Source organism: Somniosus microcephalus, chromosome 2, assembly GCF_052327205.1.
Source record: "Somniosus microcephalus isolate GS21.2 chromosome 2, FLI_Smic_1.0, whole genome shotgun sequence".
In the NCBI taxonomy this organism is placed as follows: Eukaryota; Metazoa; Chordata; class Chondrichthyes; order Squaliformes; family Somniosidae; genus Somniosus; species Somniosus microcephalus.
This window is the reverse complement of record NC_140988.1, coordinates 18,167,800-18,446,602: the sequence shown is the minus strand read 5'-3', so window position 1 is coordinate 18,446,602 and position 278,803 is coordinate 18,167,800. Positions and strand designations below refer to the sequence as shown.

General features: G+C 46.4%; 2 protein-coding genes and 1 long non-coding RNA gene across 4 annotated transcripts; 1 reads left to right on the top strand and 2 right to left on the bottom strand.

Annotated features, from left to right (window-relative positions):
- Positions 1-38,277: 38,277 nt before the first annotated feature.
- Positions 38,278-77,623, bottom strand: hadh (hydroxyacyl-CoA dehydrogenase). The gene is made up of 8 exons (XM_086007093.1): positions 77,407-77,623; positions 64,347-64,475; positions 59,154-59,311; positions 57,826-57,952; positions 52,997-53,086; positions 50,612-50,684; positions 45,389-45,505; positions 38,278-38,790 (listed from the first exon to the last, which is right to left on the bottom strand). Exons 1-8 carry the CDS (start codon positions 77,515-77,517, stop codon positions 38,672-38,674), a joined length of 924 nt encoding a protein of 307 aa, XP_085863219.1. The 5' UTR covers positions 77,518-77,623; the 3' UTR covers positions 38,278-38,671.
- A 3,015-nt stretch (positions 77,624-80,638) lies between these two features.
- Positions 80,639-104,405, top strand: LOC147122572 (uncharacterized). Of its 2 annotated transcripts, none has more exons than XR_015080864.1 (3): positions 80,639-80,914; positions 89,584-89,756; positions 104,250-104,405. It is a non-coding gene; the product is annotated as an uncharacterized LOC147122572 (long non-coding RNA). The 2 variants fall into 2 exon arrangements; XR_015080867.1 differs by having other exon boundaries at positions 89,543-89,756.
- A 12,201-nt stretch (positions 104,406-116,606) lies between these two features.
- sgms2a (sphingomyelin synthase 2a) lies at positions 116,607-192,898 on the bottom strand. The gene is made up of 7 exons (XM_086007071.1): positions 192,770-192,898; positions 191,669-191,800; positions 149,421-150,177; positions 135,272-135,389; positions 127,833-127,986; positions 119,894-120,060; positions 116,607-119,465 (listed from the first exon to the last, which is right to left on the bottom strand). Exons 3-7 carry the CDS (start codon positions 149,867-149,869, stop codon positions 119,286-119,288), a joined length of 1,068 nt encoding a protein of 355 aa, XP_085863197.1. The 5' UTR covers positions 149,870-150,177; positions 191,669-191,800; positions 192,770-192,898; the 3' UTR covers positions 116,607-119,285.
- Positions 192,899-278,803: the final 85,905 nt, after the last annotated feature.

Genomic DNA, 278,803 nt, shown 5'->3' with positions numbered 1-278,803 from the left:
TGAGGACAAATAAAGAGAAAAGTGTGAAGTCATTGGATGAGAACTTGGCAGTGACGAACTGCTTGCTAGAACTCATTGTCTGACCTCACACATGAAGAATGGTCACCTGGATGAGGTACTGGATGGTGTCTGTGCAACTGTATCTCAGCAGGGTGTCAGTTCATTTAGAGATGATGGGGAGATAATTGAAACACAAGGAAAGTAGGTTATCATACAATGCAGCCCACACACTGAGCTGCAGATCAGTCTGATACACACACAAGAAACAATCTGAAAAATACACAAGGTGAGGGCTGTTTATCAGGTTCCATTCTTTCTTCTCCCGTCCCCTTAACTCCTTGCCCTCAGTATGATTGAACAGGCAAAGCAGACCTCTTTCATGTGTGCCAAAAGAGGCTATTCAACTACAGGAGCACCATACCTGATCCTAATATGATCATTAACTGCCAATTAGACAGCAACCAGAAGCAGGGACCCTGCCTAATTTTCCGTTGCTTAACTGAAATGCACTAATGTCACTTGTAATGCCCACACTCCCACTCTGGATGGATTTGCTAATTCAGCAGCACACAAGGCGATGAACCTGGGATCTTCCTACTCTGGATGACTTAGCTACTCACTGGTGCTGTAGTGAATGTTCTTTGAGGTTGGGGCTAAGGTACATTGTTGGAACAGACTAGAGAGAGCTTTACTCCGCATCTATTCCTGACCTTAAACTATAGCACCCACTTTCTGTATGGCAGAATGTGCTGGCGATGTAGGATGGGTTGGTGCGTGAAGTTGGAAACTCCATTGGAACACTGCGGTGGTCTGTAACCTAATGCCAACCTGCTTTTCTATTCTCCCAGGCTCCTGCGCCATTGGAGCCTGCTCCGCTTTGCCAGATTTTCCTACTTCCATTTCCGCCTGCCTCATCCCTCACCTCCTCCGCTTTTCACATATTCTCAGTGTCTCAGGAATATCTTTTAATTCCTTTGATTTCCCTCGCTATGCCTCTGACTGTCATGTTAATACCACCTCTGTATTGCTACCATCTCCTGCTTTCAATTTAAGCGCTTTACAGGTCATTCTATTTCTTGTGTGTGTTTGTGTGCATGTGCGCGTGCTCGTGTGTGGGGGTGGGGGTGGGTGTGCGCGTGCTCGTGTGTGGGGGTGGGGGTGGGTGTGCATGTGCGCGTGCTCGTGTGTGGGGGTGGGGGTGGGTGTGCGCGTGCTCGTGTGTGGGGGTGGGGGTGGGTGTGCATGTGCGCGTGCTCGTGTGCGGGTGTGGGTGTGGGTGTGCATGTGCGCGTGCTCGGGTGTGGGTGTGGGGATGGGTGTGCATGTGCGCGTGCTCGTGTGTGGGTGTGGGGATGGGTGTGCATGTGCTCGTGTGTGGGGGTGGGGGTGGGTGTGCATGTGCGCATGCTCGTGTGTGGGGGTGGGTGTGGGTGTGGGGGTGAGTGTGGGGGTGGGGTGGGGGTGGGTGTGGGGGTGAGTGTGGGGGTGGGGTGGGGGCGGGTGTGGGGGTGAGTGTGGGGGTGGGGGTGGGGGTGGGTGTGGGGGTGGGTGTGGGGGTGGGGGTGGGGGTGGGTGTGGGGGTGGGTGTGGGGGTGGGGGTGGGGGTGGGGGTGGGAGTGGGGGTGGGGGTGGGGGTGGGGGTGGGGGTGGGGGTGGGGGTGGGTGTGGGGGTGGGTGTAGGGGTGGGTGTGGGGGTGGGTGTGGGGTGGGTGTAGGGGTGGGGGTGGGGGTGGGGGTGGGGGTGGGTGTGGGGGTGGGGGTGGGGGTAGGGCTGGGGGTGGGTGTGGGGGTGGGGGTGGGGGTGGGGGTGGGTGTGGGGGTGGGGGTGGGTGGGGGTGGGTGTGGGGGAAGGGTGGGTGTGGGGGTGGGGGTGGGGGTGGGGGTGGGTGTGGGTGTGGGGGTGGGTGTGGGGGTGGGTGTGGGGGTGGGTGTGGGGGTGGGGGTGGGTGTGGGGGAAGGGTGGGTGTGGGGGTGGGGGTGGGGGTGGGGGTGGGTGTGGGTGTGGGGGTGGGTGTGGGGGTGGGTGTGGGGGTGGGGGTGGGGGTGGGGGTGGGGGTGGGGGTGGGTGTGGGTGTGGGGGTGGGGGTGGGGGTGGGTGTGGGGGTGGGTGTGGGGGTGGGGGTGGGTGTGGGGGTGGGTGTGGGGGTGGGGGTGGGGGTGGGGGTGGGGGTGGGTGTGGGGGTGGGTGTGGGGGTGGGGGTGGGTGTGGGGGTGGGGGTGGGGGTGGGGGTGGGGGTGGGTGGGGGTGGGGGTGGGGGTGGGTGTGGGGGTGGGGGTGGGGGTGGGGGTGGGGGTGGGTGTGGGTGTGGGGGTAGGGGTGGGTGTGGGGGTGGGTGTGGGGGTGGGGGTGGGTGTGGGGGTGGGGCTGGGTGGGGGTGGGGGTGGGGGTGGGGGTGGGTGTGGGGGTGGGGGTAGGGGTGGGTGTGGGGGTGGGTGTGGGGGTGGGGGTGGGTGTGGGTGGGGGTGGGGGTGGGGGTGGGGGTGGGTGTGGGGGTGGGGGTAGGGGTGGGTGTGGGGGTGGGGGTGGGGGTGGGGGTGGGTGTGGGTGTGGGGGTGGGTGTGGGGGTGGGGGTGGGTGTGGGGGTGGGGGTGGGTGGGGGTGGGGGTGGGGGTAGGGGTGGGTGTGGGGGTGGGTGTGGGGGTGGGGGTGGGGGTGGGGGTGGGGGTGGGGGTGGGTGGGGGTGGGGGTGGGGGTGGGGGTGGGTGTGGGGGTGGGGGTAGGGGTGGGTGTGGGGGTGGGGGTGGGGGTGGGGGTGGGTGTGGGTGTGGGGGTGGGTGTGGGGGTGGGCAGAAACAACAAAAACCCAAAGCAAACTCAATTGCTACTTGGCCCTAAACAGACAATACAACATAGCTGATTACCTGACCATGGTAAAGGATAACAAACTGAGAAGAACCTTGACAAGGTACAGACTTAGCGAACATAGCCTAGCGATCGAAAAAGGCAGACACAGGCAGACCAGGCTGCCAAGAGAGGACAGGATATGCTCTCACTGCAGTCAGGGAGTGGTGGAGACAGAGATGCACTTCCTCACAGCTTGTGGAAAATATCAGGGCATCAGGGAGAATTTCTACCAAAAATTCTCACAAATATGCCCTGATTTCAGAAATCTGAATGACAGCCAAAAACTCCCATTCCTACTGGGAGAGGAGAGAAGCTGTATAACACTGGCGGCACACTATGTTACAGCTTGCCATGAACAGAGGGACAACCAGTAAACTAAGAAAAGAATATATATAAACAATGCGAATGTATATTTATACACTCAGGGATATATCTGTTTATACACTGTATGAATAGAACTGCGTTTATGTGCTAAACCATAAATGTATTTTGATGCTTTGGCAACATAAGATGTAACTTATCATGCCAATAAAGCGATTTGAATTGTGAAAAGAAATTGTGGGTGTGGGGGTGGGGGTGTATGGGTAAGTGCTTTCCATCTCCTTTCCCTTTGCTCCGTTCCTTTTTAAATCTGTAATATTCTCCAGTTCTGATGAAGGGACCACGTATGAAATGTTAACCTGTCTTTTGTCTCCACAGATGCTAACAGACTTGTTGGACTGGGTGCTGACACTGAAATGGAAAGTGCTGCATTCTCCAAACTAGCATTCTTCTTTGACAAGTACAAAACTCACAAAGAAAATTCTGTGCAGCGCCATGCACTATGATTTGCTTTGCATCTTGATTGTATATCTGCAGTACTTTAATGTATTTTTTAAATATTCTCATTCTTAAGTACTATTTCTTTACTGCAATTATCGGTTACGTGCTGGTAGAGTATACATTAAAAGTGTGTTTTTTTTATTCACTTATGGGATCTGGGCGTTCCTGGACAGGCCATCATTTATTGCCCATCCCTAGTTGCCCTTGAGAAGGTGGTGGTGAGCTGTCTTCTTGAACTGCTGCAGTCCGTGTGGTGAAGGTACTCCCACAGTGCTGTTAGGGAGGGAGTTCCAGGATTTTGACCCAGCAACGATGAAGGATCGGCGATATATTTCTAAGTCAAGTGTGACTTGGAGGGGAACTTGCAGGTGGTGGTGTTCCCATGCACCTGCTGCCCTTGTCCTTCTAGGTGTAGAGGTCGTGGGTTTGGGAGGTGCTGCCAAAGAAGCCTTGGCGAGTTGCTGCAGTGCATCTTGTAGATGGTACACACTGCAGCCACGGTACACCGGTGGTGGAGGGAGTGAATGTTTAAGGTGGTGGATGGGGTGCCAATCAAACGGGTTGCTTTGTCCTGGATGGTGTTGAGCTTCTTGAGTGTTGTTGAGTGGGTTCAGTGTACATAAAACAGAGATACAGGGTGATAGGAAGTGCGCCTTGCATAGTGACAGAAGGACTACCCTGGGGTTGGCTCTGGTGAGTGCTGCGGGTTTTCACTGGGTCATGTCCAAAGATTCAGCCCTACTGGGAAAACCGTTACTTGATGTCCAAAAGTGGTATTGGTTTTACCAACTGTGGTTGCCTGTTGAAGCGATGATGATGCCCATCGGATCTTTTAGGTCGTACTGTCATAGTTTTGCCACCTTCCAAAGGGCAGGTGTGTTGGCCAAGGCATCTCTGACATGGCACCTATTCTGGGTTAACAGCTGGCAGGGGGACAAGAATCAAGGACCAGATTCTGAAGAATTTCTCCTACTTTTGCTTCAGTGGGTAAATTAATTCTTTCAGACTCAACCCACATTGGTTTTCTCTCTGTGCCACTGCAGTGGGCTAATACCTTGGGACCGAGATGAGCTCAACATTAGGTCCATAAGTCTCTCTCTTCTCTTAGGCAGTCCCTCGGAACCGAGGATGACTTGCTTCCACATTAAAAATGAGTTCGCAGATGACTGATGAGTCCAATGCGGGACCTACAGTCTCGGTCACAGGTGGGGCAGACGGTGGTTGAAGGGGCGGGTGGGTGGGGTGCTTGGGTTGACGTGCGCTCCTTGCGTTGCCTGCGCTTGGCTTCCGCTTGCTCCCGGCGAAGAGACTCGAAGTGTTCGGCGCCTTCCCGGATGCTTCTCCTCCACTTTGTGCGGTCTTGGGCCAGGGATTCCCAGGTGTCGATGGGGATGTTACACTTTTTCAAGGAGGCTTTGAGGGTGTCCTTGAAGCGTTTCCTCTGCCCACCTGGGGCTCTCTTGCCGTGCCGGAGCTCCGAGTAGAGCGCTTGTTTTGGGAGCATGCGGACAATATGACCCGTCCATCGGAGCTGATTGAGCGTGGTCAAAGCTTCGATGCTGGGGATGTTGGCCTGAGCAAGAACACTGACGTTGGTGCGCCTATCCTGCCAATGGATTTGCAGGATCTTGCGAAGGCAGCGTTGGTGGTACCTCTCCAGTGCTTTGAGGTGCCTGCTGTACATGGTCCATAAGTATCTCTATGGGGAGGCCCACAACTGGGACTGGCTTGATCGTGCGTTCGCTGGTCTTTTGGATTCCACCCAGTATTTTTTTGGCCAGTGAGGCTCGATCCCTGGCCAGAAAATGTGAATGGTGGCCTCCTTCCCAGTGTAACCTCTCCAGCATTCTACTCGGGCTTCGGAATCCCATCTGTGTTGGCAGGAAGGAACATCGTACATCCGGAGGCTGATCTTAATTTGACTTTCTTTTAATTTCTTGCAGGTGGAAACCGGAAGTGCTGCCACATGAATCCTCAGCATTGGAGAGGGATTCAATCATAATCTCTCTCCCAGTCTATTTTCTGCTGCATTTGTGCTGTCTGAATGTGTGGCACTCTCACATGTTTAGCTCTGCATTATTGTTTCTGTGTTGGCACAGCCGTGTGTTGTGAATTTTATATTTGCCCCTTTTTTTTAAATCCAAGTGTTAACTCGAGATTGAGAGTGCTCACCGCAGTGAAAAGCCAGGCATGGAGCCCATCCTTTCCAATGTGCAACGAGTGGTCAGCTTCATCAGCACCGCTGTGGAACCCACCATGGTGGAGCTTCTCATGATGAATCAGGCGGCTGCCACCTTGACTCTGAGTGCCAATGTTGAAAGGGGCTTCCAGGGTGTCACAGCAGTACAGCACTCTATTTTCCAACAGAGCCCTAGGAGTGCTGAGGCACAACACCAGGGGAGTGGCAGTGGCTCCGTGGAAGAGGAACCTGATGTCCTCTCTCAGGATGGCGGCATACCTGCTCCCACACCCGCCACTACGCCAGTGCCCTTGCAGATGTCCATCAGCCAGCCAGCCCAGACTGCTGCAGCCCAAGCCGAGATGGCAGGCTCTCTAGGGCCAGAGAGGTCGTCCTCCAAGGACACCTGCAGTCCCCTCGACGGAAGCTCAGCAGCCTTCCACCTCCCAAGTTGCAGTCACTGTGGAAATAACAGGATAGGCAAAGGAACACAAAAGACAGACACTAAGGAAAGGAAGGCACAAGGGTGCATACTTAAATTTTGTGTAAAATGTGAGATTATTGATTTGATAAACTTGGTTTGGGATTTGGTGTTGGTTTTTATGTTTGCAGTCAAGTGAGAGAAAAAGCTCTCTCCTGCTTCTCTCGGCCAGTGGGGAAGGAGATGTGTTTCTCATGGTGTGTAGAGCCTCAGTAACCTCCCTGATACATCGGTGTACTGCGAACTGCGAGATGCTGCTAATAGTACCTGTTGCAGCCTGATGGACCTGTGGCATAAAAGTTGAGAGCGACGGTAACCTTGACAGCCACAGGCCGTGCGAGGCTGCATTTGTGGCTGCAGTGACAGCCTCCTTGGTGAAGTGAAGGCACCTCAAACCTTGCTCCTCAGTGAAGCTGTAGAATAAATGCTCCCTGAAGACCCTCTGTGGATATGGCCTCCTGTTCAGTGTCTTCCTTCTCCTCCCTCTTCTGGCAGCTTGACCTTCTCTGTGGTGTCTGTGTGCTCCCAGTGTGCTTGATTCCCAGAGGCAGCCCTACCAGTTCATCCATATCTGGAGCCAGATAATTTGTGAAGGAGACAACAACAACTACAACAACAGGAGAACAAGAGCAGCCAGACCTCTCTCTGTGCAGACAAACTGAACTTTGAACCGTGCTAGAAAAAAAGACTTGCATTTATACAGCGCCTTTCACAACTACCGGACGTCCCAAAGCATTTTACAGCCAATGAAGTATTTTTGAAGTGTAGTCACTGTTGTAATGTAGGAAATGCGGCAGCCATTTTGCGCACAGCAAGCTCCCACAAGCAGCGATGTGTTAATGGCCAGATATTCAGTTTTAGTGATGTTGATTGAGGGATAAATATTGGCTCTTCTTCGAAATAGTGCCATAGGATGTTTTACGTCCACCTGAGAGGGCAGACGGGGCCTCAGTTTAACGTCTCATTCGAAAGACGGCACCTCCAACAGTGCAGCACTCCCTCAGTACTGCACTGGAGAGTCAGCCTAGAATTTTGTGCTCAAGTGTCTGGAGTGGGACTGGGACCCACAACCTTCTGACTCAGAGGCTGACACTTAACTCAGCAAAAAAAATGCCCAGAAGTCGAGCAGTAGCCAGAAGTAGTGCATCAGCAACTTGCCTGTAAGCTCCGTGTGATCCTTTTAAATACCACTGGCGAGGGGGGGTGCCCTTCACGTTGGTCAGCGTCACATTGTGCTGAGCGAGGCCTGGTAACTTGTGGACTGGCAACAGAAAAATGACCGTGAAAGCTGCCAGATTGCTGTACAAAAATCCCATGGCGAGGTCAGCACGTGGCCTCCGATTCACTGGGGCCTTCCAAAATGGCAATTGTGCCTCCTGCAAGCAGCGTTGCCCACTCATCCAAGCGATTATCTCTCACTCCTTTGTATCTTGCCAGCGTGCGATACTCTCATGGGCGCGCCCTCCTACGCCAAGATGGAAGTGTCCGCTCGCACCTTAGACGCCATTTTGGGTCAGGGGGCGCTGTGAAGCGCCTGAAAAACAGGCATTATGCATCCCAATTTGGGTTTTTGTACAACAATCTGGCAGCTTTCACATTCATTTTTCTGGTGCCAGTATACAAATGACCAGATTTTTTTTTATATATATGGTGGGATTTGAACTTGTGACCTTTGGATTGCTAGTTCAGTACCAGTACCAGAACCACACTGCCACCCCAATAACTTTTAGTCTGCTTCTGGGAGAAATAAACTAGCCCAATGAGACATTTCACGGCAGCCCTTTAATCAATTAGCATGTCACGGAGGACAAAAAGCCTTTTGATTGATCATCAACCAGGGCTCTTTTATATTTTTGACTGTAGTCTTAAATTCAAAGAAAAGGTTTGAGTAATTGCAGTTTACAATGAAATTTACACATCTGTGTGTACTTTTCCTGTCAACCCGTCTGGGTGACGTTTTGAATGATTTCAACCACTTTCCCTCCCTTGACACTTTCGCACTGCAAGATTTTTTGTGCGTGTTGCTCCCTTCACCAGCTTATCAAATTCTCTGGTCTAATCAACCAAATTTTTTTTTTAGAAAGTGCAAGCATGTCAGCTCAAGTCTGGGCCACACAAAGATAACACAAAACCACACACAGGATGGAATGTTTTAACTCGTTTTCCCAACCCACTCAGTCTATTGAAGTGAAGCTTTTTCGCAGCTTAGCGGGAAAGTGTGGGTGCACTATCAGTTAAAGCTATTGTACTAACAAAGAATTCAACTTTTATAAATTCTCAGCCAGGTATGCTTTTGATCAACTTTTTCATGTAGGGCAAAGTTTAGAATGTTGAATAAATATAATAAAATTAAAGCTTTCAAAATGAACAGCCTTAAGTCATAGTCCTTAGTGCGCATACTGTTGCTGGCTAACTTTTTGTTCGTATTGACTTTATTGGGCCATTAGAAATTCTAGAATTTGAAAGAATCCCACACAGTAGGCTCTTGGTGGCAAAAAATAAATCTTATTTACATACATCCTAACCCGCATCAAGTCCCGTTCGCCCATCACCCCTGTGCTCGCTGACCTACATTGGCTCCCGGTTAAGCAGCGCCTCGATTTCAAAATTCTCATCCTTGTTTTCAAATCCCTCCATGGCCTCGCCCCTCCCTATCTCTGTAATCTCCTTCAGCCCCCCACCCCGAGATATCTGCGCTCCTCTAATTCTGCCCTCTTGAGCATCCCTGATTATAATCGCTCAACCACTGGCGGCCGTGCCTTCTGTTGCCTAGGCCCTAAGCTCTGGAATTCCCTGCCTAAACCTCTCCGCCTCTCTACCTCTCTTTCCTCCTTTAAGACGCTCCTTAAAACCTACCTCTTTGACCAAGCTTTTGGTCACCTGCCCTAATTTCTCCTTATGTGGATCTGTGTCAAACTTGTTGTCTTAAAATACTCCTGTGCAGCACCTTGGGACGTTTTACTATGTTAAAGGCGCTATATAAATACAAGTTGTTGTTGTACAAAGGAAAAATGGGTAACATACAAGTACTGCATGGATGGTGTTGAAATCACCAGGGATGACGTTGAAAGAGACCTTGGAATCTCAGTAAAATCAATGCTGAGCATGTTCAATCAATGCAGAGCAGCAATCAACAAAACCAGAAGGATGCTGAATAATAGCCAATACAGTAGAATACAAGTCAGAGAAAGTCATGATCAAACTGCACAATGCACAGTCCACACCTTGACTACTGTGCCCAGTTCTGGTGGCCCAGAAACAAGGGAGGCTTTCAAGCACTGGAGACAGTGCAGAGAAGAGCCATGAAGCTGATCCCTAGTGTCAGAGGCCTCTGTTATGAGAAAAGACTGAAGAAACTTTGGTCTCTTCATCCTAGAAAACAGGTGTCTGTCTGATAGGTGATTTGTCTCAAATGTTAAGAAAAAAGTTAACCTGCAATATGACTTTAAATTAAATTGTTGAATTCAGTTTAAAAAAATAACTGGAAATACCAAACTGGTATCAGTAAAAGGGACCATTAGGTTGTTGGATTGTCTTAAAAATCCACAACTGGTTCACTAATGCCTACAGGGAGGGAAACCAGCCATCTTTACCTGGTCTGGCCTATATATGATTCCAGTCCCACACCAACATGGTTGGTGCTTACTGCCCCCATAAGTGACCTCTCAAGCCAATTACAAAGAACTGCAGTGGTTCAAGAAGAAGGCCAAAGACCACCTTCTCAAAGGCAACTAGGGATGGGCAATAAATGGCAGCTTTGCCAGTGACCTTGACATCCTGAGAATTTTTTTTTTTTTAAAGACGCAAACCCCAGGCCTGAAGAGACATACTTGTTAGTAGAGAAGTTTGAGAATGATCCCGTCAAAGCTTCAACCTGCTTTTTTGTTCTTAGGACTACTTTTGTAATGCTTCTGAATGTATGGGAATCAAGAATGCAAACTGAGCAAGCGCTTTTGAAGTGTTGTCCTTTTTGGGTGATCTCCGAGACTTATGCATTGCAGGTGCTAAAGAGAAGTTGTCCAGGAATGGATAATGTTGCCATCTCTTGGAGACTTTATGGGCATGTCCACTTGGAAAAATCAGTCTGTTTGCTTTGAAGGTCATGCTGTACCTGTCTATTAGCCCAAAAAAGGAGACGGGGAAATAAGAACATAAAATATGTAGACCAGCAATACAAACCACCAGGCCAGTTTCTTCCAATGCAATTGCGGAATTCATACTTTTATTTAATTTTGGGAAGATGAATAGCCACAAGTAAAACACCCCAGATGAAAGTTTGTGGAACTACAAAGACAGAGGTGGAAAATTTCCTCAGGGCTGCTCCCGCTCCGCCACCGTAAGACTCTTTCCTCAAGGTGTCAGCCTTGTTTCAGTTGGTAAGCGCCTTTTGAGTCAACTCGGAAGTTCAAGCCCCACTCCAGAGACTTGATCCAGGTTGACCCTTCAGTGCAGTGCTGAGGGAATGTTGCATTGTTGGAGGTGTCGTCTTTCGGATGGGGCATTAAACCGAGTCCCTGTCTGTCTTCTCCGGTTGATGTAAAAGATCCCATGCACTATTTCGAAGAAGAGCACGGGAGTTCTCCTGGTGTACTGGCTGATGCGCTATCAACAACACCAAAGACTACGAGATGGACTTATATGAAGTAGGCTTTTATTGACTAAGAACTGGAGCATGCCTCTGCTAGTGAATCCATCCTAAGAGCTCCTGGGGGAAGGGTGGTGAGTCACCTTTATACCCGGGCTTAGGGGTGGAGCCAGGGGTGGAGACATGCCCGGACTTGTACAGAGTTAACAGTGGTTTACCACACAGACATGTACAGGGTTAACAGTGGTTTACCACACTGGCCAACATTTATCCCTCAACCAACATCACTAATTCTCTCATTGCTGATTGTGGGACATTGCTGTGCGCAAATTGGCTGCCACATATCCTACATTACATCAGTGACTACACTTCAAAAAGTACTTCATTGGCTGCAAAGTGTTTTGGGATGTCTTGGGGTCGCGAAAGCTGCTATATAAATGCAAGACTTTCTTTCCTCTGGTCTGGGAGTCGGTGGTGAGGGGGTCTGCAATTTAACATCATCACTAAGAGAGTGAGGAGAGGGGTTAGGAGGAATTTCTTTATTCAGAGGGTTGCCGGAGTTTGGAACACTTTGCCACAAGGAATGATTGAGGCAGAGACCATTGAGTGCTTTAAGAGAAAATTGGATCAATAGTTGAAGCAGAAAAAGATACACGGCTATGAGGAGACGTGGGGTTATTTCTGGATTACTTTAGCAAAGGACCGGCCTAGACACAATGGGCTGAGTGGACTCCTTCTCTGCTGCAAATCTCTATGGCTTTATGGTTCTACAATTAAATTAAATTGTATGATATCAATCTAACATTAGTCTGAGATAGGAGTCATAAATACAAAATTATATTTGAACCCTGAAGTCTAGACTGTTTATAAAAAGTATTCAAGCTCTTGCGATTTAACCTTGGCGCCATTTTTGTGGTTTGTTGTTGGTCTTTATTCTGGGTCAGGTTATCACAGGTGAGCCCCAACCAATAAGAGATCGAGGGGGAGAAATTGGTGTGGTTGAGAGCTTTAACGCCGGTTCCAGCGCCGCACACCATATCGGTGTTGCCGGTAGCGCTGCCGCTGAACGCGATTGCCAGGGACCTCACCATCACGGAGATAGTGACGTCAGTGAGTGTGCAACGCTCACTTGACGCTCAATCTTCCAACTTCGTTGCAGCCAATGAATGTACTGGCTGGAGATAATGACGACAGGTTGAGGTGGCAGGCAGCAGCAGGAAGCCGGCTCCAGCAACGCTATTTAAAGGGATCATCATCAATCACTTGGACCTAACAGGTTTTTGAAGTTTGAGTGGCTGTGTGCTACCTCCTGCTACCGGAAGAGCTTTCTTTATTCATTTCAAGGTTCTTTGGTATCAGGGAGTGTTGTGGCAAGTACAAAACTCCATAATTAAATCTGAAAAGCTCCAACTTACAACACTTGCTAAAAGTCATGGGGGCTGTAGTGGCAGTGGATCGCGTCCTCCAGGACCTACGGCGGAGGAAGCGGAGGCAGTGAGGCAATTGGCCTTCTGGATGTGCTGTCCATGATCAGCTCATCAGACTCCGATTTGCATGAGTGAAACCCCAGATTCCTGCAGCTCAGCACATCCCCATCATACAATCCCTGTCTCTCACCATATCACAGCGTCCTCCTGGGTGCAAAGGTGAACTGAAAGAGACCACAAAATATTCCAAACACAATTAATCAATTTATCTATAAACATATCACTCTTGTGCCTGCCATAGTTGAATAGCTGTCATTGTGTGCAAGGTGTGAGATGTGGGGGTGAGTGTTGCTGGGTAAAAATTGTTGGTGGGTGCTGGGGGTGGGGTGCATTGAGTAGTTTTTGAAGCTTGTGGTACAGATGGTGGTATGCAGCATTTGTTGAAGCCTTCACTCACCCTGACCACTCGTGTGAGCTTGTTAGACTTTTTCTGGCACTGTGTGGGGGTCCTGGGGACCACAGTGCTGCCTGTGATGTGGTGTGCCACCTCCCTCCACATAGTCTGGTAGACTTGTGGTAGGGGCCTCCTGCCAGTTAGCTGGTACAGGACTGCCCGCCTTTTCTCCACCGCTAAAACCAATGCCTCCAAAGCTTCATCGGAAAACCTCTGGGCTCTCTCCCTGAGGTGGCAATCTGCCATCAGGATTTGTAAATAAGTGCTCCTTCTCCCTCTTCTTATGGTTGTTGAGGCAGCTGTACACACAACGCTGTGAATGAGGTGCTGCAGCATCAATGAACCTCCCCTTTAAGCAGTGAAAAAAGCCTGTGGCAATCATTACTTGTGTTTAGACCGCCCCGATATTGGTCCATCTTTTCGGTGTAATGCCAATGAGCTTGGGTTTTTAGATGAGAATCATGATGGCAATCATTTTAATGAGGAGGACGAATTTTGCCTAGACGATTTTCAACTGGCGCTACTTAACCATTTTTAGTCTAAACACTGCCCATTTCTTGGCTTTAATGAATTTCTAGCCCGAGAAGCTTGGCTGCAACATCCTCTGCTACATCTGGCAGATAATGCTAATCATATCTGCAAAACAGGCTATCATTGAACTCCCAGGTCCAGAATCCATGATGTGAATGTATCTAAAACTGAACGTTGCAGCCTTTGAGTCTTCCTCCATTAATAACTTGATGCAAGGTCTTTAAAATACTTGTAAGAAGTTACACAACACCAGGTTATAGTCCAACAGCTTTATTTGAAATCACAAGCTTTCGGAGCGCTGCTCCTTCTTCAGGTGAAGTGGAGAAATGCATAAAGACACAACTTATATAGTCAGAGAATCATGTCAGATGTTTACAGGTAACCTTTCCAGCTGCCATTTATCACACTTCGGCAGAGAGATAATCACAGCAGTCAAAGGTGTGAATGGTGTCCAAACAGGTCAGTCAGGGAAACATTACATCAAAGAACAATGAGGTGGGGTCACAAGGGGTCAAATATTGCAGATGCTGGGGTCTGTATGAAAAACAAAAAAACAGACAAAAAACATTTTTTTTGGCTGGAAATCACAGCAGGTCCGGCCGCATCTGTGTAGAGAGAACAAGCCAATGTCCACTCGAGTCTGGATGACCCTGCGTCAGGTGGGGTTACATGTAGCGTGACATGAACCCAAGATCTCTGTTGAGGCCGTCCTCATGGGTGCGGAACTTGGCTATCAGTTTCTGCTCGATGATTTTGCGTTGTCGTGTGTCTCGAAGGCCGCCTTGGAGAATGCTTACCCGAAGATCGGAGGCTGAATGTCCTTGACTGCTGAAGTGTTCCCCGACTGGAAGGGAACACTCCTGCCTGGTGATTGTTGCGCGGTGTCCGTTCATCCGTTGTCGCAGTGTCTGCATGGTCTCGCCGATGTACCATGCTCCGGGGCATCCTTTCCTGCAACGTATGAGGTAGACAACGTTGGCCGAGTCACATGAGTATGTACCATGTACCTGGTGGGTGGTGTCCTCACGTGTGATGATGGTATCTGTGTTGATGATCTGGCATGTCTTGCAGAGGTTGCTGTGGCAGGGTTGTGTGGTGTCGTGGTCGCTGTTCTCCTGAAAGCTGGGTAATTTGCTGCGAACGATGGTCTGTTTGAGGTTAGGCGGCTGTTTGAAAGCGAGTAGTGGAGGCGTGGGGATGGCCTTAGCGAGGTGTTCGTCGTCATCGATGACATGTTGAAGGCTGCGAAGAACATGGCGTAGTTTCTCCGCTCCGGGGAAGTACTGGACGACGAAGGGTACTCTGTTGGTTGTGTCCCGTGTTTGTCTTCTGAGGAGGTCTATGCGATTTTTCGCTGTGGCCCGTCGGAACTGTCGATCGACGAGTCGAGCATCATATCCCGTTCTTACAAGGGCGTCTTTCAGTGTCTGTAGGTGTCCATCGCGTTCCTCCTCGTCTGAGCAGATCCTGTGTATTCGCAGGGCTTGTCCATAGGGGATGGCTTCTTTAACGTGGTTAGGGTGGAAGCTGGAGAAGTGAAGCATCGTGAGGTTGTCCGTGGGCTTGCGGTAGAGTGAAGTGCTGAGGTGTCCGTCTTTGATGGAGATTCGTGTGTCCAGGAATGAGACCGATTCTGAGGAGTAGTCCATGGTGAGTTTGATGGTGGGATGGAACTTGTTGATGTTATCGTGTAGTCTTTTCAGTGATTCTTCGCCGTGGGTCCATAGGAAGAAAATGTCGTCGATGTATCTGGTGTATAGCGTTGGTTGGAGATCCTGTGCAGCGAAGAAGTCTTGCTCGAACTTGTGCATGAAGATGTTTGCGTATTGGGGTGCGAATTTGGTCCCCATGGCTGTTCCGTGTGTTTGGGTAAAGAACTGGTTGTCGAAGGTGAAGACATTGTGGTCAAGGATGAAGCGGATGAGTTGTTGGATGGCGTCTGGAGATTGGCTGTTGTTGGTGTTGAGTACTGAGGCTGTCGCAGCGATGCCGTCATCGTGGGGGATACTGGTGTAGAGTGCCAAGACGTCCATCGTGGCGAGGAGTGTTCCTGGTTCAACTGGTCCGTGGGTGCTGAGTTTCTGTAAGAAGTCTGTAGTGTCGCGACAGAAGCTGGGGGTTCCCTGTATGATGGGTTTCAGGATGCCCTCGACATATCCAGAGAGGTTCTCACACAGGGTTCCGTTGCCTGATGCGATAGGACGTCCAGGTGTGTTGGCTTTGTGTATCTTTGGGAGGCAGTAGAAGTCTCCCACGCGGGGAGTACGTGGGATGAGAGCATGTAGGATGCTTTGAAGGTCTGGATCGAAGGTTTTGATCAGTCTGTTGAGTTGGAGGGTGTGTTCTTTGGTCGGATCTGTGGGTAACTGTCTGTAGTGTTCCTGGTTGTCCAGTTGTCGGTATACTTCTTTGCCGAGGTGTGATAAATGGCAGTTGGAAAGGTTACCTGTAAACATCTGACATGATTCTCTGACTATATAAGCTGTGTCTTTATGCATTTCTCCACTTCACCTGAAGAAGGAGCAGCACTCCGAAAGCTTGTGATTTCAAATAAAGCTGTTGGACTATAACCTGGTGTTGTGTAACTTCTTACATTTGTCCACCCCAGTCCAGCTCCGGCATCTCCACACCTTTAAAATACTTGATGCCGTCTCAGAGTGAGAGCATTAAGTAACTGGGTTAGTACTTGTGCTAAAGCTGTGCTCATTTATAATGATCAGCCAAGGTCTCTTGTATGGCCATTAGCTTAGTGTTCTCACTCAGGCCAACATCCCCAGCATCGAAGCTTTGACCACGCTCGATCAGCTCCGATGGACGGGTCACATCGTCCGCATGCCCGATACGAGACTCCTAAAACAAGCGCTCTACTCGGAGCTCCGACGCGGCAAGAGAGTCCCAGGTGGGCAGAGGAAACACTTCACGGACACCCTCAAAGCCTCCTTGAAAAAGTGCAACATCCCCACCGACACCTGGGAATCCCTGGCCCAAGACCGCACAAAGTGAAGGAGAAACATCCAGAAAGGCGCCAAACACCTTGAGTCTCTTCGCTGGGAGCAAGCGGAAGCCAAGCACAAACAGCGGAAGGAGCGCACGTCAACCCAAGCACCCCACCCACCCGCCCCTTCAACCGCCGTCTGCCCCACCTGTGACAGAGACTGTAGGTCCCGCATTGGACTCATCAGTCACCTGAGAACTCATTTTTAGTGTGGAAGCAAGTCATCCTCGGTTCCGAGGGACTGCCTAAGAGAGAAGAGAGAGCTTAGTGAACTGAGCTACACATAACCTTGTCCTGCTCTCCCCAGGACTGACACATGAGCCAACAACGAATTAGCCATTATTAAAGGAAGAGGGTCCTAAATTGCTCCATGGCACTCCAAAAAGTGACCCGCAGTGGTAACAAAATCTTCACTGTGGTATGCCACAGGAGTTGGGAAACTAGGCCGTCATGCTAGAGGAAGCGGGAAAGATAGAGAATTCAACAAGGATGGATTCTGAAGAGACAGGAAGTGGAGGGCAGAGGCTAATACAATATCTTATCTGGTGGGAGGTGGGCTAAGGGATGTATTACCTGATATTTTTGATTCATGTAGCCTGGGCCATGAAAGAAGCTTCCTTAGACTCCCCTTCGCCCCCCCTCCCATCCCCCCCCACCCCCTGCACATGCAGAGCCTAAAATTTGTAGATTAGGATTTGTAGCTTAAGGAACAGCACCTCATCTTTCGATTAGGCACTCTACAGCCCTCTGGACTCAACATAGAGTTCAACAATCTCAGATCATAACCTCGGCCCCTCACATATATATATATATACACACACACATATAGATACACATTTTCTCTTTTTTTTTAATCCACACTTTCGTCAGGGCTTTTTTCTTCCCTCCCACATGGCAGCTGTCCTTCGTTCTGCCGGGGCCATTCACACTCCATCTAGAGCCATCCTTTATTCCTTCAAAATAACAACAGAAAATGCTGGAAAAACTCAGCAGGCCAGGCAACATCCGTGGAGAGAAATTAGAGTGATGTTTCGGGTCGAACCCTTTTTCAAACTGGAAAGGGAATAAAATAGATCGAAGGCAGGGCTGCGATAGAACAAAAGAAGTAAAAGAAGTAAAAGAGACATTAAGAGGTATTCAAAACCAGACGAGATGGTAATAGGACAGTGGAGACAAAAGACGGCTGAGATTAGGTGTGAAGTGTACTGGCAGGATGGGAGACAGCTGCCGTGTGGGAGAGAGAAAAAAAAGGAAAGTGGGGGGGGGAAGGGAAGACCCAAAACAAAGGGGTGGAAAAAAATATAAGTAAAAATGTAATAGGGGCCGAGGTTATGATCTGAAATTGTTGAACTCGATATTGATAGGCTGCAAAGTGCCTAATCGGAAATATAGGGACAGAGTGATCTCCTGGACGAGTTTCGATCGCCTAGATGGGTCGGAGAGGAATTTCCCAGATTTTTCCTCCCAAATTGGCCATTGGGTTTTTTATCTGGTTTTTCGCCTCTCCCGGGAGATCACATGGGTTCGGGTGGATGGAGAGTGATAGAAGATTTGAGGTTAGGATCAGATCAGCCATGATCTTATTGAATGGCGGCGCAGGCTCGAGGGGCCGATTGGCCTACTCCTGCTCCTATTTCTTATGTTCTTATGAGGTGCTGTTCCTCGAGTTTACGTTGAGCTTCCGTGGAACAATGCAAGAGGCCAAGGACGGTGAGGTCCGAATGGGAATGGAGCGGTGAATTAAAATGACAGGCGACCGGAAGCTCGGGGTCACCCTTACGGGCTGAACGGTTCCTTCAATATCTCTTAATGTCTCTCAATGTCTCTTAATCTCTCCTGCTTTCTATCCTATCTCTGACCTTCCCTTTTGTTCTTTCATCTCCTCTCCCTTTTCCCAGCCCTCACTTGCTTTAAAATCTATCCCTTTTCCTGCTTTTTTTCCAGTTCTGACGAAGGGTCTTCGACCTGAAACGTTAACTCCGTTTCTCTCTCCACAGATGCTGCCCTGGCCTGCTGAGTTTTTCCAGCGTTTTCTGTTGTTATTTCGGATTTCCAGCATCCGCAGTATTTTGCTATCGAAGTTGTAGTTGAGACCTCTGTCTCACACGGAGTAGTTGCTGGGTTGCACAGGTAGACAGTCTCTTGATTTTTCAAGGAAAATTGCACTCTTCCTGCCTCGGCACAAATGTGCTGCTCTTCCCTGCAGCACTCCGCAGGAGGCTGAGATGCAATTATCTACAACGTGTGAAACGGCATTTGCAAATTTTGAAGTTGTACTACAATAGAGCAGCTTGCTGCCGGTGGTCGGAGAGCAACAGCAGAGATAATGCAGTGCAGTGTGGCGATGGCTTCATACTAAATATGGAAAAGGCAAGAAAAGCTGAAAATGGTGGAAGCGCTCTGCGAGTCAGGCAGCATCTGTGGAGAGAACAGGCCGCTCAACATTTCAGGTGTTGACCCTTCGTCAGAAACTGGAGGATATCACAGAGGAACAGCGTTTATAAATGAACAGAATAAAGGGAAGGGGGAAAAGACACACACACGAGAAAAGAAATAGATTGACCTGTAAAACGCTTGAGTGGAAAACAGGAGATGGTTACATGACAGAAGTGTTATTAGCATGAGACAATAGGAGAGACATCAATGAAATTAAAGACATTCGTGAGACACAGGAGAGTGAGCCTTTAACTTAGTGGAAGTATTCCCATCGCCGAGTCAGAAGGTGAAGGGCTCAAGCCCTGCTCCAGTCAGTCCCGGTGAGTGGAGGCCAGAATATAAGAACATAAGAAATAAGAGCAGGATTAGGCCACATGAGCCTGCTCCGTCTTTCAATAAGATCATGGCTGATCATCGACCACAACTCCACTTTCCCGCCATATCCCCATATCCCTTGATTCCCCTGGAGTTCAAAAATCTATCTATCTCAGCCGTGAATATACTCAAAAGACTCAGCATCCACCGCCCTCTGGGACAGATGATTTCTAAATACTGAAGTTGACATCCAGCGGGAGACTCGCGTCTGAACGGGGTGACCACTGGAGGGCCCCCAAGCACCAACCCCTCCCTCCAACAACACTCGGAAAATACCAGCACACCCATTCCACAGCACTCGCCCTTCCTGCTGAAGAGAAAGTTAAGGCCTGAAGTTATTAAGGCCAGTGAACTGAACAGTGCCCGATAGAAAGATATGATGTTGTCCCTCGAGCTTGTTTTGAGCTTCATTGGAATAGTCTTGAAGGCCAAAGACAGAGAGGCCAGAGCGAGAGTGGGATGGGAATTGTAGTGGCGAGCGACAGGCAGCTTGGGAATCATGTTTGCGGACGGAGCAGATGTATTCGGCAAAGGGCTCACCTAATCTGCCTTTGGTCTCCCAACTGTAGCGGAGTCTGCACCGTGAGTATACTGGGTGGCATAAAATACATGTAAACTGCTGTCTCAGCTGGACGTCCTGGACAATGTAGTAGGAGGAAGTGAATGGGCAGGTGTTGCATCTCCTGTGCTTGCACCGGAAGGTACCAGAAGATCAGGTGGTATGGGTGGTGGAAGAGTGAACCAGAGTGTGATGGCGGGAACTGCCCATTTGGAAGAGGTGTTTAATGGGAGAATCATATTGGAGGTGGCAGATGATGATCTGTCAAATTGGAGCCTGATGGTGTGGGAGGTGAGGGCAAATGAAACCCTGTCACAGTTGTGGTTGGGGGAAAGTGTTGTGTGTGTGGGGGGCGGGGTGGCGGAAGGGAAGGATGAGGGCAGAAGCGTGGGAGATAGGATGGACCCGGTCGAGATTTCCTACATTAAGATATTGTTGTGTAGCAAAACTCAAAGTACGTGAAAAAAAAGAAAATAAGAGCATGAGCCAGTGAAAAATATAAATTGCATGCCCAGTGATTTGAAAAACTGTGTGACAGGAGTCTGTGAATGATGTATTTTTTGTTGTGTACTGGAGAACTGCAGTAATAAAATAGCACCTGCTGCCACCTAAAGAGGGCTCAAGTTCTCATGTTAGTCGTCCAATAACCAGTCAGTATCCTCTTTTGAGGGGGAGAGGGAAGCAGGTTCTCTTTGGATTCCCACTATCACATTGACACAAAAAGCCACAATATCGAATTACCACCTAAAGAATTGTAGTAAGTTCCACCTTAGGCCACATTCAAAAAAACGCAACCTAAAGGCTTACTCTTACGCCCCATTTACCCCACAGCACTGTAGGAGGCAGTGCTGCTGCCTTCAGTGGCATGGAAGATCACCTCAATGTGGTACCTCTCCCCTCCTAACACTGTTTGAGACTGCAGAGCCAATAAAGCAAGATAAATGGCTCCAGTTGTCTGTGCTGGCTGCCATTGAGACCACTACCTCTACATTCACTTACATGTGCACATTGGCTGCCACTTCTAATGAAAGCTCCTCTACCTCTCCTTTGGCCATCTCCCGGCCCCTTCTCTGCTTACTCTATTTACTATTCACTGCCTCTTCTTCTGATCTCTGTCACCCTCCCAACATGACCCTCTCAGTTGTTCTTCCATTTAACACAACTCCCCCTGATGCCATCCCAGGCAGGTACTAGGAGTCCCTCCTAGACAAACCCATAGCCTCTCTTTGCTCTGCCCTTTGCTGCATCTATCAGTGACGCAGAGCAGGAATCCCAACTTGTCCCAGTGCTTGAAGGGACCGAGTGTAATGTAGCCAAGTTTGCGGATGATACAAAGCTGGGTGGGAAAGCAAGTTGAGTAGAGGACTCAAAGAATCTGCAAAGCGATATAGACAGGCTAGGTGAGTGGGCAAACATTTGGCAGATGGAGTATAATGTGGGAAAGTGCGAGGTTATCCACTTCGGCAGGAAAAATAATCAAAAGCAATTATTTAGATGGAGAGAGATTTCAAAATGCTACAGTTCAGAGGGACCTGGGGGTCCTTGTGCATGAAACACAAAAAGTTAGCATGCAGGTACAGCAAGTAATCAAAAAGACAAATGGAATGTTGACCTTTATTGCAAGGGGGTTGGAGTATAAAAGCAGGGAAGTCCTGCTACAACTGTACAGGGTATTGGTGAGACCACACTTTGAGTACTGCGTACAGTTTTGGTCTCCTTATTTAAGGAAGGATATACTTGCATTGGAGGCAGTTCAGAGACGATTCACTAGATTCTAGAGATGAGGGGGTTGACTTATAAAGAAAGGTTGAGCAGGTTGGGCCTATACTCATTGGAATTTAGAAGAATGAGAGGTGATCTTATTGCAACATATAAGATACTGAGGGGGCTCGATAAGGTAGGTGCAGAGAGGATGTTTCCCCTCGTGGGGAAATCTAGAACTCGGAGGCATAGTTTCAGAATAAAGGGTCACCCTTTTAGAACTGAGATGAGGAGGAATTTCTTCTCTCAGAGGGTCGTAAATCTGTGGAATTCTCGGCCCCAGAGAGCCGTGGAGGCTGGGTCATTAAATACATTTAAGGTGGAGATCGACAAATTTTTGCAAGATAAGGGAGTGAAGGGTTATGGGGAGCGGGCTGGGAAGTGGTTTTGAGTCCAAGATTAGCCATGATCTTATTGAATGGCGGAGCAGGCTCGAGAGGCCAAGGGGCCTATTCCTGCTCCTATTTCTTATGTTCTTATCCCACCCACTTTACTCTCTTAACCTCCACCAGGCGTACTCTTGTCCACTCCCTCTGTGCCTGATCACCTTAGAAGATCTCCTACTTTAGGTCAATTCTGTATCACCCTTCAAAATGTTTGCTTAAGGCTCTTCCTGTGAGGGTGCCAGTTAGTTCCCTCAGTAACCCCTAGATGGCACCTTCACTTGTTTGTTTCCCTTTGCTAATTGTTATTAGTTTCTCCTGTGTTTATTACTTAACTGCCTTTTATCTGGTTTATTGGTTTCACCTGTTTTTGCTTGTATTTAAGTTCTGTGGTTTCTTCCCTCTGTGCTCATTGACAAGGTGCTCAGTCTTGACAAGCTGGTTGCCCTGTGGTAGCTTGTCTTGAGCTCAGTCTTGACAAGCCAGTTGCCTAGTGGTAGCTTGTCTTGAGTTCCTATCTTGACAAGCCGTTTGCCTGTGGTAGCTTGTCTTGAGCTCAGTCTTGACAAGCCATTTGCCTAGTGGTAGCTTGTCTTGAGCTCCTATGTTTGTAACTGTTTACCTGTGTGAATCTAGTAAAGTACTTTTATTTAAGACTGCATACCTACTTCTCGCCTCGTCTGTCTGCACTTGGGTCCAGAACCAGCCCCGCCCTGACAGCAAGACTGAGCCAGTATGGACCCAGCAGCGATGGAGGAATTTTGTTCTATTCTCGTCCGTTAAGGGGCTTTCCTCGCCCTTCTTGCGTCCCTTCGGAATATAATCCATTGAGCGTGCTAACTCTGGAAAACGATGGCTCCATCGCTTACAAAGAGTATGATCATATGATCGCCACGACATGTACCTGCCGCTAGTGGATGAGGAGGATGATTCTGTCTTGAGATTTCTGAACATCTGCAGTTCATGATCAGTCGGAATGGGAAATATCATTGCTTGAAAATCCAAGAAGATCGCCATGTGTACTAATACAGACTTTTTCATTTTTATTTATTTCTCTGCTATTTAATCGTTGACTTCTAGTTCTAAATGCCCAAGAGGGTGCATGGCTGGCTACTGTTGTACACGTGTGACTGTGACTTCGGATTTATCAAGCTTGAGTTTTTTGTTTTGCTAAATGTGCTCTTGGTAGTTCTGTCTTGAGTAATTGATCTCGTGGGTTTTTTTAATGTTTGAAGCTGAGTGTTTAAATGTAGAGGCAATGACTGTGCGAAATGATGCTTTTTTGGCCATACAGGCACGGAGTTTTGTACACCAGGACCACAAGTACTGCCTTATCAGTCCTTTGGTTCCTGCTTCCAGACCTTGCCCCCCGTCCCGCATGATTGAAGGTCAGCAAGCCTACACTGTCCGTCGCCTCCTTGATAGTCGCCGGGTTAGGAGGAGCATTCTATACCTGGTCGACTGGGAGGGTTATGGTCCTGAAGAGCATTCCTGGGTTCCGGCCTGGGGCATTTTGGATCCTGAACTTATCAGGGATTTTCGCCGTCACCACCCTGATCGTCCAGGAGGAACGTCAGGAGCCGTTCCTAGGGGAGGGGGTCCTGTGAGGGTGCCGGTTAGTTCCCTCAGTAACCCCTAGATGGCACCTTCACTTGTTTGTTTCCCTTTGCTAATTGTTACTAGTTTCTCCTGTGTTTATTACTTAACTGCCTTTTATCTGGTTTATTGGTTTCACCTGTTTTTGCTTGTATTTAAGTTCTGTGGTTTCTTCCCTCTGTGCTCAGTCTTGACAAGGTGCTCAGTCTTGACAAGCCAGTTGCCCTGTGGTAGCTTGTCTTGAGCTCAGTCTTGACAAGCCGGTTGCCTAGTGGTAGCTTGTCTTGAGTTCCTATCTTGACAAGCCGTTTGCCTGTGGTAGCTTGTCTTGAGCTCAGTCTTGGCAAGCCGTTTGCCTAGTGGTAGCTTGTCTTGAGCTCCTATGTTTGTAACTGTTTACCTGTGTGAATCTAGTAAAGTACTTTTATTTAAGACTGCATACCTGCTTCTCGCCTCGTCTGTCTGCACTTGGGTCCAGAACCAGCCCCGCCCTTACACTTCCCATCCACAATCGCATCCTGGGATGAGTCTATCAACATCTTACTGGAATCTCTTCCCTACTTTCCTCAGTCTTTACACACAATTCCTCAGCTTCAGTGATTTCTAAACCTCCCAGATCCCTTTCCTCACTCAGCCTTACCTTGCACGTTAAACCCTTGGCCACATTCATAGACCCCTTCTATATATTCACCATCCAAGGCCTCATCATCTAAGGTCTCAATCTCAGACAAGACAGTCTGATTTATTTATTTACAATCCACTACTCCCTGCCCACCCCAGAACAAAACTATCCTCTAGCTCTCTCAGTATGCAGATGAAGCCCAAGCACCTCTTGCCTCTGGCACGTGCTGCCTCCACAGTGCCAAGTCGCGGCCTGAAAATGGACACAGACTAATTTCTATCCCAAAGTATTTGGCAGAAGTTGATGCAGGTTTGCTGTCTGAAGGTAACTAGTTTGTTTATGATGCATTGATTTAATCAGTGCTGCAATTGTGTGCTATGCCGACTAGTCTAGCTGCAGCATACTCTGCCTCTGACCCTCTCTTTGCCCCTCTCTCTCCCACGCGCTCTTTGCCCCCCTCGCCCCCTCTCTCTTTGCCCCTCTCCCACTCTCTCTTTGCCCCTCTTTCCCTCTCTTTGCCCCTCTCCCACTGTCTTTTGCCCCCCTCTCCCACTCTCTCTTTGCCCCTCTCTCTCCCACTTTTTGCCTCTCCCATGTGCTCTCTTTGCCCCCCTCTCCCAATCTCTCTTTGCCCCTCCCATTCTCTTGGCCCCTCTCCCACACTCTCTTTGCCCCTCTCCCAATCTCTCTGACCCCCTCTCTCCCTTTGCCCCTCTATCTTTGCCCCTCTTTGCCCTCTCCCTCTTTGCCCCTCTCCCCCACTCTCTCTCTCCCACTCTCTTTGCCCCCTCTCCCTCTTTGCCCCTCTCCCACTCTCTTTGCCCCTCTCCCTTTGCCCCTCTCCCACTCTTTGCCCCTCTCCCACTCTCTTTGCCCCCCTCTCCCACTCTCTCTTTGCCCCTCTCTCCCACTCTTTGCCCCCCCACTCTCTTTGCCCTTCTCCCACTCTCTCTTTGCCCCTCTTTCCCTCTCTCTTTGCCCCTCTCCCTCTTTGCCCCCCTCTCCCACTCTTTGCCTCTCCCACACGCTCTTTGCCCCTCTCCCACTCTTTGCCCCTCTCTCCCAATCTCTGACCCCCTCTTCCACTCTCTCTTTGCCCCCCTCTCCCAATCTCACTTTGCCCCCTCTCTCTTTGCCCCTCTCCCACTCCCTCTTTGCCCCTCTCTCTCCCACTCTTTTTGCCTCTCCCACGCGCGCTCTCTTTGCCCCCCTCTCCCAATCTCTCTTTGCCCCTCCCATTCTCTTGGCCCCTCTCCCACACTCTCTGACCCCCTCTCTCCCACTCTCTCTTTGCCCCTCTCTCCCTCTCTTTGCCCCCTCCGCCACTCTCTTTGCCCCTCTCTCTTTGCCCCTCTCCCCACTCTCTCTTTGCCCCTCTCTCCCACTCTCTCTTTGCCCCTCTCTCCCTCTCTTTGCCCCCTCCCTCTCTTTGCCCCTCTACCACTCTCTTTGCCCCCTCTCCCACTCTCTCTTTGCCCCTCTCCCACTCTCTTTGCCCCTCTCCCCCACTCTCTTTGCCCCTCTCTCCCACTCTCTCTTTGCCCCTCTCGCCCTCTCTTTGCCCCTCTCTCCCTCTCTTTGCCCCTCTCCCACTCTCTTTGCCCCCCTCTCCCACTCTTTTTCCCCCTCTCCCACTCTCTCTTTGCCCCTCTCCCACTCTCTTTGCCCCTCTCTCCCACTCTCTCTTTGCCCCTTTCCCTCTTTGCACCTCTCTCCCACTCTCTTTGCACCCCCTGTCTCCCACTCTCTTTGCCCCCTCTCCCTTTGCCCCTCTCTCTCTGCCCCTCTCCCACTCTCTTTGCCCCCTCACTCTCTCTTTGCCCCTCTCCCTCTTTGCTCCTCTCTCCCTCTCTTTGCCCCTCTCCCACTCTTTTGCCCCACTCTCTCTTTGCCCCCTCTCCCACTCTTTGCCCTCTCCCACTCTCTCTCTTTGCCCCTCTCCCAATCTCTCTTTGCCCCCCTCTCCCACTCTTTTTGCCCCCCTCTCTCCCACTCTCTTTGCCCCCTCTCCACTCTCTCTTTGCCCCCTCCCACTCTTTGCCCCCTCCCACTCTCTCTTTGCCCCCCTCTCCCGCTCCCCTTTGCCCCTCTCCCACTCTCTGACACCCCTCTCCCACTCTTTGCCTCCCTCTCCCACTCTCTCTTTGCCCCTCTCTCCCTCTCTCTTTGCCCCCCTCTCCCTTTCTCTTTGCCCCCCTCCCACTCTCTCTCTTTGCCCCCCTCTCCCACTCTCTCTTTGCCCCTCTCCCACTCTGTGCCCCTCCCTCTCCCACTCTCTCTTTGCCCCTCTCCCTCTCTTTGCCCCTCTCCCACTCTCTCTTTCCCCTCCCTCTCCCACTCTCTCTTTGCCCCCTCTCCCACTCTCTTTGCCCCCCTCTCCCACTCTCTTTGCCCCCCCTCTCCCACTCTCTCTTTGCCCCCCCTCCCACTCTTTGCCCCTCTCCAACTATCTCCCTTTGCCCCCCTCCCACTCTCTTTGCCCCCCCTCTCCCACTCTCTTTGCCCCCCTCTCCCACTCTCTTTGCCCCCCTCCCACTCTCTCTCTTTGCCCCCCCACTCTCTCTCTTTGCCCCCCTCTCCCACTCTCTCTCTTTGCCTCTGCCTCTCTTTGCCCCTCTCCCACTCTTTGCCCCCCCACTCTCTCTTTGCCCCTCTCTCCCACTCTCTCTCTTTGCCCCTCCCACTCTCTCTCTTTGACCCCCCTCTCCCTCTCTCTCTTTTCCCCCCTCCCACTCTCTTTGCCCCTCTCCCACTATCTCCCTTTGCCCCCCTCTCCCACTCTCTCTCTTTGCCCCCCCCTCTCCCACTCTCTCTTTGCCCCCCTCTCCCACTCTTTGCCCCCCTCCCACTCTCTCTCTTTGCCCCCCTCTCCCACTCTCTCTCTTTGCCCCCCTCTCCCACTCTTTTTGCCCCCCTCTCTCCCACTCTCTTTGCCCCCTCTCCCACTCTCTCTTTGCCCCCTCCCACTCTTTGCCCCCTCCCACTCTCTCTTTGCCCCCTCTCCCGCTCCCCCTTTGCCCCTCTCCCACTCTCTGACACCCCTCTCCCACTCTTTGCCTCCCTCTCCCACTCTCTCTTTGCCCCTCTCTCCCTCTCTCTTTGCCCCCCTCTCCCTTTCTCTTTGCCCCCCTCCCACTCTCTCTCTTTGCCCCCCTCTCCCACTCTCTCTTTGCCCCTCTCCCACTCTGTGCCCCTCCCTCTCCCACTCTCTCTTTGCCCCTCTCCCTCTCTTTGCCCCTCTCCCACTCTCTCTTTCCCCTCCCTCTCCCACTCTCTCTTTGCCCCCCTCTCCCACTCTCTTTGCCCCCCTCTCCCACTCTCTTTGCCCCCCCTCTCCCACTCTCTCTTTGCCCCCCTCCCACTCTTTGCCCCTCTCCCACTATCTCCCTTTGCCCCCCTCCCACTCTCTTTGCCCCCCCTCTCCCACTCTCTTTGCCCCCCTCTCCCACTCTCTTTGCCCCCCTCCCACTCTCTCTCTTTGCCCCCCCCACTCTCTCTCTTTGCCCCCCTCTCCCACTCTCTCTCTTTGCCTCTCCCTCTCTTTGCCCCCCTCCCACTCTCTCTCTTTGCCTCTCCCACTCTTTGCCCCCCCACTCTCTCTTTGCCCCTCTCTCCCACTCTCTCTCTTTGCCCCTCCCACTCTCTCTCTTTGACCCCCCTCTCCCTCTCTCTCTTTTCCCCCCTCCCACTCTCTTTGCCCCTCTCCCACTATCTCCCTTTGCCCCCCTCTCCCACTCTCTCTCTTTGCCCCCCCCTCTCCCACTCTCTCTTTGCCCCCCTCTCCCACTCTTTGCCCCCCTCCCACTCTCTCTCTTTGCCCCCCTCTCCCACTCTCTCTCTTTGCCCCCCTCTCCCACTCTCTTTGCCCCCCTCTCCCACTCTCTTTTTGCCCCCCTCTCCCACTCTCTCTTTGCCCCCTCCCACTCTCTCTCTTTGCCTCTCCCACTCTCTCTTTGCCCCCCTCTCCCACTCTCTCTCTTTGCCCCCTCTCCCACTCTTTGCCCTCTCCCACTCTCTCTCTTTGCCCCTCTCCCACTCTCTCTCTTTGCCCCCCTCCCACTCTCTCTTTGCCCCTCTCCCACTCTCTCTCTTTGCCCCCCTCCCACTCTCTCTTTGCCCCTCTCCCACTCTCTCTTTACCCCTCTCCCACTCTCTCTCTTTGCCCCCTCCCACTCTCTCTCTTTGCTCCCCCACTCTCTCTCTTTGCCCCTCTCCCACTCTCTCTTTGCCCCCTCCCACTCTCTCTCTTTGCCCCTCTCTCCCACGCTCTCTCTTTGCCCCTCTCCCACTCTCTCTCTTTGCCCCTCTCTCCCACTCTCTTTGCCCCTCTCTCCCACTCTCTCTTTGCCCCCCTCTCCCAGTCTCTCTCTTTGCCCCTCCCTCTCCCACTCTCTCTTTGCCCCCCTCTCCCACTCTCTCTTTGCCCCCTCTCCCACTCTCTCTCTTTGCCCCCCTCTCCCACTCTCTCTTTGCCCCCCTCTCTCTCTCTCTCTTTGCCCCCCTCTCCCACTCTGTCTTTGCCCCTCCCTCTCCCACTCTCTCTCTTTGCCCCTCCCTCTCCCACTCTCTTTGCCCCTCTCTCCCACTCTCTCTTTGCCCCCTCTCCCACTCTCTCTTTGCCCCCTCTCCCACTCTCTCTTTGCCCCCCTCTCCCACTCTCTCTTTGCCCCTCTCTCCCACTCTCTCTCTTTGCCCCCCTCTCCCACTCTCTCTTTGCCCCCCCTCTCCCACTCTCTCTCTTTGCCCCTCTCCCACTCTCTCTTTGCCCCTCCCTCTCCCACTCTCTCTCTTTGCCTCCCTCTCCCACTCTCTCTTTGCCCCTCCCTCTCCCACTCTCTTTGCCCCCCTCCCACTCTCTCTCTTTGACCCCCCTCTCCCACTCTCTCTTTGCCCCCCTCTCCCACTCTCTCTTTGCCCCCCTCCCACTCTCACTTTGCCCCCTCCCACTCTCTCTTTGCCCCCCCACTCTCTTTGCCCCCTCCCACTCTCTCTCTTTGCCCCTCTCCCACTCTCTTTGCCCCTCTCTCCCACTCTCTCTTTGCCCCTCTCTCCCACTCTCTCTCTTTGCCCCTCTCCCACTCTCTTTGCCCCCTCTCCCACTCTTTGCCCCTCCCTCTCCCACTCTCTCTTTGCCCCTCCCTCTCTCTCTTTGCCTCCCTCTCCCACTCTCTCTTTGCCCCCCTCTCCCACTCTCTTTGCCCCTCCCTCTCCCACTCTCTTTGCCCCCCCACTCTTTGCCCCTCCCTCTCCCACTCTCTTTGCCCCTCCCTCTCCCACTCTCTCTTTGCCCCTCCCTCTCCCACTCTCTCCCTTTGCCCCTCCCTCTCCCACTCTCTCTTTGCCCCTCCCTCTCCCACTCTCTCTCTTTGCCCCTCCCTCTCCCACTCTCTGTCTTTGCCCCTCCCTCTCCCACTCTCTTTGCCCCCCTCTCCCACTCTCTCTCTTTGCCCCCCCTCTCCCACTCTCTCTCTTTGCCCCTCTCTCCCACTCTCTCCCTTTGCCCCCCCTCTCCCACTCTCTTTGCCCCCCTCTCCCACTCTCTCTCTTTGCCCCTCCCTCTCCCACTCTCTTTGCCCCTCCCTCTCCCACTCTCTGTCTTTGCCCCCCTCTCCCACTCTCTCTTTGCCCCCCTCTCCCACTCTCTTTGCCCCTCCCTCTCTCTCTTTGCCCCTCCCTTTCCCACTCTCTCTTTGCCCCTCCCTCTCTCTCTCTTTGCCCCCCTCTCCCACTCTCTCTCTTTGCCCCCCTCCCACTCTCTGTCTTTGCCCCCCTCTCCCACTCTCTCTCTTTGCCCCCCTCTCCCACTCTTTGCCTCTCCCTCTCTCTCTTTGCCCCTCCCTCTCCCACTCTCTCTTTGCCCCTCCCTCTCTCTCTCTTTGCCCCCCTCTCCCATTCTCTCTCTTTGCCCCCCCTCTCCCACTCTCTTTGCCCCTCTCTCCCACTCTCTCTCTTTGCCCCCTCTCCCACTCTCTTTGCCCCCCTCTCCCACTCTCTCTCTTTGCCCCCCCCACTCTCTCTCTTTGCCCCCCTCCCACTCTCTCTCTTTGCCCCCCCTCTCCCACTCTCTCTTTTTGCCCCCCTCTCCCACTCTCTCTTTGCCCCCTCTCCCACTCTCTCTCTTTGCCCCCCTCTCCCACTTTCTCTCTTTGCCCCTCTCTCTCCCACTCTCTCTCTTTGCCCCCCTCTCTCCCACTCTCTCTCTTTGCCCCCCTCTCTCCCAATTCACAATTCACAATTCAAATCGCTTTATTGGCATGATAAGGTTCATCCTATGTTGCCAAAGCATCAAAATACATTTATGGTTGAACACATAAACGCGGTTCTATTCATACAGTTTATAAATATACATTCGCCTTGTTTGTATATATTCTTGTCTTAGTTTACTGGTTGTCCCTCTGTTCATGGCAAGCTGTAACATAGTGTGCCGCCAGTGTTACACAGCTTCTCTCCTCCCCCAGTAGGAAAGGGAGTTTTTGGTTGTCATTCAGGTTTCTGAATTCAGGGCATATTTGGGAGAATTTTTGGTAGAAATTCTCCCTGATGTCCTGATATTTTCCACAGGCTGTGAGGAAGTGCATCTCTGTCTCAACTACTCCCAGACTGCAGTGAGAGCATATCCTGTCTTCTCTTGGCAGCCTGGTTTGCCTGTGTCTGCCTTTTTCGATCGCTAGGCTATGTTCGCTAAGTCTGTACCTTGTCAAGGTTCTTCTCAGTTTGTTATCCTTTACCATGGTCAGGTAATCAGCTATGTTGTATTGTCTGTTTAGGGCCAAGTAGCAATTGAGTTTGCTTTGGGTTTTTGTTGTTTCTGCCCAATATGTCAGATATTTTTCCTTTTGCTTAGCGACGATTGTGTTGGGTCGAATTCTTTGTGTTACCCTGTCACTGTCCTGGGACTGGTTATTGTTAGTATTGTTAGTAGTTACTTCACTGAGTCCCAGGACTAGTTGACTGAGGGTATTTATCTTTATGGTCAGCTCTTGGCATTTCAGGGCGTCGTAGTGATAGCATTGGGGGTTGCTCATTTGTAGGTGATTCCAAAATTTGGTGGCTCTTTTTTGGATAGTGATTATTAATGGATATTGGCCTAGTTCCGCCCTGCATGCATTGTTTACTGTTTTCCTTTGAGTCCGGAGGATACTTTTACAGAATTCTGCATGTAGGATCTCAATTGGGTGTTTGTCCCATTTTGCAAATTCTTGTTGTGTTAGCGGTCCCCATACCTCACTGCCATAGAGTGCAATTGGTTCAATTACTGATTTGAAAATTTTGAGCCAAATGCTAATTGGGATTTCTATTTGGATTGATTTTTTGATGGCATAGAAAGCCCTTCTTGCTTTCTCTTTCAGTTCATTCACAGCCAGTTTGAAGTTTCCCGTAGAACTGATTTTTAAGCCCAAGTATGTGTAGTGAGTGGTTTGTTCAATTTTGGTTGTTCCTACTGTGAAATTTATTTTGGGTCCCTGATGTTTGGATCTTTGCTGGAACACAAGGACTTTGGTTTTTTGGGGATTTATTGTCAGGGCCCAAGTCTGGCAGTACGACTCCAGCAGGTCCAGGTTCTGCTGTAGACCCTCCTTAGTTGGTGACAGCAGAACCAGGTCATCTGCATAGAGGAGGAATTTAACCTTGGATTCATATAGGGTGAGGCCGGGTGCTGTAGATTGTTCAAGTAGTTTTGCCAATCCATTAATGTAAATATTAAAGAGTGTCGGTGAGATTGGCGAGCCCTGCGTCACCCCCCGCCCCTGTGGGAAGTATTTTGTTTGTTTGTCTCCAATTTTAACTGCACATTTATTGTTTGTATACATTGATTTAATTACATCATATGTTTTCCCTCCTACCCCGCTTTCGATAAGTTTCAGGAATAAACCGTCATGCCAGATGGAGTCGAAAGCCTTCTGGAAATCTATAAAGCATGCGTAGATTTTGCTTTTGTTATGGTGAACGTGTTTGTCAATTAGGGTCTGTAGGGTGAAGATATGATCGGATGCTCTATAGTTTGGCAGGAATCCAATTTGGCTTTTACTCAAGACATTGTGCTCCTCAAGGAAGTTTATAAGTCTTTTGTTTATGATGCTACAGAATACCTTCCCCAGGTTACTGTTTACACAGATGCCTCGATAGTTGTTTGGGTCGATTTTGTCCCCACTTTTGTATATGGGTGTTATGAGTCCTTTGTTCCAGATGTCAGGGAAATAACCGACACTCAGAACCAAGTTGAAGAGTTTTAGGATAGCTAGTTTCATTTTGTCGTCTGCGTGTTTAATCATCTCGTTTAGTATGCCGTCTGTCCCGCAAGCTTTTCCTGGTCGCAGGTCCTTGAGTTTTTCAAGAAGTTCTTTTTCTGTTATTATGGCGTCTAGCGGGTTTTGGTTATCTTTTATGGCCAATTCAAGCTTTTCCAGTTTTTTGCGTATTTGGTGTTGCTCTGGTCTTAGTGTGTTTTTCTGGTATAATTTTTCAAAGTGGTTTACCCATGTGTCCCCATTTTGAATGGACAAATCGTCGTGTTGTTTTTTGTGTAGTGTTTTCAAGTTGTCCCAGAAACAATTGGAATCAATGGATTCCTCCATGGAGCTGAGTGTATTCTTAATAAATTGCTCTTTTTTGGTTCTGAGTGTGTTTCTGTATTGTGTTAGTGTCTGACAATAAGTAAGGCATAATTCCTCGTTTTCTGGATGTCTGTGTTTTTGGTTTGATATTTTTCTAAGTTTTTTCCTCATGTTATGGCAATCATGGTCAAACCATTTTTCATAGTTTTTTGTTTTGGGTTTGTTCTTGCGAGCTTTCAAGTTTGCATTTGTTGCCAAATTATCAAAAATATTGTTTAGTTTACTAACTGCCCGGTTTACGCCTTCTTTATTGTGAGTGTATATGTTATCCAGAAAGGTGTCTAAGAGAGCTTGAGTTGATGCATTGCTAATTGTTTTCTGGTATTTTTCCGTGTCATTTTTGGCCCATCTGTACGATTTTTTGGTGTTGTACAGTTTACTGGGTTGTGTTTCTATGTTGTTTGTTTCTGTCTTTTTGAGAAACATAGTAATTTGACTGTGATCTGACAGTGTTGTTTGTGGTTTGACTGTGAATGCTCTGAAAGAGGATGGGTCTAAGTCTGTAATCATATAGTCTACTGTGCTGCAGCCAAGAGGTGAGCAATAGGTCGATCTTCCTAGGAGGTCTCCTATGAACCTACCATTGACAATGTACAGACCCAGGTTTCGACAGAGCTGTAGTAGCTGTTTTCCGTTGGTATTTGACTGCTTGTCGCAGTTATGCCTGTATGGAAGGGAAGGGATGTCAAAGTGGTTATTCCCGAATACGTAATTGTTTCCCTGATTATTGGTGAAGTCTGGTTCTTCGCCCGTTCTTGAATTGAGGTCCCCACAGATCAACACGTTCCCCTGGGCCTGGTATTGGATAATTTCCCCCTCCATGTTGGAGAAGGTGTCCTCTTTAAAGTACGGGGAATCGATTGGAGGGATATAAAGTGCGCAAATGTAAACATCTTGGGTGTTTGAGATAATCTCCCTCTCAAGTTTGAGCCACATATGGTTTTCGCCCTTTTTTATAAATTTGATGTAATTCTTAAGTTCTGTTTTAAACCAGATCAGTATGCCTCCGGAGTCTCTGCCTTGGGTTACACTTGGTAATTTATTGGAGGGGACCACTAGCTCAGTGTACCCTTGGGGACAGCCAGTGTGTCCTTTTCCTTTATACCAAGTTTCCTGTAAAATGATAATATCTAGATCTTTAGTTTCTTCTATGAACTCTGTGGTCCTACTCTTCACTTCTAGCACTGAAGAGCGTAGACCTTGGATATTCCAGGTCGAAATATATAAGGATTTCATGTTAAGTTTGATCTTTTACTATGATAGGTTAAAGAGTGGTACGTGTTTGTCGTGTCTAAGTGTGGGGAAAAAAAAGATCACCTCAGTTGTCCATAAAAGTTAATACAATTTGGTTACAGTTCTTTCTATTAATTAGTCCTTGATCCATAAGGCGGTAGATGCTGCTGCACATCTGCTTATTGTCTCTTAATGGATTGTTTGTCTGAGGTATTGCGTACGTCCTGTGCATCTCTCCCTCTGTCTGGCTGGGGGCGGTCCTATTCCCCTGTGGGACAGCAGGTCTGATATTGTTGATCCTCTCTGGTCTCGGTTGGTGTGGTGGTGGTCTTTGTAGTGTTCCTGATATGTACCCCGCTGATCTCTGGTGGTCGGGGGGGGGGGGTCCTCTCTCTTTGCCCCTCTCTCTCTTTGCCCCTCTCTCTCCCTAGGCCCCGAAAATGTTCGTGTAGTTAATCACAGCGATATTCTAGGTAAAAGTCCTGGAGGCGCCTTTAGTATGGTTATTGATTTTGGAAAGTTAGCCTCAAACCCCTGTCGAAGGCTCAGGCTCGGCAATGTGGTTCGGCTCTACTTCCGGCCTCCTCATATATCGCACCGCGCATGCGCGGCCGGATTATACGCGCGCATGCGCAGTACCAAAAAGGCACGCATGCGCCAAACGCCTTGCAAACAATCATTTTGGAGTATATAATTCCAATTTGTGCTTTAGCCTCCGAGTATGTTAGTTACTTTGTCTGCTTTAGTTGGTCTCTACATAACAATTAAAAGAGACTAGTCATTACTATATTACAATAAAGGGCACAGCCTTTTCTTTTGTGTATGCTCATCTTAGAAATGGCCACCTTGTATGATAATTTCTGGAAGTTTGTTAACTGGTGATGAACGGTTGATACTTTAGATTCCTGGAACGAAAATACAAAGAGGGTTATTTTGGTGAAAGGAGGCGCTAAGCAGGTGCTGTTTTAGTAAGACAAGCCTGTTTGAAAGTCTGGTGTTAGTCCACAATTTTGGGGCTAACTGATGATTACCATAATTTAAACGTTAAATGTGGCCGGAGGTGCTGAAACAGACACCTGCGGGTTTAGCACTCAAGCGCTGTTTAGAAGCAATTTTCGTGGTGTGGTATATGTAACCTCCACACATCCAATTCCTCTGAAGGTGTGGAGTGCGCTGGCTAACACACAACGGAATGTTTCAGGATGGCTCAGGGACCGAGGGAGAGGGCGCACAGCTTCTCTGGCGCAGTACTGGAGGGCCTGGTGGAGGAGGGATGTCCTATAGCCTCAGGGGGGTAAGGACGCCACCTTACCCTCCTGTCCCTCTCTCCTGCAGCAGCTGATGCTGCTCTGCCTGCCCTCATCTCCTCCTCCCTTTCCTCCTCCAGACCAAGAGGACCCCCAGCAAGATCTCCATGACCAAGCACGCCCTTTCAACTCCTGCTTAGTCCTTCTGCTTGTTTATCTACTGAAGGGTTCTGTTGCAGTTTCTATACCCGAAACTAAGGAAGCCACCAGCTAAACTTTAATGAGCAACTCTTTCACACGTACGAATCGATCACCATCTAGTGCATTGAAGGTAGACTTGACTGAAGCATCCTTAATTAACAGGCAGCAGATGGAGTGGGTGAGATGGTCTCTGTGGGAACTAAATGTGCACCCAATGGTTGAGTAGGCTGAACAAACCATTACTCATTGCCTGAAAGGGTGGTCAAGGTAGAAACCCTCATCGCATTTAAAAAGTACTGGGATACGCATTTGAAGTGCCATAACCTACAAGACTCTGGACCAGGAGCTGGAAAGTGGGATTAGGCTGGATAGCTCTTTTTCAGCTAGCACAGACACGATGGGCCAAATGGCCTCCTTTTGGGCAGTAAATTTCTATGATTTTTCTTCTGGTGACTCCTATAAGGTCTCCAATAAGGTAGGGTAGCACAGCACTAACTAAGTCCTCAGAGAATTTCTGGGAAAAATGTTGATAGTGTTGGTGAAGTCTTGACAAAGTGTCCCAGAAAGTCTTCCGACGTGTCTCAAGAGTCCTCTTCTAAAGCAGTCTATCTCCAGTAACAAGTGAAGAGTGAAAGCTGAGCATGGCTTTAAGTAGCGCTAGAAATCATCAGCAACAATTTGTTTACTTCTGTTCAGCTGGTCGCTGTTAGGAGAGGTCATTCATTGAAGCACTTGTCACCAAAATGGCATGCAACCTCTTTAATGAGCACGAGCAGGCAATTTATTGGCAATCAGGGCCTTAACGATCCTCTGGTGGTGGCCCTTCCTGGCGCGCATTTTAACACAACAACAACTTGTATTTATATAGCACCTTTAACGTAGTAAAACGTCCCAAGGCGCTTCACAGGAGTATTATAAGACAACAAATTTGACACCGAGCCACATAAGGAGAAATTAGGGCAGATGATCAAAAGCTTGGTCAAAGAGGTAGGTTTTAAGCAGCGTCTTAAAAGGAGGAAAGAGAGCTAGAGAGGCAGGGAAGTTTAGGGAGGGTATTCCAGAGCTCAGGGCCTAGGCAGCTGAAAGCACAGCCACCAATGGTTGAGCAATTAAAATCAGGGATGCTTGAGGGGGCAGAATTAGATGAGTGCAGATATCTCGGGGTGAGGGCTGGAGGAGATTACAGAGATAGGGAGGGGCGAGGCCATGGAAGGATTTGAAAACCAGAATGAGAATTTAAAATCGAGGCATTGCTTAACCGGGAGCCAATGTTGGTCAGTGAGCACAAGGGTGATGGGTGAGCGGGACTTGGTGTGAGTTAGGACACGGGCAGCCGAGTTTTGGATGACCTCAAATTTACGTAGGGTAGAACGTGGGAGGCCAGTCAGCAGTGCATTGGAATAGTCAACACTAGAGGTAACAAAGGCATGGATGAGGGTTTCAGCAGCAGATGAGCTGAGGCAGGACGGAGACGGGTGATGTTACGGAGGTGGAAATAGGCGGTCTTAGTTATGGTGCGGATATGTGGTCCGAAGCTCATTTCAGGGTCAAATATGACACCAAGGTTGCGAACAGTCTGATTCCGCCTCAGACAGATGCTAGGGAACGGAGTTTGTGGTGGAGTTCAAAGACAATGGCTTCGGTCTTCCCAATATTTAATTTAACTCCTTTACCAAGATGGCTTCTTGCACTAAAGGTGGGCTAAAGACCCCACCTTGGCCACTTCAGAGGCTCTTTAGCACCTAAAGTATACGAGGAAGATCGCCCCCAATAACCCCAGGCATCCCAGATCAATTAGTACACTGTTCGATACTCTAGTGTCAGTCTAATCCAAGCTAATCCTACAGAGAAACTTTATTGGTCCGACACACAGAGCAAAGAACCTGGGGAAAAACAAACTTGCAACGGCACATCTTTAGTACTTTATAGAAGATGGGAGGAAGCCACATGTGGCACTTGCTATCGTGGAGGCCGGGGGTTCCATGGTGGCAGCGGCCCAGATTATTTTTTGTGGGCCCAAGAAGAAGATGGAGATGCTCTGGCTATGATTGGATTAGTATAAGCGGAATCAAGCAAGGACAATTCCAGTAAGCTGAACAGAGCAGAGACGTTTGAGGAGAATTATTTGGTTGACTGTGTAAAAGGCTGCAGGGAGGCCAAGGAAGATGAAGAGGGATAATGCACTACAGTCACAATCAGAGGGCATCATGCGCAACTTTGGTAAGGGCCATTTCGGTGTTGTGGCAAGGTGGAAACTTGTTTAGAGATTCGAACAGGGAGATGCAGGAAAGATGAGCATGGATTTGGGAGGCGATAACACATTCAAGGACTTGAGGGGAAAGGGAGGTTGGAGATTGGTGGTTGTTTGCAAGGAGAGGGGTAGGTTTTTTTTTTTTGAGGAGGTGATGACAGTAGTTTTGAAAAGGGACACAGACAGGACCTGCAGAGAGCGAATCATTTGTATACATGGGGGCAGGAAAGGAATTTGGTTGGTTAGCAGTTTAGTGAGAATAGGATGAAGGAAACAGCAGGTAGGTGTCATGGATCAGGTGAACTCAGAGAAGGCAGAAGGGGAGATGGGAGGAGAGAAACTAGTGAGAAATGTGGGTTCAGGACCAAGACTGGGGGAACCTGGAGTGAGGCTCGGCTTGGAAGGCAAAGGAATTGCAACGAAATAGCAGAGGCAGCAGAACAGATGGTCTCAATCTTAGTGACAAAGAAGTGCATGAGCTCCTCGCACTTGTGGAGGGGACAGGGGAGAGGGGTTTAAAGAGATGGTTGGCAGTGGAGAAATGAAGCCCGGGGTGGGGGGGGGGGGCGGGTTGTCAGTCATAAGTTTTTCTTTAACTTAGAAATTAAGTGACGCACAGGAATTGGGCAACATACAAAGTACAGTAAATAGAAATAATACAAACTAATTATAAACGGGATCTGAATTATGCAATTCACGTTGCATTTTATTGACACTTTGAAAAGTGAAAAAAGATCTTACAAATTCAAAGCCCAAGATCATTTCAAGTGCATCAATAGGAAGAACAAAGGTTTATTTGTCTGTGTAATAATGTTTAAGGCACCTCTGTGCGCAGAAGCAATTAATTTAACAAATTAAAAAGTTTTACAGATTACACACCTCAATCACTGCACCAGGCTGGGTCAGCATTATCCAGTTTGTAGCCACATTAATATTTTGAAAATATTACATTGTACTGATATTACAGTGTACTGTATCAAGTAAGTGCCAGAGCAGAAGTTCTAACCGAGGCAACAGTCTGACAGCTAGCACGATTTTGTGTAGATAAGTGCAGCAGCAAGACTCCTCGCCTTCTAGGAATACTTGTAGAAGCCTTCACCTGTCTTTTTACCCAGCTTTCCTTCATCCACCAGTTTATTTAACAGAGCGCTGGGGGTAAACAGGGGGTTGTCTGGATCCGCCTTATGCCACCCTAAGAAGGAAAAATGGCTGTGGTCAGTGAAAGGACATGGTTAAAAACACTTTCTTTTTGTGTAGTTGAGGGAAGGCAAAAAAACACAAGTCATTCTTGAAAGTTCTGACTGCGCAAGCTGCACAACAGACTAAATCAGGACGTAAAAAGTACATCAGGACACAATTTAGTTTTAACCCATCAGGTTATTTCCCAACTTTACATAAAAACTCATCTGACATGTGCACGGTTTCCTTGATTTGGGCGTTGATGGCTGTAACCCAGTTAGCACCGTGACAGTGGGGCACAAGTCCAATTAGCGCTCACAGTGGGCAACTTGCACATATCCACAGCCGTAATTCCAAGACACTTCATTATGAGATGAATATATAAATATACGTCTCCACCCCACCCCCCCCCCCCCCACACAGGATATCATTTAATTCAACAACAAGATGCCAAGGAGACTGCTGAGCAATATGGTGTGAATATTTACCAGTATTTAGCCCACAGTTGCCAGTTAAAACAATGCTGTAATTGGTGGCAGATGCAGGTATCTGTCATAAATTAGCATTTTAACATTTATGGGGTTTTCAACTGTTTGGTCAGAATACTGTTTAATGGTTTAAAGTATTAATAGGATTTTAAGCTATGTAGCACTAATAATCACTACATGCTGCTAGCTTTCTTCATGACATAAGGAAATTACCTACTCCCAGGTCTCCAGTTCCTTCTGCAGCCTGTTGTATTTACTTCTGTGAGGCACTTTGGTTCATTTTCCTATGTTGTAGACGCTGTATAAATGCAAATTGTTGAGGGGAAAGTGTGGCTTTGATGACTCTCCCTTGATTTTCAATCATTTACCCACTATGGCACAGAGAGGTTAAGTCATCATGTGGGAATCATGAGCTTCATCCCATATCCCACCTCTTGGATGCCTGTAGCTTTCTCAGCACCCTGCTTTATACAACTACAGGAAACTCTCGATTTACCGGCACCTAAATAACCGGAAATCCCTGTTAACCGGCAAAATTCAGGAATAGGTTCAGGTAAGTTTTACTTCATATTAGTGGCCATTCCTGGATCTGTGGCCGTGTAACCGGGGTTCCTGCACCTGTTGCTATGCAACAGGGACGCTTGGTCTGTGGCTGGGGTTCCTGCACCTGTTGCTATGTAACAGGGACGCCTGGATCTGTGGCCGTGTACGGGGCTCTCGTACCTTTTACTATACCTCTCTGTAATCCGGACTTTTTGATAAACCGGCACCACGCCGGTCCCGGATAAAAAAGAGTTTCCTGTACAATGCTTCAATGGGGTAGGAAAGTCCAGGGAGAGCACTTGTGTTCAAAGTATCCCTCTCTCCTCCAAATCGGTCTGAAGATTGTTACCCAATATAAAATACTGTTGAATTTGTAAACACCTGGAAACTCATCACTTTAGGTCACCCCCTCCTCAGCTGCTCCAGGTGAACAATGTTATCAACAGAGGGGTGTGAGCATCCTGGAAAAGATCCTTTCACTGCAGTGGGGGCTGGCACGTCAGACTGGCCTGGCAGCTAATCTGGAGCCACCCAACCCTGGAAAGCCAGAACCGGTGGAAGCAAAGCTCAACAAGAGTCAGCAGTAAGTGGAGAGGAATGGAAATTTTTAAAAAATCAGTAATTGCAAGGAGATTAACCCAACAGCCACTGAAGAGGTCCCACCCTGAATGGGATTTTCAGCTGTATTTATTGGGTTAAGTCAAGATTCAGTACTTAAGAGATGATGTAATGTCAGGTTTACTATTGAAAGCAGTAGGCTGAACCAGACACTTAATTTGCAGGAAGCTTAGCCCAAAACCACTTGCCTTAACAAAACCAAGTCCCTTTCCTCCCTTTCTCAAAATTGGTTCAATATGCTGTCATATTAACAGAAATTAATGGAAATGAAGACCTTTTTACCAAGGCTGGCATTATAATCATTAAATACAAAGCTGCTATATTATCCAGCATTCATAACCTACTAACTTAGCACTCCAGAGTATACAAGGCCTGATGAGTGCAAATGTTTATCAAAAGGATTCATGCTTTACCACAGCACCACCTATTGCTCACTCCTTTAGCACTGCACTTTTTATTGTAATAGAATGGTTACGGGAATAACATTTGGATGATTTCAAATCAAGAGCCTGAAAATTGTGGTCGGAGGTGTACCTCTGGAGCACGCCTCCGACCCCGAAAACAAAATACGAAAGTACCTGGAGGCTCCGGAGCTTCAGGCCTGCGTAAAGGCCCACGGATCCCAGGGACGCAGGCGGTTCGGAAGTGTCCCCGGGATCACGTGTGCCAGGCCAACCAATTAGAAAGGGGGATTCCTCATAAGCGTCTGGGGATTCCATTTACAAACGGAATCCCTATAAGCTTATGAGAAATCCCCAAATAAATAAATAATTAACACAATTCTAATAAGAATAAATATTCCCATGTTTAAAATGAATTAAAAGTCCCTTTGATTAAGCATTTAAAATCAAAATGTAATTTTTGAAAAATAATAAAAGTATTTTATTCCGGCCCAAAATTTACACGAACTAATTTTAAATGTTTTTGTATGTTTTAATCACTAAAAAAAATTAAATTTTACACTTATTTTAACCCTTACGCTGGTAAAAGCAGGCTTTATGCTTGCTTTTACCAGGCGTAAGGGTTTCGTGGGCAATCGCAGGGCAAATAGCCCTACTCTGCGTAAGCAAAAGTGTTTTTGGGGCGCATGTGGACAATGTGCCAAGGAGAAACTTGACAGATCGCAAGTTCCGGGTTTTCGCGCAAGCCATTCTGAGGGCTTACGGCGACGTATGCAGGCCCCACAAAATCCGGACCAATAACTTTAAAAGCAATAGCAACTTCAACTGTATGCAGATCAGTTTAATACTGATTGTAATTAATTATTTAATTGACGGCCAATTGGTAGAATTAAAACTAGAATAAAAACCGCTCTCGTGACTTTTAAAATCGGACCAGATAAACACTGCAGAAGATACATTCCCAGGTCATCAAACCTTACATGATAGTACACCCTGTACATCAGATTTTAAAAGTATGAATATCATGTTAGATCAGCATTGGAGGTCCTGCAAAAAGTGATTCAGAGGTACACAGTGCTTGGAAGCATAGAAGTGTAGTGTCAAGACAGTGGGAGAAAGGTTTTGCTCCCTCTTGCTGCGGACCTTGTAATCACCGCATTTCTGGTATGGGGTTACTTCAAGGGGAGCCCAGGTGCCTCCACAGGCCGGGAAAGAAAACCTGCAAATCCCATTCAGGCTGCTGCATGTCTCATGGTTGCAGCATTGGAGCCAGCCTGGGAAAAAGGTCACTTGCACGTTCGCCATCTAGCTGCAGTTCGTGAATCGACCAGGAATTCCAGAACAAAACGTTTTATCACTCTTGACAAAAATTGCAAAAAAAAAGCATCCAAGTCAAACAGGTGACAGCACAGTGCTCCAACCCAGTGCCCTAATTTTGAAATGCCCTTTTAATGATGCAAATGAACAGTTAATAATATTTGTAAGAAAGATTAAAATGCATTATAAAGATACACCAAGATCAACATACACTTACACACAATAGGCTAGGCAACAAAAAAGATGGTTTCCAATCAATCTTGCATTTAATGGGACAGCTACACCATTACTTCATTTAGATAGAGATCAAAAATGGGACTGTGAAATTATATGCAGATATGTGAGCATCACCACTAATGTGCTGTCAAGATTGAATACGAGCAGACTGGCTAATTTGGGATCCTTCCAAAGTTCAGACACTGAACTTTCTTACGTACGTTCTCTCACCAAAACCAAGTGCAGTCGAACCGGTTTCTAACAACAGGTGTTGCCGTTAGTGAATTTGTCACAGGTTTTCAATATATCAGAATTTTTGGTCAGTTTCCATAGTACATTACAATAAGCATTGTACTTAGTACTTGGAACATGATATATTCAATAAAAAGGTGTGTTTCAGAGAGGATATTGTATTAGCACTAGATTTAACCTGTACACTATTAAAACAAACTTTAATACAAAATGGGCTCTTGAATTTTTTTGGACAAAATGTACAATTTTTCACTCAACAGGAAACAGAACAACTGAACAAGATTTTATCAAACAAGAAATCAAACTGTCAAATAAGATGAAAGAAGCACTTTCCCCCCCATCTTCCCACCCCCCCACTTTAAGGCTCGCCTCTCAGCATAAGGTTGACAAGGGTAGCCAGCTCATGATGTAATGTGATTGCCATATTACAGGGAGAGATGCAATTTCCAGGTTTATTTATTTTCCAGGTTGGCTTGACTGCAGGTTTGCTGTGTTCATAGTCACACTCTGTCACTACATCTACAAAACTGTTCCAAGAGTCCGACAGCAGCTTGCTGTTAACCACCTTGTCAGCAGCTATCACATAGCCTCAAAGTCCTCTTTGGTAGGCATGTCAAGCATCTCTCTCAAGTGGTTCAAGACCGCTTCAGCGCTAGAAACAGTAGCCACCTGTGCAGGTGGTGATCTGTGCCTTGTGTTGTGCTGGCCTTCCACACTTTGGCCCTGGCCTCCTCTCAATGGCTGCGATTTCCCCAACCTCGGCGGGTCCGGTGCAGCCAGGGTCGGTGGCGGGTTGTGACCCCGCTGCTGGCTCCAGCCCCTGTCCAAAGTGATCTTACGTTGATTGGGCTTGTTAAGCCCACCCAGTGCGTTTCCCAGCCAATTGATGGAAGCAGGTCTGATGATGTCACGTCATCAGCCAGTTTTCTTAAAGGGACCATTCACAAATTGAATTTGACAGTTGTGCGGTCACTGTTCTACAGCATTGAGGTGCTGCGAACACTGCCAATCACCGCAGAGATGCATGGCCGCATCCAGGCTCTACCATGACTCCCTCCATATGCTTATGGAGGAGTCACAGCTCGCAGGGAGGTTCTCTTCCCTTCCAATGGGCGGAGGAGACCTCCCCAGATCAACGCAGCCTGGTTGCACATTGCACAGGAGGGCACAAGCAGGGAATTAGTTAGGAGGATCAGGCTGCAGTGGCGCCAACCTTTCAATGATCCCAGTAGATCACGAAACGTTACTGCAAAGCCACACTCAACCTCATCCTGCTGTGCCACTCATCACATCCCCATCACTCTGCCTTCCCTACCCTACTCCTGCAAATCTTTACTCACACCAACTTACCTTGCACCTCCACCCACCCTCTCTAGTTACATTATCACTTCCCCATCTCACTAGCCACCCCTCACACTCACCCTCATCCTAGTCCAATCATAACAACTAACAACACACAAGGGTAGGCACTTGGGTGTTTTAGCCAATGTTCATGTGAAGTTTCTGTTAATGTGCTGTCAAACATTGAAATCTTTATTTTCAGCACTTTGCATTCTTGGACAGATCTGTGTGCACCTTTGGAAGTGACTTAGTGAGTTGCAGTGAATGGTGAGACATAACGATACCCCCCGCAATGGTGAGGAGTGTGAAAGGAATGGCTTGGGCATTGTACTGATGCCTTATGGTGTTGGTGTGGGGTGGTGCCAACCAGGCGCATCATGTGGCAGCCATATGGGTGTACAACATCAAGTGAAGTAAATCTGGCTATGGTGAGGCCATCCCTGGCCTCCTGGCCAGCAATGTGGTCGGGTGCTGATGCCCTGTGTCCTGTGCAGCATCAGGTGATTGTGGAGATGGTTGATGTTGTTGTTGGGTCTGCTGGTGTGCCTGGTGCTGCTGGTGTTGGGGCTGATCGTGGTGGGATTCTGAGGACCAAAGTGAGATAGTTTGAAGGGCAACGATGCTGACGTAATAGATGGCAGGTGAAGTGGAGATGACAGAAACGATCGGTCAATGGTGAGAGAGGTTGTTCCAATGAGGTGACATTGGATACAGAGTTTGCTGCAAACACTTGCAACCTGAATAAAGCTCAATCTGTCTTCCAGCTGCAGTAAGCAACAGCTTCCGACCTTGGAAAGTGAACAGCTATGATTTGGGAGCTTTTATAGCACATTTGCAGCTATCAAGTAAAGAAATGATATCATGGTGACACAACTCCCGACCTGCTTAACTGATGTGATCCCCGAGCAGTGGGGAACCCGTGAGCGAACTTGTAAAATTTAAATGTGAGCTTAAAATAGTTTTTAAGTGCTTATTAACAAGCTCTTAATCATCTAAATTGCCTCCCCCGCCACTTGGTGTTGGGTCTGTTAAGCGATGACAGACCCAACATCTGGGAAACAGCGTGGTGGCAGGTCAAGAGCGGGTTCCCTACCCGCTCCGGAAAAAAAATTCCTACCCGACCCGCCACCAAATGTGCCTGCTGACACCCCGAAAAATTCCCCCCAATGTCTTCCCCAATCGTTTACCTGCCTGACTGACTGCTCTTCTTTCTCGTTGTCACTTTTATCCGGCTGCCCCCACCCTCCAGCACTTCACCAGTCAATCACATCACTAACTAAAGTCACGCAGAGGCCAACTGTGGCCATGACAAAATCTCTAAACATAGTCGTGCAGAGGCTAAACGCCAATGGAGGATTCTTTTTTTTAAAATAGCTAAATTGTATCCATTACAGACAAAGGCCACATATGTAAAGAAAGATTTCATTTTACATACCATCAATAATAAACTTGCTGGTGTCAAGTCCAACATAATCCAATAATTCGAAAGGACCCATAGGATATCCTGCACCCAGCTTCATTGCCACGTCAATGTCTTCCTTTGATCCATGACCTTGGAAAAACATCAAAATAGTCTCCATCTTTTTAAGTAAAATAAACCCAATAAACTGCTAAAGGGAGTGCACAGTAAAAAGATACAAGCAGAAAGAGTGATACATAAAATTCATCAGATTTTTACTCAAAGCATACCAATGGAAAGATTGTTCTGTTGCATTTTGTAGGCATAAAAAGCTCCACCAAATTAACTCAGAATATAAAACAGAACAAGACGCAGAACATTCTGGAACCATTAAAGAGGCATTATTTTGGTCAAAGCTTTGCAGTTTCATGCTCGCTACTATTTTCTACAGTGAGGTAAAACCCTTCCAATGTCAGAGTTACTGCTGATTACAACCCAATTGCTACTTTGATCTCACAGATGCCCAGTAACAGAATATCAAAGCCAAATGGGATCTGATCATCAGCACTCTAAACAAAATAATACAGCACTACATATATTCTTTTTTTTCCCCCCCACACAAGGCTCAACCCAAGAAAAGCCTGGCGTTTCTTTTCATTTTAGGAATAACACCCAATTTATCTCAGAGACAGCAACCTATTATTTAATCAAACATTTTAACTCAGCATTTAATCATTTAATGACTGAAAAAAGTACACTTCACTGGTATAGCATCCACGGGCATCTGGCCCAGTAACTTTTTTGAAGAGTTAGAAACATATGCCCAATCACCATTATCTGATAGATACATTTCTGTTCTGCTTGAGAGTCTAGGCATTTCAATAATGCAACCCACGAAAGCTCTGAATGTAGCACCGAATTACCCTCCATTATGCTTCATAGGAACACAGGAACGGGATTAGGCCATTCAGTCCCTTGAGCCTGTTCCACTATTCAATTAGATTATGGCTGATCAGTATCGTAACTCCATTTACCCGCCTTGGTTCCATATCCCTTAATACCCTTACCTAACAAAGATCTATCAATCACAATTTTGACATTTTCAACAGCTTTTTGGGAGAGTTTTCCAGATTTACACTACCCTTTGTGTGAAGACGTGTTTCCTGACATTACCCCTGAATGGCTTAGCTCTCATTTTAAGATTGTGCTCCTTTGTTCTGGACTCCCCATCAGAGGAAATCGTTTCTCTTTATCTACCCTATCACATCATCTTACACAGTTACCTCAGTTAAATAACCCTATATACTCAAGGGAATGCAAGTCTAGTCCCTACAGCCTGGTCTCGTAGTTCAACCCTTTTAGCCCTGGTATCATTCTGGCGATATATCCTTCCTGAGGTGTGCTGGCCAGAACTGAACACAGTACTCCAGATGCGGTCTAACCAGAGCTTTATACTCTGCAGAGTTTCTCGATACCTTTTGAAAGTGGGAGGTAGTGTTTGTCTCTTTCTTTCTATTTCCGCTGTCCCACAATTTACACATGACATCATACATAGAGTCACAGAGTTATACAGCACAGAAAGAGGCCCTTCGGCCCATCGTGTCTGCGCTGGCCATCAAGCCCTGTCTATTCTAATCCCATTTTCCAGCACTTGGTCCGTAGCCTTGTATGCTATGGCGTTTCAAGTGCTCATCTAAATGCTTCTTGAATGTTGAGGGTTCCTGCCTCTACCACCCTTTCAGGCAGTGAGTTCCAGATTCCAACCACCCTCTGGGTGAAAAAGTTTTTCCTCAAATCCCCTCTAAACCTCCTGCCCCTTACCTTGAAACTATGCCACCTGGTCATTGACCCCTCTACTAAGGGGAAAAGTTCCTTTCTATCTACCCTATCTATGCCCCTCATAATTTTGTACACCTCAAGCAGGTCCCCCCTCAGCCTTCTCTGCTCTAAGGAAAACAACCCCAGCCTGTCCAGTCTCTCCTCATAGCTGAAACGCTCCAGCCCAGGTAACATCCTGGTGAATCTTCTCTGCACCCTCTCCAAAGCAATCACATCCTTCCTATAGTGTGGCGGCCAGAACGGCACACAGTATTCCAGCTGTGGCCTAACTAGTGTTTTGTACAGCTCCATCATAACCTCCCTGCTCTTATATTCTATGCCTCGGCTAACGAAGGCAAGTATCCCATATGCCTTCTTAACCACCTTATCTACCTGTCCTGCTGCCTTCAGGGATCTATGTACATGCACACCAAGGTCCCTCTGATCCTCTGTCCTTCCTAGGGTCCTACCATTCATTGTGTATTCCCTTGCCTTGTTAGTTCTCCCAAAATGCATCACCTCACACTTTTCAGGTTAAAATTCCATTTGCCACTGTTCTGCCCATCTGACCAACCCGTCTATATCGTCCTGTAGCCCGAGGCTTCCCTCCTTGCTATTTACTACCCCACCAATTTTTGTGTCATCTGTGAACTTATTGATCATATCTCCTACATTCATATCTAAATCATTAATGTACACTACAAACAGCAAGGGACCCAGCATCGATCCCTGTGGTACACCACTGGACACAGGCTTCCAGTCACAAAAACAACCTTCGACCATCACTCTCTGCCTCCTGCCACTAAGCCAATTTTGGATCCAATGTGCCAAATTGCCCTGGATCCCATGGGCTCTTACCTTCTTGACAAGTCTCCCATGCGAGACTTTGTCAAAAGCCTTACTGAAGTCCATGTAGACTACATCAACTGCACTACCCTCATCCACACACCTAGTCACCCCCTTGAAAAATTCAATCAAATTAGTTAGACATGATCTCCCCCTGACAAAGCCATGCTGACTATCCTTGATTAATCTTTGCGTCTCCAAGTGGAGACTAATTTTGTCCCTCAGAATTTTTTCCAATAATTTCCCTACCACTGATGTTAAGCTCACTGGCCTGTAATTCCCTGGTTTATCCCTACTACCCTTCTTGAATAATGGTACTACGTTAGCTGTCCTCCAGTACTCTGGCACCTCCCCTGTGGCCAGAGAGGTTCTGAAAATTTGTGTCAGAGCCCCTGCAATCTCCTCTCTTGCCTCACACAGCAGCCTGGGATACATCTCGTCTGGGCCTGGGGATTTATCCAATTTTAAGCCCGCTAAAACCGCTAGTACCTCCTCCCTCTCAATGCTAATTTGTTCAAGTATATCACAATCCCCCCTGCCTGATTTCTATGCTTATATCGTCCTTCTCCATAGTGAACACAGATGCAAAATATTCATTTAAAACTTCACCTACATCTTCCGGCTCTACACACAGATTGCCACTTTGGTCCCTACTCTTTCCCTGGTTATCCTCTTGCCCTTAATGTACTCATAAAACATCTTGGGATTTTCCTTTATTTTGCCCGCCAGTGTTTTTTCATGCCCCCTCTTCGCTCTCCTCATTGTTTTTTTTTTTTTTTTTTTTTTAAGTACCCCCCCTGCACTTTCTATACTCCTCTAGGGCTTCCACTGTTTTTAGTCCTTTGTATCTGCCAAAAGTCTCCCTTTTTTGCCTAATATCCCTGGACAGCCAGGGTTCCCTGGACTTGTTGGTCCCACCCTTGACCTTTACGAGAACATGTTGGCGCTGTACTCTCTCTCTATTTCCTTTCTGAATGACTCCCACTGCTCTGATGTGGATTTTCCTACAAGTAGCTGATCCCAGTCCACTTTGGCCAGATCCTGCCTCATCATATTAAAATCGGCCTTCCCCCAATTTAGAACCTTTATTTCCGGTCCACCTTTGTCCTTTTCCATGACTACCTTAAATCTCACCGAATTATGGTCACTCCGACTGACACTTCTACCACTTGCCCGGCTACATTCCCTAGAATTAGGTCCAGTACCGCTCCCTCTCTTGTAGGACTTTCTACATGCTGGCTCAAAAAGCTCTCCTGTATGCACTTTTAGAATTCTGCACCCTCCAAGCCTTTCACACTCTGACTATCCCAGTTAATATTGGGGAAGTTGAAATCCCCTACTATTATTACCTTTTTATTTCTACACTTCTCTGAGATTTGCCTACATATCTGTTCTTCTATCTCCCCCTGACTGTTTGGGTATGACATCATTATTGTGCATAGATATTATAAAGTAACTTATCTTGTACAGCCATCTAAAATTAGGACAGTCCCTAACAAACATGTGTCCCTCCTCCCCAAACCATCTTTGATTTAATTGATCGCAAATCTCTTCATTGGATGTTAACAGAACTAAGAATCACTGTTCCACCCAGTTTCTCCTCAGTTCAATGGTCAAGCTGAAATTTTCCCTTATCGTCTGTCAAACTTATTTTTCAGTTTCTCGCCCTTCCTTCAGACAACCTTTCCAAAGTATACTCTGCCTGACCTCAAGTCTCATGAAGTCGCCCTCTCCTTAGATCACACACTCCGGTTGAAGCTTTGCTCTGGCAAAAAACGTACTCACCAAAGGCAGAATATGACCAGCCCTGTTGCATAGTGATTTTATTTTTAAACTGCTGGGGTGGGCAAAGAAATAAACTCAACAGCGATGCTTTTTACTTTCAATATAAAGTCAAACTACAGATAGTTCAAAAGGAAAGCCACTTCAGCCTCTAGGAAGGGCTCAGAAATTTTAGCAAAGTTCTATAAAACCAAACTGTCTCGATCACAGCGGCAAGGATAGCTGCAATTCCATTTTCCTTCTTGCCAAAGTTTAGGCATCAGCGATACTGGAGGCCAAAACCAAAGTCTGTAAAAAACACCGTCACTCAGTTCTTGTTGAGCCAGTCTAATAAAACACCTAAAAACAGGGCTAATCTTTTACTGCCTTATGCATCACTGCCATAGAAGTGTTCAGTTTTAATTGCAGAAACACACGAGGGCAGAGGGATGATTTGGCAGCGGACTAGGGAAAGCAGAGAATATAAAATCGCTAAGCGCCATCTTGAAAGGCAACAAAACTGGAGATAGCTCAACACTCCAAAGTCAAATGGGTACTCACAAAAATTAAGGATCTGGTGGGATCCTTTGTACAAGGACTCAATTCTATTGAATTGTGCTTTAATGTCACTACCCGCTAGCCTAGTGAGGGGAAAGCTTTGGCAGATGTTAGCTACGCAGCATGCAACATTTCACCACCTGTGCTAAATGAAAACATGGAGGAGGAGGAAATTAGAGCATGCTATTCTCATTTTGGGAAATAGGACTTCGTTTGAAACTTCGCTTTCCAATACCTAGTTTAAAAAAAATCCTGCATGGTTTAAATTTTAATTACCTCTCTCATGTAGCCGGATGGCTTCCATCATGTACGGCACAAGAAGCCGGTTCACAATAAATCCAGGGGTATCCTATGGGGGAAAAGCAAGTTAAATAAAATCCTGAATCAGTATTAAAACTCCTTTCATGCTTATAAGGGTCTCATTAAAATGATAAATAATTTTAAAATTATACATTGCATAAAACCAAATACTCAACCAAGACCTATCAAATATAGAATTTATTTCATGAGCAAGTTCAAATTCTGCATTCTATACTTGGAATTAAACACAATTGGAACTATATAACTAAAAAAAGTCAGAGGAAATCATGCTCAAAGTATACAGAATGCTGGTCAGACCATTGTACTGTCTTGCCACTGAGACACTGCCCTAGAGTCAGCTCAAAGAAGAGCCACGAGGCTGAGGCGTAATGTCACAGGACTACTGGAGAAACTTGGGCCTTTCAGCCTTGAAAGGAGACAACTGCGAGGTGACCTTATAGACGTACATGAGATAGTAAACGGTATGGAAAGGTTAAGTCTGGAAAATTACTGCCAACTTAAACCCGATTCCTGGGATGGCAGGACTGTCGTAGGAGGAGAGATTGGGTCGACTTGGCCTGTATTCACTAGAGTTTAGAAGAATGAGAGGGGATCTCATTGAAACGTATAAAATTCTGACAGGGCTAGACAGACTGGATGCAGGGAGGATGTTTCCCCTGGCTGGGGGGTCTGGAACAAGGGGTCACAGTCTCAGGATACGGGCTAGGACATTTAGGACTGAGATGAGGAGAAATTTCTTCACTCAGAGGGTGGTGAACCTGTGGAATTCTCTACCACAGAAGGCTGTGGAGGCCAAGCCACTGAATATATTTAGAAGGAGATAGATAGATTTCTAGACACAAAAGGCATCAAGGGGTATGGGGAGAGAGTGGGAATATGGTATTGAGATAGAGGATCAGCCATGATCATATTGAACGGCGGAGCAGGCTCGAAGGGCCGAATGGCCTACTCCTGCTCCTATTTTTCTATGAGTGGGATAAGGGAACACAGGCTCAAACTAGTAAAAGACAAATATAGGACTGATAGTGTCAGGAGGCTCTTCACATAGAAAAGTGAAGGATACAGATCGAACTTCTTTGATAGGTAGTGGAGGGGAATACCCTGGATATTTCAAGAAACGGATGAAATAAATGGAGAAATCTAGGGCCTTTCTGGATGGATGAGTTAAAATAGGTCAAAGGGCTCTTCTCATCCATGCACACTATGGGGATCATTTTTACCTTCACCGCCTGGGCAGTAATCTGGCACAGCGGAACACCTGCCTGTTGTACAACGCGCATGATTTTCACCCCAGTCATTTCTAAATGCTCACCAATTTTAAATTTTCAACTGAGGCGGGGGCATAAAACAGGCAGTAGCGGATCAGCAGCCTGTTATACACACAACTGATTTTACTTTCCATTGACTTCAACAGAGAGGAAAACCAGACGGGGTGTATAATGGGTGGCTGATCTGCTGTCGCCGGTTTCATACCCCGCTGCAGTTGAAAGTTCCACCCATAGATTCCAAGGGCTGGATATTAACTCGGAAGTGGGGAGGGAGGGGGCTGGATTAAGGTCGGGAAACCCAGAAGAACGAGCCTCCCTCGGGTCCTGCTGGTGGGGGGGGGGGGGGTAAAAGAGAGTCCTCAGGCAACATTGGCGTGAGGGGGGCGGGGGGAGAAAATCGGAGCCCGCAGGTAACATCGGGGAGGCTGAAGCAGGGGGTGATTGGACTCCGGAGCCCACAAGGAAGATCGGAGGCCAGAGGCGGGGGTTAGAGATTGGAAGGATGGGGCGGGGGGGGGGGGGGGGAAGCGCGAGATTGGAGGGCTTGTGGAGGAGGAGATCGGAAGGGTGGGGGGAACGGGGTGTCCGATCGCAGGGGGTGGGTGAAACAGGTAAGCTGGATCCAGCAGGTAAGTTTAAAGGCACGAGAGGTGATCTTATTGAAAGATATAGGATGCTGAGGGGCTCGACAAGGTAGATGGAGAGGGTGTTTCCCCTCGTGGGGGAATCTAGAACTAGGGGGCATAGTTTCAGAATAAGGGGTCGCCCATTTAAAATGAAGATGAGGAGGAATCTCTTCTCTCAGAGGGTCGTGAATCTTTGGAATTCTCTACCCCGGAGAGCTGTGGAGGCGGAGTCACTGAATATATTCAAGGTGGAGATAGACAGATTTTTGAAAGATAAGGGAGTCCAGGGTTATGGGGAGCGGGCGAGGAAGTGGAGTTGAGGCCAAGATCAGATCAGCCATGATCATATTGAATGGCAGAGCTGGCTCAAGGTGCCAAATGGCCTACTCCTGCTCCTATTTCTTATGGTCTTATATTATGTTCTAGTGCAGGCAGTAATAACCTACCTTACAAGCCACAGGCTTTTTCCCCAAAGCTTTGCTGAAATTCATTAGTGATTCAAATGTCTGCTGGCTGGTCATTGGAGATTGAACCACCTGTTCATAAAGATTAAAAGAAAAATCAAAAATGTCACATTAAAATAATAAACCCATTATTAAAAAAAGTACCCATTCAGGGAACTGCAACCCAAGCATTTTCTAGATTCAATTGATAGAAAAACATTAACAAAACAATTAAATTTGAGGCCATTTACAGTGCAAAAAAAAACTGAACATGCCAAAGTAATACTGGTTAAAAACTGGTAACGCTCTTAACTTCAGCTGCACCTAGTTTCACAAGTGCTAGTAAGGTTGGTTAACTCTCCTATTCCTGGAGGGTGATTAGAAACAGAAATAGGATACAAGAAAAGGTGAGAGCTAAATAAGGCAATGTGGCCAGAATGGGCAGAAAATGGAGCCAGCAAGAAAAGGGTGAATGAATTATCCATGCAGGAAAGATTGAACAGGCTGGGGCTCTCTTCTCTAGAAAAGAGAAGGCTGAGGGGTGACCTGATAGAGGTCTTTAGGATTATGAAAGGGTTCGATAGGGTAGACGTAGAAAAATGTTTCCACTTTGATAGGAAAAATAGAAAAGCAGAATATTTTTAAATGGTGAGGGATTAGAAAATGTTGGTATTCAGAGGGGCCTGGGTGTCCTTGTACATGAATCACAGAAAGTTAACATGCAGGTACAGCAAGCAATTAGCAAAGCAAATGGCATGTTAGGACTTTATTACAAAAGGATTGGAGTTTAAGAGTAAAGAAGTCTTACTGCAATTATATAGGGCCCTGGTGAGACCACACCTGGAGTATTGTGTACAGTTTTGGTCTCTTTACCCAAGGAAGGATATACTTGCCATAGAGGGAGTGTAACAAAGGTTCACTAGACTGGTACCTGGGATGGGGGGATGGTCCTATGAGGAGAAATTGAGTAGGCTAGGCCTATATTCTCTAGAGTTTAGAAGAATGAGAGGTGCTCTCGTTGAAACGGATAAAATTCTTAACGGTAGATGCGGGGTAGATGCTGGGAGCAATGTTCCTTTAATTTTTTTTGGTGCTCGGCCCCTTTCAGGGGCTGCGTGACCCATTTAAAATACTGCGCATACGTGGTTTTTCCCATTTAAAAGCTGGTGAGCCAGCTGTACGGGAGCTCCAGAGCGCTGTGTGGCCACGCAGCTTAAAGGGAACATTGGCTGGGAGGAGGTTTCCCCTGGCTGGGGAGTCTAGAACCAGGGGTCACAGTCTCAGAATAAGGGGTCGGCCATTTAGGACTGAGAGGAGGAGAAATTTCTTCACTCAAAGGGTGGTGAATCTTTAGAATTCTCTACCTGAGGGCTGTGGATGCTCAGTCATTGAGCATAGTCAAGACAGAGATCGATAGATTTTTGGATACTAAGGGAACTAAGGGATATGGGGATAGTGCGGGAAGGTGGAGTTGAGGTAGAAGATCAGCCATGATCTTACTGAATGGCGGAGCAGGCTTGAAGTGCCGAATGGCCTACTCCTGCTCCTACCTCATGTTCTTAAGAGCAAAACTAGGGCCATAAATAGAAGATAGTCACTAATAAATCCAATAGGGAATTCAGGAGAACCTGCTTTACCCAGAGAGCGGTAAGAATGTGGTATTCGTTACCACAAGGTGTAATTGAGGCGAATAGCATAGATTCATTTAAGGGGACGCTGGGTAAACACACAAAGGAGAAAGGAATGGAAGGTTATGCTACTACTACTTTGTATAGCTGATGTAGATGTAGAGCAACTACTACAATATTACATGTAGGTGGTTAAGCCAGATATTGCGGCAGGAGTAGCAGCGTGTATTGCTGTGATGCCTCCTTTGTATTTGTGAATCGGGCATTGAGTCGTTATATGTTCCATGGTCTGTTCTGGGTGACCAGTCGCACACTGGAGAGTTTTTAATTCTCCATTTATGCATCAAGTATCCCGCATCTGCCAAGGATTGTGCGGATGCGGTTTAGGGTTGCCCATAAGCTTCGCGGAAGGTCGAAGCCAGGGAGCTTCTGGATCAGGTCTTTCACGAGATGTTTGTTTATGATTTCTTGTGAACTCCATTCAGCTTTTCAAGCTGTATCAGGGTTAAAGTTGCATTATCAAAGGTTAAGCGTGTGAATCCAAAAGGGCTTGCACGACTTCAAGCGGTGGTGAGGGACGTTGTTGAGGTGGATGGGGAGACCTTCATTTTCCACGATTCGCTGGACTTCTCGGAGGGTTGTGACGTCGCGGCAAATGGATGGGGGAGCGATGTGTGACAGCACGGGCAGCCAGGTTGTTGGGGTTGACTTGAGGATTCTAGTGATGCACCGCATTGCAGTGTTCAGTTGGGCATCAACAAATCGAGTGTGGCTACTTCTGGTCCACTGTACTCGGCTACGGAGTACACAAGGGTCATCGCTGAGGTCCGTAGCACTGATAGGGTTAGAGGAAGAGGGGTGGGAGGAGGCTCATGTGGAGCATAAACACCGGCATGGACCAGTTGGGCCGAATGGCCTGTTTCTGTGCTGTACATTCTATGTAAGTCTCTGGGACAAACTGAAGCTTTAAACAAACAGCGCTGACCTTCATTACAAAATAACTTGTATCAGCTAGGCGTTCTGCATTTCACACGGTTTGTTTTGGGAAATGAGAGGAAGGGAAGAAGGGAAACGTAGTGGATATTTGAACCAGTCCTCAGAGACAATTTTTAACAAAAAATGGTTATCAAAAGCACCCATTCCATATTTTTGGGGAAACCACACCTCCAGAATGTATGGGTGTCTTCAACAGCAAAGATTTCTCCTCAGTCATCAGAATTTTAACGAACTAAATATTCAGAATATTCCAAGAGGGAGTATAATTGTGGCGAATGAAGGTATAGTGGCTACAATACAGAAAACAGAGAGCAGGGGTTAAAGGTAGCAACTCAGACTGGCAAAAGGTGTGAAGTGGTGTTCCATAGAGATCAGTGCTGGGACCACTGTTGTTCACAATTTACATTATCGATTTTTTTTTAAATGTGTTCATGGGATGTGGGTGTCACTGGCAAGGCCAGCATTTGTTGCCCATTCCTAATTGCCCTCGAGAAGGTGGTGGTGAGCCGCCCTCTTGAACCACTGCAGTCCGTGTGGCGAAGGTACTCCCGAGTGCTGTTAGGGAGGGACGCTGAAGGAATGGCGATATACTTCTCAGTCAGGATGGCGTACAACTTGCAGGGGAACTTGCAGGTGACGGTGCTCCCATGCACCTGCTGCCCTTGTACTTCTTTGGACTTTGGAATCGGAAGTACAATTTCAAAATTTGCGGACAACACCAAATTTGGGGCTGTAATTAACATAAGGAAGAATGCGACAAAATACAAGACGACATTAATAAACTTGTAGAATGGGTGTGTAATTGGCAAATTAATTTCAATATAGACAAGTATGAGGTGGTGCACTGTGGTAGGAAGAATAAAGAGGCCAGATACTGCTTGGATAATAAGAGTCTAAATGGGGTAGAGGAGCAAAGGGATCTAGGGATATACATTCACAAATCACTAAAAGTAGTGATGCAAGTTATTAAGTCCATAGCAAAGACAAACCAAGAACTAGGGTTCATTTCTAGAGGGATAGAATTGAAAAACAGAGAAGTGATGTTAAACTTGTATAGAACCTTGGTTAGACCACACTGGAGTACTGTGCACAGTTCTGGTCTCCATATTAGAAAAAGGATATAGAGGCATTGGAGAAGGTGCAAAGAAGATTCACAAGGATGATACCAAAACTGAGAGAATATACGCAACAGGAAAGGCTGAACAGGCTGGGGTGCTTTCCTCCAGAAAAGAGATGGCCGAGGGGTGACCTTGGAGATCTTTAAAATTCTGAAAGGGTTTGATAGGATGGACGTAGAGAAAATATTTCCACTTGTGGGGGAGTCCAAAATCATAAATATAAGATAGTCACCAATAAATCCAATAAGGAATTCAGGAGAAACTTCTTAACTCAGAAAGTAGAACATGCTACCCCATGGAGTAGTTGAGGCAAATAGCATAGGTGCATTTAAGGGGAAGTTAGATAAGCACATGAGGGGGAAAGGAATAGAAGGCTATGCAGATAGGGTTAAAGAAAGACAGACTTGCATTTATATAGCGCCTTTCACGACCACCGGACGTCTCAAAGCACTTTACAGCCAATGAAGTACTTCTGGAGTGTAGTCACTGTTATAATGTAGGAAACGTGGCAGCCAATTTGCGCATAGTTATGTTGGTTGAGGGATAACTATTGGCCCAGGACACCGGGGAGAACTCCCCTGCTCTTCTTCGAAATAGTGCCATGGGATCTTTTACATCCACCTGAGAGAGCAGACGGGGCCTCGGTTTAACGTCTCATCCAAAAGACGACACCTGCGAAAGTGCAGCACTCACTCAGCACTGCACTGGAGTGTCAGCCTAGCTTTATGTGCTCAAGTCCCCTGGAGTGGGACTGTGAACCCACAACCTTCTGACTCAGAGGCGAGTGTGCTACCCACTGAGCCACGGCTGACACTGTGGTTAGATGAAGAGGGGCAGGCAAAGGCTCCTGTGGAGCATAAAGCGCCAGCATAGTCCAGTTGGGCTGAATGGCCTGTTTCTGTGCTGTAGACTCAACAAGAGACATTGGTAAATCATTAGCTGTGATATTCTGATTTAAACACAGATTAATGATTCTCTGACTCAACTTAACAGAAGATAGCTGGGAATAACTTTTTTTTAAAACTTTATCCTAGTTTTTTTTAATCCTTTCCATTTTCTCTGCAGGTAATAGAAAACAGTGAAAACAAACCTCCACTAGCTTCATCAAGGGTACAGGGTTGAAGAAATGGAGCCCACCAAACCGGTCCTGTCTGGTTGTAGCATTTGCTATTGCTGTGATTGGCAGTGACGAGGTGTTGCTGACAAAAATAGTTTTCCTATTAGGATAACAAAGGAAACAAAATTACTTCTTCAAAATAACAAAATACTTGCAAGGAAGCTTACTGCTGTTCATGTTCCATTAAAAGCATATTTGAAATCTGCTTGTTTTACGATGATGGAAAGTTAAGCGTAAATACTTGTAAAAACCAAAACAATTATGGCTGTGGATTTAATCACTTCCAGTATCTCTTCAAATTTTAGTAGGTTCCCCGTCTTACTAAAAAGTTGTGCCATCATTTCCACAATGTACCAATTCAGCATCATAAAATGCAAAACAAGAAGGAGCAATATATCAATTTCACTTTGAAATAGAAACACAGAAGATAGGAGCAGGAGTAGGCCATTCGGCCCTTCGAGCCTGCTCCGCCATTCAACGAGATCATGGCTGATCATCCAAACCCTAGCACCCTGTCCCTACACCGACAGCCATCCCACCCAAGCCCTATACCCGTAACCCTGTAACTCCACGTATTTAATCTCCCCTAACACTAAGGGTCAATTTTTATCATCGCCAATCAACCTAACCCGCACATCTTTGCACTTACAAAGAATCAAGAATTACTGGCCAGAGAATGGTCAGCATAGCTCTATTGTATAATAATGAGCTTATTTAGCAATTACTGAGGCAACATCCTACAACTTAAAGTTACGATCAGTTCACCAACGAAAAGTGGCATGCTGGAAAGTCCCTTTTCCATTATCCTCTGTGGATCCATCAGTATCTATTTAGCAAAATATACTGGGTATGCCACAAAAGAACCAGTATATTGTTAAGTAAGAGACTTGGACAAATAATCTAGGCTGAAACTCCAGTGCAGTACTGAGGGAATGCTGCACTATCGGAGGTACCGTCTTTCGGATGAGACGTTAAACCGAGGCCCTCTCAGATGGATGTAAAAGATTCCACGTCACTATGCACAGGGGAATTCTCCCCGGTGTCCTGGCCAACATTTATCCCTCAGCCGACACCACTAAACAGATTATCTGGTCATTAATTAATTGCTGTTTGTGGGACCTTGCTGTGCGCAAATTGGCTGCCGCGTTTCCATTACAATAGTGACTACACATCGAAAAATTATTTAATTGGCTGTAAAGTGCTTTGGGACGTCTCGAGGTCCTACAAGGCTCTATATAAATGCAAGTCTGTCTTTATTTATTTATTCCACTGGGAGAATAAAATATAATTCAAATACTTACTCCGAAGCAAACTTATCCAGTTTTTTAAAAAGTTCCTGTTTAACATTAATATTTTCCACAATAGCCTCCACGACTAGGTCTGTGCTGTGCACTGCAGAGGCAGGGTCTGTACAGGTACTGATCCTCTGAAGAGTCTGCTGAACAAATTCTGCAGCAGCCTAGTGTTGGAAGAGAGCAGTAATGAACAGCAAGATCCAGTTGTGTTTCCCACTTATGTTCAGTCACAATTTTATCAGCAACCCTGCGACAATGTACTGTGAATGAATTATTACTAAAATAGGTTATCCATTGCTACGTTCTAAAACGTCACTGCAAAGTTAAACCATTATAGCGATGCATTGACAATTTGCAACTTGTCGAAGCAGCTTAATTGGCAGTCTTTTTTTTAAGAATAAAGTGGTTGTTCCCATGTCACGGTTGATTATTATTAAATTATTCTAGATTCAAAAGAATTCCTGGAGAGTTAAGTACTCCATCTACAATGTATTTTAAATTGAGAAATTTAGGAACTAATTTCCTGACCCATGAACATTTTCCCATATACCTGTACTCACTTTCACCTGGAGGTGCTCTGATGATGTATGTTATTGGGGCAACCCATGTACATCCTGGAGTACCTCCACTCACTTACACTGAAACTAGCTGTTCAGACGGGTCTGGATGATGATCCGGAAGTGCCATCCTGGTACTAACTTTCCCAACACACGTGCCTGCAAATCAGTCCAAAATATATGTGAACAAAGCTATTCCTGGATGTCCCCATAACCATGTCATCAGAGCAGCTCCAGGCACAAATAGGGACCCCAAAGTAATGAGTCTGCACAGGTAGGAAAACTAGTTACTAAACTGAAGTTATCTGCTTAGAGACTGGAGACTTGTTCCCCCATTTAAAAACAATTGTAGAGAGGAAGGAGTATTTTATTCTGAAACTGCTCCTCAGGGCATTCTTTCTCCTGTAACAGTTTCAAGCACGAACAGAATCAGATAGAATTCCACCAAGGTTAGTGTTTAACATGCTAGTCCACAGAGACACATCTGAATGGCTACAAACCAAATATTACAATATAACTCCTGTTCCAACTTAGCCGTGGTCGCTTAAAAAAAACTGGGGTTAGACTGCAATCAACAGCAGAAGTTTTAAAATGTAATTATGGTTGTTCCAAAAAGCCTAAATTGCCCAAAATTCAAGCTTTGAAGTTTTAGATCAAAAGAAAAAATATTGTCCAACATGTAGGCGAGACAGTCACAGCCACTACCACTCAATTCCACACATGGAGCACTGTAATAAGGAGTCCGAACAGACCTTCATAAAAAAGAAATCTGATTTATGATTAGTTTAATACCCCAAATATTGTGCCACAGTAGGATGAAAGTTCACACCCATAATTTTCCATACAGCAAGGTCCTCATACATTGAGGGGCACAGGAAGAGGAGAAGGGAATTAGATGAAGCCGTTTTGACATTTTTTGGGGGGATGTGAAGGATGCTGGCAAGGCCGCATTTACTGCCCCATCTCCAACTTCTCCTTCCTCCCCAAGGTCCTTGAATGTGTTGTCACCTCCCAGATCGGTGCCATTCTCCCACAACTCCATAAAGAACATTCTCTCTGACTGTGATGCATTATCGTTACTTCCCCTCTGTGCAGCCTTCAAAACCATTGACCAGACCATCCCCCTCCCAACACCTCTCCTCCACTGCCCAGCTGTGTGGGGCTACTTTCACTTGGTTCCACTCTTACCTATCAGATCGTAGCCAGAGCATCTCTACCAATAGCTTCTCTTTCCAACACTTCACTGTCACCTCTGGAGTCCCCCAAAAGAATCCATCCTTGGCTCCTCCATCTTCTTGTCTGCATGCTGCCCCTCAGGCATTCACATGTGCGCTGATAACACCCAGCTCTACCCTCTCAAGCAATCCATTACCTCTACATTATCAGATTGTTTGTCCAACATCCAGTCTTAGAAGAACCTTAACTGCTCCAGTTAAACATGCCACTTTTGCCCCTGCCACAAACTTATGTAGCCTCACCACCGATTCCTTCGCCCTCCCTGCCACTGTCTCGAGCTGAGCTGGGCTGTTCGCAACTTTGGCATCCTGTTCAATGCTGAGCTGGGCTTCCAACCCCATATCCTCTCCATCACAAAGATTGCCTACTTCCACCTCGGTAACATTGTCTGCCTCCACTCCTACCTTAGACCATCTCCTCCTGAAACCTTTGTACATTCCTTTATCATATCCAGATTCAATTGCTCCAAAGCTCTCCTGGCTGCCCTCCCACCCTCCATAAACGTCAGCTCATCCAGAACTCTGCTCCCGGTACCCTATCCCGCATCAAGTCCCGCTCACCACTGTCCTCGCTGACCTGCAGTATCCCAAATTTAAAATGATCATCCTTGTGTTTAAATCCATCCATGGTCTCGCCACTCTTCATCTCTACAACTTCCTCCAGCACTACAACCCCCTTGAACCAAACTCTCCATCCCTCTCACCCGAGTCTCTTGTGCATCCACCCTCCCTTCACTCCACCATTCAGCCACTTAGGTCAAACTCTCTGGAATTCCCCTCTGCCTCCTTCCCTTTTAAAGCCCTTCTTAAAGCAACCTTTTTGACCAAGCTTAAAGTTACCCCTTTGAATATCTCCTTCTTTGGCTTGCCATCAGTTTTTCTTACATCTCTGAAGTGCCTTGGAACATTTGTCTATATTAAAAGGTGCGATAAAAATGCATTTTGTTGGGTACGCTTAGGGTTATTTTTTTTTGCATTACAATTGCTGATTAGAATAGTGGCTGTATAAAATGTTTTCCAATTATGGTATACTGAACCAAACCTTCATGTTGTCATATTAACACAAGACATCTGCTCTAAAAGCTGCTTCTAATCAGTATAATACAGTGGAAAACGAAATGACAGACACACCATCTAGTGCACAACATAGAGGAGTTATGGTGTAGGATCAGCAGAATGCATATCTGCTTTGAAGAATTATTGCAGTCACTGGACTATGACCCATTTGGGTCCAGGAAGGTGGCAGGTTCAATCCCAGATCTGTGCTGAATTAGCAGATTTTACCCAGAGTAGAGGTGGGGCACTATAATTTGCTTCATATACTATAATTGGTCTCATCTGTGATGTCCTCCATAGTCAAAATGCACACCAGCATTCATCAGCATGGCTTACATGTGAAGAAGGGTTCTTTGGAGTTAAACCTTGAAGGAGATGACAGGAAGGAAGAAAATTTTCCAGAGAAAATTAAAAATAGTTGTAATAGTGCAGTTGTGGCCTTCTGACAGCAGAGGCCCCCAAAGAGCAAGATAAAATTAAATAACTTCAAATCATCTTCGCCGATTAGTGGCTTCTGATGATCAACATTCAATACAGTGGTACAACTAAGAGGGATAGCCTAAAGCGAATAGGTTAAACTGTTTGCATGACAGATTTGTTAGCTTAACATACAGAAGTTGATGACAGATGCTAAAGAGCAAACACTCAATTTTCACAAACGTTTTTTTTTTTTAAATATTCGAAAATGTCGCCCGAATAGCTTTGACTCATACAGATTAGCAATGGTCCCATGTATGACTCTCACTTGTGCCGAGTTAGCAGATCTCCGCCAGGATGGCGGAAGGAAATGTGATTGGTCTTGGTGCACCTGGGTTAAGTAGGGAAAATTCCACCAGGATTCCTGTTCCTGATTTGAAGTGTACAAGCGTGCACACAGAGAAAAGGACAGGATCAGGATCGGCTGTAACACCCACTTTTAGCCCATTAGCATTCAATGTGAAGGCTAACACATGATGAATGGCCATTCAGCAAACAAAGCTCGTGGAACCATCTCCCATCAGAAGAAAAGGGGGAGAAATTGCAAAGTGGGGGGGGGGGGGGGGAGTTAGTTTCTAACCTCTATTTAAACTATCTAAAGCAGTTCTTAAAATTCAGTTACAGTTTAATCAAAAGACACTATATGAAAACTTATTCCTGGCTTCTGAAAAGCTGGAATGCTACTGAAACTGGGAGTGATGGCAACAACAGAACAAATCAGATTGAATATTTCACTATGTTCCAGTGCACAGTGTGTGCTTTCCACATTAGTGGGAGATTGCACTGTTCTGACAAGACAGATCAGTGAAATGCAACCATCTAACAAGAAACTACAGAATGACAGTGATCACTGTAGGACCAAATGAAGGATGAGAAGAGGCAAAGCCAAGGTGTGATGCCGAAGTGGCCTAATAGCAATAGTTATAAAACAAAACTAGGGCCTGTGCTGGGAGTGGGACTGGGACTGGGACTGGGACTGGCCAAGAATAAAAAGATGAGCCCTTTGTAACTATGCTATGTCCAATGACCAGCTGAGATGTCAACAGAAAATGCTGGAAAAACTCAGCAGGCCAGGCAACATCCGTGGAGAGAAAATAGAGTCAACGTTTCGGGTCAAACCCTTTGTCAAGACTGAAAAAGCACGGGAAATGAAATAGATTAAAAGGCCGGGCTGGGAGAGAACAAAAGAGAAGTGAAGAGACATTAAGAGGTATTCAAAACGAGACGAGATGGTGACAGGACTAGTGGAGACAAAAGACGGCTCAGATTAGGTGTGAAATGCGCTGGCAGAATGGGAGACAGCTGCCATGTGGGAGAGAAAAAAAGGGGGGGGGCGGGAAAAGGCCAAAACAAAGGTGTGGATAAAAAATAAGTAAAAATGTAATGGGGGCCGAGGTTATGGTCTGAAATTATTGAGTCCGGAAGGCTGTAAAGTGCCTTATCGGAAGAGGAGGTGCTGTTCCTCGAGTTTACGCTGAGCTTCCGTGGAACAATGCAAGAGGCCGAGTACAGTGAGGTCTGAGTGGGAATGGGGCGGTGAATTAAAATGACTGCATTAATATTTTGCTATCGTACCAGCTGAGATGTAGTGGCCACATGGTTTCCATTGACCAATCACTTCACTCAGATCCGATGGGCAGTCATGCCGTGCCCACAAACATGTGGAATTTACTGTTGCTAGATTATTTGAGGGAAACATTAGAGAGTAATTTTTTTAATTCATACCCAATTGACAATAGAGATCCCACTATCAAATCTTACAAGAATACTGTTTGGCAAGCTTTCATTGAAATGGCAACAGTCAACACATATTAAAATAGTTTGTTGAATTAGTATACAAACGCTTACAAAGTTCATTAATGTCAATGCATCACCTCAGGCTTATCTATAAACTTCTTCTTGCTTATACGCCCAACGCTGTCTCCAATTTGCTTCAATGATTTCTTCAAGATATCGTCAGCCTGATCCACCAGTATCACCGTGTGTCCTGTTGCAGCAGCTGTCTAATGAAAGTAGAAACATCGGTCCATCAGTGACACCTTGAGCCAACTCAACAACACTCACAAGATCTTTTAACTCCAGCGAAAAAACCTCTAGTCAAGCACACAGTAAAATGAAACGCCACAATAGGAGTTCTCTCAACTCAGAGCGTCTGCTCGAGACCAGGCCAGGAGACAGGACAGAACCAAGAACTTCATAGTCAAACAAGGGAAGATATTATGGCTAACTTCAATTTACCAGAGGCAGGTTGGAAAATCTATAAAAAGTGCAATTGAAGAGAAAACATAATCCTAGAGACAATATTAGAGTGTTACACGCAAGCAAGGCTGCTATTGGACTTTGAAGGCCAAAGATAGTAGAGCAGATTAGAGTTGGAAAATACCGTGGCAACAGAACCAAAAGAACTTGCATTTAGATAGTGGTTTTCACAACTTCAGGGACGTCCTAAAGCGCTTTGTGGCCAATTAATTACTTTTCGAAGTGTTGTAATGTAGGAAACAGGGGCCACAATGTGGTGGAGTTTAATGTTAGGCTTATGAATGAAACGTAAATGAGCACAACTGAAACGATCATGTAGAAAGCCAGATTTTAAAAAGAAAAGAGGGGTGAGCCAAGAAAACTGGACATCGATGTTAAGAGGGGCAAAGCGTGGAAGGAAAGTTGATCATGTTCAGAAATACTATATGGTGTGGAGAGGGAGATAGTTTGGGTAGTACTGCACACAGAAAAACAAACTGAATTGCAGAATACAATCCCAAAACACCAATAAAATTCCTAAATCCAGTGTAATAACAAGGAGTTTGATTAATTCAGTCACCGTGAAGCAGTGACCTTGGCCACCAGCCTTTATTCAGGGCTGTTTCTCAGTTGTACATTTTTGGGGAGGGTATGTCAGCTTTGGAATCTGTGCAACAATGGAAGCAATGAGGAATAAAACAACATAAAAAAGGGAATTGTCCCTAAAGTATTAAGCTACAGGTAGCCCGCTGGACTATATACTCGATTATCAACATTATTTTTTTTCTAAAGTAATAAAAAAGCATTAACACATAAATCTGGTTGAAAAGTATTAAATATCAAATTTTAGAACTATTTTGTAGCAGTGTACCTTTTTCCTAGCCAGTATTGGGGAAGCTTCAATGAATTTTTTTCACAAAAAAAGCATTATTAAAATGTGAAATTCCCAAGTGGATTTGATAAACATGAAGAGAAATATTAAAGAGCGGTCAGGAAAAAGCAGACTAGATACAGTAGCTACGATGTGGCCCATTGTTCCTATGCAAGCGCCACATGGCCTCCTATTGTGCCATTCTACGATTCTATGTTTAGGAACGGATCAACTAGATGAACCAAATAACATTCACTGGTTAATAACTAGGTTTAAACCTGTTCAAGGTGCTGCCAATGTGTGTATTAGATTGAGGAGGGGAAAGAGAACACGTTAGCCCGGAATGTTTTTATTAAACCCTTCCTCCAAAAAGTTTATTGCAGTATCGTTTACCTAAAAACAAAATGCAAATTTTAATCTTTATTAATTGCCCCGCTGAAAACACCAGCAAGTTATTTTTTTTAATCTAAAAAAGGCAACACGCCTCTTTATAAAGGCATTTTCTTGTATTAGTATCTTTACTCACATAGCAATCCTATTCTCAGAACTTGTACCAGTGCCCAAGCCGCACCTTAGACTGAACAGGGGCAAAACCCCCTCAATTTTATTTTAACTCCATCCCAATGAGATTTGTTTGGTGCCTTTCGCACCGACGTCTGAAATACGCACTCAATATGCAGAATACTATGGGCACATGTTGCAGGACTCCAAAGTGTGCAAAATACAGTAAGTAGTTAAGAAAACAAAAAATGTATCTGAACAGTTGCTTTTATCACCAGCTGTTCATTTCAGTTAGTTCTAACTGAGCAAGCTGTGAATTAGCTTTAGACATTACTTTGTGTCAAAACAATGCAGAAAAGCAATTAAGAAAAGCACAAAAAGAACAGAATGTTGGGATACAAAAACCTTGACGCCATTTCAAATACTATGTTCACTTCTGGTTACTCCATTGTGTGCATTGGAAGGGTACAGAGAAAAGCAAATAAAAGGTGTAATGGGGATGAGCTATGATGAAAGATGAGAGACGCTCAAGGTCTATAGTCTAGTATGGTCCATTTGAGAAAGGTTAAGGGTGAACCCAGACGATTATAAAAGGTGAATCCAGAAGGTCAGTCAGACCATAGAATCATAGAATGGTACAGCACAGAAGGAGGCCATTCGGCCCATCGGGTCTGAGCTGGATATTTCGAAGTGCAATCCAGTTAGTCCCACTCCCCCGCTCTTGCCCCACATTCCTGCAATTTTTTCTCCTTCAAGTATTTATTCAATTCTTTTTGAAGGCTACCATTGACTCTGTATCCACCACCCTATCGGGCAGTGCATTCCAGATCCCAAGCACTCGCTGCGTAAAAAAGTTTTTCCTCATGTCGCCTCTGGTTCTTTTGCCAATCACCTTAAATCTGTGCCCGCTCTTTATTGACCCATCAGCTATTGGAAACAGTTTCTCTTTATTTACTCTATCTAAACCCTTCATGATTTTAAATATATAAAAATATAAATAGACCAATAGGGGAAATTTCATAAATTCAACAAGGGGAAATTGAAAACAGATCTTAGAGAAAAAAAATAATTGCTGAAAGGAACATAAATGTTTGGAATGATCCATCAGTTAACATGAGACCTTAAGGGAGTTAAAAATGCAATTGAATGCTTGGCTGAGTGAGCTGAAATGCTAGAGGGTCAGGGTTGAGGAGGCAAATACATGGCCTTTACTCATCCTGGACTTTTGCAATATTCCAGTTGGTGCCATTGTTATTCTACACTGTCACCTTGGAATCAGAACATTGTGGGTTCAAGTTCCACTCTAGGATTTGCACACATAACCTATGCTGAAACTCTAATGTAGCACTGAGGGAGTACTGCACTGTTGAAGCTTCTGTCCTTCAGATGAAACATTGCACTGAGCAACTGTATGCCTGTTCCGTGGACAAAAAGATTCCGTGACACTTTTTAAAGAAGAACAAGACGTTCCCCCAGTGTTAGAGCCAATCATTCCTCCCTTAACCAATACTACCAAATAATGTCAACAGAAGTGATAATGTGCTATGCAAGTGCAGAGCTTGCTTTTTTCCCTTTAACATACATCTAGCACTACAATATTGTGCAATATTAAACACGTAGTCAGACATTCAAAAATGTAAACAACTTGTGATAAGATTAGAGTTCAAACTGGGATTGGATTTCTTTTAAACTGGAATTCTGGACACTGTGCGGCAATAGAATTGAACGACTCAAGAAATCACAGCCCTGATTAATATTTTATGCACTAAAAGTAAACACTGTAGATCCAACAGTGTGCTAACGGTTACCGCCGCCGCTAACCTCCCGCTGAATTTCGTGGGAGGCATTAGCGCCGCCGCGCCCAGGCGCTAGTTGCTTTGCGCCCCATTAGCACCCTCTTAGGGCGCTAATGGGAGGTGCAAATCAACCGAATTTTCCCCCCTAAGGCTTTGAAATTACACTACAGAATAATAGCAGAAGTGAATGGATTAGCTATTCTACTACCATAAGAGAGAGAGGAAAATCGAAAGAATGCATCAGGTATTTGTCGGTATCTGCCCAGCTAACATTTATCCCTCAATCAACATCACTAAAGAGAGACTATCTGGTCAATTATCTCATTGCCGTTTGGTGGATCTTTTTTTGTGCAAACTGGATGCCACATTTCTCTAAACTACAACAGCGACTACACTTCAAAAATACTTTATTGGTTGTGAAGCGTTTTGGGACGCCAGAGATTGTGAAGGGTGCTTAATAAATTTATGTCAAGGCCAAAATATCTAAAGTGTTTATATAACAATTTTTGAAAGATTAGCACTCCAACAAGAGGGAACAAACATCTCTCTTTAGAAGGATAAATCAATCCAGTTATTCGATCAACTTTTAGATATTTTTGGTTCAATTTTCTCCCCTCTTCTGAAGGCATCAACTTCCTCACTCCTATACAAGTACCGGTCGCTGTCCAGTAACTTATGCAAGTGGCTACTGTTCACCTGCAAACTTTGACAATGTGACAATGAGTTTTCCGACAGTGAAGGGCATTACTGCCAAGCTCAATCCTATCCTCACTAGGTGTCTGTGCACAAGCACTTCCAGCAGGGTTGCTGGTTAGTGATCAGGAATGTTGGCCAACTCTTCCTTCCCAAACTCAGGAGCGACCAATTGTAACTCTTGGTGCTGTGCTGCCTGAGATCAGCTAGCTTAGATCAGGAAGAAGGTGAGGGACTAGTAAATGTTAGTATTCGGAGGGGATTTGGGGGTCCTTGTATGCGAATCACAGAAAGTTAACATGCAGGCATAACAAGCAATTAGGAAGGCAAACGGTATGTTAGGCTTTATTGCAAGGGGGTTGGAGTATAAGAGTAAAGAAGTCTTGCTGCAATTGTACAGGGCCTTGGTGAGAGTACACCTAGAGTACTGTGCACAGTTTTGGTCTCCTTACCTAGGGAAGAATATACTTGCCTTAGAGGGCGTGCAACGAAGGCTCACTAGTTTGATTCCTGGGATGAGAGGGCTGTCCTATGAGGAGAGATTGAGTACAATGGGCCTACACCGGGCAGCACGGTGGCATAGTGGTTAGCACTGTTGCCTCACAGCGCCAGGGACCCGGGTTCGAATCGGGCCTCGGGTGACTGTCTGTGTGGAGTTTGCACATTCTCTCCGTGTTTGCGTGGGTTTCCTCCGGGTGCTCCGGTTTCCTCCCACAGTCCAAAGATGTGTGGGTTAGGTTGATTGGCTATGATAAATTGACCCTTAGTGTTAGGGGGGTTAAATACGTGGGGTTACGGGGATAGGGTGGGATATGTGTCGGTGCAGGCTCGATGGGCCGAAATGGCCTCTATCTGCACTGTGGGGTTTCTGTGATATTCTCTGGAGTTTAGAAGAATGAGAGTTGATCTCAATGAAACGTATAAACTTATAAAATTTTAAGAGGGCTTGACAGGGTAGATGCTGAGAGGCTGTTTCCCCTGGCTTGAGAGTCTAGAACTAGGGGGCATAGTCTCAGGATAAAGGGTCGGCCATTTAAGACTGAGATGAGGAGAAACTTCTTCACTCAGAGGGTTGTGAATCTTTGGAATTCTATACCCAAGAGGGCTGTGGATGTTCAGTTTATGAGCATATTCAAGACTGAGATCGATAGATTTTTGCTGACTAAGGGAATCAAGCAATATGGGAATAGTGCGGGAAAGTGAAGTTGATGTAGAAGTTCAGCCATGATCTTGTTGCATAGCGGAGCACACTCGATGGGCCATATGGCCTACTCCTGCTCCTATTTCTTATGTACTCCAGACCTTGTGGAATGGCTCAGAGGCAGCGACCACTTCTGAACCATCAGTAAAGCCATTGCCGTCTGTTTTTTTTAAAAAAAGTACCATCTCCCTTTTGTTTTTGATTTCCCTCTGCACCTCTTTTTCCAAATAGGTGACTGCTTGCCTGGGGTCCAAAAATAGCAAAACTAATTTGATTAAACTTGTATTTTCAAAAAGGAGAAAAGAAATTGGGCCATTTGACCCTTAATACAATTTTATGCATACATCCCGAGACCTGGCACATTTCTGGCAGTTCATCAATGCATCAAATGGTAGATTATGAAACAGGAGCCCTAAGATTTCCGCCATATGGCGAGCCTTCTTTCGAAGTGTGTGTTCTATGTGGAGGTGCTGAGTAAATATGAGCAACGACATGCCAGGGATGGAGAGGGGGCCCAAGGAAGAAAAAGAATGAAGGCGTTTTGCACCGAGCGACTTCTCATTCTCTATGATTTCAACCTCCATCTCAATTTATCGTGCTCTCTCTCCTCTGAGTTCACTACCCTCCTATCCTCCCTTAATCTCTCCCTCCATGTAAACGCCCCAACCCATATTCACGGCCACTTCCTCGACCTTGCAGATAAGGCCATCTCTGACCACTTCCTGGTATCGCTCTCCACCCACATCCCCCTTCCACACCCCATCCCCCCCCCCTCAACCCTACTTCCTTCTGTGTCCGCCCCCTGGGAAAAAAAACTCTCCCAACTCTCTCACAACTGCACTTACGAAATCCTAGCTGTCCAGCCTTTGGTCCTCCATTCACCACAACATTTCATAGAAAACATAGAAACATAGAAGATAGGAGCAGGAGTAGGCCATTCGGCCCTTCGAGCCTGCTCCGCCATTCAATGAGATCATGGCTGATCATCCAAATTCAGTACCCTGTCCCTGCCTTCTCCCCATATCCCTTGATCCCTTTAGCCTCAAGAAATATATCCAACTCTTTCTTGAATATATTTAATGAACTGGCCTCCACCGCCCTGTGTGGCAGAGAATTCCACAGGTTCACCATTCTCTGGGTGAAGAAATTCCTCCTCATTTCAGTCCTAAATGGCTTACCCCTTATCCTTAGACTATGACCCCTGGTTCTGGACTCCCCGCCATCAGAAACATCCTTCCTGCATCTAGTCTGTCCAGACCTGACAGAATTTTATAGGTTTCGATGAGATCCCCTCTCAATCTTCTAAACTCCAGTGAGTATAAGCCCAATCGACACAATCTCTCCTCGTACATCATTCCTGCCATCCCAGGTATCAGCCTGGTGAATCTTCGCTGCACTCCCTCCATGGCAAGAACGTCCTTCCTCAGGTAAGGTGACCAAAACTGCACACAATACTCAAGGTGCGGTCTCACCAAGGCCCTGTACAACTGCAGCAAGACATCCTTGTTCTTGTACTCGAACCCTCTTGCTACGAAGGCCAACATACCATTCTGCAGCTACCGATCTTCTCAACCACACCCTCACCACTACCTTTGATGCCCTAGTCCCTATGAAAACAATTACTCTCTCTCACCCTGGTGGTTCCCTTAAGTCCAAGGTACGCAGACTTGAGCGGATATAGCGGACAACTGGTTCAGCCATTCACCGTCAGGTCTGGCTGGACCACATAATGCATTATCGGGTCCTGCTCTCGTCTGCCAAAATTGTTCACTATTCCAGAATCATTCTGGAATGCAAAAATAAACCCTGGCTTCTATTCTCCTCTGCTAACCATCTTCTTAAACCCCTTAACTAACAGAAAGCAGAGAGTCGGGATAAATGGGTCATTTTCCGGTTGACAAACAGTGGGGTGGGGCGCCACAGGGATCGGTGCTGGGGCCTCAACTATTTACAATCTACATTAATGACTTGGATGAAGGGACCGAGTGTAATGTAGCCAAGTTTGCGGATGATACAAAGATGGGTGGGAAAGCAAGTTGTGCCGAGGACTCAAAGGGCTGGATTTTGTGAATGGAGAGGAGGTTGGAGGCGGGACTGCTGCTTGTCGGGTCTCAGTCCCGCCTCCATCATCTTCTGGCCAACCAGCGGGATTTGCCCCTGATTGACCTTGTTAAGCCCGCCCAGTTTCTCTCCGATCTCCCCTCATGACCTCTCCGCTCATCTTGTCCATGAGACCCACTTCCTGCTCTCTCGACCCTATTCCCACCAAACTGCTGACTGCCCAACTTCCTTTTCTGGCTCCCACGTTAGCTGACATTGTTAATGGTTCTCTCCCCTCAGGTACTGCCTCCCACTCCCTCAAATCTGCCGTCATCACCCCTCTCCTCAAAAAACCAACCCTCGACCCCTCCAGCCTTGCAAACTACTGCCCCATGTACAACCTCCCTTTCCTCTCCAAAGTCATTGAATGCGTTGTCGCCTCCCAAATCCGTGCCCATCTTTCCCACAACTCCATGTTTGAATCCTTCCAATCAGGTTTCCGCCCCGCCACTGTACCGAAACGGCTCTCATCAAAGTCACAAATGACATCCTTTGTGACTGTGACAAAGGTAAACTATTCCTCCTCATCCTTCTTAACTTGTCTGCAGCCTGTGACACAGTTGCCCACTCCATCCTTCTCCAACGCCTCTCCACCGTTGTCCAGCTGGGTGGGACTGCACTCGCCTGGTTCCATTCTTATCTATCTATTCATAGCCAAAGAATCACCTGCAATGGTTTCTCTTCCTGCTCCTGCATCATTACCTCTGGTGTCCCCCAAGGATCTATCCTTGGCCCCCTCCTATTTCTCATCTACATGCTGCCTCTTGGCGACATCATCCGAAAACACAGCATCAGTTTCCACATGTACGCTGACGACACCCAGCTCTACCTTACCACCACTTCTCTCGACCCCTCCATGGTCTCTAAATTGTCAGACTGTTTGTCCGGCATCCAGTTCTGGATGAGCAGAAATATTCTCCAATTAAATATTGGGAAGGCCAAAGCCATCCCTCTCCCTAACATCTGTCTGAGGCTGAACCAAACTGTTTGCAACCTCGGTGTCATATTTGACCCTGAAATGAGCTTCCGACCACATATTCGCACCATCAATAAGACCGCCTATTTCCACCTCCGTAACATCGCCTGTCTCTGCCCTTGCCTCAGCTCATCCGCTGCTGAAACCCTCATCCATGCCTTTGTTACCTCTAGACTTGACTATTCCAACGCACTCCTGGCTGGCCTCCCACATTCTACCCTACGTAAACTTGAGGTCATCCAAAACTTGGCTGCCTGTGTCCTAACTGGTGCCAAGTCCTGTTCACCCATCACCCCTGTACTCACTGACCTGCATTGGCTCCCAGTTAAGCAATGCCTCGATTTCAAAATTCTCATCCTTGTTTTCAAATCCCTCCATGGCCTCCTCGCCCCTCCCTATCTCTGTAATCTCCTCCAGTGCCCACAACCCCCCACCCCCCCCGAGATCTGTGCTCTTCTAATTCTGCCCTCTTGAGCATCCCTGATTATAATTGCTAAACCATTGGTGGCCGTGCCTAGGCCCTAAGCTCTGGAATTCCCTGCCTTAACCTCTCTTTCCTCCTTTAAGACGCTCCTTAAAACCCACCTCTTTGACCAAGCTTTTGGTCACCTGCCCTAATTTCTCCTTATGTGGCTCGGTGTCAAATTTTTTGTCTTATAATACTCTTATGAAGCGCCTTGGGGCGTTTTACTACATTAAAAGGCGCTATATAAATACACGTTGTTGTTGTTGACATGAGAAAGACTGGGAAATATCAAAATCTGGTCAAACTTTGTGGAATCTTCATGGACCCATACCAACTAATTCAGGACCATACCAACCAGCAGCAACTCTGGTTACATGCTGCTCTCAATTCCCATGATCAGTACTAGTTCAAGTGCCCTCCAGCCCAGCCCAGTTTCCAGCTATTATCCCTCCGCCTCTTTTCACTCACTGCACCCCTCACAACTATTTTGGTTATGTCCCCCCTCCCCTGGCTCCCAGTAATTCTGGCATGCTATCAGCTGTATTAAGCAATGCTGAAAACGGGCTAGCACCACAATCCAGGGACAACAAAGGTACAAGATGACGACAAAAGACTTAATTACCAAAACTAGATACTAGAAAGGTTAAAGTAAAAGAAGAAAACAGAAATTCAGAAAAGGGGAACAAGCATAAATCAATAAGGGCAAGTAACAAATTACAAAAACAGGTCAAATTTTACAAAATTTTCACATTTCTAAATATTACAAAAAGTTCTCTCATGAGCAATCACACAGGCGATCCATAACCAAAGGTTAAATAAACTCTTCAGAGTTTTAAAAAAAAGATTTCGTTATTAATTAATTTGCCAACAGGCAAACTTTGAACTCAAGGGCCAGTTAAACTCTTTACAAAAAGGAATGAGTTATTCTAATGTCATTATATTTGTAACGTGCTTCATCTGAACTCAAACAACAGCTTTAGGGTGCGCTATACAATTATTATCCACTGTTTTTTGCTATTCTCTAGCTTAACTTTAATATTTTGCAAGTTGTAAAAAAGCAAATGACACAGTGAACTTTTCGCTTGAGGCTCGCAAATGGCACTTTTTTTTTGAGAAGGGGGTTTAAAAACTTAACACTTTAATGTCAGTTTGGCTCAGTTGGTAGCACTCTCCCCTCGTAGTCAGGTGGTTGTGGGTTTAAGCCCCATTCCAGAGACTTGAGCACACAATCTAAACGTTAGCGTGGAACTGGGGGGAGAGCTGAAATATTAGAGGCGCCGTCTTGCAGATGAGACATTAAATGGAGGCCCCGCCTGTCTGTTCAGGTGGATGTAAAGGAGCCCATGGCACTATTCGAAGAGCAGGGGAGTTCTTTCAATGCTGTGGCCAACATTAACTGGTCACTTAATCTCCTGATACCTTGCTGTGTGCAAGTTTAGTAGTTATAAGATCATAAGAACATAATAGGCGCAGGAGTAGGCCATTTGACACTTTGAGCCTGCTCTGCCATTCAATAAGATCATGGCAGATCTTCTACCTCATCTCCACTTTCCCGCCCTATCCCCCGATTCCCTTAGTATCCAAAAATCTAGCGATCCCTGTCTTGAATTATAGTATGAGACTAGCAACGAAGAGGCTACAAGTTTAAATTGCATCATAGCAATTTGAGAAACTAAATTCAATGCATCTGGAAACTTGAAAGTTGAAACATGGTTAAAGCCCAATTGGTTCACTTATATCCTGCAGGACAAAACCTGCCCCCTCTACCTAGTCTGGCCTACACCTGACTCCAGTCCCATACTAACATGGTTGACCCTTGATGCCCTCACGGCAACCAGGGATGGGAAATAAATGTTGCTTGCCCACATCCCAAGAGCAAATATTTTTTTAAAAATTGGCTACATTATTTGCCTTCATAACAGCAACTGCTCTTCAGAGATTGGCTGTGAAGCACTTTGGGATGCCCAGAGAAGATGAAGGCAGCTTGACACCATCCAGGATAAAGCAGTCCGTTTGACTGGCACCCTATCCACCAGCTTAAACATCCATTCCCTCCACCACCGGCGCACCGTGTCTGCAGTGTGTACCATCTACAGGACTGCAGCAAGTCACCAAGGCTTCTCCGACAGCACCTCCCAAACCCACAACCTCTATCAGCTAGAAGGACAAGGGCAGCCGGTGCATGGGAACACCACCACCTCCAAGTCACGCACCATCCTGACTTGGGATGTATATCACGATTCCTTTATCGTGTCAGCTGTGGCCCAGTTGGTAGCATTTCTCACCTCTGATTCAGAAAGTTGCGAGACCACACCTGGAGTATTGTGTACAGTTTTCGTCTCTTTACCTAAGGAAGGATATACTTGCCATAGAGGGAGTGCAACGAAGGTTCACCAGACTGATTCCTGGGATGGGGGGATTGTCCTATGAGGACAGATTGAGTAGACTAGGCCTATATTCTCTAGCGTTTAGAAGAATGCGAGGTGATCTCATTGAAACATACAAAATTCTTACAGGGCTTGACAGGGTAGATGCAGGGAGGATGTTTCCCCTGGCTGGGGAGTCTAGAACCAGGGGTCACAGTCTCAGAGTAAGGGGTCGGCCATTTAGGACTGAGATGAGGAGAAATTTCTTCACTCAGAGGGTGGTGAATCTTTGGAATTCTCTACCCAGAGGGCTGTGGAGGCTCAGTCATCGAGTATATATTCAAGACAGAGATCGATAGATTTTTGAATATTAAGGGAATCAAGGGATATGGGGATAGTTCAGGAAATTGGAGATGAGGTAGATCAGCCAAATGGCCGACTCCTACTCCTATTTCTTATGTTCAAGTCCCACTCCAGAGACTTGAACACAAAAATCCAGGCTGACACTCCAGTGCAGTACTGAGGGAGCGCTGCAGTGTCAGAGGTGCCGTCTTTCGGTTGAGCTGTTAAACAGAGGCCCCGCCTGCTCTGTCTCAGGTGGACGTAAAAGATCCCATGGCACTATTTCAAAGAAGAGCAGGGGAATTCTCCCCGGTGTCCTAGCCAACACCACTAATTTAAAAAAAAAGCAGATTATCTGGTCATTATCACATTGCTGTTTGTGGGAGCTTGCTGTGCGCAAATTGGCTGCCATGTTTCCTACATTACAACAGTGACACTTCAAAAAGACTACTTCATTGGCTGTAAAGCGCTTTGGGTGGTGAAAGGCGCTCTAGAAACACAAGTCTTTCTTTTTTCCCCTCCACGGTGACTGGGTCAGAAGCCTGGAACTCCCTCCCCAACAGCACTGTGTCAGTTCAAGAAGAAGGTGGCCCACCACCATCATCATCTTCTCAAGGGCAACTCGGGATGGGCAACAAATGCCGGCCTTGCTAGCTCACATCCTGGGAATGCAAATGCTAATTCTTCAACCTGCCCTAGTTAGATATATTTCTTAAGGCTAAAGGGATCAAGGGGTATGGGGAGAAAGCAGGGACAGGGTACTGAATTTGGATGATCAGTCATGATCTCATTGAATGGCGGAGCAGGCTCGAGGGGCCGAATGGCCTACTCCTGCTCCTATCTTTCCAGTTTTGAAAAAGGGTTTCGACCCGAAACGTTGACTCTAATTTCTCTCCATGGATGTTGCCTGGCCTGCTGAGTTTTTCCAGCATTTTCTGTTGTTATTTCCTATCTTCTATACAACAGGCTGATATCCTCCTGCAGGTACCGTGCACCCAAAAAAGAGGAAAATAAAAACGTGCCAGGGTTTATAAAAGTGTGGAGAATGCACTGATTGGAGACATTAATCCTGATCGATGCATCTGGCGGAGGCCGGGCCGGACCGAGCCGCGTTGCTGGGGGCAACGGGCCGCGCGCCGCTCCGTTGGAACGTTGCCCATGACGCCGTTAGCATTCAAACCCGGCTTCGAGCGCCAAGCCAACCTGGCTCGCGCATGCGCCCTGCTCAGCCTCGCCAGCAGCGGCTGCGGGTTCAACCCCGCCCCCCTCCCTCGCGCGCGGGCTGACCTGTCACTCAGGGCTCGAGTCACTGTTGTGTGGGGGGGGGGAGGATCGGTGAAGGAAAGAGTGGGCTCGCTTGCTGCTCCATGCCAAACCCCATTACCTGCGCAACGCCCGCGCCCATGAGGCCACCGCCGATCACCGCGATGTGTTTGATGGCCTGGCTCTTCGTGGACGACATGGAGCGGAGGAACTGGTGGGTGACAAACGCCATGATGCCCGGCGCGGAGTCCACTTGGCTGCAGCTGTTGAGACGGCCGTCAATATTGAGGAGGCGCTTCCCCGCCCCTGTCAAGCATTGCACAAGAGCATTCAATTATCGTAGCCCCGCCCTGTCAATCATCGTATGGTGAGGTGCTTTCCGTTCTGTCAATCATCTTATGGGGAGGAGCTCCCGCCCTGTCAATCATCGTTTGGGGCGGAGCTCCCCGCCCTGTCAATTATCGTTTGGGGGGGAGCTCCCCGCCGTCAATTATCGTTTGGGGGAGGAGCTCCCCGTTCTGTCAATCATCCTATGGGGCGGGGCTTCCCGCCTTGTCAATCATCCTATGGGGCGGAGCTCCCCGCCCTGTCAATCATCCTATCGGGCGGAGCTCCCCGTCCTGTCAATTATTGTTTGGGGAGGAGCTCCCCGTTCTGCCAATCATCCTATGGGGTGGAGCTCTCCGTTCTGCCAATCATCGTATGGGGAGGAGCTCCCCGCTCTGTCAATCATGGTATGGGGCGGAGCTCACTGCTCTGTCAATCATATGGGGCGGAGCTCCCTGCTCTGTCAATCATCCTATGGGGCGGAGCTCCCCGCCCTGTCAATCATCCTATGGGGCCGAGCTACCGACCCATCAGTCATTGTACAGGGTGAAAGGTGAGGGTCTCGTTGTCCTGTCATCAGCAACAGCTTGCATTTGTATTGTGCTTTCAAGGTACAAAACGTCCCAAAACAATCCAAAGATAATAAAATAATTGACACCAAGCCAAAGAAGAAGATATCAAGAGGATTAAGTCAAAGCTTGCTCAAAGAGACGGGTTTAAGGAGCACCTTAAAGGAAAGTAAAGGGGATTAGGGAGGGAATTGCAGATAGTTACATCTAGACCACTCAAAAATATCTTTAAAAATACCTGCAGCAGTGCCTGAGATGTTTCGATGCAATAAAAATGACATAGAATCATAGAAATTTATGGCACAGAAGGAGGCCATTCGGTCCATCGTGTCTATGCCAGCTGAAAAAGAGCCATCCAGCCTAATCCCACTTTCCAGCTCTTGGTCCGTAGCCCTGTAGGTTACCGCACTTCAAGGGCATATCCAAGTACTTTTTAAATGCGATAAGGGTTTCTGCCTCTACCACCCTTTCAGGCAGTGAGTTCCAGACCCGCATTACCCTCCCGGGTGAAAAGAGTTTGCATTAACACCCCTCCAATCCTTCTACCAATTACTTTAAATCTATGCCCCCTGGTTATTGACCTCTCTGGTAGGGGAAATAGAGTGGATAGGAAGGACCTATCTAGGTCCCTCATAATTTTATTTTAGCTGTTCATTTGCCACATGTGAAGCTTTGGTGCTACAGGTACCCAGATTATGCCTGGAGATGGAGCACGCCGTGTCCGCCGGCACGCTCGAGGCCTTCCGCGACCGGTGGGCACCGCAGGGACTGAAGTGCATCATCACCCTGGCCAACCAAATTTTAATTTAATTTGTTAAGTTTCCTTTAATGTTTTAAGTTAAGTTACAGTTTATTTGTTTATGGGTTGCTCAAACGAGTACATCCAGATTATGGTACCATATTTGAGCAGGGTTTAGAGTTTGAGATTCATAGACTAGTCCCAATGCAGGCCTTCATTGAATGCCGTTAACTAATTACTCTGTAATTACAATAACAATTTGCACTTTCATCATAGTGAAATATCCCAAGTCATTTCACAAAGGTGAGGGTGGAACAGACAATGAGTGGGAAGTGGAAGAAAGGTGGTAGAGTTAACCGTTGGAGAGGTAGATTTTGAGGAGGTGACTGAAGATGAGGAGAGAAGCAGAAAGGAGGAGGGGTTTAAAAGCAGAACTCCTGATTGAAGGCCAAGATGGCTGAAGGCTGTACCACTGATGGTGGAGGAGAGGCAGAGGGGGGTACACAGAAATGCAAACCGAAAATGGTGGAGGGTATGAGCTGGGACATAGGGCTGGAGCAGGTTGCAGAGGTAGGGTGGGGTAAGGCCATGGGGGGATTTGGGATGACAATTCTGAAATCAATGCACTGGGAGGGAGGGGCTAATGGGGGGTGGGGAGACACAGTGGAGCTTGACAAATGATGAGTGTACTAAATTTAGCATGGATTGGAACAGTTGAGTTTGTATAGGATGGACCTCAGGAGGTCATCCAGGTAGACATTGTAAACTGTGAGTTTGGAGGAGACAAAGGCAGGGATAAATGTGTTAGCACCCATCGGGTGAAGCAGGGACAAAGATTGGTGATGTTTTGAAGGTAGAAATAGAAGGGGATAGATTTTCATCTTGCGCCCGGGCAGTTACCCGGGGCAGCGAATCAGCCTTCCGTTTATAGAAACCCTCCAATTGTTGTCCCATTGAAATTGATGGAAATGAAAATCAGACAGTTTCTATAACAGGCGGCTGATCTACAACGCTAGTCTGCGCAGCAAGTTGAAAATGAATCCCAAAGTCTTGGTGATGAACTGGATGTGGGGTTTGAAGCTCAGCTCAAAGTCGAGCTGGAGGTCGAGATTGCGCACCATTGTGCTCAGACTGACTGAGCAGATGGGGCGGAAGGTGGAATTGGGAAAGAGAGTGCAGTTTCTGGCGAGAACCGAACAGGATGGTGTTGATCTTGGCAATGTTTAACTGGAGGGAGAGTTAATCCGACAGTCCAGCAGCAGTCATGGTGCCTAGGATGGTAGTGGAGAGGCATCATCAGCTTATATATGGAAGCTGCCCCCATGATTATAGGATTATGTCACTGAGAGGCAACATGGGGAATAGGAGAGGACCACACACATTGAAGGTGATGATGTGGGGTAAGAGGAGAAATCACTGCAGGAGAAGGACTGTTTACAGATAAGGGGTAACTGGTTTGAAAAAAACCATTAAAAGACTACATTGTAAGTCAACAAATTTCTGAAATGAATATTTTGGTCCACAGACTTCTAGAAATCCAGTGTAGAGGGATTAACACTGCAAACTAATACAAGTCCTTTAGCTTTGGGAGGCAATGTGTCAAATATTTTGGCCAGTTTAATTTATGCAGATTCTTTGTAATGCCCCTTGGTGCTCTCATCACTTCAGTAATATTTCATATTAAAATGCTGAAATATCCACTTTCTCATACTAACAGATCTGTTTCCAAGAATTCCCATCATTGGCCAGACAGTTCCATTAACGTTTTGAAAGGTGGATTAGGAGCCAATGCAAGGCCAAATTTGCCCTCCATTGATGATTAGCTACATCTTCTGGCATCTGAAATACAAAGGACTGAATCAAGCTGGCAAACATCAGAAACAGTTCCATTTTTGTCAACCGCTCTCCCATACAAACAAGTCGACCCATGGGGGGAAAAAAAGAAATCAAAATGGAAAAGACAACAGCAATGAAGAGGCTTTCATGCAATACAGGTAAGGTTTATAGGCCTAGAAATTCAGTATCGCCATGTTTGGGGTGCTACAATCGAGCGTGCGCTAAATTTAGCGCCCGGCGCAAATTAGTGCCACCTTCAGCGAAATTGAGTTGCTTCGCCCCAAGAGGTTCTTGCTGCGCTAAAGCAGGCTCTGCACGACTATCCTAAGGCGCTAAGCCGGAGAGGCGAGGCGCTACCACCGAGGGCGGGCGCAGCACAGGTGCGGCCAGTTAGCGATTGCAGGCAGACACGCTGGCGCCGGTCACCTCTTAAAGGGGGAGGGTCGATTTGGCTTGCAGCCACGCCCTGCACATTGGAGCCCTGATTCTCGGCCTGGACAGACCTGCTGCGACATTGTAACGCCTACGACCATGGAGAGGGCCAGGGAGCGAGCGCAGCGCTTCAGTGAGGGGGCCCTGAAGGTTCTGGTTGGCGCAGTGGAGCGCAGGCGACCTATCCTGTTTCCGGACAGTGGCAGGAGGCTGCTGCCCAACGAATATCGAAAAGCTTGGAGGGAGGTGGCACACAGAGTGACCTCCAGCAGCATGGTACCTAGGACCCCAACGCAATGCAGGAAGAAGTTCAACGACCTCACTTGGGTTGTCAGGGTGAGTACGCTTTCCAGTATCCTCTTAATCCCTGCATGTGCACCTCACTTTATGGCCAAAGGGTCCTGAAAGCCCCAATGCTCAGCCCTCATCCAACACCTATGGGCCTCTCATGAAACTCACATGCACATTCACCACTTTACACACTATTCCACCATGGGAGGCAGTGCAGCCAAGATCAGGGCTTGACACTGTAAGGGCTATTCCACCATGGGAGGCAGTGCAGCCAAGATCAGGGCTGGACACTGTAAGGGCTATTCCACCATGGGAGGCAGTGCAGCCAAGATCAGGGCTTCACACTGTACTGAGAGCCCGTCCTTTCTCTTGCAGGGCAAGCTGGCGCACAATAGGAGGCAGCAGCAACGGACCGGGGGAGGCCGTCCTGAACTTAAAGACCTCAGCGATCTGGAGCAGCGAGTGGAACGGATTATGGCAGGCCGGATGATTGGCCCCGCCGCCACTGGAGATGCCGACCCCGTTCTGGACAGCAATGGTAAGGTCATCACCTTTTTGACCTCTCTCTTTCCACTTGTGCCTCACGCCAACATCCTTTGCCACTCTCGAACCAATGCAGTGCATTGCAGCACTCATGCCTCCCTCGCTGCCGCCCTGTCCTCACACTAAAGCAACTCTTGTACCTCCCTGCTTTCAGATGCTGATTCCCCAGGCGAGGAGGCAGGCCCTCAAGCTGCCACTGTGAGTGATTCTGAAGGCGAGGAGGAGGAAGAGGAAGCCGGACCATCAGTGCCACCCTCAGTCGAGGCAGCCCATGGCCATAATGGGGACACGTCTTCCCTGGAGGGGAGCAGGGGGGAAGGGTCTGAGGAGGGTGAAGCTCCGGGGCCCAGCGGGCTGCAGCAGGTGGGGGTGGTGTAGGGAAGCTCGGCGGCCTTCTCCCCGGGAGGAGAGTCTGGCCTGCAGTCCTGCTACAGTGAGCGCAGAGGAGGTGCGGCTCCTCGCTGAAATGGGCGCCCAGGCGGAGCACAGGCACACTGAGCTCATGGCTGCAGTGGCAAGGATGCCTGACTCCATAGAGTCACTGGCAAGGAGTGTACAGGAATTCGGGGCAGCACAGCCAAGGAGTCTGCAGGACTTCGGTGCAGCACAGGCAAGGAGTCTGCAGGACTTCGGTGCAGCACAGGCAAGGAGTCTGCAGGACTTCGGTGCAGCACAGGCGGCTTCCACGCAAGTGCTTAGTCGTGCCAAGCAGTCAGTGGCTGGTCTGATGCAGACACAGATTAGGGCCACACGAGCACTGACTGCTGCCACCCTCGCTGGATCGGGCAGGATTCGCCGGGGCCCTCGCCGCGCCGCAGCAGGCCAGCAGTCTGTGCTTCAGCAGATTGCTGCGCATGCTTCAGTGCTGCCCCGTGCGAGTGCCAGTGTCTCGTCCGACCAGGGAGTGCCTGTGCTCTGTCAGGTTGGTAGCATTCTTGCTGCCAACACTGTCACTCCTCCACTGCAGCTGCCACCACCCGTACGACAGACTGCTGCCGCCCAAGCAGAGTTGGAGCAGTCAGCAGCCGGGCCCTCCAGGCCCCGAGCTGGTCCAGGCCGTCCCCTAAGGGCATCTGCCGACTCACTGTCTGACACTCAGCAGCCTTCCCCCAGCCTTGCTGCAGCCACTGGGGTCCCATTGCAGAGGAGCTGCAGGGTGGGAAGGGGCCAATCTCGCAAGCGAAGCAGATCACCCTCGCAGGCCAAAAAGTAGGGGGGGTGGCAAAATGCTGTGGTTTTTTTGTGAAGGCCGAGGATCATGGTCATTTTTGGTTAACTCTTTTGTTCATTGTCTCCAGGTTGAGAGAGCCAGTTATGTGTCTGCCTGTTTTTTGGGGGGTTTCTCTGTATTTGTTTGTCATGCGGGAAGGGCACAGAGTTTGTTAAATAAATAATTGTCTTTATTCAGGTTGTGCATGTTTGCACTTTGAACTATTTGTTGCCTTGACCGGCTAAGGGTTTGCGGACCAGTTCCATTCATGTTCTTTCAATGGCACAAGCCATTCCCTCAGAGGGGGCCTAGAACCGACTTGCAATAAGCCATTGACGGACGGCCCTTGCACTTTGTACCTCCCTCCCGTCTTGGTGCTCCTCCTCCTCCCCTGGTGGTCTTCCAATATCTGCTGGCGGTGGCTGAGTCCTGAGGATAGCCAGGTTGTGCAGCATGCAGCACACTACAACGAAATGGGAGACTCACTCAGGCGAGTGCGGAATGGTCCAGACAGCGGAACCGTTGCTTTAGCACGCTGATTATGTGCTCAATGATGTTCCTGGTCGCTTGATGGCTGTCATTGTATCACTCTTCAGCAGGGGTGCTGAGCGCACGGAGCGGGGTCATCAGCCAGGTGCACAAAGGATAGCCCTTGTCCCCGAGAAGCCAGCCTCCTGGGTGAGCCGGGGCTTTGAAAAGGTCTGCCACAGAAGTCTGGCGCAGGATGAAGGCGTCGTGGCTGCTGCCTGGAAAGCGGGCATTGACAGCTAGCATCAGCTATCTGTGGTCACACACCAACTGCACTTTCAACGAATGGAACCCCTTCCGGTTGCGGTAATCCTCGGCATTCTCTAGAGGCGCCCGCAAAGCCACATGCGTGCAGTCAATGGCGCCCTGGACCATGGGGAAGCCCGCTATCCTTGCAAATCCCATTGCGCGCTCCTGCTGCTTGTCCAGGGTCATGGGGTAGGAAATGTACTGACGTCTCCTTTTGAAGAGGGCATTCGTGACTTGGTGGATGCAGCAATGCACCGCGAACTGGGATACATTGGCAATGTCCCCAGTAGCAGATTGGAAGGAGCCGGTGGCATAGAAGTTGAGAGCCACTGTCACCTTCACTGCCACCGACAGAGATGTCCTGCTCCTTAGCTGAGGCTGCAGATCTGTCTGAAGCAGGTGGCAGATCTCAGTGACCACCTCCCTTCTGAATCGAAGCCTCCGAATACACTGCTCCTCAGACATGTTGAGGTATGAGAACTGCTGGCGGTATACCCTGGGAGGGTAAGGCCTCCTGTGCCGACGCCTGTTGGCCCTCCTCCGTCTGGCCATGATTGGCACTCTCTCTCGGCGTCTCTGAGCCCTCTCAATGCAATGGAGAAACCCAACGTTTCCACCCATTGCAGCCCCCATTATATGTGGCCACTCAAGGCTATGGCACTGAAAAATCAATCCAACTGCAAAGCTCTGGGCTGAAGCCAGAAGTACCTGTGCGAGCACGGAGTCAATGCAGAAAGCTCTCTCCCTTTGTCTCTGCAAATCTCTCTCTCTCTCTCACACAGGAGTGGTCCAAAAATGGCTACCACTAAGAAGGCAGGAAGAGCCCCCTTTAAATAGTGCCCCCTCAGCGACTGGGAACCGTTCCACTCAACCAGTCGCTGCGAGTGCCAGGCGGAAAGGGGGGCGCCACTGAAGTTCCGGTTCAGGGCGCACCAAGGGTGTTGCACCATGAAATGACGTCAGGATCTGCGCGCGCAGCTGAGTGGGTGTTGTGGTTTTGCGCCGCCGCTAAATGTCCGCTCAATTTCGCGAGAGGCACAGTTCGCGCCGCGCCCGGGCGCTAGCCGCTTCGCGCCCCACTTATCGCCCTCTTAAGGCGCTAGCGGCTGGCGCTAACAACTGAATTTCTCCCCCATAATCCGAACCTCCATTTAATTTGGTATGATTCATTCGACTTATTTCCAGTCACATATATGAGGGCAGAAAGGCGCCCTTTTTTTTAAAACTCAGTCCATAGAATTGTCCTCACATGTCTGAAGAGTATCCCGGCCAATGTTTTCACAAGACCCAGTCTCACATGGTCATTTTTCTTATATCACTCAGTCCATTGAGTGGAGAGACACAGAACATGAAGGACTTCCGTACTAGGATAAGGGAAAATCAGTGAACAAATTGTCCTTCACAGTGCTCAACAGTTGATTTAGCAGAGGGTCAGAGCAGATTGCCCTCTGGGCAAAGAAACACAGACAAAGGAGGAGGAAAAGAGAATAAAGAAAAGCAATTAATAAAATCGTTCTGTTTCTATGATATCATGATTGTTAAAGTTGTCACAGAAATTGTTTTTCTTTGGGAGGTAATTACAGTGTGCAGACGATGCTTGCGTCTGCGCACACTCAGAGGTCGAACTCCAAACCATCGTCAACTCCTTCACCGAAGCGTACGAGAATGGGCCTTACACTAAACATCCGTAAGACAAAGTTCCTCTACCAACCTGCCCCCGCCACACAGTACTGCTCCCCGATGATCAAAATCCATGATGAGGCCTTGGACAACGTGGACCACTTTCCATACCTCGGGAGCCTACTGTCAACAAGGGCAGATGTCGATGACAAAGTCCAACACCGCCTTCAGTGTGCCAGTGGAGCCTGAGGAAGAGAGTGTTTGAAGACCAAGACCTCAAACCAAGCTCATGGTCTACAGAGCAGTAGTGATACCTGCCCTCCTGTATGCTTCAGAGACATGGACCATGTACAGCAGGCACCTCAAAGCACTGGAGAGGTACCACCAACGCTGCCTCCGCAAGATCCTGCAAATCCATTGGCAGGATAGGCGCACCAACGTCAGTGTTCTCGCTCAGGCCAACATCCCCAGCATCGAAGCTTTGACCACGCTCGATCAGCTCCGATGGACGGGCACTAAATGCAGGCCTAGCCAGCGATGCCCACATCCCATCAATGAATTAAAAAAAGATTTTTTTTTTAATAACTTTTTTGAATAGTTAAAAGAGATGTACAGGGAAATGAGCAGTGCAGAGATTAGGAGAGGCAGAGACCTTTAAAATAAAAGTAGTAGCTTCAAGAGCAGCACATTAAATCAGTCCATGTACCTCTTGTGGGGTGCTGGGAAAATACATATGCTGTGGAAAACAGAGGGGATAAAAACTAAAATGCTATGCCTTGTAGCAAAATCTGTTTGCAGCATAGAATGTAATTTAAACTTACCAGCCCTTTAAAAAAAATTATACAATATTAAATTAAAATAATTTTGTGAGGAGCTAAATTTGATAGTACTCAGCCAATTTGCACACAAACTGCAATTAGTTAAATTTTGGTGGTGTTTATTGAGAGATAAATCCAGGAAAATTCACCTACTCTTCTTTGAAAAGTGGCAAGAGATCTTTTGCATCCATTTGAAAAGGTGGATGGGGCCCAGTTGAACACCTCAGCTGAAAGACGGCATCTCCAATAGTTCAGCACTCCTTCAGTACTGCACTGAAGTGTCACCCTAGGTTATGTGCCCTACTCTCTGGAGAGGGACTTGACCCATAATCTTCTGACTCAGAGATGTGAGTACAGCACCTCCCAAACCCGTGAATTCTACCACCTAGAAGGACAAGGGCAGCAGGCGCATGGGAACACCACCACCTCCAAGTTCCCCTCCAAGTCACGCACCATCCTGACTTGGAAGTATATCGCCGTTCCTTCATCATCACTGGGTCAAAATCCAGGAACACCCTCCTCCCTAACAGCACTGTGGGAGTACCTTCACCACACGGACTGCAGCGGTTCAAGAAGGCGGCTTCTCAATGGCAATTAGGAATGGGCAATAAATGTTGGCCTTGCCAGTGACACTCACATCAAGTGAATGAATAAAAAAAAGCCAACACAGGGAAGAAAATGCTGTAGTCTGGTCTGTTCAAGGTCAGCTAATCTTTCTAGTTTAATTTTTTCTCTCTTTCAATCTTGCAATCTTTCTATTTTTATTTTTGTTTTATCCTCCCTCCTTTACACCAATAGAATAACTTCCTGGCCGGAATTTTGCCTACCTCGGCGGGTCTGGTGCGGGCAGTGTCCGTGACGTCATATTTGACCCTGAAATGAGCTTCACACCACATATCCACAGCATAACTAAGAACGACTATTTCCACCTCCGTAACATCACCCGTCTCAGCTCATCCGCTGCTGACACCCTCATCCGCGCCTTTATTACCTCTAGACTTGACTATTCCAACGCACTCCTGGCTGGCCTTCCACATTCTACCCTACATAAACTTGAGGTCATCCAAAACTCGGCTGCCCGTGTTCGCACCAAATCCCGTTCACCCATCACCGCAAGCTCGCTGACCTACATTGGCTCCTGGTTAAGCAATGCCTCGATTTCAAAATTCTCATCCTTGTTTTCAAATCCCTCCATGGCCTCATCCTTCCCTATCTCTGTAATCGTCTTCAGCCCCACAATCCCAACTGCCTCACAACCCCAACCACCACCCCCCCCCCACCCCGAGATATCCGTGCTCCTCTAATTCTGCCCTCTTGAGCATCCCTGATTATAATCGCACAACCATTGGTGGCCGTGCCTTCTGTTGCCTAGGCCCTAAGCTCTGGAATTCCCTGCCTAAATCTCTCCGCCGCTCTACCTCTCTTTCCTCCTTTAAGACGCTCCTTAAAACCTACCTCTTTGACAAAGCTTTTGGTCACCTGCCTTAATTTCTCCTCATGAAGATCGGTGTCAAATTTGTTGTCTTTTAATACTCCTGTGAAGTGCCTTGGGACGTTTTACTACTTTAAAGACGCTATATAAATACAATTAGTTGTTGTTGTTGGAATTTTGCCTACCTCGGCGGGTCCAGTGCGACCCCACTGATGACTCCATCCTGCTATTGAAAATGAACTTACCTTAATGGGGCCTATTAAGCCCACCCACACGTTACCCGGCCCAATTAGATGGAGCGGGTCTGGTGACGTCATTCATGACGCATTTTCAGCCGGGATATTTAAAGGGCCCATGGCCACAATAGATTTTAAATTTAATCTAACATAGTGCTGTCAGTGCACTACATCATTGGAGTGCTGCAAACACTGACAATGACTGCACAGAGGTAGAGGGCTGCACCCAGGTTCTCTGATGACTCCCTCCACATGCTTATGGGGGCAGTCAGAGGACGAAGGGAGGTCCTCTGACCTTCCGATGGGCGAAAGAGACCTCCCCAGGAGACCAAAACAGCCTGGTTGCAGATTGCAGAGGAGGTCACAAGCAGGGATGTGGTCAGGAGGACCTGGGTGCAGTGCCGCAAACCTTTCAATGATCTCATTAGATCAGGAAATGTTTGTACAAAGCCACACTCAACTTCATCCTGCTGTGCCTCTCATCACATCCCCATCACACTGCCTTCCCTACCCTTCTCCTGCACATCCTTACTCACACCAACATACCTTGCAAATCCACCCATCCCTCTCTATCTACATGATCACATTCCCATCTCACTCGCCGCCCCTCACACTCACGGTCATCCTAGTGCAATCATACCAACTAATAACACAAAAGGGATGTGGGCGTTGTTGGCAAGGCCAACATTTATTGCTCATCCCTAGTTGCTTTTGAGATGGTGGTGGTGCAACAACACTCAAGAAGCTCGACACCATCCAAGACAAAGCAGCCCGCTTGATTGGCACCCCATCCACCACCTTAGGTGGTGGCCTTCTTAAACCACTGCAGTCCTTGTGGTGAAGGTACTCCCACAGTGCCGTTAGGGAGGGAGTTCCAGGATTTTGACCCAGCGACGATGAAGGAACGGCAATATACTTCCAAGTCAGGATGGTGTGTGACTTGGAGGGGAACTTGGTGGTGTTCCCATGCGCCTGCTGCCCTTGTCCTTCTAGGTGGTAGAGGTCGTGGGTTTGGGAGGTGCTGCCGAAGAAGCCTTGGCGAGTTGCTGCAGTGCATCTTGTAGATGGTACACACTGCAGCCACGGTACACCGGTGGTGGAGGGAGTGAATGTTTAAGGTGGTGGATGTGGTGCCAATCAAGCAGGCTTCTTTGTCTTGGATTGTGTCAAGCTTCTTGAGTATTGTTGGAGCGGCACTCATCCAGGCATGTATGCTTCAAAATTCGATTGGACTGAATTGCTCTGTGCAGTATTAGTAACAAAGCGTTCATGTGGAATTCCTCCATCCGCTTTTTAAACTTATTGGCACATTTAATTTAAATGGATTTGATGCTAATACTTTGTGACCAAATTGAACAAATGTTCTATATGCCAGCACTGACATGCCATACAAAACTTTAACTCCCCTTGCCCGTAAAAATTTCTAGCCTGCTACTGAAATGGAGTTCTTATGAATGGGATTATACAGGGATAAGTATGGGAATGGATGATCGAGTTACTCCATGGGAAAGGATCCGCTGCTGCTTGAACCAGGAAAACATCCTCCTTGGAAAGCCCCTGGCAAAGTCTGAATGATGGAAGAGTGCTTGGCCATCGTCGTGGGGAATGGACAGGGTCGAATTTTGAAGATCTTTCCTTCAGGTGAGGAGACAGATTATACATCCTCTGTGAATTGGTTCAAATGGCTTTTCTCATTCTATGCGTGTGTTCTTGTCCGCTTCAACATTCGATTGGACTGAATTGCTCTGTGCAGTATTAGTAACAAAGTGTTCATGTGGAATTCCTCCATCCGCTTTCTAAACTTATTGGCACATTTAATTTAAATGGATTAAAATCTTTGATGAAATAGTAAGAAATTGAATTTCATATTAGTAATGAACACTTTATTACCTTCATATCAGTGCAATTTCAGCCTCTGTATTTCTTATTTGGGTGGATTATAGTCAGTGGGTGGCGCTATGTAGTAACAGAACAGTGCAATAGAAGCACTCAAATGCCCATAATTCAGGGTTACCAATTTACAGTGAGTAATTCAATTTTTTTTTTTTTTACATGGGATCTCAGTATTTTTACAAGTGTCAGGTTAGGTTATGTGTTCAATTCCTGGAGTGGGGCATAACTTAGAGACAAGAGTGCTACTAACTGAGCTAAGGCCAACACTCAACAGGAAGAGGGGCTCCTGAACTTTAGTTGTGCTGAGGACAGAAGGGTTTATTCCCCCTCATCCCCATTTGGATTTTTTGTTGTCTGTTACATCTCTTCAACACCATTTCGCAAGTGCTATCAGGGCAATCAACCTTTCATGAAACCCACTGCAAAGAATGTCCACTTCTGATGGACCAACACCTACCTTCCCATTGCATGCAGCAAAAATGAAGCTGTCTCAGTATTACAAACAGGGAGATGGAAATACCACTCACCACTTTGCCCCATGCTGTAACAAGCTTCCCATTTGCTGGACATAGATTGGCACTGGAATAAACTGGAGTAAAAAAATCCTACTGTAACTCCCAGACTAGATGGATCTTCCTTATGTCGGGGATTCAATGGACTTTATAATGGACGGAGCCTTGGCCTGACCCAGTGGCAGAAGAGTGGCCCAGGGCAGGAACTCCCAACACCGGGAGATCCCGTGCCCCATGGGTCTTATAGGGACCCAACAGATCAACGGTGGCCGTATGCCCCAGGTGTACCAGGTTGCCGATTGGTGGTTGTGTGTCCCACGAGGGTCCAGGCCCAGGATGCAGCCTGGATTCCCGAAGAAGCCCCGTTATAAAGGCAGCCAATGGGCAGCAAGTGAGATGTAGGTCATCTCTGACTAATCTAGGTAAATTTCTTGAGGTCGCTAACATGATGGATAGGGGAGTGTCTATGGATGTTGTCTGTAGAGACTTCCAGAAGGCATTTGATAAGAACATAAGAAATGGGAGCATGAGTAGGCCATATGGCCCATCGAGCCTGCTCCGTCATTCAATAAGATCATGGTTGAACTTCTACATCAGCTCCATTTCACGCCCCCCCCCCCGCACTGGCTGTGGTGATGTTACGGAGGTGGAAATAGGTGGCCTTAGTGATGGCTCAGATATATGGTCAGAAGCGCACCTCGGGGTCAAACAGGTTGAGAAAGACGAGGAGGGATAGTTTACAATGGTCACAGTCACATAGGATGTCATTTGTAACTTTGATAAGATCCGTTTCAGTACTGTGGCAGGGCAGAATTCTGATTGGAGGGATTCGAACATGGAGTTCTGGGAAAGATGGGCACGGACTTGGGAGGCGGCAGCATGTTCAAGGACTTGAGAGGAAAGGGAGGTTGGAGATGGGGTGGTAGTTTGCAAGGACAGAGGGGTCAAGGGTTTGTTTTTTGAGCAGAGGGGTGATGACGACAGATTTGAAGGGGAGGGGGACAGTACCTGAGGAGAGAGAACTGTTAACACTATCAGCTAACATGGGGGTCAGGAAGGGAAGTTGGGTGGTCAACAGTTTAGTGGGAATAGGACCAAGGGAGCAGGAGGAGGGTCTCGTGTACAAGATGAGCTCGTAGAGGGCATATGGGGAGATAGGAGAGAAGGAAGACTTAACATAGAAACATAGAAGATAGGAGCAGGAGTAGGTCATTCGGCCCCTCGAGCCTGCTCCGCCATTCAATGCGATCATGGCTGATCATCCAAATTCAGTACCCTGTCCCTGCTTCCTCCCCATACTCCTTGATCCCTTTAGCCGTAAGAAATATATCCAACTCCTTGAATATATTTAATGAATTGGCCTCAACTGCCTTCTGTGGTAGAGAATTCCACAGTTTCACCACTCTCTGGGTGAAGAAATTCCTCCTCATTTCTGTCCTAAATGGCTTACACCTTATCCTTAGACTGTGACCCCTGGTTCTGGACTCCCCGACCATCGGGAACATCCTTCCTGCATCTAGTCTGTCCAGTCCTGTCAGAATTTTATAAGTTTCAATGAGATCCCCTCTCATTCTTCTAAACTCCAGCGAGTATAAACCCAGTCGACCCAATCTCTCCTCATACGTCATTCCTGCCATCCCAGGTATCAGCCTGGTGAATCTTCGCTGCACTCCCTCCATGGCAAGAACGCCCTTCCTCAGGTAAGGTGACCAAAACTGCACACAATACTCAAGATGTGGTCTCACCAAGGCCCTGTACAACTGCAGCAAGACATCCTTGTTCCTGTACTCAAACCCTCTCGCTACGAAGGCCAACATACCATTTGCCTTCTTAACCGCCTGCTGCACCTGCATGCTTACCTTCAGCGACTGGTGCACAAGGACACCCAGGTCTCGTTGCACTTCCCCTTCTCCCAATTTATTGCCATTCAGATAATAATCTGCCTTCCTGTTTTTGCCACCAAAGTGGATAACCTCACATTTATCCACGTTATATTGCATCTGCCATGCTTCTGCCCAATCACCCAACCTGTCCAAATCAACCTGGAGTTTCTTGGCATCCTCCTCACAGCATACACGCCCACCCAGCTTTGTGTCGTCTGCAAACTTGGAGATATCACATCTAGTTCCCTTGTCTAGATCATTAATATATATTGTGAATAGCTGGGGTCCAAGGACCGATCCCTGCGGTACCCCACTAGTCACTGCCTGCCGCTCGGAAAAAGACCCGTTTATTCCAACTCTTTGCTTTCTGTCTGCCAACCAGTTCTCTATCCAAGTCAATACCTTGTCCCCAATCCCATGTGCCTTAACTTTACACGCTAATCTCTTATGCGGGACCTTATTGAAAGCCTTCTGAAAGTCCAAATACACCACATCCACTGGTTCTCCCTTATCTATTTTACCAGTTACATCCTCAAAAAATTCCAGTAGATTAGTCAAGCACGATTTACCTTTTGTAAATCCGTGTTGACTTTGTCCGATCCTGTCACTGTTTTCCAAGTGCTCTGCTATTACATCTTTTATAATGGACTCTAGCATTTTCCCCACTACCGATGTCAGGCTTACCGGTCTGTAATTCCCCGTTTTCTCTCTACCACCTTTTTTGAATAGTGGGGTAACATTAGCTATCCTCCAATCCATGGGTACTGTTCCAGATTCCATCGAATGTTGGAAGATGATCAGCAATGCATCTACTATTTCTAGGGCCACTTGCATTTATATAGCGCCTTTCACGACCACCGGGCATCCCAAAGCGTTTTACAGCCAATGAAGTACTTTTGAAGTGTAGTCACTGTTGTAATGTAGGAAACGCGGCAGCCAATTTGTGCACAGCAAGCTCCCACAAACAGCAATGTGATAATGACCAGATAATCTGTTTTAGTAATGTTGATTGAGGGATAAATATTGTCCAGGACACTGGGGATGACTCTCCTGCTAGAGGAAACTAGAGAAAGATATGCAACATGATGACCTGTGCCTTACCTTTTTCCCTTTTGAGGATGTTGACAAGTTGAACAGTTGGTCTGTCTGAAAAGCACTTGTGGTTGTGCAACAGGGCTTCTTTCACCACTCAGAAAAAACATCAGGACGGTGCAGATGAAGATTCTGTTGATATTGGTGTAGTAATGAGCAAGATGGGTTAGCAGGATAGAGTGGACTGCAAGGAGGATGGGGCTTCGTTAGCCCCCATCTGTTTACTGGCCTCCAGTTTTTCACTTGTTTAAACAGGTTCAGCCAGCAACGCGGAAGCAACTGGAAACCCAAGTTGCCGACCAGTAGCCAAGAGTTTGGCAACATTAGGAAGGAGCTGACCTCTTGCAAAAACACAGCCAACATTACAACAGGCTGGTGGAAACAAAACACAAATGTTGTCTCTTCCTTCTCCTCCCTCCTGCCTGTCACGTAGTCAGTGCTGCAGACCCTTGGGTCGTGGGGCAGGGCTATTTCTGCGTGCTTTTGATGACAGTAATTGTCATGCATAACACCAGCTATTTGTTACTGTCCCAGTTCTCTCAAGAAATTGATGTTAAGCTCATTATGTCCTGCTGATTCAATAAACAGAAGCCACCGCCTGACTCATCTGACATGCGCCTAAATACTCAACAAGACATCATTTAATGTACCAGTAAGTATATGCTTAAAAGACAAATGGATAACCAAACAAATGCAAGTGAATTGCAGTCACTGCACACATTTTTATTGTTACAATTAAGATGATTTGCCTGTTTATACAGCGCCTTTCACGACCTCAGGCCGTCCCAAAGCACTTTACAACCAATGAAGTACTTTTTTGAAGTGTAGTCACTGTTGTAATGTAGGAAACGCGGCAGCCAATTTGCGCACAGCAAGCTCCCACAAACAGCAATGTGATAATGACCAGATAATCAGTTTTCTTGTGATGTTGATTGAGGGATTAATATTGGCTAGGACACCGGGGATAACTCTCCTGCACTTTTTTTTCATAATGGCACAGAAGGAGGCCATTCAGCCCATTGAGTCCGTGCCGGCTCTCTGCAGAGCAATCGAGTCAGTCCCATTCCCCCGCTCTATCCCCGTAGCCCTGCAAGTTTATTTCCCTCACATGCCTATCCAGTCTCCCCTTGAAAATATTGAGTGTCTCCATTTCCACCACTTCCGTCGGCAGCGAGTTCCAGGTCCTCACCACTCGCTGCATTAAAAAGTTCTCTCACGTCCCCCCTGTATCTCTTGCCCAAAACCTTAAATCTGCGTCCCCTAGTCCTTGTACCATCAACTAGTGGGAACGACCTTTCCCCATCTAGCCTATCCAAACCCATCATAATCTTCTACACCTCTTCTTTGAAATAGTGCCATGGAATCTTTTACGTCCACTAGAGTAGACAGGGCCTCGGTTTAACGTCTCATCCAAAGGACGGCACCTCCGACAGTACAGCACTCTCTCAGTACTGCACTGGAGTGTCAGCCTAGATTTTTGTGCTCAAGTCTCTGGAATGGGATCAGTCACAAATGAGAGATTAAAAGGGTAACCTTAAATCCATTTTAGCACTGGGACGTTGTTTCTCAGTTATTTGCCTGAAATCCTTAATTCGTACTCAAAAGGTCTCAAATTAAACAAAAATCTTCAGAGTTCACAAAGTAACTTTGGAATTCTCTACAATTATTATTGCACAATATTATGGCACATGCTGATGAGCAGAACATTACCGTGATATTTCCCTAAGAAAAGTCAGCTTGAGATTGTGTGTGTGTGTGTGTGTGTGGTCTCGTGCATATCGGTGGTTGGTTCAGGTGACTAAGCATTGGCCCAGAAATTCCGTTCCCTACGGGTGTGTACACGCTGTGTACTCACCTGTAGGGCCAACGGAAGTGCCGGTTTTATGCACTGCGCATGCGCTGGAAACCGGAACTTCCATTCTTCAAAGAAAGGGCTTCACAGGACAAATGCCTGCGCCGGAGAGGCGGCGCGTACTGGCTGAAACTTCCGTTTTTTTCAACAGTTGCTTCAGTCCCACTGATTTATCATTTTAAAATAGTTTAAAGGTAAGTTTATTTTTAGCCCCGTTAAAAACTTTATTTTTTTCAAAAATTTAAATTGTTTAAAATAGTTAATTTATGTAATTTATAGTCATTTTAAAAATGTGATTTAAAAAAAAATGTATTTGAAGTTTTACTGATGTTTTGGGGCCGATCTCTATTCATAGATTTGACAGGTCTTCCTGTCAAATCTATGAATGGAGATTCCCTGCTCTGATTGGCTCCCCATGGCCCACGTGACCCCAGGGATGCTGCGAACTACCTGTGCCCCTGGGATACGCGGGCCGGCAGTTTGAAGAGGCACAGCAACGGAATTCTGCGCCTCCCGGGAGCCCTCCGGTCCAGGCGGAGATTTTTCAAAATCCCAGCCCTCCGCCCGCGGGAGGGCTGCGAACGGAATTTCTGGGCCATTATTTATAAAAGGTTCAGGGAGCATGAACTATGCATATTGGCACTCCTAGTAAATAGGAGTTACCACACTGAACTGTTCAGGATTTATGACTAGGGTACAAAATGTCTAATTACATTACTTGGCTTTTCAATAAATAGCAGATAAATTTAGTTCCGACAGGAGAATATTGGTCATCTATTAGCAAAAGTATGATGATGGAAAATATCATCAGGCCCTATATTTGGGCTGGTGGCAATTTTGCCAGCTAATACTTGACCTTTTGCCCAGATCAAAACCAGATAGGGGCAAGAGGGGGCAGATGATTGACTAACAGAAACAATTTAGTGGCAATCTGATCTATTTTGGGCAGGATTGTATTCACTTTGAAGCACATGAATCATGAATGGATGGGCCCAGCTTTTAGACAGATGAGAATAAAGACCCTCGCCTGTGGATTCTATCAGTGCCAACATTTTATACATTGTCTTCCATTTCAAATTATTACCAGTTTAAACAAAAGGTTAGCAGTTACAGTTTAAGTTTAAGTCATTGTGCAGATTCCTGGGGGAGTCCATGTTGTCTATCGCAGATAGCAGTCTCCAAAATTTAGCTTTCCCCAACTACAAGGGATGATTGATTGCATCCATTGGCCATTTGAGCCCCTGTCCATAATACTTTGCCCTACATGAACAGCATTCCCTCAATTTATACATACAAATGTTTTATACCGTACTAGCTTTGGGTTTATTGAAACCGATTGTTATAATGTGATGTTACAAGGGGTGTAATGGGGACTTTCTCTGCCCCTTACTTTGTATATTAACTTTCTGCCTTTGTGACATATCTGCCTCTACTCTGGTTCCTACAGAGGCAGATATGATGGCCCTGAAATTCACAAAGGCCAGTTTTCAGGCACCAAATGGTTGCAGGGAACGATCCCTGTGCCCAAAGACGGAGACTTGAGGATTGCGAGAAATTGGTCCTCAGGCCTCATCTAAATAATCGCACCTGTCGTGCCTCCACAGGCATTTTGGGTGGCAGCGGCCGTCGGGTATGTCCCGCAGGGGGTCAGTGGGATGGGGGCCAATTGTGGCCGACAGGAGTGCTGTGGAGTTGGGAAGAGCATTCCTGCTCCTCCTGGCTTCACATTAATTTTAAACAAAATTAAACTTAGTGGCAGCCTCTGGCTAGGCCACATCCACAACTAGAAAACCAGAGTAGAGCAGGCCCGACGCTTGCTCCACACATGGCAGTTCAATTTCACAGACAGGTTGTAAAACAGACGTATAGCCCCTCATTAGCGTCGGCAAGGGGCCTAACCCCTGTTTTAGGCAGCCGCCGCAGGTGCCTGAAAAGTGGCCAGACCCAATTTCGGGTCGGACGTTTTACAGGCATCCTTGGGACACAGGATGTATACCCCTGAAATTGGGCCTCATTGTGCCCATTTTATGTCCGTAAAATGGATGCAACGAGTTCCAATTTCTACCTCGTAATATTCCACTACAGTAGGATACCTCTCACTGAACCAAATGAATAGGTGAAAGCAAAACTCGCTTTCAAAGGTAAGAAATTTTAGGAGTGGCAGTGGGTATGGAACTGTACCCCAACATAAATCAATGTCTTCAGGAAGGAGGACTGAAATAAAGGGCGGACAAAAGTTTTTGGCCACTCACGACAGGTGAAACAATCGGGCCGTTTTACCCAAGTGCTGGCTCCTTCTTTCAAAGCTGGACAAATCGGTCCATTCAGCGGACAATGAAATTCCTGTCCACGGAGGAGGCTTCTGGAGGTTTCCATTCATTTGAGAAATCCAGTAATGCTTTGCAGTGGCCTTTCTAGTTACTGAAACAGCTGTTGGTAGCAAAAAAAGAGAGAAAGACATTGTAAAGTGGAAAGAAGCACTGTTGTGAATCAGCAATTTTTTCCAGTCAAATAAATTTAGCTATATTCACTTATTTAAAGTTACCACAAATTTAAATTTAGCGCAGTACACAATTTTTGTCTGAGCAAAATTAACTTTGCACCAAAGTACTTTGCAGCCTCTGGATGTGGAAAATATTCTTTGTGCTAATATTTTTCCACTTACAGTATGTCCTCAGTTTGCACTTCTGTTTGATGACCTTCTACTGAAACTCGCTTTTACTGTTTGTTTTTGTGCTTGACTTGAGTGATGACAGATTACAGCATTACTCAGCAGCAACGACCGAAGAAGTGATCTCAAAATGGAGAAAGACTTGCCTAACTTTATGTTAAAAGCCTTGGTTAAATATAAAAGCACAAGACAGCATCAGCATTCCGATGTGCTGCACCAGCTTTGTAGGACATGGGATTGTGCCCATCATTGCCGTCCCAGTGAGTTGCTGATCCTAACTTTGCCACTGGAGAAAAGTGCAAGCGGAGGCCAGGTGCTTACCCTTTGGGGGGGGGGGGGGGGGAAAGAGAGAGAGAGAGAGAGAGAGAGAGAGAGAGAGATCCACTGTGAGCTACTCTTATGGATGTCCTGATACATGCTGCCAGAAGTGAGGGAGATGGTTGCCTGAAATTATATGGGCCTCAGGGAAAGGGGAACAGGCCAAGATAACACAAAGGTTGTTGGAGGTCATTCATCTCAATCACATGACATCACTGCAGGAGTTCCTCAGGGCAGTGTGCTAGGCCCAACCATCTTCAGCTGTTTCATCAATGACCTTCCCTCCATCATAAGGTCAGAAGTGGGGATGTTCGCTGATGATTGCATACTGTTCAGCACCATTCGAGACTCGTCAGATACTGATGCAGTCCGTGTCCATATGCAGCAAGACCTGGACAACATTCAGACTTGGGCTGACAAGTGGCAAGTAACATTCGCACCACACAAGTGCCAGGCAATGACCATCTCCAACAAGCGAGACTCTAACCATCTCCCCTTGACATTCAGTGGCATTACCATCGCTGAATCCCCCACTATCAACATCCTGGGGGTTACCATTGATCAGAAACTGAACTGGACCAGCCATATAAATACTGTGGCTACAAGAGCAGGCCAGAGGCTGGGAATTCTGCGGCGAGTGTCTCACCTCCTGACTCCCCAAAGCCTTTCCACCATCTACAAGGCACAAGTCAGGAGTGTGATGGAATACTCTCCACTTGCCTGGATGAGTGCAGCTCCAACAACACTTAAGAAGCTCGACACCATTCAGGATAAAGCAGCCTGCTTGATTGGCACTCCATCCACCACCTTCAACATTCACTCCCTCCACCACCGGCGCACTGTGGCTGCAGTGTGTACCATCTACAAGATGCACTGCAGCAACTCGCCAAAGCTCCTTCAACAGCACCTTCCAAACCCGCGACCTCTACCACTTAGAAGGACAAGGGCAGCAGACGCATGGGAACATCACCACCTACAAGTTCCCCTCCAAGCCACACACCATCCTGACTTGGACCTGTATCGCCGTTCCTTCACTGTCGCTGGGCCAAAATCCTGGAACTCCCTTCCTAACAGCATTGTGGGTGTACCTACACCATATGGACTGCAGCAGTTCAAGAAGGCGGCTCACCACCATCTTCTCAAGGGCAATTAGGGATGGGCACTAAATGCAGGCCTAGCCAGCCAGCGACGCCCACATCCCATCAATGAATAAAAAAATAATAATAATAAATACCATAAAGTAGGAAAGTGGACTTTACGGCCGTCATCTCAATGCACAACCCACCCTCATGGAAAATAGTTCAGGAGGAGCCTCAGACCAATTCCTGCGGGAGGTGAAGCAAAATGTTCCATTTATTTTTTGAAACTCTCCCATTGTCATCAGTCTTTCCCATCTATGCCTTGAAGTCTGACAAAATCAACTATATCCTGTACTGAATAAAACATGGAAATATTAGAGGCAAGTACATGAGAAGATAGGAACAAGAACAGGTTAGGAAGCTCGTCTGGTTCACCCACTGTTTAGGGCTATATACACCATCCACCCACTTAATTTTCTTTATTTTACTTGTTTGCAGTTTCCCTCCCCTTCTGGTCCACAGGCCCCCCAGTACTACACCCAAGTGGTCATTATTCATATTGAGTGTCAATAGGCTGTTTGACCATGGGAAATATCATAACTAATCCCAAGCCTGTCTTCAGCCAACTTACACAGACACGTACTTCCAGCAGAGCCAGGAATCGGAATTCTAACCCAGGAATACTAAAACTTACAGCACCCTTATCAATGCTCTGGCCGAGATCTCCTAGCTCAGCGGAGACTGGGGTTTGAAGCTGGGGCATTCTTAGTCTGTGCAGTTTAGACATCTGAGCCATAGGGCATCAGGTCCATATCCCTTTATTTGTTTAATCAGGAATTTACCTTGGGCTGCTGGTAGGATATCAGCATGCAGCTGCTGAGGCTGAACCAGGACCTGAACACCATCGGATGAATGGTACGCACCGGAAATGCCATATCTTTACAGATATGCTGTGTATTTCCAGCATTTTCTGTTTCTATTCCTTTAACACTTGTAGTTCTATGTCAAATAAAGTTTTCTTTTCACAAAATTTGAGCTTTGAAAGTTCACCTGCGTCCCCTGCCATAGACTATAGGCCTCTATGTAAGGCTCGGTATCTATCACACTGTACTTCTGTATCGTATAGTTTATCTGGCTCTGCAGTCTCTGCACCAGATTGCAGTGCATTCCAGGAGCTAGTAACTAAGTGTGTTTCAGTTAGTCCTTAAGTTATGTTTAGCTTCATGTTGCTTTCATTTTCAATCTTGTTGTCAGTTAGATAAAATCTCATGGGTTGACTAAGATTGCCTTTTTTAAATGACCTAATGAGGAATGTCTCCCTAGATGCCCATTGAAAACACTGCGGCCTAGAAATTCAGTGGGCTGCGCCACCCGTTAGTGCCTTAAGAGGGCGCTAAGTGGGTCGGAAGCCACTGGCCACATCTCCCGCTAAATTCAGCGGGACGCCAATGGCGGCGCTAGCCGTTAGCGCTGTGCCGCTACCGATGAAGTCATCGGTGTGCGCAGCGCCCCGCTAATGCCCCGATCGCGATATTTAGATGCGCCCCCTGCTTTAATGCCGGGCGCTATTTGCGACCAGTTCAGGGGGGCCTACCTGCGGCGGTAGAGGCACTAATTAAAGGAGGTGCGGGGCGGCCATTTTTTTTTCTGGCCGCCTGCCAGCACCTCTTCGCACTGACGTCCCCGGCCTCCTGAGCACCCCTCCCCCCCCACGGAGTGCCGACTGCATTCCAAGAGCCCGGCACTTCTCCTCGGTGTCGGGCTCTTTTGCTGGCACTCGCGATCCTCGATCGCGCTGCACAAGGCCCCACCCCTTTAAGAAGGGGAGGAAGGCCTGCAGTACCGCAGCGCACCATGCCGCAGCGTGTGGTGCTGCGGCACGTTGCGCAGCGATATTCAGTCGCAGCGCCCCAAGAGGGATACGGGGCGCCTCCAGTAGCGCCGCGCTTCCCCCTGGGGCGCGCAAACTGAATTTCCGGCGGGCGGCCGCAACTGCTTCCAGGGCGCTACTTTTAGCGCCCTGGCGAGGCTGGCGCCCCAAACAGGGCTATAGTGAATTTCTAGGCCTGCATGTCCAACAGACTTAGATTTTTACCAAACCACTGAATGCCGTCTTCCAGATGAACTCATTAGATGATGGATGGATAGAGAGTCTTCACAAAGGAGGCCACAAATAACCTCCCAGAGATGTCGGGGAACATAGGGTCTGATGAAAAGGGAGGAACTGAAAGAAATCAGTATTTGTAGGGAAACGGTGTTAGGAAAATTGATGGGACTGAAGGCCGATAAATCCCCAGGGCCTGATGGTCTACATCCCAGGGTACTTAAGGAAGTGGCCCTAGAGATAGTCAATGCATTGCTGGTCATCTTCCAGAACTCGATAGACTCTGGAACGGTACCCATGGATTGGAGGGTAGCTAATGTTACCCCACTATTCAAAAAAGGTGGTAGAGAAAAAGCGGGGAATTATAGACTGGTAAACCTGACATCGATAGTGGGGAAAATGCTGGAGTCTATTATAAAAGATGTAATAGCAGAGCACTTGGAAAGCAGTGACAGGATCGGACAAAGTCAACATGGATTTACAAAAGGTAAATCATGCTTGACTAATCTACTGGAATTTTTTGAGGATGTAACTGGTAAAATAAATAAGGGAGAACCAGTGGATGTGGTGTATTTGGACTTTCAGAAGGCTTTCGATAAGGTCCCACATAAGAGATTAGCGTGCAAAATTAAGGCACATGGGATTGGGGGCAAGGTATTGACTTGGATAGAGAACTGGTTGGCGGACAGAAAGCAAAGAGTTGGAATAAACGGGTCGTTTTCCAAGTGGCAGGCAGTGACTAGTGGGGTACCGCAAGGATCGGTCCTTGGACCCCAGCTGTTCACAATATATATTAATGATCTGGACGAGGGAATTGGATGTAATATCTCCAAATTTGCAGACGACACAAAGCTGGGTGGGAGGGTAAGCTGTGAGGAGGATGTCGTGAAACTCCAGTACGATTTGGACAGGTTGGGTGATTGGGCAGAAACATGGCAAATGCACTATAATGTGGATAAATGTGAGGTTATCCACTTTGGTGGCAAAAACAGGAAGGCAGATTATTATTTGAATGGCAATAGATTGGGAGAAGGGGACGTGCAAAGAGACCTGGGTGTTATTGTGCACCAGTTGCTGAAGGTAAGCATGCAGGTGCAGCAGGCGGTTAAGAAGGCAAATGGTATGTTGGCCTTCGTAGCAAGAGGGTTCGAGTACAGGAACAAGGATGTCTTGCTACAGTTGTACAGGGCCTTGGTGAGACCGCACCTTGAGTATTGTGTGCAGTTTTGGTCACCTTACCTGAGGAAGGACGTTCTTGCCATGGAGGGAGTGCAGCGAAGATTCACCAGGCTGATACCTGGGATGGCAGGAATGACGTATGAGGAGAGATTGTGTCGATTGGGCTTATACTCACTGGAGTTTAGAAGATTGAGAGGGGATCTCATCGAAACCTATAAAATTCTGTCAGGTCTGGACAGACTAGATGCAGGAAGGATGTTTATGATGGCCGGGGAGTCCAGAACCAGGGGTCATAGTCTAAGGCTAAGGGGTAAGCCATTTAGGACTGAAATGAGGAGGAACTTCTTCACCCAGAGAATGGTGAACCTGTGGAATTCTCTGCCACAGAGGGCGGTGGAGGCCAGTTCATTAAATATATTCAAGAAAGAGTTGGATATATTTCTTGAGGCTAAAGGGATCAAGGGATATGGGGAGAAGGCAGGGACAGGGTACTGAATTTGGATGATCAGCCATGATCTCATTGAATGGCGGAGCAGGCTCGAAGGGCTGAAAGGCCTACTCCTGCTCCTATCTTCTATGTTTCTATGTAGATAGATAGATATGAGGGTGGCAATTTGACTCACCTTAACTCGGAATAAAAAAACCTTTCAGACCAGTCCCATCATCTAATTGCAACTTAAACATACCTTATTCAAAAGACCATTCCAAGTGTTGATTACTTTTTGTATGAAGAGGTTCTTCCTCACATCTACCCTAAATTGCCCTCTCACTGGATTTAACCTATACTTCCTTGTCCGAGTGTCTTGGCTTATCTTGGAGCAATGCTCCAGATTTGCCTTAGCTACGTTGCTTGATTATCTATAAGGTCTGCAGTCAGTCACATTCTTTCAAGGCTAGAGTACCAGTTGCTCCAGTCTTTTCTGGAAACTCCATCCTTTAACCTAGGGATTAGACTTCTATATACCACTTCCATGGTTTAAATGCTTCCCTAATGCCCTGCTCATCAAAACTGAACACATTACTCAAGGTACTGTCTGACCAACAACTCACATTTCCATAATGGACATAAAGATGTCTCAGAGCACTTTACTGGGTGATGGATAGTGAGTGACACTGAGCCGGGGGGTGGGGGGAAGAGGAGAAGGAGGAGGCATGGTTGGGGGGGGGAATCAAAAACATAGTAAAGAGTGGCTTAAGGAAGTTATTGAAAGCAGGGAGGGAGGTGACTAGGCAGAGATACTTAAGGAGGGAGAGTTCCAGAGAGCTACCATTAATGCTGGACCAGAGTAAGTAATCAGTGATGGAGGGCACCATACAGTGTTAACATGACATCTGCCAACCTATACATAACTGACCTGACAATAATTTAGCATTCTCTTTGCTTTGTTCCTTGCTGTGCCACAGTGAGTTGGCATGTTAAGTGATGGTTCTTTTCCCTATATATGTGCCATCCAGCGCATACTTGTGATGCTCACTTTTCCTCCCAATGCATATCACCTTGCAGTTGTCTGAATTAAGTTTCTTCCGCCATTCATTGGTTTTATTTTCCAGCTCATATACGTGATGACAGAAAACTGAATCCCCTCTCACTTGCGAAGGTATGAGTGAAACAGCTTCAGTTTTTTTTCCAATGCTGATATCTAGGGAGCATAAGTCAACTGATTATCAAATGACATTTGATTAATAAAGAATTTTACCTTTGCAGTACCTTTGTTATCGAGTATGCAGTGTCCCAGTTTAAACACAACAGCTGTAATAATTTGTGTTGTATTTGCACATTTTTACTCAATATCTTTTCTTCTCTTCAGGGCATAAGACTAGAGGGCACATTTACCTCACAATGTCAGCCTTGGCTCAGTTGGTAGATTCTTGCCCCCGAGTGAGAAGGTTGTGGTTTCAAGCCCCACTCCAAGACTTGAGCACATAATCTAGTGCAGTACTGAAGGAGTGCTATACTATCTTTCAGATGAGATGTTAAAATGAAGCCTTGTCCTGTCTCTTGGGTGAATGTAAAAGATCCTATGGCACTATTTGAAGAAGAGTAGTGGAGTTGTCCCTTAACCAAAAACAGAATAACTGGTCATTCATCTCATTGCTGTGTGTGGGACCTTGCGGTCTGCAAATTGACTGCTGCATTTGCCTACAAAACTGCAGTAACTACACTGCAAAAGTAATTAAACAGCTGTGAAATGCTTTGGGACATCCTGAGGATCTGAAAGGATTACAAGTTTGTTCTTTCTTCTTGGTTGCACTTGGGGAACACTCAGTTCCTAGGTGCAATGAAAGAGAGAGAGAGATGAAAACTGGAAAATTTCAAAACTGAGTGATAGGTTTTTGTTAGGCAAGGGTATTAAGGGTTATGGAACAAAGGGGAGTAAGATGGAGTTAAGATACCAAACAGCCATGATCTAATTGAATGGCAGAAGCTTGGAGGGGCTGAATGGCCTACTCCTGTTCCTATCTCAGCCCACAAACTACTGACCAACTAGTGACCATCCTCCGGTGGATAGAAGGGGTAGTATGCAGGGTCTCTTTGACTCCAAGATGATACATCAAACAATGGAAAATCATAACTGGGTCAAACCTTCAGGTCAGACTTGTTACCTGAGCCAGTCAGGTCCACAGTACTCCAGCAACTACTGATTGGCCAAGCAGTGTCACTTATTAATAGGACCTAGAGGGGTATTCTGCTTACTGGGGACACTGGTTGTTATTTATATGGACTTCCAGAAGGCATTTGATAAAGTCCCTTACAAAAGACTATTACCTAAGGTTGAAGCCCATGGAATTGAAGGCAAAATTATTGACCTGGTTAGGAAATTGGCTAGCGGCAGGAGACAGAGTAAGGATAAAGGGCAGGTATTCTAATCGGCAGGATGTGACTAGTGGTGTCCCGAAAGGATTAGTGTTATTCACAGTATTTATTAACGACTTCGATGATGGCATAGAAAGCCACATATCCAAATTTGCCGATGACACAAAGATAGGCGCCATTGTAGGCAGTGTAGATGAAAGCATAAAATTACAAAGGGATATTGATAGATTAAGTGAATGGGCAAAACTGTGGCAAATGGATTTTAGTGTGGGCAAATGTGAGGTCATCCACTTTGAACCTAAAAAAGGAGAATAGTGTACTTTCTAAATGGTGAAAAGCTAACAACAGTGAAGGTCCAAAGAGACTTGGGGATCCAGGTACATAGATCATTAAAATGTCATGAACAGGTACAGAAAATAATCAAAAATGCTAATAGAATGCTGGCCTTTATATCTAGCGGACTAGATAGGGGGTAAAAGTTATGCTACAGCCATACAAAGCCCTGGTTACACCACACCTGGAGTACTGTGAGCAGTTATAGGCACCACACCATAGGAAGGATATCTTGGCCTTGGAGGGAATGCAGCGTAGGTTTACCAGAATGATACCCGGAATCCAAGGGTTAACTTACAAGGAGAGATTACACAAATTAGGGTTGTATTCCCTAGAATTCAGAAGGTTAAGGGGTGATTTGATCAAAGTTTTCAAGATATTATAGGGAACAGATAGGGTAGATAGAGAGAAATTATTTGATGGTTGGGGAGTCTAGGACTAGGGGGCATAGTCTAAGAATTAGAGCCAGACCTTTCAGGAATGAAATTAGGAAATACTTCTACACACAAAGAGTGGTAGAAGTTTGGAACTCTCTTCCGCAAATGGCAATTGATGCTAGATCAATTGTTAATTTTAAATCTGAGATTGATAGATTTTTGTTAACCAAACATATTAAGGGATATGGGGCAAAGGCAGGTATATGGAGTTAGGTCGCAGATCAGCCATGGTCTCACTGAATGACGGAACAGGCTAAATGGCCTACTCCTGTTCCTATGTTTCCCTGTGTGGATTGATTGGAGACTCAAAGATCATGATGGGTTTCCACATGTGAATCAGCCAGGCAATAAAAAAAAAGCCTGCAAATGTTGTTGAATACCACATCCAATGTTGAAACAGAAACAGAAAAATAGGAGCAGGAGTAGGCCATTCAGCCTTTCGAGCCTGCTCCGCCGTTCAATATGATCATGGCTGATCCTCTATCTCAATACCATATTCCCGCTCTCTCCCCATACCCCTTGATGCCTTTTGTGTCTAGAAATCTATCTATCTATCTCCTTCTTAAATATATTCAGTGACTTGGCCTCCACAGCCTTCTGTGGTAGAGAATTCCACAGGTTCACCACCCTCAGTGAAGAAATTTCTCCTCATCTCAGTCCTAAATGTCCTACCCCATATCCTGAGACTGTGACCCCTCGTTCTAGACCCCCCAGCCAGGGGAAACATCCTCCCTGCATCCAGTCTGTCTAGCCCTGTCAGAATTTTATACATTTCAATGAGATCTCCTCTTATTCTTCTAAACTCTAGTGAATACAGGCCTAGTCGACACAAATAAAAACAGAAAATGCTGGAGATACTCAGCAGGTCAGGCAGCATCTGTGAAGAGAGAAACAGAGTTAACGTTTCAGGGCGATGACCTTTCGTCAGAACTGGAAAAAAAGCAGGAAATGGAACAGATTTTTAAGCAAGTGAAGAGGCTGGGAAAGTGGGGAGGGGATGAAAGAACAAAAGGCAATTCTGTGATAGGATAGAAGGCAGAAGAGATTAAGAGACATTAAGAGATATTCAAGGCAAAAGGAGATGGTAATGGAACAGGTTAAGAAACAAAGGATGGCTCTAGATGAACCTCTCCTCATAAGACAGTCCTGCCATCCCAGGAATCAGTCTGGTGAACCTTTGCTGCACTCCCTCTATAGCAAGTATATATCCTTTCTTAGGTAAGACCAAAACTGCACACAGTACTCAAGGTGTGGTCTCACCAAGGCCCTGTATAACTGTAGCAAGACATCCTTGCTCCTGTACTCAAATCCTCTTGCAATGAAAGCCAACATACCATTTGCCTTCCTAACTGCTTGCTACACCTGCATGTTTGCTTTCAGTGACTGGTGTACAAGGACACCCAGGTCCCTTTGTACATCAACATTTCCCAATCTATCACCATTTAAATAATACTCTGCCTTTCTGTTTTTCCTACTGAAGTGGATAACTTCACATTTATCCACGTTATACTGCATCGGCCATGTATTTGCCCACACAGACTTGTCTAAATCTCCTTGAAACCTCTCTGAATCCTCCTCACAACTCACAATCCCACCTAGTTTCGTGTCGTCAGCAAACTTGGAAATATTACATTTGGTTCCCTCATCCAAATCATTGATATATATTGTGAATAGCTGGAGCCCAAGCATTGATCCCTGCAGTACCCCACTAGTCACCACCTGCCTCCCCGAAAAAGACCTATTTATTCCTACTCTCTGTTTCCCGTTAACCAATTTTCAATCCATGCCAGTATATTATCCCCAATCCCATATGCTTTAATTTTGCACACTAACCTCTTATATGGGACTTTATCAAAGGCCTTCTGAAAATCCAAATATACCACATCCACTGGTTCTCCCTTATCTATTCCACCAGTTACATCCTCAAAAAACTCCAGTAGGTTTGTCAAACATGATTTCCCTTTCATAAATCCATGTTGACTTTGTCTAATCCCGTTGATATTTTCTAAGTGCCCTGTTATCACATCCTTTATAATAGATTCTTGCATTTTTCCCACAACTGATATTAGGCTAACCGGTCTGTAGTTCCCTGTTTTCTCTCTCCCTCCTTTTTTAAATAGTGGGGTTACATTTGCCACCCTCCAATCTGCAGGAACTGTTCCATAATCTATAGAATTTTGGAAGATGACAACCAATGCATCCACTATTTCCATGGCTACCTCTTTTAGTACTCTGGGATGCAGATTATCAGGCCCTGGGGATTTATCGGCTTTCAGTCCCATTAATTTCTCCAGCACTATTTTTTTTTACTAATACTAATTTCTTTTAATTCCTCCTTCTCACTAGACCCTTGGTTCCCTAGAACTTCTGGGAAGTTATTTGTGTCCTCTTCTGTGAAGACAGAACCAAAGTATTTGTTTAATTTCCTTGTTCCCCATTATAAATTCTCCTGTTTCTGACTGTAAGGGACTGTAATTTGTCTTCACTAATCTTTTTCCATACTTGTAGAAGCTTTTACAATCCACTTTTATGTTCTTTGCAAGTTTACTCTCATACTCTATTTTCCCCCTCAAATCAATCTCTTGGTCCTTTTTTGCTGAACTCTAAACTGCTCCCAGTCCTCAGGCTTGCTACTTTTTCTGGCAACTTTATATGACTCCTCTTTGGATCCAATACTATCCTTAATTTCTTTTGTTAGCCATGGTTGGGCCGCTTTTCTTTTTGTGTTTTTGCGCCAGAAAGGATGTATAACTGTTGCTATTCATGCATTCGTTCCTTAAATGTTAGCCATTGCCGATCCACTGTCATGCCTTTTAATGAAGCTCCCCAATCTATCATAGCCAACTCACTCCTCATACCTTCGTAGTTTCCTTTGTTTAGATTTAGGACCCTAGTTTCAGATTGGACTTCTTCACTTTCCATCTTAATGAAGAATTCTATCATGTTATGGTCACTCTTCCCTAAAGGACCCCGCACAAGATTATTAATTAACCCCTTCTCATTGCACAATACCCAATCTAGGATAGCCTGTTCCCTAGTTGGCTCCTCAACGTACTGGTCTAAAAAACATCTCGTACACACTCCAGGAATTCATCCTCCACAGTATTATTGCTAATTTGGTTTGGCCAGTCTATATGTAGATTAAAGTCACCCATGATTACTGTAGTACCCTTGTTACATGCATCTCTAATTTCCTGTTTGATGCCATCCCCTACATTACCACTACTGTTTGGAGGCCTATAGACAACTCCCACCAATGTTTTCAGCCCCTTGGTGCTTCTTAGCTCCACCCAGACTGATTCTACATCTTGATTTTCTGAGCCAATATCCTTTCTCCCTATTACTCTGATGTCATCCTTTACTACCACCACCACCCCACCTCCTTTTCCTTTTTGCCTGTCCTTCCTAAATATCGAATATCTTTGGATATTCAGCTCCCAGCCTTGGTCACCCTGCAGCCATGTCTCCATAATTGCTATTATATTGTATCTGTTTACATCTAATTGCGCTGTCAATTCGTCTATCTTATTACGAATGCTTCGTGCATTCAGATACAGTGCCTTTAGATTTGTCTTTTTAACATTTTTAGACATCTTAACATTTTTTTGTACTATAGCCCTATTTGTCTTACCATTTTTGCTTAGCCGGACCCTATTTGTTAGTGCACTCCTTTGTTTGTACGCTCTGTCCCTTCCCGACACAATCTGGTTATCCTTACCCCAATCACTTTCCTGCTCTGCTTCCTTGTCTTTTCTCTTTAGCATTCTAGATTTCTCTCCACCCGTATCCTCGCTCCCGCCCGCCTGCCTTATTTAGTTTTAAGTCCTATCTACCTCCCTAGTTATTCGATTCACTAGAACTCTGGTCCCAGCATGGTTCAGGTGTAGTCCGTCCCAATGTAACAACGCTCTCTTTCCCCAGTACTGGTGCCAGTGCCCCACGAATCGAAACCCACTTCACAGAAATCACAGAAACCCCCCCAGTGCAGATAGAGGCCATTTCGGCCCATCAAGCCTGCACCGACATATCCCACCCGATCCCCGTAACCCCTACACCAACACCAACACATATCCCACCCTATCCTCGTAACCCCACGTATTTAATCCCCCTAACACTAAGGGTCAATTTATCATAGCCAATCAACCTAACCCACACATTTTTGGACTGTGGGAGGAAACCGGAGCACCCGGAGGAAACCCACGCAAACACGGGGAGAATGTGCAAACTCCACACAGACAGTCACCCGAGGCCGGATTCGAACCCGGGTCCCTGGCGCTGTGAGGCAACAGTGCTAACCACTATGCCACCGTGCTGCCCACTTCTCCCACACCAATCTTTGAGCCACGCATTCATCTCCCTGATCCCATTGACCCTATGCCAATTTGCTCATGGCTCCGGTAATAATCCAGAGATTATAACCTTTGTGGTTCTGCTTTTCAATTTAGTCCCTAGCCGCTCAAACTCTCTCAGCAGAACCTCTTTCTTTGTCCTACCTATGTCGTTGGTACCTACGTGGACCATGACAACTTGATCCTCCCCCTCCCACTCCAAGTTCTTCTCCAGCTTGGAGGAGATGTCCTTTACCCTGCCCGGGTAGGCAACATAGCCTTCGGGTCTCGCACTCCTGGCTGCAGAGAACAGTGTCTATCCCCCTAACTATACTGTCGCCTACTACAACCACCTTCCTTTTTACTCCCCCCACTTGATCGGCTTCCTGTACCACGGTGCCGTGGTCAGTTTGCTTGTCCTCCCCGCACTTGTCCACAAGGGTTGCAAGAACCTTGAATCTATTGGACAAGTGCAGGGACTGAGGCTCCTGCAATACTACCTCCTGGATCCTGCCTCACTCGCAGTCACATCCTCCTGTCCCTGACCATGTGTCAATTCTGAATTATTTAATCTAAGGGGTGTGGCTGCCTCCTGGAGCAAAGGGTCCAGGTAACTTTCTCCCTCCCTGATGTCTCGCAATGTCTGCAGCTCAGACTCCAGCTCCTCAACTCGGAGCCCAAGTTCCTTGAGCCACAGACACTTACCGCAGATGTAGTCTCCCTGGACAAAAATGTCCACAAGCTCCCACATATTGCAGCAGCAACACATCTCCTGTTAACATAGAGAGATAGGAACAGGAGTAGGCCATTCGGCCCTTCGAGCCAGCTCCGCCATTCAATGAGATCATGGCTGATCCTCGTCTGAGATCATAGCTGATCTTACCAGTTCAGTACCCCGTCCCCGCCTTTTCTCCGTAACCCTTAATCCCCTTAGCCTTCAGAAATATATCCAATTCTCTCTTGAAAATATTTATTGAATTAGCCTTCACAGCCCTCTGTGGCAGGGAATTCCACAGGCTCACCACTCTTTGAGTGAAGAAATTCTTCCTCATCTCTGTTTTAAATGATTTGCCCGCTATTTTTAGACTGTGGCCCCTGGTTCTGTGCTCCCTGGCCATTGGAAACATTCTCTCTGAATTCAGCCTGTCCAGGCCTGCCATAATTTTATATGTTTCGATGAGATCCCCTCTCAATCTTCTAAACTCCAGTGAGTACAAGCCCAAACTATTTAATCTCTCTTCGTAGGTCATTCCCGCCATTCCAGGTATCAGCCTGGTGAATCGCCGTTGCACTCTTTCCATGGCAAGAACATCCTTCCGCAGATGGGGCGACCAAAACTGTACACAATACTCCAGATGCGGTCTCACCAGCACCTTGTACAGCTGTAGTAAGGTATCCCTATTCCTATACTCGAACCCCCTTGATATGAAGGCCAACATACCATTTGCCTTCTTAATCGCCTGTTGCACCTGCATGCTCTCCTTCAGTGACTGGTGCACAAGAACACCCAGGTCCCTCTGCACTTCCCCATCTCCCAATCTATTGCCATTTAGATAATAATCTACCCTCCTGTTTTTACCCCCAAAGTGGATAACCTCGCATTTATCCACATTATAGTGCATCTGCCACGTATCCGCCCATTCCCCCAACCTGTCCAAATCGCACTGTAGCCTCCTGACATCCTCATCAGAGCCCACCCCTCCTCCTAGTTTAGTGTCGTCAGCGAATTTGGAAATATTGCATCCAATTCCCTGATCCAGATCATTTATATATATTGTGAACAGCTGGGGTCCCAGGACAGATCCTTGCGGCACCCCGCTGGTCACTGCCTGCCACTCTGAAAACGAGCCGTTTATTCCAACTCTCTGTTTTCTATCCGCCAGCCAGTTCTCTATCCACGTTAATACTTTGCCCCCAATCCCATGAGCCTTAATTTTGCATGACAATCTTTTGTGTGGAACCTTATCGAAGGCTTTCTGGAAGTCAAGGTACACCACATCCACTGGCTCTCCCCCATCTATTTTACCAGTTACTTCCTCAAAAAATTCCAGCAGATTAGTCAAACACGATTTACCCTTTGTAAATCCATGTTGACTCTGTCCGATCCTTTCCCCATTTGTCAAGTGCTCCGCTATTTTATCCTTAATAATGGACTCTAGCATTTTGCCCACAACCGATGTAAGGCTTACTGGTCTATAATTCCCTGCTTTCTCTCTACCCCCCTTTTTAAATATTGGGGTAACATTAGCTACCCTCCAATCCACGGGTACTGTTCCCGAGTCAATGGAGTTCCGGAAGATGATCCTTAGAGCATCTGCTATCTCCAGGGCCACCTCCTTAAGTACCCTAGGATGTAGTTTATCAGGCCCCGGGGATTTGTCGGCCTTCAGTCCCCTCAACTTACCCAACACCATATCCCTAGAGATACTAATTTCTGTCAGCTCCTCCCTCTCATTAGTCCCTATGTTTGCCGATATTCCTGGGAGGTTATTTGTGTCCTCCTTTGTGAATACAGAACCAAAGTATGAGTTTAATTGGTCTGCCATTTCCTTATTCTCCATTATATATTCTCCCGAATCGGACTGCAGGGGACCGACTTGGGATTTTACCAGTCTTTTCCTCCTGATATACCGATAAAAGCTTTTGCAGTCTGTCTTTATTTTTGCTGCAAGTTTACTTTCGTATTCTATTTTCCCCTTCCTGATTAATCCCTTTGTCCTCTTCTGCTGTATCCTGTACTGCCCCCAATCTTCCGGTCTGGTGCTTTTTTTTGCCAGTTGATATGCCCTTTTTTTTGATTTTATGCTGTCCCTAATTTCCCTCGTTATCCACGGTTGAGTCACCTTTTTAGGTTTATTTTTATGCCAAACCGGTATAAACATGTTCTGGAATTCTTCCATTCTATCTTTGAATGCTTGCCATTGTCTATCCACTGTCAATCCCCCCAGAAACACCACCCAATCAATCTTACCCAATTCCCGTCTCATACCCTCGTAATTCCCTTTATTTAAGTTCTGGACCTTAGTCTCTGATTCAATTTCCTCACTCTCCATCTCGACTGAGAGCTCGATCATATTATGATCGCTCTGACCCAAGGGGCCTCGTACAAGAAGATTGGTGATAAGTCCCTTCTCATTGCACAATACCCAGTCTAAAATGGCCTGATCTCGAGTCGGCTCCTCGACATATTGGTCCAGATAACCGTCCCGAAAACATTCCAGGAATTCCTCCTCCTCAGAATTTTTACTAATTTGGGTAGTCCAATCAATATGTAAATTAAAGTCACCCATGATGACAGCTGTGCTCTTATCGCACGCTTCTCTAATTTCCCTTTTTATGCCTTCCCTCACCTCCATATTACTATTTGGAGGCCTATATATCACACCCACTAACGTTTTTCTCCCCTTGCTATTTCTCATTTCTACCCATACAGATTCCGTTTCATCCGAGTTAATGTCCTTCCTTTCCATTGCATTAATCCCCTCCTTTACCAGCAATGCTACCCCACCTCCCCTACCTTTTTGCCGATCCTTCCTAAATATTGTATATCCCTGGATGTTAAGTTCCCAGCCTTGCCCACCCTGCAGCCACGTTTCTGTAATCCCAATCAAATCATACTTGTTTACCTCTATTTCCACAACTAATTCATCCACCTTGTTCCTAATGCTTCTAGCATTAAGATACAAAGCCTTCAGGCTTGCTTTTTTCACACTCTCATTATGAATTAGTTTGGCCCTTTGTGTTTCTCTCCTTTGCTTATTGCTTCTCACCTTTCTACCATCTATTTCTGACTTCATATGACTTCCCTCTTTTCCACTAACTAGGTTCCCATCCCCCTGCCAAATTAGTTTAAATCCTCCCGAACCGTCCTAGAAAATATTACCCCGAGGACATCGGCTCCCTCACAGTTCAGGTGTAGACCGTCCCCTTGGTACAGGTCACTCCTCCCCAAGAACTGGTTCCAATGCCTCAAGAATTTAAATCCCTCTCCCTTGCACCACTGCTCAAGCCACGTATTTAGCTTATCTATCTTACTCTCTCTAATCTTATTAGCTCGTGGCACTGTTCTCCCATTATTTTATTTATTTAATTCATTAGTTTAGTGTTAATTTAATAAACTAAACAAGGTAAATAATTTGATTAAGTTTAGTTTTTTAAATTTAGTTAAATGTTATATGTTAACTTAAAACTTAGCCCACAGTCACTACCAATCGCTTACCTGCCTTACCTGTGACGTCACACTGCCGTTTTCTCATTGATGGAGGTCTGCTGCTGCTTTTATCCCCGCTCTCAGGCCTCGGTCTGCTCCCGCTCAGGTCCGCCGCCACTCTGCGGGAGAAGTTAGGAAAGGCAAGCACCTCCTTCCCCCACGTCACCGAACTCCCATACTTACCAAACTCCCAGTTGTTCACTCTGTGCTCACTGCACTCTCAGGCCCCTGTGTTTATACTGTTTGTAACTCAGATGAGTCAGCACTGCTCAGCTACTGTTTCAGGAACCAGTTTAATCTCGTTAGCTAATTAACTAACTACAGCAGCTCTCCAGCAGGAGATCTGGCTTGTTTGTCTCTGCTTAAGCCTGAAGAAACTTAAAAATTTAAAGTTTAAATTTTAACTTAAGCAGTTAATCTTACTTAAGAGCTACTAGCAATTAACACTAGATTTTAAGAGAGAGTAACCTTTAAAACTCCCACACTTAAACTCCCAGTTGTTCACTCTGTGCTGGTAATAACTCCACCATTAAACCATATAGAACAGGACCGTTCAAGGTTTGATCCACAGCCTGCATGGAGTTAATCATAGCCAGGGTGTCAGCAGCCCTGGACTAGTGAGTCCAAGGATTCCACTTCTCAATGACGTTATGTTGTGTATGTTGGTGCTGGGCTGGGGCAGCACTGGGCTTGGCGGTGATGCACACCCCATAGAAAATAGCCTGCCAACTCTCGCAGTCTGAACTGACATGAGGAAAAGCCAGGCCAGGCCACTTGGGAAAGGTACTGGTGAGTGACCAGCAACCCTTGTCCAACAGGAGTCAAAGGCCGGGATCTTACCCAAGGAGGCGTGTTGGGGGCGGGACTGCCAGTTTCCAGGTTCTAGTCCAGCCTGATGACCTGATGCTATTTTCCCTCGATTGGCCTGGTTAAGCCTGCCCTGTGGGCTTGCCGGCCAATTAAGGGGAAGCCAGTGTCAGATGACGTCAGTGCATGACGCTTCATCTGCCGGTTTTGTTAAAGTGACAGGCACCACACTTGTTTGACAGATGAATTGTCAGTGTTTGACAGCATTGAGGTGCTGTCAAACATTGACAATCACTGTCCAAAGGTGAGCCCTTGCACCCAGGCTTACCAATGACTCTCCTTAAGAGAAAACAGATGGCAGTTGCATGCGAGATTGCAGAAGCCATCTGTCAATTCTCCCGATCAGATGAGGCTTCATAGAAACATCAAATCTTGTCACCCGCAGAAACATATAAACAGAATGAAAATATTTCTCACTACATTCTCTCACCTGTGCACCATTGCACCCAGCACACTACCTCTGCAGCTGTCATTTGTACACTTACACCGCAACAGACCCACAGCTCGCCTCACTTACCCTGGCAGGGTTTCCCAACGTTGGGAAGCCTGCATCAGCAGGCGTAAAATGGTGAAAAGCCTCTTAACTGCCTGTTAACTACCGGTTAACAGGCAATTAATTGGCTCTAATCCTCTTCCCACTGCTAGGAGATGTGTCCCTATGCAAGTCGGGGACCCGCCTCCCGGGAAGATGGTTTGGAGGCGGTTTGGGAGTTGGGTGGGGTTGGGACCAGCTCCCGATTTTTTCCCATTTTCCCCAGCAGTCCTGCCTCCAAACCCGCCTCCTCAGGGCTGGTAAAATCCAGCCCAGAGCCTTTAAGAGAGTTGGGGAGACAACTGGAGCGACAAAAAATAAAAATAAATTGGGATTTATAATGAAATAAATAGGCCACAACTAAAAATGCATCGACACGAGACAAAATGATTCAATATATTTTTTTACAATCAAATATTGTACACAATCATTATGACATTTTGTATGATAAACTGTGCCCATAGAAATACATAATAAATGCATATACTGTACACAGATTAGGACTAAAATACAAGGCATGAGATTATTTAAAAAAATTTAAAATATGAAATCAGCATTTTAGAATAAAAATACTAATGATTGTATCCCCTAGTAAACCCGTGTGATTTTCTTCAATTCTTTCACCAGTTTGAATTTAGATTTGAAAACACTTTCTGAACAGCAACCTTCAGGGGGCTCCAAATCAAGTCTTAAAAGGCCTCCAAAATTATCTGCATTCCTTGAAATGGGAAATATATTCTACTCAATTGCTCCATAGGATGATGTCTGCACTGTTGTTCTCTCTTTGTTATGATGTTTCATAGTTTAAACCGGGGGGGTTAGAGGTAGCCTAGGAGCAGCCATTTTATATCACAGTGGTATCACAAATAGGAACAGTCAATTGACTCTCCCCTTTCCTGATGGCACTGCAGCCGAATAACATGTCACATAAAGGGAAGTTCTATTCAAAACGCCAGCTCCCAGGCTACCTCTGACTAGCTGTTCAACTAAATAAAGGTTGACTAGGTTAAGTGTATAGATAGCTCCCTTTTCGAACACTGAGCAACTCTAGAGCTATTGAGTGGAACATACCTCCATGGATGCTAAGTTTTGAGGAGTGCCAAAGTGCGAGATTCTCCTGCAGGACGTCACGAGAAGTGGAGCAGGGAAGGGAGGAAAGGTCATGATCAAATGCTGCTCTGACAACTCCCAAGCCAGATTATCAAGTTGGTACTGGTGTGTGTGTCAGGGAAAGGGAGAGACAAGGACATATAGGGAGCGGGCTCACTTGTGTGCTATACTAGCTCCAGTTGCCAGGTGGAGAGTTTTACTTCCGTCTCTTGCTTTTAGTGCAAACAGGCAGGCTGTACGCAGTCACTGAGGGATTGGGCAGAGACCCAAATGCATTCCCATAAAACAACCGCAGCTGCTCCCTCTCCAGTACTAGGAAATAACCCCATTCACCAACTCCTCTTGCAAAAGACGTAGTGTTGATCCTGTCCCTGGAGTCAACAGCAAACTCTTTAGTTTATACTGTGCAAGAATTTGCCATGTAAGCATGACTGAAATTTGGCACAAGTAAGACTTGGCATACATAAACTGTCCCTTTAAGGAATAACCTTAGCTACTAACATTTTGATAATGAGCTGCTTTAGGGAAATAAAAGTCCTATATTGGATTCAATATATGTGCAATACTGATCTTTGGAATGGGTCATATATATATATTTTCTGTTACGGAAAGTGACCTGTATGATGGAACATATATACAATTTCACTCTGGGCAGTGTTTTGGGTAAAAACAAATTGTAACCAATTACATTTTAGTAAATAATAAAATTCAACTCCTTATTGGTGAAAGGAAAACAAAAATATTCAAGACAAACATCTAAAGTCTGCTAAATTGACTGGAGACATTAGAAAATAAATTCCGCAACTAAACTGAATACAACTGCCGTCAGAATTGCACTATTGGGTTGAGTTTTGTTGAACCTCGCCTTTATCAGAACATTGACCTATAAGAAAGTACAGCTTTAAATTGTTGCAGAAAATCAGATTTGAATGAGCTAACATTAGCTTATCCCATCTTGTACTAGGCACCCTCCCTTTCATTTTCTTTCCTCCTGAAAGATGTGATTCCTTGCTGAGGTATCGTTCAATGGGCAGTCCTCCAGCAATTCATCCAAGTGGCAACTTTTCACTTGCGAGCCCAGCCAGCGAGTGCTGGAAAGCTAACGGACCGCAAAAGGCATCACAATCCAACCTGCTTTTGACCTCACCCGGTGTTCATGTACACTACCAGGAGTCACTAGATAGTAATCAGGAGTGGGAATGCTGGCCGATATCTCCCCTTCCCAGGACCTGTTACGAGGAGCTCAGTTTTAGCTAATGATTTTCAGAGTGAAACTAATAATGAATGAAATGTGCCCAGAATGAGACCCCTTCTACTCTTTTTGGTTAGTTTCTTTTGGCATGTGCTACAAGGGTTGAAGCTACTAACCAGTCATCCCAGAATCTCCGTTTCTCTGGAGACAGGACTCAGGAATGCTGGTTTTAAAAATTCAAAGTTCACAGTTTTAGTTGTAATCTGAAATAATGTGCAAAATAATTTGTTGCATAGATTTGTTAAAACACACTTAGCAGGATAGTTAGTCCTCCTATCTGTGCCTTCCAATTCTTCCTTCAAGTGGAATGTTCAACTGTGGTAGGACTGCATTCGCAGAGAATCTGAGTGTATATCCTTGTTACCTAGATCACAGGTGAGACTTAGTCTGAGATCCTCGCTTATGGTTTATATATTTAACCGACTTCTTCAGGAATGACTCAAGTAAATGCATAATAGCCATAAGACCTGCATTTGAAATTTAGGCTGAAGTTAGATAAGTGTTAAAAATAACCAGCTGGACCTGCAAAGCATTGGTTCCCCACTGTCCTAGATTTCTTAAGCTTACATTCAAGTTGTCTGGAAAAGTGCTCGATTCATTTATTAGACGGAAATGAATGTAAACCACAAAAGATTAAAATTCTTCTTTTGGTGGGCTGCTGCGCAGGAGAAGATGGAGGATCACTTGGGCTTGAGTGAGCTCGTCACAGCTTTTGAACCCTAGAGTATCTCCAACACGATGACTTCAGGCAGGTTGGAGGCCAAGAGAGCGGCCACACGTAGGAGCAGGGAACCGAAGTGTGCACGTTCTTCTCAAGGAAGAGGAAAACCTGGAACCACCAGGCCTGGGAAAATTGATTGGTCTGTGAGGGGGTTTTCAAGGACTGTTGAAGAAAAGAACTTATATTAAGATATTATGTTATATATACACATCTACTCACTCATCAGGTGAAACATACAACAATGACCCAGAGATTTGAAAATTATCAAAAATAAATTCTACCTAAAATAGAGGGGTTAGGTCACTAAATATATGTAACCTGAACAGCTAAATCTAAAGACACAATGTCCTTGTCTTAGCAAATTGTTAATAAATCACACAGCTTTGCTCACTCATGGACAAATACATTGTCTGGGCTCAGGCAAGAAAAATATGGCCAATAGTTGAATCAGGAAGGGGATTTGGGGAGAAAAGGAACTAAAAGAACTTTCATATTTGTTTCTTGTTCTGCTCAAGTGGTGAAGTAGCTGGGTGTCCCCAAGTGTAACCTTCAAAATAGGTTTCCATCTCCATGATCCACCAAAAACTCACCGGAATATTGGCCATTGTATGGTACCACCAGAAGAGCCTCGTTGTAATGTAATAGGCCACTAAAACATCCACACTGTAATGCTCATGTGCTATTAGGATACACACAATTCCACCTGCGCTGAGGAGCCAGCAGATCCAAGGATACCACCAGAACCGACGTGGTGAGTCTGTGGGAAGCAAAGCCACCGGGTGTTAAATCCTGCACTTGTATAAACAAAGACTCATGGGGCTAGAGTTTCATCTTCTCTATCGGAGCAGTAATCTGATTGGATGGATTATTCACCCTTTACTTAACCCGCTTGATTTTTATTCCATTGAAACTGGCTGGGTTCTGTAAAGGACGTGCAATCCACTCCGCCAGATTACCACCTAGGCAGTGAAGATGAACATCTACCCCATGGCATCCTTACAAATGGCTGAAACACAAATCCGAGAGACAATTGTTTTTTTTTTAAAAAAAAACACTGATATATCTATATTAAAAAGTGCAAGTCTGCACACACTTCCCATCTGTACCATTTGACTTCTGGACACATTGGAGGCAATTTTAATCGAACCCACCTGTCGGGAAACTGGCGGGATCAGGTGCAACGCAGGTTTTACACCCAGCCTGATTTTACTCTACATTGAAGTCCATGGAGAGTAATATTGGGTGGGATGTAAAACCGGCGTTCCACCCGATCCCGTGGGTTTCCTGCCGGGCGAGGTAGGTTAATATTTTTTCCCCCCATTATTGTATTTCCTGTGTCCACATTTATAATGGGCTATGCCTGTATAAATTATATAGTAAAAACCTTAACACGTGCACACACTTCCTGTCAAATTTGGTCAGGTGTTCTGCTTCTGACTGCTGGCTGGTGTCTCCTGATGGAAACTGCAAATGAATGGATGCCAGTTGAGAACAAGGTCAGGCTTAGCAGGGACACCATCAGTGGTTGAATAGCCTGCAACGCTAACCATATAGAGCTTACTCATGAATAATTGCCAATTGGGCAATGTATTAGAGTGATGTTGACAACTGTGCAACCTTACCCCATGTGTCAGCATCTGCAGGACAGGGTGGGAAGAGGTGAAAATGCAGGGGTGGGGCGGGGGGTAGAATTGGGCTCGGAACCCAAGTGTGGAATACATACTAAACTTAAGGTACAAAAACCAGGGTTGAAGTTCACAGCCGCTCCAATTGCAATTCATTTTGTTTTTAATTGTGCAGAATCAGTGACAGTAAATAGTTGGAATCTATCCTGGGAGCAAAGCCACATGACTTTAGTCATGGGATAAATTATAACATTAATACAACATTCTGTTTAAACATACAAAGAATGGATCCAGCTCTTCCTCATCAGGTTAATCACAACTCATGTGTCTCTGTACGGCTGGGTGTGGTGTAATACATTTTGTGTTTATCATCTGGAAAACATAACAGGCTCTAGAAATACAGCCTGAAGACAAGTCATATAGAATGTCTTGGCATTTCACTGCAGGACTGAATGAACTCCTTTATGGTCGTGTAACTGGCTGCAAAAACCCTTTGATGTACACAGCTATGAATTAAAGAAAAACACACACAGAACATTGAAATGCCTGTATGTGAGGAAAGCCAGTAAAAAAAAACAGGATGTAGCTTGCTTGCCAGGAAGTGGCCAATGTATTGGCTGCTTAAACCAATCATATCATTCGCTACCATATCTAGGTCACTGTTGTCTTTGGGACGTCAGAGAAGAGTAACGGTATGCCTGGCCACTTGAACTGTAAGGAACCACCCAACAGTACAGGATACTGTTCTATCCTTCCAAACGCAGGCGATGTCTGGGAAATCATTCTAAGCTGTACATGGCATAGGACAGAAGGGTTCCGATTCCTGGCAGATTGGGACCAGCTCTGGAGCAGGACGGGTTGTGCCAACAGTATGGTCTATAACTGAACACAGCTGGGACCAATATCCTTGTGGGGAGGTTAACTAGAGCTGTCAAGGAGGCTTTAAACTAATATGGCTGGAGCAGAGAGAAGGCAAGAGAATAGAGTAGACTGTTAAAAAGGTGTATACAAGTCATACGGAGATAGAGAGAGGGTATTAAAAGAACACGGTAGTTAAAAAAAAGGATCAGGGCAGGTAATAAAAAGGAAATCCAAACTGAAAATGTATGGCTATTAATGCACAGTATATAAGAAACAAAATTGGGCAACCAGAATCATTCATTAAAATAGAAATTTCTAATATAACAACAGTAACTAAATCATAACTGTAGCTGAATCAGGATTGGCAATTAAATGTTCTGGATTAGGATTGGCAATTAAATGTTCTGGGTTTTAGGACTTTCAGCAAGGATAGGGAATGAAGAAAGGGAGGAGTGGTAGTGCTATTACCAGAGACAATGGGGATAATTTTAACCACAAAAAGGGGTGGGTTGGGATATTAAAATCTTAAAAATCTCGAACTTGACCTCAATCCACCCACTTCTGGTTTTAATGGAGGCCAGACAGGGGAAGGCAACCAACCCACGCCCCGGAAGTGGGTTGGCCATTTAAATATTATAATGAGGCTGTGTGCCTTATATTTAACCTGTCTTCCAGGTTTAACCCTGGCTGGCCGGGATTCCCAGGCCTCGGGAAACCCGGCAGCTGAAGGGAGGCGAGGACTGCTTCCTAGGAATAGTAAGTGCCTTTACAGCACTGCTTGTGGGCCCACCAAGCTTACCTTCTTTCCCCCCACCCCCCCCACCCCGATCACCCCCTATGCTTCCACTAATGCAGCTGCAGGCTCCCTACCTGCTCCTGGGGCTCCTCCAGTGCATTATTTGCCAGACAAGGAGCCAATCAGGCTGGTTTCCCAGCAGGAAACCTGCTAGAAAAAAAAAGATGCACGCTGCGGAGTTAAAAGTCCACTGCATACGGGGAAAACTCCTCCTTCCTCTTTCTACCACCCCCCCCCCCCCGCTCCACCCAGCCCCCAAGTCAATATCATAGCACTAGGGTGGAAGCACTTAAATAGAGAAGAGTCCAAACAGAATCCCTTTGGACTGAGCAGAGGAATAACAAGGGATGTGTCACATTTCTGGGATATGTCACAAACTGAAACTGTGCAGAGGAAATTGAGGTTGAAATTTGTGGATAAAATAGAGAGATGTGTAGCAAGTGACATACTTCTAGGAGATTTTAATCATCAAAAAATAAAATGGACTAAGGGAAAATGTTTGTGGTGAGAAAGGAGATTTTAAAGAACAACTGTGTTCAGGACTGTTTTCTCAGTCAATATATTGCAACTCCTACCAGGAAGCATTACTTGAGCAAAATATTGTGGATGCTGGCAATCTGAAATAAAAACAGAAAAAGTTTCAGGTCGCTGACCTTTTGTCGTTCTGACGAAAGGTCATCCATCGTCCTGATGAAAGGTCATCGACCTGAAACGTTAACCCTGTTTCTCTCTCCACAGATGCTGCCTGACCTGCTGAGTATTTCCAGCATTTTCTATTTTTATTTTAGGAAGCAATGCTTGACCTGGTTCTGAAAAGCTACAGGAGGACATTGAGAACGACGTGGGCAGTTCAGTGGCAGATGCAGTTCAATGTAGAAAAATATAAGTGATATATTTTAGAATAGGGAGAGAAATGCACCTTAAATGGCAAGATATTAAATGGCGTAGAGGGCCAGAGGCACAGGTCATTAAAAGATGGCAAGTACCCAGATGTGCAGATAATGGCAGTGATAAGGTGATTGGCGATTGGCGATTGTTTCCACTGCTTGGTGAAACAGTAACAAGAGGGCATAAATTTAAAATAGTCACAAAAAGATTAAAGAGGAAGATACAAAATATTTCTTTATATAGAGGGTGGTTAGAATATTGAATTCTCTGCTAGAAACCATTTTTGAAGGAGACTTAATTAATTCTTTTAAAAGAGAATAGTTGATTAAAAAAGGGTATGGAAGTGAGCAGGAGAGTGTCACTAGACCAGGAGGTTCTGTGATAGAAAAATACCAGTACAGACTTGATGGACTGAATAGCTTGTTTCTGAGCTGTAACGTTCCATGACTTTTGAGTGAAGTATTAATGGTCGTAGTAATCTGAGGTAATGAATTAAGAGTATCACACAAAAAACACCTGGAAACAATGAGGGGTCATGGGATGAAAGTGAATGGAATCATGAGATCTATCAATATCAGAATGGACTCCCCTAAGGAGACGATCAAGGCCGATAATATCAGTAAGATTTTTTTCAGGAGGTGAGCCACTCACTGCAGAATGACCAGACTAGAGCAGGTCAGAAATTGGCATTCTGCAGCAACAGGCTCATCTCCCGACTCCCCAAAGCCTCTGCACCACCTACAAGGTACAAGTCAGGAGTGTGATGGAATACTCTCCACTTTCCTGGATGGGTGCAGTTCCAACAACACACAAGCTTAATGCCATCCAGGACAAAGCAGTCTACTTAATCAGCACTTCGTTCACTATCCTAAACATCAACCCCCTCTACCACCAGCGTGCCTTGGCTGCAGTGTGTACTGTCTACAGGATTCTCTTTGGTAGCATCTCCCAAACCCACAACCTCCATCAGCTAGAAGGACAAGGGCAGCAGGTGCATGGGAACACCATCACCTCCAACTTCCCCATTCATACCATCCTGACTTGGACATATTTCACTATTCCTTAATTGTCACTGGGTCAAAATCCTGGAAGTGCCTACCCAGTAGCTTTGTGGGAATACGTTCACCACACAGAATGTAGCGGTTCGTGGAACTAAAGGATGGACAAGTCCCCTGGACCAGATGGCCTACATCCCAGGGTCTTAAAAGAAGTGACTGTAGAGATAGTGGATGCATTGGTTGCAATATACCAAAATTCCCTGGACTCTGGAGAGGTCCCAGCGGATTGGAAAACCGCAAATGTAACACCCCTATTTAAAAAAAGGATGGAGACAGAAAGCAGGAAACTATAAACCAGTTAGCCTAACATCTGTCGTTGGGAAAATGCTGGAGTCCTTCATTAAGGAAGCAGTAGCAGGGCATTTGGAAAATCATAATGCAGTCAAGCAGAGTCAGCATGGTTTTACGAAAGGGAAATCATGTTTAACAAACTTGCTGGAGTTCTTTGAGGAGGTAACGAGCAGGGTGGACAAAAGGTGAACCAGTGGATGTGGTGTATTTGGATTTCCAGAAGGCATTCGATAAGGTGCCACATAAAAGGTTACTGCATAAGATAAGAGCTCACGTGGAATTGGGGGTAATATATTAGCATGGATAAAGAATTGGCTAACAGAAAGCAGAGAGTCGGGATAAATGGGTCATTTTCCGGTTGGCAAAAGGTAACTAGTGGGGTGCCACAGGGATCGGTGCGCGGGCCTCAACTATTTACAATCTACATTAATGACTTGGATGAAGGGACCGAGTGTAATGTAGCCAAGTTTGCAGATGATACAAAGATGGGTGGGAAAGCAAGTTGTGCAGAGGACTCAAAGAACCTGCAAAGGGATATAGACAGGCTAGGTGAGTGGGCAAACATTTGGCATATGGAGTATAATGTGGGAAAGTGCGAGGTTATACACTTCGGCAGGAAAAATAAAAAAGCAAATTATTTAAATGGAGAGAGATTACAAAATGCTACAGTTCAGAGGGACCTGGGGGTCCTTGTGCATGAAACACAAACAGTTAGCATGCAGGTACAGCAAGTAATCAAAAAGGCAAATGGAATGTTGGCCTTTATTTCAAAAGGTGTTGGAGTATAAAAGCAGGGAAGCCCTGCTACAACTGTACAGGGTATTGGTGAGACCACACCTCGAGTACTGCATACAGTTTTGGTCTCCTTATTTAAGGAAGGATATACTTGCATTGGAGGCAGTTCAGAGACGATTCACTAGGTTAATTCCAGAGATGAGGGGGTTGACTTATGAAGAAAGGTTGAACAGGCCTCACTGGAATTTAGAAGAATGAGAGGTGATCTTATTGAAATATAAGATACTGAGGGAGCTCAACAAGGTAGATGCAGAGAGGATGTTTCCCCTCGTGGGGAAATCTAGAACGCGGGGGCACAGTTTTAGAATAAAGGCTCGCCCTTTTAGAACTGAGATGAGGAGGAATTTCTTCTCCGAGGGTCGTAAATCTGTGGAATTCTCTGCCCCAGAGAGCTGTGGAGGCTGGGTCATTAAATACATTTAAGGTGGAGATAGACAGATTTTTGCAAGATAAGGGAGTGAAGGGTTATGGGGAGCGGGCGGGGAAGTGGCTTTGAGCCCAAGATCAGCCATGACCTTATTGAATGGCGGAGCAGGCTCGAGGGGCCAAGTGGCCTATTCCTGCTCCTATTTCTTATGTAAGACGACGGCCCACCACCAGCTTCTCAAGGGCAACTAGGGATAGGAAGCGATGCCCATATACCGAGAATGAAAAAAAAATGAAGGGTGAGTTGGACAGGCATTTAGCGAGAAAGTACATTGAGGGATATAGGCAGTGAACTGTGTGTTCTGCTTTTGAACTCCGGGGCCAATCAGATGAACCCAAATGGTCCTGTACGTCCCTATGTTCATATGAAGCTATCACAGAAGATAATAGATTATTGGCTGATGTATACTTTTTCCATAGCTTATTGGCATCAATATACTACAGAGGCCTGGTGGCAACATATGGCAACCAAAGTCCGGATAACCATATACTAATTGTGCATACAGTATAAATACATACAAGCTCACATTGATTTTTAAAATCACAAAAAACTTCAAATTAAACATTTTCAAAGTTAAATGTTGTCCCTAGCCATTTGATGCAAGGCGAGCCAAAACTGTCCCAAGTTATACAATCTTATCAACTTTCCGTTGCATCTTCATGTGTACATGAGGCAGACACATTTCTAAAATTCATTGAAACGGATGAAAGACCATTCAACCCATCCAACCATATCCATCACAACAAACCTACCGATTCCCCATCGCACAGTGTTTCTTAAATATGAGTCCAGGAGTTTCAGCTGAATTACCCTTTCCAGAACATCATTCTTTTATTGATTCAGGATTGTTCTGAATGGATGAGCTAGAATGGGCCAACCGTATTTCTTATCCATATCCATCTTATGATTGATGTGTTTTATATAGGTACAGTGCCCACCTCAAATATCAGATGCATGCGCTCGGTGAAGAGTCAGTAAGTTTGCATAATTTAATTCCGTGTTGTTCACATTTTTGTGTGAGGAACGTCCTAACATCACTCCTAAATCTGACTTCCAGTGGCCCCTTGACCTCAAGTAGCATTCCATTGCCGGATCCGAACAGAATTCAGAAATGGCCGATAGAGTGAAATGGTACACAAACCAGCAAAAAAGGAACAAATAATCCATTTTTTTTTTTTTTTTTAAAAAGCAGGCTATTTATTTTCTGCCCCTTTAGATCTACCTGTAGTACATACTACACACTGACTAATAGGCTAGTTAGCAGTAAAAATAAACATGAAGCTGTCGGATTGTTAAAACTCAACTGGTTCACTAATGACCTTTAGGGAAGGAAACCCGTCATCCTGGCCTATATGTGACTCCAGTCCACACCAATGTAGTTAACTCTTAACTGCTCTCTGAAGTGGATTAGAAAGCCACTAAGAAGGGCCACCACCTTCTCAGGGCAACTAAGGATGGGCAGTAAATGCCAGCGATGCCCACATCCTGAAAAAGAAATTTGAAAAAAGTAGCGCTAGCAAGTAACCTGATCTCATGCCTCTGGCACTGCCTCCAACTGTCCAGGATCTGCAGGGACTCCCCTTTTACAACTACAGGGCAATGCTTGATTTCTGCTGAGGGTCTCTCTCTGACTGATGTCAGAAAGGACCCATGTGGCAAGCCACACATCCAAAAGCACATCCCACTACACAGTGGCACAGCGTGTCAGAGCTCCAACACACCTGCTCCCTTACACTAGCCCGGCTAAGGCCATTACTATTCCCACACCTACATGTAGTAATCACTTACATTCTTTGATAAACAAGTAAGTGATCGTCAGCATGACTGTGTGACCACTATACAGAAAGTCTCCGCACATGATGTGCGAGCCAGTAATCGAAAGCCCTCCGCCAGATATCAGCTTTAAGATTCTTTGTAGTTTGGCCTGGGAGTCCCCATACAGCTGGAAGAGAGCAAAACAATGATGAGAAATAGCAGGCTGTGCGCATACTGGTCAAACCAAATCAAGCCCAGACTTTTCCTCTGTCGAGGTCGAAAATCAGTTTGGAAGAGGCCCAAGTGTAACATGCCAAATATCCTCTCTGTGCCTTTGCCAGCAAGCGAAAATGGAGTGTTTGTTTTTTATTTAATACTTAAATATCTAAGTAATTTCTTTTAAAAGATCCAATTTAAAAACTGTATAACCAGCTTATATGCTATTATTCAATATGACCTTTCCCCATGAATCCTTAACATGAACTGTAGAATTGCTTGCATAGTTAACTTGCTTCTAAAAATAAACACAGACTTTAAATAAATTTGTTATAATGGCTGGATAAATTATTTAATGGATTTAAGACTAGGTCAATGAAACTTTATGAAATATTAGTACAAAGCACATTTACTACACTTTACAAATACATCCAAGGGGTGTGTTCACTGTCCTGTGCTCCCGGTGGGGAGTCATACTTGTGGGGAACACAGGTTGGAGTTGGGCTACACCATTGTAGCTCCACTTCTCTAACCTAAAATTTCTGTGAGCAAAGCTTCCCCCCCCCCCCAAAAGAGTGTAAAATCATGTGATTACCCCTCTAATCTGTTGTTCTAGGAATGATTCTGTAGTTTTTACTAGTGGATCTCCCATGGCATTTCTTGGATGATAGGCTAGATATTTGAGAGAGATGTGGTGAGGCAAAGAAATAATTGGATAGTGGCCAGGTGTTTTTGGTGGTTCAAGAAGCCAATCAGAAAAGTACAAGACTTTGCACTACAGGCACATTTTAAGTACGATGTGCACAAGACTTCATATTTACAGGAAACTTTTTTTTATCCAGCACCGACGGGACCGAAGTGGTGCCGGTTCATCAAAAATTCCGGATAACCGAGAGCTATAGTAACAGGTTCAGAACAATGGCCACAAGTTCCAAGCGTCTCTGTAGCTTAGCAACAGCTGCAGCCACACCCTTGCACAGCAACAGATAGAGGAAGGCAAGTAATAAAACTTACCTTAACCTATTCCTGAATTTTGCCGGTTAACTGGGATTTCTGGTTATTTAGGTGCCGGTAAATCGAAAGTTTCCTGTATTGTCAAATTTATGTCTGTAACATACTTGGAGTTTATGTCAAAGCCATGAAGAGAATAATTTTAAATAATTTTACTCTGATTCAAAGTTTGTGTCAATCTTTCTTACTAGTTATATTCTAATTTTATTATTCATGAATCATAACACCCAAAATCTTGGTCACCAATCACAGTCCAGTAAATTGTAATGCCCAATCAGATTCCAGTAAATCATAACACCTAATCAGTTCAGCAAAAGGTAATAACAATCACATTCCAGCAAAAGGTGTTAAATACAGCTGCCATGACATAATAAACAGATGAAAAATATCAAACTTAGCCATTCCATCTTCCAGTCAGTTCAACAATTCCCCCTTCTCCCCACTCATACTTTGTCAAGCCTCAATACCTGATCTGCCCCCAAATCATTCTCCTTCAATATTTCATGGCCTAACCTCCCTTCTAAAGTGAGTCCCATGTCCCAAGCCAAACAACCCCCATGAGCCACCATGCAGCCCAGCGTCCACAACACTTGTATAAGAGCACAACTGGATTGTGATGCTGATGTGATGCAATCACATAACCAGACTATAACTCCGGGATTACATTGTGCAATTCCAGGCCCCACATTTCCCTTGTTCCTTTCTTCACCATTCACCATTCCCTCCAGCCTCAGCCTTGACATGGATGCTTGCGTTTGGGAATAAGCATTTATAGTAGTTCCCTAGGTGTAAGTGTTTTGATCCAAATGAGAATTTATAGATGCTGTCTCAATGGCTGGAATTTTGGTGGTGGGTCAGCAGTTAACTTTAAAATGATCGACAGCGGGTCGGGAACCCGCCGTCAAAACACACATGCTGGACTTTCCCCAATGTCGGGTCTGTCAGTGCTGAGCAGACCCGATAGGCAGCGGCAGGGGAGGCAGTTAAAATTATTAGTGGCTTGTTCACAGTCACTTATCAATGGTTTTTCCCAGATTTTTGGATTTAACAGGTCACCTACCGGCTTCCTGCTGTGCCTAGACCTCATCTGTGAAGCGGAGGTGGGAGGTCAGTGGCCATTGAATCAGCTGATGAGTTGACAGCTTCAAATGTCAATCAAAGCTCCCAGCTGATTGAGAAATGTTCCCTTAACCACTAGCTTCTCTAAACTGCATTTCCACTACAGATTCAGGATGCTGCAAGTCTTTACACAAGCCTCCATCCCATCTGACCTCATTACCTCTCCCACCATTGACAGATCGCTTCTGTCATCTCTACTTCACCTGCCATCTATTCCATCAGCATGGGTGCCCTTGAAACTCTCACCTTAGTCCTCAGAATCCCACCATGATCAGTCCCAACACCAGCAGCACCAACAACACCATCAACCTTCTCCGCAATCACCTGATGCTGCACAGGGCAGAGGGCATCAGCACCTGACCACATTCCTGCCCAGGAGGCCAGGGATGGCCTCACCATGGCCACATTTACTTCTTGATGCTGTACACCCTGGCTGCCACATGATGCACCAGGTTGGCACCACCCCACACCAACAACATAAAGCATCCCTACAATGCCCAAGCCATTCCTTTCACACTCATCAGCATTGCAGGGGGTACCATTATGTCTCACCATTCACTGCAACTCGCTAAGCCACTTCCAAAAGGTGCACACAAACCTGTTCAAGAATGTGAAAATAAAGATTTCAATGTTTAACAGCACATTAACAGAAATGTTACATGAACATTGGCTAAAACAACCAAGTGCCTACCCTTGTGGGTTGTTAGTTGGTATGACTGCACTAGGATGAGGGTGAGTGTGAGGGGTGGCTAGTGAGAAGGGGATGTGATAATGTAGATAGAGAGGGATAGGTGGAGGTGCAAGGTAAGTTGGGGTGAGTAAGGATGTACAGGAATAGGGTAGGGAAGGCAGAGTGATGGGGATGTGAGGAGCGGCACAGCAGGATGAGGTCGAGTGTGGCTTTGCAGTAACATAGAAACATAGAAGATAGGAGCAGGAGTAGGCCATTCGGCCCCTCGATCCTGCTCCGCCATTCAATGTGATCATGGCTGATCATCCAAATTCAGTACCCTGTCCCTGATTTCTCCCCATACCCCTTGATCCCTTTAGCCTTAAGAAATATATCCAACTCCTTCTTGAATATATTTAATGTATTGGCCTCTACTGCCTTCTGTGGCAGAGAATTCCACAGGTTCACCACTCTCTGGGTGAAGAAATTCCTCCTCATTTCTGTCCTAAATGGCCTACCGCTTATCCTTAGACTGTGACCCCTGGTTCTGGACTCCCCAACCATCAGGAACATCCTTCTTGCATCTAGTCTGTCCAGTCCTGTCAGAATTTTATAAGTTTCAATGAGATCCCCTCTCATTCTTCTAAACTCCAGCGAGTACAAGCCCGGTCGTCCCAATCTCTCCTCATACGTCATTCCTGCCATCTCAGGTATTCAGCCTGGTGAATCTTCGCTGAACTCCTTCCATGGCAAGAACATCCTTCCTCAGATAAGGTGACCAAAACTGCACACAATACTCAAGATGTGGTCTCACCAAGGCCCTGTACAACTGCAGCAAGACATCCTTGTTCCTGTACGCAAACCCTCTCGCTACGAAGGCCAACATACCATTTGCCTTCTTAACCACCTGCTGCACCTGCATGCTTACCTTCAGTGACTGGTGCACAAGGACACCCAGGTCTAGTTGCATTTCCCCTTCTCCCAATCTATTGCCATTCAGATAATAATCTGCCTTCCTGTTTTTGCCACCAAAGTGGATAACCTCACATTTAGAGTGCATCTGCCATATCACCCAACCTGTCCAAATCATCCTGGAGTTTCTCGGCATCCTCCTAACGTTTCGTGATCTACTGAGATCATTGAAAGGTTTGCGCCACTGCAGCCAGGTTCTCCTGACGACATCCCTGCTTGTGCCCTCCTCTGCAATGTGCAACCAGGCTGCGTTGGTGTCCTGGGGAGGTCTCTTCCGCTCATGGGAAGGGAAGAGGACCTCCCTGCATGGGAGAACCTGGGTGCAGCCATGCACCTCTGCAGTACTAATCAGTGTTTGCAGCACCTCAATGCTGTAGAACACTGACAACACAAATGTCAAACTAAATTTGGACATGGTCCCTTTAAGGAAACCAGCTGATGACGCGTCATCAGACCCACTTCCTTCAATTAGCCGGGAAACTCGTTGGACGGGCTTAACAAGCCCAAATCATCGGAAAGTCATTATGGAGGCCGGGATGGAGCCAGCAGCGAGGTCAGGACCCGCCAGTGACATCACCCACCAAGGTTCGTAAAATCGCAGCCAGTTAGAGCCAGACTGACAACGTTAGTAGGTCTGCATGATGGAGGTTGTAAGTAGAAGTTGAATTGGTGAACGTAAAGTGGTTTGTCTTCAATCATAATAAACCTAAATGCTATTTCTTTATAATTTGATACTGGATTATTTGGAATCCCAACAACATTACAAGGACACCACAGAGCCACTGGTGAAACCCAGGATAGAATTTCTTCAATGCATTATCAAAGCAGAAGCCTTGCTGTGGTTGAGTTTTTTGACCAAGCTGGATTTCTGGAACAGTCTGCTCCATCTGTGAACCACTCAGGCACTGAAATGCGGTCAGACTGAATTTAGCTGCTGCTGAGACAACTTTCCGAGCGTGGGATTCACCTAAAGCACTTCAATCACCAATTTCCTTCCCTCCCCCACCCAAAGGTGCCGATTCCTTCCTGCAGTATGGTACATCATTCTTCTTTAGTGAGGCTAGACAGTGTCAGCATGCCACTTGACTATGAGTGACTGCACATCCAAGCCCGAACCTATCCTCACCTAATGCGCACAAGTGCATACTTCCAGAGGGGGCAGTTGGATCGCGGTCAAGAGTGGGAACCTGTGGCTGATTTTCTCCAGGGGTACCAAGACCAAATTGTAGTCTTTCTATCACCACTTTGGCCAAGATTGGCTAACGCAGCACAGACCAAGAATTACATAGAATATACAGCAAAGAATCAGGCCATTTGGCCCAACCAGTCCATGCCAGCATTATAGCTCCACTCAAGCCTTCTCCCATCCTTCCTCCTCTATCAGCATAACCCTCTATTCGCTTCTCCCTCATATTCTTATCTAGCCACCCCTTAAATGCATCTATACTATTCGCCTCAACCACTCCCTGTGGTAGCGAGTTCCACATTAGAGTCAGAGTTATACAGCACAGAAAGAGGCCCTTCGGCCCATCGTGTCCGTGCCGGCCATCAAGCCCTGTCTATTCTAACCTCATTTTCCAGCACTTGGTCCGTAGCCTTGTATGCTATGGCGTTTCAAGTGCTCATCTAAATGCTTCTTGAATGTTGAGGGTTCCGGACCTCTACCACCCTTTCAGGCAGTGAGTTCCAGATTCCAACCACCCTCTGGGTGAAAAAGTTTTTCCTCAAATCCCCTCTAAACCTCCTGCCCCTTATCTTGAAACTATACTCCCTGGTTATTGACCCCTCTACCAAGGGGAAAAGTTCCTTTCTATCTACCCTATCTATGCCCCTCATAATTTTGTACACCTCAATCAGGTCCCCCCTCAGCCTTCTCTGCTCTAAGGAAAACAACCCCAGCCTGTCCAGTCTCTCTTCATAGCTGAAGTACTCCAGTCCAGGTAACATCCTGGTGAATCTCCTCTGCACCCTCTCCAATGCAAGCACATCCTTCCTATAGTGTGGTGACCAGAACTGCACACAGTATTCCAGCTGTGGCCTAACTAGCATTTTGTACAGCTCCATCATAAGCTCCCTGCTTTTATATTCTATGCCTCGGCTAATGAAGGCAAGTATCCCATATGCCTTTTTAACCACCTTATCTACCTATCCTGCTGCCTTCAGGGATCTATGTACATGCACACCAAGGTCCCTCCGATCCTCTGTCCTTCCTAGGGTCCTACCATTCATTGTGTATTCCCTTCCCTTTGCCACTGTTGTGCCCATCTGACCAACCCGTCGATATCATCCTGTAGCCTGAGGCTTCCCTCCTCGCTATTTACCACTCCACCAATTTTCGCGTCATCTGCGAACTTACTGATCATACCTCCTACATTCATATCTAAATCATTAGTGTACACTACAAACAGCAAAGGACCCAGCACCGATCCCTGCGGTACACCACTGGACACAGGCTTCCAGTCGCAAAAACAACCTTCGACCATCACCCTCTGCCTCCTGCCACTAAGCCAATTTTGGATCCAATGTGCCAAATTGCCCTGGATCCCATGGGCTCTTACCTTCTTGACCAGTCTCTCATGCAGGACTTTGTTAAAAGCCTTACTGAAGTCCATGTAGACTACATCAACTGCACTACCCTCATCCACACACCTAGTCACCCCCTCGAAAAATTCAATCAAATTGGTTAGACATGATCTCCCCCTGACAAAGCCATGCTGACTATCCTTGATTATTCCTTGCCTCTCCAAGTGGTGACTAATTCTGTCCCTCAGAATTTTTTCCAATAATTTCACCACTCTCTGGGTAAAGAAGTTTCTTCTGAATTCTGAAAGAAGTAGAACTGTCCTTGTCTCAGCTACTCACCGGATAAACCAGGGCACTTCTTTGATTTTTAATATTCGGTAAAAACTAAGAAGAATTAATTGGTAGCACTAGATGCAGTTGCCAAGGATTGCGTTAGAAAGAACAAGGATTAAATAACTTCCCCCTCCTTCAATCAATCAGTGTTAAACTTTTAATTTGTTTTATCAGAAGTGTAGAGAAATGGTTTTCAAATTTCTTCCCGTGTGGAAACCTTTGCAAATAATGACAGACTCCCAAGGACCTTCTCTCCCCCTCACAAATATTGTTGAATTCCCCCATTCGAACGTCTAAAAGACAGCATCAGCTACCAGAAGAAAAACAGTGCCATCATTGCTGTAAATATTTTTGAATTAGTATACAGTAAGCAACAGAAATGACAACCCAGGGAGGTCGCTAGACAGAGACAGGAGTGGGAACCCTGTCTGATGTTCCTCTCACTGAGCCAGTATACTGAAGCCAACTGTAACACAAACCAGGGATTCCAGGTCTATTTTTCCATTGAATTTACACCTCACAACAAATGTTGGTCCACTGCAATACTGAAACTTTCTAGGCACCTGGAAATCAAAAGTGAGTACAACTGCAAAATGCGGAGAAACTAGTTTTGATGTGAGTGTCTTACCTTTGGTGCGCACTGAAAGTGCATGCCAGGCACAGGTAAAGTTGTGATGTACATGGTGATACACCTGTACAGGTACAGAGTTCCCATTATGAAGAAAAACCTGCGTCCCACGATCGACCTACAGTAGAAAGAAAGAGTGTAAACTAAGCATTAACCTCATGACCTATGGAGATCTCACTACTATATCACGGAGCGTTGATATTGTAAAAATAACAACACGTACCAAGTAATCGGATCTCGATTTCCAACTCCAGGAGCTTCTGGGTGAACACCAGTTTACGGCAAAAAAAAGCCAAAATGAATCATTACCAAAACACATTCTTCCTAATGCCCGCATCCCTGCTCCACTGACCCATGCTGTGGTATAATTCCGCAAGTGGCCATTTTCCACATGAGCCAAGGTGACAAGTGCCTGCCGGCTATTTGACTCTGGGGGGGGTAATCGCCACAGCCGAGCCAGGACCTTTACTCGGCCAACATCCACGGATATTCCAGCAGACACCACTGGATAGCAATCAGGAGCCCGCACTCAGCAGTGACCACATTCGGGGCCTTTGGTATGAATAGCACCCACACCACACAGTGCATGGAATGTTATTTTAAAACTTGCACCTTTCATGACCTTTGGCTATAAAGCACTTTGGGACATCCTATGAAGTACTTTTGAAGTGTAGTCACCATTGTAATGTAGGAACCGTGGCAGGCAATTTGCACACAGCAAGCTCCCACAAAGAGCAATGAGATAATGACCAGATAATCTGGGTTTTTAAAAAAAATTAAAGTGATGTTGGTTGAGGGATAAGTATTGGCCAGGGCACCAGAAGGCCCCTGCTCTTCCTCGAATAGTCTACCTGAGCAGGCAGTCAGGGTCTTGGTTTAATATTTAATCTGAAAAACGAGACTTCTGACAGTGCAGCAGAGTTGTCAACCCTACTCACGAGTACGGTACTGGCATGTCAGCCTAAACTTTGTGCTCAAGTCTCTGGAGTGGGACTTAAACCCACAACTTGCTGACTCAGAGGCAAGAGTGTTACCCACTGAGCCACAGCCGATACCAAGGCTATTGGCAGAATCTTGTGTACATGGAAGGCATCGTCAGCTGTTGAAGAACCAGGAACTGATTTTATTTCAAAAAGGATAGTTACAAATGACTAAAAGCATTTAATTGGAGGGGGGAGAAAAACTGATGGCAATTTTTATTTAGCTTTATTTCCCATGTATTTACTCTAGCTATAGATGCCCAGGCTGCACATCATGGACTCCAATTGATGTAGCAGATCAGTGGCTGCAGATAATCCCATGACCTCCCATTTACTCTGTCACCAACCAGGTGTGGTCCAGGATACAACCTCAGTTTTATTTTTTCTTGATGTGGAGATGCCGGTGTTGGACTGGGGTGGACAGATGTGAGAAGTCACACAACACCAGGTTATAGTCCAACAGCTTTATTTGAAATCACAAGCTTTCAGAGCGCTGCTCCTTCGGCAGGTGAAGTGAAGAGATGCATATAGGCACAGCATATATAGTCAGAGAACACTGCCAGGTGATTACAGGTAATCTTTCTAACTGCCATTTATCACACCTCGGCAGAGAGATAATCACAGCAATCAAAGGTGTGAATGGTGTCCAACCAGGTCAGTCAGGAAAACATTACATCAAAGAACAATGAGGTGGGGTCACAAGGGGTCAAATGTTGCAGATGCTGGGGTCTGTATGAAAAACAAAAAACAAACAAAAGACAATAATAAAAAAATTTTTTTTTAAATTGCTGGAAATCACAGCAGGTCCGGCCGCATCTGTGTAGAGAGAACAAGCCAATGAGTTGTCGTTGGCTTGTTCTCTCCACAGATGCGGCCGGACCTGCTGTGATTACCAGCAAAACATTAAAAAAAAAATTATTGTCTTTTGTTTGTTTTTTGTTTTTCATACAGACCCCAGCATCTGCAACATTTGACCCCTTGTGACACCACCTCATTGTTCTTTGATGTAATGTTTTCCTGACTGACCTGGTTGGACACCATTCACACCTTTGATTGCTGTGATTATCTCTCTGCCGAGGTGTGATAAAGGGCAGTTAGAAAGATTACCTGTAATCACCTGGCAGTGTTCTCTGACTATATATGCTGTGCCTATATGCATCTCTTCACTTCACCCGACGAAGGAGCAGCGCTCCAAAAGCTTGTGATTTCAAATAAAGCTGTTGGACTATAACCTGGTGTTGTTTTATTTTTTCTTCCTTGCCTTAGGCACCTTGCTTCTCGTCAGTAGGGTTGCCAACTCTGATTGGACGCATTCCAGGAGGTTTCATCACATTACCTCCCACCTCCAACCGTCCCACCTCCACGTTCCCGCCATTGGTCGCCCGATACGTCCATCCTCTTGGCGTACCGCCATCCCGCGCCCATTGGCTAGCGAACAGACTCTGTTAATTGATTGGATGATTCTTGACCATCAGTCAAACAGCCTTTTTCCATCTCTGATATTTAACTAATAAAAGTGTTCACAGAGAAAGTAATTGACCCAGAATTTGAAGTCAGCAGCGAAGCGAAGGCATTTGATGCTGGCCCCGAGGTACACTTCACACAAGGATCTCATGATCCCTCTAATCGAGAACTTCAGGTTTTCCGACTGTGATATCCGAGTGGTAAGGTCCGACACTGAGAGAAGCGAGATCTTAAGGAACAAAACCCAACTGTTTATTACACAGTGTAGCAGAGAGACATAGCTCTTACAGGCTGCAGGCAAAACACAGTATTTCTAACTGCACGATGCAAGATGGAGGAACCCCTCTGAGTCATACCCATAATGCAATGCCACATTACCATACTAACTGGTGTACCAGGACATTACCTTAAACACTGGTGAATATGATCCCTTAATCTTTGGCTCCATCTGGTGGATAACTTAAACATTACATCCCAGATTATTATACCGACCTTCGTTTCAAATCAACAGAAGTGGGGCTTCCCTTGTGCAAACTGCTGTGATGTCATCAGACTGTCTACGCAGCCAATCAAAAGGCAGAATTCTCAGACAGCGAACAAGGAAGTGAGTAAGCTCTTAAAATTCTACCTTTTTAAAAATAGTTAGAGAGCAAAGCAAAGATTGGGGCTTTCACATGGGGAAAAAGGCAAACCTGAAATAAAGATGGACAAACTTTTTTTTTGGAAAAGTTTCTTAATTTTAGTTAAAATGGACAAATTTGACACTGCACAAAATTTAAAATTAGTTTTCCAAGCCCATAACATTTGCTTAGCAGTAATAATGCTGTTAAAACCCCAGTTACACCTAATCCCTTTGGGTCTAATTTTAGTGGGGAATTTAACAGCGTAATTACTGAGGACGAGCCGAAGTTTGTGTCAGTTTCAATGTTTCGCTGATTGCCGGCTGTGTGGGGTGGGCGGGCACAGCACAGGTTGTTTCGGAGCGGACAGACCCCAACTTCAGCATTTCTGCCTGCGCAAGCACCAAAGCCCAAAGTTGCCATCAGTTTCAAAGGCAGAATGACGGCAAACGCTGCCAGTTCGCTGTCATCCAGACCGCAGATCCCGGGCCAACGTTTTTGCTCCCGAGGTTGCTCGCAGCAGTGTCCAGGAGATTAATCTTCAATTCCTGGATCCTCCAGGACAGTCCAGAAGAGTTGTCAACCCTCCTCATGAGTACAGTACTGGCTCATTCTGGAAAGAAATCTTAGGGGGGGGGGGGTGGAAAGAGAGCGGGTTCTGATGTGAACGTTAGCTAAGGCTGGGATTAAACTTCAGGTATTCCAATCAGTGGCACAGTGCACCAACCAACATATCTTAGAAAACAATAGTCTCTGCTCAAAACAGCACCTAGTTATAAAAAAGAACAGGTTTAAAATTAAGCAAAAGAGGGAAGTGGCACCTTAACCTACTTTTGGTCATTTTCTCCATGATACACATTTCAAAGCAATAGCTTTAGAATTGGTTAGTGCTGAAAACCAGACCTGTGCATAAGAGGCAGCCACTGCAATACAACCCGATGTTTTGATCTCGCATATTCAAGTCACGAGTACCCTAAACTAGATCAACAGTGCTGTGGGTCTTTCACAGCTTTTCAGAGTTGAACCGATGCCAAACCTGATTCCCATGTTCTAAATTCACTCAATAAGACTTATAGCATAAAGAAAGCCAGAGTCACATTTCATCTGGGCCAACTACTCTTTACTGTATCAGCAGACAAAGTCCCGCATAGGAGACTGGTCAAGAAGGTAAGAGCCCATGGGATCCAGGGTGCCTTGGCGCGTTGGATCCTAAACTGGCTGAGTGGCAGGAGGCAGAGGGTGATGGTCGAAGGTTGCTTTTGTGACTGGAAGCCTGTGTCCAGTGGGGTACCTCAGGGATCGGTGCTGGGTCCCTTATTGTTTGTGATCTACATAAATGATTTGGATGAAAATGTAAAAGGTATGATCAGTAAGTTCGCAGATGACACGAAAATTGGTGGGGTGGTAAATTGCGAGGAGGAAAGCCTCCGGCTACAGGACGATATAAACGGGTTGGTCAGATGGGCGGAAAAGTGGCAAATGGAATTTAACCCTGAAAAGTGCGAGGTGATGCATTTTGGACGGACAAATAAGGCAAGGGAATACACAATGAGTGGTAGGACCCTAGGAAGTACAGAGGGTCAGAGGGACCTTGGTGTACATGTACATAGATCCCTGAAGGCAGCGGAGCAGGTAGATAAGGTGGTTAAAAAGGCATATGGGATACTTGCCTTCATTAGCCGAGGCATAGAATATAAGAGCAGGGAGGTTATGATGGAGCTGTACAAAACGCTGGTGAGGCCACAGCTGGAGTACTGTGTGCAGTTCTGGTCGCCTCACTATAGGAAGGATGTGATTGCTTTGGAGAGGGTGCAGAGAAGATTCACCAGGATGTTACCTGGGATGGAGCGCCTCAGCTATGAAGAGAGGCTGGACAGGCTGGAGTTGTTTTCCTTGGAGCAGAGAAGGCTGAGGGGGGACCTGATTGAGGTGTACAAAATAATGAGGGGCATAGATAGGGTAGATAAAGAGGAACTTTTCCCCTTAGTGGGGGGGTCAATAACAAGGGGGCATAGATTCAGGGTAAGGGGCAGGAGATTTAGAGGGGATTTGAGGAGGAACTTTTTCACCCAGAGGGTGGTTGGAATGTGGAACTCAATGCCTGAAAGGGTGGTGGAGGCAGGAACCCTCACAACATTCAAGAAGCATTTGGATGAGCACTTGAAATGCCATTGCATACAAGGCTATGGACCAAATGCTGGAAAATGGGATTAGACTGGACAGGGATGGATGGGCGGCACAGACACGATGGGCCGAAGGGCCTCTTTCTGTGCTGTAAAACTCTATGACTCTCTATGACTCTATGAACAGAACTCAACAGTTTGACGAAACTGAGATAGCATCGTTCCAGCTCATTTGTATCAGTGGTACTCACGAGTTAATATTTTCTCTTGAAAAGCTACCTAAGCCTTGTTTATATAGGAACCTTTCCTCTCCAGGCTATGGGTCCCAACAGGCCATTGAGCTCTTTTCAAGGCATGCAGCTGGTTGTTAAGAGACATGCAACTGCAGGCCTGTGATGACACTTTGAATTTTTCACTCCTCTCTGCAGCAGGGCGATTCCTGGCCTCTGCTTAGTACCTCCCCACAGCAACACAGCTGAGATCACCAGCCACGTCAACTCCGTGTGAATGATCAAACCTCTTCCCACTGCTGCACCGTGATCGTGGCTACTCAATGCAACCCTAAGATCGCACTGAAACAGTTCCAAACACAGTGCATTTTCCATTTGTTAAGCAATTCCAGAACTGCCAGTTTTATTTTTAAAATGTCCATTTTTCATTATAATGCAGCACACAATCTACAAGTGAACAATGTGTTATAGGCCAGTGTGTGTTAAATACAGAACAATGTTTTTCATAGATAGTGCAAATATACCCATCAGGAAAGGGCCCCTTAAGCCTATTTGCAAAACTTGCATTAAAGTTCTATCCTGAGTAAATGTGTGGAGACAGACCAGAGGCCCCAGGTTCAATTCCTCAGCATGTGCTCAGTTAGTTACTCTCAGTTGGAACACCGATTGGTTAGGGAAGGAGAGAGAGAGAAAAAAATCACCCAGGGCTCTCGTTTACGATTGCTTTCCAGTGACACCTGTGCCTTTGGCTTAGTGGTAGCATTCCTGCCTCGGAGTCAGTCGGTGCAGGGTTCGATCCCTGCTCCAGACAATTCCAGTGAGCGCTGGCTCTGAATTCTGGATTAACATCCAACGGTATACTCATGTCCAGTGGGTGAGGGTTGTGGGAGCCCATAAAACCTTCCTACCGTATAGGACTAACTACCCTAGCGGCTGGCCATGGAAGGAGAGTTTACATTGCAGTCCGTCAGACTACAAATTCTTCCATTGCACAGTTCCAAGGGAAGCGGTCTTATCTGTCTTGAATTCCATTTACTATCTCTCTGCCAATTGACCAAAGGAGTCCAGCTCCTTTTGGATTATTAATCCTTTTGTATTATTAGTCATCTGCAAACTTAGACAATTGGATAGCCTTCTGCCCCCCCCCCACAAATCATTCATTAAAATTATGAACAGCAATGGCCACAACCTGCGGGACGCCACACCAATACCTCCACACTTTTCAATCCACTGGGATGTTACCCGATTCCAACGAGCTTTGAAAGATATTGATGAGGGCTTAGCAATCTCCTCTCCAAACTCCACCAGCGTTCTTCGTTGGAAATTGCCAGAGCCTTGTTTGTCTTAAGATACTTTAATCTAATATGCCTTTTCTCGTGATACCAGATGTTTTCCTAGTTTGCACTTTTCCCCCAATCTGGTCTCTCAACTCGGGCATTGCATCCCCTCATGCAGTAAAAAGGCTCAAAATATTTCAACGCTTCCTCCTCGTCTTCGGAAAGCACAGGGATTATTTTCAACAATCGGCGGGTGTGCAAAATGGGCAGTGGCGGATTGGCCGCCCGTTATACACCCTGCCCAATTTTCTTTTCTTTTGAAATCAATAGAACAGACAGTTGGGCAGCTGATGCGCCACAGCCAGTTTTCTGACCTGGAAGTTGTATATCTCCACTGGTACTGCTAAGAGCCCCATCATCTCTTGCACCTTCTCACGCTCCTAGTATATTTAAAAGAAGACATTTTATGTTTTCTCTGATATTCTACTCAAGCTTCCTCTTCACACCTCCCCACTACCCTTTCCCCGCCACAGACCATTTTTTTGCTGCTTCTTTTGGACTCAAAACGTACTTCCCGTGGTCACACCTTTGTATTACTTTCCCCATCATAAATTTCATGTCCACATTTCCCATTCAATTTTCCAATACCACTGTTCGTCATCACTCTTTGTTGATGAAACCAATCGCATCACACAAAATACTTTTCAAAACAATTTCAGTCCACCATTCCCCCCCCTCAGTAACTGAAATTCGTAAAGGTTTTAAACAAAACAATTCAAAAATAAAATAACACATTTCATAATAAACAGGATTAAATTTAAATCAATTGAATTGTTTTTGTGGAGCAGATTTTCTTGACCGTTTAACACCCATTTCCCCTTGAGAACACTCAAGCGCAAAGGTCAGGTCTTTGGATTTCGGAGGGGTGGGGGCTGGAGGAGGGACGCTGGACCTGGGGACATGGCTAAGATATAAATGGGGTGGAACGAGGTGCTTCCTGCCTCCCACCTCATTTTTCTGGGACTTCGCTTGCTGGGCATTACAGTGCAGGGTCCCCAGTGGATGCTATGACGTGCACCTGGATCTATGCTGGCCAGAGGATCTGCCAGAGACATGGCGGCCAGGTAGGGGTGTGTTTTAAAAAAAAAAATTCTCCCCCCCCCCCCCCCCGCACTCCCCTGTAAATTTCTAGTACCCAGGTCCTTCTGGTGGCTGATCTCTTCACTACCTCCCGTGATGCCCGATTCTTTACAGTCCTTCAAAAAGGTATTCGATGGATTTTGTGGTCATCACATTATATAGAAGGCAAGAGTCAATTATTCCTGGGGTTTGCCTGATTGTCCATGACAGATTAGAATCATAGAATGGTTACAGCACAGGAGGAGGCTATTCGGCCAGTCGAGCCCGTGCCGGCTCTCTGCAAAAGCCCTTCAGCTAGTCCCACTCTCCTGTCCTTTCCTCGTAGCCCTGCAATTTTTTTTTCCTTCAGGTACTTATCCAATTCCCTTTTGAAAGCCACAATTGAATCTGCCTCCACCACCCTTTCAGGCAGTGCATTCCAGATCCTAACCACTCGCTGCATAAATTTTTTTTCCCCCTCATGTCGCCTTTTGTTCTTCTGCCAATCATCTGGAGAGGAAGTTTTGCCAGAGGACTCCTGAATGGGCTACAGGTCTGTTTCTTTTCGCCTCTCCCAGAAGGCTGGGTGGTGGGAAATAGGCGGGTGGATGTAAAAAATCCCTTGGCACTATTCAAAGAGCAAGGGAATTCTTACGATGTCCTGGTTGTAGTGTATGTACCTTTAAGAGGAACTATGTTTTTGAAGCCCCTGTATACTGTAGTACCAGTAGTGACCACTCGGGTATATAAGCCTGTGTAGCGTCTTGTGTAGTTTTAGTTCACCTCCAGACTTTGTTCAGTAAACACTTGTTAAATCAACTCCTGCATTCCGTGTCTCCATTAACACACGGATCTAACACTGGTCAACACTTATTCCTCTACCAACATCTAAAAACAGGGACCTCACCGTCCTTGGCCTCTTGCATTGTTCCACGGAAGCTCAACGTAAACTCGAGGAACAGCACCTCATCTTCCGATTAGGCACTTTACAGCCTTCCAGACTCAATATCGAGTTCAACAATTTCAGATCATAACCTCGGCCCCTATTACATTTTTACTTATTTTTTTTCCACCCCTTTGTTTTGGGTTTTACCTTCCCCCCCCCCTTTTCCTTTTTTTTTCCCCTCTCTCCCACACAGCAGCTGTCTCTCATCCTGCCAGTACACTTCACACCTAATCTGAGCCGTCTTTTGTCTCCACTGTCCTATCACCATCTCGTCTGGTTTTGAATACCTCTTAATGTCTCTTCACTTCTTTTGTTCTATCGCAGCCCTGCCTTCGATCTATTTCATTTCCTTTCCAGTTTTGAAAAAGGGTTCACCCGAAACGTCGACTCTAATTTCTCTCCACGGATGTTGCCTGGCCTGCTGAGTTTTTCCAGCATTTTCTGTTGTTATTTCGGATTTCCAGCATCTGCAGTATTTTGCCATCGTATCTAAAAACAGATTATCTGGTCACTTATCTGATTACTGTTTGTGGGTGCTTGCTGTGTGCAAATTGGCTGTCCCGTTTCCTACATTACAACAGTGCCTACACTTCAAAAGAGCTTTACTGGCTGCAAAATGCTTTGGGACACCCCAAGGTCATGAAAAGTGCTATATAAATGCAAGTTCTTCTTTCTGTAAGCTTAGTACTCCCTTCCTTTGTGAGCTGACAGTCTGTCAAAAGTTGGTATAGGATGTGCCAATATTTGCAAGCAGTCCTAGGTCCATGTTCTACACGGCCAATCAGCATTTCAGACGGTGTCTGCTTGTCCATGTTTTCAGGCAAAAATTAGTGCTGTTCTCTATTCTCCCCTCCCCACTCTCTGAAGCTGCTGCACTGAGGGATCAGAACTCTCCTACACCCAATGGCCAGGAGTTCCAAATCTTGCTAAATCAGGAATTCCTGCCCATGCAATCTATAGTAGATTGTGTGGGCAGTAGAGCTTCAATCGCCTGGAACAACAACTTCAGGTGGTGGCAAAGGAGTATGGGGTGGGGGGGGGGGGGAGGGGGGGGAGGGGGGAGAGAGAGGCAAAGAACAGGGTCAACATAAATTGGGAAGAGAGAAAAACCAAATAGGATGGTTGAATGCTACCTTTGAACTGTGGCGATAAGGAAACCAACAATTTCTCTGCAACAAACGAGGGACAATCCCCCCAAAAATTGCGCCACAATCTTGCGCTATCCAAGTAGAATTATGGCTGAAGTTGTGATATCTCCTGGTCAATGCATTCAGTGTATTTTCATGCCAGATGCTTCGGGCTTGGAGTCATCCAGCCTTTACCAGTTTTTTCTAGCTTGACAAGGATGCCCTAGTTTCCCCGTCTCTTTGCCTTCCTGATCAAATTGTTAGCTTATGTTGCCAGAAACCAACACAACTGCCAACACCCAGTCTAGGCTCACCTGGGATAAGTACTGACTGTGGATTCAAACCGTAGCTTCAGAAGGGGAGGGTTGGAGCGAAAAAGTTAAAGGGAGGACATTTTTTATTTACTTTAAACAAAACCAAAATACTGGATATCTGGCAGAGGGTTTCAGGCAGTATTCCTGTCTCAACAACCCAGCTAACAAACCACAAGAGGAAAGATGCAAGTTGTTAGTGCTTCGTCATCCTGACTGATGGCCAAACAATTTCTCTGTTTGCAGAGGTCATCCTCAGATGTATTGAGTCTGTTAGATTCTTAACCACTCCGCTGGATGGCATCCAAGAGAATGTCTCGCACTGATTACAACGCAAGAAAAGTCTCAGCTTTGGCCCACAGCTCACACTCTAGTGCATCTTACATCGTGGCACTTTAATGTATTTTAAATAAACAGAGATTTGCCTCTTTTACCCTGTATGGTAAATTATTCCAAACAAGTAAAGAAGTTTAAAAAAAAACTTTTCACTATATCCTCTAGTCTTACATTCAAGTAGAAATTTTGGTTTTTATCCTATCTCAGCATTGGCTCGGTGTCAGCATTGGCTCGGTTGGTAGCAGTCTTGCCTCGGAGTCAGAAGGTTGTGGGTTCAAGTCCCACTCCAGAGACTTGAGCACATAATCCAGGCTGACACTCTAGCGAAGTGCTGAGGGAGTACTGCACACAGAGATGCCGCCTTTTGGATGAGACATTAAACAGAGGCCATGGCACTCTTCGAAGAAGTTGTTCTCCAGGTGTCCTGGTCAATATTTATCCCTCAACATTATGGAAGGAGAGCTCCTTCAATAATACATTCCTGGGACTGCTTGCAAATATAACAAATTTGAAAGTGCCAGCTACGCATAGGTGAGCATTACTAAGGTTGCAACTCATCACTAAAACATTGCTGTTTTTGGGAGCTTGCTGTGCGCATATTGGCTGCCACGTTTCCTATTTTACAACAGTGACTACACTTCAAAAAGTACTTCATTGGCTGTAAAACGCTGAGACGTCCCAAGGTCATGAATGGCACAATATAAATACAAGTTCTTTCTTTCCCATTTTCTCTTAATGGGGAGGTGGGGGAAGAAAGAGCTCCTGAAAATTTTAATACACTCCTGAGACTGCTTGCAAATATTAGCACACCCTATACCAACTTTTGAAAGTGTCAGCTATGCATAGGTAAGCAGCATTAAGGTTGCAGAAAGAAAGAACGAACGAACTTGCATTTTATATAGCGCCTTTCATGACATCAGGATGCCCCAAAACACTTTACAACCAAGGAAGTATTTCTGAGATGTAGTCACTCTTATAATGTAGGAAAACACAGCAGCCAATTTACACAGAGCAAGGTCCCTCAAACAGCAATAAAATAAATGATGTTTTATTAATAGATACAGCAACAGGAATAGTGTATGAGTATATCAACAAAAACAGAAAGCCAACAGACAGAAAGTGACTTTGGAAAGCCCAGTTTGAAAACTTATGCCATTCATGTACCATTTAAGATTTTATACCTAAATTCTTGGTCCCTTAACCATCTCATTTCTACACTGTAGATCTTAAACTTCTCACTCTGTCCTCATAATTCATATTCTTTATACTTGGGATGAGTCTTATTGCTCTTTTTTTCACACTTGTATCAGATCAACTTTGACAAGACTAGGTTTACAGTGCTTCTCCTACTCATTCCAACCCCCATTTGTGGGTCTTTTTATTACAATGATGACTAGAATGAGACTGCACATTTGTCGGACCAGGCATGCAGGTCTGAAGGGCACTATTACCCCCATGGACTTTACACACCTGGCACCACACTGCCACATTCGGTTTGTCTTGGCAACTGGTGTCTCACATTGTGAAGGAGTTCAACAGAACATCATCCCAAATCGGTCATCTAAGTGGCTGACATGGGTAATGGAGGCCTCCTATTTAATATCGTTAAACAGCTGCAGACACAATTCAGCCCAAGTCCAACAGCGCAAATAATTACCGCTACAGAAAGACCACAGTGCGTTCTCTGTCAGGCAATTTGCCAAATCAACTAGTTTGTAGTCACACTGAGGCAAGCTTGTCAAAATCAGGAATATCCCAACTAAGCTGAAAATTCCAGTCAACCATCTTAGAATAAGGACCAATATCAGCCAGTGATTAAGGCATCTGGAAATGGGCCTACATTTAGCGTTGAATTAGCAAAGGGTGAAAGATCAACATTGAAAATTTGTGCCTACAGAACTCTGGTTGTCTGTGCCTTATGAAAAGTTGACTAAAAGGAAGAAAAATCAGAAACAAACAAGACATACAGGAGGCAGTTGTATACTTGCAGGCTTACCGCCAGGACTTCAGGCATCGAGTCCAATTAGAACATTCTGGTGTTTACCAATTTGAGTCTAACCAAAACCAACACAGTACATCCCCTAATTTATCCTTATGGATTGCCCTCAGTGGAATATTACGTCACAGTGCATATCATTAGAAGTTTAAAAAGTGTAGCCTGCAAAGGAAATTCTACACGTGGTATAAACATTGATGATGTCAGCTAAAATAGGAGTGGCGATGGGATTTTCTTATTAGATTATTAAATTCATTGCTTCATTTTTTGGGGGGTAGCATGTCTTAAGGCAAGGGCAAAAAATGTGAGGAGGGGAGAATGTATTGGCTTTTTTGCCCCCCTGAAAACCATTTATGGCAAATTCTGTGCTCATCCAGCTGGAGGATAAGAGTACTGGGAAATGGACCACTTTTACCAACCTTGTATCAGCATCAAGAACTCAAGTTAGCTACAGCATAGCTAGATGCAAAATGAAACTCTCCCTACTCAGTTTCAACGACATACCTTAGGGTCCATTTCAGAGGAAGGCCCCTGGTCATACTAGTGTTCCTTATTTCCCAGTTTACACACCAGACATCTCCAAGGCCTCAGAGCGAGATTCCTCATAAATTTTATCTTATCCGTTTGCGCCCACTAAAAAATGCATCAGATATCACAAACATATTGTGCGGAACACCATTACTGTCAACAAAGATGAGGGACTTTTATCCATATACAGGAAATTCTTTTATCCGGCACCGACGGGACCGGCGTGGTGCCGGTTGATCAAAAAGTCCGGATTACAGAGAGGTATACTTACCAAGGTACGAGAGCCCCGTACACGGCCACAGGTGCAGGAGCCCCGGATTACACGGCACTTGTGCAGGAGTCCCGGTTACACGGCCACAGATCCAGGAGTCCCGGTTACACGGCCACAGATCCAGGAGTCCCGGTTACACAGCCACAGATCCAGGAGTCCCTGTTGCACGGCCACAGATCCAGGAGTCCCGGTTACACGGCCACAGATCCAGGAGTCCCAGTTACATGGCCACAGATCCAGGAGTCCCGGTTACATGGCCACAGATCCAGGAGTCCCGGTTACATGGCCACAGATCCAGGAGTCCCGGTTACATGGCCACAGATCCAGGAGTCCCTGTTGCACGGCCACAGGTGCAGGAACCCCGGTTACACGGCCAGAGGTACAGGAACTCCGGTTACACGGCCACTAATATATAGTAAAACTTACCTGAACCTACTCCTGAATTTTGCTGGTTAAGAGATTTTTCCGGATATTTTAAGTGCCGATTTAAAGAGAGTTTCCTGTAGTCTAACCTAAATTTAAACTTGAATACCAGAGATGAAAGGGCAATTACTAACCAATACACCCATCACCCTCTATCCCCATCTATTTCCAATCAAATAACCACCCTAAGCACTTAAGTAACACGAAAGAACTAACTTTCCAGATATCGCCATGAAATAGCTCTATTTGGCCCAATATCAAAAAACTCTGTAGAACAACACATTTGTTTTCTATATTGATGCGTCTCAGACTGTAGAATTGCGAGCAGTTGGAAGCTTTCATGTCTTCTGAAGACTACACCAATCAGATGATGAATTACATGCCAATGAGTCACTCACCGGTATCGAAGGAGCAACCATTGAATTGTCCAGAGGCCAACAAGGATCAAACCATTGACTTCCGAAATCTTGAAAGCCCACTCAATACGGTCCACATAGTCAAAGAACGTATCAGGTAGTGGAGGATTCTTTTCTTTGGGAGGGACTCTTTCATGTACAACAGTGATCATAACACTCGTCATAATCAAGTTAAATAGTGCATAAACAAAAGCGATGCCAGTCTTCCACCACTCCAGTGGAAATTTACAGCTCGAGTCTGGTAAGGAGATTTGGATGTAGTCCTTTGGATTCTTTTGACCTTTTCTGATGCCATTTGGTAAACTACTAGATTTGGTGCCCTCATTGACGACAGGGAGTAACATGGACCTGGCATGTCCACTGGAAGGCATGCTCTGCTGACCGCTCGTGTGTTCTTCAAACTGTAATGTTTCAATTACTTCCATCAACATCCGAACTTTGACAGTCCAGTAAAAATGTAAGCCACGCAAAAATTATCCTCGCAATTGTTGCAAGTTCTTCAGTCTATTTTTGTTTAAAATGAGCAAAGAGAGATCAGCACAACATTGTAGTACATGCACGATTATTTACAGTCGACCAGTCCATTAATCGGAAATGATTGTGATGGAGTGCAGGAATCAGTGTAATCCCAAAAATGGCCAACAGTTCACAAGCAGGATGAACTCTAGAGTAAAGATTGTAGCTGGGGTAGCCAAAGTGGTGCAACGCTTGCCTCATTCCACTACCGTTAAAATCTCATCTGTGGAAAGAAACCCAGAAATAAGCATCCGGTGTTTTAAACAAGATTGGAAAATATCACACATGTACAGGTGAAAACACAGGTAAAAATATCACACGTTTTCTCCCCTCCGCGCTGGACACTGACCGATACTGGAGTGCGGTTTCACGGACGGTGATCACCCTCCAGCACATAGTCTGATTGAATGTTTTTCTTGTACGAGGCTGGGCAGTGCCTATTGACAGGCTGTTGCACTGCGAAGGGGCATCACAACTGATAGCGACCCCGTCCTCACCCAACACTTCAACAGCAGCCACTAAATAGTGATCACGTGTAGGAATCCTGGCCGACCTTTCCCTGCCCAAGCCCAGAGCCACTAGGGCCCAGCCTACTTTCATTGCCCTGGGGGATGAACTAACTCAGCACTGTGCAGGAATTCAATTTTCCTGACATATTTGGCTCAGTTCCATGTTCAGCAATACAATGATCAACTTCACCCTCATGGGAAGTTCCGTGGATTTGTTTTTAAACTCTGGTCATAAAATTAGCTAGCCAGGGAGTTCACCACAAAATAATTAGCAACAGTCAAGTAACCAGCAGAATCTCAGCATATAAAATGGACAAAAGTACACAAATATGTTTGCAATTTGTGCACCAAAGCTTTTACCCTCAATCTAAATGGTGATGGTAAATGGTTGTTTTTGCAGACTGGAGGATGGTAGACAGTGGTGTTCCCCAAGGGTCAGTGCTAGGACCACCGCTTTTTTTTGATATATAAAAAATGACTTGGATATTGGAATACAGAGTAAAATTTCAAAATTTGCCAGTGAAACCAGGAGGTGTGGCAAACAGTGAGGAAGATACCAATCGACTGCAACAGGACATAGATAGGCTAGCAGAATGGGCAGACAAGTGGCAGATGGAATTTAATGCAAGAGAAGTGTGAGGTGATGCATTTTGGCAGAAGGGATAGTGAGAGGCAATATAGACTTAATGGCACAGTTCTAAAGAGGGTGCAGGGACAGAGGGACCTGGGGGTTCATGTGCATAGATCTTTGAAGGTGGCAGGACATATTGAGAGAGTAGTTAGCAAAGCATATGGGATCTTGGGCTTTATGAATAAAGGTATCGAGTACAAAAGCAGGAAAGCTATGCTGAACCTTTATAAAGCTCTGGTTAGGCCACAACTAGAGTAATGCGTCCAGTTTTGGTCACCACACTTTAGGAAGGACGTGAAGGTCCTTGAGAGGGTGCAGAGGAGATTTACCAGAATGGTTCCCGGGATGAGGGATTTTAGCTACAAGGTGAGGTTAGAGAAGCTGGGGTTGTTCTCCTTGGAGCAAAGGAGGTTGAGGGGAGATTTGATAGAGGTGTACAAGATTATGGGTTTGGATAAGGTAGACAGAGAAAGGCTGTTCCCATTAGCTGATGGTACAAGGACTAGAGGACACAAATTTAAGGTTTTGGGCAAGAGATACAGGGGGGATGTGAGGAAGAATTTTTTACGCAGCGAGTGGTAATAACCTGGAACTCACTGCCAACAAGGGTGGTGGAAGCGGAGACAATCAATGATTTCAAAAGGAAATTGGATAAGCGCTTGAGAGAAATAAACTTGCAGGGCTATTGGGAAAGAGCGGGGGACTGGGACTGACTGGATTGCTCCAGAGAGCCGGCATGGACTCGATGGGCCAAATGGCCTCCTTCTGTGCCGTAATTACACTATGACTCGATGTACTGAAACCTTAGTTTAAAAAAAACATTCCGGTTTTAGGTTAAGCTGAGCCCAGTTATTGCAGTATTAGTGTATTTTTTGAATGATGTTCGATGGAAGCAAGTGGAATTCAGAAATAAGATTACTGCTCTGTTGACATAATGCATCATCTTTGACTGTAGAAGCAATGAAACAAAGCGTAGTTAGTAATACATCAAATTGTACTCTGTTCAGTCCCGGATATTTTTGGGTCAGAGAAGAGTTAAATGGTGTTTAACCAGTATTTACTTAGTTTGTGTTGGTTGCCAAGCACTGCTTTTTAAAAAAAAATTGTCGGTTTATGTATGAGATGATGACTTAAGGGCTAATGAGGGATCATACACAAAACTTTCGGATCAAATCTCAGTCCCAATCTATTAGTCAGACATTGTCATTAGTGCGGACCACTTGGGTTGACTGCTCCCCCCATACTCCCAGAGATGACAAAATCTATCGCTTAAAACTCCAGGTACAAATATCAGTTGAAAGAATTTAAACCTGCTCCACCTGAGGGTACAATGATCTAGGTCATACGTGCAAGCCAACCCTCTAAATAACAAGTCAAATTTAGCCTTCACTAACTCAAAGTTCACGAGCAAATCCAAAATACATATCTTATAATTCTGGAAGAGAATGAACTTTGCAACTTAACTGCTTTAGGATTTACTATACTCAGGCCTCAAGTCAAGCTATCAGTAGCTCTGGGATAAACATGCATTTTAAAAAAAGGTCAGAAAATCTATGTTTCAAAACTGTTTTTCCAATGTGAAACTGACTTGATGCCAACATCAGCAAAATATACCCAGTCCTTCGAACAGTTGGGCCCTCTCATCTCCTGCTGGCACTATCTGTACCAGCTCCTTAATACTTAGCTTGTTAAGTCATTCAACAGCCACACCTTCTAGCAAGATGAACAAACTGGAGGCGATTTAAGCTCCGATGTAATTTTATTTTATTAACTCCAGATGCCATGCAAGAGTGCCAAGTTAGCTAAAAGATCAGTGCAACCCTAGAGTCAAGCCACAATCCCACTTATCTCTGCCTTTCTTACAGGTTAAATAGCTAATGATGGGAACTCAATTTTGCAGTGCAATATCTTTAAAAGAGAGAAAACAACACACCACATTGTATACCCGTCCCAAAGTTGCTGTTAAACAGGACCTCCAGCCTAAATGGAATACTGTAGAAAAATCCAAGGTTTATTTAGATTTCAAAAATGTGTCACCATTTCTAGGTGAAAGTTGACAACAGATGGACTTTGTTTTGTAGCTAGTTCTGCACATACCGACAGCCCGCTAAGTGCCTCGTTCAGTCATGACCATTGATAAGCGGGGCCAGCCGGCTATTCAACCTTGGAAAGCCTCCCAGTCTTCGCCAGAGTCATGCAAGAATGCTTTCTGGTGGGAATCACTGGATAGCGATCAGAGGCAGGATCTCTGGCTGATTTTCTCCTCCCTAATCCACATTTGTTCACCAGAGTTAGAGTTTCTAAGTTGTAAGGGAGTAGTTATTACAGCCTGTGATGATTAGGGTGCTGTCTTTCTGTGGTGCTTATACTGCCAACAGTCACAAAGAAATGTAGTCATTTACTAAACCAGAGAATAACCCATGTCTACAAGGAAATACATTTTCCAAATTGAACCAATACTCTCAAATGTTTATTTCCTCCTCATCTGGTCTCCCTGCTCATAAACGTGGTGACTCATGCAGCCCACAGCTGCTGAAACTTTTTGCTATCTCACCAACTAGACCATTCTTCATGTGTGAGTCAAGCTAGATGGTGAGTGTTAACAAAATATTGAAGGGGTGGGGGGGGGAAGAGGGGCGTGTAGGGGTATCAAAGTTCAGGCTGACCCTTTCCTCACCAGGCATTCATACGTGCACACATTCCACCAGGAGTCAATGGCTTGTGATTAGTAGTGGGAACCTTGGCCAATTCTTCCCCTCCCCCATTGTACAGGGCCACTCCCTAGATGTTACAAATTGAAATAACTTTTTCTTCTGCCAAAAGCGTTGATCTTCAAGGCGCAAGCATAAAAGGAAAAGCATTGGGAGTATTCCCCTCACAATGAAATCCAGACTGCGAACACTCCAGAGTTATCTTTTAAACTTTTACTGTTCATGCACATATATGGAATGCACCATACGGTAAATATTTCTAGTGTCATAATGGCCAAAACTATTTACAGACACTTTTTTTTTAAATGAATAAAAATCATTAGCTTCTCTCGGATCTGATTGTACAGCCGCCCAATTATCTCATTGCCAAATCAGAAGAACGTGTTCAGTACCGCATTATGAGGTTATGCCATGTAGACTGTTTCACACAATGTGTTGTTAAGTTGCCTTAGCAACTTGGCTTAAAGTGCAAGTGTAGCCACAAGGTAGATCCGTTTACGTTGCTATACCACAAGGCATTAAATCTTCCCATCAAGCAGGAATCTAACAAGCACAAACCCGGATTTAATAAAAAGCTGTACAGTGTCGTCATATGCGCAAAACAGCTACAGAGCGGACACAGCAATTTGTGACATTATTCCAACCCCCCTTGTACAGTGGAGAAGGAGGTAAAATGGTTTGAAATCTTGGTAACGAGCCGCACTCAAGACGGCAACAGATAATTATGGTCCGAGGCTCTTTTTGAAACCAGAAATGAGAGTTCTATCTGTTTGATAAGCTGAGCAAAATGTCATTCGTATCTGACTGAGGCTGTGCTGGAACCCAGTTCAGGAGATATAATAGAGATAGTGCAGGAACAGAAAACAGAGGAGCGATATATGATAATGAATGAGCGACGCAAAATACAGCCCTTACCAAGTGCGGCCACAAAATGAAAGGCAAGAGGGAAACATATATGGCCCCGAGTTTCCTCTTGATTTGCGCCCAGATAACAGCTTAATCTGGATGCAACCAAGTCAAACAGTGTAAAAGATCGCGGAAATTTAGGCGTAAATGTGTTATGCCCATGACTACAATACGCCTCCAAGTATCTGCGACCTTTTAAGTCGGTCGATTGAACTCTCCGCCCGAACAAAACTGGCCACGTCCGCAGGGCCAAAACACCAGTTTCCTCCAATTGTGCTTATTCGGTGGTTCATTACATTGCGTCCAGATTCTCAGGCGCACAGGCACCCGTGGTGATATTCACAGGTGCAAGCATGGGTTCTACCATTCCGCAGCATGCAGTGTTGATATCTTAACAGAAAAAGTTGAAACATTGTCAAAATGCTTTCCAGCAAAATAATTATTTCTCCTTTCCATCTCACCCCTGGTCCATATTGGTTTTCTATCTCACTGAATGCCATTTCCTGAGTGGCTGTTCTGCAGGGCACGACCACAGGAACAAGTGACGGGATCTCGGCTTCTTGCAAGATCATCAGAATTGTGTGCTTTTCTGCCCTTGTTAACTTATTAGCATGTGTTACTCCTGTTGCTGTATGCCAATTAAAAAAAAAATCCTGCACATGCTACCCAAACTGACTGTCCTTTGCAAGTTAGGCAGGGGCGGACCTTGGGATTGTGTCAAGGGCGTGACAATATTTTCAGAAGGTCCAGTGGAGTGCAGCAATATTTATAGGGGTCCCTGATGCAGAGGAGAGTTTGAGAACCGTGCTTATATTTAGTAAATGCACAGTAAGAGATTTTTTACCTATTTGACCTAGAAGGATTTACAAGTTTATTTATATTCTGATGTTACTATGATGTTTGCGTCAATACTCCAAGGGGCAACTCCCAGAGAGTCACAAGTTATATAGGATCTTGTTTAGAACAAATTAGTCAAACTCTCAGATGAATCAGCCATCTCAGAATTGGGTATTCTCGCATACCAGATCACTGAGATAGGAGTCGTCCAACGCGTACTAGAGATGCTCGCATCTATAATATTAGAGGCAGCCAGCAGAGGGCTTAGCTAAACAAACAATGTCGTTGCCATGGTTTCTACACCAAGGTGGTAGCTTTGATTGGCCGCTCTGAGCTAATCATTAGAAAAGAACTAAAGGTTGGATCAGAGGTTAAGCATCTCTCTCTCTCTCTCTATTGGGAAATAGCAGTTAATTTGGAGTTTGAAACAGTCAGAGTGAAACAAGTAGATTTTGCTTTCTATGGTTAGTGCCAGTCAGTTCAAAGACAGAGGACTTAAAAAGGACAAAGTTGGATATTTTTATTATATTGATGGTACAAGATGTGATAGGAGATCCAACTGAATCTTACTGAAAACTCTATTCCGTTCATTCATATACTTGCAAAATAAGCCAGTTTCTTTACTACTGACTGCATCTCACTAGAGTGCTCATCAGTCCAGCTTCCAAAAGACAAGAGAATGCATCTGTCAGCATGTGCAAGATCCAAGTATAGAGTACTGAGTACCAGAGGTCTTACTGTTTTGATCCCTGGGAAACACCATCATTTAACTAGATATTGGGCAGTAAGGGTACACTCCAGTTTGTAGGGTACATGGGATCCATTTACAGGAATGACTCATGATGTTGAACACAGGAGAATATCTAGTCCTCACCCAAAATTTGTAAAACGTATCACTGACACAATACTAGGCAATAAGTCAAAAGGTCCGACGTTTGATCGGGGTTCCTGCCCCTGACCACTGTGCAGTGACCCCTGCTGGAAATGTGTGTGGGGATATTGGGTGAGGATTGGATCACCTCTGCTGTGAAGCCCTCTGATGCTTGTTTAATTAAATAGCCTGCCAACATTGACTGTCCAGGCTCACACAACAAGAATGGTCACTTGGGCAAGGTTAATAGAGGACATTAATATGTTTAGAAGAGATGGGGAGGGAAATGCAAAAGATATTGGAAGGCAAAAAAAAAGTTGCAATATATATTATCTTATATAAATATAGTCAGTTATTGGTGGTCAACAGAAGGTTTAAACAGTTTCTAAGAGTGTCTTTTTGTTACAAAGACAAAGGATCTTTGGGATCCCTACACCCATTTTTCAACACAATTCCTGGAGCAGTTTCATTATGCTGCCATCCTATGATAGCCACCAATGAAGGCAGTCACATAAAAATATTCACAATTCTAAAAACAATCACTCTCCCATTTCAAAAAGGAGGGACTTGCATTACTGCTGTGACGATATACATAAAACCAGTTACCATGTGGTCATGTTAGCTAAAAAAGTCTTCATAGAAAAAACATAATTCATTGTAGAGTGTTCCACGCCCAGTGAAACACAAACCAATGGGATGAGAACTGTCTGAACAGCCAGTCATACAAAACATCGTGGACCTTTAAACAGATGGAGCAATGCAATCTACGGACCTCATCAAGATAATGAAAAGAAAAACTTTTCATATGGCATCTTTCATGTCCTCAGGACATCTCAAAGTACTTCACAGCCAATTAATTACTTATAAAATGTAGTCACTGTCATTATGCAGACTAATGTGGCAGCCAGGTTGCGCACAGCAAAGTCTCTCAAACAGCAATTTTTTTTAAATTTTTTTAAATGATCAGTTAATCTGTTTTAGTGATCTTGCTTGAGGGATGAATGTTGCCAAAACACTGGAAGAACTCCATTGGATACTTTATGCCCACCCGAGGGGGCAGACGTGGCCTTGGTTTAATGTCTCATCCAAAAGGCAGCACCTCCGACAATGTACCACTCCCTCAGTGGAATATCAGCTTAGATTAAATGCTCAAGTCCTGGAGTGGGTCTCGAACAGGAGAGAGAATCAACACTGAGCTAAGCTGCATTATATATGTAAATAAAAACAGACTAAAAACCTGTCAAGCGTTCACCAGTAGCAGTTACTGGAATTGCGTCGACATAAAAGATCCCATGACACTGTTTCAAGACGGAGGCGTTTCCACCAATGCCTTGGCCAATATTTATCCCCCCCACCAGCATTGCTTAAACAGACTAACCTGGTCATTTCTCTCATTGCGGTGTGTGGGATCTTGCTATGCACAAATCACCTGCAGCATTTCCCACATAACAGCGACGACACTTCAAAAGTACTTCATTGGCTGTGAAGCACTTTGGAATGTCCCGAGGATGTGAAAGGCGCTAAATAAATGCAAGTTCTTTTGCCCCTCTCTTTCCTCAACACTGAACTGCTTCAAGCAAGGTGTTAACCATGGTACTGTTGGAACAGTGCTAAGTGGACCAGAAACAAAGAACAGAGAGAAAACACAGGAAGGATGGCCTGAATGCTTCTGCCCATGGGTTATTGCACTTTCCTCGCCTGGAGCTGGCAATACCAAGCCAAATCATTTGCGAGCCAATACATTCACTGCCAATACTCATAACTACACTGGAAAGCAGAATAAATAAAAAACACCGCATTATCCTTACCCTTTCAACTCATTGGTGAACATTAGAGCAATAATGGCCCCAAGCGAGGAACTAAAACAGACACCTAATCTAGATTTCCACTCGAGATTTTAATCAAAGTGACATGACGAATGTGAAGTGTAGCAACTGGTCCGAGTTCAGAATCAGATGAGCTTGTACAGCTCCCGACCGGTTTTCCGACATACCCATGACAGGACAATTACGTCAAGAGCTGAGGTAAAAGCACACAGCTGTGTCTGGGAAAAGTACAGGTGAAAGATAAGTGAAAATTTCTTAAAAGGGCACCGTCTTCATGACACGGTATCTGTCTTTCCCCAAAGTGTCTTGTATATGCCAAAATCATGCTCAAAGTGATACAATAGCATAAACCATGTCAAAACTTGCCACTACACCCTATCCGTAGACAAATAAGGTGCTGGTTGAGCACTTTTACTTTGAGTATAGCACTCCAGAACTCCCAGTATTGCTAATAGGATTTGACTTCAAATTCTTTTTAGAATCATAGGAACAGGTGTAAGCTATTCAGTCCCTTGAGCCTGCTCTGCCATTCAGTTAGGTCATGGCTAATCTGTACTTCAACTCCATATCCCTAGATAATCTTACCAAACAAAAATCTATCGATCTCAGTCTCAAGAGCTCCAATTGATTCAGCATCCAGAGGCTTTTGGGGTGGGGGGGGGGGGGGGGGGGGGGAAGAGAATTTTAATTTTCTACTACCCTTTGTGTGGAAAAAGTGCCTCCTAAATGGCCTGGCTTTAGAAACATAGAAGATAGGAGCAGGAGTAGGCCATTCAAGCCTGCTCCGCCATTCAATGAGATCATGGCTGATCATCCAAATTCAGTACCCTGTCCCTGCCTTCTCCCCATATCCCTTGATCCCTTTAGCCTCAAGAAATATATCCAACTCTTTCTTGAATATATTTAATGAACTGGCCTCCACCGCCCTCTGTGGCAGAGAATTCCACAGGTTCACCACTCTCTGGGTGAAGAAATTCCTCCTCATTTCAGTCCTAAATGGCTTACCCCTTATCCTTAGACTATGACCCCTGGTTCTGGACCCCCGGCCATCAGAAACATCCTTCCTGCATCTAGTCTGTCCAGGCCGGACAGAATTTTATAGGTTTCGATGAGATCCCCTCTCAATCTTCTAAACTCCAGTGAGTATAAGCCCAATCGACACAATCTCTCCTCATACGTCATTCCTGCCATCCCAGGTGTCAGCCTGGTGAATCTTCGCTGCACTCCTTCCATGGCAAGAACATCCTTCCTCAGGTAAGGCGACCAAAACTGCACACAATACTCAAGGTGCGGGCTCACCAAGGCCCTGTACAACTGTAGCAAGACATCCTTGTTCCTGTACTCGAACCCTCTTGCTACGAAGGCCAACGTACCATTTGCCTTCTTAACCACCTGCTGCACCTGCATGCTTACCTTCAGCGACTGGTGCACAAGGACGCCCAGGTCTCTTTGCACTTCCCCTTCTCCCAATCTATTGCCATTCAAATAATAATCTGCCTTCCTGTTTTTGCCACCAAAGTGGATAACCTCACATTTATCCACGTTATAGTGCATTTGCCATGTTTCTGCCCAATCACCCAACCTGTCCAAATCGTACTGGAGTTTCACGTCATCCTCCTCACAGCATACCCTCCCACCCAGCTTTGTGTCGTCTGCAAATTTAGAGATATTACATCCAATTGACTCGTCCAGATCATTAATATATATTGTGAACAGCTGGGGTCCTAGGACCAATCCTTGCGGTACCCCACTAGTCACTGCCTGCCACTCGGAAAATGACCCGTTTATTCCAACTCTTTGCTTTCTGTCCGCCAACCAGTTCTCTATCCAAGTCAATACCTTGCCCCCAATCCCATGTGCCTTAATTTTGCACGCTAATCTCTTATGCAGGACCTTATCGAAAGCCTTCTGAAAGTCCAAATACACCACATCCACTGGTTCTCCCTTATCTATTTTACCAGTTACATCCTCAAAAAAATTCCAGTAGATTAGTCAAGCATGATTTACCTTTTGTAAATCCATGTTGACTTTGTCCGATCCTGTCACTGCTTTCCAAGTGCTCTGCTATTACATCTTTTATAATGGACTCTCACATTTTCCCCACTACTGATGTCAGGCTTACCGGTCTATAATTCCCCGCTTTTTCTCTACCACCTTTTTTGAATAGTGGGGTAACATTAGCTACCCTCCAACCCATGGGTACTGTTCCAGAGTCTATCGAGTTCTGGAAGATGACCAGCAATGCATCTACTATTTCTAGGGCCACTTCCTTAAGTACCCTGGGATGTAGATCATCAGGCCCTTGGGATTTATCGGTCTTTAGTCCCATCAATTTTCCTAACACCATTTCCCCACAAATACTGATTTCTTTCAGTTCCACCCTTTCATCAGACCCTATGTTCCTCAGCATCTCTGGGAGGTTATTTGTGTCCTCCTTTGTGAAGACAGAACCAAAATATGTATTTAGTTGGTCTGCCATTTCTTTGTTCCCCATTATAAATCCCCCTGATTCTGACTGCGAGGGACCTACGCTTGACTTCACCAATCTTTTTCTCTTCACATATCTATAAAAGCTTTTACAGTCAGTTTTTATGTTCCCTGCAAGCTTACTCTCATATTCTATTTTCCCTTTCTTAATTAATCCCTTTGTCCTCCTTTGTTGAATCCTAAACTGCTCCCAATCCTCAGGATTATTGCTTTTTCTGGCCAATTTATATGTCCTCTCCTTGGATCTTATGCTATCCCTAATTTCCCCTTGTTAGCCATGGTTGGATCACCTTTTTTGTTTTATTTTTATGCCAAACTGGGATGAACAAATTCTGTAGCGCATCCATTCGGTCTTTGAATGTTTGCCATTGCCTATCCACCAGCAACCCTTTGAGTGCCATTCCCCAATCAATCCTACCCAACTCGCTCCTCAGACCATCGTAGTTTCCTTTATTTAAATTGAGGACCCTTGTTTGAGTCAACGACTTCATTCTCCATCTTAATGAAGAATTCGATCATATTATGATCGCTCCGACCCAAGGGGCCTCGTACAACAAGATTGCTAATTAATCCTTTCTCCTTACATAATACCCAGTCTAAGATGGCCTGATCTCTGGTTGGTTCCTTGACATATTGGTCCAGGAAACCATCCCGTAAACACTCCAGGAATTCCTCCTCCACAGTATTGTTACTAATTTGGTTGGCCCAATCTATATGTAGATTAAAGTCACCCATGATGACTGCTGTGCCCTTATTGCACGCTTCTTTAATTTCCCTTTTAATGCCATCCCCAACCTCCGCCTTACTGTTTGGAGGTCTATATACCACCCCCACTAATGTTTTTTTCCCCTTAGTATTTCTCAATTCTACCCATACAGATTCCACATCATCAGAGCTAATATCCTTCATTACAATTGTGTTAATCCCTTCTTTAACCAGTAATGCTACCCCACCTCCCTTTCCTTTTTGCCCATCTTTCCTGAAGATCGAATACCCCTGGATGTTGAGTTCCTAGTCTTGGCCATCCTTGAGCCACGTTTCTGTAATCCCAACCAAATCATATTCGTTTACCTCTATTTGCACAGCCAATTCATCCACCTTATTACAAATGCTCCTCGCATTAAAGACACAAAGTCTTCAGGCTTGTTTTTTTAACGCTCTTAGACCTATTAGAATTATTATTTACTGTGACCACATTTGATTTAAACCGTTGATTTCTCTGACTGCCACTTTTGTTTTTCTCCTTCCTATCTTTTGCTTTTATCCTTGTTTCCCTTTCCTCTGTCTCCCTGCTCAGGTTCCCAACCCCCTGCCATTTTAGTTTAAACCCTCCCCCACAGCACTAGCAAACACTCCCCCTAGGACATCGGTTCCGGTCCCGCCCAGGTGCAAACCGTCCAGTTTGAACTGGTCCCACCTCCCCCAGAACCGGTTCCAATGTCCCAGAAACTTGAATCCCTCCCCCTGGCACCATTCCTCGAGCCACGTATTCATCTGAAGTATCCTTCTATTTCTACTCTGACTAGCACATGGCACTGGTAGCAATCCTGAGATTACTACCTTTGGGGTTCTGTATTTTAATTTATCTCCTAACTCCCTATATTCCACTTTTAGGACCTCATCCCACTTTTTACCTATATCGTTGGTGCCTATATGCACCACGACAACTGGCTGTTCACCCTCCCCTTCCAAGATGTTCTGCAGCCGCTCGGAGACATCCTTGACCCTTGCACCAGGGAGGCAACACACCATCCCTGAGTCTCGTTTGCGGCCGCAGAAACACCTATCTATTCCCCTTACAATAGAATCCCCTATTACTATAGCTCTACCCCTCTTTTTCCTCCCGTACTGTGCAGCAGAGCCACCCCTGGTGCCAGGAAGTTGGCTGCTGCTGCCTTCCTCTGATAAGCCATCCCCCCCAACAGTACTCAAAGTGGTGTATCTGTTGGAGAGGGGGGATGGCTACAGGGGACCCCTGCACTACCTGCCTACGCCTAGTACTCTGCCTGTTGGTCACCCGTTCCCTTTCTTCCTGTCCAACCTCTACCTGCGGTGTGTCCAACTCCCTAAACGTGCTATTCACGATGTCCTGAGCATCGTGAATGCTCCAGTATGCATCCAATCGCAGCTCCAGTGCCGCAATGCGGTCTGTCAGTAGCTGCAGCTGGATGCACTTCCTGCACATGTAGTTGTCAGGGACACAGGAAGTGTCCCCGAGTTCCCACATATCGCAGGAGGAGCATACAACAAGATTTATGTCCCCTCATTATTGATTTCCCCCAACAAAAGGAATTAGTTTCTCTGTATCTACCCTATCGAATCCTTTTAACATTTTAAACACCTCGATCAGATCACCCCTCAATCGTCTATACCCAAGGGAATACAAGCCAAGTTTTACAACCAATAGGCAGATGCAGCCAATTAAAATTATTTGTAGCAGTTGTGCTAGTCTTTTAATAATGAGGTTTTGTTTTACTGTAAATCTACCGGTGTTCAGCATCAGAAATATTACAGTCAGTTTAATTAGCGTTTAAAACGAGAATGTAGGTGAAACATTTGACAAGACTCAATAGTTGTGGTAGAAACCAACTAATCATACTGGGAGGGAGCAGTCAATGGAATGTCAAACTTTCCTCCCGCAGTTTCAACCATAAATGGACCGGATTTTGCACAAGAATAATGGTGAGGCTAACAGTTATTAAAGCATAAATTGGACAGCAACTTCCGGCGACTGCACATGCACAGTTAAACTCGGAAATCTGGATGTTGCTGTCGGTGTTGCCCGGCCCCTCCAGAAGCTGCACAATAACGGTATCTCGCAGAGAGACTCAGCGTTCAAATACATGGAACCATGTGAAGTTGCTGTACTTATGTAATAGATACCCTCTAAATTCGCCAGAAAAAGTTAGGGCTTGTCCATTCCAGTAGAAGTAAACTTTTTAATGATGTGATAAGTTTTAATTATTGCCAAACAACCTCTCTGGCACTGAAAATTAACTTTTACAAGTGTGGAGTCTCATTTCTTCAGATTTTAATTATTGTTGGACATTTAAAAAAAAGTAATTTATTTAATTTTTTCTTTCAGTCTCTTATCTTGCTCTTAATCCCATCTTTCGTTCCTTCTCTTTATTTTGCTTTCTGTACATGATATGGCATGGAATGAAATATTCTAACCGACACTTCCTGGTTCGGATGCTGTGCTGCGCAGTAACAATTCTTCAATCTGATTGGTTAAGGAGATATACAGTTGCTTGCCCTGTTCACACAGGTCCCAGGTGCACTGTAGAGGGTGCCACACCAAAATGGTTTACTAATTACTGCAAGTTCCAGTGCAAAACCCCACAGAACGTCTGTGGGCAAGTGTAAGAGTAATGAACAGCCGGCGCCGTTCGTTCACCACTGACCGCAAGATCCGGCCCATTATATCTTGATATTAACCATCTTGCATATTGCCAACACTTCCTGTGACACTTTTATCACCACTTCATCACACATTGTGGGCAAAATAGCATATCCTCCGACTCATTGTAAACGCCTTGCGCATAGCGTGCACTTCCCATAATCATCACCCTCAAACCTGTCACCCTTTGTTGAATGGCTCAAATAGACTCAAATGGCTCAGCAGCAAATCAATTCTGTGGGGTTTTGCACTGGAATATTGAAGAATTGTTACTGCGCAGCACAGCATCCGAACCAGGAAGTGTCGGTTAGAATATTTCATTCCATGAACGAGAAAGGTTGATAACGAAAGACAAAAGTAACTTAAAGAAAAAAAGAAAGAACTTGCATTTACAGTATATAGCAGTTTTAACAACCTCAGGACATCCCAAATCGCTTTACAGCCAATTAAGTACTTTTGAAGTGTCGTCCCTGTTGTATGGTTTTATGAAAGGGAAATCGTGTTTGACAAATCTTAGAGTTTTTTGAAAATGTAATTAGTAGGATGGATAACGGGGAAACCGGTGGATGTGGTGTATTTGGATTTTCAAAAACCATTCGATAAGGTGCCACACGAGGTTATTACACAAAATTAGGACTCAAGGTATTGGGGGTAATATATGAGCATGGATTGAGGATTGGTTAATGGACAGAAAACAGAGTGTAGAAATAAACTGGATTTTTCAGGTTGGCAGGCTGTAACTAGTGGGGTCCTGCAAGGATCAGTGCTTGGGCCTCAGCTATTTATACTCTATTAATGATTTTAGATGAAGGGACTGAGTGTAACGTATCCAAGTTTGTTGATACAAAGTTAGGTGGGAAAGTAAGCTGTGAGGAGGACGCAAAGAGGCTGCAGAGAGATATAGACAGGTTGACTGAGTGGGCAAGAACATGGCAAATGGAATATAATGTGGGAAAGTGTAAAGTTATCCACTTTGGTAGGAAAAACAAAAAAGCAGAATATTTTTTGAATGGTGAGAGACTGGGAAATGTTTGCATTCAGAGGGACCTGGGTGTCCTTGTACATGAATCACAGAAAGTTAACATGCAGATACAGTAATCAGTTAGGAAAGCAAATGGTATGTTAGCTTTTGTTACAAAGGGATTAGAGTATCAAAGTAAAGAAGTCTTACTACAGTTATACAGGGCATTGGTGAGGCCACACCTGGGAGTACTGTTCTGGTCTCCTTACCTAAGGAAAGACATACTTGCCTTAGAGGGAGTGCAGCAAAAGTTCACTAGACTGGTTCCTGGAATGAGGGGATTGCTCTATGAGGAGAGATTGAGTAGACTAGGCCTATATTCCTTGGAGTTTAGAAGAATGAGAGGTGATCTAATTGAAACATATAAAATTCTTAAGGGGCTTGACAGGGTTAATGCTGGAAAAATGTTTCCCCTGGCTGGGGAATCTAGAACACGGGGTCACAGTCACAGAATAAGGAGTCGGCCATTTAGGACTGAGCTGAAGAGAAATTTCTTCAAAGGGTTGTGAATCTTTGGAATTCTCTACCCTAGAGAGCTGTGGATGCTCAGTCATTGAGTATATTGAAAACAGAGGTTTTGGGGAACTAAGGGAATTAAGGGATATGGGGATAGTGTGGGAAGGTGGAGTTGGGGTCGAAGGTCAGCCATGATCTTGTTGAATGGCGGAGCAGGCTTGAAGGGCCAAATGGCCGACTCCTGCTCCTATTCCTTATGTTCTTATGAAACGTGGCAGCCAATTTGCGCACAAGGTCCCACAAACAGCAATGAGATAATGACCAGATAATGTTTTTTAGCGATGTTGGTTGAGGGATAAATATTGGCCAGGACACCAGGAGAATTCCTCTAATCATCTTTTGAATAGTGCCGTGGGATCTATGAGGACAGACAGGACCTCAGTTTAACATCTCATTTGAAAAGTCAGTAGCTCTGACAGCGAAGCACTCCCTCAGTACTGCACTGAAGAATCATCCTAGATGATGTGCTCAAGTCTCTGGAGTGGGACTTGCATCCACACCTTACAAGAGGACTTTAGAATTATGAAGGGGATTGGTAAGGTAGACTTGGAGAAAATGTTTCCACTTTCGGGGGACGAGGGGGGGGGAAAAGAGAGGTGAAAGAGAGAATCCAGGACTAGGTGTCATAAACATAAGATGGAATTCAGGAGAAACATCTTTACCCAGAGAGAGTGGTTAGGATGTGGAACTTGCTACTACATGGAGTAGTTGAGGTGAATAGCATAGATGCATTTAAGGGGAAGCTAGGAAAGTATGAGAGGGAGAAAGGATTAGAAAGATATGTTGATAGGGTTAGATGAAGTAGGGTGGGAAGAGGCTCGTGTGGAGCATAAACACTGGTGCAGACCAGTTGGGCCGAATGGCCTGTTTTTGTGCTGTAAAATCTATGTAATTTTATGACTCCAAGATGAGAGTGCTACCACTGAGCCACAGCTGACACCTAAGAAACTCTGGTGAAAGAAAATATTTAACAACCTAAATCTGTGTTGGTTCACTTGCTGGGAATAGTGGGAAATGACTTTGTTGAATAAATTGTCCTGAGACAAGGTAATTGGAGGCAGTTCAAGAATGCAAGGGAATGCATGTAACATATTAGCAGATCTCCCATAGTGTTGTTCAGAAGATACTGTTCTCTAGAAGATGGGAGCTTTATGCCAGGCAACGCACAACGTACTACCAAGGCCACTGAGCTTTCCAGCTGCTTTCCTTGCTTTTGATTCATGCATTCCCCACCTCTTCAATTCGAAGCCGAGGATGTTCACTAGAGTATATTTAGTTTCTGGGCAGATCTGTACATTATCCACCACGAGGCTGAGATTTTATTAATGGGCTCTGTGGATACTATGGGTCCAAAATCCAATCAATAGATTGATTCTGAAGAGATTTGAGCAGCTCTGAGCCCTCATTGTACAGGGAAGCAGGTGAGCAAAAGAGGCTAGAAGCTGGAGTTCAGGACAGTGCATGTTGCTGTTGGGAAGGCTTGGTGCAAGAGAACACAGGACTGGAATGGAATTTCAGCTGGAGTTTCCCTCAGGGAACAATTAGAGGGGAAGAGAAAAAAAGTACCGACACTTGCCACAATTCAGCTACTTGACAGGCAAACAATTGGGGATGGAAATTAAGGAAAACCACACACAAATAAAAGCGTGAGGAGTTGAAGCAGGTCAAAGACTCTACAAAAAGTGTGGCGTTCTACAACACAACAGTATGTGGTCGTTTTCTTTTAGTTCTTCCTGGTACTGTAGATACAATGGCTGAGGTGAGCACGCTCACCTGAGTCAGAAGGTTGTGGGTTCATAGTCCTCCTCCAGAGACTTGAGCACAAAAATTAAGCTGCCACTCCAGTGCAGTACAGAGGGATGAGGCGTTAAACCAAAGCCCCGTCAGCTTCCTCAGGTGGAAATAAAAGATCCCATGGCACTATTTCGAAGAAGAGCAGGGGAGTTACCTCCCGTGTCCTGGCCAATATTTACCCCTCGACCAACATTACTAACACAGATTATCTGTCCATTATCACATTGCTGTTTGTGAGAGCTTGCTGTGCGCAAATTGATTACTGCGTTTCCTACATTACAACAGTGACTACACTTCAAAAAGTACTTCATTGGCTGTAATGTGCTTTGGGATGTTCAGAGGTCGTGAAAGGCACTATATAAATGCAAGTTTTTCTTTTATGGCTACCCTTGCCCACAGAGTTTTTTTTGCATGTGGCTTCAGTGCACATTTTAGCTATTCAATCCGTGAAAACATTCCATCAAGTGATGGCTGACTGATAACATACAAGACTTGTATCAAAAGTCTCCATCACTCATAACAAATGCATGCTGAGGGGGAGGCCTGGTAAGAGTAATTGCACCCCAAGGGAGAATGCCATTGGACTGAATGTTCCCATTCAAGTTACATTTTTACAGTAGGTATTTCTCAGGTCATTCAAGTGCATCAATCCAAATAACAAAGTTCTTCTGCAGCAAACAGGGGGAAGAGAGAGGTCACATTTCTATTTTACTGGAAAACACCAGGCTGTTCAGGAGTGCCAGATGTTTGCCTCCTGTGGATACTGGCGTTACATTCTGTTCTCAGGTGTCTGAAGGACATGTAGATTTTTCAATTATTGACCTTGCAGCCACATCAAGAAGTGGGTCTGTAATAACCTTGGGAAGAGCGTGCAAGGGGAGCTAACTAAAGGCCACATTCAGGACTTCATTTCCAGTCCCTGGACCTCGCTAGATACTCTGAGCAGGTCCATACAGGCCAGCCGCTGGGCAACCGCGTCACTAGCCTGTACAGATTGGCTGATCATATCGCCCACTTGTAATGTATAAAATAGGTAACAGGCAAGAAAGGCAGACAGCAATGTTTACATGGCTGCATCTACTGCCCCTAGTTCTTCAGGTGAGGCATGGAGGTCTGGGATTGTTCTCCTTAGAGCACAGAAGGTTAAGGGGAGATCTAATAGAGGTGTTCAAAATCATTAAGGGTTTTGATAGATTAAATAAGGAGAAATTGTTTCCAGTGGCAGAAGGGTCAGTAACCAGAGGACACCGATTTAAGGGAATTGGCAAAAGAACCAGAGGCGAGATGAGGATTTTAAAAAAAATTATAAACACAGCAAGTGGTTATGATCTGAAAGCGTGGTGGAAGCAGATTCAATAATAACTTTCAAAAGAAAATTGGATATTGAAGGGAAAAAAAATTGCAGGGCTATGGGGAAAGAGCGGGGGAATGGGACAGGTCTTTTAAAGAGCTGGCACAGGCCTCCCTCTATGCTGCGTCATTCTAGGATTTTATGGAAGCCCTGGCATTGATCAGGACTGTTACTGCTGGCAATGCTATAGGACAACTCCTCCTCCCAGGCAGGTAGATGAATTTCTGCTGGTATGGAGCAGGTGGCTGCCAAAGACATGCCCAAAGTGGTGACTGCACCAAGCAAATAAGGTGACCCAAAACTCTGGTGTAATCTCCCCCATGATATTTCAGGGGCATGACAGTGACCATCCAGATTTAGCTAACCACCACCCCCGCCCCACCACAAACCCAGGGCTGTTCATGAGGAACATCTTTGGTGTATAGCACTCCAAGAAAGGGGTTCAGGGTTCTCGGTAATTTTTTTCAGTCTATGGCGAAAGCGGAAAGCCAGACTCCGACTCATGCATTGCCCCACTAGATGCTTTACACTCAGGTTTCTGGTGGCATGCACTGTAAAAACATATTACACAATGACACAGAAATTACAACACAGAAACAGGTCGTTCGGCCCACCCAGTCTGTGTTGGTAGTTACCCTCCACATGAGCAGCAGTCCTAATCCCATGTGCCCACTCTGTACCCCTATCCCTTTATTCCTCTTTCCTTCATTCAATGATCCATTTAATATTGAGGGCAGGATAGTTGCTAAATTTATAGATATAACAAATGATGGTTTCCTTACACAACATGTTAATGAGGAAGCGAAGGGCAATTGGGTACTGCATTTCATTTTTAGTCACGACCCTGATGCAGTACCATGTGGGAGAATACCTGGGCAACATTACATTCAACTTCATCGATCAAACCAAAGTTGCTGAAATGCTAGTACCAAATTTCAAGAGGGCTAAATTTGCAAAGAAGGCAGAGGTCTTGAACCAGGTCGACTGGATTACCTCACTAGGAAGGGACACTCCCAACACAGAAGAAAAATGCAAAAACTCCAAAGCCACCCTAATGCAAAAGGAAGCCACATTATGATGTCTCTACAGGTAAAAGAAAGGCATGTGGTAAAACCAAGCCAAATTGGCCAACGGGTCATATTCAAGGACAAATCAGACTCAAGCAAAAAAATACTTTTACAGGCTTAAAGAAAATAGTTCTCAGGTGAACAGGGAAAGCCAGAGAGCTCAGCAAAAGGCAACAAAAGCTGCTATCAGAGCAGGCAAAAGGACAATGGAGAAGATGGTGTGGAGATGCCGGTATTGGACTGGGGTGGACAAATGTAAGAAGTCACACAACACCAGGTTATAGTCCAACAGTTTTATTTGAAATCACAAGCTTTCGGAGCGCTGCTCCTTCGTCGGGTGAAGTGGAGAGATGCATAAAGACACAGCTTATATAGTCAGAGAATAATGCCAGATGATTACAGGTAATCTTTCTAACTGCCATTTATCACACCTCGGCAGAGAGATAATCACAGCAATCAAAGGTGTGAATGGTGTCCAAACAGGTCAGTCAGGAAAACATTACATCAAAGAACAATGAGGTGGGGTCACAAGGGGTCAAATGTTGCAGATGCTGGGGTCTGTATGAAAAACAGTGATTTCCAGTAAAAAAAAATTTTTTTTGTCTGTTTTTTGTTTTTCATACAGACCCCAGCATCTGCAACATTTGACCCGTTGTGACCCCACCTCATTGTTTTTTGATGTAATGTTTTCCTGACTGACCGGTTTGGACACCATTCACACCTTTGATTGCTGTGATTATCTCTCTGCCGAAGTGTGATAAATGGCAGTTAGAAAGATTACCTGTAATCATCTGGCATTATTCTCTGACTATATAAGCTGTGTCTTTATGCATCTCTCCACTTCACCCGACGAAGGAGCAGCGCTCCGAAAGCTTGTGATTTCAAATAAAACTGTTGGACTATAACCTGGTGTTGTGTGACTTCTTACAATGGAGAAGATGATAGTGGATAGCTATGGTGGTAACAAGAAGGTCTTTTTCAGCTAGGAACCAAGAGCCATTAAGAACTGTATAGAGCCATTGAAGGATTCTTCAGGGCAGATTCAGGTTGACTCCCAGGTTATGGCAGAGGTTCGAAGTGACTATTGGGTCAGCCTTCACTGCAGAAGACTATGCAGTGTTACCAATAATGTACTGTACAGTTGACTCAAAAGTTGTAAGTGGATGCAGATATAGTCCTGGATAAAATAAGGGGACTCAACACAGATCGGGCTGCTGGTCCCAACAGCATTCACCCAAGGGTGCTGAAAGAAATGTGAGCTGTACTCCAAGAGCCCCTTGCTCATATATTTAACAGCTCACTCGGGTCTAGGATTGTTCTTATGTACTGGAGGGAGGGTCATAGGAACGTACATAGTAGCCATGCAGCCCCTCGAGCCTGTTCCACCATTCAATTCGATCATAGCTGATCTGTATCTTAACTCCATCTACCCGCCTTGGTTCCATAACCCTTAATACCCTTGCCTGAAAAAAAAATCAATCGAGATTTGAAATTTCCAATTGACCCAGCATTCACAGTTTTTTGGGGGGAGTTCCAGACTTCCACTACACTGTGTAAAGATAATCATGTGATACCAATATTCAAAAAGAGGGCAACAAGTCAGAGCTGGAAATTACAGGCCCATTAGCTTGACTTCAGTTAGAGGCAAGTTGCTAGAAGGGATCATTAGAGAAAGTCTGTATGACCACCTGGACAAATGGTTATTAAAGGCACTCAGCGTGATGGTCATATCTCATCAACCTGGTTGGACTTTTTGAAGAAGTGACCAGGTTGATTGATGGGTGTAAGTAGCCTGGTTGACAATGGGTATCTTGATTTTCAAAAAGCTTTTGACAAGGTGCTGCACAATAGGTTACTTAATTAGATTGAGTCCTGTGGGATTGGAGGGCAGATTTGGAGTTGCAGAAGGAATTACAGTAGTGGCATTTTCATTGGCAGAAGGTTGTTATTAATGGTAGAGGCTCTTTGTGGGGACCACTTACTAGGAGTCCACCAGGGATCGGAGCTCTTCACCGTCATGGGAATTGTCGACAAGGTGTTAAAACCATAGATAAGAAAAAGAGATTACAGCAGATCTAGATGCAATGGGGGAAAGGTTCTGTGTCTGCCAGAGGTTGTTTAACATAGATAAATGCAGTGTTATGCATGTGGGTTGGGCTAAAGCCAAGCATATGTACAATATGCAGGATTGTGAACTTAAGGCAATTGAGCAAGACAAAGACCCAGGTGTTATAACACACAAGTCTCTTAAGGTTCACCACCAGTACTGCAAAGCCATTGCAAAACAAATTGGAATGCAAGGATGCCAGGATAATAGGCAAAGTACTCAGTGTTATTCCTCCAATGCAGTAATACATTTTACTTACACAGTACCAGATGCAAACCAGTGCAACATTCATTGATGTACCCCATAAGACGCTGTTGACCAATTTCTCTACTATGGGTGCTAGGCCAATTGGTTTATCATTCCCGAGTTTATGTATCCGGATTAATATTCCCTATCGTTCATTGCTCGGGCACGGTCCAGTATTTATGGAGTTTCTAGAACTAACGACCAGATTCTCACCTACTTGCTTGTTGCTTTCTTCACAGGTCCTACCTGCCCTCTTGGGTAGATGCCAAAGATCCCATGGCACTATTCAAGGAGCGGGAAAATTCTCCCAGTCTCCTGGCCAATAGCTTTCCCTCAACCAACCCCGCCAAAACCAGATTATCTTGTCATTTCTCCTCGAGGGAGCTTGCTGTGCGCAATTTAGCTGGCATGTTTTCCTACAATAGTGACTACCCTTCAAAAGTTCTTCATTGGCGGTGGCCTCCTGAGGCCATGAAAGGTGCTATATAATTGCAAGTTTTTTCTTTAAAGAATTTTAAATGTATCTGACCAATATGCCCTGCTGTTTCTTCATAACATATTTCTTGCTCACCAATTTCTATTTCTGGATTTTACTAAAATAATTCTGATTAGCCAGCAAGTTATTTTTGGCCTCCTCTTTCAGTCTTGCTTTTTCTTCAGAGGGAATGGACTTTCTTTCTACATTCCTCAGAGCATTCTTTGGAAAACTGCATTTTTTTAAACTCGTTTTACTACCTTGTTATGGCTGGAGTATGGCCCAGTACCTTGGGTGGGTTGGGGGGGGGGGGGGGGGGGGGGCGGTGAAGGAACAGGAGCAAAGAGCAGGAACAAAGTGATGAGAGGGAAGAGAGAAACTTGTAACCAAAAAATAAAGTTAAACCCATTCTGCTCCAATGTTTACATTTGGGGCAACTTAAGATCTCTGGTGAACTGTACAGCAATAGAAAAACAATAAACAATCACACTTGAACGCCCTAGAAACCAGTTCTAGTTGTCAACTGAGGTCCAATTATCATGACAAATGCAAAGTTCTTCACAATAAACTGTCAAGTTCCAACATGTACCAGAGATTAAAGCTCTTAATCAAGAGTTATACACGATTGGACAGTTACTTTCTGTATTTGCAATAAGTTTACAAAAGTTTTACATGTGGCCAATAGGATTTATAATTAAGGAACAACTTTAAATTAAATTGTGAAAACAGAACAAAAGGTCACATGTTTGAGCGAGTGAAAGGCAAATTTAGGGCTCAAATCAGGATATTCTTCTTCACACAAAAAGAGTGATTAACACGTGGAATGGACTCCCAGATAGAGTAGTGGAGGCGAGAACCTTGGAATCAGTTAAGAAACAATTGGACGCAGCAATGGAAGAACTGTAGGTTCATTCTGGATGGGTGAATTAAGATGGGCCGAATGGCCATCCTCATCTGTAATTATCTTGTAGATATTTGTTCTTATGGGTGCCACACGGCAATGGAATTCATTTTCACTTTCCACTCAGTTTGCTCAAATTTAGATGTTGAGAATTCTCTTAGCACGGTGGCATAGTGGTTAGCACTGTTGCCTCACAGCGCCAGGGACCCGGGTTCAAATCCGGCCTCGGGTGACTGTGTGGAGTTTGCACATTCTCCCCGTGTTTGCGTGGGGTTTCCTCCGGGTGCTCCGGTTGCCTCCCACAGTCCAAAGATGTGCGGGTTAGGTTGATTGGCTATGATAAAAATTGGCCCTTAGTGTTAGGGGGGATTAAATACGTGGGGTTACGGGGATAGGGCTTGGGTGGGATGGCTGTCGGTGTAGGGACCGGGTGCTAGGGTTTGGATGATCAGCCATGATCTCGTTGAATGGCGGAGCAGGCTCGAAGGGCCGAATGGCCTACTCCTGCTCCCATCTTCTATGTTTCTATAGATCAGCTACCAAAAATCAGGCTAAACAAAAGAAAGTGGAATATTTGTACATTAGTCTAATAAATCTTCTCATTCCCATTTACTTCTTCCATTCTCTCCTGAAGATGCTGCCTATTGTTGGAGTTCAGCCCCATGAGCCCCGGTACCTTGCTCAAGTATCCATCCTTCACAGGAGTGTGGGTGTTGCAGTCTTGGCAAACTCAGTCCTGTCCTCACCCATTAGCCACACCTGCATACTCTCCATTATTGGAGAGCAGCCAGAAGAACCCTGGTTATTCACCCACCCACTCTAACCAATAGGTATTGGGGGTCAATCACTACCCTTATTGCCACCATAGCCAAGATGAGTTACCTTAGCACAGACTGGAGACCAAACATGGGATCTTCCTGTTCCGTATGACTTAGGAAGAAGGTCTTATCCAACGTGCTAACCCATCTTTTTAGATGCCGATAGACCTGCTGCATCTTTCCGGCGTTTTCTTCTTCTCAAACCTCTATTTTCCTCGCATAATATTAGTTAGGTTTCCCTCATTCCCCTCCTGAAGTTTGTGACTTAGTTACTGAGGTAGGGGGTCCACATGTAGCAGTTGCCCCAAGGTACTTTGTGACGTTACTCTTTGCATGAACCAAGACGGTGAGTTTGAGGAGGATGAACGATCCTGGACAGCAACCACAGCTGAGGTGGAGTCTGTCCTTGTCCGACATCCACCCAAGCATCACTTCCAAGAGGGCTCACCAAATAGCGTTCAGATGCATGAAGGGGAGTTGATTTTTTTTCTAGCCCAGGGGCAGACGGCCTGGCTGATCAGCTAACTCAGTACAGACAGGTATAGAACCTAGAACATGATGGGACATGCTACTTCACCAACTGAGACATCAGGAGAACTTCCTAGTATTTGTTTTTAAAAAGGGCCCTGTGCACCCAAACGTTCACTTCCCCCATCACTCTGAAAACATCTGCCAGTAGGGTAATGAAAATGGCATGTGCTAAATTGTCTTTACCCCTGCCTATGCAGAAAGACCTGGCTTTCACCCAAGGACCTGTTTCATGGCGTAGTGACATGGAACATCACCTACTTCCGTGACCAGGTTATGTCTTACTGGTTCGATTTCTCACTCTAGTGTAAGCATCAGAATTAATGAAAAATATTTACAATAAAATAACTAGATGAAGCTGTCCATGCCCACATGAAGCAAGATCTGGACAACATCCAGGCTCGGGCTGATAAGTGGCAAGTATAGAAACATAGGAGCAGGAGTAGGCCATTCGGCCCCTCGAGCCTGCTCCGCCATTCAATGCGATCATGGCTGATCATCCAAATTCAGTACCCGGTCCCTGCTTTCTCCTCATACCCCTTGATCCCTTTAGCCTCGAGAAATATATCCAACTCCTTCTTGAATATATCCAAGTCAGTACCTTGCCCCCAATCCCATGTGCCTTAACTTTACACGCTAATCTCTTATGCGGAACCTTATCGAAAGCCTTCTGAAAGTCCAAATACACCACATCCACTGGTTCTCCCTTATCTATTTTACCAGTTACATCCTCAAAAAATTCCAGTAGATTAGTCAAGCATGATTTACCCTTTGTATCATTTGTACCACACAAGTGCCAGGCTATGACCATCTCCAACAAGAGTGAGTCTAACCACCTCCCCATGACATTTAATAGCATTACTATCATGGAAGCTCCCACTACCATCAACATCCTCGCCATTGACCAGAAATTCAACTGGACCAACCACATAAATGCTGTGTCTGTTAGAGTAGGTCAGATGCTGAATATTTTACAGCGAGTTGTTTACCGCCTGACTCCCCAAAGACTCTCCACCACCTACAAGATACAAGTCAGGTGTGTGATGGACTACTCTCCACTTGCTTGGATGAGTGCAGCTCCAACAACACTCAAAACTTGACACGATCCAGGACAAAGCAGCCCGCTTGATCGGCAACCCAGCCAGTAGTTTAAAACATCCACTCCCTCCACCACCGGCGCACCGTGGCTGCAGTGTGAACCATCTACAGGATACACTGCAGCAACTCGCCAAAACTTCTTTGGCAGCACCTCCCAAACCCACGACCTCCACCACCTAGAAGGACAAGGGCATCAGGTGCATGGGAACACCATCACCTCCAAGGTCACACACAATGCTGACTTGGACATATATCACCACTCCTTCATTGTTGCTGGGTCAAAATCAGCACTGTGGGAGCACCTTCACCACACAGATTGCAGCGGTTCAAGGAGAAAGCCCACAACCACCTTAAGGGCATCTGGGGATGGGCAATAAATGCTGGCCTTGCCAGCGACACCCATAAGAGAGAATAGCTCAATGGGCAAATGTACTGCATTGTGCAATACTGAACAATATAGGCCAGGCTGATGTCCAGTGACTGTTGTTGGAAAGTTGTGGAAGTAAATGGGAACATGACCAGACCTGGCTGTGATGCTCCCTGAAGATGAATAGCCAACCAATATTCATGGTGCAAGCTCACATGAAAGGTATGGTCATTTGGATAAAGTATTTGTGGGTGGGCGGGGGAGTGGTAGCGTGGAGCAGAAAAAGAGAGGATGGCAGGGGAAAAGGCAACTACTGCCCTTGGAACTGTATCTCAGCATGAGTGATGAACTTCTGACATTAGTAATGTAAGGAAACCATTATGTATTGTGTGTTCTCCTCCCACCTGTGGTGGTGCTGTCACAGCAGATAAATGGTTGGGTGTTCTCTTGGTTAAGTTTAGCTCTCTTTGTTCGGAACTTTCCAGAACTTCCTTTCCTTCCTGAATAAAAGCACTTCATGTTTGAATCTCTGAGTTCGGAGTCCTAAATTGTGTCTAGGTAGAAAGGTACCTGTTAGATCCGTGTGTTAATGAAGACACGGAATGCAGGAGTTGATTTAACAAGTGTTTACTGAACAAAGTCTGGAGGTGAACTAATGACACAAGACGCTATACAGGCTTATATACCCGAGTGGTTACTACTGGTACTACAGTATACAGGGGCTTCAAAAACATAGTTCCTCTTAAAGGTACATACACTACAATTCCGACAAAGCAGAAACCAACCTATGGATGAATGACATTTCAACTTGTGGTCAATAAACAGGATATCCTGTGAATGAGATGAACATATCTGCTTTTTCTTTCTATGAACTGCATTTGAACCTGCAACATGAAAGACATGTGCACCTATGAATGGTAGCCTTCTAAATCTATTAAGCCTTATTTTTAGGGTACACTAGCAGCGTGACACATCATTTTATTTTTCTTCTTTGCGAAGGAGGGCCTAAACCCATCGAATTCTTTCCTCCCACTTCTCATTTAGGCCTTGCTGGGCCAGCCAACAACTACCAGTATGGACAGCACGGCCTGTTCCCAGGCCTCCGCCAATGCCACTCTTTAATCAACCACTGTGAGGATTGAAAGGCAAACCATCTCCTGTGGGGAGGGATCTGGCCTGCCCTCCTTCCAGAGCTATTCAGAGGTGGTCAAAAACTCAGTGGCTCCAGAGTTAGCTGGAGCAGTGAAAGGGACATTAAAATTGGCTTCTAGGTTACAGAGCGGTTTTTAAAAAAAAGTCAGCTAATCACTGATGGTGAAGCGAAATAGTTGGGAGTTACTGCAATAAAAGGTTAGTAGATTAGGGAGCGTGGGAACTAGAGACAATTACATATTCATCTGCTGGCTGGAGGTGGACAGCAAGACTGTAAATAACGCATTCTTTACTGTTTCTAATGTACTGTGGGTGGCCACCAACTGAAATCTACAAATGTTGAAAAAGATTTTTAAAAAGCACCGAAAGACCCCATCCCAACTGTCTGTGGGTTTGTGGTGACAGACAGAGAACACCGACACTACTGCTCACTGAAAAGGCACAGCAGCAGCTGAGCTCGCTTACCAAGGTATGCAGTGAGGTAAAGACAGAAGGCTGGGGAGGTTTCCCGGGGGCGGGGGGGGGGTGTGCGGGGGAACAGAAGACAGAGTGCCGGAAGAAAGGAAAGAAAAATAGAGGCTTCCGTACTAGCCGAGGATTAAAGCAGTGACAAGGCTTCACTGTGCAACAGACACAGTTTGTCACTTTTAACCATTTAGTGCAAGACAACGCCCCAGCAAGTGGAGACGAGAGTTCTGGGCTGAGCACACTGGGTTGACATCCAGCAGGGTACTTGCATCTGATGGGAGTGAAGTGGTTCCTGTAGTGTATGTGCCTTTAAGAGCCCCATGTGTACTGTAATGCCGGTAACGGCCACTCGGGCTATATAAGCCTGAGTATTGTGTTGTATCCGTTAGTTCCCCTCCAGACTTTGTTTAGTAAACACCTATCAAACCAACTCCTGTCTTCAGTGTCTCTATCAACACACCGACGCAACAGTTCCCCTCTCCCCAATGAGCAGGGGGACCAGAGCTCTAGGCCTCGATTTTCATTGAGCCGTGAAGTCGGGATTGGAGGCGTGTGGGGGGTTAAATTCCCGAAATCGGGGGTCCCGACCCCATGCCAATTTCAAAGGAGGCGGGTACCTGCCCCCCCCCCCCCCATCAATGGCAGGAAGGGATTAACAGGTAGTTAACAGACAGTTTTTAGCCTAATCCCTATTTTTAAGCTTGAACTGTGGGAATCCCGACTGCTCCAAACCATGCCAAGTTGGAGGAGTCGGGCCGTCGGGTTGAAGGGGTCGAGATGTCGGTGTTCAGGTGAGTGATGTGTGCATGAGTGCAAAGGTAAGTGTGTTTGGTGTGTCTAAAGTGATTAAAGAAGTGTAAATGTCCTTTTCTTATCTTTTCAGCCTTCCTTCCTTTAGGTTCGGGGAGTCCCTCATCTCACCGGCACAGAAAGCAGAATGGCTGCGATTTGTCAAAAGTGACAGCTTTCTGTGCAGGAGAGATTTCTAACTGAGTCTGTGGAGAAGGACTCATGTTAGAAGTAAGACTGTCAGTGTTTGACAGCTTCAAACAGCTGTGAAACGCTGATATTTCATCTGTCAAAACGTCTTGACAGATGAAATTTCAGTCTGTGACGTCACCTGTTGCCGGGTGGCCCTTAATTGGCCTGCTGGGTGGGCTCAACAAGGTCAATCAAGTTAAAATCGCGTGGATTGGCCGCATCTCGATGGAGGTGGGACTACAACCCCGAAAGTTGTAGTCCCGCCTCCTTCCCGACTTCTGAATGAAAATCACCCCCCTAGTGTCTAAATATCGAGTTGATATCCAGCGGGATATCAGTCTGATGGGAGGAAATGTCCTCCTTCCCCATCTTAACCCAACGAGCAGAGACCAGTGTTTTGGTCTCTAAATACTGGGTTGATGCGAGTCAGGCTAATGGTCCGACACTTAAAAAGGGACTTTTGTTACACAAACAACTCGGAGCACAATCTGCTGGATGTAAAAAGCAGTGGAAGAAATGGGTTGCCTCGTGTGCTACCAGGCACGGAAGTGGATGAATTGCCAGACAGTGACACCAGGGCATGGTTGACTTCTGACAAAACCTGGTCAAGGATTTGCCAAATTTAACAGCTCTGCAGAACACAGTTCTGGAATTGCTAAGTAGCAATAATTACAATAAACCTCAAAAGAAACAATACATTAAACAAAGATTACGACTAGATTGCATCCCAACGGGCCTTTGAGCGAGAGAGAGAGGGGTTGCAAAGAGGAAGGAAGAGACTTTTTTTTTTCCCCCCCACTCACTGAAGGAACTATTTGTAGTAAACGGACTAACCACACGGTCCCGGGCAGCTCCACTCGATATAGTCATCAGAACTGCCAAAAGAAACATATAAATCACATCTGTGTCCTCAAGGCAAGATCAAACCACAATCCAGAAGAGATTAATTTAATGAATTATATTTTATACAGTGGCTGAGCTATACAATCCCACATCCCAGGAACAGGGTTTGGGCTTAGTTCTGTGCCCCACCCCACCGCTGGAGACTTGCACTCGATTTTAACCTTGGTGTCTTTCTGCTGTGGACTTTGCTCTTTTACCAGGTTCTTACAATAGAGGGAATTGGCATAAGGACAGAAAACAGCCACCACAAACCCACACACAGTTGGGATGGGGTCTTTCGGTGCTTTTAAAAAACCTTTTTCTATTTGAAGATTTCAGTTGGTGGCCACCCACAGTATGTTAGAAACAGTAAAGAATGCGCTATTTACAGTCTTGCTGTCCACCTTCAGCCAGCAGGTGAATATGTAATTGTCTCTAGTTCCCACGCTCTCTAATCCGCTAACCTTTCATTGCAGTAACTCCCAACTAGTTCTCTTCATCAGTGATCAGCTGAAATATGGAAACGTGGAACATGCTTCCCAAAAAGCTGTGGATTCTGGGTTAATTGAAATTTTCAAGACTGAGTGATGATTACCCAACAAAAAACTAAGGGATATGGAGCAAAGGCAGGTAAATGGAGTAGAGGTACAGATCAGCCCTGATCTGATTGAATGCTGGAACAGGCTTGAGGGGCTGAATAGCCTCCTCCTGTTCCAATGTTGCTATGTTCCTATGTCAAGATGGAACCTGAACATTGAATGGTAACCTGTCTCACCAATAGCAAGCCAGGTTAAGAACATAAGAAATAGAAGCAGTAGTAAGCCATAGGGCCCATTCAGTAAGATCATGGCTGAACTTCTACATCAACTCCACTTTCCTGCCCTATCCCCATATCCCTCGAGTCCTTTAGTGCACAAAAATCTATCGATCTCTGTCTTGAATATACTCAACGACAGAGCATCCACAGCCCTCTGGGGTAGAGAATTTCAAAGATTCACCACCCTCCGAGTGAAAAAATTCCTCCTCATCTCAGTCCTAGATGGCCGACCCCTTATCCTGAGACCATGACACCTGGTTCTAGACTCTCCAGCCAGGGGAAACAGCCTCTCAGCATCTACCTTGTCAAGCCCTCGAAGAATTTTATATGTTTCAATGAGACACCTCTCATTCTTCTAAACTCCAGAGAGTATAGGCCCGTTCTACTCAATCTCTCCCCATAGGAGAGTCCTCTCATCCCAGGAATCAATCTAGTTTAACCTACATACTCACCACTCAAATCTGCAGAGCACACAACGGCACAGACTCACACAGCTAGCCACACTATAATTGTTGTCTTCAAATAAATGCAGTCCTACCTAAATGCACAGACCAAGAAAGTTTGAGGTGCATTGGTCAAATCTCTGCTGTAGGAAGAGGACAAGCAGAGTGTGGGGGAAGGAATTGTGCCAGAGCGGCTGCTCTGGTTGAAATATATATCTATAGAGACATATAGCAATAGATGTGTGTGTTGGGGTGGGGGGAAGAGACAGGATTGGGCTGTTGTGTGATGCCCTCCATAGTTCAATAGCTCAACATTTGTCTGGGCTTACACATCAATAGTGGGTACATGGGTAATGTTTCCTCAAGGCAGGACTCAACATCTTCAGAAGAGGGGAGAAAATGGGAAGAAAAAAAAAAACAGTATCTATTTTCAGTCAATTTTTCCGCTCCAATGGAATTTTGTCCGATTTTAAAAGGATCAACAAGTTGCTTTTATCCAACGCTCCTCACATGCAGGAAGATGTCTCTGAGAACTCAACTATTAGGAGGAAAGGGATATGGTGAAGAAAAATGGAGGGGCTAGAACTGGGAACTGAAGGCACAGTCGAAGAGCAGAGCATCGAGAAGGCTTTTGAAAGTGGGAAGGGAGAGTGTTGCAGCTGAAGGAACAAGCAGTTGAGCAGAGTATAGTGTAAGAGGAGCAGAGGAATGTTGGCTGGGACACAGAGAACTCTACTGTTCTTCTTCACATAATGCCGTGGGATCTTTTACAGCCAACTGAACAAGTAGACAAGGCCACATTTTTAACAGCTCATCCAAAAAACGGCACTTCTGACAATGCAGCGCTACCTCCGTAATGCACTGAATTGCTCATGTCCTGGCATGAACTCGCGACCTTCTGACCCAGAGGCAAGAGTGCTACCAACTGAGTAAAACTCTAGACACTTATGCATCTCGTGTTCAGCCCCGACTTACTGACACATACACAAACACGCAGAATATTTGATCATCTCATTCCGTAATTACTCCTGTAACCTTCGACCTCATTCCCAACCAGAAACAGGTCAAGTTCTGATGAAAGGTCATTAACCTGAAATGTTAACGCCACCTTTCAGATTTGAGCACATTCTATGTGGGAAATCAGGGACACTTCCTGTGTCCCTGACGACCATGTGCGCGGGAAGTGTCTCCAGCCGGAGCTGAGCGGCGGACCTGCGAGAGGCACAGAGTCAGCGAGAGGAGGATAAAAAAGCGCGGAGAGGAGGCCCGGGGCCAGAGCTGAGCGGCGGACCTGAGAGAGGCAGAGTCTGTGAGAGGGGAGAGAGAAGTAAATAGTAATCGAAGTGTGACGTCACCAGAAAGCAGGTAAGCGATTGGTTGGTGAGTATTTCTCTCTTTCTCGCTTTTTTCCAAACTTAATTTTTGTGGTTTATAGTTTCTAGGGTCTCTGTTGTGTAGCGGGAAGTGCTGGAAAGCAAGGGCCCTTGAGTATATCATTTAATTGTAGTGTAATTGATTTGATTTAATTTAATTTGAATTAATTAAAGGGTAAGTCATAGCAGCACAGCTCAGCCCCATGGCATGCTCCTCCTGCACTATGTGGGAAATCAGGGACACTTCCTGTGTCCCTGACGACCGTGTGTGGGAATTGTATCCAGCTGCAGCTACTGACAGACTGCATTGCGGTGCTGGAGCTGCGAATGGATACATACTGGAGCATTCGCGATGCTGAGCACATTGTGGATAGCACATTTAGGGAGTTGGTCACACCGCAGGTAAAGGCTACACAGGCAGGAAGGGAATGGGTGACCACCAGGCAGAGTAGTAGGCGTAGGCAGGTAGGGCAGGGGTCCCCTGTGGCTATCCCCCTTTCAAACAGATATACCACTTTGGATATTGTTGAGGGGGATGACTTATCGGGGGAAGGCAGCAGTAGCCAACTTCCTGGCACCATGGGTGGTCCTGCTGCACAGGATGGGAGGAAAAAGAGCGGGCGAGCTATAGTGATAGGGGATTCTATTGTAAGGGGAATAGATAGGCGTTTCTGCGGTTGCAAACGAGACTCCCTGGTGCAAGGGTCAAGGATGTCTCAGGGCGGCTGCAGGGCATTCTGGAGGGGGAGGGTGAACAGCCAGTTGTCGTGGTGCATATAGGTACCAACGATATAGGTAAAAAACAGGATAGGTCCTAAAAGCTGAATATAGGGAGTTAGGAGGTAAATTTAAAAATGGGACCTCAAAAAGGTAGTAATCTCAGGATTGCTACCAGTGCCACGTGCTAGTCAGAGTAGAAATAGAAGGATATTTCAGATGAATACGTGGCTAGAGGAATGGTGCAAGGGGGAGGGATTCAAATTCCTGGGACATTGGAACCGGTTCTGGGGGAGGTGAGACCAGTACAAACTGGACGGTTTGCACCTGGGCGGGACTGGGACCGATGTCCTAGGGGGGAGTGTTTGCTAGTGCTGTTGGGGAGGGTTTAAACTAAAATGGCAGGGGTTTGGGAACCTGTGCAGGGAGACAGAGGAAAGGGAAGCAAGGATACAAACACAAGACAGGAAGGAGAAAAGCAAAAGTGGGAAGGCAGAGAAATCAAGGGTGTAAATCAAACAGGGCTACAGTAAATAATAATTCTAAAAGGACTAAGAGTGTTAAAAAATCAAGCCTGAAGGCTTTGTGTCTTAATGCGAGGAGCATTCGTAATAAGGTGGATGAATTAGCTGTGCAAATAGATGTAAATGGATATGATATAATTGGGATTACGGAGACATGGCTCCAGGATGACCAAGACTGGGAATTCAACATCCAGGGGTATTCAATATTCAGGAAGGACAGGAAAAAAGGAAAAGGAGGTGGGGTAGCATTGCTGGTTAAAGAGGAGATTAACACAATAGTAAGGAAGGATATTAGCTCTGATGATGTGGAATCTGTATGGGCAAAGCTGAGAAATACCAAGGGGCAGAAAACATTAGTGGGAGTTGTATACAGACCCCCCATTAAACGGGAAATTAGAGACGTATGCAATAAGGGCACTGCAGTTATCATGGGTGACTTTAATCTATATATAGATTGGGCTAACCAAATTAGTAACAATACTGTGGAGGAGGAATTCCTAGAGTGTATACGGGATGGTTTCCTGGACCAATATGTCGAGGACACAAATAACCTCCCAGAGATGTCAGGGAGCATAGGGTCTAATGAGAGGGAGGAATTGAATGAAATCAGTATTTGTAGGGAAATGGTGTTAGGGAAATTGACGGGATTGAAGGCCGATAAATCCCCAGGGCCTGATAATCTACATCCTAGGGTACTTAAGGAAGTGGCCCTAGAAATAGTAGATGCATTGCTGGTCATCTTCCAACATTCTATAGACTCTGGAACAGTTCCCATGGATTGGAGGATAGCTAATGTAACCCCACTATTTAAAAAAGGTGGTAGAGCGAAAACGGGGAATTATAGACCGGCAAGTATGACATTGCACTGATTGATGCCCATTATTTAACGAGAGAGAGAGAGAGAGAGAGAGAGAGAGAGAGAGAGAGAGAGTAATGATAGGGTTAGATGAAGCAGGGAGAGAGGAGGCTCGTATGAAAGAAAGACAGACTTGCATTTATATAGCGCCTTTCACGACCACCTCAAAGTGCTTTACTGCCAATGAAGTACTTTTGGCATGTAGTCACTGTTGTAATGTAGGAAACGCGGCAGCCAATTTGCGCACAGCAAGCTCCCACAAACAGCAATGTGATAATGACCAGATAATCTGTTTTTGTTATGTTGATTGAGGGATAAATATTGGCCAGGACACCGGGGGACAACTCCCCTGCTCGTCTTCGAAATAGTGCCATGGGATTTTTACGTCCACCTGAGAGCAGACGGGGCCTCGCACACTCCCTCAGCCTAGCTTTATGCGCTCAAGTCTCTGGAGTGGGTCTTGAACCCACGACCTTCTGACTCAGAGGCGAGGGTGCTACCTACTGCGGACAGTGGAGCATGAACACCAGCTCAGAGTAGTTGGGCTAATGGCCTGTTTCTGTGCTGTAAAAATCTATGTACTTCGATGTAATATTCAGCTAGCGTATTCTGAGAGATACACTTCAACAGTCAGAGGTGCTGTTTTTCGGATGGGATGCGAAACCTAGGCCTTGCCTGCATGTTCAGGCTTTTAGATTTAAAAAAGGAATACACTTTGAACACAATGCTACGTTTGCCAAACAAAATACAATGTTGGAACAATTTCTTTAAAAAAAAGAGCTGGCAGGGAGCAGGGACTGAAGCAATCAATTTCTCCTGTCTTGCTGCTGCACCCATCTGTGACGATTTGCCTTATAACCAGTCCATTGCCGATTGCACTAGCAATGTGTATTTAAAATCATACATAATCTCATTCAACGGGTGAATGGCAGGATTTTCAGTGCTCTGCAGATCAGGCAGAATTATACAAGACCGCTCAGAACCCGGTTACACCCAGATCTGGGAACAGTTACAACATAACCGAAACCAGAGGACTTTGAACCAGGTCAATGCACAACATTTGGCATAATTGCAGCAATATCTTGTGCATCACACCAACAGTAGATTATGCAGTACAATCCTATCTGTCTCGGTATTACAGATGCTTCTGTAGGTAGGGTGCAGTTCTGCACTGTGTGTAGCTGTGCAGTTTAAAAAAAATAGCTTTTAGGAAAGAAATTCAGGGGCCCATTCAGTTCTATTGATCAAGTGAAGCTGACTGTTCCTTCTGTTCTTTTCAATCACTCACTCATTAGCAGGGGTATGCTTGAATGTGCTGTTGCCTCCCAAATCCGTGCCCATCTTTCCCAGAACACCATGTTTGAATCCCTCCAATCAGGTTTCCGCTCCTGCCACAGTACCGAAACATCTCTTATCAAATTCACAAATTACATCCTCTGACTGTGACAAAGGTAAACTATCCCTCCTCGTCCTTCTCGACCTGTCTGCAGCCTTTGACATGGTTGACCACTCCATCCTTCAATGCCTCTCCACCGTCATCCAGCTGGGTGGGACTGCACTGGCCTGGTTCCATTCTTATCTATCTAATCGTAGTTAGAGAATCACCTGCAATGGTTTCTCTTCCCGCTCCCGCATCGTTACCTCTGGTGTCCCCCGAGGATCTATCCTTGGTCCCCTCCTATTTCTCATCTACATGCTGCCCCTCGGCGACATCATCCGAAAACACAGCATCAGTTTCCACATGTACGCTGACGACACCCAGCTCTACCTTACCACCACTTCTCTCGACCCCCTCCTCTGTCTCTACATTGTCACACTGCTGGTCTGACATCAGGTACTGGATGAGCAAAAATTTCCTCCAACTAAATATTGGGAAGAGCAAAGCTATTGTCTTCAGTCCCCGCCAGTAATTCCATTCCCTAGCAACAGACTCCATCCCTCTCCCCAACATCTGTCTGAGGCTGAACCACACTGCTCGCAACCTTGGTGTCATATTTGACCCTGAAATGAGTTTCCGACCACATATCCGCAGCATAACTAAGACCGTCTATTTCCACCTATGTAACATCACCCGTCTCCACCCTTACCTCAGCTCATCCGCGCCTTTGTTACCTCTAGACTTGACTATTCCAACGCACTCTTGGCTGGCCTCCCACATTCTCTACCCTACGTAAACTTGAGGTCATCCAAAACTCGGCTACCCGTGTCCTAACTCGCACCAAGTCCCGTTCACCCATCACCCCTGTGCTCGCTGGCCTACATTGGCTCCCGGTTAAGCAAGGCCTCGACTTCAAAATTTTCATCCTTGTTTTCAAATCCCTCGATGGCCTCGCCCCTCCCTATCTCTAATCTCCTTCAGCCCCACAAACCCCCTCCCCACCACCGAGATATCTGCGCTCCTCCAATTCTGCCCTCGAGCATCCCTGATTATAATCGCTCAAACATTGGTGGCCGTGCCTTCTGTTGCCTAGGCCCTAAGCTCTGGAATTCCCTGCCTAAACCTCTCTGCCTCCCTACCTCTCTTTCCTCCTTTAAGACACTCCTTAAAACCTACCTCTTTGACCAAGCTTTTGGTCACCTGCCCTAATTTCTCCTTATGTGGCTCGGTGTCAAATTTTGTGTCTTATAACACTCCTGTGAAGCGCTTTGGGACGTTTTACTACATTAAAAGGCACTATATAGATACAAGTTGTTGTTGTTACAAATCCAAATACTTGTCAATAGTGCACCTCTCGCATGCAGCAGAACCTATTTCCCATTCACCCAAGGAAAGAAACAATTGGCATTTACACAATACCTTTCAGGACCTCAGGACTTCCTTAGTGCTTCACAGTCAATTAAGTACTTTTGAAGTATAATCACTGCTGTAATGTAGGAAAGGCAGCAGCCAATTTGCACACAGCAAAGTCACACAAACAGCAATGAGATAATGACCAGATAATCTGTTTTTAGTTGTTGATTCAATGATAAATGTTGGGCAGGACACAGATAGAACTCCCTGCTCTTCTTCTAAAAAGCACCATGGAATCTTTTACATCCCTGAAAAGGTGAGCGGTTTAACGCCTCGTCCGAAAGAAGGCACCTCCGACAGTGCAGCAGTCCCTCAGTACTGCACTGAAGTGTCAATCTAGATTACATGCTCAATTCTTGAGTGGGGCTCGAACCCACGACTTTTCGACTCTGAGGCAAGTGTGCTGCCACCGAGTCATGGCTGACACCATTAAAAAAGTGAGAGCAGGGAAGTTCTGTGTCCTAGCCAACTTTTAAATGAGCCACCTGTCCGATTCCAGACAGGAAGGGAGAAAAAGTGAGCAGCAATTAAGAGGAGATACCTGAAAAATATAATTGCTACTAAGCTAACTGGTTTCATAAAACATAATTTCCTCATTCAACTACAAAGCCACTCTACACCATCACCCATTAAGACCCAAGTCATTTGCGGATACAGATTCATGTTTGGGGGGAAAAGCATCACTGCAGTTTACAGATAACCTGTAGAACTCCAAATTGAGTCAGAACATTTCTTTGACAACTAGTAATAATCAAAGTAGGTTTGTTCCAATTGCTCCAAAACCTGCGTAAATCTGTCGGGGGAAATTCTTAGTATTGAATACCTGCGAATTGCAGGCATCGATGACAGTTTCTGTTTGCAATAGCTCCAATGCAAATTCTTGAACAAGGCACTTTGTGTCCGCTAGGCTCAGTTGGTTGCAATCTTGCCTGTATGTGGTCATGGGTTCAAGTCCTGCTCCAGAGACTGGAGCAGATCATCTCGGCTGACAGTTCAGTGCTGTAGTGAGGGAGTTGTCAGAGGTGCCGTCTTTCAGATACAATGTTAAACTGAGGCCCCATCTGCCTATTAAAGTGGATATAAAAGATCCCACAATGCTATGTGAAGAGGAGCTCCCATTGTCACGACCAATAATCCTCCCTCAGCCAACTCCATGCAAAATAGATCAACAACTTGTATTTACATAGTGCCTTTAACATAGTAAAACGCCCCAAGGCACTTTACAGGAGTGTTACCAAACATTTGACACCGAGCCACATGAGATATTAGGACAGGTGGGAGGTAGGTTTTAAGGAGCGTTTTACAGGAGGAAAGAGGGGTTTAGGGAGGGAATTCCAGCACTTAAGGCCTAGGTAGCTGAAGGCTCGGCCGCCATTGGTGGAGCATAACCGGTTATTATTCTCACTTGCCCTTTGTGGGACTTGGCTATGTGCTTATTGGCTGCCGCCTTTGCCCGCGACTAACATTCACAAGCAACTCATTGGTTGTGAAGCACTTTGGGACGTCCCAAGGATGTGATCAGATGCTACATCATATCCTCAATTCTTTCTTGAAATCAAGTGTGGTTTCTAAAGTGCCAGTGCTTTCAAAAATGCTTCTACTGTATCTGTAAATCACAACTGTGACAGACAAATCCTGCAAATCAAGCTGCACGGGGTTGAGGAAAGGATCTGTTTACAATATCTGCATCGTCACACTTATCAAAACTAGGTCATTGTACATTTGAACAACGCCTAATAAACTAGAGGGAGGAAGAAACAAAAGACAAAGTGTATGACTGATAGAGATCAGCCTATAGTATTTCATGAACTACCCTGGCTTACTAAGAATTACTATTTGGAACAACTCCAGCCATTTATGTTGTGTTCAGCAAAGGCTCACCTAGAGAAAGGGAGTTTTCTAGACCCCCCCCCCCTTCTCGTCAGGCCACTGGTACAGTCAGCAGTTAAGCCCACCTGCACAAACCAGTGAGACGGCTTTCCAGTCATGGTCTCCAATCATTGGGGGAGGGGAAGGTACAACAACAACCAGAAACAGAATCACAGAGCACAACACTAGAGCAACAACCCAGACAGACCAGAAGATGCAACACATGCCCTTATACCTCCCCCCTTCCCACTGTCCAGGGCTCCAAACACCCCTTCCAGGTGAAACAACGATTTACTTGTACTTCTTGCAATCTAGTATACTGTGTTCGCTGCTCACGATGAGGTCTCCTCTACATTGGGGAGACCAAATGCAGATTGGATGACCGCTTTGCGGAACACCTCCGTTCAGTCCATAAGGGTGACCCCGAGCTTCCGGTCGCCTGTCACTTTAATTCTCCGCTCCATTCCCACTTGGACCTCACCGTCCTCTTGCATTGTTCCACGGAAGCTCAGCGTAAGCTCGAGGAACAGCACCTCATCTTCCGATTAGGCACTTTACAGTCTTCTGGACTCAACATAGAGTTCAACAATTTCAGATCATAACCTCGGCCCCTATCATATATATATTTTTATCCACACTTTTTGTTTGTGCCTTTTGTTCTTCTCTCCCACATGGCAGCTGTCTTTCATTCTGCCAGCACAATTTACACTTCATCTAGAGCCATCCTTTGTTTCTTAACCTGTCCCATTACCTTGAATATCTCAATGTCTTGTTAATTCTCCTGCCTTCTATCCTATCACAGACCTTTCCTTTTGTTCTTTCATCCCCTCCCCCATTTCCCAGCCCCTAAACTTGCTTTCAAATCTGTTCCATTTCCTGCTTTTTTCCAGTTCTGACGAAAGGTCATCGACCCGAAACGTTAACTCTGTTTCTCTCTTCACAGATGCTGCCTGACCTGCTGAGTGTCTCCAGCATTTTCTGTTTTTATTTCAGATTTCCAGCATCTGCAGTATTTTCTTTTTGTATTAGACCAGATTTTCTGTTCCAGTCTTGAGGAATTCAAGCCACAATTTTAAGTGGGGTATCTTCCAGAGAGTGAGCTTGGAGGAGCTCTGCAATACAACTATTAGATCATTCATCCATCCCCTGACTTTATGTCTACATAACCCAAACATGGTCAACGTTTAACACCCAAAATGTTGAGACATTTGCTCAGGCGCCTGTTTTCTGCAATAAAGCTTTTCCAATCCTACTCACAGTTTCTATCAAAACTCCAACCCAGACAAGTTACTCGCTGCCTCCTCAGAACCTCAACCCCCTTGGTTTTACACTGCATTGAGAACCGTAACTTTAAGAGAGAACATACATTCATACAGCACCTTTCGTGACCTCGCCATCCCAAAATGCTTCACAGCCAATGAAGTACTTTTTGAAGTGTAGTCACTGTTGTAATGGAGGCAAATCCAGCAGTCAATTTGCACACAGCAAGGTCCCACAAACAGCAATATGATAATGACCAGATAATTTGCTTTTAGTGATGTTGGTTGAGGGATAAATATTTGCCAGGACACCGGGTAGAACGCCTCCGCTCTTCTACCATTCAGATTTTTTACACACACTTGGAGGGGGCAGACAGAGCCTTGGTCTAACATCTCATCGAAAAGACAGCACCTCGGACAGTGCTGCACTCCCTCAGTACTGCACTGGACTGTGAGACTAGATAATTGTGCTCAAGTCTCTGGAGTGCGACTTGAACCCACAGTCTCTGACCCAGAGTGAAATAAACCCCAAGTATGCCTCAGATTATGATCAGTAAGATTGGTGTGTAATTATCCTGGTTTTGCATATAATTTAAAACTTAATTTTTAACCTCTATTGTCTATACACGTCCTTTAAATTATAAAGGACTGCTTGACCTCTGGACGTGCTCCTGGCTCCACATACCTTATCTAATCAATGGGCTGCAGAACAAACTATTCGGTAGTTAAATAGGTGCTTCTACCTGCCCATTCCCACTACACTCCACTTTGTACTGAGAGAAAAAAAGATTTGCATTTATATATTGCCTTTCACGACCACTGGACGTCCCAAAGCACATTTCAGCCAGTTTTGAAGTGGAGTCACTGTTGTAATGTGGGAAACGCGGCAGCCAATTTTCACACAGCAAGCTCCCACAAACAGCAATGTGATAATGACCAGATAATCTGTTTTAGTGGTGATGTTGATTGAGGGATAAATATTGGCTAGAACAAACCCGGTGCTTAGATACCAATAGAAAGATGGTAAATAATGAGAAACAAGGATTAGTTACACGTCAGCGACAGAACTAACTGTAGAGGATAAGCAGCAGCAATAAGAAAGGCTCTCTTCTTACCCAGCTTGTATTCAGTCTCTGGGCACGGCGCCTTCACCTTTAACCCGAGCATCAGGTTACCTACAAGTGACTAAAGTGTGTGTTGGAAGGTGGGTCGCCACGTCGCTGTCGTTCAGGAAGTATGGAGCGAGCCTTAGAAACCAGACAAAAAGCACAGAGTTAGTAACACACCGACATCCAGGAATAGCGGAGGAATTACAGTCTAAGTCAACCAAAAATAAACTCAAACGTGGAAAATAAATACACTGCCAGCACTGAATGGGGAGCAGCCAAACTACAGTCACTGGGAGCAAACTCGGCAGGAGCCAGGAGACTCACTCGCCCTCTACATTTACCAGAGAACTTCATTTAAAGTGCGATATAAACCTCTTCCCGTCCCCAGGGCCGCTCATCGAAAATAAACAAGCGTTTTAATTCGAAAACTTCGGTACCCTTTGGTTTAAAAGTGAGAGCTTTACACACGAGCCGACTACAACCACACAACTCTGGACTAACAGGAGACTTTCCCCTCCCACTTCATACCTTATATTTAATTCAGCACTGATTTATGACACAACTGTACAATACGGGACAGCGAGCCTTTTATACTGTCCCCTTAAATCTGAACCCCTTTAAACGGTCCCCTTAAATCTGAACCCCTTTAAACTGCCCCCTTAAATCTGAACCCCTTTAAACGGTCCCCTTAAATCTGAACCCCTTTAAACGGCCCCCTTAAATCTGAACCCCTTTAAACGACCCCCTTAAATCTGAACCCCTTTAAACGGCCCCCTTAAATCTGAACCCCTTTAAACTGTCCCCTTAAATCTGAACCCCTTTAAACGGTCCCCTTAAATCTGAACCCCTTTAAACGGTCCCCTTAAATCTGAACCCCTTTAAACGGTCCCCTTAAATCTGAATCCCTTTAAACTGTCCCCTTAAATCTGAAGCCCTTTAAAACAGGTCCCACTAAATTTGCAGCGAGGGTGTGGAAACCCATGCCCTTTTAACAGACAGTCCCCTCGCTGGAGAACGTCCTCAGGTGCCGCTGGCACTTTCACAAACTCCTTAAGTGCAGAGAAGAAAAGGCCAAAGTAGAGTGAGGAACTTCGCCCAGCCTCTTACCGCAGTTACCGCTCTTGCCCTCTCCTTTTCGCCTCTGCTGGACTGGGAGAAGCTGCTGCCGTGTCCCGGCCACAAGTCATGCGGCTCCGAGTGATGCCCCAAGCTGTCTCCGCCCGCTCTGCGCATGAACCTGCCCTCAACTTACATACATCCCACATGCCTCTCCTTACTATTTAAAAACTCGACATCACTTCTATTTCGCTTTCTCTTTCAGCCTCACAAACGCCATGCTTATATTTTTTTTAACAAAGCACTAACTTATAAATGTAGAAAAAAACTTTTTTCCCCCCTAGAACTTGAAGTGGATGCGAGATTCAGAATAAAATATCTCATGACCAGCTTTCCGTAGCTACTGCATCTGTGGAATAGTATGTTTTAGGTGATTGCGAGGTTAGATTGGTGACCAGACCGCACGGCGGGGTCAGCTCATGTGACCAGACCGCACGGCGGGGTCAGATCGATGACCAGACCGCACGGCGGGGTCAGATCGATGACCAGACCGCACGGCGGGGTCAGCTCGATGACCAGACCGCACGGCGGGGTCAGATCGATGACCAGACCGCACGGCGGGGTGAGAGCGATGACCAGACCGCACTGCAAGGTCAGCTCGATGAGCAGACCGCACGGCGGGGTCAGCTCGATGAGCAGACCGCACGGCGGGGTCAGCTCGATGAGCAGACCGCACTGCGGGGTCAGCTCGATGAGCAGACCGCACGGCGGGGTGAGAGCGATGACCAGACCGCACTGCAAGGTCAGCTCGATGAGCAGACCGCACGGCGGGGTCAGCTCGATGAGCAGACCGCACTGCGGGGTCAGCTCGATGACCAGACCGCACGGTGGGGTCAGATCGATGACCAGACCGCACGGCGGGGTGAGAGCGATGACCAGACCGCACTGCAAGGTCAGCTCGATGAGCAGACCGCACGGCGGGGTCAGCTCGATGAGCAGACCGCACGGCGGGGTCAGCTCGATGAGCAGACCGCACGGCGGGGTCAGCTCGATGAGCAGACCGCACTGCGGGGTCAGCTCGATGAGCAGACCGCACGGCGGGGTCAGCTCGATGAGCAGACCGCACGGCGGGGTCAGCTCGATGAGCAGACCGCACGGCGGGGTCAGCTCGATGAGCAGACCGCACTGCGGGGTCAGCTCGATGAGCAGACCGCACGGCGGGGCCAGCTCGATGAGCAGACCGCACTGCGAGGTCAGCTCGATGAGCAGACCGCACGGCGGGGTCAGATCGATGAGCAGACCGCACGGCGGGGTCAGCTCGATGAGCAGACCGCACTGCGGGGTCAGCTCGATGAGCAGACCGCACTGCGGGGTCAGCTCGATGAGCAGACCGCACGGCGGGGTCAGATCGATGAGCAGACCGCACTGCGGGGTCAGCTCGATGAGCAGACCGCACGGCGAGGTCAGCTCGATGACCAGACCGCACGGCGGGGTCAGATCGATGAGCAGACCGCACTGCGGGGTCAGCTCGATGAGCAGACCGCACGGCGGGGTCAGATCGATGAGCAGACCGCACGGCGGGGTCAGCTCGATGAGCAGACCGCACGGCGGGGTCAGCTCGATGAGCAGACCGCACGGCGGGGTCAGCTCGATGAGCAGACCGCACTGCGGGGTCAGCTCGATGAGCAGACCGCACGGCGGGGTCAGCTCGATGACCAGACCGCACGGCGGGGTCAGATCGATGAGCAGACCGCACTGCGGGGTCAGATCGATGAGCAGACCGCACGGCGGGGTCAGATCGATGAGCAGACCGCACGGCGGGGTCAGATCGATGAGCAGACCGCACTGCGAGGTCAGCTCGATGAGCAGACCGCACTGCGAGGTCAGCTCGGTCACTGTACCATGATGTGAGGAGCTGTAACTCATTCTTTTTCCTGAAATATAAAATTTAGGTTTAAAGATTTTTCTCCCTTCCCATCATGAAGGTGGGACTGGATGGGGTCAATCTATCGATGTTAAAGTTAACACAAGATAGTCACAGATGAGGAAGGCCATTCAGACCATTTTAATTCATTCACCTCCAATGCACCCAAGTCCACTCCCCCCATTTCAGCATGCAATGGTTTCTTAACTAATTAACTAATTCCAGGGCTTTTGTTTCCATTAAAGAAAAGAAAGAACTTGCATTTATGTCGTGCCTTCTATGACCTCAGGACACCTCAAAGCACCTTACGGCCAATGGAGTACTTTATAAATTTAGTCACTGTTGTAGGACTATTCTATCTCTACGTCTATTCCACACATTGAACACACTTTATGTGAAGAAGAATTTCCTGATAGGTATCTGATGCGCTATCAATTACTCAAAAGACTGAGGTTAAGCGAGTAACTAACAGGCTTTTATTAACAAGAGAATGAAGGTGTGCCTCGAGTGGTCGACCAGTCCAGAATACAGAGGGACTGTGGAGCAGTCACCTTTATACCTGGACTCGTGGGAGGAGTCAGCCGAGGCATGTACAGACATGTACACAGTGGAATACAAACACCCACACAGGCAGGTATAACAGTGGTTTACCACAGTATCTTCAAATTAACTTTTGATTCTGTCCCCTTTTTCTACCCACGCAATCTGATTTAAAAATAATATTCTGGATTTACCTTTTCCATTCCTTTAACTATCATATACACCTCTATAAGAACACCTCCCAGATGTCAGGGTGAAAAGCATGAGTCTCACCAGGAAACAAAACAAAAACCTCACAACTGACTTCACATTTTGACCAGATGTTAATAAGCTTGCTGAAGGATAATTTTATTAACTTTCAAATATTTCCTCATCTCCCAAAGGCACTAACATATGCTACTGTATGGTTACCTCACCAAAATGCCCACACTTCACATCTGGGAGCCTGGCCAGTGAGTGTCAGCAGACATTGACAATAGGAAGCATCACAGCCAAGTCCCATCGTGGCCTCAGCCCACTGACAGCAGTCAGGAGCTGGTTTGAACCCTCCCCAATCCCATGCCTGCTAGGACCAATTACTTCTGCTACAGCTAAACTCAGATAATTCAGCGCAGATGAGGAATTTAACCTGGGGCCTTCTCTTACATAAGAACATATAAGAACATAAGAAGTAGGAGCAGGAGTAGGCCATACGGCCCCTCGAGCCGGCTCCGCCATTCAATAGGATCATGGCTGATCCGAACCTAGACTCACGTCCACTTCCCTGCCCGCTCCCCGTAACCCCTAATTCCCTTATCAGCTAGGAAACTGTCTATCTCCGTTTTAATTTTATTTAATGTCGCAGCTTCCACAGCTCTCTGAGGTAGCAAATTCCATAGATTCACCACCCTCTGAGTGAAGAAGTTTCTCCTCATCTCAGTTTTGAAAGGGCAGCCCCTTATTCTAAGATTATGCCCCCTAGTTCTAGTCTCACCCATCAGTGGAAACATCCTCCCCGCATCCACCCAATCAAGCCCCCTCACAATCTTATATGTTTCGTTAAGATCGCCTCTCATTCTTCTGAATTCCAATGAGTAGAGGCCCAACCTACTCAACCTTTCCTCATAAGTCAACCCCCTCATCTCCGGAATCAACCGAGTGAACCTTCTCTGAACTGCCTCGAGAGCAAGTATATCTTTTCTTAAATATGGAAACCAAAACTGAACGGCTCAGTTCAATACTGGACAGTGCATTCAACAGCTGAGAACTCTTGGTGTACTTGACAGGCATCAGCTGTGGCTCGGTGGTAGCCTGTGAGCCAGAGGCTCGTGGGTTCAAGTCCCACTCCACGAGACTTGAGCACATAATTCAGGATGACACTCCAGTGCATGTAACGAGGGGTTGCTGAACTGTCAGAGGTGCCGTCTACCAGATGAGATGTTAAACTGAGGCCCCGTCTGTCCTCTCAGGTGGGCATAAAAGATCCCATGATGCTTTTCGACGAAGGGCAGGGGAGTTCTCCCCGGTATCCTGGCCGATATTTATCCCTCAACCGACGTCACTAAAAAAAAGGTTAGCTGGTCGTTTATTTCATCGCTGTTTGTGGGATCTTGCCGTGCGCAAATTAGCCACCGCGTTTTCTACATTACAACATTAACCTCGCTTCAAAAGTACTTCATCGGTTGTAAAGCGCTTTGGGATGACCTGAGGTTGTGAAAGGCGCTATATAAATGCAAGTTCTTTCTTTCTTGATAATCCCAACAAGACTCTGTGCACGGTTGTTTATGGACGGGTTTTTTCCGGATTTCATTAAAATCGAAAGAGATGGAAAATCTATTAGGAATCGCCTTCTGCTATGGTCACAAGGATAGCAATGTGTGATCACCCCATTGTCCCCGATGAATAGCTATGAATGCAGCATATGGGAAGGCCTTTGAACAACACCGGATGTGTACACAGAGTTTGTGAATGGCAAGTTTCTGGTGAAGAGAAGCAACAAGTCCATCTACCAAGTTCGTCTTGGTCAATCTGCTGAATGTAAGAAATCACACAACACCAGGTTATAGTCCAACAGCTTTATTTGAAATCACAAGCTTTCGGAGCGCTGCTCCTTCATCAGGTGAAGTGGAGAAATGCATAAAGACACAGCTTATATAGTCAGAGAATCATGTCAGATGTTTACAGGTAATATTTCCAACTGCCATTTATCACACCTCGGCAGAGAGATAATCACAGCAATCAAAGGTGTGAATGGTGTCCAAACAGGTCAGTCAGGAAAACATTACATCAAAGAACAATGAGGTGAGGTCACAAGGGGTCAATTATTGCAGATGCTGGGGTCTGTATGAAAAACAAAAAAACAGACAAAAAACATTTTTTTTGCTGGAAATCACAGCAGGTCCGGCCGCATCTGTGTAGAGAGAACAAGCCAATGTCGACTCGAGTCTGGATGACCCTGCGTCAGGTGGGGTTACATGTAGCGTGACATGAACCCAAGATCTCGGTTGAGGCCGTCCTCATGGGTGCGGAACTTGGCTATCAGTTTCTGCTCGACGATTTTGCGTTGTCGTGTGTCTCGAAGGCCGCCTTGGAGAATGCTTACCCGAAGATCGGAGGCTGAATTTCCTTGACTGCTGAAGTGTTCCCTGACTGGGAGGGAACACTCCTGCCTGGTGATTGTTGCGCGGTGTCCGTTCATCCGTTGTCGCAGTGTCTGCATGGTCTCGCCGATGTACCATGCTCCAGGCCATCCTTTCCTGCAACGTATGAGGTAGACAACGTTGGCCGAGTCACATGAGTATGTACTATGTACCTGGTGGGTGGTGTCCTCACGTGTGATGATGGTATCTGTGTTGATGATCTGGCATGTCTTGCAGAGGTTGCTGTGGCAGGGTTGTGTGGTGTCGTGGTCGCTGTTCTCCTGAAAGCTGGGTAATTTGCTGCAAACGATGGTCTGTTTGAGGTTAGGCGGCTGTTTGAAAGCGAGTAGTGGAGGCGTGGGGGTGGCCTTAGCGAGGTGTTCGTCGTCATCGATGACATGTTGAAGGCTGCGAATGGAAGTGAAGTTAGAAAAGCAAATAGAAACAAGCAAATAACAGACAGATTTTTGCATCACATTGTTCTAGTGATTGAAGACACTAAGGGGGAAAAGTTTGGTATCGACCATTTTGGGGCGCTAACACCGCCTGGGCACTAACTTTAGCTCCCGGCAACCGCAAAATTCAGTTTTAGCGCTGCAAGAGGGAAGTGGAGCGCTAAATCAAGTGCTACACACTCCTCTTAGGGCGCTAACTTCGGGGAGCGGGGCGCTACTGCAGAGCGCTACTCAAGGTCCAGCGCTGTCAATTACAAGTACCCATAGACTGGTGCCTTCCAGTTCTTAAAGGGGAGGTTCAATCATGCTGCACAGCCTCACTCTGATCATTGTTGCTCGTGACCTGGGCCTGCAAGGAGGTGCAAACCATCAATCACAAATCTCATGGCTGATCAGAGGCCCAGGGAGAGAGCTCGCCGGTTCAGCGACCAGGCTTTGGAGGCTCTGGTTGTGGCCGTGGAATGCCGATGGGCAGTGCTCTTCCCAGACACTGGCAGGAGGGCATTGCCCCGGGAGTTCAGAAGGATGTGGAGTGAGGTGGCCCAGTGCGCCTCGGCCAGAAGTGTGGTCCACAGGACTCCCACCCAGTGCTGCAAGAAGTTCAACGACCTCACTCGGGTGGTCAGGGTGAGTACATGCTTCAAAAACATGTACATGCCACCATCTCAACCTAACTCTGTGCACAGACAGTATAAACCGCCAAATCCCCAACACTCACCCACCAACTATGCTCCCCTACTAAAAGTGACATCCACATCTCACGCCTTGCATGCATTAACAGCTATTCAACTATGGCAGGCACATCTGCCAAACACTCACTCACACGCTGTCCTTTTTCTTGCAGGCCAAGCTTGCTCATAACAGGAGGGAGCAGCAATGCATGGGAGGAGGATGGCTCGATGGTTTGTGCAGGGATGAGTGCAATGCTGGAAGCGGACTCCTCCATGCTTCTAGCCAGTGCATCCATGCACTTGGGCACCCTTGCCATTGCACCCATGAGCTCAGTGTGCATGCTCAAGGCCTGTGTGGTGAACAGCTTCACATCGAGGTGCTCATCCGAGTCCTGTGTAGCAGAAATCGCGCGCACGCTCACCCTGCCTCTTCTCTCATACCACTTCCCCCTCACAACACAAGCCCTTCCCACTTTCCATCTAAGTATACTGTCTCCATTCCTGGCTCCCTTCCTGCCCCCCTCCCCTCACATTAAAGCCACTCTTGTGCCTTTATGCTTTCAGATAATCAGCCACCATCTGACCATCCCAGTGGCAGCGACGCGGGAGAGGAGGCGCAACAACAAGCCAGAACATCACTGCCTGTGTCTCCCGAGGGCGAGAGGCCCGATAATGGGGCGATGCGGTCGCTGGAGGGGAGCTTAGGAAATGGGTCTGATGCGGGTGAAGTTCTGGGACCCAGTGGGCTGCAGCAACGCCACAGTGAAAGGGAAGATCAGGGACCATCTCCCTGGAGGGTGAATGCGCGCGTGAGTTCTGCTGCACAGGACTCGATGTGAAGGCGTTCACCACACAGGCAATAAGCATGCACTGAGCTCATGGGTGCAATGGCAAGGGTGCCCGAGAGCATGGATGCACTGGCTAGGAGCGTGGAGTCCAGACCAAGGGGACATAACCTTAAAGTTAGAGCTAGGTCATTCAGGGGTGATGTCAGGAAGCACTTCTTCACACAAAGAGTAGTGGAAATCTGCAACTCTCTCCCCCCAAAAACTGTGGAGGCTGGGGATCAATTGAAAATGTTAAAACTGAGGTTGATAAATTTTTGCTAGGCAAGGGTATTAAGGGTTACAGAACCAAGGCAGGTAGATGGAGTTAAGATAAAGATCAGCCTTGATATCTTTGAATGGTGGAACAGGGGCTGAATGGCCTACTACTGGTCCTGTGATATGACTATTTAAAGCATTTGCATGATAACATTGCCAATGGTAATTTTTACCCATCACTCTATTCAAAGTGACAGAAAGATGAGGCACAACGACAAACTAAATTAAACACCAAACGTCCCCTCATTTCTTGGACACCAAAATGATGATGTCACCATGACTGCTTTGTTTGTAGCCGAGAAATTTAACGGAAAGATTGCTTCAGGCAATGTGAAACAAGCGACTGTTAGAACAAACAGCAGCTTTTTCATTCTACTCTCAATAAGTAGAACTTCAAAAAAAATACAGTTTAAGCTACAGTGAGCTGGGACTCCCATGATAGCTTGGTGTTTAGGTTTATCGTGCCGTGTGATATTGAGCCCACAAAGGTGAAGTGTTTTCAAATCCCTCCATGGTCTCACCCCTCCCTAGCTCTGTAACCTCCTCCAGGCCTACAAACCTCCGAGATATCTGCGGAGAACCATTACTGGCCTCTTAAGCACCCCTGATTTTCTTTGTTCCACCATTGGCGGCCGTGCCTTCAGCTGCCTGGGCCCTAAGCTCTGAAATTCCCTCCCTAAACCTCTCGGCCTCTCTACCTCTCCTCCTTTAAAGACTCTTTGAGCAAACCTTTGGTTATCTGTCCTAATATCTCCTCATGTGGCTCGGTGACAAATTCTGTTTGATTACTCTCCTGCGAAGCGCTTTGGGATGTTTTACTATGTTAAGGGTGCTATATAAATGCAAGTTGTTGTTGAAAGAGGTGCCACTTTCAACCTCTGATCTGTGCTGAGTGAGCTGTTCCCAGACTGGGTAAGAATACAAAATGCTGCAATTAACACCAACATTCCCAGAATAGAAAACAGAAAATAAAATCACTTGAGGATCCTGTAACTTCCTGATGGAAATGTGCATGGATTGAATGTGAGGATGGGATAGAAACAGGCTTGACTGTAATGCCGCAGAACTGACTAACCTGATAGCACAGTCTAGGCAAGGGTTGCCAACCCTCCCGGATTGTCCCGGAGTCTCCAGGAATTAAAGATTAACCTCTTACTGCGAGCAATACCCGGCAGAAAAATATTGGAGACGGGCAAAGAAAAGGCTTCTTAGACTGACATCCAATAGATAACAATAACTCTGTTCACTTTCTAATTGGCGCGGGAAGTCGGTGCACAGCAAAACTGGACGTGTCAGGCGACAAATGACAGGGGTGCGGGGGCGGGCCACTTGACAATGGGAGGTCATGTGATGAAACCTCCCTGGAATACGTCCAACCAGAATTGCCAACCCTAGTCAAGGCTTAGGCGTGTAGTCTGGCAACTTAGCAATGGCACTGGAGGGTAGTCACCAGCAGTGGAACCATATAAGAACATAAGAATTAGGAGCAGGAGTCAGCCATACGGCCCCTCGAGCCTGCTCCGCCATTCAGTAAGATCATGGCTGATCTTCGACCTCAACTCCACTTTCTCGCCTGATCGCCATATCGCTTAATTGCCCTAGAGTCCAAAAATCTATCTATTTCAGCCTTGAATATACTCAACGATTCAGCATCCCTTTGGGGTAGAGAATTCCAAAGATATCCCAGCACAAATCACAGCCATCACAACACGGGCAGAAATTTGGAAGGGGGAGTTTCAGTAAAATAAATAGCTCAGGCAGCTGAAGAAAATTTGCCTCAACATCATTCAAACTTCCCTTTAAAACACCCCCAAATAGCTGACTGAATGTTCTAGACAGAGATCATTTTCCAACCGCTGGCTGGTTTACTGAGCCGTGGAGTGGGAACACGTGGCGTTCATCAGTTCACTCAAAGCCCTCTGCGAGTGGGTGGGCAACACAAGACATTGTCTGTCTCATTAGTGATGAAAATGGGATTACTATTTAACGCTTGCACCCATTTTTTAGTTGACTGAGTCACTTGCTTTGTTCTAGTGGTGGCCTCCTCCTGGAGGAGACACTCGCAGCGACATTTCTTCTGGTGCCATTGGGCAAAAATAGAGCCAGCAGTCGTTTAATATGGCCACTGAAAGCCAACAGTGCTTTCCCAAGGCTGAGACTGAATTAAAGGTGGAAGACCTCATTTAAAATGATCTTATTAAAGAAAGCGCCTTTCACGACCTCAGGACATCCCAAAGCACTTTACAGCCAATGAAGTATTTTTTGAAGTGTATTCACTGTTGTAATGTAGGAAACATGGCAGAAAATGTGCGCACAGCAAGCTCCCACAAACAGTAATGTGATAATGACCAGATAATCTCTCGCAATCCATAGATTTGTTGGGTTGTATAGTCACTTGGTTAAATCACTTGCCACTTGATTGATATGGAACATTTGCAGCAAACTTGCTGCTGCCCCAACTGAGATCAGCTAACTCAGTTGAGGACAGGTCCATCAAAACACTTCATATTGAGCAAGGCTCCCCACTGGGATCATGGGATGGTTGAATTTGCCCTTTAGTGTCATTGTAGTATGATGCGGTTTGAGGGATTGAGTTAAACGTACTGGTAGCCTGTGAGTTGCTGGGAGCCAGGCTAATGATGGAAAACTGCGGCAAACCAATGTAGGATCAGTACAGTCACCTGCGGGGGATATTGATGGCATTGTGTAGGGGTAAGTTCTTTACCAACCTGACCCAGGTCAGAGGTCCAGTCTGTCTATGGGACAGGCAACCCAATTTGATAACTCTGAGCTGAGCTGTGAGGTAGTGAGTCGCTCAGTATACCGCTGTCCAAGGAAGCCTGACCTGAGTGAGACTGAGACAGATTCAAAGCACTGACACTACATGAGAGGCTGGTCGTGTTCCAGTTGCTCTGCTTGGCAGATATCCCACAGACCTTTGTCCGTGGGTTTGCCTTGGGAGGTGTTGGGTTATACCAGAGCTGAAGAATGCACACGTGTACCAGTTGGAGCGAAAGCTGGATGAGCTAGTGAGAGGCAGGGTTTCAATTGCCTCATTGGTTTTAAACTAAGGCATGGAGTTGGATCCAACAAGGTGGTAAGGCAATCTATGACTTTGGTGACCTCCAGGATACCACGCGGAAGGGTTGGAGGCCAGGGCAGCGATAGAGACTGTGTGCCGAAGTCCTCCCTTATGGCCAGAGTTGTGCCAGCAATTGACTAACCGGTTCGGGTGTAATTTACAGAGCTTATACAAGGTGCGGTATGTGCTTTATGTGTGTGCCTTCCCTCAACCTGCTGCAGGCAGAGATCGTATGTGTCAATGTTGCAATGATATCAGCAAATAGTGATGGTATTTGCCTGTTTGATTATTTATGCCTTACCAGCATATTTGCCTGATTGATTATTTATGCCTGACCAGCAGAGGGCATGTGAGAGACAAGCAGTTTAGTTTTAGTTTCGTTTTAGATGGATCTCTAAGATGGTGTCTCCTGTAATGCTGTTAACTGAGTTGAACATACTTTAGATAAAAAGACATCTCTTTCATGAATGTGTCGTCATTGAACCCACATACAAATCAATACATGGTGTCAGAAGTGATTGAAAGAGATGAAGAGGAAAAATCTGAAGTTAAATCAGCTCTCCACATATTAGCAAGCCAAAAGAGAACATCGTTACTTACCATTGGAGAATAGCTAACGAAGTGAAAAATGGTAGGATTACACCCACCGGCGAAGCTTCAGTTGACAGGTAATGTGGCTGAAAATTGGAGGAGGTTCAAACAACATTTGGAGTTGTATTTAGCGGCAATCGGAGCTGACGAGAAAAGTGATAAAATGAAAGCGTCAGTGTTCTTACACGTCGTGGGCGATGAAGCGCTGGAGGTGTATAATAACTTCACATTCGCTGCTGATGGAGACAAAATGAAGTTGGATAAAATAATGGAACAGTTTGAGGTCTACTGCATACCTAAACGTAACGTGACGTTTGAGAGGCACAGATTTTTCACATGTGTACAGAAAACGGGAGAGACTATTGATCAGTATGTGACTGAACTGAGAAACAGAAGCAAATCGTGTGAATTTGGGGGACTGACAGACTCGCTGATAAAAGACAGACTGGTGTGTGGTATTCCAGATAATGGTCTAAGGGAAAGACTGCTAAGAGAGCAAAATCTAGACCTGGGAAAAGCCATAGCACTGTGTAGGGCTACAGAGACTGTGAAGTTGCAGGCAAAGGAGCTGGTCAGTGACAATAGCTGCAACATGGATGCAGTGAGAAAGAACGGACACAAACCGTTTAACAAAAAGAGCGCCAATGTGAAAAAAGAGGCGTGGCCAGTGAACAAAAATGAAAGGGGCAATCGAAAGTCATGTAGTCGATGCGGTACACAGCATCTACCAAAAAAGTGTCCAGCATATGGTAAAACATGCAATAGTTGCAACAAAAACAACCATTATGCCCGTTGCTGTAAGAACCAAGCGCAACAAAGCAAGGTCCATGCAGTAGATGAAAGCGAGATAGAGGAGTTCTATGTAGATGTTGTGTCTGAAAACAAAAAAGAAAAAAGAGACTGGATATTGACACTAAAAGTGAATGACATACACATTCCATTTAAATTGGATACTGGAGCACAAGTTAATGTGATATCAGAGACTGATTTTAAGAAAATTAGACCCAGACCAAAGATACATGGAATAAAAGTGAAAGTGACAGGATACTCAGGTACTAATATACCAGTGAAAGGAAAATGCATTGTCAAAGTGACACACAAGGACAGAGAGCACACGCTAGCATTAATCGTGGTGCCAAAGGATGTTCAGGCCATACTAGGTTTAAAAGCCTGTGAGAGACTGAACCTGGTAAAGAGAGTCCTCGTTGTGGAAAGCGAAGGAGAGACAGTCTATGATGAACTCATGAAAGAGTACAACGACCTATTTCAGGGTCTAGGCTGCCTTCCAGGAGAACACACGATCAGAGTAGATAAAAGTATGCCAACGGTCATACATCCATGCAGAAAAGTTCCGTTTGCTCTTCAAAAGCAACTGAAGGCAGAGTTAGACAGGATGGAAAGCCTGAACGTGATTCAGAAGATAGATGAGCCAACTGAGTGGGTGAGTTCCCTCGTCGTTGTGGACAAAAAGAATGGAAAGCTCAGAATTTGCCTGGATCCAAGAGATCTAAACAGAGCAATAAAGAGAGAGCACTTCAAGCTTCCTACACGTGAGGAAATCATGTCACAGTTTGCAAATGCAAAGTACTTCAGCAAGTTAGATGCATCATTAGGATTTTGGCAGATGAAACTGGACGAGGCAAGTTCAAGACTGTGCACGTTCAACAGTCCATTTGGCAGATACAGATTCCTCAGGTTACCATTTGGCATTGCCTCAGCTCCTGAAGTGTATCACAAAACTATCCATATGATCTATGAGCACCTGGAGGGAGTTGATACATCAATGGATGACATCATAGTATGGGGAACCACGAGAACTGAGCATGACGAGAGACTGAAAAATGTGCTGGAAGCAACAAGGAAAACAAACCTGAAGCTGAATAGAGAGAAATGCCAGCTCGGGGTGACAGAACTGACATTCGTGGGAGATATCCTTAGCAGTGAGGGCATCAGACCAGATCCCAGAAAGGTGTCAGCCATTGAGAATATGCCAAAGCCACAATGCAAAAAGGACGTGCAGAGGTTTAATGGAATGATCAACTACATGGGTAAATTCATATCCAACCTCTCAGAAAAGATGGCGCCACTGAGAAGACTAACTGAAAAGAACATAGAATGGGAATGGAATCATGAGCATGAGAATTCATGGAGCGATCTAAAGAAACTGCTCACAGAGGAACCAGTTCTGAGGTTTTATGACCCAGCGAGACCCATCAAGATATCATCAGATGCATCACAGAGTGGGCTCGGTGCCGTTCTTCTGCAAAAATATGACTACTGGCAACCTATTGCATATGCATCGCGCTCAATGACAGACGCGGAGACGCGATATGCTCAAATAGAAAAGGAGCTGCTCAGCATCACATACGCCTGTGAAAGATTTCACCAGTTTGTGGCAGGACAAGCAATCAGTGTAGAGACTGACCATAAGCCCTTGATTGCATTGTTCCAAAAGCCACTAAATAGCTGTCCGCTTAGAATACAAAGAATGATGATCAGGCTGCAACGCTATACACTGAATGTTGCGTACACACCGGGTAAGCTGATGTATACAGCAGACACGTTGTCCAGAGCTGTTGACCCAAGTGAGCCCGCAAACACCAAAATGGATGAAAAAGTAAACGCCTACGTGGACATGATCACAAGTGCACTGCCCATAGCAGATGCAAAAATGGAGCTCATAAAGACTGAGACAAACAAAGATGAAACACTGAGACGACTGAGGAAAAGCATCTTGGATGGATGGCCCAACATGAAGCAAGACTGCTCACCTGACATGGCAGAGTACTGGAACTGCAGGGCGGAACTATCACTGGTCGAAGACATCATCTACAAAGGAAGTAAAATAGTAATCCCAAAGAGTCTGAGAAAAGAGATGCTAAAAAGGATCCATGGAGGACATCTGGGAATCGAAAAGTGTAAGAAAAGAGCACGAGAGGTGATGTACTGGCCACGAATCAACCAAGATGTGACAAATGAGGTGTCAAACTGCACAATATGCCTGAAATATCGAGCAAGCAATCCGGTAGAACCACTAAAGCCACACCCAGCGCCAGACAGACCTTACCAGAAGGTAGGCGCTGACCTATTCGTATGTCAAGGGAAGGACTATCTTGTAGTCACAGACTATTACTCCCTGTATCCAGAGGTTTGTAGACTGTACACCACCACTGCAGATGCTGTGATAACATGTATGAAAGCCATATTCTCCAGACATGGCGTGGCAAGCGAGGTCTTCACAGACAACGGACCCCAGTTTTACAATGCAAGTTTCCGACACTTTGCCAAAGAGTGGGACTTTGTCCACACAACGTCAAGTCCTCACTTTCCACAGTCCAATGGACTAGTGGAAAAATTGGTCCAGACAGTGAAAAGACTGATGTACAAGGCAAAAGACAGTGGAACTGACTTCTACCAGAGCATGCTTGTATACCGCACAACGCCGCTTGAGTGTGGTATGTCACCAGCCCAACTCCTTATGGGACGTCTGCTAAGGTCAAACCTACCCATCCCGGAGAACCTCCTGAAAACAAAAGAGGGGGAGAAAGTGAGGAATTTCAAAGAACAACAGAAAGAAAAGCAAAAGTACTACTATGACAGAGGAACACAAAACCTACCTGAACTCCACACTGGTGACCAAGTAAGGTTCAAAGACAAAACAAACATATGGACTCAGAAGGGAACTGTCCTGAGTGAAGTCCAACCAAGATCATACACCATTCAGACAGATGAGGGTGCTGTTCTGCGAAGAAATCGTCGGGATCTTCTCATGGGACCAGCCACAGCAAGTCAAAAGACTGATGCTGTTGAACAACCTGATCACACAGCAGGTCAAAAGACTGATACTGTTGAACAACCTGATCACACAGCTGAGAAATCATCATCTGAGGCAACAACTCAGATTCAAGGACAATCAATCAGAAAATCCTCAAGACACGTGAAGCCTCCTGAGAGACTCATTGAGCAAATTTAAGGACTCTTGTTATAGAAGGAAGTAATGTTATCTTATTCTTTCTTCAAGTTCTAGTGTATTTACATATTTCATGTGAACACACAAAACAAGGTTAAAAAACCTTGATAATGATAATGATAATGTAAGTTCATTAATTGTTACAGTTAAAATGCAGAGTAATACAAAGAAAACATGTTGTTAGATAAAAGTAAAATACTTTTGTTTTAAGAAAGGGAGATGTAATGATATCAGCAAATAGTGATGGTATTTGCCTGTTTGATTATTTATGCCTTACCAGCATATTTGCCTGATTGATTAATTATGCCTGACCAGCAGAGGGCATGTGAGAGACAAGCAGTTTAGTTTTAGTTTCGTTTTAGATGGATCTCTAAGATGGTGTCTCCTGTAATGCTGTTAACTGAGTTGAACATACTTTAGATAAAAAGACATCTCTTTCATGAATGTGTCGTCATTGAACCCACATAGAAATCAATACAAATGTCACTGCTCCCCTCAGAGTGAGTGACTCAGATCGTGTTGAGCCTCAGATCAGAGCAGGGGTGGGTGGGGTGGGTGCAGGTAGGAAGTGTTTAGTCACCCCAGTCACCCTTGATGTGGGGCAGGCTTAATGGGCCATTTGGTCTATTCCTACCCGTCAGTTTCATATGTTTGTACGACCTTCTGGTTAAAATTTAAATACAGCTCTGTTTAAATATTTTCCGTTCTTGCATTTAATATGTAAATGTATAGGGAATGTTGGCTCTAATAGCTGTGTTTGAAAACATGTTTGCACGGTGCTGACTCTAGAATACTGGCAGTCTTTGTAAATGGGCTCCTGTGTTGCCTGGCAGAACTAATTGATTCAAGGCTACCAGAATCAAGGAAAGCGTTGCAACTGAGAGAAGCTGAAGTAATAAAGGAAAGGTTGTCCAAACTCCGACTGATCACACCGATAGTGCTAAGGATTGTAGAAAGTAACGCATCATACTGATTCAGGGCCAAGTCTAAGGTGTGTGGGACAATAAAATGAAGCACGTGATTTATAACAAAGGGAGGTAAAACAGAGCACGTGACCATGCTTCACCTGTGGATCTGGGAATTGAAGGCACTTTGTACTTTGATCCACAGGCTCTGCTATTTGTAATGTTGAAATTCAGTGACGGATCAATTGAGACTTTTGTGTGCAAGTTCTAATAAAAATGATCCCCTGATTTTCCTGTTACGCTTCAGCTATTTCATAAGAACATAAGAAATAGGAGCAGGAGTCGGCCATTCGGCCCCTCGAGCCTGCTCCGCCATTCAGTAAGATCATGGCTGATCTTCCACCTCAACTCCACCTTCCCGCACTATCCCCATATCTCGTGATTCCCTCAGTATCCAATGAATAGCGAATGTAAACATCATCATAGCGACAACTGTTCTTTTGCAATTGATCAATCACTATATGACAGGATACATTTTCGCACAAAGGGTAGTAGAAATCTCGAACTCTCTCCTCCAAAAAGCTGTTGGGGCTAGGTCAATTGAAAATTTAGACTGTTAGATTTTTGTTAGGCAAGGGTATTAATGGTTACATAACCAAGAGGGTAGATGGAGTTAAGATACAGATCAGCCATGATCTCATTGAATGGCGGAACAGGCTCAAGGGGCTGAATGGACTACTCCTGTTCCTATGTTCCGATATAATTTCCCAATAGTGACACTGTTCTTTTGTGCTTGATTAATCTCTATATGACAGGAGACTTCTCTATAGTTTCCAATTAAAAAGATTGTAGAAGTTTGTTCAAGAATTTTTTTTTAATTTGAAATTGGCTTTGTTTTTTTTACCATTCTTCCTCCTTGTAGGATTACTTACCTTTAAATACCATCCTCTGGTTGGGCTGATGACAGAAACAACTTAGATTTATGTAGCGCAGTCAATGTTAAAAAAAAGTCACAAAATGCTTCATAGAGACTTAATCAGACAAAAATGGACGCTGAGCTAGAGAAGGAGATAATTAGAGGGATGACTATCAGGTTTTTCAGGAAGGCCTTAAAGGAGGAGAGGCAGGTGGCGAGGCGGAGGGATTTAGAAAGGGAATTTCAAAGCGTGGGGTGTAGATGGCTGAAGGCACGGCCGCCGATGGTGGGGCGAAGGAAGAGGAAGATGCACAACAAGCCAGAGTCAGAGGGGGCGTTGGGTATAATTTCCACACACTCCACTTCGAGGCGGGGTGTCCGGGGTAGTTCCCAAGCTCTGCCGGGTAGGCCCTTGGTAGGCAGTCCCGATGGGGATTGATTACCTTGACCAGGAGTACCGCTGGCTCCATTGGGCGTCGAGGAGGAAACAAATGACCTCCATTGTAGGGCCCTTTCCTGGGTTTGTATCCGCCCTTGGAGCAGCATGACACTACTCTGATTCACCCTTACAGACACCTACGGCCCATCCCAAGTATGCAGCTGACCCACTTCCCCAGGATCTGCGACAGGATCTGTGACCTAGCGTCTGGCCGGTCGGAAGTTCTGCTCTATTGCACTTTTGCAGGACTTGCGGAGTTTTGGGCCCTTTGGGGGAAAAATTCAGTATCGCCCCGTTTGGGGCACCATTATCGGCCGTGCGCAAAGTTTAGTGCCTGGCGCTAATTATCGCCTCCGACAGCAAACTTGGCTTTTATCGCCCCTGGAGGTGATTGGAGCGCTAAATCAGACGCTTCACACCTGTCTTAAGGCGCAAAGGCCAAGGAGCGAGGCGCTACCTCAGAGCGCTGGCGAAGCAAGGAAGGGCAAATCAAAATGAACCTGCAAAGTGCTGCTCAGTACTCAAAACTCCTTCACACAGCGTTGAATCTCTCCAGAAGTCTCTCTCTCTCTCTCAGAATGCGTGGTGCAAAAATGTCACCGACAAAAAAAGGCAGGAAGCGGTCGCCTTTAAATAGCGCTCCCCCAGTCCCTTTCTGACAGCAAAACGCTCCCCTCAACCTGTTGTTGCTAGCGGCAGGCGGTAAGGCAGGGGGCGCCACTCAATATCCGGTCCGGGGCGCTACCGGGGCGTTGCGCACTCGACTGACATCACGATCTGCCGGCGCAGGAGATCGTGGCGGTAGTGTTTAACGCTGCCGCAAAATGTCTAGTTAGTTTCGTGAGCGGCACAAACATCGCCGCGCCCGGGCGCTAGTTACTTTGCGCCCCATTAGCGCCCTCTTAAGGCGCTAATGGGAGGCGCAAACAACTGAATTTTTCCCCCTTTGCCTTTAAGCGATGGTTGAGGTCGAATCATATAACTTTCCCTACCTGCACCATTTAAAGGCACCTACAGGAAGTCGCTTTCAGTTATCAGCATTTAGATTGCATCAGGTGGCAGATATATTTTACCATCCAAACATTTCTTTACCCCCCAATTGTAACTCTGCTCCCCTGGAGACACTGACTCACATTGGAGTAGGGAATGGGAAGTCTCCATTATCTTGCCCAAGTGGTCATTCAACATGTGTGAGACTGCACAGCGAGTGTCCAGCTGGTTCTTGCAGTCAGCAACTGTCCTCCCCAGGTGCACAGACTTTCTAGCAGGGGTCAACTGAATAGTAATGAAGTCATGGGAACTTTGGCTGACTTCCTTCTCCATAACCCTGGAGTCCTGCGGGCCAACTGCTGTGCTCCAAATCCAACTGAGATCAGATCACTCAGCACAGACCAGGAAATCAAAGCTGGCCAGGGATTTTCTGGATTTGTACGGCTCAGAACCACATCACATTATACGTTTACACCCCTGAGCCAGTGACTTTAGCTTAACCTAGCTTTATGCTGTGTTTTAAATTCTGTTCATTTCTCCATCACAACAGCCACCGTTGCCGTTCTTTGCTACTTTAGTGCAGAGCACAAGTTTACCTCATGTGAGTTCTGTTTCCTCTTCCAAATAAAGGTGAAATGTAAGGGGCTAACATCATCCATCGGCTGTTATTCAGGCTGCAGCAGTGACTCTACAAACAGCAAAGAATCTGATGTTGACCCAAGACACATTTGGTCTTCCTCCTTGCATGGCACCTTTTCTGGGAAGGTGGAACAGCGATAAGCCGAGAACACCTTTCGGTTCTTCATTACAGATCTCCTCAAGGAAAACTGTTCCAATTCATCATCCAAATCGAATTTCCAAATCAGCATCGTTGGCAACAGTCTGAAAGTTGATGTAATTGTTCAAATGGAGTCCTCCATGTTAGATGCCTTTCTAGTTTTCACTCCATCAATCCCTGAGACTACAAGCAAGACATGAAGCCTCACGTCCTCCATACATGTAGCTCAAGCTATGGAACCAGTGCTGATTCCTGATGCTTTTGGCTTCAGTTACCTATTAAATCAGAACCATATATCCAGGCCCCATGTATGACTAGAGAGGGGCGGAAATAACGGCTAATGTAACACTTTGGATAGCAGCTCATAGGTTAAGGGCACAGTCACTGCAGCCATTGTGATGCGATGGTTTTGAGACCACCTTTAACATCAAAAGACAGAGTGAGTCAGAGAGGTACCTTATCAAGCCAAGAGAGTGGACATCCCAATGGCTTGTGGTAAAGTCACTGTCTTTGAAGCGTACAGGCTGGGAGGTTTGCAGGCATGATTCAGGTGTAACCGTGTGTCATCTTTGAACATCCTTACCCGTGAGTTATTTTTACCCTATCCTTACCCATCATCCACACAGCCACAATTCCAGTAGAGATTTCTCGGTAGCAATCAGGAATGGGCACCCAGGTTAATTTTCCCATTCCTTGCCCCATAACACTAACAGCTGTCAACTTCTTGTTCCATGGAATCTGCTCACAGCATGGGCAACAATACAAAAAAAAAACAAAAGTAAAATAGTTGAAATCTAATATAAATACAGAAAATGTTGGCAATACTCAGCAGGTCAGGCAGCATCTCTGGAAAGAGAAACAGTTAATGTTTCAGGTCGATGACCTTTCGGCAGAACTGGAAGAAGTTGGAGAGCTAACAGAATAAAGGTGAACGAGGAAAAAGGGACAAACGGAAATCCCGTCGGAGAGAAGAGCAGAAATTCTTCAAGTTGGACATTCCTGGAAGAGAAGTGACAGTGAATTAAATATAAAACAGAAGCAAAATGCTGCGGAATGCTGGAAATCTGAAATAAAAACAGAAAATTCTGGAAATACTCAGCAAGTCAGGCAGCATCTATGGAGAGAGAAAACAGATGTGGATGCCATGGGGTTGATATTAAAGAAAGAAAGACTTGTATTTCTGTAGTGCCTTTCATGATCTCAAGACGTCCCAAAGGCCTTTACAACCAATTAAGTATTTTTGAAGTGCAGTCCCTGTTGTATGTAGGAAATATGGCAGCCAATTTGCGCACAGCAAGGTTTCAAAAATGGCAATGTGATAAAGGCACGATAATTGGTTTTAGCGATGTTGATTGAGTGATAAGTATTGGCCAGTGTAGTGTCCGAGGATCAATAATACTCAGACTGCAGGAGAACAATAAAACAGGTATTTACTGAACAGGGAGTAATTCAAGACTGAAATACAGAAGCCTGCTATGGCTTTATATACAGGGGTGGTCACTGCCGGTACTGCAGTATAGAATCAGTTATTCTCTTAAAGGCACATACACAACAATTCATCCCCTTTTAGATAAACAGTACATAACATTCATTTAACAACTAAATAATAACTAATTACAATTACAATTTTCTCTGTACTATATACATCAACTGAAATAATCATTTATAAGTTCAGTCTTTGAGGAGGCTTCCTGATCCTGACTGGATAACGCCTTTCTCGAGTATCCTGTTCTTGCAGTGGAGTTGATTCTGGCTCATTGTCATTGGTTGGTTCGTCAGCTTCCAATACCACTGCTTCTGAGGTAGACGCAATCTGTACTTTGGGTTGATACCAGGTGCACCTGCTCGTGGTATGGGTTTGGCTTCACAGAAATCACAGAAATCACAGAAACCCCACAGTGCAGATAGAGGCCATTTCGGCCCATCGAGCCTGCACCGACACATCCCACCTGATCCCCGTAACCCCTACACCAACACATACCCCACCCTATCCCCGTATTTAATCCCCCTAACACTAAGGGTCAATTTATCATAGCCAATCAACCTAACCCGCACATCTTTGGACTGTGGGAGGAAACCGGAGCACCCGGAGAAAACCCACGCAAACACGGGGAGAATGTGCAAACTCCACACAGACAGTCACCCGAGGCCGGATTCGAACCCGGGTCCCTGGCGCTGTGAGGCAACAGTGCTAACCACTATGCCACCGTGCCACCGAACCGCTTGTTCCTGTGACTCTAGAATCTGGTCAGCATGGCGTCTCACGATGCTCTCTCCAACATCCACTGTGTACATTAGTGGTCCCTGCTGTGTGCATATTGTTCCTGGCTGCCATTTTTCTGTTCGGTAGTCGCGGGCCAAGACTGGTTGCCCTATCTTGAAGCTCCTGATTGGCTTCTCATTTATGTGCTGGAATTGCTTATCCTCAACATCTCGTCTTATGTTTGGTTTGAGCAAATCCAGGCGACATCTTAGCCTTCGGTTGAAGAACATTATGGCTGGAGCTTGGTTGGTGACTGCATGTGTCGCATTCCGGTAAGCAAACAAGAAATTATCCACCTTGTGTTGTAGTGGTATGTCGTCATTATGCATTGCCTTTATTGCCTTTTTAAAGGTCTGAACAAACCTCTCAGCCAATCCATTTGTGGCTGGATGATATGGGGCAGATGTGTAATGCTTCACCCCATTATTCCTCAGAAACCTCCGGAAATCCTCTGACACAAACTGTGGCCCATTGTCGGAGCAAATCTGTTCTGGCAAGCCATTCCTGGCGAAGATGGTCCGTAGGACTGCAATAGTTTTCTCCGTGGTGGTGGAGGACATTTTGATGACCTCTGGCCATTTCGAATGGGCGTCCACAGCGATTAGGAACATTGAGTCCATAAATGGACCAGCAAAATCAATGTGTACCCATTGCCATGGAGATGAGGGCCACTCCCATGGATGTAGCAGGGCCTGTGGTGGAGCGTTTTGGACCTTCTGGCATCCTGTGCATCTCTTGGTAATATCCTCGATTTCTTTATCGATTCCCGGCCACCACACAAACGCCCTGGCTAGGCTCTTCATTTTTACCCCTCCCAGATGACCCTCATGAAGCTCATTGAGCACTCTATCTCTCAACTTGGGTGGAATTACCACTCGGGATCCACACATCAAGGTCCCCCGGCACACTGACAGCTGTTCTCTCCTTGGCGAGAATGTTGGCAACAGTGAGTCGCCATGTGCTGGCCATCCCTTCACCGTCAAATCATAGACCTGAGAGAGTGTCGGGTCATTTCGGGTTTCCTTCTCTATACTTGAGTTTGTAACAGGTAGACATTCGACTATGGTCGCATGGAATATCTCAACAGGGTCCACTGCAGGTGCTTCCTCTACCGTAGGCAACGGTAGGCGTGACAGCCCATCAGCGTTTCCATGCTGTTTCGTACCCTTGTACTCTATGTCGTACTGATGTGCCCCTAGAAAAAGTGACCATCTTTGCAGCCATTGCGCTGTCATCACCGGAACGCCCTTCTTTGGGTTAAAAATGGAGACCAGAGGCTGATGATCAGTCAGTAGGGTGAATTTCTGCCCGTGCAGATAGTGATTGAACTTCTTCACCCCCCACACCAGGCTGAGGGCCTCCCTGTCAATCTGGGCGTAGTTACGCTCGGCTGAGGTTAACAAGCGCGACGCAAAGGCTATTGGCCTCTCTGAACCATCAGGGAATTTGTGTGACAGCACCGCTCCGATGCCATAGGGAGACGCATCACATGCTAACCGAATCGGTAGTGTTGGATTGTAGTGGGCCAAAACTTCTTTTGAAGTGATTAGGCATTTACATTTCTGAAAGGCACGCTTACACTCATCACTCCATTTCCATGTTACTCCAGTTTGCAGTAGGGCGTTCAGTGGGTGCAGAATTGTAGATAAATTCGGCAAGAACTTATGGTAGTAGTTCACCAACCCGAGGAACGACCTCAGTTGCGACACATTTTCCGGTGCTGGAGCCTTGACTACAGCCTCAATCCTGTCCGGCGACTTATGCAACCCTTCCTCATCAATCATGTGGCCACAATATGAGATTTGTCTCCTGAAGAACTCGCATTTGGGGCGGTTGGCTCGTAGCCCATATTCCTGTAATCTCGTGAGCACCTGCTCCAGGTTGGCAAGGTGTTCACTGTCATTTTCGCCCGTAACCAGGATGTCGTCCAAATAACACTGGGTCCCCGGAATCCCTTGCAGGACTTGTTCCATCACCCTCTGCCAAATAGCCGGGGCTGATGCTACCCCGAATACCAGTCGATTGTACTGGTAAAGGCCCTTGTGAGTGTTTATCATGAGGTATTTCCTAGACGCTACTTCCACCTCCATTTGTAGATACGCTTGAGCCAGATCAATCTTTGTAAAGCGTTTCCCTCCAGATAGTGAGGCGAAAATATCTTCTATCCGTGGAAGTGGATATTGTACTGTGTGCAGGACTGGGTTCACAGTTACCTTGAAGTCCCCACAGATGCGAACCTTCTTCGGTTCCCCAAGCGTGCTGCTCAATGATTTCTTCATTACAGGAATGATGGGTGTGGCCCACTCGCTCCAGTCCACCTTGGACAGCACACCCGAACGCTCCAGACTCTCCAGCTCTGCTTCAATGGCTGGGTGGATCGCGTAAGGTACCGGTCTGGCCTTAAAAAATTTTGGGTTTGCGTTATCTTCGATTTTTATCATTGCCGTTACTCCTTTTAGAGTCCCAAGTCCTTGTTGGAACACCTCTTTCACGTCAGTTAGAATTTTTGACAGTCGCCCAGGTGTGACGTCATCATCCTTTTTATCAGTCACAGTTAGCGCCTGAATGGAATGCCAATCCAATGGTATTTTTCGGATCCATTCACGTCCCAATAATGGTGGTCCTCCATCTGGTAATATATATAGAAACAGTTTCTGTGTTTCCTTGCCGTTGTATTCAACTGGCACCCTTATTTTTCCTCTGGGGTAGACTTTTTGCCCTGTGTATTCTTCAATACAATGGACGTGTCCTTCAAGGGTATGTGTGAGAATAGCCGCTCATAGTCTCGTCGATTCATGACAGTTAGGGCTGATCCTGTGTCCAATTCCATCTTTACTGGGGACCCTGCTATCATGAGGGTGACCCAAATGGTTCGGTGATCCTCCTTTGCGATCACGTTGTGTAACTTTAGACAACTTAGTCTCCTGCTCCAGGAGTCTTTATCACTCTCCTGATCTTCCGAACTACTGTCTGTCAATTTCTTTACTTTCTTGTACTTTTTCTTAGTAGTTCTTGTAGTGTTGGTTTTCTTTCCCGACCTGCAGACACTTGCTATGTGTCCCATTTTCCCACATTGCCTGCATACTTTGTCCTTAACCCAGCAGTCCTTCTGATCATGGGTTGTTCTGCCGCAGCGATAGCACTTTTCTGCTCCATATGCCATTTCGTTAGCGCTGTATTCCTGTGGTTTCTGTTGTATTTCCGCAGCTCCCCGTGCTGCTGCTTCGTAGGATACTGCCACGCTGAAGGCCTGTTCTAGCGTCAGGTCCTTTTCCAAAAGTAGTCGTTTCTGGTTTCCTTCACTCTGGAGCCCACAGACAAACTTATCCCGCAAGGTGTCTGCCAGTCCTGCTCCGAACTGGCAGTGCTTCGATAACTTGCGTAGTTCCGTAAGATAGTCAGCATTGCTCTCATCTTTGTGCTGGTTTCTTTTATGGAACTTGAATCTTTCTGCAATCAGCAGCGGTGTAGGGTTTAGGTGTTCCTGTAAGATATTAACAATCTCCTCAAAACTTTTCTCCATTAGCTTAGCTGGGGTAATTAAATTCCACAATAGGCCGTACGTTCTCGCGCCCATCAAATTTAATAATACCGACGCCTTCTTTCCATCGGCCACCTCTTTTGCCTCGCAGTACACTTCAATTCTTTCCACATACGTGGTCCAGTTTTCTACCTCGTTGTCGAAAGCAGTGATACTGCCACTTTTCGGCATCTTGGGTGATTTAAAATGGCGCCTCCCACACTTTTTCTTCTTCACCAATGAATTAAAATGGCGCCTCCTGCGCTTTTCCTTCTTCCCCAATGGAATAAAATGGCGCCTCCCGCGCTTTTCCTTCTTCCCCTTGCTGCCACGCTGCTCCTAGCGTTCTACAGGGTAATGGCGGCGACCCGCAGCTTCGGCGCATCTCACTTTTCCTTCCCCGCGTTCTATCCTCTCCACGCTGCCCTGTTCTTGAGCACCGACCGCGCCCTGTGCGCTCCACCCTCTCTCTCTCTCTTTTCCTCCCGACGACGCTGCACGGCCCCTTTGCAGAGCCGCTCAATCGAGCCCGAGCCCGCCGCAGTCCGGAAGGATCAGCGCACTACCTGCTACCAGCACGACTTGCTGGAACACCTCGACTGGGGAGCCAGGCCCAGCTCTCCACAGCCTCCCCTGCAACTCTCCGATGGATCCCTGGGCGGTTGCCCGCGGTCGACGCCCGCCGTTCTGACTTCGACCTCCAAGAAGCTTCTCTTCAGGGAAAAGATCCCTGTGAGGTGATGCAGTACTGCAGGTGAGTTCAAACCTGCCCGTCACCAGTGTAGTGTCCGAGGATCAATAATACTCAGCCTGCAGGAGAACAATAAAACAGGTATTTACTGAACAGGGAGTAATTCAAGACTGAAATACAGAAGCCTGCTATGGCTTTATATACAGGGGTGGTCACTGCCGGTACGGCAGTATAGAATCAGTTCTTCTCTTAAAGGCACATACACAACAGCCAGGACACCAGGGCGAACTCCCCTGCTCTTCTTTGAAATAGTGCTGTGGGATTTATTACGCCCAGCTGAGACAGAGCAGACAGGACTTCGGCTTAAAGTCTCATCCGCAAGACGGCACCTCTGACAGTGCAGCACTCCCTCACCACTGTGCTGGAGTGTCAGTCTGGATTATGTGCTGCAATGGGAGTTAAATCCACAATCTTGTGGCTCAGAGGTGAGAGGGCGACCCACTGAGCCACGACTAAAACCAACATGCCACCCAGGCATAAACATGCCGTTGCATATCAGCTGTCTGCTGTAGAAACCACAACCACAACTTGCATCTATTTCGCACCTTTAACATAGAAAAAATGTCCCTAGGCGTTTCACAGAGGCAAAAGCAGACAAAAATTGACACTGCGCCAAAGAAGGAGATATTAGAATGGATGACTAAAAGCATGGTCACCAAGGTAGGTTTTAATTAAGGTCTTAAAATAGGAGAGGGAGGTGGAGAGGCAGAGCGATTTAGGGAGCGAATTTCAGAGCTTGGAGTCTAGATTGCTGAAAGCATGGCCAATGGTGGGAGTAGGTGTACTCAAGAGGTCAAGTCGAACATAGAGTTCTTGGAGGGCTGTAAGGCTGGAGCAGATCACAGAGATTGGCGGGGCAAGGCCATGAAGGGATTTGAACACAAGAATGAGAATTTTAAATTGGAGGTGTTGGGGGATCGGGAGCCAATGTAGTTCAGCAAGGATAAGGGTGATGGCTAAAGGAGACATTGGCTGGAATTTTCTCAAGGGTTGGGGGCGGGGGGTCTCCGAGGCGGGCAGGAAACCCGGGAGGCCATTTTTCCCGACTTTAATGGCAGGGCCCGATTTGATTGCGAGGCCTCAGATTCCCGCTCGCAGCCAGTCAGATTGAGAGGCTGGCTGGCTGCGGGCGGGTAGGCCTCAGGTGCAAGATCTCGGTCATGGGTGGGGTGGGGGGGGGGATCGCGGGGTCAGCATGGTCGGGAATCATGGGGGGGTGGTGGTCAGGAATCGGCATGGCAGTATCTGGGATTGGGGAGGTCGGGGGGGGCAGGGGGGGTCGCCAGGGGTAGGGGTTGGCCGGGGATCAGGAGGGGGTTGTAAGATTGTCAAGGAGTCAGGGACCGGCAAGGGGTCGGGGATCGGGAGGGCAGGATCGGAAATCGCGGGGGGGTCGACAGGGGGAGGGGTTGGTGGGGGGGAGAGAGGATCAGGGCCAGCCACCGCAGGATTGTGGTCGGCCTCAGCATCATTGGTGGGGTGGGGGAGTGGTGGCATCATGGTGGGGATCGGAGGCCTCCGGAGCGATCGGAGGCCCGTGGGAGGGTCTTCGATCACGGGGGGTGGGTTAGGTAAGGACCCTGGATCCAGGAGGTAGATATAAAGCCATTTACCTCCTGGATGCAGCAGTCCTGCCTCGGTTTAACTGCCGGGTTTCACGAATTGTGTGAAACCCGTCCACATGCGGGTAAAAACAAAATGGAGGTGAAAAAGAGGCTTCCAGCCTCATTACAATATTTAAATTGACACACCGCCCCCTGGGAGCGGGTTGGTTGCCCGACCTCGGCCCACCTCCGTCAAAACCGGAGGTGGGCGGGTTGGAGGCGGGATCAGGTCGGGAATCCCATTTTTAACAATTTAACTGCCCCCACGCGCCAAACCCACCCTTTTTTTTAGGGGAAAATTCTGGCAGCTTTGAATGAGCTGATGCTTACGGACAGTGGAGGATGGAAGGCCAGCCAGGAGATGGGCGCAGGCTGGGGCGGAAATAGGCGATGTCATGTGTTGGCGAATATATACATTTGCTTTTGTCGTTTTGCTTACTGAAACCAAAGCAGAATGGCTAATGCAAGAATTATGGATAGGATAAAATGTAGCACTATAGGTAAATGAAGTTAGCCTTTCTGAAATCCTCAACTTAGGATAAAAGCATATTGAGCAAACCATACAGGAAGAACATTGTAGCTTACTTTACCAACTGCCAGGAAGGTATTCTGGCAGAGACATATGCAATGAGAGATAGTTGGCCATTGTCTAATCGGATGCTAACGTTAGACAATGGAACAGGATCTTGATAAGGATCAGGCCCCCGTGGTTGTGTCAATATGTTCGATGACCTAAGATGCCGAACAAAGTTAATGTCTTAAGTGTCACAAGCTAAAACTTGATGACTTAAATGAGTTGTTAAAGTCACAGACGTGACCATATATGGGCAATGAAATGACTATAAAGAGGGGATAAAACTCTTGAAATCTGTCACTTCGGGAGAACAAGAGACAGCATCTGAACCCAGCCAAGTGTTCCAAGCATGAGTTTGCAGTCAACTACTTAATTACGGCTTATGTTAGAATAGGTCTGATAGACTCTTGTTAACTGTCCATTAATGTAGTGTCTAATTAAGTTCGCATGGACTTTTGACTAATGAAGTAATATGTTGAACTGACGTCTCATTAGAACCCAGAACTTAACACGTTGTCTGTAAGGGGATGTGTTTTATTCTATCATTGACTTGATTTAATAAAAAGTATTAACCAGACATTTTCTGTGTTTCCTAATCCTCGATCTTGTATTAGAGGTAAAGGATGTTTGACAATATCCGGTAATACCTCCACTTAAGAACAATAGGGATATATGGCAATATCCTATATAAATCCAACATTATTGTCGGCCTGTGGCAGAGATAGGAAATAATTGAGCGTTTGAGTCTTTGGTTTGGGGACCGGCCATCTCTAAGTTAGATAGATCCATTACGGAACAGATTTGGGTCGCGCAGCCCATTCAAAATTTCACGCACGCATGTTTTTTTCAATTTAATAGCCGGCTTACTGGCTGCGCAGGACCCCTGGAGCGCTGCGCAGTCGCGCAGCTTAAAGAGATCATTGTGTGTAGGGATGACCCATAGTAACATCAGTTATAGGGGATAGTCGATGAGGAACACTCATCGAGTAAGTTTAACAACTAGAACAGATCACTTCAAAATCAATGATTGTTGAGGAACTGACAGGGAATCCTTATTATTCCTCAGTCCCCATAGCATTCCAGGTGGTGAACAGGCTTTCCTTCAATCAGACACCAGGGAGGTATTAGGAAGTGACTGGTCCCGACAGAACGGTATGATCAATGATTATGCTGACTGTTGTATTTGGTCTGCGGGACGACAATCGGAGATGATATAAACAGGATCTCATCAATCTGCATCGTTAAATCCACGCAGGCTGTAGACTGGCGTGATTACATCACTGACCCCGACGTCATTGTGCTCTGTGAGCAGCTTTCAGATGGGTTTGCTACTCGCAAACATGATTGCGGTAGAATGAACGCCTCTATCATGGTTGTAAGATCTAACCCTCTGTTAAGAGACTGCTTAAAACCTACCTGTTTGATCAAGCGTTTGGTCACCTGTCCCAATGTCGGCTTTTTTGGCTCGGTGTCGATTGTGGTCTGATTACACTCCTGTGAAGCACCTTGGGATGTTTTACTATGCTATATAAATGCACGTTGTTGTTGCTGGGTTTTTTTATTCATTGATGGGATGTGGGCGTCACTGGCTGGCTAGGCCTGCATTTAGTGCCCATCCCTAATTACCCTTGAGAAGATGGTGGTGAGCCGCCTTCTTGAACCGCTGCAGTCCATATGGTGTAGGTACACCCACAATGCTGTTAGGAAGGGAGTTCCAGGATTTTGGCCCAGCGACAGTGAAGGAACGGCGATACAGGTCCAAGTCAGGATGGTGTGTGGCTTGGAGGGGAACTTGTAGGTGGTGATGTTCCCATGCGTCTGCTGCCCTTGTCCTTCTAAGTGGTAGAGGTCGCGGGTTTGGGAGGTGCTGTTGAAGGAGCTTTGGCGAGTTGCTGCAGTGCATCTTGTAGATGGTACACACTGCAGCCACAGTGCGCCGGTGGTGGAGGGAGTGAATGTTGAAGGTGGTGGATGGAGTGCCAATCAAGCGGGCTGCTTTATCCTGAATGGTGTCGAGCTTCTTAAGTGTTGTTGGAGCTGCACTCATCCAGGCAAGTGGAGAGTATTCCATCACACTCCTGACTTGTGCTTTGTAGATGGTGGAAAGGCTTTGGGGAGTCAGGAGGTGAGACACTTGCTGCTTCTCTAGCTAGGACCAGCATACCCATTAGGGCATTGGCTTGCAGGGTTATTTGGAGCTGTGTAGGAAGAACCCCAGTCCTCAATGACAAGTCTACCCCTGTAGTTCCCCTTAATGATCCAGGCTGCTTGGTAAATCATTGACAGTGTCCTAGAGCACTGCTGACCTGGTGCAGGTATTAAGTTATGGAGTCAGCCACAAAGGGTCAACTGGGTTTTAATCTTTCAATGCCAGGCATGTTTTCTTCGAGCCATCTCGGACCATAGAGACGCCACTTACCGCAAGGGGGCTAGTCATTAATTAGTCACTAGATAACTGGCAATGGAGTGAGCCTTGGCTCAATGGTAGCATTCCCGCATCTGAGTCAGAAGGTTGTGGGTTCAAACCCCACTCTTGACAGCCCCAGCCAGCAGAGACGAGAGCTCTGGTCTTTGAATACTGAGTTGTCATCCGGCGGGGTGCTCGCGTCCGATGGGAGTGGACTGGCCCCTTCCCCCCCATTGCATCTAGCCGGTTCTTCTGTTCTAGGGGTTGTGAGTCAGGCTAATGACCTGCCCACATAAAAAGGGTCTTTGTTACAGAAACAACCCAGAGTGCCATCTGCTGGATGTAAAAACAGTGGAAGAAATGGGTTGGGAGAAGATAACTGGCAAGCATGGGGTTGAGCCTTTGATAAGTAAATATTGGGTACCAGGAACTCCTCATGAACGCACCATACAATTTCCACCATGATCACCAGAGCACACACTATACTCATTGGAAGGATGGAGCTTCACCAGCACCTGCTTGCCTCTCTGCAATGCAATCATAGCAGGCACTAAGTCCTGGATATTGGAGCACACCTGGCTTCCAGGTATTGCCTTCCAATACTTTATGTGCCAAGTCTCATTGTTTTCTCATTAACTACACAATATGGCGAAAGGAACAACACAGGACTGCATTCAATATGCCAGCCACTTTTGTGTTCTGGACATCTAAGGACACGTAAGGTTTACTCATCACTAATAGTCATTGGGAATACAAGATACAGACCAAGATACAGCTCCAAGGTACACCAAGATACAGCACCAAGGTACGCCAAGATACAGCTTCAAGGTACACCAAGATACAGCTCCAAGGTACACCAAGATACAGCTCCAAGGTACACCAAGATACAGCACCAAGGTACGCCAAGATGCAGCTCCAAAGTACACCAAGATACAGCACCAAGGTACACCAAGATACAGCTCCAAGGTATGCCAAGATACAGCTCCAAGGTACGCCAAGATACAGCTCCAAGGTACACCAAGATACAGCACCAAGGTACACCAAGATACAGCTCCAAGGTACGCCAAGATACAGTTCCAAGGTACACCAAGATACAGCACCAAGGTACGCCAAGATACAGCTCCAAGGTACGCCAAGATACAGCTCCAAGGTACACCAAGATACAGCTCCAAGGTACACCAAGATACAGCTCCAACATACACCAAGATACAGCTCCAAGGTACGCCAAGGTACAACGCCAAGATATAGCACCAAGGTTCACCGAGGTGTACACCAAGATACAACACTAAGGTGCACTGAGTTACAGACCAAGGTACACCAAGGTATACTACAGGATACAGCACCAAGTTATACGGAGGTACAGCACCATTCGTTTCTAGCAACCAGTCTGACTGGGGCTTCATACAGGGCTGGGGATTGGCAAATCACTTGAATTCGCTGGCTTGGGAGACTCGTGAACTGTTTAATGTTGGGATGTGCCAATTGAAATGGGACACTTGAGATCTATGGCTGAGTTTTGAGGGCTGTACTAGGCACCAGCCTCATTGGACACTGTTTACATACTCTCCAACAATGCAGTCTTCGGAGCACTGTGAGGAAACCGCCCGTGAAATGGTGCTAAGCGCCTTTCAATTGTGGCAGTACCTCATTTACATTAACGGCACTGCTGATGAAGTTGGGCTTCCGCAAACAGTCCTGTGAGGTAAATACAGCATCAGTTAATACATCGAGGTTACAACACAGAATCACGTCATTTGACCCAACCAGTCCGTGCTGGTGTTTACCTTCCACGCGAGCAAACAGTTCTAATCAGAGTTACCCATCCTGTTCCCATTATCCCTTCATCCCCTTTTCCTTCATTCACCTATCCATTCTAATCTTGAATGTTAACATAGTTTCTAGCGAGTCATAGCGACCCGGAGGACTTAATCCATCAGACGATGGAGAGTTCTCGTTGGAGTGCCCAGGACACTTCAAGCTCTGCTCTGCTGGACAAAGTGTGGAGATGCCGGAGTTGGACTGGGGTGGACAAATGTAAGAAGTCACACAACACCAGGTTATAGTCCAACAGCTTTATTTGAAATCACACGCTTTTGGAGCGCTGCTCCTTCGTCAGGTGAAGTGGAGAAATGCATAAAGACACAGCTTATATAGCCAAAGAATAATGTCAGATGTTTACAGGTAATGTTTCCAACTGCCATTTATCACACCTCGGCAGAGAGATAATCACAGCAATCAAAGGTGTGAATGGTGTCCAAACAAAGATGCTGAACTTCGGAGGCCGTCGACAAAGAGCCACTAACCCTGGAAGTGAATTCCACAGCCTCACAACTCTCTGTGTGAAGAAGTTTCTCCTGCCCTCTCTGCTAAATCCCCTGACATTTAATCCTGTATCTCTGGCCCCCTCCTTCTTGACCACTCAACTACTTGGAAACAGTCCGCAGGTTAGTGCAGGAAGATGATAATGAAATGCTAGCGTAACAGGATATTCTCTCCCTCACCCCACCCCCACCAAGTGAGGTCTCTGTCACACTCTGCTGTGTGAAACACAATCCTTCCCCTCCTCACTAGATTGGGATGGACTGCAGCGCACATTAATACCATAAACATGAGCAGTGTATGTTTAGAAGTTTCAATGGCTTGGCTTCAACACGGGTCGCATGCCATGCCGCAATCAATTCAAATACATCATGGTACGTATAGTATAAACACGCACATTCCCAAGTCTGTCTTATCATGCCTCTCCATGGTAAATGTTTGCACGTGGCAATTTTGCTGAGAATATTCTTCTGTTCCCATAAACAACAGGTCGCCGTCTACCAGCAGTCATGTCACTTAGCCATACAACCCACAGTTTGCTTACAGCATGCCCCCCACTCAAGCTCGGTAACATCACATTCAGCTAACACCACCAACAGAAAGAAAAGATACCATCGAATCATACAGCACAGAAGGAGGCCAATTGGCCCATCGTACCATCCAGTTAGTCCCACTTCCACCTTTCTCTTTCTCCACAACCCTGCAAAACTTTCCTCTTCAAGCCTATATCCAATTTCCTTTTGAAAGTCACGATTGAACCTGCTTCCACCAGCCTTTCAGGCAGTGCATTCCCGATCGTTTGAATTCAGGGGTGAACTGACTCCCCAGAAATGGCGTGGGATTCATCACGGTTCTCATGGATAAAGGGATTGCCGATAATACTATGCTATGGAACCATTCACCTGGACACTCGGGAATTCTCTCGATTACTCATACGAACAGTCCGCCCCTGCTTGTATTTATTTAGCACTTTTCATGTCCTCAGGACATCCCAAAGTGCTGCACAGCCAAGTTATTACCTTGAAGTGTCGTCATTGTTGTTTTTGTAGGCCAACACAGCAGCCAATTAGCGCACAGCAAGGTTCCACAAACAGCAATGAGATAAATGGCCAGTTACTCTATTTTTGTGGTGTTGGTTGAGGGACAAATATTGGCCAGGACAACTCACCTGCTCTTCTCCTAATAGTGTCATGGGATCTTTTACACCCAAACTGAATAGATAGATCCCATCCGAAACATGACTCCTTTGATGGTGCAGATGTCCAAAGATCCAAAGATGTGCGGGTTAGGTTGATTGGCCATGATAAAAAAAAAAAAATTGTCCCTTAGTGTTAGGGGGGATTAAATACGTGGGGTTACGGGGTTACGGGGATAGGGCTTGGGTGGGATGGCTGTCGGTGTAGGGACCGGGTGCTAGGGTTTGGATGATCAGCCATGATCTCGTTGAATGGCGGAGCAGGCTCGAAGGGCCGAATGGCCTACTCCTGCTCCTATCTTCTATGTTTCTATGTTTCTATGTTTCCTCAGTGCAGCACTGAAGTATCAGCCTAGTTTATGTGCTCAAGTCTCCGGGGTGGGGCTTGAACCCAGGATCTTCTGACTCAGAGGCAAGAGTGCCACCACTGAGCTACAGCTTTTTAAAAATTCATTCTGGGGATGTGTCACTGGCAAGGCTGGCATTTATTGCCCATCCTTATTTGTCCTTGAGAAGGTGGTGGTGAGCCGCCGCTGCTTGTACCGCTGCAGTCCGTGTGGTGAAGGTACTCCCACAGTGCTGTTAGGGAGGGAGTTCCAGGATTTTGATCCAGCAATGATGAAGGAACGGCCGATACATGTCCAAGTCAGGATGATGTGTGAGTTGGAGGAGAACTTGGAGGTGATGGTGTTCCCATGCACCTTCTGTCCTTGTCCTTCCAGGTGGTAGAGTTTGCAGGTTTGGGGGGTGCTGACACTAGATAGAGAGTATAGCAGCAAGGAGGGAGTAAGGAAATTGCAAAGAGGTCTTTAGTTGAGCATTGGGGGGAAGTGCTTGTGGTGCATTTTTATTCAGCATTGCCATTAATAGCACGTTGATATCGGTCACTCTAAGGTACATGATGCAGTACTGCTGCCTCCTGAGTTGCTGAGGCCCATCTTGAAGGGATAATTATTAGTCCTAGCCCCTTTAGGGCTACCCCAGATCAGGCATATTCCTCAGACGTTCACTTTCAACTAAAGTTTGAGATAGCCGAATCCTAAAGACGCTTAATTGGGTCTAAAGGTCTGGGCTATCTCTCCCTATAGGAAAGGAACAACCTGAAAATGTTACCGTCCTCCAGATAGCACTTTTAATAAGTTTAGCTAGACTGTAACGTTCCGGATATTATGAGGGTCTGGAAAACGCCCCCAGAATTCTGCAACTCCTCACCAAAGAGTATACAGAGATTGAGTTTGCGAGTTTGATACAGAAGTATTATGTGAGACAATTCTAAAAATATATAGATTTATTAAAGAACCGACATATAATTAACAGTTGATGAGTCAATCGCAACATTAACAGTTCCAAAAAAAGAAAGCTTACAATTTTATTATCAGAGAAATTACTCTCAAATCTTAACTTCACTACAGTTTTACAGTTCTTAAAGTTTTATTCAGGATATTCACCAAAATCAAATACAGTACCTTTGATCCCCAAGATACAAAGAGTAGGAGACTTACAGAGCTGGCTCTGAAGCCGAGAATCGCTTTGCCCCTTTAAGCGAGTCTACTATCCCATTTGAGAGATCAATATTTATACCCTTTTCCAGTGGTATTTCCTTTAAGGTTTTCTGCTGATGTAAGCTAATTATCTCTAGTCATTTTTCTGCTGACCCCTGCAATTCTTACAGTCACCTCAGCTGGTAGCACTACAGAACCATGGGGGAGAAATTCAGTTGTTAGCGCCACCCGTTAGCGCCTTAAGAGGGCGATAAGTGGGGCGCGATGCGGCTAGCGCCTGTGTGCAGCGAGACCTGCGCCTCTGGCAAAATTGAGCGGACATTCAGCGTCGGCGCAAAACCGCAACGCCCGCTCAGCTGCGCGCGCCGATCCTGACGTCATTTCATGGTGCAACGCCCTTGGGGTGCCCCGAACCGGAACTTCAGTGGCGCCCCCCTCCTTTCCGCCTGGCGCTCCCAGCGACTGGTTGACTGGAACGGTTCCCAGTCGCTGTGGGGCTGGGGGGGCACTATTTAAAGGGGGCTCTTCCTGGCTTCTTTGCGGTAGCCATTTTTGGACCACTCCTTCTGTGAGAGAGAGAGAGAGATTTGCAGAGAGACAAAGGGAGAGAGCTTTCTGCATTGAGTCAGCACTCGCAGAGGTACTTCTGGCTTCGGCCCAGAACTTTGTAGTTGGTTTGATTTTTCACTGGCATAACCTTGAGTGGCCACATATAATGGGGGCTGCAGTGGGTGGAAACGTTGGGTTTCTCCATTGCATTGAGAGGGCTCAGAGACGCCGAGAGAGAGTGCCAATCATGACCAGACGGAGGAGGGCCAACAGGCGTCGGCACAGGAGGCCTTACCCTCCCAGGGTATTTTGCCAACAGTTCTCATACCTCAACATGTCTGAGGAGCAGTGTTTGCGGAAGCTTCAATTCAGCAGGGAGGTGGTCACTGAGCTCTGCCACCTGCTTCAGCCAGATCTGCAGCCTCAACTGAGAAGCAGGACGTCTCTGTCGGTGGCAGTGAAGGTGACAGTGGCTCTCAACTTCTATGCCACTGGCTCCTTCCAATCTGCTACTGGGGACATTGCCAATGTCTCCCAGTTCGCGGTGCATTGTTGCATCTGCCAAGTCACGAATGCCCTCTTTAAAAGGAGACGTCAGTACATTTCCTTCCCCATGACCCTGGACAAGCAGCAAGAGCGCGCAATGGGATTTGCAAGAATAGCGGGCTTCCCCATGGTCCAGGGCGCCATTGACTGCACACATGTGGCTTTGTGGGCGCTGCAAGAAAATGCCGAGGATTACCGCAACCAGAAGGGGTTCCATTCGTTGAACATCCAGTTGGTATGTGACCACAGACAGCTGATACTAGCTGTCAATGCCCGCTTTCCAGGCAGCAGCCACGACGCCTTCATCCTGTGCCAGACTTCTGTGGCAGACCTTTTCGAAGCCCCGGCTCACCCAGGAGGCTGGCTTCTCGAGACAAGGGCTATCCTCTGTGCACCTGGCTGATGACCCCGCACCGTGCGCCCAGCACCCCTGCTGAAGAACGATACAATGAGAGCCATCAAGCGACCAGGAACATCATTGAGCACACAATCGGTGTGCTAAAGCAATGGTTCCGCTGTCTGGACCATTCCGGGGGAGCCCTTCAGTACTCACCTGAGCGAGTCTCCCATTTCGTTGTAGTGTGCTGCATGCTGCATAACCTGGCAATCCTCAGGACTCAGCCACTGCCACCAGACATTGGAGCACCAGCAGAGGAGGAGTAGGAGGAGGAAGAGGAGGAGGAGGAGCACCAAGACGGGAGGGAGGCACAAAGTGCAAGGGCCGTCCGTCAGCAGCTTATTGCAAGTCGGTTCTAGGCCCCCTCTGAGGGAATGGCTTGTGCCATTTAAAGAACATGAATGGAACCGTTCCGCAACCCCTGAGCTGGTCAAGGCAACAAATAGTTCAAAGAGCAAACATGCACAATCTGAATAAAGACACTTCTTTATTTAACAACCTGTGTGCCCTTCCTGCATGACAAAGTAATAGAGAGAAACCCCCAAAAAAGCAGTCAGACACATAACTGGCTCTCACAACCTGGAGACAATGAACAAAAAAGTAAACAAGAAATGACCACGATCCTCAGCCTTCACTAAAAAAAATTAACAGCATTTTGCCACACCTCCTACTTTTTGCCCTTCGAGGGTGATCTGCTTCGCTTGCGAGATTCACCCATTCCCACCCTGCAGCTCCTCCGCAATGGGACCCCAGTGGCTGCAGCAAGGCTGGGGGAAGGCTGCTGAGTGTCAGAAACTGAGTCGGCAGATGCCCTTGAGGGACGGCCTGGACCAGCTCTGGGCCTTGAGTGCCCGGCTGCTGACTGCTCCAACTCTGCATGGGCGGCAGCAGTCTGTCCTACAGGTGATGGCAGCTGCAGTGGAGAAGTGACAGTGTTGGCAGCAAGAATGCTGCCATCCTGACAGAGGACAGGCACTCCCTGGTCGGACGACACACTGGCACTCCCACGGGGCAGCACTGCAGCATGCGGAGAAATCTGCTGAAGCACAAACTGCTGGCCTGCTGCGGCGCGGCGAGGGCCCCAGTGATTCGTGCCCGATCCAGCGAGGGTGGCAGCAGTCAGTGCTCGTGTGGCCTCAATCTGTGTCTGCATCAGACCAGCCACTGACTGCATTGCACCACTAAGCACTTGTGTGGAAGCCGCCTGTGCTGCCTGTGCTGCACTGAAGTCCTGCAGACTCCTTGCCAGTGCTGCACCGAAGTCCTGCAGACTCCTTGCCTGTGCTGCACCGAAGTCCTGGACACTCCTTGCCGGTGACTCAATGGATTCGGGCATCCTTGCCACTGCAGCCATGAGCTCAGTGTGCCTCTGCTCCGCCTGGGCGCCCATTTCAGCGAGGAGCCGCACCTCTTCTGCGCTCACTGTAGTAGGACTGGAGGCCAAACTCTCCCTCCGGGGAGAAGGCCGCCAAGCTTCCCTATCCCCCGCGCATTGCTGCAGCCCGCTGGGCCCCGGAGCTTCACCCTCCTCAGACCCTTCCCCCCGCTCCCCTCCAGGGAAGACGTGTCCCCATTATGGCCATGGGCTGCCTTGGCTGAGGATGGCACTGATGGTCCGGCTTCCTCTTCCTCCTCGCCTTCAGAATCACTCACAGTGGCAGCTTGAGGGCCCACCTCCTCACCTGGCGAATCACCATCTGAAAGCAGGGAGGTACAAGAGTTGCTTTAGCGTGAGGACAGGGCGGCAGCGAGGGAGGCATGAGTGCTGCAATGCACTGTATTGGTTCGATAGTGGCAAAGGATGCTGGTGTGAGGCACAAGTGGAAGGAGAGAGGTCAAAAAGGTGATGACCTTACCATTGCTGTCCAGAACGGGGTCGGCATCTCCAGTGGCGACGGGGCCAATCATCCGGCCTGCCATAATGTGCTGGACTCGCTGCTCCAGATCGTTGAGGTCTTGAAGGTGAGGCCGGCCTCCCCCGGTTCGTTGCTGCCGCCTCCTGTTATGGGCCAGCTTGCCCTGCAAGAGAAAGGACGGGCTCTGAGTACAGTGTGAAGCCCTGATCTTGGCTGCACTGCCTCCCATGGTGGAATAGACATTACAGTGTGAAGCCCTGATCTTGGCTGCACTGCCTCCCATGGTCGAATAGCCCTTACAGTGTGAAGCCCTGATCTTGGCTGCACTGCGTCCCATGGTCGAATAGCTCTTACAGTGTGTAAAGTGCTGAATGTGCATGTGAGTTTCATGAAAGGCCCATAGGTGTTGGATGAGGGCTGGGCATTGGGGCTTTCAGGACCCTTTGGCCATAAAGTGAGGTGCACATGCAGGGATGAAGAGGATACTGAAAAGGGTACTCACCCCGACGACCCGAGTGAGGTCGTTGAACTTCTTCCTGCATTGCACAGGGGTCCTAGGCACCATGCTGCTGGAGGTCACTCTGTGAGCCACCTCCCTCCAAGCTTTGCGATAGTCGGGTGGCAGCGGCCTCCTGCCACTGTCTGGAAACAGGATAGATCACCTGCACTCCACTGCGCCAACCAGAACCTGCAGGGCCCCCTCACTGAACCGCTGCGCTCGCTCCCTGGCCCTCTCCATGGTCCTAGGCGTTAGAATGTGGCAGCAGGTCTGTCCAGGCCGAGAATCAGGGCTCCGATGTGCAGGGTGTGGCTGCAATCTAAGATCGACCCTCCCCTTTAAGAGTTGACTGGTGCCAGCGTGTCTGTGTGCAATCGCTAACTGGCCACACCTGCGCTGCGCCCGCCCTCGGTGGTAGCGCCTCGCTTCTCCGGCTTAGCGCCTTAGGACTGTCGTGCAGCGCCTGTTTTAGCGCTCCAAGCACCTCCTGGGGCGAAGCAGGTCAATTTAGCAGTAGGTGGCGATAATTTGCGCCAGGCGCTAAATTTCGCACCCGCTCGAGTATAACGCCCCAAACGTGGCGATACTGAATTTCTCCCCCATGTCTTTCCTCTAGGTGTTCTCAGTATATGATAAAAACGGTGTAACAGCAGGTGCGCTTTACTTGGTATCATTTTTATGAAGGCAGATGTTTGTTACTTTTATGTGCTTCTTTACAAGGTGTAAATTAGAACACCTTATACAGGGTGAACTATTGTCTTGTTCCCAAAGGTTCAGACTGTCAGGAGCCTTTAATCTTCTGCTTCAATAAGGTTATTGATTCAGTGTCAACAACTATCTCAATAGCCAGAATGCTATCACAGCTTTTTCATAGTTAGGTTTCTAGATTTCCAGACCCAGTTTGTCATGTTTTACAGGAAACTTTGGTTTATCCGGAGGCTGTATGTCCAGAAACCTCGATCTAACGGCAGAAATCAGCAGCTGTTTTGTTAGGTTTTTTTTCTTTTTTTTCCTTCTCCTAGCATTTTTTTAAACAGTCAGTCTCTGGAAAGCCTCTCTGAAGCTGTTGCTAAGCTACAGAGACGCTTCCAAGGTACGGGCCGACTGTTTACAAGCTGCTGCTAAGCAACAGTGTTTGTTGTCAGATACGGAGATGAAAACCTCCATATCCTTCAACATTAGCGCTGGTCTGTCCGGAAGTTTTCATAGATCGGCATCACGCCGGTCCTGTCGGTGCCAGATATCGCGAAGTTTCCTGTAATAAGGCCAGAGTTCTTTCATAGAATGGTGTATTTTTCTGAACAGGTTATATGGCTTATTCCTTCACAATCTGAAGAAGGGCTTTCCCATCAGGTGCCTCCAGTGGCAGCAGTGACAGGAAAACAATTTGTTTTTTTCTCTGGTTGCAAGCATGCTGAGCATTTCCATCACAGGCCCGTACAGACACACCCCAGCCACTAAGAACCAGAGAAGCTCACGGCACAGGAGGGGGCCATTCGGCCCATCGTGCCCGTGCCGATTTTTTGCTAGATCAATCCCACCATCCCGCTGTACAACCGTAAAAGGTCTGGACGCCAGAAAATGAAGTCACAAATGACAACTTTCAAACGACTGGAATTCTCGTGTACTGGAAACATAACGAAGCTGGATTCCCCCTCACTATATAACATAACATTCGATAAGTTATATGCAGTACATTAGCCACACCTCTTTTCCCCAAATTGAGCTGGTGCCTGCAGTTGTCTTGCTGGTGTACTCTTTTGATGCACACTAAAACAAATAAATGTAACTAATGAAACATTAAAGGAAACTTAACAACTTAAATTAAAATTTAATTGGCCGGCGTGATGGTGCACTTTAGTCCCCGCAGTGCCCACCAGTCGCAGAAGGCCTCGAGCGTGCCGGCGGACACCGCGTGCTCCATCTCCAGGGCCACCCAGGCGCGAGCGTGGCCGCGGAAGAGAGGCAGGGCAGTCGGGCCGAACGACCCCCTCGACCGCCCGCTGCCTGAACCAGTTAATGGCCACTTTGGCCAGGGTCTTGCTGCTGTAAGGCGGAATCTAATCTATTTAACCTCTCCGCACTGACTCCATTTTTGTTTTTCGATGTCTCCATTGATTCACAATGCAGTGTCATTCAGCCGATCTCTGACTAAAAATTTCTTCTGAGCTCAGGTTAAAAATGACGGCATTTTAAGTGCTTTTCAACTCCACCTAATTACATTTAGAAAGTAATTTCTATGTCATTGCATCAGGGGTATTACAAAACCAATTGTTACTTTTCCCAAGAACTTTAAGTATTGTGCAGATGATAGTCTGAGAGAAAAGAAAGCAATCTTTGAGAATGTTTCACTTTGAATGGGGTGGGGGGGGAAGAGTGGCTTCTGACCTTACCCTGCACCAACTCTTTTTTCTCATTCCCCCCCCCCAATTCCCTCCCCTCGTCTCCTGAATGTCCACAGATACCAGCAGCCCTCTGGTTTCTTGCTCACGAGACCACAGTGGACCCAGACAGAGTGGAGCAGAAATCTCCTCGCTCTTCTCCCAATCTCCTGACGTAATCTCAGCGGAAGATCGTCGGAAACCCCGGAGAAACGTAATAACAACAAGCTTTCTTGTGCCTACTTTTGTTAATTACTGTCTTGGGTTTGAGAGACTGTCGATCCTTAAACTCGCGTGTGGGTACTGATGAGAATGTCGAGGACATGTAATGGTTAAATGTGAAGCAAATAAAATTACACAGAGTTGGGAATTGAGTAATGTGCTGTAATTTGCTCCAGGGGTTTGCATGACATCATAGGGTTGCGTGGTTTATGTGTCTCATCTGATTAAATTGGAGCCTTAAATTTCTATCGATGTATAATGAATTTCAGAAGCCAGTGTGTCTTATAATCTATTTATATTTAACTGGTGAGATACCTTTAAGTTAGTTGTATTCCGTATGTGAATTTTCACCAGTGACATGCATGGAAAATCCCAAGTGGGTCCTGGACACTATGGGGGTGATTTTGCCAATGGGGACGTGATGGAGGTGGGACTGCTGCTTGTCAGGTTTTAGTCCCACCTCCATCGACGTCCGGCCAACCCACACTATTTTCCCTTGATTGACCGCCCAGCGGACTCAGTAGGCCAATTAAGGGAAAGCCGGTTACAGGTGACTGCAGTGAGTGACATTTCATCTGTCAAGAACTTCTGACAGATGAATTGTCATCGTTTGACAGCTCTGTGAAGCTGTCAAACACTGACAATCTGTCTTCTAAGTTGAGTCCTGGGACACAGACTCACTTAGTGATCTATCCTCAGCAGAAAGCAGAAGGTTGATGCATTTGAGAATTCAGCGGCCATTCTGCTTTCTCTGCCGGTGAGATGAGGGACTCCTGAGATCTGAAGGGATGAAGCCTGGAGAAAGAAGCAAAGGTAAGAAAGCTTTAAAAACACTTAAGACTCACCTCACACACTTACCTCTGCACACATGCACCCATCACTCACCTGCACACCGGACATCTCGGCTCCTCCGACCCCTGCAGACCCATGGCTCACCTCGCTGACCCTGGCGAGGTTCGGAGCTGTCGGGAAGCCCGCACTTTAGGGCTCAAAATAGGGATTATCCGAAAAACAGGCAGTTAACTGGCACTAATCCCCTTCCCACCTCGAGGAGGCGGCTCCCAGCGCAGGTCGGGTACCCGCCTCCTGGGAAGATGGCACAAAGGCGGGTTGGGGGCGGGATGGGTACCCACCCCCAGATTCTGCCATTTTCCCTGCAGTCCCGCCTCCATACCCGCCTCCCCAGGGCTGGCAAAATTGCCCCCTATATTTGGAACTCAGCACATGTCTTTGGAGAATTAAAGTCATGAGTGAGTTATGCTGGGATGGGTCCATGTGCCATACATGTGTCACACTGGCTCTCGTAAAACAATGTCCAAGAACAAATCAGGAAGAACATAGAAAGCGGAGTGGGCCACTCAGTCCCTCGTACCTGCTCCATCATTCAATTAGAACATGGCTGATCTGCACCTCAACTCCATTTACCCACCTTTGATCCATATCTCTTGATACCTTTACCCAACAAAAATCTATCGACAGCAGTCTTGAAAATTTTATTTCACCCAAAGATCCTGGGTTCTGAGTTTGATCAGCACTGAGATAGTCACAGTGGTGGTAGATAGTTGGAGATAGCTATAGAGAGATAGCTGGATAGATCGAGAGATACAGAGATAGATAGAGAGATATAGAGAGAGATAGAGAGAGAGAGAGATCGAGAGATAGATAGAGAGATAGATTGAGAGATAGATTGAAATATAGATAGATAGAGAGATAGATAGAGAGATAGAGAGATAGAGATAGATAGATAGACAGAGAGAGAGAGAGAGAGATAGAGAGAGATAGCTGGATAGATAGAGAGAGAGAGAGATAGATAGAGAGAGAGATAGAAAGAGAGATAGAGAGATAGAGAGAGAGAGAGAGATAGAGAGAGAGAGATAGAGAGAGATAGATAACTAGATAGATAGAGAGATAGAGAGAGAGATAGATAGAGAGATAGATAGATAGAGAGATATATAAAAGTGGAAACAAATCAGACCCAAATAACTACCGCGGCATCTGTGTCAACAGTTGTCTAGGGAAGTTATTCTGCAGTATTCTAAATAGTAGATTACTGGATTTTCTTAACAAACATAATATCCTTAGAAAAAATCAAATAGGCTTTCTTCCAAAACACCGCACCACCGACCATATCTATACCCTTCACACTCTCATTGAAAAACATATACACCAAACAAAAAATGGGAAAATATTCGCTTGTTTCATTGACTTCAAGAAAGCCTTTGACTCTATCTGGCACGAAGGGCTCTATTATAAACTTCTTCAGTGTGGAATAGGGGGCAAAGTCTATGACCTTATTAAATCGATGTATCTGAAAAATAAATGCGGTGTCAAAATTGGAGACAAACGCACCGGTTTCTTCACCCAGGGAAGAGGCGTCCGGCAGGGCTGCAATTTGAGCCCGACCCTGTTCAACATATACATAAATGAATTAGCAGACATGCTGGAGAAAAGCGAGTCACCGGGTCTCTGTCTCCTGGATGGAGAAGTGAAATCCCTGTTCTATGCGGACGACCTGGTTCTGCTGTCTCCCACAGAGCAGGGATTACAGCAACAACTAGACCTACTCGACAAATACTGCCAAAATTGGGCCCTAACAGTAAATCTAAAGAAAACCAACATCATGATTTTTCAAAAAAGGCCCAGGTGTCAGGAAAACAAATACCAGTTTACTCTCAGTGATACCATCATAGGACACACTATGAGCTACACTTACCTTGGTCTAACCATTACAGCATCAGGGAGCTTCAGCATAGCAGTGAATGCACTAAAAGAAAAAGCCCAAAGAGCCCTATATGCAATAAAAAGAAAATTCTACAACATCCAAATCCCAATCAAAATCTGGCTCAAAATATTTGACAGCATAATCCTGCCCATTGCGCTGTATGGTAGTGAAGTATGGGGCCCGCTCAATCACCATAGCTACACTAAATGGGATGTTGGGGGATCGGGAGCCAATGTAGTTCAGCAAGGATAAGGGTGATGGCTAAAGGAGACATTGGCTGGAATTTTCTCAAGGGTTGGGGGCGGGGGGTCTCCAAGGCGGGCAGGAAACCCGGGAGGCCATTTTTCCCGACTTTAATGGCAGGGCCCGATTTGATTGCGAGGCCTCAGATTCCCGCTCGCAGCCAGTCAGATTGAGAGGCTGGCTGGCTGCGGGCGGGTAGGCCTCAGGTGCAAGATCTCGGTCATGGGTGGGGTGGGGGGGAGGGATCGCGGGGTCGGCATGGTCGGGGATCGTGGGGGGGTGGTGGTCGGGAATCGGCATGGCAGTATCTGGGATTGGGGAGGTCGGGGGGGGCAGGGGGGGTCGCCAGGGGTAGGGGTTGGCCGGGGATCAGGAGGGGGTTGTAAGATTGTCAAGGAGTCAGGGACCGACAAGGGGTCGGGGATCGGGAGGGCAGGATCGGAAATCGCGGGGGGGTCGACAGGGGGAGGGGTTGGTGGGGGGGAGAGAGGATCAGGGCCAGCCACCGCAGGATTGTGGTCGGCCTCAGCATCATTGGTGGGGTGGGGGAGTGGTGGCATCATGGTGGGGATCGGAGGCCTCCGGAGCGATCGGAGGCCCGTGGGAGGGTCTTCGATCACGGGGGGTGGGTTAGGTAAGGACCCTGGATCCAGGAGGTAGATATAAAGCCATTTACCTCCTGGATGCAGCAGTCCTGCCTCGGTTTAACTGCCGGGTTTCACGAATTGTGTGAAACCCGTCCACATGCGGGTAAAAACAAAATGGAGGTGAAAAAGAGGCTTCCAGCCTCATTACAATATTTAAATTGACACACCGCCCCCTGGGAGCGGGTTGGTTGCCCGACCTCGGCCCACCTCCGTCAAAACCGGAGGTGGGCGGGTTGGAGGCGGGATCAGGTCGGGAATCCCATTTTTAACAATTTAACTGCCCCCACGCGCCAAACCCACCCTTTTTTTTAGGGGAAAATTCTGGCAGCTTTGAATGAGCTGATGCTTACGGACAGTGGAGGATGGAAGGCCAGCCAGGAGATGGGCGCAGGCTGGGGCGGAAATAGGCGATGTCATGTGTTGGCGAATATATACATTTGCTTTTGTCGTTTTGCTTACTGAAACCAAAGCAGAATGGCTAATGCAAGAATTATGGATAGGATAAAATGTAGCACTATAGGTAAATGAAGTTAGCCTTTCTGAAATCCTCAACTTAGGATAAAAGCATATTGAGCAAACCATACAGGAAGAACATTGTAGCTTACTTTACCAACTGCCAGGAAGGTATTCTGGCAGAGACATATGCAATGAGAGATAGTTGGCCATTGTCTAATCGGATGCTAACGTTAGACAATGGAACAGGATCTTGATAAGGATCAGGCCCCCGTGGTTGTGTCAATATGTTCGATGACCTAAGATGCCGAACAAAGTTAATGTCTTAAGTGTCACAAGCTAAAACTTGATGACTTAAATGAGTTGTTAAAGTCACAGACGTGACCATATATGGGCAATGAAATGACTATAAAGAGGGGATAAAACTCTTGAAATCTGTCACTTCGGGAGAACAAGAGACAGCATCTGAACCCAGCCAAGTGTTCCAAGCATGAGTTTGCAGTCAACTACTTAATTACGGCTTATGTTAGAATAGGTCTGATAGACTCTTGTTAACTGTCCATTAATGTAGTGTCTAATTAAGTTCGCATGGACTTTTGACTAATGAAGTAATATGTTGAACTGACGTCTCATTAGAACCCAGAACTTAACACGTTGTCTGTAAGGGGATGTGTTTTATTCTATCATTGACTTGATTTAATAAAAAGTATTAACCAGACATTTTCTGTGTTTCCTAATCCTCGATCTTGTATTAGAGGTAAAGGATGTTTGACAATATCCGGTAATACCTCCACTTAAGAACAATAGGGATATATGGCAATATCCTATATAAATCCAACATTATTGTCGGCCTGTGGCAGAGATAGGAAATAATTGAGCGTTTGAGTCTTTGGTTTGGGGACCGGCCATCTCTAAGTTAGATAGATCCATTACGGAACAGATTTGGGTCGCGCAGCCCATTCAAAATTTCACGCACGCATGTTTTTTTCAATTTAATAGCCGGCTTACTGGCTGCGCGGGACCCCTGGAGCGCTGCGCAGTCGCGCAGCTTAAAGAGATCATTGTGTGTAGGGATGACCCATAGTAACATCAGTTATAGGGGATAGTCGATGAGGAACACTCATCGAGTAAGTTTAACAACTAGAACAGATCACTTCAAAATCAATGATTGTTGAGGAACTGACAGGGAATCCTTATTATTCCTCAGTCCCCATAGCATTCCAGGTGGTGAACAGGCTTTCCTTCAATCAGACACCAGGGAGGTATTAGGAAGTGACTGGTCCCGACAGAACGGTATGATCAATGATTATGCTGACTGTTGTATTTGGTCTGCGGGACGACAATCGGAGATGATATAAACAGGATCTCATCAATCTGCATCATTAAATCCACGCAGGCTGTAGACTGGCGTGATTACATCACTGACCCCGACGTCATTGTGCTCTGTGAGCAGCTTTCAGATGGGTTTGCTACTCGCAAACATGATTGCGGTAGAATGAACGCCTCTATCATGGTTGTAAGATCTAACCCTCTGTTAAGAGACTGCTTAAAACCTACCTGTTTGATCAAGCGTTTGGTCACCTGTCCCAATGTCGGCTTTTTTGGCTCGGTGTCGATTGTGGTCTGATTACACTCCTGTGAAGCACCTTGGGATGTTTTACTATGCTATATAAATGCATGTTGTTGTTGCTGGGTTTTTTTATTCATTGATGGGATGTGGGCGTCACTGGCTGGCTAGGCCTGCATTTAGTGCCCATCCCTAATTACCCTTGAGAAGATGGTGGTGAGCCGCCTTCTTGAACCGCTGCAGTCCATATGGTGTAGGTACACCCACAATGCTGTTAGGAAGGGAGTTCCAGGATTTTGGCCCAGCGACAGTGAAGGAACGGCGATACAGGTCCAAGTCAGGATGGTGTGTGGCTTGGAGGGGAACTTGTAGGTGGTGATGTTCCCATGCGTCTGCTGCCCTTGTCCTTCTAAGTGGTAGAGGTCGCGGGTTTGGGAGGTGCTGTTGAAGGAGCTTTGGCGAGTTGCTGCAGTGCATCTTGTAGATGGTACACACTGCAGCCACAGTGCGCCGGTGGTGGAGGGAGTGAATGTTGAAGGTGGTGGATGGAGTGCCAATCAAGCGGGCTGCTTTATCCTGAATGGTGTCGAGCTTCTTAAGTGTTGTTGGAGCTGCACTCATCCAGGCAAGTGGAGAGTATTCCATCACACTCCTGACTTGTGCCTTGTAGATGGTGGAAAGGCTTTGGGGAGTCAGGAGGTGAGACACTTGCTGCTTCTCTAGCTAGGACCAGCATACCCATTAGGGCATTGGCTTGCAGGGTTATTTGGAGCTGTGTAGGAAGAACCCCAGTCCTCAATGACAAGTCTACCCCTGTAGTTCCCCTTAATGATCCAGGCTGCTTGGTAAATCATTGACAGTGTCCTAGAGCACTGCTGACCTGGTGCAGGTATTAAGTTATGGAGTCAGCCACAAAGGGTCAACTGGGTTTTAATCTTTCAATGCCAGGCATGTTTTCTTCGAGCCATCTCGGACCATAGAGACGCCACTTACCGCAAGGGGGCTAGTCATTAATTAGTCACTAGATAACTGGCAATGGAGTGAGCCTTGGCTCAATGGTAGCATTCCCGCATCTGAGTCAGAAGGTTGTGGGTTCAAACCCCACTCTTGACAGCCCCAGCCAGCAGAGACGAGAGCTCTGGTCTTTGAATACTGAGTTGTCATCCGGCGGGGTGCTCGCGTCCGATGGGAGTGGACTGGCCCCTTCCCCCCCATTGCATCTAGCCGGTTCTTCTGTTCTAGGGGTTGTGAGTCAGGCTAATGACCTGCCCACATAAAAAGGGTCTTTGTTACAGAAACAACCCAGAGTGCCATCTGCTGGATGTAAAAACAGTGGAAGAAATGGGTTGGGAGAAGATAACTGGCAAGCATGGGGTTGAGCCTTTGATAAGTAAATATTGGGTACCAGGAACTCCTCATGAACGCACCATACAATTTCCACCATGATCACCAGAGCACACACTATACTCATTGGAAGGATGGAGCTTCACCAGCACCTGCTTGCCTCTCTGCAATGCAATCATAGCAGGCACTAAGTCCTGGATATTGGAGCACACCTGGCTTCCAGGTATTGCCTTCCAATACTTTATGTGCCAAGTCTCATTGTTTTCTCATTAACTACACAATATGGCGAAAGGAACAACACAGGACTGCATTCAATATGCCAGCCACTTTTGTGTTCTGGACATCTAAGGACACGTAAGGTTTACTCATCACTAATAGTCATTGGGAATACAAGATACAGACCAAGATACAGCTCCAAGGTACACCAAGATACAGCACCAAGGTACGCCAAGATACAGCTTCAAGGTACACCAAGATACAGCTCCAAGGTACACCAAGATACAGCTCCAAGGTACACCAAGATACAGCACCAAGGTACGCCAAGATGCAGCTCCAAAGTACACCAAGATACAGCACCAAGGTACACCAAGATACAGCTCCAAGGTATGCCAAGATACAGCTCCAAGGTACGCCAAGATACAGCTCCAAGGTACACCAAGATACAGCACCAAGGTACACCAAGATACAGCTCCAAGGTACGCCAAGATACAGTTCCAAGGTACACCAAGATACAGCACCAAGGTACGCCAAGATACAGCTCCAAGGTACGCCAAGATACAGCTCCAAGGTACACCAAGATACAGCTCCAAGGTACACCAAGATACAGCTCCAACATACACCAAGATACAGCTCCAAGGTACGCCAAGGTACAACGCCAAGATATAGCACCAAGGTTCACCGAGGTGTACACCAAGATACAACACTAAGGTGCACTGAGTTACAGACCAAGGTACACCAAGGTATACTACAGGATACAGCACCAAGTTATACGGAGGTACAGCACCATTCGTTTCTAGCAACCAGTCTGACTGGGGCTTCATACAGGGCTGGGGATTGGCAAATCACTTGAATTCGCTGGCTTGGGAGACTCGTGAACTGTTTAATGTTGGGATGTGCCAATTGAAATGGGACACTTGAGATCTATGGCTGAGTTTTGAGGGCTGTACTAGGCACCAGCCTCATTGGACACTGTTTACATACTCTCCAACAATGCAGTCTTCGGAGCACTGTGAGGAAACCGCCCGTGAAATGGTGCTAAGCGCCTTTCAATTGTGGCAGTACCTCATTTACATTAACGGCACTGCTGATGAAGTTGGGCTTCCGCAAACAGTCCTGTGAGGTAAATACAGCATCAGTTAATACATCGAGGTTACAACACAGAATCACGTCATTTGACCCAACCAGTCCGTGCTGGTGTTTACCTTCCACGCGAGCAAACAGTTCTAATCAGAGTTACCCATCCTGTTCCCATTATCCCTTCATCCCCTTTTCCTTCATTCACCTATCCATTCTAATCTTGAATGTTAACATAGTTTCTAGCGAGTCATAGCGACCCGGAGGACTTAATCCATCAGACGATGGAGAGTTCTCGTTGGAGTGCCCAGGACACTTCAAGCTCTGCTCTGCTGGACAAAGTGTGGAGATGCCGGAGTTGGACTGGGGTGGACAAATGTAAGAAGTCACACAACACCAGGTTATAGTCCAACAGCTTTATTTGAAATCACACGCTTTTGGAGCGCTGCTCCTTCGTCAGGTGAAGTGGAGAAATGCATAAAGACACAGCTTATATAGCCAAAGAATAATGTCAGATGTTTACAGGTAATGTTTCCAACTGCCATTTATCACACCTCGGCAGAGAGATAATCACAGCAATCAAAGGTGTGAATGGTGTCCAAACAAAGATGTTGAACTTCGGAGGCCGTCGACAAAGAGCCACTAACCCTGGAAGTGAATTCCACAGCCTCACAACTCTCTGTGTGAAGAAGTTTCTCCTGCCCTCTCTGCTAAATCCCCTGACATTTAATCCTGTATCTCTGGCCCCCTCCTTCTTGACCACTCAACTACTTGGAAACAGTCCGCAGGTTAGTGCAGGAAGATGATAATGAAATGCTAGCGTAACAGGATATTCTCTCCCTCACCCCACCCCCACCAAGTGAGGTCTCTGTCACACTCTGCTGTGTGAAACACAATCCTTCCCCTCCTCACTAGATTGGGATGGACTGCAGCGCACATTAATACCATAAACATGAGCAGTGTATGTTTAGAAGTTTCAATGGCTTGGCTTCAACACGGGTCGCATGCCATGCCGCAATCAATTCAAATACATCATGGTACGTATAGTATAAACACGCACATTCCCAAGTCTGTCTTATCATGCCTCTCCATGGTAAATGTTTGCACGTGGCAATTTTGCTGAGAATATTCTTCTGTTCCCATAAACAACAGGTCGCCGTCTACCAGCAGTCATGTCACTTAGCCATACAACCCACAGTTTGCTTACAGCATGCCCCCCACTCAAGCTCGGTAACATCACATTCAGCTAACACCACCAACAGAAAGAAAAGATACCATCGAATCATACAGCACAGAAGGAGGCCAATTGGCCCATCGTACCATCCAGTTAGTCCCACTTCCACCTTTCTCTTTCTCCACAACCCTGCAAAACTTTCCTCTTCAAGCCTATATCCAATTTCCTTTTGAAAGTCACGATTGAACCTGCTTCCACCAGCCTTTCAGGCAGTGCATTCCCGATCGTTTGAATTCAGGGGTGAACTGACTCCCCAGAAATGGCGTGGGATTCATCACGGTTCTCATGGATAAAGGGATTGCCGATAATACTATGCTATGGAACCATTCACCTGGACACTCGGGAATTCTCTCGATTACTCATACGAACAGTCCGCCCCTGCTTGTATTTATTTAGCACTTTTCATGTCCTCAGGACATCCCAAAGTGCTGCACAGCCAAGTTATTACCTTGAAGTGTCGTCATTGTTGTTTTTGTAGGCCAACACAGCAGCCAATTTGCGCACAGCAAGGTTCCACAAACAGCAATGAGATAAATGGCCAGTTACTCTATTTTTGTGGTGTTGGTTGAGGGACAAATATTGGCCAGGACAACTCACCTGCTCTTCTCCTAATAGTGTCATGGGATCTTTTACACCCAAACTGAATAGATAGATCCCATCCGAAACATGACTCCTTTGATGGTGCAGATGTCCAAAGATCCAAAGATCCAAAGATGTGCGGGTTAGGTTGATTGGCCATGATAAAAAAAAAAAAATTGTCCCTTAGTGTTAGGGGGGATTAAATACGTGGGGTTACGGGGTTACGGGGATAGGGCTTGGGTGGGATGGCTGTCGGTGTAGGGACCGGGTGCTAGGGTTTGGATGATCAGCCATGATCTCGTTGAATGGCGGAGCAGGCTCGAAGGGCCGAATGGCCTACTCCTGCTCCTATCTTCTATGTTTCTATGTTTCTATGTTTCCTCAGTGCAGCACTGAAGTATCAGCCTAGTTTATGTGCTCAAGTCTCCGGGGTGGGGCTTGAACCCAGGATCTTCTGACTCAGAGGCAAGAGTGCCACCACTGAGCTACAGCTTTTTAAAAATTCATTCTGGGGATGTGTCACTGGCAAGGCTGGCATTTATTGCCCATCCTTATTTGTCCTTGAGAAGGTGGTGGTGAGCCGCCGCTGCTTGTACCGCTGCAGTCCGTGTGGTGAAGGTACTCCCACAGTGCTGTTAGGGAGGGAGTTCCAGGATTTTGATCCAGCAATGATGAAGGAACAGCCGATACATGTCCAAGTCAGGATGATGTGTGAGTTGGAGGAGAACTTGGAGGTGATGGTGTTCCCATGCACCTTCTGTCCTTGTCCTTCCAGGTGGTAGAGTTTGCAGGTTTGGGGGGTGCTGACACTAGATAGAGAGTATAGCAGCAAGGAGGGAGTAAGGAAATTGCAAAGAGGTCTTTAGTTGAGCGTTGGGGGGAAGTGCTTGTGGTGCATTTTTATTCAGCATTGCCATTAATAGCACGTTGATATCGGTCACTCTAAGGTACATGATGCAGTACTGCTGCCTCCTGAGTTGCTGAGGCCCATCTTGAAGGGATAATTATTAGTCCTAGCCCCTTTAGGGCTACCCCAGATCAGGCATATTCCTCAGACGTTCACTTTCAACTAAAGTTTGAGATAGCCGAATCCTAAAGACGCTTAATTGGGTCTAAAGGTCTGGGCTATCTCTCCCTATAGGAAAGGAACAACCTGAAAATGTTACCGTCCTCCAGATAGCACTTTTAATAAGTTTAGCTAGACTGTAACGTTCCGGATATTATGAGGGTCTGGAAAACGCCCCCAGAATTCTGCAACTCCTCACCAAAGAGTATACAGAGATTGAGTTTGCGAGTTTGATACAGAAGTATTATGTGAGACAATTCTAAAAATATATAGATTTATTAAAGAACCGACATATAATTAACAGTTGATGAGTCAATCGCAACATTAACAGTTCCAAAAAAAGAAAGCTTACAATTTTATTATCAGAGAAATTACTCTCAAATCTTAACTTCACTACAGTTTTACAGTTCTTAAAGTTTTATTCAGGATATTCACCAAAATCAAATACAGTACCTTTGATCCCCAAGATACAAAGAGTAGGAGACTTACAGAGCTGGCTCTGAAGCCGAGAATCGCTTTGCCCCTTTAAGCGAGTCTACTATCCCATTTGAGAGATCAATATTTATACCCTTTTCCAGTGGTATTTCCTTTAAGGTTTTCTGCTGATGTAAGCTAATTATCTCTAGTCATTTTTCTGCTGACCCCTGCAATTCTTACAGTCACCTCAGCTGGTAGCACTACAGAACCATGGGGGAGAAATTCAGTTGTTAGCGCCACCCGTTAGCGCCTTAAGAGGGCGATAAGTGGGGCGCGATGCGGCTAGCGCCTGTGTGCAGCGAGACCTGCGCCTCTGGCAAAATTGAGCGGACATTCAGCGTCGGCGCAAAACCGCAACGCCCGCTCAGCTGCGCGCGCCGATCCTGACGTCATTTCATGGTGCAACGCCCTTGGGGTGCCCCGAACCGGAACTTCAGTGGCGCCCCCCTCCTTTCCGCCTGGCGCTCCCAGCGACTGGTTGACTGGAACGGTTCCCAGTCGCTGTGGGGCTGGGGGGGCACTATTTAAAGGGGGCTCTTCCTGGCTTCTTTGCGGTAGCCATTTTTGGACCACTCCTTCTGTGAGAGAGAGAGAGAGATTTGCAGAGAGACAAAGGGAGAGCGCTTTCTGCATTGAGTCAGCACTCGCAGAGGTACTTCTGGCTTCGGCCCAGAACTTTGTAGTTGGTTTGATTTTTCACTGGCATAACCTTGAGTGGCCACATATAATGGGGGCTGCAGTGGGTGGAAACGTTGGGTTTCTCCATTGCATTGAGAGGGCTCAGAGACGCCGAGAGAGAGTGCCAATCATGACCAGACGGAGGAGGGCCAACAGGCGTCGGCACAGGAGGCCTTACCCTCCCAGGGTATTTTGCCAACAGTTCTCATACCTCAACATGTCTGAGGAGCAGTGTTTGCGGAAGCTTCAATTCAGCAGGGAGGTGGTCACTGAGCTCTGCCACCTGCTTCAGCCAGATCTGCAGCCTCAACTGAGAAGCAGGACGTCTCTGTCGGTGGCAGTGAAGGTGACAGTGGCTCTCAACTTCTATGCCACTGGCTCCTTCCAATCTGCTACTGGGGACATTGCCAATGTCTCCCAGTTCGCGGTGCATTGTTGCATCTGCCAAGTCACGAATGCCCTCTTTAAAAGGAGACGTCAGTACATTTCCTTCCCCATGACCCTGGACAAGCAGCAAGAGCGCGCAATGGGATTTGCAAGAATAGCGGGCTTCCCCATGGTCCAGGGCGCCATTGACTGCACACATGTGGCTTTGTGGGCGCTGCAAGAAAATGCCGAGGATTACCGCAACCAGAAGGGGTTCCATTCGTTGAACATCCAGTTGGTATGTGACCACAGACAGCTGATACTAGCTGTCAATGCCCGCTTTCCAGGCAGCAGCCACGACGCCTTCATCCTGTGCCAGACTTCTGTGGCAGACCTTTTTGAAGCCCCGGCTCACCCAGGAGGCTGGGTTCTCGGGACAAGGGCTATCCTCTGTGCACCTGGCTGATGACCCCGCACCGTGCGCCCAGCACCCCTGCTGAAGAACGATACAATGAGAGCCATCAAGCGACCAGGAACATCATTGAGCAAACAATCGGTGTGCTAAAGCAATGGTTCCGCTGTCTGGACCATTCCGGGGGAGCCCTTCAGTACTCACCTGAGCGAGTCTCCCATTTCGTTGTAGTGTGCTGCATGCTGCATAACCTGGCAATCCTCAGGACTCAGCCACTGCCACCAGACATTGGAGCACCAGCAGAGGAGGAGTAGGAGGAGGAAGAGGAGGAGGAGGAGCACCAAGACGGGAGGGAGGCACAAAGTGCAAGGGCCGTCCGTCAGCAGCTTATTGCAAGTCGGTTCTAGGCCCCCTCTGAGGGAATGGCTTGTGCCATTTAAAGAACATGAATGGAACCGTTCCGCAACCCCTGAGCTGGTCAAGGCAACAAATAGTTCAAAGAGCAAACATGCACAATCTGAATAAAGACACTTCTTTATTTAACAACCTGTGTGCCCTTCCTGCATGACAAAGTAATAGAGAGAAACCCCCAAAAAAGCAGTCAGACACATAACTGGCTCTCACAACCTGGAGACAATGAACAAAAAAGTAAACAAGAAATGACCACGATCCTCAGCCTTCACTAAAAAAAATTAACAGCATTTTGCCACACCTCCTACTTTTTGCCCTTCGAGGGTGATCTGCTTCGCTTGCGAGATTCACCCATTCCCACCCTGCAGCTCCTCCGCAATGGGACCCCAGTGGCTGCAGCAAGGCTGGGGGAAGGCTGCTGAGTGTCAGAAACTGAGTCGGCAGATGCCCTTGAGGGACGGCCTGGACCAGCTCTGGGCCTTGAGTGCCCGGCTGCTGACTGCTCCAACTCTGCATGGGCGGCAGCAGTCTGTCCTACAGGTGATGGCAGCTGCAGTGGAGAAGTGACAGTGTTGGCAGCAAGAATGCTGCCATCCTGACAGAGGACAGGCACTCCCTGGTCGGACGACACACTGGCACTCCCACGGGGCAGCACTGCAGCATGCGGAGAAATCTGCTGAAGCACAAACTGCTGGCCTGCTGCGGCGCGGCGAGGGCCCCAGTGATTCGTGCCCGATCCAGCGAGGGTGGCAGCAGTCAGTGCTCGTGTGGCCTCAATCTGTGTCTGCATCAGACCAGCCACTGACTGCATTGCACCACTAAGCACTTGTGTGGAAGCCGCCTGTGCTGCCTGTGCTGCACTGAAGTCCTGCAGACTCCTTGCCAGTGCTGCACCGAAGTCCTGCAGACTCCTTGCCTGTGCTGCACCGAAGTCCTGGACACTCCTTGCCGGTGACTCAATGGATTCGGGCATCCTTGCCACTGCAGCCATGAGCTCAGTGTGCCTCTGCTCCGCCTGGGCGCCCATTTCAGCGAGGAGCCGCACCTCTTCTGCGCTCACTGTAGCAGGACTGGAGGCCAAACTCTCCCTCCGGGGAGAAGGCCGCCAAGCTTCCCTATCCCCCGCGCATTGCTGCAGCCCGCTGGGCCCCGGAGCTTCACCCTCCTCAGACCCTTCCCCCCGCTCCCCTCCAGGGAAGACGTGTCCCCATTATGGCCATGGGCTGCCTTGGCTGAGGATGGCACTGATGGTCCGGCTTCCTCTTCCTCCTCGCCTTCAGAATCACTCACAGTGGCAGCTTGAGGGCCCACCTCCTCACCTGGCGAATCACCATCTGAAAGCAGGGAGGTACAAGAGTTGCTTTAGCGTGAGGACAGGGCGGCAGCGAGGGAGGCATGAGTGCTGCAATGCACTGTATTGGTTCGATAGTGGCAAAGGATGCTGGTGTGAGGCACAAGTGGAAGGAGAGAGGTCAAAAAGGTGATGACCTTACCATTGCTGTCCAGAACGGGGTCGGCATCTCCAGTGGCGACGGGGCCAATCATCCGGCCTGCCATAATGTGCTGGACTCGCTGCTCCAGATCGTTGAGGTCTTGAAGGTGAGGCCGGCCTCCCCCGGTTCGTTGCTGCCGCCTCCTGTTATGGGCCAGCTTGCCCTGCAAGAGAAAGGACGGGCTCTGAGTACAGTGTGAAGCCCTGATCTTGGCTGCACTGCCTCCCATGGTGGAATAGACATTACAGTGTGAAGCCCTGATCTTGGCTGCACTGCCTCCCATGGTCGAATAGCCCTTACAGTGTGAAGCCCTGATCTTGGCTGCACTGCGTCCCATGGTCGAATAGCTCTTACAGTGTGTAAAGTGCTGAATGTGCATGTGAGTTTCATGAAAGGCCCATAGGTGTTGGATGAGGGCTGGGCATTGGGGCTTTCAGGACCCTTTGGCCATAAAGTGAGGTGCACATGCAGGGATGAAGAGGATACTGAAAAGGGTACTCACCCCGACGACCCGAGTGAGGTCGTTGAACTTCTTCCTGCATTGCACAGGGGTCCTAGGCACCATGCTGCTGGAGGTCACTCTGTGAGCCACCTCCCTCCAAGCTTTGCGATAGTCGGGTGGCAGCGGCCTCCTGCCACTGTCTGGAAACAGGATAGATCGCCTGCACTCCACTGCGCCAACCAGAACCTGCAGGGCCCCCTCACTGAACCGCTGCGCTCGCTCCCTGGCCCTCTCCATGGTCCTAGGCGTTAGAATGTGGCAGCAGGTCTGTCCAGGCCGAGAATCAGGGCTCCGATGTGCAGGGTGTGGCTGCAATCTAAGATCGACCCTCCCCTTTAAGAGTTGACCGGCGCCAGCGTGTCTGTGTGCAATCGCTAACTGGCCACACCTGCGCTGCGCCCGCCCTCGGTGGTAGCGCCTCGCTTCTCCGGCTTAGCGCCTTAGGACTGTCGTGCAGCGCCTGTTTTAGCGCTCCAAGCACCTCCTGGGGCGAAGCAGGTCAATTTAGCAGTAGGTGGCGATAATTTGCGCCAGGCGCTAAATTTCGCACCCGCTCGAGTATAACGCCCCAAACGTGGCGATACTGAATTTCTCCCCCCATGTCTTTCCTCTAGGTGTTCTCAGTATATGATAAAAACGGTGTAACAGCAGGTGCGCTTTACTTGGTATCATTTTTATGAAGGCAGATGTTTGTTACTTTTATGTGCTTCTTTACAAGGTGTAAATTAGAACACCTTATACAGGGTGAACTATTGTCTTGTTCCCAAAGGTTCAGACTGTCAGGAGCCTTTAACCTTCTGCTTCAATAAGGTTATTGATTCAGTGTCAACAACTATCTCAATAGCCAGAATGCTATCACAGCTTTTTCATAGTTAGGTTTCTAGATTTCCAGACCCAGTTTGTCATGTTTTACAGGAAACTTTGGTTTATCCGGAGGCTGTATGTCCAGAAACCTCGATCTAACGGCAGAAATCAGCAGCTGTTTTGTTAGGTTTTTTTTCTTTTTTTTCCTTCTCCTAGCATTTTTTTAAACAGTCAGTCTCTGGAAAGCCTCTCTGAAGCTGTTGCTAAGCTACAGAGACGCTTCCAAGGTACGGGCCGACTGTTTACAAGCTGCTGCTAAGCAACAGTGTTTGTTGTCAGATACGGAGATGAAAACCTCCATATCCTTCAACATTAGCGCTGGTCTGTCCGGAAGTTTTCATAGATCGGCATCACGCCGGTCCTGTCGGTGCCAGATATCGCGAAGTTTCCTGTAATAAGGCCAGAGTTCTTTCATAGAATGGTGTATTTTTCTGAACAGGTTATATGGCTTATTCCTTCACAATCTGAAGAAGGGCTTTCCCATCAGGTGCCTCCAGTGGCAGCAGTGACAGGAAAACAATTTGTTTTTTTCTCTGGTTGCAAGCATGCTGAGCATTTCCATCACAGGCCCGTACAGACACACCCCAGCCACTAAGAACCAGAGAAGCTCACGGCACAGGAGGGGGCCATTCGGCCCATCGTGCCCGTGCCGATTTTTTGCTAGATCAATCCCACCATCCCGCTGTACAACCGTAAAAGGTCTGGACGCCAGAAAATGAAGTCACAAATGACAACTTTCAAACGACTGGAATTCTCGTGTACTGGAAACATAACGAAGCTGGATTCCCCCTCACTATATAACATAACATTCGATAAGTTATATGCAGTACATTAGCCACACCTCTTTTCCCCAAATTGAGCTGGTGCCTGCAGTTGTCTTGCTGGTGTACTCTTTTGATGCACACTAAAACAAATAAATGTAACTAATGAAACATTAAAGGAAACTTAACAACTTAAATTAAAATTTAATTGGCCGGCGTGATGGTGCACTTTAGTCCCCGCAGTGCCCACCAGTCGCAGAAGGCCTCGAGCGTGCCGGCGGACACCGCGTGCTCCATCTCCAGGGCCACCCAGGCGCGAGCGTGGCCGCGGAAGAGAGGCAGGGCAGTCGGGCCGAACGACCCCCTCGACCGCCCGCTGCCTGAACCAGTTAATGGCCACTTTGGCCAGGGTCTTGCTGCTGTAAGGCGGAATCTAATCTATTTAACCTCTCCGCACTGACTCCATTTTTGTTTTTCGATGTCTCCATTGATTCACAATGCAGTGTCATTCAGCCGATCTCTGACTAAAATTTTCTTCTGAGCTCAGGTTAAAAATGACGGCATTTTAAGTGCTTTTCAACTCCACCTAATTACATTTAGAAAGTAATTTCTATGTCATTGCATCAGGGGTATTACAAAACCAATTGTTACTTTTCCCAAGAACTTTAAGTATTGTGCAGATGATAGTCTGAGAGAAAAGAAAGCAATCTTTGAGAATGTTTCACTTTGAATGGGGTGGGGGGGGAAGAGTGGCTTCTGACCTTACCCTGCACCAACTCTTTTTTCTCATTCCCCCCCCCCAATTCCCTCCCCTCGTCTCCTGAATGTCCACAGATACCAGCAGCCCTCTGGTTTCTTGCTCACGAGACCACAGTGGACCCAGACAGAGTGGAGCAGAAATCTCCTCGCTCTTCTCCCAATCTCCTGACGTAATCTCAGCGGAAGATCGTCGGAAACCCCGGAGAAACGTAATAACAACAAGCTTTCTTGTGCCTACTTTTGTTAATTACTGTCTTGGGTTTGAGAGACTGTCGATCCTTAAACTCGCGTGTGGGTACTGATGAGAATGTCGAGGACATGTAATGGTTAAATGTGAAGCAAATAAAATTACACAGAGTTGGGAATTGAGTAATGTGCTGTAATTTGCTCCAGGGGTTTGCATGACATCATAGGGTTGCGTGGTTTATGTGTCTCATCTGATTAAATTGGAGCCTTAAATTTCTATCGATGTATAATGAATTTCAGAAGCCAGTGTGTCTTATAATCTATTTATATTTAACTGGTGAGATACCTTTAAGTTAGTTGTATTCCGTATGTGAATTTTCACCAGTGACATGCATGGAAAATCCCAAGTGGGTCCTGGACACTATGGGGGTGATTTTGCCAATGGGGACGTGATGGAGGTGGGACTGCTGCTTGTCAGGTTTTAGTCCCACCTCCATCGACGTCCGGCCAACCCACACTATTTTCCCTTGATTGACCGCCCAGCGGACTCAGTAGGCCAATTAAGGGAAAGCCGGTTACAGGTGACTGCAGTGAGTGACATTTCATCTGTCAAGAACTTCTGACAGATGAATTGTCATCGTTTGACAGCTCTGTGAAGCTGTCAAACACTGACAATCTGTCTTCTAAGTTGAGTCCTGGGACACAGACTCACTTAGTGATCTATCCTCAGCAGAAAGCAGAAGGTTGATGCATTTGAGAATTCAGCGGCCATTCTGCTTTCTCTGCCGGTGAGATGAGGGACTCCTGAGATCTGAAGGGATGAAGCCTGGAGAAAGAAGCAAAGGTAAGAAAGCTTTAAAAACACTTAAGACTCACCTCACACACTTACCTCTGCACACATGCACCCATCACTCACCTGCACACCGGACATCTCGGCTCCTCCGACCCCTGCAGACCCATGGCTCACCTCGCTGACCCTGGCGAGGTTCGGAGCTGTCGGGAAGCCCGCACTTTAGGGCTCAAAATAGGGATTATCCGAAAAACAGGCAGTTAACTGGCACTAATCCCCTTCCCACCTCGAGGAGGCGGCTCCCAGCGCAGGTCGGGTACCCGCCTCCTGGGAAGATGGCACAAAGGCGGGTTGGGGGCGGGATGGGTACCCACCCCCAGATTCTGCCATTTTCCCTGCAGTCCCGCCTCCATACCCGCCTCCCCAGGGCTGGCAAAATTGCCCCCTATATTTGGAACTCAGCACATGTCTTTGGAGAATTAAAGTCATGAGTGAGTTATGCTGGGATGGGTCCATGTGCCATACATGTGTCACACTGGCTCTCGTAAAACAATGTCCAAGAACAAATCAGGAAGAACATAGAAAGCGGAGTGGGCCACTCAGTCCCTCGTACCTGCTCCATCATTCAATTAGAACATGGCTGATCTGCACCTCAACTCCATTTACCCACCTTTGATCCATATCTCTTGATACCTTTACCCAACAAAAATCTATCGACAGCAGTCTTGAAAATTTTATTTCACCCAAAGATCCTGGGTTCTGAGTTTGATCAGCACTGAGATAGTCACAGTGGTGGTAGATAGTTGGAGATAGCTATAGAGAGATAGCTGGATAGATCGAGAGATACAGAGATAGATAGAGAGATATAGAGAGAGATAGAGAGAGAGAGAGATCGAGAGATAGATAGAGAGATAGATTGAGAGATAGATTGAAATATAGATAGATAGAGAGATAGATAGAGAGATAGAGAGATAGAGATAGATAGATAGACAGAGAGAGAGAGAGAGAGATAGAGAGAGATAGCTGGATAGATAGAGAGAGAGAGAGATAGATAGAGAGAGAGATAGAAAGAGAGATAGAGAGATAGAGAGAGAGAGAGAGATAGAGAGAGAGAGATAGAGAGAGATAGATAACTAGATAGATAGAGAGATAGAGAGAGAGATAGATAGAGAGATAGATAGATAGAGAGATATATAAAAGTGGAAACAAATCAGACCCAAATAACTACCGCGGCATCTGTGTCAACAGTTGTCTAGGGAAGTTATTCTGCAGTATTCTAAATAGTAGATTACTGGATTTTCTTAACAAACATAATATCCTTAGAAAAAATCAAATAGGCTTTCTTCCAAAACACCGCACCACCGACCATATCTATACCCTTCACACTCTCATTGAAAAACATATACACCAAACAAAAAATGGGAAAATATTCGCTTGTTTCATTGACTTCAAGAAAGCCTTTGACTCTATCTGGCACGAAGGGCTCTATTATAAACTTCTTCAGTGTGGAATAGGGGGCAAAGTCTATGACCTTATTAAATCGATGTATCTGAAAAATAAATGCGGTGTCAAAATTGGAGACAAACGCACCGGTTTCTTCACCCAGGGAAGAGGCGTCCGGCAGGGCTGCAATTTGAGCCCGACCCTGTTCAACATATACATAAATGAATTAGCAGACATGCTGGAGAAAAGCGAGTCACCGGGTCTCTGTCTCCTGGATGGAGAAGTGAAATCCCTGTTCTATGCGGACGACCTGGTTCTGCTGTCTCCCACAGAGCAGGGATTACAGCAACAACTAGACCTACTCGACAAATACTGCCAAAATTGGGCCCTAACAGTAAATCTAAAGAAAACCAACATCATGATTTTTCAAAAAAGGCCCAGGTGTCAGGAAAACAAATACCAGTTTACTCTCAGTGATACCATCATAGGACACACTATGAGCTACACTTACCTTGGTCTAACCATTACAGCATCAGGGAGCTTCAGCATAGCAGTGAATGCACTAAAAGAAAAAGCCCAAAGAGCCCTATATGCAATAAAAAGAAAATTCTACAACATCCAAATCCCAATCAAAATCTGGCTCAAAATATTTGACAGCATAATCCTGCCCATTGCGCTGTATGGTAGTGAAGTATGGGGCCCGCTCAATCACCATAGCTACACTAAATGGGAAAAACACACAATAGAAGCCCTACATGCAGAATTTTGCCGAAGCATTCTTCGCACCCAAAGGAAAACACCAACAAATGCATGCAGAGCTGAACTAGGCAGATACCCACTGATAATAAACATCCACAAACGAGCACTAAACTTCCTAAATCACCTCAAATCTAGCTCCCCAGACACCCTTCATTTTAAAGCCTTCCAGACCCAAGAGCTAAACCCAGAAAAGAGTCCCCTGAGTCAGTTGCTACTGAAACGAAGTACTCCTACTCAGCCGGACCTGAACCAGTCCCAGACCAACACTGCCATCCAAACACCAATCCGAGTGAACCAAATCATTAAACAATGCAAAGAAACCTACCTGGAACATTGGAACAATGTAACCAAAAGCCAAAGCAGATTAGAATGTTACCGGGCCCTAAAAAGAGAATATAAACTGGCAGACTATCTCTCGACCATCAGAGACACAAAACAGAGACAGACCCTCACCAGGTACAGACTAAGCGACCACCAACTGGCAATTGAAAAAGGAAGATACAAGAAATCCTGGCAGCCTAGAGAGAATAGAATATGTGATCAATGTCTGGCCGGCGAGGTTGAGACAGAGATGCATTTCCTCCTAAAATGCAAATAATTCAACACAACAAGAAACATATTATTTGACAAGCTCAGCCAAACAACCCCAGATTTCAAAGAATTGGATGACCTGTCAAAATTAAGATTAGTCCTGGGAGAAGGAGACAGACCATACCTTGGTGCCAAATATGTAACAACATGTCACAACCTGAGGACTGTTTAAAATTAATACTGAATGTACCCAACGATGTTCAACGACTTTAAATTAATACTGTTTAAACTAATATTGTATGTAACCAACGAAGGTCAAAATTGTTTGACACCTACAGAATGTTGGAAAACTGTACTTTTTGTTATGTAAGCTTTGGCAATATGGTTCCCTGTAAACTTTCATGCCAATAAAGCATTTGAATTGAAATTGAATTGATAGAGAGATAGAGAGAGATAGCTGGATAGATAGAGAGAGAGAGATAGATAGAGAGAGAGATAGCGAGAGAGATAGAGAGATAGAGAGAGAGATAGAGAGAGAGAGAGAGATAACTAGATAGATAGAGAGATAGAGAGAGAGAGAGAGAGAGAGAGAGATAGCTAGATAGAGATAGCTGGATAGATAGAGAGATAGAGATAGCTGGATAGATAGAGAGATAGAGATAGCTGGATAGATAGATAGATAGAGAGATAGATTGAAATATAGATAGATAGATAGAGATAGATAGATAGATAGAGAGATAGATAGAGAGATAACTAGAGAGAGAGATAGAGAGAGAGATAGAGAGATAGAGAGATAGCTGGATAGATAGATAGCTAGATAGAGAGATAGATAGAGAGAGAGATAGATAGTTGGATAGATAGAGAGAGAGATAGATAACTAGAGAGATAGCTAGAGAGAGATAGCTGGATAGAGAGAGAGAGATAGAGAGATAACTAGATAGATAGAGAGATAGCTAGAGAGCTAGAGAGATAGAGAGATCGATAGATAGATAGAGAGATAGAGAGATAGATAGATATAGAGAGAGAGAGATAGAGAGATAACTAGATAGATAGAGAGATAGATAGATAGAGAGAGAGATCGATAGATAGAGAGATAGAGAGAGAGAGAGATAGCTGGATAGATAGAGAGATAGAGAGATAGATAGAGAGAGAGATAGATAGAGAGATAGAGAGCTAGCTAGATAGATAGAGAGATAGAGATAGCTAGAAGAGAGAGAGATAACTAGATAGATAGAGAGATAGATAGAGAGATAGATAGATAGAGAGATAGATAGAGAGATAGCTGGATAGATAGCTAGATAGAGAGATAGATAGAGAGATAGATAGATAGATAGAGAGATAGCTGGATAGATAGAGAGATAGCTAGATAGATAGCTGGATAGATAGATAGATAGATAGAGAGATAGATAGATAGAGAGAGAGAGAGATAGAGAGATAGCTGGATAGATAGAGAGATAGATAGAGAGATAGATAGAGATAGCTGGATAGATAGATAGAGAGATAGAGAGATAGATAGCTAGCTAGAAAATGGATAGCTAGATAGCTAGATAGAGAGATAGATACAGAGATACAGAGATAAGAACATAAGGGCCCTGAAATTAGGATCGGGGGCTTGCCGCGCGTGCAAGCCCCCGATCTGCACTCACCCGGCGCGCTGACATCTGAAGCCCGGGCCTGCTTGCATTTCCTGTCCCTGGCCCGGTTCAGATGTCAGCACACAGTGCTTACCTGATCCAACGGCGTAGTTAGTGCGATGTGCCGGCTGGGATCAGGTGAGCACTGTACAACCAATCAGGGGAGGGGAAGGTTCATTCATGAGTTTGAGAGTAATAGCTGTCAAACTCATGAAAACTACGGGGGCCCAAAACACTATTTAAACTTTAAATAAAAATTTAAAAAACATCCCAATCATTAAATTAAGTATAAATATGTTAAAAAAAATAATTTAAACAATAATTTTTTTTTTTGAAAAAAATAAATTTTTAATAAAAAGGGTCTAAAACTAAACTTACCTTATTGTAGATTCTTTAAAATAATAAACCTGTGGAAATTTTTTTTCTAAATTGCACGAAAACACCACTTACCTGTAAAAATAAATACTTACGTGTGCTTTTTACAAGCGTAAAGACCGGAGGCCTTTACACATGCGCAAATCCCCCAAAACAGAGGAAATCCAAGACGCACGTGCTGCCCCCTACAGCGCACGCTCTAGCCTCTTCACCTCTTGGGTTAGAGGAGAGGAAATGCCGGTTTTCAGCGCATGCGCTGTGCATGCTGAAAACCGGCATTTCCTCCGGCCAGACGCGTGAGTACCCCTTCCGTACTCACGCGTTTGGGGAGGAATTACTGCCCCAAGAACATAAGAAATAGGAGCAGGAGTAGGCCAATTGGCCCCTCGAGCCTGCTCCACCATTCAATAAGATCATGGCTGATCTGCTCCTAACCTCAAATCTTCTATCACTCTCCATCCCACCCGAACCCATGTGATCTCCCGGGAGAGGCAAAAAACCAGATATAAAACCCAATGGCCAATTTGGGAGAAAAAATCTGGGAAATTCCTCTCCGACCCATCTATGCGATCGAAACTCGTCCAGGAGATCACTCTGTCCCTATATTTTCTACAGTACTTACCTTCTGTAAAGGTAATCTCCACCCCAGCCAGGAACAGGAATAAAACCATCTCCTGAAATCTAACACAGAATTAGAACACAAGAAGTAGGAGCAGAACCAGGCTACATGGCCCCTGGGCCCGCTCCACTACCCACAGGGCCACGACCATTCCGAACCGAGACTCATGTCCAATTTCCTGCCCGCTCCCCATAACCCTTAATTCCCTTTACTTCTAGGAAACTATCTATTTCTGTTTTAAATTTATTTAATGATGTAGCTTCCACAGTGGATAGGTAGAGAGATGGATAGATGGATAGATCGAAGAGAGATAGATAGATAGATAGATACACAGATAGATAAATAAATAGCTAGCGAGATTGATAGAGAGATAAATAGATAGCTAGATAGATAAATAGATAGATAGTTAGCTAGATAGATAGATAGATAGATAGATGGATAGTAAGACAAATAGATAGCTAGATAGATAGATAAATTGGTAGATAGATAGATAGATAGCCAGATAGATAGCTATATAGATAGATAGATAGATAGATAGATAGCTATATAGATAGATAGGTAGATAGATAGAGAGATAGATAGATAAAGAGATAGATAGAGAGATAGATAGACAGACATACAGACATGTAGATAGCTAGTAGATATATAGGTAGATAGATAGACAGACAGACAGACAGACAGATAGATAGAAAATAGAGAGATAGATAGATAGATAGAAAATAGAGAGATAGATAGATAGACAGATAGATAGATAGATAAATATACCTATGTAGATAGATAGATAAACATACCTATGTAGATAGATAGATAGATAGATAGATAGGCAGACAGAGAGACAGACAGATAGATAGATAGCTAGATAGATAGATAGATAGATAGATAGATAGATAGATAGATACAGAGATAGATAGAGAGATAGATAGACAGTTAGATAGAAAATAGATAGATAGTACATCTATATATAGATAGATAGACAGATAGATAAATAGATAGCTAGAGATATTGAAAGAGAGATAAATAGATAGCTAGATAGATAAATAGGTAGATAGAGAAATAGATCGATAGAGAGATAGATAGATAAATAGATTGATAGCTAGCTAGATAGAAAATAGATAGATAGATAGAAAGATAGATAACTAGATAGATAGTTGGATAGATAGATGGATAGAGTGATAGGTAGATAGATAGATAGATAGAAAATAGATCGATAGAGCTATCTATATAGAAATAGGTAGATAGAGAGATAGATAGATAGATAGATAGACAGACAGATAGATAGATAGTTAGATAGATCTAGATAGCTAGCTAGCTAGATAGATAGGTAGCTAGATAGATAGAGCTAGATAGATAGATAGATTGATTGATTCATTGATTTTCACCCAGCTGCCAGTTCCATGCCCTTCCATTAATGTATATGGGCGGAGGGCAACGCTCTCACTTAGGCGAACAATGTTCATCACCCAGTCGTAGATGAGCATCTACGACTCACACTGGTGCAGTAGGAGCACAGTTTGAGGCCTACTGCATACCTAAACATAACGTGACGTTTGAGAGGCACAGATTTTTCACATGTGTACAGAAAATGGGTGAGACTATTGATCAGTATGTGACTGAACTGAGAAACAGAAGCAAATCATGTGAATTTGGGGGACTGACAGACTCACTGATAAAAGACAGACTGGTGTGTGGTATTCCAGAGAATGGTCTAAGGGAAAGACTGCTACGAGAGCAAGATCTAGACCTGGGAAAAGCCATAGCACTGTGTAGGGCTACAGAGACTGTGAAGTTGCAGGCAAAGGAGCTGTTCAGTGACAGTAGCTGCAACATGGATGCAGTGAGAAAGAACGGATACAAACCGTTTAACAAAGAGAGCGCCAATGTGAAAAAAGAGGCGTAGCCAGCAAACGAAAATGAAAGGGACAATCGGAAGTCATGTAGTCGATGCGGTACACAGCATCCACCAAGAAAGTGTCCAGCATATGGTAAAACATGCAATAGATGCAACAAAAACAACCATTATGCCCGTTGCTGTAAGAACCAAGCGCAACAAAGCAAGGTCCATACAGTAGATGAAAGCGAGATAGAGGAATTCAATGTAGATGTTGTGTCTGAAAACAAAAAAGAAGAAAGAGACTGGATGTTGACACTAAAAGTGAATGACATACACATTCCATTTAAATTGGATACTGGAGCACAAGTTAATGTGATATCAGAGACTGATTTTAAGAAAATTAGACCCAGACCAAAGATACATGGAATCAAAGTGAAAGTGACAGGATACTCAGGTACTGATATACCAGTGAAAGGAAGATGCATTGTCAAAGTAACACACAAGGACAGAGAGCACACGCTAGCATTAATCGTGGTGCCAAAGGATGTGCAAGCCATACTAGGTTTAAAAGCCTGTGAGAGACTGAACCTGGTAAAGAGAGTCCTCGTTGTGGAAAGCGAAGGAGAGACAGTCTATGATGAACTCATGAAAGAGTACAAAGACCTACTTAAGGGTCTATGCTGCATTCGAGGAGAACACACGATCAGAGTAGATAAAAGTATGACACCGGTCATACATCCATGCAGAAAAGTTCCGTTTGCTCTTCAAAAGCAACTGAAGGCAGAGTTGGACAGGATGGAAAGCCTGAACGTGATTCAGAAGATAGATGAGCCAACGGAGTGGGTGAGTTCCCTCGTCGTAGTGGACAAAAAGAATGGAAAGCTCAGAATTTGCCTGGATCCAAGAGATCTAAACAGAGCAATAAAGAGAGAGCACTTCAAGCTTCCTACACGTGAGGAAATCATGGCACAGTTTGCAAATGCAAAGTATTTCAGCAAGTTAGATGCATCATCAGGATTTTGGCAGATGAAATTGGACGAAGCAAGTTCAAGACTGTGCACGTTCAACAGTCCATTTGGCAGATACAGATTCCTAAGGTTACCATTTGGCATTGCCTCAGCTCCTGAAGTGTATCACAAAACAATTCATATGATCTATGAGCACCTGGAGGGAGTTGATACATCAATGGATGACATCATAGTATGGGGAACCACGAGAACTGAGCATGACGAGAGACTGAAAAAAGTGCTGGAAGCAACAAGGAAAACAAACCTGACGCTGAATAGAGAGAAATGCCAGCTCGGGGTGACAGAACTGACATTCATGGAAGATATCCTTAGCAGTGAGGGCATCAGACCAGATCCCAGAAAGGTGTCCGCCATTGAGAATATGCCAAAGCCACAATGCAAAAAGGACGTGCAGAGGTTTAATGGAATGATCAATTACATGGGTAAATTCATATCCAACCTCTCAGAAAAGATGGCGCCGCTGAGAAGACTAACTGAAAAGAACATAGAATGGGAATGGAATCATGAGCATGAGAAGTCATGGAGCGATCTAAAGGAACTGCTCACAGAGGAACCAGTTCTGAGGTTTTATGACCCAGCGAGACCCATCAAGATATCATCAGATGCATCACAGAGTGGGCTCGGTGCCGTTCTTCTGCAAAAATATGACGACTGGCAACCTATTGCATATGCATCGCGCTCAATGACAGATGCAGAGACGCGATATGCTCAAATAGATAAGGAGCTGCTCAGCATCACATACGCCTGTGAAAGATTTCACCAGTTTGTGGCAGGACAAGCAATCAGTGTAGAGACTGACCATAAGCCCTTGATTGCATTGTTCCAAAAGCCACTAAATAACTGTCCGCTTAGAATACAAAGAATGATGATCAGGCTGCAACGCTATACACTGAATGTTGCGTACACACCGGGTAGGCTGATGTATACAGCAGACACGTTGTCCAGAGCTGTAGACCCAAGTGAGCCTGCAAACACCACAATGGATGAAAAAGTGAACGCCTACGTGGACATGATCACAAGTGCACTGCCCATAGCCGATGCAAAAATGGAGCTCATAAAGACTGAGACAAACGCAGATGAAACAATGAGACGACTGAGGAAAAGCATCTTGGATGGATGGCCCAACATGAAGCAAGACTGCTCACCTGACATAGCAGAGTACTGGAACTGCAGGGAGGAACTATCAGTGGTCGAAGACATCATCTACAAAGGAAGTAAAATAGTTATCCCAAAGAGTCTGAGAAAAGAGATGTTAAAAAAGATCCATGGAGGACATCTGGGAATCGAAAAGTGTAAGAAAAGAGCACGAGAGGTGATGTACTGGCCACGAATCAACCAAGATGTGACAAATGAGGTGTCAAACTGCACAATATGCCTGAAATATCGAGCAAGCAATCCGGTAGAACCACTACAGCCACACCCAGCACCAGACCGACCTTACCAGAAGGTAGGCGCTGACCTATTCGTATGTCAAGGGAAGGACTATCTTGTAGTCACAGACTATTACTCCCTGTATCCAGAGGTTTGTAGACTGCACACCACCACTGCAGATGCTGTGATAACATGTATGAAAGCCATATTCTCCAGACATGGCGTGGCAAGCGAGGTCTTCACAGACAACGGACCCCAGTTTTACAATGCAAGTTTCCGACACTTTGCCAAAGAGTGGGACTTTGTCCACACAACGTCAAGTCCTCACTATCCACAGTCCAATGGACTAGTGGAAAAATCGGTCCAGACAGTGAAAAGACTGATGTACAAGGCAAAAGACAGTGGAACTGACTTCTACCAAAGCATGCTTGTATACCGCACAACGCCGCTCGAGTGTGGTAAGTCACCAGCCCAACTCCTGATGGGACGTCTGCTAAGGTCAAACCTACCCATCCCGGAGAACCTCCTGAAAACAAAAGAGGGGGAGAAAGTGAGGAAGTTCAAAGAGCAACAGAAAGAAAAGCAAAAGTATTACTATGACAGAGGAACACAAAACCTACCTGAACTCCACACTGGTGACCAAGTAAGGCTCAAAGACAAAACAAACACATGGACTCAGAAGGGAACTGTCCTGAGTGAAGTTCAACCAAGATCATACACCATTCAGACAGATGAGGGTGCTGTTCTGAGAAGAAATCGTCGAGATCTTCTCATGGGACCAGCCACAGCAGGTCAAGAGACTGATACTGTTGAACAACCTGATCACACAGCTGAGAACCAATCATCTGAGGCAACAACTCAGATTCAAGGACAATCAATCAGAAAATCCTCAAGAGACGTGAAGCCTCCTGAGAGACTCATTGAGCAAATTTAAGGACTATTGTTATAGAAGGAAGTAATGTTATCTTATTCTTTCTTCAAGTTCTAGTGTATTTATATATTTCATGTGAACACACAAAGCAAGGTTAATAAACCTTGATAATGATAATGTTAATGTAAGTTCATTAAGTGTTACAGTTAAAATGCAGATTAATACAAAGAAAACATGTTGTTAGTTAAAAGTAAAATACTTTTGTTTTAAGAGAGGGAGATGTAATGATATCAGCAAATAGTGATGTTATTTGCCTGTTTGATTATCATGCCTTACTAGCATAGTTGCAGGTATTGATTACTTATGCCTGACCAGCAGAGGTCATGTGAGAGCCTAGCTGAGGAGTTTGGTTTCAGTTTCGTTCTAGATGCATCACTAGCAGGGTGTCTCCTGAAATGCTGTATAAAGAGTTGAACAGACTTTAGATTAAAACTCATTCTCTTTCATAAATGTCTCATCATTGAACCCACAAAGAAATCAATACAAGAACCACTATATAAATGCAGGTTATTTATTTTATTGTCATTTAAGTGTGTGTTTTAAATGTTGTTACTAGTACAGGCTTTGCAGGTTTTTTTTATTCATCATTGGGATGTGGGTGTTGCTGGCAAAGCCAGCATTTATTGACCATCCCTAGTTGCCCTGAGGTAATGATGGTGGCCTGTCCTCTTGAACCGCTGCAGCCCGGGTGGTTAACAACGCTGTTAGGTAGGGAGCTCCAGGATTTTGTTCCAGCAACGATTAATCAATTTGGTACAACTGAGAGGCTTTCTCAGCCAGTTCAGCGGGCAGTTAAGAATCCACCTTGTTGGTGTGGGATTGGAGTCACATAGAGGTCAGGCCAGGTAAGGAGGACAAATTTTCTCCCTTAAAGGGCATTGGTGTTTACAACAATCTGACAACTTCATGATCACTTTTACTGATACCAGCTTTTAGTTTCCAGATTTATTAAACTGAATTCAAATTCTCAAACTGCGATGGTGGAATTTTAACTCATGTTCACTGGATTATCAGTCTAGCCCTCCTGGATTACCAGTCCAGTAACATAACCTCTACGCTACCATTGTCATCCAAATAGGTGGGATTAAGCAGAGGGGAGTAGAGATGGACTAAATGATGAGTTCAAGATAGTGTACAAAGTCTTTGTGCTGCGTCTGGGAAAACCCTGTTAATAATTAGTCGGAAATTGCACTGTGGAAAGTGTTATCACACAGCATCTTACAGAACCACTAATTAAATGCTGCTGATTGACAGGGAGCAACCAGTCATACCAGTTCACCTTATTGCTGTAAGGAAAGGCTGTTCTGAGACTCACTGGGGGGGGGATTTTAACTCAGGTGCGGGATGGTGTCATGTTATCCGAATTTTGTGTTTCCCACACGAATCTAAATGGATGTGGGAGATTGATGCTGTAACATTTGCATATTGAATTATCATTGGCCCGTAGGCATCTGTAAGGAATACCTATTATATTCACATGTGATCACATGCTGAGTTGTCATTGGCCTGCAGGCATCTGTAAGGACTACTATTGTTTTTGAAGACCCAGGCTAGGGGACCTAATGCCATGCTTTTCCCAATGGTACTGCTATGAGTAAGATCACAGACCTAATGCTTAATAAAAGAGTTAAACTGTAATACTCCGTTGTCCTACAATTTATTATTTTTATACAAAGTGTGTAAAACAAGACATGGTGTCAGAATAGGGATTGTAAATGGACATCGTTGGAGCTCCCTTGCCTCGAATGGATTGGGAATCTTTGAACTTACCTGGAGAATGGCGCAAGTTCAAGCAACACGTGGAGTTGATGTTCTCGGGTCCGCTGAAAAGCAAAGGGGAGGAAGAAAGATGCAGCTACCTACTCCTGTGGATCGGAGAAAAAGGGAGAGACATTTTTAACACATGGTCTCTCACCATGGATGAAGCAAAGGTACTGAAAAGTTATTTTGACCGTTTTGAAGCATATGTGATGCTCAAGACAAATACGATATTCGCTAGGTACAAGTTTCAGGAGAAAGTACAAGGAGCTAGTGAGTCGTTTGAACAGTTCGTGACTGAGTTAAAACTGCTGGTAAAAGACTGTGAATATGCAGATAAAGATGAGATGGTCAGAGACCGCATCGTGTTTGGAATACATTCAGCTAAAGTGAGAGAGAAACTTTCGAATGTTGGGTCCGGGCTAACGCTGGACAAAGCTATGGACATAGCTAGATCGCACGAGATAGCCCAAGCACAGTTGAAAACCATAACCGGCGCCACGAGCAGCTCGCGTGAACAGACAGTGCACGCAGTTAATAGACACACACCAAAGAACACCGCCCAGAGAGCGTGTTTCAGAACAGAAAGAACAGAGAGAGTTCTAAAAATGAGCGACACAGACATAAAACGTTCAAAAACTGTGGATATTCTGGAAACAAGGTGCATGGGGAAAAGGAGCACTGCCCTGCCAAAGGAAGGCAATGTGCTAAATGTGGTAAACGGAACCACTTTGCTAAAGTTTGCAGGACTGTTTTTGGAGTGGCAGTACACACAGTGAGTGACAGCCAAATGCCAGATAGAGAGCCAAATGCAGAGGAACTGTTTATTGATTCTGTGTCACAGAAAAAACAGATTTCAGAGACTGAGCAAGCCTTTGCAGATATTGAGATAGGAAATCAGGGCAAAGAGCTTAAGTTTAAACTAGGCACTGGATCTCAGGTTAACGTAATTCCTCTGAGTGAGTATCACAGCTTGAAGGATGAGTGTGAGCTACAGCCCACCTCATGCAGACTGACCGGCTATGGGGGTGAGCAGCTCATTGTAAAAGGCACATGCGTGATGAAATGCAAATACAAAGAAAGTGACATGATGTTGAACTTTTACATTATTGACACTCAAGCAGCTCCAGTGCTAGGTCTAAAGGCATGTTTAGACATGGATCTCGTCAAGCTAGTGCTATCATTGACAGCACCAGTTGAGAAGCAGACAGTCATGGAGGAGTTTGCTGATGTTTTCAAAGGAATCGGACTATTCCCAGGTGAATGCACTATTCACCTTGACCCAGCAGCAACCCCTGTGGTTTGCCCACCGAGAAGGATACCCCTTGCTCTACGTAGTCGCCTGAAGGAGGAGCTGCAGAGCATGGAGAATACAGAAATCATCGTCCAGGAAACAGAACCGACAGAGTGGGTCAACGCGTTAGTAGTGGTTGAGAAACCACGTACAGGCAAGCTCAGAGTCTGTCTCGACCCCAGAGATTTGAACAAGGCTATCAAATGCCCTCACTACCCTCTACCAACGCTAGATGACATCACACCCAAGCTAGTGGGAGCACGTTACTTCAGTGTAATGGACGCACGATCAGGATACTGGACTATCAAGCTCACGGAAGAGTCATCTAAGCTAACAACATTCAGCACACCATTTGGACGCTACCGATTTCTGCGTTTACCATTTGATCTCAGCTCAGGGTGAATTCCAGCGGAAGATCGATGAAACCTATGAAGGCCTCGATGGAGTAGTTGCAATCGTAGATGACATCCTCATCTATGGCAGGAATAGAGAGGAACATGACAGGAACCTCTGTGTGATGCTACAAAGATCACGGGAGAAAGGTATCCGGCTCAACCCCGAGAAAAGCATAATCGGATCCACCGAGATCAGTTATTTTGGGCATCGCCTCTCAACTGATGGCATTAAGCCGGATCCAGAGAAAATCTCCGCCATCAAGAAGATGGAGCCGCCGAAGAACCGCGCAGAGCTAGAGACAGTACTAGGCATGGTTAACTACTTAGCCAAGTTTGCCCCGAGCCTCTCCAAAATCAACGCACCCATGCGTCAGTTGCTCAAGCAATCCAATGAGTTCCTGTGGGACAAAAAACATGACACAGCATTTCAGAAAATGAAAGACCTAATCACCAGGATCAGTTCTTGCCTACTTCGACCCCAACAAAGAGCTCAGACTACAAGTGGACGCATCAAAGTACGGACTAGGCGCAGTATTACTGCAAGAAGGAATGCCCATCAAATACGCTTCCAGATCTCTCACAGACAGTGTAATCAACTATGCTCAAATCGAGAAAGAGCTATATGCAATTCTGTTTGGATGTAAGCGTTTCCACCAGTACGTCTATGGCCGACAAGTCATTGTGGAATCCGACCACAAGCCCCTCGAGTCAATCATGAGGATACCACTAGCCGCAGCCCCACCAAGGCTACAGAGAATGATCCTTCAGCTACAGAAGTACGACTTCACAATCATTCACCGTCCAGGCAAAGACATTCCTGTCACAGACACGCTCTCCAGAAAGTCTCTTAGCTACCAGGACAGCAGCCTCAGTGAAGGTATGGATGTGCAGGTGCACATGGTGTACAACAGCTTACCTGTGAGTGACTCAAAACTGAAGGAGATCCGAGCAGGAACAGAGAAAGATGCACAACTCACACTGCTGAGCAAAGTCATACATGAAGGATGGCCTGAGGAAAGGAGGAAATGCCCTCAGAGCATATCTGAATTCTAGAACCACAGAGATGAACTGTCACAAATCAACAGAATCGTCTTCAAAGGGGAGAAAATCATCATTCCTACCAGTCTCAGAGAAGAGATGTTGACAAAAATTCATGCTGGACATATGGGCATGGAAAAATGCAAACAAAGAGCACGTGACATTATGTTTTGGCCCAGAATGTGCAAACACATTGAGGACATTGTTGGAAAATGTTCCATTTGTCTAGAACGCTGCCCATCAAATGTCAAAGAGCCCATGATACCTCACCGTATCCCAGACAGGCCCTGGCAGGTCGCGGCAACGGATCTGTTCACATGGAACAACGAGGACTACATAGTGACTGTTGATTACTACAGCAGATTTTTTGAACTGGACAAGCTTCACAGCACCACATCTGCAGCTGTGAGCCACAAGCTAAAGGCAGCCTTTGCCAAGTATGGCATGGTAGAGACTTTAGTCTCAGACAATGGCCCCCAAAACAAACCAAAAGAGTTCGAGTCGTTTGCCAAGGCATGGGATTTCACACATGTCACATCAAGCCCACATTACCCTCAAAGTAATGGCCTTGCTGAAAAAACTGTCCAGATTGCAAAAACACTCATGGACAAAGCCAAAGTGGACAAAAGCGACCCCATCATCAGTCTCCTTGAGTACTGCAACACTCCGGTTGACAACTTCAAGTCACCAGCACAGCTTTTGATGAGCTGCAGACTTCGCTCAATCCTTCCAAGCACCAACCAGCAGCTGCAGCCAGAGGTTGTCAGCTGCAAGCAAGTGCATGCAAAACATGTACAGAGACAACAACACCAAAAGAGATACTATGACAGGTCAGCTAGACTACTGCCGCCGCTGCACAATGGAGAATCCGTCAGAATCCAGGAGCATGACTACTGGAAGCCAGCAGTCATCATCCAGCCAGCTGACACTGAGCGATCGTATCATGTCCGCACCCCAGAAGGACAGGTGTACCGCCGCAATCGCAGGCACCTCCTGAACACCAAGGAACAACACCGTCATTCCGACGAGAGGATCAGTTCAACAGAGTGTGATGAACAGAGCAATACACAAAACACATCATACTTACCTGAATCTAACCCTGAACCTGAATTGTTGACCGATTCAGGAGCATGCTCAGTTTCATACCACACAAGGTCGGGATGAGAGGTCAAGCCTAGAGTTATCCTTGACTTGTGAACTGTCAAAGGGTGTAGGCGGATCGCTGCCCTAAAAAACAAAACTGTACATCGTTATTGAAACATTGAGATGTTTTCAGTGCTAGTTAAATGCTGAGTTTACTTATATGTTTATGCTACCGAGAACATTATGTAGAAGAAAGGTTTAAAAGTAATGCATAACATTTTTCTTTTAAAAGAAAGGGGATGTAACATTTGCATATTGAATTATCATTGGCCCGCAGGCATCTGTAAGGAATACCTATTATATTCACATGTGATCACATGCTGAGTTGTCATTGGCCTGCAGGCATCTGTAAGGACTACTATTGTTTTTGAAGACCCAAGCTAGGAGTCCTAATGCCATGCTTTTCCCAAAGGTGCTGCTATGAGTAAGATCACAGACCTAATGCTTAATAAAAGAGTTAAACTGTAATACTCCATTGTCCTGCAATTTATTATTTTTATACAAAGTGTGTAAAACAAGACAGATGCAATTTTAACTTGATTGGCCAATTGATTTCCAACGTGTGGGAAGCCTTTGCAAATGGGTTTTTCATGACTGAAAGTCCCCTCCGATGATGTCATCATTGCTGCTGCATTTAAGGTCCACAGCAAGCCTTGCTTCTTCTGCAGACTGCCAAGCTTCTTGACTGTGCAGTGTGAGGGAGCTGCAGCAAATATGACAAGCGGGAGGGCCAGATCAGCCCCTCGCTTTGACGAGGTGGCACTGCAGGCATTAGTGGATGGGGCTAGGGCCAACAGGGAGGTGCTCTTCCCTTCATCAGGGAGGAAGAGGCCTCCCACTCAGACCAAGGCAGTGTGGATGCAGGTGGCTGAGGAGGTCAACTCCTTGGGAGCCACCCGCAGAACCTGGATACAGTGCAGGAAAAGATTTCATGACCTTCAGCACACTGGAAAAGTGAGTATGAATTTCCCATCACCCTCAATCTGATCCCCATTGCCTTTCCTCACCAGCACTCAGCTTTAGCAATCTCTTTCTCCACATCCCACTTGACACTGACATCCATGCACCCATACCCATTCCCTCTCTCTCTATGCTCACATTCACATAACTATTCGACCATGCAGCCCTCACACTCTCTATCACTCTGATGCTTTGAACACAACTGACAACACACAGGGAGGGCCCTTGGTTTTGCAACCTCACTCCATCTTTGTCTCCTTCTATTTATCTATGCAATCTCTACACTAACTCCTTCATTCTCACTCAACCTCCACTTGTCTCCCTCATTGCAGGAAAAGAGAGCTCACAACAAAAGAGAGCGAGCCAGGACAGGAGGAGGGACAGCCTTAATAGCCCACCTGACCCCCTGGGAGGAGGCCGTCCTGGAAATTATGGGAATAGAGGATGATTCGCGCGTGAGGGACGGACAGACAGATGTAACACAACAAGCTGGTGACAGAAAAGTTTCCCATCTCTCTCTTTGACATTGCATGAGTCTCTGATAATGATTGTGAAGCTGTAACAGATGGACTTATGAGCATCTGCAAAAAGCTATGTGCATGTAGCCTTTGCATCACATCGCTGACTCTTTCCTTTACTCCCCCACAGGACCATCACAAGCATCCGTCTCCCCTAGCCAGGAAGAAGAGGCTGAGCAGCCAGACTCCTCAGAGGAAGCTGCAACCTCTGAGGGCGCAGCGTCAGCAGAATTCAGCGCACCCAGCACCAGCGCAGACAACCTCGGTGGGACTTTCGGGACATAGAGTAGTGTTGTCACCTGGTGTATCACAGCTCACAAATGAGCATCAGCAGATTGTGGAGAAAGGGACAGCAGTGGAGAGTCCTAGTCGGAGGGTGCAGGACTCTGCCAGCTCAGCTCAGCAGCATGTCGACCCTCTGCCTCTGGGTCCATCCATAAGATCAGAGGTGATGGAACTCCAGGCACAGATGCAGGAGTCTCTGGCAGGTTTTGTCTCTAGGGTCACTGCGAGTGTGGAGCGAATGGAGGAGTCCATAGCGAACATGAGCAGAGCCTTTGTGGAGTCATTGGCGCATGAACGCATCACCACGGAAAGGATGGCTACCTCCGTGGAAAGCTACCTCCATGGTAAGGCTGGCTACCATAGAGGAGAGGATGGCTATGGTAGAGGAGAGGATGGCTATGGCCATGGAGGAGCTTAGTCACCAGGGTATGGAAAACATGGTCATTGTTCAGAATAGAATGACATCTCTTGAGGAGTGATGGGCATCTATTGAACAGAGAAACCAGACCTTCATGGAAGTCCTTCTGAGTAGGACTGCCATTGCAGATACGGGTCCCCATGGCCCCCCTGATGTGCAGCAAGGTGCTCTCCAGCCACTTGCAGGCGCTGAGGGGGACCTGACCCATGAGAGGGAGGTTGGTGGCAGACCTCAAGGAAGTGGGGGCTCCTCTCCAAGCGCTCACACTTCCATGCCACTGCAGAGCCCTCGGTCAGAGCCCCACTGGAGTCCACACGCAAGTGAGATAGGCGTCTCAACCCCTGCTCAGCCGCAGGAGCAGCAGACTGTTGATGAGCCCTCACAGGCTCGCAACCCCAGAGGACGCCTGCCAAAGGTGTCGAGACAGGAGCAGCAGCAAAGTGAGAAAGGGGCCTCCACATCTGCTGAAGCCACAGGGGAGGCACCATGTAGGAGCACGCGTAAGAGGAAAATTCTGCACAAATAGTCACAAGGGTAGTCACTTGGGTGTAATTTTGTGTTTATTGTATAAATGCCATCACGACGTTATTGAACATAAAAATTCTGATGGCAAATGTTGCAGTTGTAGCATCTGTCATTTCGCTATTGGGACTTCCACACTGAGGCCTTAGGAATACTTGCAACTATCAGTATGGTGGTCAGAGTGCTAGGAATCCTCTCGTTCTTGGTCATTGTCAAAGCTCTGGTAAGAAGCTGCGAGGCAAAAGTGTTTGATTGACTAGGATAAGCAAATCTGGCCAGGATGAGTGCGTTCCTTGCATCCCGGGCAGCAATGTTCTCACGTACTGCTGCCGCTGGTTGATGGGCCTCTGCAGGATGTTCGTTTTCACACTCCTCCTCCTCCTCCTCCTCCTCCTCCTCATCTGAGGAGGATATGTGAGGAGCCACTTGGCCCTCAGGAATCTGCAAGCCACGACGCTGTGCCATGTTGTGCAGTGCACAGCAAGCCACGACGATTCTGGAGACCCTGGCTGCTGAGTACTGTAGGGCTCCACCTGATCTATCCAGGCATCTGAAGCGCATCTTCAGCAAACTGATGGTTTGCTCGATAATGGATCTGGTGGAAATGTGGCTGGAGTTGTAGCTCTCCTCAGCTTCGTTGGCTGGCCTCCTCAACGGCGTCATTAGCCACATCCTCAGGGGATAGCCCTTGTCTCCAAGTAGCCATCTGTTAAGTTGTTCTGGCGGACTGAATAGCAGAGGCACACTAGACTGGCGCAGTATGAAGGAGTCATGGCAACTGCCAGGCTGCACGTTGAGGGAGTGGAAGCCCTTGCGGTTGACAAAAATACCTGGATTGCGATGGGGTGCCCTAAGGGCCCTAAGGGCCACATGTGTGCAGTCAACAATGCCCTGCACCCTTGGAAAGCCTGCCAGATTAGCTAATCCAACCGCTCGCGCCGTGACACTTGCTCGATCCTTGGTGAAATGGATGTGATTGTGCGCGAGGGCAAAGAGGGCATCGGTTACCTGCGTGATTCAAGTGTGTGCGGCTGCCTGGGAGATGTCGCTGATGTCTGCTGCTGATCCCTGGAATGAGCCTGGGGCAAAAAAGTGCGGTGGTGACTTTGATGGCCACTGGTAATGCTTGTCCACCTGGTCTTCTGGGCAGCAGGTCTTGCTTTAGCATTGCGCAGATGTCAGTCACTACCTCTCGCGAAAGTCAGAGCCGCCTTTGGCACTGCTGCACAGACATGTTGAGGTAGCTGACCCTGCGTCTGTAGACCCTGTTTGGGGGGTATCTCCTGTGCCGACGGGCTTCCAGGCGTTGGCCCCTTCTGGCCTGTGCAGCTTCAGATGGGTGAGCAGCAGCCTGGCGCTCCTGCTGCTGCTGTTGGTGCTGTTGTTCCTGGCTCTGCTGCTGCCATGCCTGGTGCTCGAGCTCCTCTAATGCCCAGATGGGAAGGAAATAAATGGCTCCCATGCTTCTGGTATATGCCTCCGTTGAGGAAGCGCTGAGTGAAGGTGGCGAGAGGGGTTTCCCAGGAGGTCACACTGGAGATGGGTGTGAGGCTCCAGCCTTCCACAGGTGTGGTTAAGCCTTCTAAAAGTTCCCCCAGACCTGAGACCACTAAGTCCTGCCACCTGCAAATCATGCCTGATCAAATCTCCTCTTTAATGGTTGACCTGCAGTTGATAGTCAGCAATCCAATAGTGCTCCCGCCAGGTTTCACCTTCGTGTTTCCCACCAGGCGTGTTTCATGTGGGAAAAGGGTTAAATTCGCAAGGGCCTTTCAAAATAGGATTATAGAGGCCATTTAGTGGTTGTTAAGGGCCTGTTGGATGCGGGATGGAGTCGGGACCATCAGACACGACTGAGTTCAGTTTGCTCGGAGTCGGGAACCAGGCCGGGGGTGGGGGGGGGAAACCAAGCCGGCGGGGGGGGGGGTCCCGCCCGCCAGTTTTTGCGATTTTAACCCCCCACACGCCTCCAAGCCCGCCTCCACGGCTCAATGAAAATCGAGGCCACTGAGTTCAGATTACTTAAGAAGTCAATCGGTAACAGGTCCATTGCAGTAAACATATGAGGGCAGTATAATTCTTGGTTTCTGCTTTGTGTAAATGTTTATACTGGCTCCGATAGCCCTTGAGTTGAATTGGGAAACATCAAAATCGCTGATTGGGCTGCTTTCAGCACATAAGAAAATGCTTATAATAAATGTACTATTATTGAACAATTTGTCCGCATGTTGAAATCTAGGCTATGGAGACCAAGAGAGTGAACATTCTGTGTGCAGCAATAAGCAACTTTGGTATTACATGTGAATGAACTGCATGTTCACCCCTGAGCCCTCAGGATAGTATTTCCTGCACTCCTTTGTTCTATTGCTTTCAATTCCTACACTTCCAAAGGAATTTTGTTCAATTCAGCTTGTCCACGCATTTTCCAATTGCGGATCATATGCTTAATCATAAAGCCAGGGTTACTGTCTTATCGAGGCCCACCCTCCGAACGTCCCACTCACCTTGCTGTGTTACTGGTAAGTCTCTGACAGAGACTGCAATTAGTCATTTGGTAGAATTAATGGTTCGCTCGAGATTAGTTTAAGTTGCTTCTTTACAGTATAGTTGAAGCCGGAGGGTAGGGTTAAGCGGATTGAAAATCTATTTGGCAGCCCCAGTGTCCCTGCAATCCTTTAAACTCAGAAACTCCTTCTCCTATCAGGGATTAGCCTTTGTAATGGATTGTAAGAATTTAACTGCATCTGTGAAATGAAGACGTTTCAAACTGGGTGGGTGGGTGGGAGCGGATAGCCAGTTCATTGTGTCAGTTCTACTGAAAAAGGACAGAGATAACAGGCTCGATTTTCCAAGCCCCGAGGAGGCGGGTTTGGAGGTGGGAGTGGTGGGAAAATTGCAGAATCGGGGGGCAGGAACCCATCCCGCCTCCAACCCGCCTCCGTGCCAATGTCCCAGGAGGTGGGTGCCCGACCTGTGCTGGGAGCCGCCTCCCCGAGGTGGGAAGGGGATTAGTGCCAATTAACTGCCTGTTAACAGGTAGTTAACAGGCAGTTTTTTGCCTAATCCCTATTTTTAGCCCTGAAGTGTGGGCTGTCCGATGGCTCCGAACCACGCCAAGTTAGTGAGGTGGACCGTCGGTCTGCAGGGGTTGGAGGGGTCGAGATGTCCGTTGTGCAGGTGAGTGATGGGTGCATGTGTGCAGAGGTAAGTGTAAAGTGTTTTAATAAGTTTTACTTCCTCCTGCAGGCTTCCTTCCTTCAGCTCACCGGCACAGAAAGCAGAATGGCCGCTGAACTGTCAAAAGCTGCAGCCTCTGCTTTCTGGTCTGGAGAGCTCGCTAACTGAGTCTGAGTAGAAGGACTCAAGTTAGAAGACAGATTGTCAGTGTTTGACAGCTTCACAGAGCTGTCAAACGTTGATTTTTCATCTGTCAAAAGCTCTTGACAGATGAAATGTCAAATGCTGACGTCACCAGTAACCAGGTATCCTTTAATTGGCCTGCTGAGCCCGCTGGGCAGGCTTAACAAGGTCAATCAATGAAAAGTAGTGTGGGTTGACCACAAGTCGATGGAGGCGGGACTACAACCCGAAAAGTGGGAGTCCCGCCTCCAAAAGCTCCCCATTGACAAAATCGAGCCCAACATCTCTCTGAGGGGGATTGATAGGGTAGATGCTGAGAGGTTGTTTCCCCTGGCTGGAGAGTCTAGAACGAGGGGGCATAGTCTCAGGATAAGGGGTCGGCCATTTCAGACTGAGATGAGGAGGAACTTCATCACTCAGAGGGTTGTAAATCTTTGGAATTCTCTACCCCAAAGGGCTGTGGATGCTCAGTTGTTGAGTATATTCAAGACTGAGAACGATAGATTTTTGGACTCTAGGGGAATCAAGGGATGTGGGGATCAGACGGGAAAGTGAAGATGAGATCGATGATCAGCCATGATCTTATTGAATGGTGGAGCAGGTTCGAAGGGCTGTATGACCTACTCCTGCTCCTAATTCTCATGTTCTTATGTCCTCTCATTTTAGTCCAAACTTTACACTTGATAAGGGCCCAAAGTTGTGTTCAATGGGACGACAGGCGCAAGTCCCACCTCAGAGGGAAGATCCAGCAAGGGGGGGGCCCACTGGAGAGCAATCAGGAGTGACTTGAACACCCGGAGATCAGGAGGGACCCTGCCTGACCTTTGCTCTCCTGAGCCCTAGATTCCCCACCGCCAGCCTGATTCAGATCAGCTAACCCCGCATAGGCTGGGGATCGAACTTGGGGCCATTCCAGGCCATGCTCAGCAGAGCCTACCCCAAATGAGCCACCAGGGAGCTTGTGTGGAGATATTTATCACTAAGGTGCCCACAAGACATGCTCTACATCCTACACATACTGCTGTCTTTGTAGTGCCAAACCTCTAGTAGTAATATAGCCAGAGGCAGCTGGTGCTGTGCAATCAACTCATTTATACTGCGGTTATGGATTCCAAAAAATTTGGAACAACATAAAGGCAAACAGTGTTCACTGCAGCCTTATTTGTGCCACACTGCTGTTGCTGCTCAGTTTAGGGCTTTAAATAAATGGGGCATTCGACTCCTCTTGTTGAGAGTTTTCAAGGTCATAGAAACATAGAAGATAGGAGCAGGAGTAGGCCATTCGGCCCCTCGAGCCTGCTCCGCCATTTAATGAGATCGTGGCTGATCATCCAAATTCAGTACCCTGTCCCTGCTTTCTCCCCATATCCCTTGATCCCTTTAGCCTTAAGAAATATATCCAACTCCTTCTTGAATATATTTAATGAATTGGCCTCAACTGCCTTCTGTGGTAGAGAATTCCACAGGTTCACCACTCTCTGGGTGAAGAAATTCCTCCTCATCTCTGTTCTAAATGGCTTACCCCTTATCTTTAGACTGTGACGTCTGGTTCTGGACTCCCTCACCATCAGGAACATCCTTCCTGCATCTAGTCTGTCTAGTCCTGTTAGAATTTTATAAGTTTCAATGAGATCCCCTCTCATTCTTCTAAACTCCAGCGAGTATAAGCCTAATGGACCCATTCTCTCCTCATACGTCATTCCTGCCATCCCAGGTATCAGTCTGGTGAATCTTCGCTGCACTCCCTCCATGGCAAGAACATCCTTCCTCAGCTCAAGATCCTGAATTTTGTTGGATTAAGATCCCTCTCATTTATCTTAGCAATGCAATGTACATTCTCCTTTCTATGAAGGATTTAGCACAACCATTCTCCAAAAAAATAACATTTCTACACTACATTTCCTACATTACGACAGTGACTACACTTCAAAAAAGTACTTCATTGGCTGTAAAGCGCTTTGGGACAGCTGATGGTCGTGAAAGGCGCTACATAAATTTATTTTCCTTTACACAGTGCAGCCTCGACACACAGAGGTCATGAAGGGATTTAAAGACAAGGCTGAGAATTTTAAACTTGAGGTGCTGGGAGCCAATATAGGGCAGCAAGGAGCGAATGTGATCGGTACTTGGTGTGAGTTAGGATGTGGGCAGCAGAGGAAAGGATCTATGGCAACTTGGCACTAACTGTGGCTTCAGACCAGCTGCACGTGCAGAGTTCGCCACTGTTGCCGATTCCACCCTGCAGTATCAATAGGGCAAACCCCGCACATCAGGTGCAGGATCACTGCGAGCAGCTCAGCAATAGAGAAGGGACATTATCGTATCTGTGACCTGAGTTCCTGTATTTCTAAAGATCTCAAGGTTAAAAGTCCACATCAGCTCATGCCAGTCACGGTGGCTCAGCTAATCGGAGAGAACTAGTTTCGTGCAAAGGCAGAACATGCAGTCGATGAACAATTTATCCAGGCGACTTGTAATGGTGAGTCCACAACAGCTGCTCTTCGCCCTTTCGTAAGTAAGTTATCTCCATCTTCAATAGTCTCTCTACCCCCCCCTCCTCCTGTCCACGAGTTTTCTCTTCTACTTCATCCTCAATAGGACCTTTCCTTGAGATTCCCTCTCAGGCTCCCTCAGCCTCTTCCACCCTGAGTGATCCACTTTGCTCTGTTGGGTAGCGAGAGCTTCAAAGATAGTTAGTTCCTCTCGCACATGCACAACCTAGAAAACCAACAAAAGCTGATAACGCAAGTACAGCCCTGAATCTAGGTCAATGACATGTAGTTGTACAGAAAGTGGGGCTTGACATGTCGGAACTTAAGCTGCGGGTATGTTCAACATCCCATCACTGGGACAGTGGAAGCAAACAAGCAGACACTGGCCTCAAAACTGCTTGCGTGAAATGCGGACTATTGGCATACGTGATCTCCCCACCAACAACAACGTAGTAAAACCTCCCAAGGCGCTTCACAGGAATGTTATCAAACAAAAGTTGACACCAGCCACATAAGGAGATATTAGGGCAGATGGAGGTAGGTTTTAAGGAGCGTCTTAAAGGAGGAAGGAGAGGTAGAGAGGCGGAGAGGTTTACAGCGGGAATTCCAGAGCTTAGGATCTCAGCAGCTTAGAGCCCACCATTAGCTCCATCCAATGGTGGGCTTACCCAGCCGTAGCTCCATCCAGCCTTGCCTTCTCCCAACTTTAGCTCCCCCCCAGCTTTAGATCTCCATCCAGCCAAAGCTCCACCCGGCATTAGATCTGCTCACAGCAGTAGATCTCCACCTGGCCTTAGTGCCATCTGGCTTTAGCTCCCTCCCAGCTTCAGCTCCGCCCAGATTCAGCTCCACCCAGCATACGCTCCGCCCACCACTAGCTCCTCCCAGCATTAGCTCCGCCCAGATTCAGCTCCACCCAGCAGAAGCTCCGCCCACCACTAGCTCCTCCCAGTATTAGCTCTGCCC

Bases quoted from the DNA above. Each gene is read 5' to 3' on its own strand.
- hadh (XM_086007093.1), bottom strand. From the start codon at position 77,517: ATGGCGTTTGTCACCCACCAGTTCCTCCGCTCCATGTCGTCCACGAAG. The intron at 64,476-77,406 runs GTAATGGGGTTT...TACTTTCATTAG, and splicing joins TGGGCGCGGGCGTTGCGCAG to ACAGCTGCTGCAACAGGACA. The intron at 45,506-50,611 runs GTAATTAAAATT...TGTTTTTCCAAG, and splicing joins CATCCGGCTACATGAGAGAG to GTCATGGATCAAAGGAAGAC.
- sgms2a (XM_086007071.1), bottom strand. From the start codon at position 149,869: ATGTTGATGGAAGTAATTGAAACATTACAGTTTGAAGAACACACGAGC. The intron at 135,390-149,420 runs GTGAGTGACTCA...TTTCTACTGTAG, and splicing joins TGGTTGCTCCTTCGATACCG to GTCGATCGTGGGACGCAGGT. The intron at 120,061-127,832 runs GTAAGTGATTAC...TGCTTCCCACAG, and splicing joins TTACTTGTTTATCAAAGAAT to ACTCACCACGTCGGTTCTGG.